Here is a 229235-nt window from a genome sequence, read left to right as displayed (position 1 = left end):
AGGCTTACATTAGCACTGCAATGACGTTACTGTGAAAATCGCCTAGTCGCCACACTTTGACGTCTGTTCGGGGTACACTGATGGAGAATTTAGCATGGCCAATGCACCTAACCAGCCCATTTTTTGGACTGTGGAAAGAAACCGGAGCACCTGGAGGAAACCCATACAGACATGGGGAGAACATGCAGACTCCACACAGACAGTGACCCAATCTGGGAATTGAACCCGGGTTCCTGTGAGGCAGCAGTGCTAACCACTGTGCTACCCTGCCCCATGGACCACAGAGGTTCAAGAACACAGCTCACCACCACCTTCTCAAGGGCAATTAGAGATGAGCAACAAGTGCTGGCCTTGCCAGCGATGCACAGATCCCATGAAAGAATAAAAAGAAATGGAGTTGATGGGCTGTTATTGCTGGAACTCAAAAACAAAAAGGAGTGGTGAAATATAAGAACAGGTGCTCTTTCTCTGCTGTCAATATACCAGTGCACATTCAAGCTAACTTAATTGTAGACTGTTTTGAGACCAGCAGGTTATGATAAACTAGTACAGTTCAGTAAGGATAAGGATGTGTGATTATGCAGATGCGTCATGACATTCCTTTGCATTGGAGATTACACCAGTTCCTTTATTTGTAAACTCAATTTTTAACTGCACTATTTTAAAACACAGGATACACACCGAGATGAGGGACAATATCAGGTTGGAGGGGGGTACGTGGCATTTATGGGTACATGATGTAGGCCTTGTAATTTTGCAACACAGGGGATCTAAGAGGCTAGGAGGAAGCCTTTTGAATTTGTTAGCATTGAGAGTTTACCTGGGGTTTTAACACTAGTGGGAGTCCTGTGGCTTGACAGCACAAGAGGTTCTTGGGAATCATAGAATCCCTACAATGCAGAAGGCGGCCATTTGGACTATCGAGTCTGCACTGACTCTCCAACAGAGTATCTTACACATGTTCTATCCCTGTAACCCGACGTATTTACCCCGCTAATCCCTCTAACCTAAACATATTGGGACACCTAGGGGCTATTTAGCATGGCCGATCAACCGAACCTGCACATCTTTGGATGTCTTTGAATCAAATAACTCCTGCGAGACCATGGGGTTTAATAGCATTTAGCAGGAGAACTAGGGCTTTGGACAGAATTAGGTGTTTGGTATATGGTGGGGGTGGAGTGAGGGTGGGCAGGCTGGGACGGAGAATGAGGGGGGATTCCTGGCATCAGTAGAACTTGGATGTGTCATCTCAGCACTACAAAGCGGGGTCAGGGATTTCTGAGTCAGAATGTTTAATGTGATACGCTGGAACTATGTCTGGGCTGTTGCAGTACAAGCGGATAAGATGTGGTGGCAGTGGAGCGGGTTCCAGAATCATGGTGGTAATTCACTGGAAACAAGCTCCTAACTTATCCAAAATCGGAGGAGGGACCAAGGGTGCTGAAGTTCGCCAGCACTGCTGATTGAGGATTTGGTAGTCCTGGAGAAGTGATTATGATAAGAGCTGGAGTAAGAGGAGTGTAAGCCAATGGTCATCTTTCAGCTTCTTGTCATCTCTCCCAAAACTCTGTTTGCATCATTTAAACCCAGCTTTCATTCTGTGGACAGCACAGAGATTGCATTCCCCAGTAGCATCTTACATGACAGCAGCTGTAATACATCCCCCACCCCCACTCACCCTCTCCCCACCTCCACTCTCCAATGTTCACAGGGATTTGGGAAGTTGTTGAGGAGCTTGGGGAAACCATGGCCTGACTGGGGACAGAGTGGCCCTACCAAATTTACGGGCAGGCTGCAATATAATATTTTTTTTCTTCTGTTTTCTGCCTGGCACCTGGCAAAATTGACTGGCTGAAAGGGAGAAACATCAGCATGTGACTGCAACCAGGCACAGGGGAGCAGGGGAAAAGAGGACATCGTTGACGGTGGTGGAAGCTCTGTGGAAAAGAATGACCCCCCCCATGCCATGAGGAGCGCTATAAGAGGTACTTACCTTCCTGGGACGTTCACAGAATACAAACCCTATGGCCTGTACCAGATGGATTGGGACTCTGTTTCAAAATGTTTAACCGCATCCCATGAGGCTTTTTGAGTGAGTCAGGAACTAGTTTGTTAAAGAAATGGACTTTGCTGTGGCTCATTATCTGAGTTAACCTGCCCATTTCAGTGGCAAGCACGCCCCACTGTGCATCACCTAGTTGACACCAGTGACTTGCTGATAGCTAGGGATGTTCATGTGATGACCTTCAAAGCCATAATGCTGAGTTAAAACAGGAGTTACTTACTTATTTGCATATTAATAATACTTACCTTACAGTTCCAAGAGTGGGGGTTCCTTGCCCATCTGCAAACCCACCTGGGTAAAACCCAGAAGTAGGTGAGAAGATGTTGGGATCTCAACCCAATGTCCTTTTTAGAAGATTCCATACCCTAACACACATATAATTCTGCCCTTTATCCCTATATTCAAATCCCTCCATAGACTCACTCTACCTTATGGCTACAATCTCTTCTGGTCTTACATACATACATGTAACAGCTCTGAGTTTGGCATTTTATGCAATATGCCCTCCCTTTGACCACCCCATTCGTGGTGTAACCTTCAGTGACTTGGCATACTCACTAGAATTGCCACCCTAAACTTTCCTATCCCTATCTCCCTTTTCACTTAGGAAAACTTCTTAAAAGCTCATTTGTTACCAAACATTCGGTTCCCTCTAACATTCCCCCATAATAAGGGATCTCTTCCTTTTCATCTTTTGTACTTATTTATTTGTTCTTGAGTCAACATTTACTGCCCAAACCTAATTGCCCTTGAGGGGGTGGGGATGAGCAGCCATCTTGAACTGCTGCTCTCCATGTGGTGCAGGTACACCCATGGTGCTGTTAGGGAGTGAGGTTTGTGCTGGATTTCCATCCAGAAGGTAAAAAACAGTTGGGACCAGTATTATTTCCCTGTTTTACTGGTGCTTCATTTTAAAGTAGACAAGACCAGTTCAGACCAGTATTCATTTTTGCCCATTCTACTGATTTTTTTCCCTTTCCATTGTCTTTTCTTCGCCTCCTTGAATTCAGACTTAGGAAAGTTTACTTGCTCCAGAGGGCTGGGCCTCGATTTAACTGGTGAATTCAAGGCTTGATGTAAGACTCGAGACATTTGAACTGTAGGCCTGACTAAGGCCCAGTCTTGAACCTACTATAGCTTACCAATCCCATAACATTTCTTCTTTTTTGTGTACTTGCAGGGGGCGGTATGGGAGTGGTGGTGGTGGGGGAGGGGAGGGTGCAGTGGTCAAGTAGGTTGGAGAAAAGGATTTATTTGAACATATTTGCATTTAATAATCCTGCTTTGCAGTTAGTCTTACTGAAAGTCAATAGAATGCCGAGCCATTATAAAAGCAGTTACCTTTTTCAAAGTAAGTATTTTAATAGAGAGAATCTGGACAGCAAATAACTTGTGCATATTTGACTTTATTTAAATAACCTTTCATGTTCTGTACATATCAGAAATCCTCACATGCGACACTGGCAGTCCTCATATTGTGCAAAAGCCAGTTGGAAGCCTGGAGGAGTACTTGTACATTTGGGTTACCTGCAAATTATTTCATATCCTGGTGATTTCATCACTCAATGTACAATGGAGTCAAAGTCCCTCAGAACTAGACAGTTCATTTTTTACAAATAGTTCCCAAATGGAAACAAATTGTTTCGGAAAAAAGTTACCAATTGCTGCTCGCACAGTCATGCTACTAAATTCACGTTAAACAATGTAAGGGCATTGCGAAAAATAATCTGTGATTGTGGTCCTGGTTTTAAGAATCAGAAAATGTTTGAATAAATATTTTACTATATAGTATTATAGTACCATATACTATATGGTAGTATAATTGCACTACCAAAATGCAATTATAAATATCGGCAAACAGATTTGCAAAGTATTAATGCAACACAATTGGCTTTAAACAAAGAGTAGGGATAAGATTTCCTTTGTGCTTTAGGTGTAGCAAGGTCATAAAAGCTTTACTAAAAAATAGGTTCATCCTTTTTGCTACACCATGTGCAGAGGAAATATTTGTCCCTTTTGTACTTGCTATGCTGTAGAGCATTATATTCATCTAATTAGTTCATTTAAGGTAATCCTTGGTGCTTTTGACAGATTCATGCATTAGTCCATTTTCAAATGGAACCATAGGTAGTTTATAACTATTTGAAATATTAAAGATTAAATTATTATATTTGGATGCAAATGTCAAAAATGATTTTTTTGTAAAAAAACAAAGTTTTGACCTAAACTTGCTGGGCAACTCAAAGCACCAAATAATTCCTACTATGCATAAAAGTAGTTTTTTTATGTGCAATTAATAGTGGACATCATAGTACAGTAATTGCATTTTATTTGTTTTATGAATGTGTTATAAGCAGTAGCGGCGGAGGTATGCAAGTGTTCGCAATATACTGCCATTAATGTCACATCCTGTCCCGTTGACCATTCTTGAAATTGTTTTAAGAATAAGTTTAAATACATGAAATGTGTTCCATTTTGTTAATTTGGTGTGAAGCTCCAGCAGCTCCTTGCGGTCGGTTGTATTGCTGGAAACATTTGTGAGGAATGTGACAGTAACACAGTTCACTAGAACCACTTTTTTATACGCTTTAGCCAAGCTTTCAATTAGTAGCAATGAAAATGTACATTTGATTACTGCTGTGTCTAAAATATTTATGCTGATACTAACTAGTCCCGTGAAATAGCTATTGATTTTTTTTAGTACAAATTGCAAGATGTATTTCATGCTACTCAGTTATTGTTTTGATGCTTATCTCAGACCTTATGCACTAACAGAATACACCAGAAATGCTGTAAACTACATCATATTCAAGGAAAAACAAACTTCTTGTCAAATAAAGATAGATGGAACATGAACAAAAGGAAAATTGCCTTTCAAAGTCATGCGGTGAGATTTGTATGTGAATGTAGTTAGGTTATCCAAGATCAGTGATGTTTTTCTTTCCCTATATTTATAGCAAATATAGGGGACGATTCTCCCATTGCGACCTGCACATTTTCTGGCGGGTCCGGTCGGGTGAATCGCGTGTCAGCCATTTCGCGGGATTTGTGCATGCGTTCCTGACGCATGCGCATCTCCCAGAGCCGGAGAAGAGTCACAGTCGGGACCGCGCTGGAAACCGACGGGAAGAGAGGTAAATCATTTCAATCTTTTAAAAAATGTATTTTAAATCTATTTTGCATGTGATTATCGGGCTCGGTACGGAACTTGCCAGGCCCGATAGCATCTCCCACCCTGCCAGGAGTACTTCATTCCCACGGGGTTTAGAGTAGCTCCCTACTTTCGGAGAACTAGCGGGAGACCCTGCCAGAGTGAAAAGGGGACAATCGGGGCCCCCCCAGAGGGTCGGGTGGTGAGGGGGTGGTGCCCCCTGGGCATGGGCACCCTGGCAGTGCCAGCCTGTGCCCCCTGGCACTGCCCAAGGGGCAAAGTGTCCATGCCAAGGGGGCACCTTGGCACCGCCCACTGGGCATTGGGCAGTGCCAAGGGGGCAGGGCCTAGGAGCGATTGATGGGGTGTCCCATTGCCACTCTGCATTGCGATTGGTCGGATGGAGGGAGGGCAGCAATCGGGGTGGGCTGGCGGGGGGGGTTGCTCTGCCAGGGTGGGGGGGGGGGGCCTGGCGGGGTGAGGGGGGATTGTCACTGCTCGGGGGGTTGGGCTGGACATCGGGGCATTCCGGGGTGGGGGGGGGGGGGTCAGGGCTTGCCCGGGAATTGTTGTGGGGGCCGTGATCGGGCCATGGGTGGGGGGGGGGTGGCGGAGGAGTTGGAGGGGCAGCACTGTGGGGGTCTCAGGCTGGCCAGTGATCGTGCTGGCCAGCAAATGGGGAGATTGCCAGATCAGGGCCACTGCGCGTGTGCAGAGTTTCGGAGCTGTCAACCTCCGGCGCGAATAGCCCCCCAAAGGTTTTTAATGAGATTCACGATTATGACCTCTGCAGTGCAAACAATGGGGAGATTTAGGTCTGAAGCTGCACTGATAAAAGTCATGATCTGGACCAGTTTTCTCACCAATTCAGCACTTTTGAGAGAATCGCCCCATATTTTCTGAATGATGAGGAATATATACATACTCCTAATTCATTCAGTGCAATGCAGCATTTTAATTCTACTAGAACAAACTATTACTGAAAAAAATGATTGATGTCGAACATGGTATTTGGAATAAAACGTCCTCTATAACATATTAAGTTAATTTCCCTTTTGCATGCCTTCTTTAAAATGATAAAACCCAAATCTTCAGGTCGTATTCCATTTTGAATCTCTTGCTTGTAGATCTGGTGGCTACAACCTTCTGCTTAAATCAGACAATCCCATATTTCTTGTGTACTCTTTTGGTTTCAATTTCTATTGAGCTTAAATACCGGGCCATTTTTATCCTGCTGCAAAAATATTGTAAACCTTGCAGTGGCTTTATTGAAAAGACATAAATAAATGGAAACAATAACAGTCATTCATGGATGCAGACTGGAAAATAAACCAATCACAAAATTATTAAAACAACATAAAATGGTGAAATGCTTTCATATTCCATCCTAAACTGGATCCAATAGAAAATTTATTTTGCAAGGTTAATCTGCAAAACGTTGACTTTTAACATATAGCATTCTTTAGGGTAGAATAACCCAAATGGGAAAAATGGGATCTATACCATTTTTACAGAAACAAAAGTATTTTTCAGTGAGAGGAAGTTCTATTGAATTTCTATGGATCCATTTTGATGTGGAAATGTATTCCTTTCATCTTCTTTCGATTAACATTGCTTTTATAAATAAGAGTATTTTTCAAGAATATAATTAACTCTACTTGTTGTCTGTTGGCTCACATTTATCCATCTTTTTCCATTACCACAGAAAGGGTTGTGTCTCATCACTTCAGAATTATCATAGGATATAAATGGGCTTGTCAAAACCTGTGCTGACAGACGCTGCAAAGATGTAAGTTTGATGAGAGGGGGGAAATGAAGTAAAAAGCCACAGATGTATAGAAATAGAAAGTAATCTTAATTAACTGAAATCAGCAGATGAAACTAATTAACATAATAAATTTCCTTTCATTACTTGCCTAAATCCCTCAAATTGAAATGAAAAAGATTTACACGTTCTGTGCATAAGGATGACATGAAAACTCCTGAAGTTCTCCTGTCCATCTGGCATTCCATTTTCTGCAACAAAGCAGATGATGCTATAGAAGTTTGGTTTGTCTAAGTAGCAAATCTTGCTGTAACTGAGGAGTTGTTGTTCTGTACATTGGATGTAGGTAAGACCTCAATGGTCTAAATGTAAGAAGAATAGTTTGGAAATTACGGATGGGAATTTCTTCCCACCCCCCTCCAATCCCCATCCCCCGGGGTACCTTTCTGGCATGTAGAGGTCCGCCATTGGTTGCCAGTGGGATATTCTGGTCTGGTTGTTGTTAATGGTGCTTTGTGTGGCTTGCACTCTCTGTCACCGAGAAACCCGCTGTGGAGGGGAGGTTGTGAGGAGACGGGAGGGGAGGGGGGAGGGGGATTACCATCAATGAGACTGAATGATCCCGCCAGCGGGAAGGGCTAGAAAATTCAGCCCGTTTTCTCAATCCATTGTAACTAGAGCTAAACTGAATCCTACCTTCAATTCTATCCTTTAGTTATGAGAGGTGCTGTTCTGATGACATTTAACTGAACTTTTTACTAAAGTGCATCACGTCCCAGCTTCCCAAGTGGAGGGAATAAAATGGACAATGGTGTAAAGATTGCAATGACTCAAAACACAGCTTGGATATTCTAATTATGAGAAAAATGTAACATTACCACACTTTATCAAATGTACGAAACATTGTTATGCCTGCTATTCAGCTTTTAAATACTTCCAACTAAAAGGTATACTGTATCTTAAATTGGCTGTGTGAGACATATTTCTGATTGATTGAATTTTGATAAATTCCAATTTGTTCATCGTACGAAAATGACTGCAAAACCATTGGATAGCATTTAGGAATGGCTCACGTAGCCCCCATGAAAGTTCTGCTGTAAAATTAACGGTAAAAATCCTGATATGTACAGCATTCTTAGCATTTACATGGAAATCCCAATCCTATATATCATGTATAACCTTAAATGTTTGATGGAATGCAGGTCAGTCCATGTTAAAGGCTTTCAATAAGGTGTCAAGGTCTCCAACATGTGCTGCTTGAAAGAGTTCAGGCTGGTCCATCAGGGAAAGCGCTATCCTGACGGCTGTCCAGATGCTGCCTGAAATGAACTGATGGCAAAATTGTGTGCTTCGGCTCTTCCTCTGCAAGTTCAAGGCTGTAAGGAAGTTGCTGACAGCTTCTCTGTTTGAAACACAAATAAGCCATATCAATTGTTTATGTTAATGCCAGTAGGTCATTCCCATATTAAACCTGAATCTTGTTTTGTATCATAAGAAGTCAAATGCTGGAAATCTGAAATAAAAACAAAAAATGCTGGAAAAACTCAGAAGATCAGGCAGCTTCTGTGTGAAAGGAAACAGAGCTAGCAGCCGGAATGTACTACCGTTCACACCCGTCGGCAGGATTTTCCCATCACGTCGCAGTGAACAGAAATTTGGCTGGCCGCCAAATTCTCCAGTGTGAGCATGGTGTTACCGGCAGGTAAGATCGCACCCAACATTTCGAGTCCTCTCTGAAGAAATCACAATTGGACTTGAAACATTAACTCTGATTCTCCCTCCAAAGATGCTGCCAGGCCTGCTGAGTCTTGCTAGAATTTTCTGTTTGTTGATTCACATAAAGTTATATTCAGTTCAGAGTTTTTAAAAAATCTGTTATACATGTGATTCTCCAAAATACAAGTCCACAGCATTATACACAACCTCTGAATCACCAATGACAGATGTATTAAAGGATAGCAGAAAATAGTCATTTCTGACACTGCACATCAGAATGGCATGTGTAGTCATTGGGTAGTACAGAGCTTGAGTGTTGCTAAAAAAAGAAATGTTGTCAAAGCTTTGCATTTTGTACTCATCAGGGCAATCACAAGATTATCAATGTAGGGGAAACAACATCTTCATACTAAATGAGGAGGGTGCAGATTGGTTGGCAAATAGACTCTGATTGTTGGAAGCGTTGCCATGAAGGATGCACCAGGTGATGATTATTGAAAATTAACTGTAAAGCATTGTTTGAAATTTAAACCAGGCAGCTTGACTCTGATTGGTCAAGGCATTGCCCAGGGGAATGAATCAGCAGATGGCGACCACTTACTTTGTTTAGCTGAAACAGGTGCAATGTATGTAAATGTTCTTTCTGTCCGCAAAGGACAGGGCCCTGTGTATGAATATATGTAGTTTCCAGTACATGCAAATGCAACACACTACGAGACAACTGACAATCATAAATTGGTGTTCTTGTGATTGTCCTGATGAGTGCAAGATGTAAAGTTTCAACAAAATGATTTTTACCAGCAATATTCAATGACATCAATCATCTATATGCGGTCAAACATATTAATACAACTAGCCTAATTGGTGCTGCCTCCACTGCCATTGGTAAAATCCCAGCTGCAACAGGGGGAGACCCTTAAATAGCCATTAAATGGCCACTTAGGAACCTCAGTTGGACTGCAGGTTAGTGGGCTGCCCGTTGCTTCTCCTGTCGTTGATAAAATCGCAGCGGGGGCTTCTGGATGGCGGGTCAAAGCCACTGCCATGGCAACCAATTTTAGGCTCCTTCCCGCAGCCTTCCAGGGGCATAGAATTCTAGCCATAAATCAAAATGGTATGTTTCTAGTTTTCATGTTTTCATTTTAGGGGAGCATCCACTAAAGGTTTTACAGAACATTCAATATAAAAGAAAACCATTCTGTCTTGTACGATGAACTAAAATAAGCATTGCATGATCGGATTAATTACTATTGTATCCTAGAACTTTAATTGCAAATTGTTTTTGATTATATTTTTCTACGATTGAAAAGAAAGTGGCCGCGATTCTCCAATCCCGCTGTGCTACTTTTTTAGCGCAGTGGGCTGGGAGAATTGTGCAGGGGGTGATGTGCGGGATTCGTGCGAGAGTTTGTGCCCCACTAGCGTCTCCCAGCGCCGGATTTCCAGGGGGCGGGGCGGGACTGGCCCTGGAAAGGTTGGGGGGCCCGTGATCAGGCCATGGAGGGGTCAGAGGGGCAGCATTGTGGGGGTCGCAGGGTTGGCCAGCGATCGAGCGAGCCTGCAATTGGGAGGCTGACAGTGCAGGGCCACTGCACATGCTCGCTGGTTTCAGCTTCCTGGGTGGGAATAGGCCCCGCCCACTGATTTATAATGATATTCACGCTCGTGGCCTCTGCAGTGCAGAGTATGGGGGATTCTAGTCTGAACTCCCACTGAAAAGAACAGCGTAAGTTACTCCAGTTTTCATGCAAATTCAACACTTCGAATTTTTTTGGGAGAAGTCTGGCCAGGATCTTATTTGCGAATCCGGATAGCAAAACATCAACTTCGCTTTATAGTGTCATGGAGTCATAGATATATACAGCACAGAAAAAGGCTCTTTGGCCCATCACGTCTAGGCCAGTCAAAGACAAACCACCTAATTATTCTCATCCTATTTTCCAGCACTTGGCCCATAGCCTTGTATGACTTGGCATCACAAGTGTACATCTAAATCCTTCTTAAATGTCATTTTATTGAATGCTGATTCCCACAGTTCCGCTTTTCATTTCCCAAGATTGTTTTGGATAGGTTTCTCAGCTGTACCTCAAACAGACTGTTTTATTTCTGTTTTCATCCAGCTCTGGTGAACTCTGGAATTGCTTTTCTCTGTACTCCACTCTCATTCCACAATGATTTGTCGCTCTGAGATGCTTCTCTGAGCCTCGTGTACTCTTCTATCTCCTATCCCATTCAGAATTGAATGGATTTCTGTTATTCAACATTCATGCAACAGATCACAGAAACACAGCTGGCTACAAATGGATGAAATAAAGAATGCTTCTCCTTGTAGTAGTGAATGGCTTGTTGCTTACAATATGAGTCTCGCTTTGTGAAGAGCTTAAATGTGCTTGAAAAATTTAAATCTTAAAAATAATAATAGTGCAGGAATAATACATTGACCGCATCAGTGCCATTTCTTGCTCTTGCCCTGAACTGTAAAGTTTCATTGGCTTTGCTTCCACCCTTCTGTCACCTTCACAAGACCCAAATCTGAGTCTTTCCTCCCCTTCCTTGACTTTCCTGTCTCCATATCAAGGGATAGGCTTTTAACCAATATGTAAGTCAAGTGATTTGTCACAGCTATCATGGCTACATTTCTTGACATCATGCTTCCAGTAATGGAACATCCCATACTCATGCTTCTGATATATCTACCTTTCTTTTCAAATGAAGATTCACCTCTCTCCTCCCCACACCCACACAGACACATGCCATGGTTGTCAAGGCACTCGTCCTTGTCTGTTGTATTCCATGACTTTCTGGTCTCGTCACTTCCCCTTCCTCTCAGAATCACGATATGGTTCCCCTTGAGCTCACTTTCCACTCCATCAACGTCCATATTCAATGGATAATTCTTTGCCATTTCCGCCACCCCAAGCATGATGTCATCACTACACACACTTTTCCCTTCTCTATCAGCATCTCAAAGCGATTGTTTTCTCCATGTCACCCCAGTCTACTCCTCAGTCGCCCCAAAGCTCCTCTTTTTCTATGGCACTAAGGATGCAACACTTGCACTTTTCCCCCCTCACTTCTCTTCCGTTTTGCAATGGGCAGGAGAGAGAGAGAAACTGAACTTCTTTAGCCTCTCCCCTTCTGTCCATAAGCAGAGATGTTTTGAATTATTTTTAAAGTAGTGATGTTTCCTTAATCCTTCAGTTTGGGTGATCCAATTTAATAATTGCTCGCGGCAAACTCGAGTTATGGTTAACTAACATTGTCAGTTTATTCACATTCAAACCCGGTAGGGGTGGGGTTGGGACCACAATAAAAGACCCACAGAAATGAATATTAGTTCACATGATGTCCAGTGCTTAGGAAGTCAAAGTCCAGAGGGGGGTGACCTGAGTGTCGAGTTCAATCCAGGTGAGTTTCTGCTTAGAGAAAACGAGAGTCCTTGAAATGAATGACGCACAATGGAATTTCTGCACTTACGTCTGCTTGGGCCTGACTGCTGATCATCGCAATTACGGACTTTCAAAACCGGTTTTAAGGTGTTGAGAGACGGTTGCAGGCTGTTTGCTCAGCCCCAGGGCTTCTGGCGTTCTTTCGCGTTTGTGTTAAACAGCCACCTGAGGGTTTCACAGTTCTCAACGGAACGTAGAGATTTAAAAGTCATCACTCAAGTCATGTGAACTTCTTGCTCCACAGTGACATCAAAAGGAATGTTACCTATAGTCTGGAACTGGCTTTTGGTTTCAGGACTGATCATGTCCCAGCCATTAACTTTTGGAAGAGTTACCGTGCATATTGAGGTGCCTGTGCTGGGGAACTATTGTTTAGGCAGACCCTCTGACTCTGCTAGAAGGGTAAGCTTATCAAGATGTAAATTGGCCACTCAATGGTCTCCTTTTGAAATGGACCTGGACACTTTAAAGTGTGAAATGGGTCTGTTAACAACTGTGCAGGCATGACATGGTTTGAATTGTGAGTCTCCTGGTTTAATGATTATAAAATCCTTACAATGTAGTATGAGATTCCATGATAATGAGGAGAGGAATCTTTTAGTATTGTACCTCCTGTTGGTAACTTCCAGAAGAAAAGGCCAATTTTGTGGTCATTTGATTTGTAGCAGCCATCTTTTCAGTTCAATAGAAAGTCCATTTGTCAGAAAGTTCATTAGCAAAAAAAATTTTGATATATAAAGTTTTGGATTTCTTTTCAAGTCACATTGATCTAACATTTTGTATTTGGATCACAGCTATCCTGCCATTTACATCTCCTCTAGAGACATCGTTTGTTTCTTTACCTGTCCCATTACCAAACCCTTTGGCTTTGTACCAATGAAATCTTTTGTCATTTCACCTTTCCTGTCTTCCATCCTACCATGGGTCTTTCTTTTAGTTCTTCCGTCCTGCCTCCTTTCACCTGCTCAACGCCTATTGCATTTCTAACTCTTCTCAGTTCTGATGAAAGGTCAGGACCTGAAACAATAACACCCTTTCCCTCTCCACAGATGCTGCAGGACGTGCTGGTTATATCCAGCATTTTCTGTACTTTATTTCAGATTTCCACATATGCAGTATTTTACTTTTGTAATAATAGATACACTTGCCAATAAATTGGCTGAGAGTTTCTTTTTCAACTTGAGCAACATGGAAGTATAATCATTACTTTTTCTAAAAAAAAAGGCAGAAATGATCACTGATGTGATGACAACTTCACACTGATCATGCGACTGATTTGCCGAAGAACTATCTTTGGGGCAAATTTCAGTTTGTGTAAGAGAGACGGGAAATGTTTTAATTTAGTTTAGATTGCACATTGAGCAAGTGATACTGCAAGGATCAGTATGAAGATGGTTGACGAAAGGTTAATCAGTATTAAAGCAGTAAAATTAAAGCAGTTAATTATAATTGTTAGACACAGGCATGAGAAAGGACTGACAGTAACTGACAGCACTTTTCACAAAGGAAGCAATAATTTTGCCACAGCATTTAATTACCTACATGTCAATCAATGACACGTGACTGCCAGTCCCTGGCACTATGGTGTGGAATCAAAGTTACATAGGCTGCAGGTTAAGGAGGGCTGGGGACAGCAAAGGTGCAGAGTTTTATGTTCTGGGGCTATAACTCCACAGCAAGCATCTTGTGGTCCTGATGGGCTTCCCAGAAGGAAATCAGACTGATTGACAGAGGTTTCCAATTGGACAAGGAGCACTCTGGAGCAGACCAGAAGACCAGGTAGGTTCAATCCACAACCCCAGAAGGTAGTTGGCTGATCCTGGGGTCAGTGTTGGAAAGTGAAGTATGGGGAATCCAATCCTTTTTCAAAATAAGCCCAAGTATTTTTTCATTCGTGAGACATGGGTGTCGTTGGCTGGCCAGCATTTATTGCCCATCCCTAGCTGTCCGAGGGCAGTTGAGAGTCAACCACATTGCTGTGGCTCTGGAGTCACATGTAGGCCACACCAGGTACAGATGACAGATTTCCTTCCCTCAAGGATATTAGTAAACCAGATGGGTTTTTTCGACAATTGACAACGGTTTCATGGTCATCAGTAATGCCAGATATTTTTTATTGAATTCAAATTCCACCATCTGCCGTGGCGGGATTTGAACCTGGGTCCGCAGAACATTAGCTGAGTTCCTGGATTAATTATCTAGCGATAGTACCACTCGGCCATCACCTCCCCTTGTGTGGTCTAGGAAATAGACAAAAGGCGGGTAACTACAGACCGGTGAGCTTAACGTCTGTAGTTGGGAAAATGCTGGAATCCATCATTAAAGAAGAAATAGCAGGCCATCTGGATAAGAATGGTTCGATTAAGCAGACGCAGCATGGATTCATGAGGGGAAAGTTGTGCTTGACGAATTGGATTTTTATGAAGATATGACTAGTGCGGTTGACGGAGGGGAACTGGTGGATGCGGTGTTTTTGGATTTCCAAAAGGCGTTTGATAAGGTGCCTCACCAAAGGTTGCTGAAGAAGATTGGGTCACATGGAGTTGGGGGTAGGGTGTTAGCGTGGATTGGAGATTGGCTATCCAACAGGAAGCAGAGAGTCGGAATAAATGGGTGCTTTTCTGGTTGGCAGATGGTAACTAGTGGCGTGCCGCAGGGATCGGTACTGGGGCCTCAACTATTTACCATTTATATAGACGATCTGGAGGAGGGGACTGAGTGTAGGGTAACAAAGTTTGCAGACGACACAAAGATAAGTGGAAAAGTGAATCGTGTGGAGGGCGTAGAAGGTCTGCAGAGAGATTTGGACAGGCTGAGTGAGTGGGCACGGTAGCACAGTGGTTAGCACTGCTGCTTCACAGCTCCAGGGTCCCGGGTTCGATTCCCGGCTTGGGTCACTGTCTGTGTGGAGTTTGCACATTTTCCTCGTGTCTGCGTGGGTTTCCTCTGGGTGCTCCGGTTTCCTCCCACAGTCCAAAGATGTGCGGGTTAGGTTGATTGGCCAGGTTAAAAAAATTGCCCCTTAGAGTCCTGGGATGTGTAGGTTAGAGGGATTAGCGGGTAAATTATGTGGGGGTAGGGCCTGGGTGGGATTGTGGTCGGTGCAGACTCGATGGGCCGAATGGCCTCCTTCTGCACTGTAGGGTTTCTATGATTCTATGATCTGGCAGATGGAGTATAACGTTAACAAATGCGAGGTTATTCACTTTGGAAGAAATAATCGCAAATTGGATTATTATCTAAATGGAAAAAAATTACAACATGCTGCTGTGCAGAGGGACCTGGGGGTCCTTGTGCATGAGACGCAAAAACCCAGTCTGCAGGTGCAACAGGTGATCAAGAAGGCAAATGGGATGTTGGCCTATATCGCAACGGGGATAGAATATAAAAGCAGAGATGTCTTGCTGCATCTGTATAGGGCATTGGTGAGGCCGCAGCGGGAATACTGTGTGCAGTATTGGTCCCCTTATTTGCGGAAGGATATATTGGCCTTGGAGGAAGTGCAGAGAAGGTTCACCAGGTTGATACCAGAGATGAGGGGTGTTGATTATGAGGAGAGACTGAGCAGATTGGGTTTGTACTCGTTGGAATTTAGAAGGCTGAGGGGGGATCTTATAGAGACCTATAAGATAATGAAGGGGCTGGATAGGGTAGAGGTGGAGAGATTCTTTCCACTTAGAAAGGAAACTAGAACTAGAGGGCACAGCCTCAAAATAAAGGGGGGTCAGTTTAGGACAGAGTTGAGGAAGAACTTCTTCTCTCAGAGGGTGGTGAATCTCTGGAATTCTCTGCCCACTGAAGTGGTGGAGGCTACCTCGTTGAATATGTTTAAATCACAGATAGATGGATTCCTGATCGGTAAGGGAATTAGGGGTTATAGGGATCAGGCGGGTAAGTGGAACTGATCCACTTCAGATCAGCCATGATCTTATTGAATGGCGGGGCAGGCTCGAGGGGCTAGATGGCCTACTCCTGCTCCTATTTCTTATGTTCTTATATAAGCTTGGTACAACCTCCTTCCTTTTCTTTTCTATCCCTCTAGGGATAATGAGTTTGATTCTTTTTCTTGATCAGATCACTGCTGCTCCCCTGGTTGACAAACAATGCTGTGAAAATACTTACTTTCTCTTGCATCGATCGCGCGAGAGCCGAGAAATCCGGGTCACACCCAATTTCTCAGCCCATGCGCTTTTATGACAGCCGGATTTCCGGTGAGGTCAGCCTCTGCTGGAAATGAGCGAGAGGCTGAATGACTGATTTAAATACATTTAAATCTTTATTAGTGAGCCCGGCGCTCAATCGTCCGGGCTCACTTGCCTTTATGGCCTCGCTGGGAAAGGTTCTCTCAGGCGAGGAAAACACCTGCTCCCCATGAATGGAGAACAGTCGTGTTGGCCTTGCTGGTGGAGCTGGAGGTCATTGAGGACTCCGGGGAGGCAGAGAGCAAGGGGGGGGGGTGCCCCTTAGACAGTGCCAGCTTGGCAGTGTCAGTCTGGCACCTTGGTAATGCCCACCGGCCTATGGGGATGGGGGGTGGGGGGATGGCAGGGCCTATGGGAGGGTGCGATGCCTGAAAGGATGGCCCGGTCGCAGAGGGAGGGCCTGCTGTGCACTCTGCATCGCGATCGGATGGGGGTCGCAATCGGTTGGGTGGCGGGGGGCTAGATGTCTGTGTGATGTGGGGCTCACGATTGGCTGCTGGCCCCCGCAATTGCAGGGTGGGAGAGGAGTTTGTGAGGCTGCCTGCAGCAGCAGGTGCCTGACAACTCTCTGTCTGTCAGATCCCTGCTGTTGGAATTGTGCATGTGCAGAATCAGAGGTCTGCACCATGAGCTATAGTTCCCTCTGCAGGCTAGCTGGTGAATTAAGCCCAACCCACTGCCTGCAGCAGCTGGAAATGGACTAGCCCATATTTTTACTGTCCAAGTCCGTAAGTTTGGACGTGAGAACTGGCCCAGAAAACGGATCAAGAATTCTCCTATTTTCTTGCAGCTGTACACTTAAAATCATTCTCGTAAATTTCCGCTCTCAGGGCGGGATTTTCCAGCTGCACTCACCCCAACACCAGAACATCCTGCCCAAGGTCAACGAACCTTTGCATGGTCCCTCTCCCCTAACCCCTCCTTAGTACTGCTGCCTCATAGCGCCAAAGACCTGGGTTTGATTCCAGCTTTGGGTCACTGTCTGTGTGGAGTCTGCACGTTCTGCCCGTGTCTGCATGAATTTCTTCCAGGTGCTCTGGTCTCCTCCAAAAGTCCAAAGATGTGCAGGTTAGGTGGATTGGCCATGATCAATTGCCCATTAGTGTCCTGGCATGGCTAAAATCTGAAGGTGCCTGTACGCTGTGGGCCCCATTTTGGAGGCAAAATGGCCCTTTAAACAAGTAAACAAAATGAGTAACATGGAATCGAATTTAATGGCATATGTTTTTCTGTTAGAACTTTGAATAAAGATTATGGGTGAGATTGTCCAGCCTCCTAGCCGCGTGCCTCCTGCTGGTGGAAGGTGGAACGGTGTTTGCTGGCGGTGGGATTCTCTGGTTGTCATTCTCTGGTTGGAATTCCCATTGTTGTCATCCCACGCCGGCAAGAAACCCACAGGCAGGGGTGCGCTGCCGGCGGGACCAGAGAATCCTGCCGGCATGAACAGCCGGAGAATCCCGGCCTACATTGCCTCAGTATTGGCCGTAAGAAAGACAAAGTGGTCTATAATTCCTCGGACTTGTTCTATCTCTTTCCTTAAACATGGGAAGAACATTAGCTAACTTCTAGCACTTTTTAATGAATATATATGTGCAAGATCTTCATATTAGAAACAGAATAGTACAGCAAAGAAACTATTTGGCCCAAGATGTTGGCGCCAGTATTTATCTCCTCAGGAATCCCATTCTTTTGCTTGCCTCCTGCCTTTTAAAATTTTTGTCTTCCCCCAGGCACTATTTATTTTTAAAGGAATTACAAAGGAATTGCTATTTCAGCAATTGTCTGTGACAAACAACTCTACATTTCAATCATGCATGTAAAGGGATTTTGTTCTAATTTTCTCTTTACTTCGTTTTGTGACCATCTTAAATCGGTGCCCAACTGTGTCTGTTTTACTGACTGCTGGAAAGAATCTATTTACCAAATTATAATCCTTCGCAATCTTTGAAGATCTTTAACAGGCTCCCCCCTTGATTTGGCTTTTGCGAAAAAGCCCCACGTTCTCAATGTTTCTTCATAAAATGGTAATCCCTAAAAAAATCCTTGCTCTATATTTAGAAAAGAACACAATATCATATAAATTATAACACTCCACTAAGTGTAAATTTGTGTTCCTTTCAGGCTACAAAATGTAATTCCTGTGAAGTTACTACTTCACATTCGTTGAAACATCAATCAAGAATCCACAGCGCATTCTTAGATTGTTCCTTTATATTTTTCTTTGGCACAGTGTGAATAAATCTGATAGCTAGGAGACACGCACTGCATGTACTATTTTTATTATGTGACTGACAGATCTTTCACTGTATTGCTCTAGAAGAGTTACAGGATGTGCTGTCTTATTTCAATGGGATGTCACTGCTGGTTGATACACAAAGTAGTGTCAGGGGAATTATTTTTCAGTGACTTGAGTCAAATTCTTTTTAATGTTTAAAGTTTTATTTATTAGTGTCACAATTAGGTTTACACTAACGCTGCAATGAAGTGACTGTGAAAGTTTCCTAGTCGCCACACCCCAGCGCCTGTTCGGTATACTGAGGGAGAATTTAGCGTGGCCAATGCACCTAACCAGCACATCTTTCAGACTATGGGAGGAAACCGGCGCACCTGGAGGAAACCCACGCAGACATGAGGAGATTGTACAGACTCCACTTAGACAGTCATCCAAGCCAGGAATCGAGCCCGGGTCCTTGGTGCTGTGCGGCAGCAGTGCTAACCACTGTGCCGCCATGTTTTCATTCACATGATATCACTGTTTTGAGGACTGAGTTCCACAACTCAAATTGATATGTGAAATCCATAAATTAGTAACCTCAACTATTGAATGTTTATCTCTTACCTTTAGCACAGTCTGGGTTATCCATGCAAACAGTAGGTAACATGTAGCAAGTAAACATTTGGGACAGGAAAATTGTGGTGTTTAGTGGCATATGTGGAGCATGTAGGCTTTTGGTGGTTTTGAGGGGTATTGTTGGGTATGGCAGTTCTGCACTGGAGCATCTGGGAAGGACGGCCACCTGGTTTTGAGAAAGTGTGGGCTTCGGTAACACTGTAATAAGGTATTGTTGTCTGTCAGTTGGGCCTCAAGAGGACCCAGTGTATGACGTTGTGATAGATGAGTGGTCAATAGGCTGTGGTCTAGATCAATCCTGGATTTTGGATTTCCATTTGCCACCCCCTGACTCCCATTTCTCCCCGACCCCACCTTGAGCCTGAGCCCTCTGCTTTGGTCTCTGACCAAAATCTTCTTTCATTAATGCAAATCTGCTGTTTCTGTAATTATTGACTGTATGCTGGTATATGGTCTGCCAGTACAATATTTGTACTTTCATGGAATGGTTCCAGCTCTGTCATGTCCAAGCCAGCTAACTGCAAGAAGAACTCAGCTATTCCCAAATCCCACTCCCACCTCTCCTCCATAGCCTGCAAGTTACTTTTGTTCTTCAGGCATTTATCCAATTGCTAAAATGATTTCAACAAAGGGAATGTTTAGGTGATGATTAGGTTAGGTAATATGGTAGTACATTTCTGCTCCAGGATTTCACAGAATCCTTACAGTGCAGAAGGAGGCCATTTGGCCCATCAAGTCTGCACCAACCACAATCCCACCCAGGCTCTATTCCCATAACTCCACATATTTACTCTGCTAGTCCCCCAGCACTAAGGGACAATTTATCATGGCCAATCAACCCAACCCACACTCTTTAGACTGTGGGAGGAAACCTGAGTACCCGGAGGAAACTCACACAGACACAGGGAGAATGTGCAAACTCCACACAGTCACCCGAGACCTGAATTGTATCCGGGTCCCAGGCACTGTGAGGCAGCAGTGCTAACCACTGTGCCACCATGATCAGTAGGATTTTTTGTCTCTTTGTAGTTCTAGTCATTTAGCTCACCATTAGGGTTCATCCTTGTCTGGGTGCTGGAATCAAATTCTGAGGCTCAAGCCCCACCCTGGAGATTTATACACATTACCCAGGCCGGCATATCACTGTAACACAGAGAGAGTGGCCATTTTACAGAAGAGACATGAAATCAAGGCCATTTGTGCCTTCTTGGGTGGATATAAAAGCTAAATAAAAGATTCACTCTGATCTTCTGGTCCATAACAAACATCTCGAAATAGACAATCTGGCCATTAGTTCTTTACTGTTTGTAGGTCCATGCTGTGCACAAAACGGTTCCTACATTTTCCTACGATGCAATAACTATACCTCAAAAAGTACTTAATTGATCCTAATGCACTTTGAGCCATATTGAGGCTATGAATGGCACAATGCAAATGCGAATTCTTATTTTAATTGTGTGGACACAAATATCCTTCAATCACATAATTAGGAGAATGAATCAAATTTCAAGAATCACATTCTACTTTCATTAGTTATATTGCAAGACAGACCGAGATATTTCAGATTTCTTGCTGCCACCATGCTGTTAGCAATATTGCAACCACAGTGGGAACATTTTCTTTCTTTGCTACGTCTCCTCATGAAATCATAGAAGCATTCTAAGAGAACAGGGGCGGGATTTTCCCGGCCTGCTGTAACTGGAAAATGTCAGCGGGAGGGAAAAAAAAGATTCACAACTGGCGTCTGGTTGGTCGCGATCTTCCCAGTCCACTTTCTTGGACATGAACAGCCTTGCACCAGGCAACAGCGCGAGGCTGGTGATCAAATGGTGATTTCAATCTATTTAGCAAGCTCAGGACTCAATCGTATGGGCTTGCTAAAGCTTACACCTCCACCGGTGGAGGTCCACACCAGCAGGGATCATATATGGTCCTCATCAACGGGGACCAGGCTTGATGGCCTTGCTGGTGGCACCAGCGGCCATTGAGCCCCCAGGGGAGGTCCGGGGCGGAGGGGGTGTGCTCCTTGGGCAGTGCTAGCCTGGCACTGCCAGCCTGGTATACTGACATTGCCCAGCATACATTGGGCAGTGCTGAGGGGGCAGAACCTCAGGGGATGGGGCAGAGCTAGACTGAGGTTTGGGGGTGAAAGGAGGGGAGGGAATGGGGGGAATTCTGCATAGGGCGTGGGTGCTGGTGGTGGGGTCGTGAATCGGAGGCTGGGTCCAGCCATCAGGAAGTGGGGGGGTGGGTGGGGGTGTTGGGGCTGGTGTTTGGGAGGCCATCGAGGGGGGAAGGGGGAGAGAGTGGGGGAGAGGGGAGAGGGTGGGGAAGGGGGAGGGGAGAGGGTGGGAAAGGTGGTGGGGAGATGGTGGGAAAGGGGGCAGGGGAAAGGAAGGGAATGAGGGGGGAAGAGGGAGGTAGGAGGGTGGGAGGGGGAGGGTGGGGAGAGGGGAAAAGGGCGAAATGTGAGGGGGAGGCTCTTGTCACCCGATCTCCCACCCCCACCTGTGTAAATCCCTTGACGGCCTCTGTGATTCACTGAATCCTGGAAATTCCTTCAACTAAGCTTGCTCAAAAATACGGGTGGGAAAAACACCCGTATTCCCGCTCATTGAGCACTTAGTTTTTTGGGGGGGAAAATCATGCCTCAGATTTTCCAATTCCCTATAAAGAGCAATCAGAGGAAATCTTTCTACTACATTGTGTTTTTCTGAACGCAGCAGAATCCTTATCCCATTGTTTTAAAAAGCAGCAATGCTGGGTCTCATTTTGGAATAATTGATCCGGCAATAAATGTCTAAAATGGAGGGAAACGATTGCTGAAATCCCCAGGACCCAATGCCTCTCTTCAATAAACAGGCAGTCAAATCACAAAGTTAAATTTCAAGGAAAACTGAATTTAGCACCTACCTGTAAGCTCCCAGGTTGATGCAACTGATTCCCAGGTTGTACCTTGATCGGATGAAACCAGGCTGAATTTCCAAAGCCCTTTGGTAAGCCTCAACAGCTTCCTCGCTCCGATCTCCATTTGCCAAGGTAGCTCCAAGTCGATTCCACAATAAGTAATCCTTGGAAATATATATGTATGTGTATTTTAAAGCTATTGTCAACAACATTCCAAATGGCAAGATTCACATCTGCCTATTTAATGATTTAATACCATATTAGAATCATAGAAACCCTACAGTACAGAAAGAGGCCATTCGGCCCATCGAGTCTGCACCGACCACAATCCCACCCAGGCCCTACCCTCATATCCCACCCTCTAATCTACGCATCTCAGGACACTAAGGGGCAATTTTAGCATGGCCAATCAACCTAACCCCCACATCTTTGGACTGTGGGAGGAAACCGGAGCACCCGGAGGAAACCCACGCAGACACGAGGAGAATGTGCAAACTCCACACAGACAGTGACCCAAGCCAGGAATCAAACCCAGGTCCCTGGAGCTGTGAAGCAGCAGTGCTAACCACTGTGCTACCGTGCTGCCCAAATATTCTTTGTGTGTTTTATCTGTAGTTGTTGGCTATTTTTAAAATATATAGTTTTTAACTCAATAACTTCAAACGTGATGACTGCTGCGAAATAATTGTGCATATAGAAACCTGATTGTGACAATTTTTGTTCAGGAATTCTATCCTAGTAGATGCTGGTTTTGTGGCTTTCCAGCAACTCAAACATAGGAGAATGTGTTTATTTGTGTTGCAACACAAGGGGGAGCACTTCTTGTGCATGTGCAGATGCAGATGCAGTGTGTGTGAAACTGCATTTGTTAAAGGTGATGAAGATAGAATAAAGACAAATATGAAAATACAATATTGTTCAGGTTCCCTCCTGTTCTACCAATCACCGCCCCCCACCCCCGAGCTTCCTTCACTGATTTCCCCCATAACTCTGGCCACTTCCACCCCGTTCTGTGGATCCTCACCGTACCTACACTCCTCCCTCCTACTCCCCACCATCCATACTGCTTGAGCAGGAAGGAGTGAGGGGCCATGGTGGGGAATTGGGAAGGTGCAAGGGGAAGCAGTGAGGGAAAGTGAGCCAGTGGCGGAGTGAGAGCCAAACGGGTTTGAGGGAGGAAACGGAAAGGAAAGTAGAAGCATTTCAAACAAACAGAATCTAAATTATATTACTCCCACTCATAGTTTAAGTTTATTTATTAGTGTCACAAGGAGGCTTACATTAACATTGCAATGAAGCTACTTTGAAAATACAATAGTCACAACACTCTGGCACCTGTTCGGGTACACTGAGGGAGAATTTACCATGGCCAATGCACTTAACCAGCACGTCTTTCACTCTGTGGGAGGAAACTGGAGTACCTGGAGGAAACCCACGCAGACACGGGGAGAATGCGCAGATACCACACCAACAGTGACCCATGTCGGGAATTGAACCCGGGTCCCTGGTGCTGTGAGGCAGCAGTGCTAACCATTGTACCACCGTGCCATCCATTCTAGCCGTCAGAATATAACCAATTTCATTTTTAAAGTCTCTTTCCAATTTAGTTTTGCGAAAGTGAAAAATCCTAGTTGAAACTGAAATCATATTGGAATCATCATAGTAAAAATATGCAATCATTCAAAAGAGTGAGATTTTACCTGTGGTCTAATTGTCAGTGCGGCATTGAATGCATCAACAGCTTTATTGTATTCGCCACTGAGGTTAAAAAGTACACCTAGCCCAGTCTGCAGGTCTGGGTCTATTGTATCGGAATTCTGGTGGGCTGCTTTCAGAAACAAATCTTTCACTTCTGCAAGGAATAAACTAAAAAGATTTATGTTAATTGGGCATCAAGTAAGTAAAAATGTTCCATATAATTAACTCAATCATACAGTTAAAATAGATTGTATGCAAATGTACTTTCTTTTGGCAATTGCAGTAATTATGTTTGCAAACAAATTTTTCACCAGTAACTTAAAACACAGGTTTGGAATTACCTGCCATCCGTTTCTTTACTTTCCTTCCTTCCAAGAGCTGGAGATCCAGTTTTCCCCCTTATTAGGTACTTGTATTTGGGGTTATGTCTGATCCAGTTTTTTAGGGCTTCACTGGCCTCTTGTTGTAGACCCGTGTTGGTGAGACTTACTGCCAGTGCCATAAGAGCGACCAAGTTGCAAGACTGCAGTTCCAGACATCTAGAAGGAAAAATGGATTTGCAGATTTTTCCAAAGACTGGTGTGGCACAGCATTTTTCACTCTGCGGGTGGGATTTTCCAGCTGCACTCATCGCAAGACCGGAAAAACCCACCTGAGGGTTTGCATGGTCCGTGTGTCCCCCACCGCGGGAATATTCTGCCCTACATCTTTAAATGCTTTGGAAATGACTTTACAAGATCATGAGGACTGGAAAACTAAAATTAAGATAATTTAATCAAGAAGGGAAATATTAATGGACTTTGTGTGTATATTTAACATCTATCAGTAGTCATAATGAAAAAAATCACACATTACTTTTTATCTACCATTTTACCGACAAGAGCACAGTTAAAGTACAACTGCAAACCCAGTGAGAATCGGAGAATTGAGATCACATGCCCAACAATGGTGTGTTTTACTCATCTGTTATTTATTTACTAATCAGAAATGCAATTATCCACATCTGGATTCTGAATTAGTCGCGTGTCTATTGGCTAACTTATTGGACAACACTGGTTTCGATACATGAGGAAGAAAAGATAAGAACATATTAGTTCTGACACAATGGGATGTTCTTAATCACCATAATTTTTTTATCTTTGTTCTTTTCCTTACAATTACATTCCCTTCACATTTAATCTATTACATTAGCTGTGAAATTACATAGTGCAATGGTAGTAAATGGATGTCTTTCATATGTTGGCAGTTTAAATTAGTAGAGAGATGAATCTCAATGGAATATGGTAAGCATTCCTAATGGGCTCAAGAGCTAAGGTACAACTTCAAAGGTATTGTCTTGGATTTTTTTTTGGTTTGCTCTTCCTTGGTTTGAACCTACACGCTCGCTTTTTACTTCCTCTGAAGTCTTCACCTTTCATCCTGTACACATCAAAACTATATTTATTGCCCATCCCCACTGGACCTTGTCTTCAACTGCTGAAGACCTCTGCGTTCCTTGTGACTCCACAATGTATTGATTTGGGAATCCCAATATTCTAACCCAACGCCAAACTGTTTGACAGACATATGGCCTGCAGTAGGTAGTCTTCAATGCGAGTGATAGTTTAATAACTGGTTTTGATAGAGTAAATAAGGAGAAACTGGTTCTGGTAGCAGAAGGATGGATAGCAAGAGGACACAAATTTAATTGGCAAAAGAATCAGTGCTTAATGAGGACAGAAAAATACACTGAGTTAGGATGATTTGGAATACATTGCCTGAAAAAGTGTTGGGAGCATGTTCAACATTAACTTTCAAAAGAGTTATGAGAGCTATGGAGGAGGGTAGACGAGTGAGACTAATTGGGTGACTCAAAGAACTGGCACGATGACAATGGGCCAAATCCTCCTCCTGTGCTGTTCCATTCTATGCACACCAATGAAATCAACATACATCCTGGAAAATATGCAATTGTGTTTAGAGGTGGCTGATAACATCCAGGGGTGCTGATCACGTGGTCTGCATTATTCCTGGATGGTGTTTAGCTGCTTGGTTGCAGTTGTGCCCATCTAGATGTGTAAGACATGCTTCATCAATTTTTAATTGCAAGTGTATTTAATTAACTAAATTTAAATTCCCCAATGTGGTGAGATTTGAACCCAATGTCTCCAGATCATGAGTCCAATCCTTTCCATCATTAATCCAGTAACATTGCAGCACACGTACAGTAACTATGCTACTTAACACGATCCATAATTCGAAGTACATAGCCTTTTGCATACTCGGCTGTTTGCATACGTGGAATCGTCAATTTGTTGTTCTTGCCTAAAGCTGCCTGGAATCATGTCATCCGAGTCTCAAAATCATACAGGGCTACGACATAGCTGAGGATGTCCTGTTCTTGTTAATTCCCAGGTGGTCCACCACCATTCGTAACTGGGTGTGGTAGGACGATAATGATTTTATTTTATTCATTAATTGTGGACTGTTTAGATCTAACAGTAGAATCATAGAATCGCTACAGTGAAGAAGGGGGCCATTTGGGCCATCAATCCCACCCAGGTCCTATCCCCATAATCCCATGTATTTACCCTGCTAATCTCCCAGACATCAATGGCCAATTTAGCATGGCCAATGCACCTAACCAGCATGTCTTTTGAACTGTGGGAGGAAACTGGAGCACCCGGAGGAAATCCATACAGACACGGGGAGAACTTGCAAACTCCACACAGAGAGTCACCCAAGGCTGGAATTGAACCAGTGTTATGCTGCTGAATTTGTACAAGACACTTGTTAGACTTCAGCTGGAGTATTGTGTACAGTTTTAGGCTCCACATTTAAGGAAGGATATGAACGCATTGTAGAGAGTGCAGAAAAGGTTTACAACGATGGTTCCAGGGATGAGAAAGTTCAGTTATAAGGATAGAGGGGTTGGGACTGTTCTCCCTGGAGAGAAGAAGGCTAAGGGGGAATTTGATAGAGATGTTCAAAATTATGAAGTGTCTGGACAGGCTAGATAGGGAGAAACTGTTCCTGCTAGTAAAAGGATCAAGAAAGAGAGGGCATAGAATTAAAGTGATTTGCAAAAGAAATAAACGTGATATGAGAAAAAACCTTTTCACCCAGCAAGTGGTTTGGGTCTAGAATGTTTTGCGTGGAAGTGTGGTGGAGGCAGGTTCAATTGAAGGCGTTATAGGATTACTTGAATAGAAACAATGTGAAGAGGTACGGGGAAAAGGCAGGGGAATGGCACTATGTCACGATGCTCTTTTGGAGAGCAGGTGCAGACATGATGAGCCAAATGGCCTCCTTTTGCACTATAACAATTCTGTGATCCTGTGATTCATGCAGACAGTCACATATATTCCTGCTCTTATAAATGCTCATACCAGATTTCTCACCCTTTTTCATTATCTAAATTTTGTATCACAAAAAATTAGCACGTTAATACATGGACCAAACTACGTCCTGCAGAGGAAGCAACATAAGAACATAAGAAATAGGAGCAGGAGTAGGCCATCTAGCCCCTCGAGCCTGCCCCGCCATTCAATAAGATCATGGCTGATCTGAAGTGAATCAGTTTCACTTACCCGCCTGCTCCCCATAACCCTTAATTCCCCTACTGATCAGAAATCCATCTATCCGTGACTTAAAACATATTCAACGAGGTAGCCTCCACCACTTCAGTGGGCTGAGAATTCCAGAGATTCACCACCCTCTGAGAGAAGAAGTTCCTCCTCAACTCTGTCCTAAACTGACCCCCCTTTATTTTGAGGCTGTGCCCTCTAGTTCTGGTTTCCTTTCTAAGTGGAAAGAATCTCTCCACTTCTACCCTATCCAGCCCTTTCATTATCTTATATGCCTCTATAAGATCACCCCTCAGCCTTCTAAACTCCAACGAGTACAAATCTAATCTGCTCAATCTCTCCTCATAATCTACACCCCTCATCTCCGGTATCAGCCTGGTGAACCTTCTCTGCACTCCCTCCAAGGCCAATATATCCTTTCGCAAGTAAGGGGACCAAAACTGCACACAGTATTCCAGCTGCGGCTTCACCAATGCCTTGTACAGATGCAGCAAGACTTCTCTGCTTTTATATTCTATCCCCCTCGCGATAAATGCCAACATCCCATTTGCCTTCTTGATCACCTGTTGTACTTGCAGACTGAGTTTTTGCGACTCATGCACAAGGACCCCCAGGTCCCTTTGCACAGTAGCATGTTGTAATTTTTTTCCATTTAAATAATAATCCAATTTGCGATTATTTCTTCCAAAGTGAATAACCTCGCATTTGCAAACGTTATACTCCATCTGCCAGATCCTCGCCCACTCACTCAGCCTATTCAAATCTCTCTGCAGACCTTCCGCTTCCTCCACGCAATTCACTTTCCCACTTATCTTCGTGTCGTCAGCAAACTTTGTTACCCTACACTCAGTCCCCTCCTCCAGACCATCTATGTAAATAGTAAACAGTTGAGGTCCCAGTACCAATCCCTGCGGCACGCCACTAGTCACCATCTGCCAACCAGAAAAGCACCCATTTATTCCAACTCTCTGCTTCCTGTTGGATAGCCAATCCCCAATCCACGCTAACACCCTACCCCCAACTCCGTGTGCCCCAATCTTCTGCAGCAACCTTTTGTGAGGCACCTTATCGAATGCCTTTTGGAAATCCAAAAACACCACATCTACCGGTTCCCCTCCGTCAACCGCACTAGTCACATCTTCATAAAAATCCAGTAAGTTCGTCAAACACGACTTTCCTCTCATGAATTCATGCTGCATCTGCTTGATCGAACCATTCTTATCCAGATGGCCCGCTATTTCTTCTTTAATGATGGATTCCAGCATTTTTCCCAACTACAGACATTAAGCTAACCGGCCTGTAGTTACCCGCCTTTTGTCTACTTCCTTTTTTAAACAGTGGCGTAACAGTAGCCGTTTTCCAATCAGCTGGCACTACCCCAGAGTCCAGTGAATTTTGATGAATAACCACTAACGCATCCGCTATTACCTCCGACATTTCTTTCAGTACCCTGGGATGCATTCCATCCGGGCCCAGGGACTTGTCCACCTTCAGTCCCGCTAGTCTACCAAGCACTGCCTCTCTAGTAACAATAATTGTATTGAGTACCTCTCCTCCTACCAACACTTGATCGTTAATATTCGGTAAACTATTTGTGTCTTCCACCGTGAAGACCGACACAAAAACCTATTTAAAGTCTCAGCATTTCCTCGTTTTCCACTATTAAATCCCCCCTCTCGTCCTCCAAGGGTCCAACATTCACTCTAGCCACTCTATTCCTTTTTATATATTTGTAAAAACTTTTACTATTATTTTTTATGTTTAGAGCTAGTTTAGTTTCATAATCTATCTTTCCTTTCTTTATCGCTTTCTTAGTCATTCTTTGTTGTTTTTTAAAGCTTTCCCAATCTTCTAAGTCTCCACTATTTTTGGCCACTCTGTACGCATCGGTTTTTAATTCAATACTCTCCTTTATTTCCTTCGTTATTCACGGCTGGCTATCCCTTTTTTACAGTCCTTCTTTATCACCGCCAGCTATAACATATTATAACTTCCACATGCTGATATAGAAAATAGTGTAGATGTTTTGTGCTTTGCTAGAATTTACCTCTGGAGAGCGACAATTGCAGCCTGTTCATTTTCATTATCTGCTTGTGTGGTACCCAAGTATTGCCAAGCCTGTGTACATACCAATAATGCAAAAAAAGTAACAACAATAAGGATTATATTCACAAAAATACAATATAGCTTTAACATTTACATTAAAAGAATACAATCTTTAATAGATAAAATAAAATAGCTTCCTGTAAGGACTCCATCCCATTGTCCCAGTTTCTCCGCCTTCATCTGTTCCAGAGATGCCACCTTCGAAAACAGTGCTTCTGACATGTCTGCCTTTTCTCACACTGTGGTTGACACGCCACTCAATCATGTCCAAGTCATATCCTACACCTCTACCCTCACCTGTCCCCTCCCTCCCAGAACCATGATAGGGTCCCTCTTGTCCTCTTTTTTCACTCCACCAGTCACCACATTCAAAGGATCATCCTCCAATATTTCAGACAACTCAAGCATGATGCTACCACAAAACACATCTCCCCCTTATCCACTCGTCCAATGCCCCCAATCCTTCATCCCCTTACCACGAAACCTTCCCATGCAGTCACAGATGATGCAACACCTGCCCTTTTAGCTTCTCCCTCCTCACTTTCCAAGTCCCCAAACATTCCTTTCAGGTGAAGCAGCGTTACACTTACAACTCCTTCAATTTGGTGTACTGTATTCACTGCTCCCAATGCAGTCCCCTCTACATTGGGGAGTCTCTGCACAAACTGGGTGACCGCTTTGCAGAACACCTTCGTTCAGTCTGGAAGCATAACCCCAGCCTTCCTGTCATTTGCCATTTCAACTCAGCACCTTGTCCTCATGCCCACATGTCTGTCCTTGGCTTGCTGCAATGCTCCAGTGAAGCCCAACGCAAATTGAAGAAACAACACCTCATTTTCCAATTAGGCATGTTACAACCTCCTGGACTCAACATTGAGTTCATAAATTTAGACTGTGAACTTTCTCTTCCATCTTGACCCCTTTTTTGTTTTTTTTGTCCCAGCCAAAACACCTCCTCCTCTCTCTTCAGGGGCACATTGCACCTGTTCTTTAGTTTTGCTTTGACTGAGCACTGGCCTTTGGTCTCCTATTGATATATCCTGCTATCTTTCCTTTATGCCACTATCAGCAACTTCTTTAGTCCTTAATGCTACCATTAACACTCTCTTTGTCTTGTGCCCATGACATATTTGTCAATCTCTCTTTAGCTCCGATGTATTCCTGACCTTCTATTCTGCTCCACCTTCTCCACCTCTTCTTCAGCATTATAATCCTAGGATTCTAACAGAGATGGCTGCAATGATAGCAGATGTGTTCATAGAATCCCTACAGTGCAGAAGGAGGCTATTCAACCCGTTGGGTCTGTACCGATTCTCCGAAAGAGCATCTTACCCAGGCCCACCACCACAAACCCCCCCTCCCCCCACCACCAAGCCCACCACCCCACCCCCCCTATCCCCATAACCCCAGCCATTTATCATGGCTAACCCACCTAACCTATACATCTTGGACACTAAGGAGCAACTCATCATGGCCAATCCACCGAACCTGCACATCTTTGGATTGTGGGAGGAAACTGGAACACCCAAAGGAAACCCATGCAGACACAGGGAGGAAGAACAAACTCCACACAGTCACCCAAAGCCAGAATTGAACCCGGGTCCCTGGCTCTGTAAGGCAGCAATGCCCATGTTGGCTATGGTTTTCACAATTCCCTAGATTATAAAATGGTCCCAGTAGATTGGAAGCTAGCAAATGTAACAACGGTATTCAAGAAAATAGGAAGAGGAAGCAGGGAACTACAGGCCAGTTAGCCTGGTGTCAGTCATCGGGAAAGTGCGGAAATCTATTATTATGGAAGTCCTGACAAAGCATTTAGAAAAACACAGTATGATTAGAACAAGTCAACATAGTTTAACCAAAGTGAAATTCAGATTGACAAATTTATTAGAGTTTTTTGAGGATGTAACTAGTAGGATGGATAAAGGGAATAAGTTGATGTACTTAGATTCCCAAAAGGCATTCATTAAGGTGCCATACAAAAGTTTATTATACAAGTGAAAAGCTCATGGAGATGGGAATGATATGGATGCAGGATTGGTGAATGGACAGGAACAGAGAGTGGGGATAAATGGGGCCTTTTTTAAGTTGGCAGGCTGTGACTAGTGGAGTGCCACAAGGATCAGTGTTGGGACCTCAGATATTTACTATCTATATGAATAACTGAGACAAAGAGACAGAGGTATCTAGATTTGTTGATACAAAGCTTGGTGGGAAGCTGTGAGGAGGACACAGAGGCTAGAAAGAGTTATAGACAGGTTAAGTGAGTGGGCATCAAGGTGATAGTTAAGGTACAATGAAGAAGAAGTGTGAGCTTATTCACTTTGGTGGTCAGAATAGAAAAGCAGAATATTTTACGGTAGATAAATATTTGAAAGGGAAAAAATTGCAGGGCTATGGGAAAAGAGAGGGGGAGTGTAACAAATGAGTTAGCTTTTTCAAAGAGCTGGCATTGGCTTAATGGGCTCAATAAATCCTTCTGTGTGTCTCTATGGATTGTTCCTGTGAAGTGCCTTGGAATATTTTACTTAAGTTAACACTACTATATAAATGCAAGATGTTGGATACAGATTAAGTAGGGAAAATGAGATTCATACAAATGTAGATGGAAAATGGCCAATACTAATTCTGCACAGGACCAAAGTATTAAGTAGGTATTACATAATGAAATAAATTAAATTTGTTTCATAAGCCAGAAATTCTAGAAGTTTTAAACTTAACTGAAGGGACCATGCAAATAGCATACATTTAAACAAATTGCATTCACTGTGACATTTGGCAGGGAGCAGAGAGTTCTTTTGTGGGTCTTTAGACTGTGCAGATTAAATTCCATGGGGTGTTACAGTGCCTATCAGAGTGTGGATTGGAGACACAGTGCAAATTCTCCAACTCACCCTTCCAGCAGGTCTAACCTATTACAAATCGGGCTATTGCCCAACATGCTACTGCTCTTTGCTGCAACACACAGCTTCAATAATGTACTAATTGAAAAGCAGAATAGTGCAGATACTGCAGATCTGAAATGAAACAGAAAAATCTCAGCAGGTTAAAACAGCATCTGTTTCTCCCTCTCTACACAGGCGCTGTCTCACCTACCGAGATATTTTTTTCCAGCATTTTCTGCTTTTATTCCAGAATGTTTTGTGCGGCTGCAGCAAAATTCAGCCCTTTTCACGTAGTGATTGGCATGTACTTTTAATGTGGTTAAAATGCACTAAAAATTGTCTGAAAAACCCCATTTACACTCCTGAATTTTCCAATTGATAGATTTAAAGTGTTTTTGATGGAAGTGAAATGAAAGAAAATATACACAGAAGCAAGATAAACCAGCAGGTACTATATCAGTTCAATATTGAATACTGATTACTTTTTTACCATTCATGGAAAATACAAAGGCTTGCTGGATTTGAGCCAATACATCTAGTGTGGGAGCCGCTTCTGGTCGACAGAGCTCCACTTGCCAGAACTTTTATGTGTCAGTCTATTTGCATAGCCATTGGAGGATTGCCAGCATAAGCTCATGTAAAAAGGAAGTTATGTGGTGGGTGCGAGGAAATTAGTTTTTAAAAAGCCAAGTTTAACTGCTGATTGCAGCAATCGGCTGGGGCAGCAGCAGAGAAGGAAGATGGCATTTGGTTCAAAAAGTACAAACAGAGTCAATGTTCCAAGTCGAATGATTCTTTTTCAGAACTTAGCTTCCTTTTCTGAAAATTCATAATAACAGGAAGAAGACAATGACTGGACATTTTTCACATTGACTATAATATAGATATGAGGAGTATGATGAAGATGAGGAAGTTACTAAATAGCTCATCCTGGACCTTCAGCAGCTCTGTGTACTCCTGATGCAATTCCCACTTCCAATATTTGCTCTCATTCCTGAGCATCATCTCAAGATAATTTCAACTCAAGGGGAATTAGATTATGTAAGTGAGGATACAGAATTTTGTGATTTGTGGAGCAGGAGGAATCTGGAGAAGTGAATTATGACCACATTTGAAATGAAAGAAAATCTCCAAAGTCCCAGAGTAGTATAGGCTGGTCTCCCCTTTGAGAGAGGGCTGACTGGTGGTGGTATAACCTGAGGGTCACCACACCTCAGGTGAGGGCAAGGTTGAGAAAGTGGAGCCTTCATGGATAACCTCAGCTGGTACAGGAAATGAACCCGTGCTGCGGGCATTGTTCTGCATCACCAACCAGCTGCCCAGCCAACTGAGCTAACTGACACCCTGACAAAATTCTCTCTTTTACCAGAGGACATTTACACACTGACAAGTCATATTTTTGGAGACATTGTCAGTTATGAAAAAATTAGCATTTATGTTTCTTGGGTACAGAGGGTTAATCCAGGGCAAATCCAAAGAAGACACATACCTTGGGATGCTCAAGCATTTCCCAGTTGCAGATCTAGAATGTCATTAATGAAGGTGGAGAAACTTTGTATTTATATTATTGGAAGTAAACACCTTGTTTTACTATGTTAACATCACAATGCAAATATGAATTGTTAAAAGCCTATCAGTTTCAAACTTCACGGTGGGTTCCAAATATTTGTGATAAAAAAGCATTGTAAACTGTTCTCTATCATTGGGCATAGCCCCATTAATAGTATTTCAAAGGTCAGATTTTCATGCGAAAGCCCATTCCAAATATTGCAGAAGTACAATTAGTGTATTAGAATATAATCCATTTAACTTCTGCTCATAACAGTAAAGCAATATGTACTTTATTGAAGAACAACAATTCTCCAACTACCACACCCCACATTGGTATAGCACTTAATTGATAAATGCAATAGAATACATTGAACATTAAGAGTTAATAATAGGTTTATATATATTGGAAATCATGTTTGTATATATCATAGCACTGAGAGCAATCAAAATGCATCTCGTATTTGTAAAACTCAAAAGCATTATACATTATTTGAATTTCTACGATTATTGACATATTTTACTTTTTTTAACATATTATGATTGCTAAATATCATTAGCCTACCTCTGCATCGTAGGGGTCCTGTAAAATTGCTGATTCTAACAGTAGGACAGCATTGGGCAGATCTCCTTCTTTCTGCTTTTTTATTGCTTCCTCAAATGCATTGGGCCAGTCTTTGAAGGGATTGTCAGTGTGAAAATAATAACCCTGCAGCAAAGGTCAAGTGAAATTAATAACATTGTGCAATAATAGTTGTCAGAATTGTTTATCCAACCTTGAGAACTAAATTGTTCTGCTGACTGATAGCTTCATAGGCATTTTAATAATATAATTTATTCACTATTACCTTGCTATTCATGATTACTGGGTTACAACAACTAAATTGTTTCATTCATAATTATCACAAGAATGATCAATTTAACATTTGTTTACTCCTTCCAGCCCACATTAACCAGTTTTAACCGGTTAGTATTACAGTTACTGACTAGCATCCCTACCCCCGAATTCGAAACTCCAAGTTTGAGTCCAATCCCAGGACTCAAACATAACCAACCTGTGAATTAATCCTTCTAACACATGCCAATGGCAGGTAGTACATATAAACATTTGAAGCAGGAGTAAGCCCCCATGTCCCTCATGCCTGCTTCGCCATTCAATAAGATCATGGCTGATTTGGTTGTGACCTCACCTGCACATTACCGCCTACCCCCATTAACATTTCAACCCCTCGCTTATCAAGAATCTATCTACCTCTGCCTTAAAGAATATTTAAAAGACTCTCCAATTCCACTGCCTTTTGAGAAAGAGACTCAGTAACAGTGAGAGAGGTTCTTGATCAGTCATGTGATGACAAGAAAATTGGAGTGTGTACCATCACTATCCATAGCTCCAGACTACAACATGCATGTGAAAAGTGCATGTTGTCACAGCACTTCGGACTCCCTGGGCAGAATTTTCCCATCCTGTCCATTGTAGCAAGCGGGACACGGGCCATGCAAAGGTCTGTTGACCTTGGGTGGGATTTTCTGGCCATGGGGCGAGCACAGCTGGAAAATCCCGCCCCCTGAGTGAACTGTAACACATTATCACCGCTACAGGTACTCGCATCAAATCCACTATTTATATCTTGGGCAACAATAGAAAAATGCTGGAAAATCTCAGCAAGTCTGACAGCAACTGTGAAGAGAGAATAGAGTCAACATTTTGAGTCTAGATGACCCTTCGTCAGAGCTGACTGATGAAGGGTCATCTAGACTCGAAACGTTGGCTCTGTTCTCTCTCCACAGATGCTGTCAGAGCTGTTGAGATTTTCTAACATTTTTCTGTTTTTGTTTCAGATTCCAGCATGCGTAGTATTTTGTGTTTATTTATTTCTTGGGTTCTGTTTAATATGAGGCAGACGATGAGAATCCATCTTGGGTAAAGGATGGGGTAATAGTACATTAAAGGTTTGTGCCTTTTTCAGCTATATTTTCCTCATTTCTGTCCTGTACAGCAAATTAATTCATTATTGTACTACATAAATTCATTGTCATTTCAGGTTGATTTTGAATATATAAGAGAGTCAAATAACCAAGCATTTGATACTTGCAAAAAATTGATAACGAAGCAACATATTTTTTGAAGGTCATGTTGTTAAAAATCACCTTCTCATGTGGGGAGATAGTTGTGTTTGTTGGTGGCTGCTCACTTCCTGCAATCCAATTCCTACGTGCCATTTCCTCCCATTCATCTTGCATTTTATCCCAGAATTCTGTGTCAGACTGTTAAAGGACAATAAAATACAAAAGCTAAAGTACTTCAGTCACAAGCTAATTTCAATTCAATAAACCATGGAGAATACTTGGCGGCTATTCATTACGCACAGATGTCCAATTAAGCTGGTGTTTTTTGTAAGTCACAGCAGAATGAGACATTTGCTAGATGAGATTGAGTTTGAGTGTGAATGCTTAAGAAGAAAATAGAAAGGATAAGCCTGCTTTACAAACTATGGTGTTCTAGAAGCTTCTTTTCAGGATAGGTTTCAAAAGTGTCCTTTGAGTGACAATGCAACCTCATGAATGCTAGTTGCTTTTGATAATTATACATATTCCACTATCCATACTTATGGTGAAGTTAACATATGAAGTTAATAATTCAGTTTTGTCAAATAGTGATTAAAATTGCCCTTTTCGGAAGCCTAAGCAGCAGCATTTAAATATGGTGTAATATGCCATCAATTGACTAAGTCTAGGACTACTTAATTGCAATTATATCCACTGATGTTTATTTATTAGTTCATTTGTTGATGAAATTTTTGCATGGCTTTTAATATTACAGTAGAAAATGATCATCTGATATGAAGAACATAAGAAGTAGGAGCAGGAGTACATCATGCTGCCCACTGAGCCTGCTCCACCATTCAGTATAATTATCACTGATCTCCTGCCTCAACTCCAATAGTCCACCCACTCCCCTGTGTGGTGCAACTAACCACACATGTCCCTTGATTGGGAAAATAGTGAGGCGAGTCTGGATGTGCACTTTTACACCCCGCTTCCATGTTCTTCATTTCTCAATCAAAAACCACAGGTTCAGCCAATCACTTAGTCAGGGGCTTTCGGGAGTACTGAAGTACAGGTCTCCACTCCACTTCAATGGAGCTAGCACTGTATGTAAGCTCATGGAGATGATCCAACTGAACAGCTCGGAAAAGACTGAAGTGGCAGAGTAAGATGGCCAAAAATGCTGGCATAATTTCTGTGTGAAAGCAATGTCCTCTACTACTTGCCAGGCAGTTCTTGTTAAGCATGGAGGGTGTAATGGTGGTGAATATATCTACATGCAGTTTGCCACACCAGACAAGGCGAGTAATGTTTAACAGATCATATTTTAGTGGCATTACATTGTATTTCCCAACTAGTTCTGTAATTTCCTCAGTAGCTATATGAAAGATGTAATTACCGTAGAAATGGAATATATTTGAATCAGTATTGGGCTACTTACAGAATTGTTTCTTAGGTTCTCATTTTGTTGACCTTTAAGTGTCTCAGTTTGCTTCGTGTTATTATGGTTCAGGACAAGTCATAGCCATCATAAATTATAAGCGGAAAAGGCTTCTGAATATAATCACCCACACAAGTCAATGCTAGTCAAATATATGCAGCACTTCAAGCAGAATTTAGAAGATGTGAAAAATGGAGCTAATTATTGACATGGTTTCAATTGAAAAAGCCTAAGGATTCTTACCCATTCATTACAGTTGACCATATAAAAGGAAGCAATGCTACATTGTTTAGAAGCTTTTCAATCCACACATTCTGACATTTGTGCAATGAAGGAGAAGGTTAAGTCTCTGTATTGTAGGTCATCGTTAAGCTTGCAAAGAATAAGAAAGATGAAGTAAATCTGAATATGATATAGCTTAATATTCTATTCATAAAGTGACTACATGACATCAAATCTGCTGCTAATAAAGAGAAGAGGAAGAGAAGAACGAGTAAGATAAGAATATCAGCAATTGCAAAGTTTCTGGGTGGTTATATTCAGAAGCCTTCTCCGCTTCTAATCTATGATGGCTATAACTTGCTTTGAACCATAATATCACAAAGCAAAATAAGATCACGTAAAGATCAATGAAGGAGAACCTATGAAACAATTCTGTAAACTGGATAGAGTTAATGTAAAACACTGCGATGAACCCTGATCTTGGAAGGAAGGAAATGCAGGATGGCATTTTCTGAGCCTTAAAAATAAGAGCTGAAATAGAAATAAGGATATTATCTAATCAGAAGTGTGGAAAAGACCATTGCATACTGAACGTATCTGATTTGCAGTTTTATAATCCATTCTGTGAAAAGGGGTATGTTATTTTTAATGTACAAACTGGAAAGATTTTCCAGTCATGTTCTGTACTCTAAATCAGGGGAAAATGGTGAAAACATTTAGAGACCTCAACTGCTGCCTTTGCTCTTTCAAACTCTTCCTCTGTTGAGTGGTTCCGGGTCAGTAATGCACTTCCCCAGCGCTGTTCTTTGGTCATCCGAGTCTGGAAAGGAAGAGAAACACATAGCTTATATTACAATGGAAATGACTCCACTAAAAGGACTCATGAAAATGCTTATCTCTAAATTGCCGCTATTTAAATGGCTTGTTGTTTTGTCAGATGGAATTCAATGAAATTACAAATTTTATGCATTGGAAAAAGTGCCAGACACACTGGTATCAAATTGGCAAGAGATAGTGATCTGGGAGAAACATTAGACTCAATACTGGCCATGCAGAGTCATTGCAGACCAGTCAACAAAGCAAATGGAATGCTTAACTAAACTACCAATTTAAGTAAATTATACAATAGATTTTCCTTTTCTTTGTCCTTCGGAGGGACAGAGCACTGGTCCAATATGTACAACGTCAGACCTGCCACACAGCCTGGGATTAATGGTTGACTCACTGACCAAGAGGTGTTCAGCCTGTATCTGAGTAAGTACATGCTCAAAGTTAGTGTGAAGGAAAGATGGAAGGAAGGATACTGAGACTGTCTGTGAGGGGATCCTGAGAGACCCAGAAAATGAAAAATGGCATTTTATACGAAGTGCAATCTTGGAGACTCGCTACAATTCAGCAATAAGATCCAGATTCCATTCAGTGGGAGGATAATTGCCAATCTCTTAATCCTGCAGTTTCACTCCTGTTTCGTTTCAACTCCAGGGATTGTTCTGTGCCAGGAAAGAGATTTGAGTAAGTTCCTATCTCAGCAGATGCAGCACATCTTTGGGACACTGCAGTGTGAGGAAACCGCACACTAATAAAGCATTAGGTTACGCTGAAGGTGTATTTCTTCAGATTGGACAGCACTTTGAATACTGCATTCAGTTTTGGCCTCGACGACAACATGGAAAATAAGCAAATAATGAAAGTGGTGCAAAGAACAGCTTTAAGGCTAATCCTTTGTGCCAGAGGACACTTACACAAAAAGATAGAAAATGTGGATTATTTAGCATTCAATGGGAGAGAACAAAAATGGACCTTATACAGATATATGGTTTAAGTTTTAAGTTTAAGTTTATTTATTAGTATCACAAGTAGGCTTACATTAACACTGCAATGAAGTTACTGTGAAATTCCCCTAGTCGCCACACTCTGGCATCTGTTAGGGTAAGCACAGTAAGAAGTCTCACAACACCAGGGAACACCAGGTTACCTGTTAGGGTACACAGAGGGAGAATTTAGCATGGCCAATGCATCTAGCCAGCACATCTTTCGGACTGTGGGAGGAAACAAGAGCACCCAGAGGAAAGCCACACAGACATGGGGAGAATGTGCAGACTCCACACAGACAGTGACCCAAGCTGGAATCGCACCCGGGTCCCTGGCGCTGTGAGGCAGCAGTGTTAACCACTGCGCAGGGTGATTTTTCCCAGATACTTTAAACACAAAAGAGATTCCAAGGCGGCAATAGTATTAAGCTGCAATAATTGTTCAGCCCACCTTTAGCACAACATGCCATTTCAGTAAAAGAGTTGAAGCACATGCTAGGAACAGTTACCTACAAGGATTGTGAAAGGCCCGATTGCAATCAAATTGCCTGTCAGCACTCACTTTGGTGGTCAGTGCTTCAATTAACAACCTCTCCTAACAGCAACCAATGGAACAGACATAAAGAGGTAGATTGCTATAGATTTTGTATGCTATTTCAAGCTATGCTCAGTTTCACTGTTCAATAGCTGCTAGAAGTTTGAAGAGAAATTTGGAGGCACATAGGGTATGCTTCCCGAGACACACTGTCATGACTTCACCATCATTCTACCAACTTTTATCTTGAAAATTCTCTGAGGACTTCACTAAGGGAACAAATGCAATGCTGCTGTGTCTTGTTGGACACCTTACAGGAATCACAAGGAGAAAGGGAATGATTAATCATAAGTATCTCGCTCAGGGTCCCCCTGGGTTAGGAGGAGCACCACCAGCTGCCAGAGGAACAAGAGGGTAAGGTGGGCTCCTTCACCCCCCACTCCATTCCCTCCCCCACCCCCCAAGATTACAGCTAGAGCATCCTCCTTCCTCTGAATCTCCTCCACAAGTACCTCCTGTGCCATTTCTATGAAGCTGCGCTCCCACTCTCTTGGTTCCCAAGCCACCTTGAAGTGTTTTGTTGTGCCTCAGGTTCTTGACTTGATGCAGTCAGTGGAGGCACTCCACAGAAAATGCTTCCAAACAGTATTTAAGTGTGAAACCTGCAGATATTGGTTTTGATGCCACCCGGCAAATTTAACTCATGTTAATCATTAATTAACCCCAAAACTGCAGACTAAATCTAGACTTTCAAACAGGCATGCCATATTATCGCAGCACCCATTTAGTGCTTGTTTTCACCCTTGCATTAAAATAACCCCGCATATGATCTTATGAAATAGAATAGGTTAAGTGCTGAGCATCAGTTCAAATTAAATCACAACTGCAGGACATTGTGACAACGGTCTAAAGTGGTAAAAGACAAATTCAAGATTGATGTCAGGAAGCACTTCAAATAATAATTGGAATGGACTGTCAATTTCACCCTGCTATGTACCTTTATAATATTTGACAGTGCGGTAGTGTTATATTTAATCTCAGTCTCTGTGGCCTAGAAAAGGGAGTTAAAAAACCAGTTTTTTTACTCCTAACTGTTAACTAGTATCTGAATATGGAAAATATTCCAAAAAGTGCCAAACAGCAAAAGCTTCTGGAGAAGGGTATGCCCTAGACCATTGAGGGAAGAGAGCTAGCATCTTCAGTGCTTGTATCGCTCTTCATGAACTCTTCTGTATCTACTTCAGTCTTTCCCTGCAACATAAATGATCAATAACTGTCATGGATCTATTAGGTTACAGCAAACTTATATCTCACTGCATTCTCAGCATAATCTCAAAGTCTGGTCATGTTCATTACGTTTTATTTTAGACAGAAAATGGTCCAAATGATCCTAAGAAATGGTGTGAGCCTTGAAATGCTAGATGACTAAGCGGAATTTAATTGATTCATTCATTGTAAAGCAATACCTAACTGGGGCAGCACGGTAGCACAGTTGTTAGCACTGCTCTCTCACAGCGCCAGGGATCTGGGTTCAATTCTGGCCTTGGGTAAATGTCGATGTGGAGTTCTCATGTTCTCCCCGTGTCTGCGTGGGTTTTCCTCCAGGTGCTCCAATTTCCTCCCACAGTCCAACGTTTGCAGTTAGGTGGATTAGCCATTGTAAAATTGCCCTTTAAATGTCCCAGGATATGTAGGTCAGATGAATTAGCCATGGTAAATGTGTGGGATTATGGGGATTGGGTGGGGGAAGAGGACCTGGGTAAGATACTCACTCTGTCAGAGAGTCAGTTCAGACAGGATGGGCCAAATGGCCTCCTTCTGCACTGCAGGGATTCTATGATAAGCGTATTTAAAACTGTTTTTGAGCCAAGTATGAAGCAAGTGCTTCAACACACAAAATTGTAGCTTTGTTCTATTATCATAGCAAGAAAGGGAAACTAGCAATTAAAAGAAATAGATTGAGTGATGAATATATAATACAAAGGGAAGAAAGGAAGTTGTAAACGGATATAGATAGGGTTGAGTCAGTGGGCAAAAATCTGGCAGATGGAGTATAATTTGGGAAAATGTGAAGTTGTTCAATTTGACAGGAAGAATAAAAAAGGTAGAAAAGTATTATTTAATTACTTTATTATTTAATTACTTAAAGGGAATGCTTAAATGGAGAACAACTGCAGAATTCAGACGTGCAGAGGGATTTAGGTGTTCTAGTGCACGAGTCACAAAATGTTAGCATACAGAAACGACGAGTAATTAAGAAGGCTACTTGAATGCTATCCTTTATTACAAGAGGAATCGAACATAAAAGTAAGGATGTTATGCTCCAGTTATGATGTGGAGATGCCGGCGTTGGACTGGGGTAAGCACAGTAAGAAGTCTCACAACACCAGGTTAAAGTCCAACAGGTTTATTTGGTAGCACAAGCCACAAGCTTTCAGAGCGCTGCTCCTTCATCAGTTGAGTGGGAGTTCTGTTCACAAACAGGACCTGTTATGCCCTGTTTGTGAACAGAACTCCCACTCGCCTGATGAAGGAGCAGTGCTCTGAAAGCTAGTGGCTTTTGCTACCAAATAAACCTGTTGGACTTTAACCTGGTGTTGTGAGACTTCTTACTATGCTTCAGTTATACAGGGCATTCGTGAGACCTCATCTCAAATATTGTATACAGTTTTGGTCTTCTTATTGAAGGAAGCATGTAAATGGCAGATCAGAGGAGGTTTAGTAGACTTGTTTCCATTACAGTATAGAAGAGCGAGGGGTGACTTGATTGAAGTATAGAAGATCCTCAACAGTCTTGACAAGGCAGATGTGGAAATGATGTTTTCTCTTGTGGGGGAGCCTAGAACTCAGGGTCTCTGTTTTAAAATTAGGGGTTGTCCTTTTAGGACAGGGAGGACGAGAATATGTTTCTCTCAGAGGGCCATCCAATTTTGGAACTTTCTGCCTTGGAAGGCAATGGAGGCGGGGACACTGAATATTTTTTAAGGCAGAGGTAGATCGATTCTTGTTAGGCAAGGGAATCAAAGATCGGGGGTAGATGGGAATGTAGAATTGGAAATACAAACAGGTCAGCCATGATATCAATGAATGGATGAGCAGGCACAAGGTGCCAAATGGCCTATTTCTGCTATTTCTTACGTTCATATAAAGCAAATGATTCAATCAATGATAAAATTATACAAGAATTTGATGAGCTAGGTTTTGCTATGAATTTCAAAAATAAAACCTTGTAGAGCATGTGGACGTGCACTGAGCATTTCTGCAGAAGGATTAGATAGGCCTATGCTGTGTAGATCCCATAAGAGTGTCTTTAGGAAAATTGTGCAAAATGTGAAGGACTAGGATGTCCTTTATGCTATCTGAAAATCTAACTTTAGGAGCTCTCCAGCATTGGTTCTAGGTCCACTGTTCTTTTTAATATATAGTAAGGAACTGAACTGGAGGAGACAAGACATGATTTCAGAGTTTGTAAATAATGCAGAATTTGGAAATGCAGGAAGCATTGGAGATTATCAGGCTTCAGGAGAACATGGATATGTGAAATGGGCAGAAACACGTTAGATGGAATTTAATGCAGAGAAATGTGGAGTTATACAATTTGGTAGGAAGATTATTGAGAGGCAATGTAAACTAAGTGGCAGAATTTTGAAAAGGGATGCAAGAACAGAGAGACCTGGAGCGTAGCCCCACATGGTTTGACCTCCAAGTATTTGTCTAATTCCCTTTTCAAAGATATTGAATCTGCTTCTACCATCCTTTCTCATTGTGTATTCCGTATCATAACACTTGGCTGCCAGAATTGTTTTTCCCTCATGTCATTTCCAGTTGCTTCACCAATCGCTTTTAAAAGTGTGCTCTGCTGACGGACATATCTAACACTCAAAACCATTCAAGGTTTTGAATACATCAATCAAAACTCCCCTCAACATTCTCTGCTCCAAGGAGAACAAAGCCAGCTGAGAAAGCTGTTACAAAAGCATTAAGAATCCTTTGTTTTATAAATAGAGGCAGAAAGTAATAATGTAAGGAAGTAATGTTAAACATTTATGAGAACATTTCTTTCCAGGTGGAGTATTATGGTCAAGTTTGGGCACCACACTTAAAGAAGGATGTCAAGATTTTAGAGAGATTGTAGAGCGCTTTTATTAGAATGGTGCCAGGGATGAAATATTTACGTTATGTGCAGAGACTGAAAAAAACTGGGACTGTTCTCCTCGGAATATGGAATGTTGAGGGGAGATTTGATAGATGTTCTCAAAATTTTGAATGGCAAGAGAGTGCAGGGAAGGTGGATTGGCCATGCTAAATTGCCCCTTAGAGTTCCAAGATGTACAGGTTAGGGGGATTAGCCATGCTAAATGTGTGGATTTACAAGGATAGGGCAGACTGTGGGCCCAGGCAAGATGCTCTTTTGGAGAGTTGGTGCAGACTTGTTGGGCCAAATGACCTCCTTTTGCACTGTTGGGATTCTATGATTCTAGACAATTCCAAAGGTACACAATCCTTTGTATGAAGAAATTTCTCCTCATTTCCTTGGTCTTCTCCTGCGTGATGTGATATAAGCAAATTTGCTTGGAATTTGGGGATACTGTTCCACACTCAATGTTCCCATTCCTTGAGTTTTCTCCCAGAAGAGTCAGTCACCAGAGGACACATCTTAGGCCTGAATTTCTGCTGAGTAGGAAAGGCTTTGATCGTAGCCAAAATGGCACTGGAGTTCTGAAGACCCACCCTGAACCCGGCACCCACTATTTTCATCAGGGATGTGAATGCAGGACATCTTTTGCCCAACATGGTTCACGGAGGCAAGTGCACATTTAATAATGCAGCTGCCTTGACTTGGAAAGAATTTTGGTAACCGAGCTTTCTAAAACATAACCTGTGGGCTTCACACATTGGAGGAAATGGTCTAAACATGCCAGAGATCTTTGAAGAGGTAAGGTACCCCTTTGGGTGAGGTCAAGTACCCACTTCAATTTGTAAAAGGTAGACATGAATATGTGTAAAAAGTGGACAAGGTCTAAGTATCAAGTCAGCTAAATCCCCTGCTCTTTGCATGTTTGAAAAAAAAAATCAGCCTGTAGTTGCAAAAGAAATTGTTTGCAATGTCACTATCTGTTTGTTGACATAAGTCCAAGGGTTATCATTATAGGATTAGTGCTGCTGGACTACTTCGACAACCTATCATTATCACCACAGAGAGCCTATAAATTCACTGTTTGATCGATAGCCCCAAGTAGTGATAAAGAAATCAGCTATCATCGATGTGAGGTTATGTTTTTTTTAAATCAGGGATTAAATACGTGAAAGGAATCAAATGTATTGGATGAGCATTTATCAATGAGAGTATTATTTTTAAACTCTGAAATCTGTAATAAGTACATAGAACTTTATCTGAGTGGCCCTGGAGGTCTACACACAATGGACACTTGATGAGTTATCATAGGGGCTATGAAGGTACATGGGGATATGTGAGGATCATCAGTTAGCATGAGTTGGCACAAAGTTGACATAAGAACTATAGAGAGCCATGAGGATGGGTAAAGCAGCAAAGGTTGGCAGGCATGAGGTGGCATGGATAAGCATGGGGAGTGTGTGGGGTTGTGAGGAGGGAGGGCTAGATGGCTACTTTTGATTTTTCACTTTTTATTAAAACTGGGACAAAGTCCCAGAGCACTGAAATGGCCCTTAAAAGAGGCAAGTGTGCCTGATCAGGAGGGGCTACTTATCCTTGCCCCACCGCTGTCTTTTACTGGTTGGCTTACGCCCATGGCCTATTTCACCCCCCCAAAATCTCCACTGGTAGAATACCAGCAGTGTAGGGATGATAGTGCACTTAAGGGCCCAAGATGGCCTTGGGGTACTGAGGGGAAGGTGATGGTTCTCACACCCTGATTAAAAGCACCTTCACCTCCCAAGCTGCTCCCTGGGTGAGGGGAGAGGGACACTATATACAACACTTGGTATGCACATCAATCTACAATAGTTTTCTGAAGGCAATCCAATTTACCATACCAATTCTAAAATATTCTTACCTTCGCATAGAAATAACATTAATTTGGATCTGCATCCATGATACAAAGTTTATATCTGAAATTGGGTATTTCATGGAGTTTTCTACTGATATCATTCCACTTAATAGGCTATTAGTACAGTACTTACGCCCACCCTCTAGTTTTGATATTCAAAATGGGACACAGGAACATCCAAACTTCCTCCATCTGCCAACCATGTTGGGTTTGCCACAGGAGATGAAGAGGAATGTTAAAACCTCCTGGGTCCCATGCTGCAAGAGTTGATCTCCACCCACTTGAGTTAAAACTGTCCTTTTTTTGCTTAACGTTGAAAATCCAGGAGCATCATATTCATCTGGTGAAAAGTTCTGGAAACGTCATTGTATAATGTTTTTACAAGACCAAATATTTCAGCATTGTGATGTTGTTTAGTAATTCACTTCCCTTAAGTCACAGTCATATATTCTACCTGCGCTGTTGGCATTGGTTCCAGTTCTGTTGATGCTGAGTGTAGTTCCAAAGCATTTTTGCTAGATGCCAGTTCAGATGGGATCCTATTTTCTGATGACCTGAATGGGAGAAAAATATTATTTTTATATCCATAATTGTAACATTTAGCTCATGTAGTGCGATGAAGGTGTAACTATAAATTGGTTCATTTCCATCAGACAGATGCTATTAGATCAGCTAAAAGGCCAAAGGAAAAAAAAAATCACACACAATTGTGGGAGTAAAGGAAAAGTCTTTTCAATTGAGTAAAACATCAGAGAAATGTCAAAGGCAGTACTGAGCGGCTAAAGCATACTCGAGAACTGGCTATAAGGGACTCGTGATGAAATGAGTTAACGATGTATTTGGATCTTATTCGGAGACTGATAATCGGTGTGGACCTCCAGAGATTGGTCTTGACACTGTTGCTCTTTACATTTTTTATTTAATCTGGACATACCTGTTGGGAGTATAATCTGCAAATTTGCAGATGACAAGATCTGCCTGATGTGGAGATGCTGACATTAGACTGGGGTGGGCACAATAAGAAGTCTCACAACACTAGGTTAAAGTCCAACAGGTTTATTTGGAATCATGAGCTTTCGGAGCGCTGCTCCTTCATCAGGTGAGTGGAACACTCAGATGTATCCAGAGAGTTGTTCAGGTGGGTGTTCCAAGAGTTTATTGAAGGAACAGCAATAGATTTCCAATTCAGGATGTTGTGTGATGTACAGGCATACCTACTCATGGTGGTGTTCCCATTCATCTGCTGCCCTTGTTCTAGATGGTAGAGGTCACTGGTTTTGAAGGTTATATCAAAGAAGCCTTAGTGAGTGGCTGCAATGCATCTTGTAATGGTGTACACTGGAGTTATGGTATACCAGTGGAAGTGAATGTTTAAGGTGGTGGATGGGGTACCAATCAAGCAGGCTTTCTAACTTGTGACTTATAGGAAAGCTTTGGGAAGTAAGGAAATGAGCCATTCACTGTGAATCCAATTTCTGATCCACTGCTCTAACTACAGTATTTATGTGGCTGGTTTAGTTAAATTTCTCTTCAATGATGGCCGTTAGATGTTGATGGTGGGGGATTTGACGATGGCAATATCCCTGAATATCAAGGGAAACATAGAAAATAGCAACAGGGGTAGGCTGCTCTTCGAGCCTGCTCCACCATTCATCATGAACATGGCTGATCATCCAACTCAATAGCTTGATCCCATCTTCCCCCCCATATCTTTTGATTTCCTTTGCCCCAAGAGCTACATCTAACTTCTTCTTGAAATGTTTTGGCTTCAACTGATTTCCATAGCAGCAAATTCCTCAGGCTGACCACTCCGGGTGAAGATACTTCTCCTCATCTCAGACCTAAAAGGTTTACTCTGTATCCTTAGAGTATAACTCCTGGTTCTGGACACCCCCACCAACGGGAACATCCTTGTTGCATCTACCCTATAAGGCCTGTTAGAATTTTATAGGTTTCTATGAGAACCTCCCTCATTCCTCAAATGTGAGGTCATCCATTTTGGTAGGAATAACAGCAAAATGGACTATTATTTAAATGGTAAAAAATTGCAGTATGCGGCTGTGCAGAGAGACCTGGGTGTCCTTGTGCAAGAACCACAAGGAGTTGGTTTGCAGGTGCAGCAGGTAATTAAAAAGGCAAATGGAATTTTGTCCTTCACTGCTACAGGGATGGAGTTTAAAAACAGCGAGGTTATGTTGCAGCTGTATAAGGTGCTGGTGAGGCCACACCTGGAGTACTGTGTATAGTTTGGTCTCCTTACTTAAGAAAGGATATACTGGGCACTGGAAGGGGTGCAGAGGAGATTCACTAGGTTGATTCCGGAGTTGAGAGGGTTGGCTTATGAGGAGAGACTGAGTAGACTGGGGCTATACTCATTGGAATTCAGAAGAATGAGGGGAGATCTTATAGAAACATATAAGATTATGAAGGGAATAGATAAGATAGAAGCAGGGAAGTTGTTTCCACTGGCAGGTGAAACTAGAACTAGGGGGCATGGCCTCAAAATAAGGGGAAGCAGATTTAGGACTGAGTTGAGGAAGAACTTCTTCATACAAAGGGTTGTGAATCTGTGGAACTCCCTGCCCAGTGAAGCAGTTGAGGCTATCTCATTGAATGTTTTTTAGGCAAGGATAGATAAATTTTTGAACAGTAAACGAATTAAGGGTTATGTTGAGCGGCGGGTAAGTGGAGCTGAGTCCACAAAAAGATCAGCCATGATCTTATTGAATGGTGGAGCAGGCTCGAGGAGCCAGATGGCCTACACCTGCTCCTAGTTCTTATATTCTTATTCTTCTAAACTCCAGTGATTATAATCCTAACCAACTCAATCGTATACGTCAGGAATCAGTCTGGTGAACCTTCTCTGCACCCCTTCTACAGCCAGAACATCCTTCCTCAGATAAGGAGACCAAAACTGCACACAATTTTCCAGGTGTGGCCTCACCAAGGTCCTGTATAATTCAGCAAGACATCCCTGCTCCTGTACTCAAATCCTCTTGCTATGAAGGCCAACATACCATTTGCCTTCTTTACCGCCTGCTACACCAACATGCTGCAATCTCTTGTTGGAGATTTTCATTTACTTAGAGTTGTGTTGCGTGAATATTATTTGCCACTTTGGGATCTGGCATCGCTGTCTATGCCAGCATTTATTGCTCATCCCTAATTTCCCTGAGAAAGTGGTGGTGAGCTGCCTTCTTGAACCGCTACAACCCACATAGTGTAGGGATGCTGTTAGGGAGTTCCAGGTCTTTGACCCAGTGACATTGAAGGAACGACAATATAGTTCCACATCCGTATGGTGAGTGACTTGGAGGGGAACTTCCAGGTGATGGTGTTCCCATGCATCTGCCGCCCTTGTCCTTCTAGATGATACTGGTCACGGGTTTGGAAGGAGCTGTCACAGGAGCCTTGGTGGGTTCCTGCAGTGCATCAGATGGTACACATGCTGCTACTGTGCGTCAATGGTGAAGGGAGTGAATTTTTGCAGATGGCGTGCCAATCAAGTGAGCTGTTATGTCCTGGATGTTGTCGAGCTTCTTGAGTGTTGTTGGACCTACACTCATCCAGGCAAATGGGGAGTATTCCAGCATGCTCTTGACTTGTGCCTTGTAGATGGTAGACAGGCTTTGGGAAGTCTGGAGGTGAGTTACTCATCACAGGATTCCTAGTCTCTGACCTGTTCTTGTAGCCACAGTATTTATTTGCCTGGTCCAGTTCAGGTTCTTGTCAATGGCAACATCCAGGATGTTGATAGTAGGGAGTGGGGTGGAGTATTCAGTGATGGTGATGCCATTGAATGTTAGAATGTCATAGAATCAGAAAATCCCTACAGTACAGAAGGAGGCCATTTGGATCATCAAGTCTGTACCGACCACAATCCCACCAGGCCCTATTCCCATAACCCCGCACATTTACCCTATTAATCCCCCCGACACTAGGGTCAATTTAGCGTGACCAATCAACCTAACACATCTTTGGACTGTGGGAGGAAACCGGAGCACCCGGAGGAAACCCACGAAGACACAGGGAGAACGTGCAAACTTCACACAGACAGTGACCCGAGGCCTTAATTGAACCCGGGTCCCTGGCGCTGTGACAAGGGGGAATAGTTAGATTCTGTCTTGTTGGAGATGGTCATTGCCTGGCACTTGTGCGGATTGAATGTTACTTGCCACTTATCAGCCCAAGCCTGGATATTGTCCAAGTTTTTCTGCATTTGGAATGGACTGCCTCAGTGTGCAGTCATCGGCAAACATCCTCACTTCTGACCTTGTGATGGAAGGAAGGTAATTAATGAAGCAGCTGAAGATGGTTGGTCCTGGGACATTACCCTGAGGATCTCCTGCAGTAATGTCCTGCAACTGAGATAATTGATCAACAACTACAACCACTTTCTTTTGTAAGTAGTCTCACAACACCAGGTTAAAGTCCAACAAGTTTATTTAGTAGCACAAGCTTTTGGAGCATTGCCCCTTCATCAGGTGACTCATCTGATGAAGGGGCAACATTCCAAAAGCTTGTGCTACCAAATAAACCTGTTGGGCTTTAACCTGGTGTTGTGAGACTTCTTACTGTGCCCACCCAAGTCCAACGCCGGCAACTCCACATCCTCTTCTTTTGTGCTAGGTATGATTCCAACTTTAGTGAGTTTTTTCCCCCTGATTTCCATTGGCCCCAGTTTTGCCAGGGCTACTTGAAGCCACACTCACTTAAATGCTGCCTTGGTGTCAAAGGAATCACTCACACCTCACCTCTGGATTTCAGCATTTTTGTCCATGTTTGAACTAAGGTTGTGATGAGGTCAGGAGCAGAGTGACCCTGGTGGAACCCAAACTGAGCATCAGTGAGCAGATTATTGCTCAGCAAGTGCTAAGCTTGATTAGCCCATGCCTGAGGTGTTCGGACTTGATTGCTTCAAGTTGATCTTTATGGTCCAGATTGTGATAGAAGTACCTCAAAAATAGATGGAATTCACATATATTTGGGATATTATACTTTTGAATTCAGAAAATGGATACAGGCTAACAGAAAATCATTTGTACCTAGAAGTCTTCATCCACAGAATTGGCAGCACTTGACTTAGAACTAGACATTACCTCATTCATACTGTCTATTCGGTATTATGGGGCCTCTTTTCTATTTGGAAATGGAGAGAAGTTTAAATGCCTTATTTGCTAGCAAAGTAAATTGAGGAAAGGTTAATGTTGACATGACCTGTTACTATACCCATTATCTGTTAAGAACACATCCTGAGCACTTATTTCAGCAAATCAGTATTAAAGGAATGCAGCTCTTTCTAAATTGGAAAGGAAAGAAGCTTTTAAAAATCTCGATTTCTTTATCAAAAGTTTCAAATCACTTGATGCAAACCTAGAATCAAGAAATGACATTAGAACATATGACAAGCACGCACTGAGAAGCTACTAACTCCAGCACAGGTAAAATAAGAACATATTTAACAATTAAATAATAAGTGGAGAAGAATGGGTTTAATCCAGGAGGCTGCACCCACAGTTCCCAAAGATGAAGTAATCCAGTTCAGAAGGATCTAAATGTACCAATTTTTCTTTAGGAAACCAGAGGTATCGTAGAAGGATTCAAATGTACTTCTGTGAAAACTCCAATGCTTCTCCGGTTGTTGAGGGATTGGATATCTTAAATCAGGCAGCTCAGGGATTTAAGGTGAACTGTTACTTTGAATTTTGATGGATGTTCACTGGATTGTAACACTGATCCATAATTTCCTGGCTCCCCGTAGTGTTGGATTTGGAGGATACCCCAAAGATGTGCTGAGAAATTCCTCTCAGAAGTTCCCAAGGAAGGCTTTACTTGGCAATTGTCCAGAAGCACTAACTTCCCCTGGACAATTGTACTGCACTGGGAACTATCCAACAAAGCGCTTTAAATCGCAAACATTGACCGTTTCTGCCACCAATGTTACTCTGAAAGAGTTAGAAGAAACTAAACCACTTCTAACTTCAGCTTAACTATTTAAAACACCCAGACCCAGCACTGCATGGGACGTCCGCCACATTTCAGACTCCTCATTCCCCCAACTAATCAACCCTCAGGGTATTCCCAGCACCGCTGATACTCCCAACACCCCACCCCCAAGGACTCCCCCATGCCTCTGCCTCCAATCTGACACTAAAGCTGGAACTGAGGCGTGCGCGGCTCGCAGAACGGAATTCCCCGTTGGCCTTGGTTGGGATTTTACGAGCCTCACCCGAGCGAGGTCGTAAAATACTGGCCTACGTCTCCCTCTCCGCTTGATCTAACTACCCCATGACCCGAAACCCCTACCCAGAAAGGAATTTCCCTGACTTTTACCTCCCTTAAATTGGTTGGGGTTCTTATCTTTTTTTTTTGCCTCTCCCAGAAGGTTTTGTATGGCCTGCAGAATGCACATATTGTGATAAACAGGATATCATAATTGCATGGGACAGAGTAGATGGATCAGAGGATTTTGACCCATCCACATTGCTTGTTTGCTCTGATGGAACAGCATTAGGTTAATGTAGTCCTTTCATTTTTGCACAATGCAGCCCAGTTTATAACACTTAACAAATAGATGTAACATTTTTCTTTGGAGAGATAGATTGGATTACACTAAATTAAATTTACAGCGAGTAACATATATAACAAGTTATTCTTTTTCCGTTTCACTTCACTTAGGAAATGAGAATCAGCTTGAGGCTTACAGGCAGGCAAAAGAGCACTTTTCTCTCAATTTTAGCAAATAAATTAATTTTACGAAAGGAAAATAAATTTAAAATGTCGTAAAGATTAAATAGGCCAGTCAGCATTCCTAGAGAAAACAGCCAAGTTAAAATTTCAAGCTGGACATGAATTGGAACTAAATGTTCCAGCCTATAAGATCTTTAGGAGGAGCTGGGAACTGTGGAAATCAGGAGCAGCAATATTGGTAAAGGACATAGATACACAAGTGAAAAGAAAGGATTTCAGGAAGGGTTCTGTAAAGGTTTTGTTTCTGTAATTTTTTTTCACTTGCAAATAATTTTAACCAAGTAGTTTTAGCCAGTATGTAATTGTTTGTGAAATCATGGATGGGATTTTCTGGCTGCACATGCCAGAAGACTGGAAATTCCCACTCGAGATCAACGGACCTTTAAATGATCCACTAAATTTTCTGCCCCACCTGCTACGATTCCAGTGGCAGGTGGCGGGATGGGAAAATTCCACCTGTTATTTTCTGCCTTCAAGTGTGGTTGGAGAATATGGCCAGTACCCCATGTATTTTAGTCTGTCAGTTTAGGTATTAATAATGTGCCCCAATTTGTAAATAGCAGAGAATAACAGTGCAGCTTGCAGATCATAATGGGCTCAGCCTGGTTATGGACACTGCCGTACTCCCATGGAAGTAAGAACAAGTGTTAGGGAAAAGCCCAGATCGCATAATTGAAAGAATAATCCAAGTAACTACAGGCCAGTGAGCCTTACGTCAGTGGTAGAGAAATTATTGGAGAGGATTCTTCGAGACAGGATTTACTCCCACTTGGAATAAGTGGACGTATTAGCAAGAGGCAACATGGTTTTGTGAAGGGAAGGTCGTGTCTCACTAACTTGATCGAGTTTTTCGAGGAAGTGAGGATGATGATTGATGAGGGTATGGCCATGGTTGATGTCTACATGGACTTCAGTAAGGCCTTTGACAAGGTCCCTCATGGCAGATTGGTACAGAAGATGAAGTTGCACGGGATCAGAGGTGAGCTGGTAAGATGCATACAGAACTGGCTCGGTTGTAGAAGATAGAGGGTAGCAGTGGAAGGGTGCGTTTCTGAATGGAGGGCTGTGACAAATTCCTCAAGGATCAGTGCTGGGACCTTTGCTAATGATTTGGAGGAAAATGTAACTGGTTTAATTAGTACATTCATGGATGACACAAAGGTTGGTGGAATTGCGGATAGCAATGAGGACCATCAGAGGATACAGCAGGATATGGATCCGTTGGAGACTTGGATGGAGAGATGGCAGATGGAGTTTAATCTGGACATATGTGAGGTAATGCATTTTGGAAGGTCTAATACAGATGGAAAATATACAGTAAATGGCAAAACCCTTAAGAGTATTGATAGCAGAAGGATCTGAGTGTACAGATACACAGGTCACTGAAAGTGGCAACGCAGGTGGAGAAGATAGTCAAGAAGGCATACGGTGCTTGCCTTCAACGGCCGGGGCATTGAGTTTAAAAATTGGCAAGTCATGTTGCAGCTTTATAGAACCTTAGTTAGGTCGCACTTGGAATATAGTGTTCAATTCTGGTCACCACACTACCAGAAGAATGTGGAGGCTTTGGAAAGGGTACAGAAAAGATTTACCAGGATGTTGCCTAATATGGAGAGCATTAGCTATGAGGAGAGGTTGGAGAAACTTGGTTTGTTGTCACTGGAACGATGGAGGTTGAGGGGGCGACCTGATAAAAGTCTACAAGATTATGAGGGGCAGAGTGGATAGTCAGAAACTTTTTCCCAGGGTGGAAGAGACAATTACTAGGTGGCACAGGTTTAAGGTGTGAGGGGCAAGGTTTAAAGGAAATGTATGAGGCAAGTTTTTTTACACAGAGGGTGGTGGGTGACTAGAACTCGCTGCCTGGGGAGATAGTGGAAGCAGATACGATAGTGACTTTTAATGACAAATGCATGAATAGGATGGGAATGGAAGGATATGGACCCGGAAGGGTTTCAGTTCAGTTCAGTCGGGCAGCATGGTTGGTGCAGGCTTTGGGGGGGGGGGGGGGGGGAGGGGCGAAGGGCCTGTTCCTGTGCTGTAATTTTCTTTGTTCTTTGTTCCTTTTTGCACCCCAACTGCATATAGCTTTTCTTTGTACTGCTTAACCCAGTTTATGAATTTACCCAGTTAATAATCACAGGTTAAAAAATATATAGTTTATGGAGAGCTACTGAAACACCAGCCGCGGATGGTGGGGGAGAGGTGGGGGTTGGGGGGGCGGGGGGGCGGGGGGGGAGGGGGGGAAGGGGGGATGGTTTAGCCTGTAAATTCCCACAAGAAGTCAATAGACGTTTGGCTGCCACACCAAATTTTTCGTCCCACCCGAGATGGTACCCGCCAAAAGTGGGATCAGAAAATCCCGGCCACCATCTTGCATTACATTTTTAAAGTGCAAGACTGAGTAGTTACGACGCAGGCAATGGGAAACCGCCTCATGAGTAATATTGCTCTTTCCTCACGGAAGTTGAAAATGGAAGGCTCTTGCTAGCAAAGGAAGAGGAAAGGGCAGTGCCAAGAGGCGTGGCAGAATGAGCAGCATGTCAACCCTCGAGCAAGTTGCCACTGCAAGACTGATTAGTATAGAAGATGCTCTTTACCATAAGAACTCCTGCGAGGTTGCCCTGTTGGAACGTCTCCTTTCTGGAACCCATTGATCCTCGGGAGTTTTAGCACTTTGCAGATTCACTTCTTCCCATTTCTCTAAATGCGGAGGTATACTGACTGAACAAAAGATGTGAAGAAACATTATTATTGCTGAGGAAAAACAAAGCATTTGGCTTTCATTCTGCTGCTGATGGACAATAAAACACAAATTCTTCAGTCAATAGGCAACTCAGATCTTTCTTTCACCTTCCGTAAGGTAATTAAAACTTTATTCTTTTTGAATAAAAATGCTTTCCCTTCCAATTAAAGAGGAGAAAGGTTAGTTACCATTATAATTTATTGGTGATCCACTGAATAAAGTGGTTGGTGTCAGAAAGTAGTCCACTGGTTTTTGAAACTAGGCCGGAATCTTGCCGGCACGCCCACCCCAGGCTCGTAAGATCGCGCCCGAGGCCAATGGAGAACGTCGTTCTGTGGGCCGGATGTGCTGGTAAAATCAGGGCCGTACTATACTTTCTTTTGTCCTTCTGCCCCGGAGCAGAACAGCTTCTTCCATTTGAATGGACTTATCATATATTAAGCTGATCTTTCTCTACACCCTAGCTATGATTGTAACACTGTGCCCTCTCCTTTCCCTCTCCCCTATGTACTCCATGAATGGTATGCTTTGTCTGTATAGCACGCAAGAAACAATACTTTTCACTGTGTCCCAATACATGTGACAATAATAAATCAAATCAGGAACTTCCTTTCTATCATTCCGTTAGACAACCACAGTCATTTTTGTTAATAACCAATGAGCTGCATTATGGTTATGTATTCCTTGAAAGGAAATTGCTTAACGTTTACGATGATAGAAAATTGACAACATTGTAAGAAGTCGCCTGATGATATTTCTGATAAATAAAAAGGCTGCCCATCAATGCATTTTCCATGACATAAGGGCAATGTAGCAATACTGGCACGGTTGCATCACACACTGAGTTACCATTGAAAAAAACAGCATAGGGGCACCAAGGTTAACAGCAAGGAGTATAGGTTCTTTAGAAAAGCTCAAAAATTAGAATCATAATAACTTTTGTGGTAAGAGTGGATAATCCTGCAAAATCTAGCTTAATCACCCCCTTTACTTACAGATACTTCATAAAAACCTACATGTACCATATATTTTTCACAGCAAAAGGCGATAAAGTAAAAGAATCTATATGGCACCAAACTCATCATACTGAAAGAAGACTTTTTAATGATTATGTTGATGAGGTGAGTTGATTGTTGCTCTCAATGTGGTATGCTTCACACACACACTATAATCAGAAGCAGGTGTTGACAAAAGGCGAAATATTCGTTGGAGAACAAAATGAAAAAGGTATTTAATAGGACCACCGAAAATGTCTGAAGGAACTCCAATATGATTAACAATGGAGTAGAAACTGATTCTAAGTACATCTGTTTTCCAGGTAGAAAACAGAGACCAAAAAAAAAATCAACTTTGGGGTGTGACACCCAATACTTGAACAGAGCCGTATAGTGGCTTTGGCAGGCATTCTGGTCACGGTGGTTCCCAAAGGGTGCGGCGCGCCACACTGGTGCAGCGAGAAAGGAGGGCGGGAAGATTCAAGGACATCAAAGAAACATTTAAACATTCATGTATAGAAACCCGTAGAAGTTTCCAGATTTGATGCCATCTCTCTTTGTGTTAAGACTTAACACCAGTGTGGCGCGCCGCACCCTTTGGGAACCACTGTGAGGCTGGAGTCAGCTGATGGAGCTCTCTGTAAACTTTGTTAATGATGTGCTGAGCTGGTCCAACTCTGAATTCTTCAGCGTTTCCCGACTGCTCTCCTGAATTCACAGCAAAGCCAATCATCCCACTCTCTTCCCGTCATTCATTACCAGTGAGGCAAAAAGCCAATGTTCACGAGGGGCAATACATAAGGTGTATAGAGGCATGGTAGGTTCGAAAAGCTATCACATAAATGTTACTGAAGTCCAAGGCTCAAAGCTTAAGACACAGTTTCAGAATGAAGGGTCAGCTCTCATTTAAGACAAGAGATGAGGTGGAATTTCTTCTCCCAGACGGTCATTAATCTTTGGAATTCCTTGTCCCAGCGAGCAGTGGAGGCTGGGACATTGAATATATTCGAGGCTGAGTAGACAGGTTTTTGATTTACAAGGGAGTCAAGAATTTGGGGTGGGGTGGTTTAGTGTTGCACAGGCAGAAATGTGTAATTAAGGCCACAATCAGATCGGCCACAATTTTAATGAAAAGCAGGGGAGGCTGGAGGGCCCAAATGACTGCCTGGTTCTATTTAATGTTCTCAATTTAACTTCCGACCGAATACTTGGAGAAATGAACTGATTAAAATATCTCTGGCTGCAATGTCAATGTTGTGTGGACCTATCCGTTTACTGGCCTTCAGGCCAGATAATACATCACACACTGGGGTGGCGTTTAAGCTCCCACATCACTCGGTTTGAAGGCGGGTGCCCAGTGGGTGGCCTACCTGCTGCCTATTCACCCACCCCAAACTGTCTGAAAGTTAAAGGGTGACAGGGAAGATGTTGGGCGGACAGCCCACCCTTGGGCCTATTGGGGTGCTTAAAGCTCATTTACCCTGCCACCACTGGTATTTCATCTGTAGCTGGGGGGAATCCTGGCAGCTTTAGTTATGTGAGCTGGTGTTGGGAAGTGAGTGAGGGGTCCGCATGGGCTCACCTGAGGTATCCTCCTCCAAAAGGTAATCCTCCCCTTTAACCCTTCCTCCTCTCCCCCCCCAGTCTGTTGAACTCAGTTCCCCATCCTCTTCACTAAGCACAGACTCTAGACCTGTCCGGGCTCCCTGGCACGTTGGGGCTGCCTGTGGATGCAGCAGTTTCCAGCACTCCCACTTCAGAATTCTTCCTGAAGTAGGGACAGAAATCTTGCCTTAAAACAATGAGAGCTGTGCACAGTTTTAAATTGCTATGGGGCGGTTGTCGGGACTGTAGGCATGTTCCTTCCACTCCATTGACAGCAGCACCCCACAAATCTCATCTTAATCTAATTGTACATTGCATCAACGGACAGCCTGCATATCTTTCTTGGAACTTCCAATTTTCTTGAAATCAGGATCAAAGCTATTCCTCAGTAAATAAATCTGTTTTTGCAGATTTGGTGACTGGCACTCCATCAGGGAATACATGTATAACAATGCTGACGGAACGCTGGTCTTTACTATTCTCTATTTTCTCGGCCCATTTAATTTAATTTATATGTAAACCTTGCACTTAACCGCTTTTGCTTTTTACTCCATCAGAACATGCATATTTTACACCTTGTCGAGATTGGTTTTCCGCACATCTAATAATGCGTAATGGGTTTTCCATTGATATTGGAGTTCGTGCTAATTTCTCTGGCTTCCTTTTATGGTGCTGGAATTGCCATCTAATTCAGACTAATGATGACCACAGAGTCTGCTTTACGGGAGTCAGCTCATATATTTCATTCCAGTGTGAGGTTATCGAGACCTTTTGCTCATTTTCCATAATAAAAATAGCATGAAATATTGATATTCTGGTGGGTGAAATTAATCACATCAATGGAATGAGGAAACATTCACTATCCATCACTGTCACTCCACAGAGCACACTTCCTCTGAGAGTGTAAGCAGTAGGGGAGTCCATGTCAATCTTGCCAAATTGAAAATGATTCATCATGAAGGGGAACGACAGACTGTTATTTTCAAGCAATATAAAGCATTATATATTGCATACATTGTGTTTTTCTGTTAATGTTAGTGGCAGAGACGCATTCAAAATATTGATCAGGATGAACAGATAACAACTTTGAACATGTAAAGATGAGGAAATTGAATTTCTAGGAAGAGCCAGGGATAGCAGAATATTTTCACAGAGGCACTGGCCCCCGCTCGTTGGCTGAACATTCAGGGGCGAGCCCGCCCACGTCTGCCTGGGAAGCCATGACCAGATTTTACAATCGACAGGCTGTTAATGGTCTGAGGTCCTGCCAGTGCTGCTGACCGACCAGAGGGCCAGCGGCTCTCCCGTCCCAGCAGCGCCACTGGGAGTGCTCGCCACTGCTGGGACTGCAATGGCCCCCAATGAGGAACAGTGATTGAGGCTGGATCCCGAGGTAATTCAGGCAGGCTTTGTCATGGGAGGTCAGGTAGGTTTCAGTGAGGAGGGTGGGGAGGTGTGTCAGGTAGGTTTCAGTGAAGGGGGGGGGGGGGGGGAAAGCAAGCATGGAAGATAATTACTGTTGAGGTGGGCTTCAGTTAGGGCACAGGATGCCTGAACCGCGCCTGTCCTCACCACCAACACCCCTGCCAACCCGAGGTAGCAGACAGGCTGCCAGATAAACCCTTAAGTTGCACCCATCATGCTGCATGGGATGGGGCTGGGTGGGGGTGTGGGGGGGTGCGGCGGGCGGTGGTTGTGGTGTAGGCAATGGGCAGGCTACCATCACTATGTCATGCCATTTTAAGTCTCTCCAACCCCTCAGCAAGTCTGTAAGCCCTTTCCCATGTCTGGGGAGGGGTGGTGGGCAGCATAAAGTTCTGGCCAAAGAAACTGTGAATTTGTCTAATAAATTCTGAATGTAAAGTTTGAATTGGAGATGTCAACTACCCTTTGGTCTCCTATAATAAATATAGTTACTTGTTAGGTATGCCCTTATGGACTGAGGGTGCATAAAGATAGGCTTGATGATTTGAACAGTGGAGCACTTTATTAGAGGTGTGCACTGTTCACAGTCAGCTTTCATACTACCCAACTAAGCCCCAACACTGGGAGCAGCCAATTGCCCAAGGGTTGCCTGACCAACATTCTTAAAGGGGCAGTCCGCACCCCAAACCCCAACATACAATATATACATATATCACACCAATCACAGTGCATGCAATCATAATACACATAGGAAAAACACAGTTGGGCAATTTTCAGGTCAACGACCTCTGTTCAGAAATTCTGATGATACATCATCGATGTTGCCAGACCTTGGGTGGGATTTTTCAGCTCCACCCACTGCTGCGATCACCAGTCCTGCCAAAAGTCAGTGGACTTCAGCTGGGCTGCCAAATCCCCCACAGCAGGTCGGGCCATGACAGGGTTGGAAAATCACAGCCTTTGTGTAATTTCCAGCATCTGCAGTATTTTGCCTTTTGCTCTTAACGTCCGCTATTCATTCCACTATTTATTTGTTCCAGCAGAAATGAATCCACTCATTAAATATAATTAACCTGTTGCATTGGAAAGCTGTAATGTTCTCAGGGTACTCAAGCAAGAATGGATGAAACACAGATCATTGCCTTCGGTATTACTAACCAAGTTTCAGAAATGCTAAAGTTATATAAACTCCATATTAAAATCCGATTCTGAATTTAAACATGAAAGCCAAGTTCTCAATGCTATTTGTTTTATTAGCAAGTAAGATTTGAAATTTTCTTCATATTTGAATATTTAATTATGAAGAAAAAAAACTTAGTTAATAAAGTTCCAAAAATAAAAAACCCATAGCTGATGGAAATTCAGAAAAATTCAGAAAATGTTGGAATCTGAAACCCCCAGCAGGTCAGTCAGCAAATGTAAAGAGAATAGGCAAGTTATGAGATAGCAATGCTTGAAATTTAACTTAAATTTAAGTTTATTTATTCGTGTCACAAGTAGGCTTACATTAACACTGCAATTAAGTGAAAATCCCCTAATTGCTACACTACAGCCTGTTCAGGTACACGGAGGGAGAATTTAGCATGGCCAATGCACCTAACCAGCACATCTTTCACACTGGGAGCAAACCGGAGCACCCAGAGGAAACCCACGCAGGCATAGGGAGAACGTGCAGATTCTGCAAAGACAGTGACCCAAGCCGGGAATCAAACCCAGGTCCCTGGTGCTGTAAGGCAGCAGTGCTAACCACTGTGCCAGCATGGTGCTCTTATAGATTGATGACTTGTGTGTTACCTCTTGCTCACCTAGTGAAAAGTCTTGTGAAATTTCAACATTTGGGCAGAATGGCTAGAAAACCTAAAGTGTCGTTAGTGTCTACAGACTAACATTCAACTACTCAGGATTTATTCTGTTCATACCAGCATCCAAGGATGGTCTATGTGGGGCTTTGACATTCTGAATATTTTGTTCAATTTCAACTTTGATTAGGTCAGTGTCATCTTGCTCTTTACGAAAGGAGGCAGGTTTCGCTGCTTCATTTCTTGATGCAACATCCGACTTCTTTGTCTTGCTGCTGCTCGTCATAGCTGGCTCTGTAAGGTCCAGGAGATCCAAAGCTGGTGACAAAACTGTAAAATTAAATGGTGTTATTAAAAGCAAGTGGACAATAGGGTAGCCTTAGTAAACTTAATTTACATTTTCTTGTGGAAATATTTAGTCATTTTTTTCCCCCCTGGAGGATTAATTTACAGGAGCAATTTTCTTGCTGCACTTCTTCCAGTAGGGATCTCCGCTCGTTAGCAAGACACAGGCAGATTTTGTATACAATTATCATCTGAAATGACTGGAAAATTGTGAACAGTTGCACCTAACCTTCTGATGCAAGTTGTTTGTGGATGAGACTCTTTAACAACAGGAGGCAGGAAGAGTACCAATTATCAATGATTGTTTTGCAAAAATTAGGATAAATTAAAATTCTGCATATAAGCAGGTCACCCATAATTAAATTCAGCAATAAATTAGAGCTGTGATTCTGTGATACCACTCTCCCAGTGGAGAAGCTGTGATCAGAGGGCTGTGGGACAGAGAAAAGGCTATAACTTTGCCTTGATTCTTCAACCTGTGCTTCCTGTAATTATAGATTCTCAGAGCATTATGAAAAAAGAAACAAATTAAATACTTTTTAAAAACCTGGTTTAACCTGTTGTTAAAGAGTAAGTTATTTTCCTGATTGTTTAGAGGAATGCATTTGTAAACTATGCTTTCATCTTATCTACAGTTTCATTATAACTACAATTTCATGCTTGCTTATCTTAACTACAATTTGTTTTCTTCAACACCGATTCAGCAAGCATTTGTTGCTCATTCTAATTGCTTTCAAATTGAGTGGCTGGCTAGGCCAGTTCAGATGCATTCAAGTGTCAACCACATTGCTGTGAATCTAGAGTCACGTGTAGGCCAGATCTGGTAAGGATGGCAAGCTTCCTTCCAAGGATATTTGTGAACCAAATGAAGCTCTTATCCCAACTGCAACTTGTATTCATTGTGAACCTGCAGTACAATAATGCGATTATTGAAATATCCCCAGCAGCAAGTTGTCTGAAGTCTTTACTTTCTCCCTCAGTCCTGTCGGCTGTCGAGGCAAAGAGCTGAAAACAGCTGGAATTTCTCCAGTTTCCAGGGATGAGGGTTGAAATTAGTGATTAGCCTGCACCCAGTTCTATTGAGACAGGAAGTCTGCAATCTTCGTGGTGCCTCCTGATTTGAATGGTTATAACATTTCACTGAGGTGTGACCTGCTGCTGACTAGCTGAACAGGCGGTTCAGCAGCATTCATGGCTAGCACATGTTCCAGCTACCTGCACCTCTTAAAGGCAGCCTGCACCTTTTAAGGACAAACTATGTTGATGACACAGAAGCCGCTGTTGTACTGCCTGCAATGAAAGCTGGTCTCGGGAGAAGGGGAACAAATGGAGCAAGGTAGCAAGAGAAAGGGCTAGCAAGTTCTCACAGGTCTTTGTCAAGAGATGAAAAGGAGGAGAGGCCATGTTTCTCCAAAGGGTAGGAGATCCACCCCACCCCGACACTCATCCTGAGATGGAGGAGAAGCAGGTAGCCAACGGAGGTCAATTCTTGCAGTGTGGCCCCAAGGACCTGGAAGTAATACCTGCAGATAATCGATGATCACATGCAATCAATCAAGGTCAGTAAATGCACCTTCACATTAGCTCTACTACCCACCATGCCATCAGGCACTCATGCTGCTCATTATACTACACAGTAAGAAGTGAGACTTCTTACTGTGTTTACCCCAGTCCAACGCCGGCATCTCCACATCATTATACTACACCCAAATCATTCAGCCGCAAGCACTCAGGCCTAACATTCAGACATTTCACCTTGTCCTCACACAACCACCAATGATGCCAGCCTCATATGATCTCTCACAGCCTCAAAATACCTCCAGCTATTCCACCATCGCAGACATAAGACTAAAAAACATTGCAACACATTCACTGATATTCATCCCCCTCTCTTGCAAGGCAATTAGGCCCCTGGTTGCAGGGAATAGCAGAGAACCAGAGCAGGAGAGATGTATCTGCATTTGCTTCGAAATTTCTGTCCACCTACAGTTTAGTTTAGTTTTTGGAGTTACGCATTTTCATACCTATCTATTTGACAAAGGATTTGTGTTCGAGACCCACCACAAGCCATGGGAGGTGTTTTGCAAAAACTATTGACTATTGCACCATCCAATGATAATGGTTACCATTCTGGGATAAGTGCAAGCCAGGTAACTTGATGGTCAAATTGAATATACTTAGCAGATTGCCTAACCCAGCGAAAACAGCAGATGTACCGTCAGATCAATAAGTTGATTTTTTGACATCGAACTTGAAGATGTTCTCCAAATTGATCAGGTACATTTTGTGCAATGCCAGCAGCTACAAGAAGAAATGGCGATAGATTCCACATTAAAGAAACAGTGGAAAACCATTGTTGAAGGACAACTGGATTTAATTCAACATGTCCACGAACACATTAGACCAGATTGGCCTTATCTAGATAAGCTAGGTATCTCCTGGGGAGTCATTTTTAATGGCAGGTAGGATATCACACTGGAATCTTTATGATTTGATATTCTTCAACAACTCACAAATGGGCATAGATCGGACGGGAAGATTCACAAGAGACACAATCCATCAACCAGGAATGAACAATGACATTGCAGTTATCATCAAATCGTAAGAGCCATGTCAGCATAAAGAGCCACGACAACTATTAGATTTTAAGATCTACAAAAACCCAGTAACTTTTACCACATGCCAATTTTATGTCTACTGGGGTCACTTCTCAGGTAAACCAGCTTTGCTTTTCAAATCAGGCTTTCTTTACACACTGCCTGTTGGGAGGTAAACAGCTATTTTTGCTGTTGGTTGAGATTTTTTTTCTTAAAGTTCACTTGTGTAGATTTCAGTATTTCCTTAAATATGTTTTTCCTCTGATCTCCCCCCGAATTTCTTTAGAGCTGCAGATGTAATTAACTTTACCTCTTTATTTTAGATTTTAGAGTTTAAAAGCAAAGTATTCACTTCACCTATGATACCTTTCCTTCACACCTTGCATTGCTTCCTTTGAATCCTAAACAACCTATTCAAATCTATGTATGTTCTATACCCATTGTTACCAAATTACCTTGAGTAAACATGTGTTTGCAGTGCTGCTAAATATATCAAATGTACAGTCAGATTTACACATTCACTCTGCCCCCCCTTAATGATCATACTCATATATTCCCACTGTTTAAAATATATAACCAGAACATTACATTCAGAAAATAATCCAATTGATTGGATTTCCCTGATATTTTCATGACAACCTACAATTACCCATTCTACTCTCTCAGAAACTAGAGAGCAGCTTTTAAAACTGCAAGAGAAGATAATCAACCCGCACAATCAAAATGCAGGTACAAAATTGCTAAGTTTACAGTTGGGACAACGGTTCGCATCCAGGGTCCCTCAGAACTTGGGTGGCAACTGTTGGAAGTGACGAGAATTTATTCAGTCATTACACAAAGGCACAATGGTGAGATGTAACCAAGGACAAATCAGGTCCACTCCAGCTCCTCAGCCACTATACAGTCTTACTGCATCTAGGGCAAGGTCCTAAATGCAGCCTGAACAACATCCAAGAATGACAATCTCACAAATCACTGTGAGCAATTAAAGAAATCTCCAGACAAGGTTACTTTTCCAGGATCTGGGTGTATAAGTAGATTATCTTGATGCATTAGAGACACCCCATGTTTATGACTACCACGGCTTCAAAACCTAAATCCATACGCACCACTTGTGTTCAAAACTTACGGATATCAAGTTATTGTCACAATTTTGCATAATTTTCTCTTTCATTATAAATTTCTATTTCCATATTTATACTGGGATTTGCCTGTGTAAATTTGTAGGATAACAACTTCCAACAATTGGAAATGCTGCAGCACCTGAATTTCAGATCCCACAACTCCTCAAATGTGCAACCCCCATGTCACTGCCTACTTCTCAAATTGCCGCCAATTTTGATTCTGATTATAGCCATCATAAACATTCAGAATAAAAATGAAAATTAGGTGACACTGTTTTACTTTAAAATGGTGACCTCTGAGTGTACTGGTCAAATTATGGCCAACCCTCTAATCTTGCTTCATTTGAAGACTGCACTGTGCCTGGCCTCCCCATGTCATAGGAAATTGGCTCATAACATATTAAAAGTTTTGCATTTGGTGCTACAGTTACTTTCTGTGACACATTTCCTGTCAAACTTTGATGGTGACCCTCCTAATGTTTTATAACAGCAGATCCACTAACTCCATGTGAGCAGTGCCATAAAATAATAATATGCATGTATGTATTAAAATGTGCAAAACATATGACAGTATATATGAAATACACACATATATATATATATATATATATATATATATATATATACATAGGATCCAGTTGCATACCTTTTGTGTGTGTAAACATTCACTCACTTGCCAGATGACTAAACTGGTTAAGTGTGTATTCTTAATTGACATTTAAAAGGACCTTCAGAATATAATTCTTGTTTGCTGGATGATATCCTCATAGGAAATCATAGGAACCCTACAGTACAGAATGAGGCCATTCGGCCCATCGAGCCTGCACCGACCACAATCCCACCCAGGCCCTACCCCCATATCCCTACATATTTTACCTGCTAATCCCACTAATCTACACATCCCAGGACACTAAGGGGCAATTTTAGCATGGCCAATCAACCTAACCCGCACATTTTTGGACTGTGGGAGGAAACCGGAGCACCCGGAGGAAACCCATGCAGACACGAGGAGAATGTGCAAACTCCACACAGACAGTGACCCAAGCCGGGAATTGAACCCAGGTCCCTGGAGCTGTGAAGCAGCAGTGCTAACCACTGTGCTACCGTGCCGTACAGAGCTATTCTATATTCGTGTCACATCAGGGTCAGTTAGAGAGAACAGAAGGATAATGAATTAAATTCTTCTAATGGAAGTGGGGGCGGGGGGGGGGGGGGGGGCGGTGGTGTGCAGAGGAGGGAGTGAGGGGAAGATCATTAGTGAGTATCGTCAATAGAAGGCAACAATGTTAGACTGGTCCAATTCTAAGGCACGAGAGGTTGTTGAAAGAGGTGACTGAAGGAAGATTGGATGGACTCAGACCAAGAGAAAGAAAGGGAATGATGCTGTGGGATGACTTGAAATTAAAAATAGGAGGATCTCTGAACAACTGAAGAGAAAAATGCAAGACCATGAGGCATGGAGAAATGAGCAGAGGAACTGACCTTAGGCAGATCACCAATAGTATTAGAACAACACTATGGCAGAAGTCATTGAGCTGCTTGTGTGTGTGTTTTGGTCAACATTCTAGTGTTAGTGTGACCAGATGATACAACCTTAACTACTTTTGTCCACGGAGTAAATAAGTGATCTATAATATACTGCTACCTATAAAGTCTAAAGAAAACTGAAGAGTAAACAACAAACCAATGGAGAAAACCTGCAAAGCTAACAGCTTAATTATTCATGAGTCAAACCAGATGTGGACCTTTATTTTTAAATTAGATGCCCTAATAATGTCACTTCCCACATGCTTGCTGACACGCTTGCATGGGTCATGTATCCATATCCATTTTGTCGCAGCTTGCTAGGATTAAAAAATCTTAGTCAGCTTTAGCTCATAAAAGTTATGTGGGTCACATATAAAAAAGTGTGTGTACATTTTTACATTATGTGTTACATAGCTATAAAAGTGGCTTTCAAGTATATTGCTTTTGCATTTTATTTAAAGGAAAGAAAAACGGGGTTGGTGGTTGCGTAGTGGTATTGTCATTGGACAAGTAATCCAGAGACCCAGGGTAAAGCTCTGGGGACTTGAGTTTGAATCTCAACAATGAAAAAAATCTGCAATTGAAAGTTAAAAAATGACCACAATTGTTATAAAAACATAAAATCTGGTTCACTAATGCCCTTTCGAGAAGGAAATATGCCATCCTTACCTGGTGTGGCCTACATGTGACTCCAAACCCACAGCCATGTGGTTGACTCTTAAATGCCTTCTGAAACGCTGCTCAGTTCAAGGGTAATTAGGAACAGATAATAAATGCTGGCTCAGCCAGCGACGTCTGCATCGCATGAATGAATTTTTAAAATGTATTATGACTGACTAATCCACTACTGCCCGTTTTGCAACCTCATCCGAATTCATCCCAGATTGTTTTAAGTGATTAGATACTTTCGATGAGGTTACCTAGATACAAGATTAAATGAATGCAATTTAAGACAGGGACCTTTATTTGTATATCGGGACCTGTGAGGCTGAAAACAACTTATTGGGACACTCATAGAAGATGAACTATAAGAGATTTATGACAGAGAATAGGAGGCATTTTTTATTTACTTAGAGGATGTGGAATGCATCAATAGAATTAGTGACTGAAATTGAGACCATGGGTAGTATCTTCTGGTCTTGCCAATGGCTCACCCTGACTGCGGGTTTCCCGGGAGGGGGGGGCGGAGGATTCAATGGGAAATTCCATTGACAACGGCAGGATCAGAGATCCCGCTACCAGCCAATGGGGGGCTGTCGAGAAACATGTCACGAATCAGGTGGGGGCAGAGAATCCCACCCTACGTCAACGTTTAAGAATAGATTGGAAATGGCAATAAAAGGATGCGTGAACAGGGAGGACACAAGATTGAGATTGACACAAGTGGGGAGGATAAACACCAATACAGGTTGATTAGCCTGAATGCCCCATTTCTGTATGCAGTTTCCATACAATCTATTTTTGAAATATGCTATTCTACTGTCAAATTACATTCTAAATAAAGACACAGAAATTCAACAATTTGAGCATTCATGGTATAAAAATCACAAGTATCGCACTACAGACTCATTCCAATTTTTACAAAAGTTAATTCCAATTTCTGTAAATATTACTCAACTCTGCTGCATATTAATCCCAAGTAAATCACAATTACACTGGGCCGTTATTGAGAAAAATCTTTTGAAAGGATTATTGAGCTCAGTCTCTTTCCTTTGAAATACTCAGGTTAGTGGTCACCTGCTGTGTTTGATGTTGGTGTACGTGAAACTCTGTCGGCTTTTGCTTCGAGTAGGAAATCATCAATCGAGGGGCTCAGGAGGGGTCGACTCTCCTGTTGTTCATTCACCAGCTAAAAATAGAAAGAAAAGAAGCAGTCACACAGGGGAAGATGCAGGGGTGAGCTCAACTATAAAACACACTTTCAATGAAAATGTTATGTCGATATTTCAAGCCAGCCAATTTGAACAGGGACTCTGGTTTAGAAATGTTGTAAATATAGCAAGATTTTATATTTTGTTTGATGAATTGTTTAATGAAACTTTAAATGGTACTAAACATTTTTTGGTTCAAATTATATTTTATTTCTGTAAATGCCATTACTTGTGTTGTATTCAGTATTATTATGACAAGTATAGAATCCAAACAGTGCAGACAAGGCCATTCGGCCCATCGAGTCTGCACCGACTCTCTGACAGAGCATTCTACCCAGGCCCTCTCACCTCCCCTCCACCCCACCATTCCATCCTCATAACCCCACACATTTATCATGGTTAATCCATCTAACCTATACATCTTTGGACTGTGGGAGGAAACCGAAGTATCTGGAGAAAACCCACGCAGACACGGGGAGAATGTGCAAACTCCACACAGTCACCCAAGGCTAGAATTGAACCCGGGTCTCTGCAGCTGTGAGGCAGCAGTGCTACCCACTATGCCGCCCCTGATAACTGCAGCATAATTTAAGCAAGATATAATTCCCCATTGGTCAGTGTGAATGGTTGAACCACCAGAGAACAGAATCTATCTACAACCAATATGTTCTTCCACTTGGAGCATACATGCAAGCTATTCATGTTTGAAGTCAATGATAATCGCACTGAATGACTGGCTGACACAATGGAGGGATACAGGCTGGCATGCTGGAATTCTTTTTTAATGTTGAAGAGTTGTTAGAATGTAACCGGTGACAACTTTGTATTAGATGTAATGTGACAAATGATAACAAGCTGTCAGGGTCGGCCTGACCCAGTAAACCATAGAACCAATTACAGAATGATGTAATAGTCAGCTGACTCACTATAAATAAGAACCTGTTTGGAATTATGGAGTGCTTGGAGCGGCCCAGGGCGAGGCCCCAAGTTTGGAGTAATGAAGTTTCTTTATTGAACCTTTTCTTTGATTTATAAGTTGAAGTAAGTTTTGTTATATTTTTATTGTCTGCATTTGAAGAGTTCCTTCTGATGAAACAGGAGTGAGGATCACAGAAAAAGAATGGAAAGTTTTAACTGAGAACAAAGTTGACATATTTTTAGTAGTCTAGTTTGCTGCCTGGAGCTTTGTGCTAAGACAAAAATAATTAAAGATAGTCAGCTGAATATTAAGCAACCACCAGGTTATTCCTTCATTGTTTGTGGTTTGTTTGCTCTCTATATTGCTATTTTTAAATTGTCTTCTTTGTTCTCTAATATTTAGCTTACAATTCAAAAAGCAGATCCCTCACTTTTATGATTGCTTTTATTGACCTTTGCAAAATCCACTTATCTTTGCACGAAACAGATGTGTTTTTAAATACAATAATTATTCCTCAACCTGCAAAGAGACCTCCTGCTGCACTGATGTGATCTTTACTTCCTGCTTCAGCCACTCTGTTGGCGTAAATTGTGACTAAATTGTTTACTATTTCTTTCAAAGTAGGGAAGGGAAAAAACAGTAAAGTATCAGCCTGGGTGAAGGCAAAAGTGACAGAACTCAGAATCCTACAGTGCAGAAGGAGGCCATTCGGCCCATTGAGTCTGCACTGACCACAATCCCACCCAGGCCCTATTCCCATACCCCATGAATTTACCCTATTTAGTCCCCCTGACACTAAGGGGCAATTTAACATGGCCAATCCACCTAACCCGCACATCTTTGGACTGTGGGAGGAAACTGGAGCACCCGGAGGAAACACATGCAGACACGGGGAGAATGCGCAAACTCCACACAGATAGTGACCCAAGCGGGGAATTGAACCCGGGTCCCTGGTGCTGTGAGGCAGCAGTGCTAACCACTGTGCCACCGTACCACCCCAACTCAGTTTAAGGATGCCAGGGTAAGGACTGCTGGTTAGGCCATATCTCGCACGCACACTCCAACCACTTGGTACTGAAAATGCGTAACTAGAAGACACAGATTTAAGATAATTTACAAAGCAAAAACCATAATTGACCATAAGATATAGATGCAGAAGTAGGCCATTTGGCCTATCAAGTCTTCTCTGCCATTCAATGAGATCATGATCAAAACAAGTGGAGAGGATTCTTAAAATATACTCAGCAAGTTTTACTGAAATTCAGTACTTGAAAGGATGGTGGAAGCAGATTCAGCAGTAATTTTCAAAAGGGAATTAGATACCTAGTTAAAAAGGGGAGGAAATTGCAGGGCTATGGAGAAAGTACAAAGGAGTCTGATGAATTGAATTGCTGTTTCATAGCCGTTTGCACAGACATGATGAGCCAAAGGGTCTCTTTCAGTGCTGTACGATTCAACAATTCTAAGTTATGAGGTGTTTTGGGGAAATTCCATTGGGGAGTCTGTGTTAAAGATATAAAATTTTTAACCAATGTGAAGCATAAAGAATACATCAAACTAGATGGTGGGTTAGCGCATCATAATTTTGCCTTTCTGTTCTCAATAGAAAATTGTCGATAATGCATCAAAAAAAAGCAACACATTTTGCTAGGTGACAGGATACAAAGTTGAAAAATTCACATTGCAGCAGGTGCTCTCCTTGTGATTGAGATAAACTTGTATAAGAGATTGCAGATGCTCAGGCATAAAGTAGTCATGAGCGCAACTTGTTTATGGTTAAAATTTCACGATTTTCAGCACTGTTCTATTTCATTCCACCTAGATTCCACTGTGATATGCGCATGACTTATGCGGAGAATCTAGTCCATGTTGTTGGTCAGCATGAGTTCAGAAAGCCGTTTCTGGTCTACTTTTCTACTTGACCTCCAGGTGGCAGCAGATATCCAAAATGTTCCATTGCCTGCTGAGCATGAGTATGAAAATGCCCCTGCAACAGAATGGCTTCCTCCTGCACTGGCTTTTGTTCGATTCATTCATGGGATGTGGGTGTCCCTGGCTGGACCAGCATTTATTGCCCATCCCTCAGGGCATTTAAGAATCAACCACATTGCTATGGGTCTGGAGTCACTGCTAAGAGAAAAGTCTTGGAAACAAAGCAAAAGCTTCTATCACTAGTCAAGATGTTTTTATACCAAGAAACCAGGGTAACAGTTATAGTGCAGGACATCACAAGAAAGAAAAAAATTGCATTCAGGTAGCACTTGATCAGGTTACTAAGCCTGCCCAAATCACTTTGCATCCAACAAACAAGGGCGGCACAGTGGTTAGCACTGCTGCCTCACAGCTGGTCCTCACAGCGCCAGGGACCTGGGTCACTGTCTAAGCGCAGTCTGCATATTCTCTCCGTGTCTGCGTGGGTTTCCTCCGGGTGCTCCGGTTTCCTCCCACAGTCCAAAAAATGTGCTGGTTAGGCATGTTGGCCATGCTAAATTCTCCTTCAATTTGCCTGACCAGCCGCCTGAATGTGGGGACTAGGGGATTTTCACAGTATCTTCACTGCAGTGTTAATGTAAGCCTACTTGTGACACTAATAAATAAACTTTAAATTGGAGTCACTCTTTGTTTTAGACACAATGGTATTCAATTTGTTAACAGGATCTTATACTAATAATAAATCTCATTTCTATCCTCGTAATTCATTATTTGTTTTCCCTAATATTTCATTTAGGTGCATTTATAGTACAAGTGTAATGGCAATGTCAAAGTCAGATTCTTAAGCACCTAGTGAACAGTTAATCTGTTTTGGTCATTGTGGTTGCAAAGGGAATGATAGGCTGGACATCAGTGAAACTCACTACTCTGCTTTGAAAAAATGTCACGCGATCTATAATTTCCACTTGAACTGCTGGGTCAGACAGACAAGGCTTTGAATAAAATATCACAAGGACACCTTCGACTCTTGCTCAGAAATGCACTACACTCCCATCCCTAATCCATATATTCAGGTTCGGGAGTGGGGCTTGAACCAGACGCTACCGAATAAGTCCAGCTGACTGGTCACCATTTCCTAAACTTTTCCGACCTTCATCTCACTCATCCTGCTTCATTAGTTAGATCCCGGCTGGGCCGCAGCCTCATTGGTTGGAGAGATAACAATTTTAGATGTAACCTCATTTTGATTACAAGCTAAGTTTGGAGAAATTCTGGGTCACTTGCATTGGGGTGTTTTAAGTTCCAGGTTTTCTGTAGTGACTCAATGGCACACAATCAAGTATGTTTGACCTGTGGAAGGTAGTGTAGTGGTCCAGTGTCATTGGACTGCTCTGGAGACACAGCTTCAAATCCCACCATGGCAACTGGTGAAATTCAATTAATTAATAAATCTGCAATTAAAAGCAAGTCTAGTAATGGCTACAATGAAACTATCATTGACTGTTGAAAAGATCCATCTGGTACACGTGTCCTTTTGGGAAGAAAATCGTTAGCTGGTCTGAGCTACATGTGATTCTAGCTCACAATAATGTAGTTGGTTCTTAAATGCCCTCTGAAATGGCCCAGCAAGCCACTCAATTGTACAACCACTACAAAGTTAAAATGGAATGAAACCAGATGGACCACCTGGCATTAACCTAGGCAATGGAAACAATAGCAGCAAACCTATCCCTGTTGACCCGGTGAAGTCCTCCTTACTAACATCTGGGGGCTTGTGCCAAAATTGGGAGAGCTGTCCCACAGATGAGTCAAGCAACAGGCAAACATAGTCATAATTCATGGAATCATATCTTACAGATAATGTCCCAGACACCATCACCATCCCTGGCTATGTCCTGACCCACCAGCAGACTGGTAAATAGTCAGGAGAGAGTTGCCCTGGTAGTCCTCTACATCGATTCCAGACTCAATCAGGCATCAGGTCAAACATGGGCAAAGAAACTTCCTGCTGATTAACACATAGCACGCCCCACTCCCCTCCTTGTTGAACACCAATTGGAAAAAGGACTTAGAGCGTCAAGGGCACTGAATGTGCTCTGGGCTGGGAAACTTCAGCATTCATCACCTAACATAGCACAGTTGTTGGTCAAATCCTCAAAGACATAGCTGTTAGATTAGACCTGCGACCAGTAATGAGGGAACCAACAAGAGGGAAAAAGCTACTTGACCTCATCCTCATCAATCTACCCGTGGCAGATGCACCTGACAATGCCATGTGTCATGGCATCTGACAAGTGTATGTAATTTCCACTTGAACCACTGGGTCAGACAGACATTGCTTTGATTAAATGTCAGAAGGACGCTTGGTAGGAGTGACTGGTTGGAGATCTTCACATTGAGGATATCTTCCATGGCGTTGTGTGTCACTATCACTGTGCTAAATGAGATAGATTTAGCACAGATCTGACAGCCTAGAATTGGGCATCCTTGTGGTGCTGTGGGCTACCAGTCGCACAGAAGTGTATTCCACCACATTCTGTAACCTCATGATCCAGCATATCTCTCACTCTACCATTATCATCAAACTGGGGATCAATGTTTATTCAATGAAGAGTTCAAGAGAGCATGGCAGGCATACCTAAAAATGAGATGTCAACATGACAAAGCCTCAATTCAGGACTACTCACTTGTCAAATAGTGGAAGTAGCTTGCAATAGCCACAGCTAAGCAATCCCATAAGAAACGGATCAGATCCAAGTTCTGCAGTCCTGCCATATCCAGTTGTGAATGGTGGTGACAGCTAACTGGAGGAGGAGACTCCACAAATATCCCCATCCTCAATGATGGGGGAGCCTAAAACATCAGTGCAAAACATAAGGCTGAAACGCAATCATCTTCAGCCAAGTGGATGAACCATCTTTGCCTTCTCCAGTGGTCCCCAGCATCACAGCATCACATTTGGACTTCAACCTGGTGTTGTTAAACTTCTTACTGTGTTCTCCAGAGGTCCCCAGCATCACAGATACCAATTTTATTTATCCCAATGCTCCACATTATTTCAAGAAATGGCTAAGGCACTGGATACTGTGAAGATCATGGACCCTGACAACACTCTGGCAGTAGTACTGATTCTTGTGCTCTGGAACTAGCTGTGCCCTTAGCCAAGCTGCTCCAGTAGAGCTGGAGCATTGTCATCGACTTGGCAATGTGGAAAATTGCCCACGTATGTAACGTACACAAAAAGCAGGACAAATCCAATCTGGCCAAATTACTGTTCCATCAGTCTACTTTCGATCAGCATTGAAATGGTGGAAGGTGGGGGTCAACAAGCTATCAAGCAGCACTTATTCTTCAGTAACTTGCTCACTGATGCTCAGTCTGAGTTTCATCAGGGCCACTCAGCTCATGCCGTTCTTACAACTTTATTCAAACATGGCCCTCCTGCACTCTTCATTGAACCAGGGTTGATCCCCTGGCTTGGTGGCAATGGTAGAGTGGGGGGATATGCCAGGCCATGAGGTTACAGCTTGTGGTTGAGTACAATTCTGCTGCTGCAGATTGCCCACAGTGCCTCATGGATGCCCAGTCTGGAGTTGCTAGATCTGTTTGAAGTGTATCCCATTGAACACAGCAGTAGTGCCACACAAAACGATGGAGGGTACCCTCAATGTGAAGATGGGATTTTGTCTGCACAAGGACGGCGCAGTGGTCACTCTTACCAATGCAGTTGTGGAAAGATGCAGCTGCAGCAGGCAGGTTGGTGAGGATGAGGTCAAATATGTTTTTCCATCTCGTTGGTTCCCTCACCACTGCCACAGTCCCAATCTAGCAGCTTTGTGCTTCAGGACCCGGCCAGCTCAGTCTGTGGTGGTGCTACTGAGCCACTCTTGGTGGTGGACATCAATGTCCCCCAAGCAGAATGCATTCTGCACCCTTGCCACCCACTGTGCTTCCTCCAAGGTGGTGTTCAACAGGGAGTACTGATACATTAGCTGAGGAGGGACAGTATGTGGTAATCATAAGGAGATTTCCTTTCTCCTGTTTGACCTGATGCCATGAGACTTCATGGGATGCAGAGTTGTTGTTGACGGCTCGCAGGGCAACTCTCTCCCGACTGTATATCATGGTGCTACCATCTCTGCTGGGTCTGCCCTGCTGGTGGAACAGGTCAAAATCAGGAATAGTGATGATGGTGTCTGGAACATTATCTGTAAGGTATGATTCCGTAAGTATAACTATGTCAGACTAGTCTGTGAGACAGCTCTCCTAATTTTGGCATAAGTTCCCAGACGTTAGTAAGGAGGGCTTTGCAGGGTCAACACAGCTGAGTTTGCCATTGTCATTTCCGGTGTCTAGGTCGATGCTGTGATTTATCCAGTTTTATTCCTTTTTGTTTCCTTTGTAGCAATTGAATACAGCTGACTGGCTTGCTAGGGGCAAGTAAGAGTCAACCACATTTAGAAACATAGAAACTAGATGCAGGAGTAATGATTCAGCCCTTCAAGCCTACTCTGTCATTCATTTTGATCATGGCTGATCATCGAATTTAATATCCTGATCTCCCCCCCCCCCTTAGAACATAAGAACATAAGAAATAGGAGCAGGAGTAGGCCATCTGGCCCTTCGAGCCTGCCCCGCCATTCAACAAGATCATGGCTGATCTGAAGCGAATCAGTTCCACTTACCCGCCTGCTCCCCATATCCCCTAATTCCCTTATCGATCAGAAAACTATCTACCCGTGATTTAAACATATTCAACGAGGAAGCCTCCACCACTTCAATGGGCAGAGAATTCCAGAGATTCACTACCCTCTGAGAGAAGAAGTTCCCCCTCAACTCTATTCTGAACCGGCCCCCCCTTATTTTGAGGCTGTGCCCTCTAGTTCTGGTTTCCCTTCTAAGTGGAAAGAATCTCTCCACCTCTACCCTATCCAGCCCCTTCATTATCTTATATGTCTCTATAAGATGACCCCTCATCCTTCTAAACTCCAACGAGTACAGACCCAATCTGTTTAATCTCTCCTCATAAGCTACACCCCTCATCTCCGGTATCAACCTGGTGAACCTTCCTTGATCTCTTTAGTCCCTCGAGCTATTTCTAATTTCTTCTCGAAATCAGACAATATTTTGGCCTCAACTACATTCTGTGGTAGTGAATTCAACACATTCACCACCCTCTGGTGAAGAAATTTCTCCTCACCTCAGTTCTAAAAGGTTTACCCATTATCCTCAAACTATGACGCTGAATTCTGGACCATAGTTTGAGAATAAGGGGGAAACCTTTCTGTGGATCTGGAGACACAGGCAGGTCAGACTAGACAAGGATGACAGATTTCCTTCCCTAAAGGACATTAGTGAACCAGTTGGGTTTTTCCAACAATTGACAAGGGATTCATAGTCCTCATTAGACTTTTAATTCTAGATGTTATATTGACTTTAAATTCCACCATCCACCATGGTGGGATTTGAACCCAGGACTCCAGAGCAATACCCTGGGTCTCTGGATTACTAGTCCAGTGACAATACCACTACACCACCATCGCCCCCGAACAATCTCATTTCATTTTGAAAAATCACCAAAATTGAAATTTACTTTTTCTTACACTTTGCCTTTACAAAAATCAATTATGTACATAATTGTTCTGCAAATAATGTTTTAATCACAAATTTCATTGTACATGGAATACTGTGTAACAGAAGTTAGTGGCAATCAAAGTGACAAGTCAGGAAACATTGCTGATTTTTTAACGTTTGGTTGAATCAGTGAAAGTAACTGATCAAAGGAAAGGAATTCATGAATTTATGGTGTTTTTTCTGAGGATCTGTGAATCACTGATTGAGAGCACTTGATCTGTGAAAACATTCTTCTCTGTCAATCTTTACCCAAGTTTTGGTATTTTCCGTATGACTCCTTTTGAAGCTCAACAGCAAGTAACCCTTTCTAGTAGCTGTCCTAGTTTATGTATATTGAGTCATTGTAAATGAGAATATTTCACTATTTCAGAAGGAATCAATGATGCATGCAAGTGCTATGTCACATAAACAATGCATGAAGTGAGATCTGACAAAACAGATTCTACTGAGGATTTAATTTGTTCAATTAGTTGATATTATGAATAAAATACTAATGGAATGATTATTGACGCATCTCTCAATAAGTTGTTCCACATGCACCCAAATTGTGTGCTTCAATTTCATTATTTTATGGGGTCTCCAAATGTTCTAAGTTTTTTAACTTATTCATTCCCTGCAATGTCAGTCTTATATGTTATCTCACTGTGTGTCTTCATTATTATGGGTTTGTGGGTTTGCTTTAGCCATTTTACCTACCATGTAAAATGGCTAAAGCAAACCATGCATCATTGTGGGTTTGCTTTAGCCATTTTTCCATGTAAAAAGATTTGCATATGAAGCAATATAAAATGGGTTTTATGCCAATGTTTGCCTAAAGAAAGATTGATTCTTGCTGCAGCTCAGTATTGTGTGTTGCGGATTCATAGGCAGATGACAGAAACACAAGGGTAGCATTTTAGAGGCCAAAAATGGCCAATTCTCGAGTTGTTTGGTCATTCAGAAAGAATATGTTGCACTGTTTCTGAGGCTTTGAGAAAGGCTTTAAAATATCAGAACTCGAGCAGTTGAAGATTGGAAAGATATAGACAAGTTGTTACCCTCGGCAATAGGTACAGTTTGTGCTCATGAGTTAGATTACCCACCAGGATGTGCTATATTTGCATTTCTTTGTTTTGTAACAGTACCTTAACAGAATTTGTATCGATTGTGTCAAGTAACTCACCAATTCTATTGTTCTATGTATTTCACCTGCTGTGGGATAAAACAGCTTATAATTCAAGCCAAAATTTGCCTTACACAGTGTTAATTTTGCCTGTCTTCAGAGAGATTGAAGGAGCGTTTGCCTATGCAAATTCAAGGAGGTTTTATTATTACACTCTTGGGTTCTGCTACCATGCTAGTTTTAAGGCAATGGGAGACAACATCCATAAAAGTACATGTTCAGACTGCACCATAGAGTAGGTACAGAAAAACCATTTCTTCTTGTGGTGGAATCTAGAGCACAGTACAACCTTACAATTAGAGTGAGACCATTGAGTATTGAAATCTGGAAGCATTTTTACACGTAAAGGATTGTGAAAGGTTAGAATTTACATCAGAATTGAAATAGTCAAGTCAGAGACTGACATACTTATCACAGAATATAGACTGATATAATACTTTTATTCACAATAAGATAGGGTAGGTTAAGGGGTAGAAATTTAAAACAGAGTCAAGGAGAAACTACTTCTCCCAAAGGGTTGTGAATCTGTGGAATTCACTACCCCAAAGTGCAGTGGATGCTGGGATAGTGAGTAAATTTGAGGAGTTAGATAGATTTTTAATTGGCAATGGGTTGAAGGGTTATGAGGAGAAGGCAGGAAAATGGGGATGAGGAGCATATCAGCCATGATTGAATGGCAGAGAAGACTCGATGGGCTGAATGGCCTAATTCTGCTCCTATACCTTATGAACTAATGAGAATCAAAATGTGTAAGAACTTCAGATTTTAGCAATCTTTCTTTGGCTTGCACAGAAGTGTTATTGCATTGATCTTTCATTTCTTGTTTAGGCACAAGAGGTTGTGCAATGATTTTTAAATCATTTCCAAATTTGAAACAAATCTTCTGTAGTCGTGCAACAATCCTAGGAATTATCACAACTGGTTAATATGAATTTGCTACCTCATAATATTCGGGGTGGCACAGTGGTTAGCATTGCTGCCTCACAGCACCAGGGACCCGGGTTCAATTCCGGCCTCAGGTCACTGTCTGTGTGGAGTTTGCACATTCTCCCCGTGTCTGCATGGGTGTCCTCCGGGTGCTCCGGTTTCTTCCCACAGTCCAAAGATGTGCAGGTTAGGTGGATTGGCCATGCTAAATTGACCCTAGTGTCAGGGAATTAGCAGAGTGAATGTGTGTGGTTACGGGAATAGTGCCTGGATGGGATTGTGGTCGGTGCAGACTCGATGGGCCGGATGGCCTCCTTCCACACTGTCGGGATTCTATGATTCTGAGGTGCAGATGCCTCAGTGATAGCCTTGACCCTTGAAGGGGATCTGTGAAGGCCCTTGGCATTAATCACTTGTCCCAAATACTCAAATCAAGGACTGGAAGAACGTGCAGACTCTCAATTCATAGTTATCCAGTCTCTGAAGGGAGGCATCCAAATTCTGAAGATATTCCTCTACCACTGTACTAAATAGGATTGATTTCAAAGAGATGTAGCACTCAAAACTGGGCATGCATGACGTGCTCCAGGCCTTCAGCAGCAGCAGCATTGTATGCAACCCTAATCTATAATCTCATGGCTTGGCAAACCTACCATTACCATCAAGCCGGGGGATCAACCCTGGTTCACTGAAGAGTGCAGGGGGGCATGCCAGGAGCAACACCAGCCAAACCCAAAAATGATGTTTCATACTTAATACAGGACTACAACTATAGAAATGTTACGGCTCAGAAAGAGGCTATTCAGCCCATCGCGCTTGTGCTGGCTGCAAAATCGAGCTGCACATTCCAATCCCACCTTTCAGCACCTGGTCTGTATGTCGCCTTGTAGGTTACAATACTTCAGGTGCTGATCCAGGTACTTTTTAAATGAGTTGAGGTTTTCTGCCTCAGCCACCAACCCGGGCAGCAAATTCCAGACACCTGTCAACCTTTTTCCTAACATGCCCTCTAATCCTTCTACCAATCACCTTCAACCTTTGGTCCCTGGTAGTGGCCTCTCCCCTCGGGGAAACAGGTCTTTCCCGGCTACTCTCTCAAGCCCCCTCATAATTTTGTACATCTCAATCAAGTCACTCCCTCAGCCTCTTCTGTTTGAAGGAAAACAACCCTTACCTATCCAATCTCTCCTCGTAGCTATAATTTTAAAGCTCTGGCCACATTCTTCTAAATCTCTCCTGCACTATCCCCAGAGCAATTATGTCCTTCCTGTAAAATGGTGACCAGAACTGTAGCAAAACTCCAGCTGTGGGCTAACCATCATGTTATGCAGTTCGAACATTACATTCCTGCTTTTGCATTCTATACCCCATCCAATAAAGCAAAGCATTGCATGTGCTTTCTTTACTACCTTACCTACCTTTTCTGCTACTTTCAGGGACATTTGGACATGCACCCTAAAGTCTCTCACTTCCTCCTCTCACCTCTCGGTCCTCACACTTAATGAGCGTTCCCCTGCTTTGTTTGCCCTCTCAAAATGCATTACCTCACACTTGTCCCAAATGAATTCCATTTGACTACTTGCATGCCAAATAGCGGAAGCAGCAGGCAATAGACAAATGTTGGAACCATGGATGTGATTCTCCCACCCCGCCGTGCAGTTTTTGTAGTGCATTGGGCTGGGAGACTCTAGTGGAGGCTGTTTCACGGGCTCCCTGCTGGGTGACACATCTCCTCATGTTGGATTTCAGGCACCATCAGCTCTGCGCCAGAAATCGGCCCGGAGCCTGTCTAACATATTCAACATGTACTTTCAATCTAATTTAAGTAGCATTAGCAGGCCCAGAAGTCTACAGGCCCACTAGCCTACATCCCTCCCCCCCTCTCCCCAAAGGAGTATTTCACCAGCGGGGTTGAGTATAGCTCCCCACTTGCGGGAAGCTGGTGGCCCGACCCCACTGGAGTGAAGAGAGGGAGTAATCGAGGTCCACCCAGAGGGTTGGGCACTGGGCAGTGCCCCCTGGGCATTGTCACCTTGGCAGTGCCAGCCTGTGCCCCCTGAATGATGAAAGTTCATTTTGGACTGTCAACATTTTCTAAGAAATCACTTCACCAGCTTGGTACTTGAGGGAGAAGTGCTGTATGTTTGTTTTGAACTGCAATCACTTTAATTGATGGGGAAGAAAAACTGGTAAAGGCAAAGGCTGGTGATTTACTGGAAATCACATGACAAAGAAAAGCTTTACGTGTTGGAACTGTTCTTTTGGAATTTCTGTGTTTTGGGGTCTAACACGAGAAGGAAGGCTGCTCTAATCGACTCTCTTTCTTGCCCTATCTGAAATCCTGTGTGCAGTTATCCGTTTGCAGCCAGAGAATCCTGATCTGAGTATAACTTGTCTGCATTTGGAACCCTGAAAAGCTGAGACAAGAAGAATTGATCTCGGCCTATTTTCTCCTCTATGCCAAAGCTCCATTGGTGAGAGCCTCTAGACATCTACTTCATACAAGGGAGCTCCAGATCAACAGAATCAAAACCCTGTGAATTTTATCCTTTATCTTATAAAGCCTATGAGGCCTTATCTGTGTGTCCATGTGTGTGCGTGAGCATGTGTGTGCTGGGAAAAACGAGAAATATAGTAATACTTCCAGATTAGAATTGTTTGTGTACCAGTTCTTGCAGCTTTCTTTTAAAAAATAAGTTTTGTTTTATGATAAATCATTGAGTTTATTGAAAGAAGCCTATTAAAGTTTCTTTTATTCTGTGTCTAATGATAGTGAAGTTAAATAATTTTTGGTGAGTGAATTAAACTTTAAAATTTTTGGTACAACATGGGGAGTAGTGGGACTAGATAAACTGTGCATTCCTCCCATCCTGGTCATAACAGAGTTAAGCAATCCTGCAATCAACATATCAGAGCTAAGCTCTGCAGCCCTGCCACATCCAGTCTTGATTGATGGTAGATAATTAAACAACCAGCATGAGGAGGCCAGCACTTCAGTGCAAAAGCCAAGGTGAAGTATTTGCAACCACCTTCAGCCAGAAGTGCCGAGTGGATGATCCATCTTGGCATCGTCCTCAGGTCCCTTGCATCACAGATGCAAGTCTGTGGCCAATTCGATTCACGCCATATGTTATCAAGAAGGTAGTTGATGCTTAAAATGCAATGGGCCCTGACAACTTTCCAGCAGTAGTACTGAAGACTTGCGTTCCAGAACTTGCCATTCCCCAAGACAAGCTGTTCCAGCACAGCTAGAACACCAGCATCTACCCAATAATTGGAAAGTTGTACAGTTATATCCACACAAAACCCAACCTAGCCAATTGAGGCCCCATCAATCTACTCTCGATCATCAACAAAGTGTTGGAAGGGGTCATGAACAATGCTATCAAGTGGCACTTACCCAGTAATAGCCTGCTCACTGATGTTTAATTCAGGTTGCTCCAGGACCATTCAGTTCCTGACTTCATTACAGTCTTGATCCAGATCTGGACTCACAAGATGAAGGGAGAGTGACTGCCCTTGCTTGACATCAAGGCAGTATTTGACTGAGTGTGTCAGCAAGGAGATCTCTAGTATGACTGAAGTCGGGGTAAACACTCCACTATTGGGAGTCATATCTTGCATAAAGGTGCAGTTGTTGGAGATCAATCATTCTCAGTCCCACGACTTTACAGGAGTTCCTCAGCATCCTAGGCCCATACATCTTCAGCTGCGTCATCAATGACCTTCCATCACAAGGTCAGAAGTGGGGATGGTTGCTGATGATTACACAATGCTCAGCACCGTTCCTGACTCCTCAGACATTGGAACAATCTGTTTCCATATGCAGAAGGGCCTAACAGCATTCTGGCTTGGGTTATAAGTGACAAATAACATTCACACCAGACAAGTACCAGGAAATGACCATCTCCAATAAGGCAGAATTTAACCAATTCTGTTTGACATTCAATGGCACTGCCATTGCTGAATCCCCCACTATCAACATCCTGGGAATTATCATTGACCAGAAACTGAACTGGACCAGCCATATAAATCCTCTTACTGCAAGTCTGGGAAAAGGCATAGTACTGCGGATGCTGGATGAAGCTCTGATGAAGGGTCACCCTGACTTGAAACGTTAGCTCTATTCTCTGTCCACAGATGCTATCAGACCTGCTGAGTGTTTTCAGCATTTTTGGTCAGAGTCTGTGTATTCTGAAGTGACTACCTCACTGCTTGACTCCCCAAAGCTCATGAACCATTTACCAGGCACTAGTCAGGAGTGTGATGAAATACTCTCTCCTTGCCTGGATGAGTGCAGAACCAACAACACTCAAGAAGCTTGACACCATCTGACGTAGCAGCCTTGATTGCCACCCTATCCACCACAATAAACATTCACTCTCTCCATCACTGATGCACAGAGGCAGCAGTGTGTACAATCTACTGCAACTTACCAAGGCTCCTTCAACAGCACCTTCCAAACCTACAACCTCTACAACCAGAAAGATAAGGGTGGCTGATGGCAAGGGAACACCTTGGGTTTAAACACAGGGGTTTGAAAAAAAACAGGAACACAGGGGTTTAAAAATAAAAGGGCGGCATGGACAAGTTAGGCCGAAGGGCTTGTTTCCCTGCTGTAAACCTCTATGACTCTATGACCACTACCTGCAAGTTCCCCTCCAAGCCACACACCATCCTGACTTGGAACAACATTGCCGTTCCTTCACTGTTTCTGGGTAAAAGTCATGGAACTCCTTCCTTAACAGCACTGTGGGTGTACAAACATCACACGGACTTCAGCGGTTCAAGAAGACAGTCACCAGCACCTTCCCAAGGACAATTAGGGATGGGCAATAAATTCTGACTTCACCATTGATGTTCACATCCCACGAAAGGATAAATAGAAACATAAACTTAGTAGAGAAAAAGTATCGGAAAAATTCGTGAGGCTGAAATCCTACAAATGCCCTGGACTTGATTGTCTACATGCTTGGGTTTTAAAAGAGGTAGTTTCAGCAATAGTGGATGCATTGGCTTTGACCTCCCAGAATTCCCTGAACTTGGATTGGAAGGTAACAGTATTGCTGCTGTGGAAGAAAGGCAGGAGAGTGAAGTGGAAGACTACAGACCAGATAGCCTGGCACCAGTCATTGGGAAAATGCTGGAATCTATTCTGAAAGGTGTGGTAACGGAACGCATGGGATAAAAATCACAAGATGATTAGTCAGAATTGATAGTTTTATGAAAGAGAAACTGTATTTGGCAAATCTGTTACTTGTCTCAGGATATCGCCACGTAGACAATGGAGAACTAGTGGATACAGTGGTCTGAACTTTTACCGAGTTGTGACAACCTGGATCAAGCCCTTTAAAAATGGTGGTGGGGCCAGAATCTCATACCCTTAAGCTGACATTAGGAGAGGTGAAATCCACACCATAGACATCACTAGTTACTTGGGGGCAGCTTTCTTCAAGGTCAGTGTCAATTGCTGTTCACCAAAACCCAGGCCTTCATCTTTAATAATCCAGGGGGGCTTGCTTTGGATGTCCTTCATTTCCCTCTTGTGAGTATGTGTTTATTTTATACCCAAATCATCTCTCCTTTGAAGGCCTTCCATTGTTCAAGTATTATTTTGCCAACCAAATTTTGATTCCAAGCCATCTGGGAGTGATCCTTGTTCAACTGGGTGGCATCGTGGCACAGTGATTAGCACTGCTGCCTTACAGTACCAGGGACCTGGGTTCAATTCCAGCCTCGGGTGACTGTGTGGAGTTTGCACATTTTCCTCGTGTCTGCATGAGTTTCCACCAGGTGCTCTGGTTTCCTCCCCCAGTCCAAAGATGTGCGGGTTAGGTGGATTGGCCATGCTAAATTGCCCCTTAGCGTTCCATGATTTAAAGGTGAGATGGATTAGCCATGGGAAATGTCTGGGGTTACAGGAAAGGGCAGGGAGAAGGCCTGGGTAAGTTGCTCTGTCAGAGAGTTGGTGCAGATTTGATGGGCCGAATGGCCTCTTCTGCACACTAGGGATTCTATGGTTCAACCCTCTGCAGTTAGCCCTCCACCAGTTAAGGATTTTTACATGCAATTGCCCCTCACCCTTTGCTATACCTATTCTAAACCTGATATTATAAGCATTGTTCCTCAATTACTCTCCCATTGCAACATACTGCACAAGACTCACTATGTTCCCCAGATTTAAATTCAGCATTGTTTCCATCCTGAAAATGTAAATGATTAAGACATTTATCTTGTACATATTTTATGAATTCCTCCATCTTTTTGCATTTTATACTGTTATTGGCCTTTATTAGGGTAACTGAAGTTCCCATCATTGTTACTCTATGGTTATTACAAGTCCCACATGGGAGACTTGTAAAGAAGGTAAATGTACATGGGATACAGGGTAATTTGATAAAGTGGATTCAAAATTGGCTGAGTTGTAGGAGACAGAGGGTGATGACAGAAGGCTGCTTTAGCAACTGGACACCAGTGCCCAGTGGCGTACCACAAGGATCTGTGTTGGGCCCCCTATTATTCATCATTTACAAAAATGACATAGATGACTACGTGGGTGTAGGATTAATACATTTGCAGATGACACAAAGTTTGGTCAGGTGGTTAATAGTGAGGTAGACTGTCTTGGGCTACAAATGGGCAGATAAGTGGCAAATGGAATTTAACCCTGAAAAGTGTGAGGTGATACACTTAGGAAGGAGTAACTTGACAAGAAAGTACTCAATGAATGGTGGGACACTAGAAGTTCTGTGGAACAAAGGGACCTTGGCATATTTATCCACAGACCTCTGAAGGCGGAAGGGCATGTTAGTAGGGTGGCGAGAAAGCCATATGGGGCACTTGACTTTATCAATTGAGGCATAGATTACAAAAGCAGGGAAGTTATGTTGGATTTGTATAGAACTTTGGTGAGGCCATAGCTAGAGTACTGTGTGCAGTTCTGGTCGCCACATTATAGGTAGGATGTGATTGCACTGGAGGGGGAGCAAAGGAGATTCACTAGGGTGCTATCTGGGATGGAACATGCAAGTTATGAAGAGAGGTTGGAAAGGCTTGGGTTGTTTTCATGGGAGTCGAAAAGACTGAGGGGTGATCGAGGTGTACAAGATTATGAGGGATATGGACAGAGTGGATAAGGAGCAGCTGTTCCCTTTAGTTAAAAGCAAATTACTGCAGATGCTGGAATCTGAAACCAAAAGAGAAAATGCTGGAAAATCTCAGCAGGTCTGGCAGCATCTGCAAGGAGAGAAAAGAACTGACATTGCGAGTCCAGATGACCCTTTGTCAGCTCTTTTCTCTCCTTACAGATGCTGCCAGACCTGCTGAGATTTTCCAGCATTTTCTCTTTTATTCCCCTTAGTTGAAAGGTAAGTCACAAGGGGACATAGGTTCAAGGTGAGGGCAAAAGGTTTAGAGGGGGATGCGAGGAAAAACATTTCTACCCGGAGGGTGGTGATGGTCTGGAATGTGCTGCCTAGGAGGGTGGTAGAGGCGGGCTGCCTCACATCCTTTAAAAAGTACCTGGATGAGCATTTGGCACGTCATAACATTCAAGCTATGGGCGAAGTGCTGGCAGATGGGATTAGGTGGGAGTTCAGGTGTTTCTAATGTGTCAGTGCGGACTTGATAGGCTAAAGGATCTCTTCTGCGCTGTATGATTCTATGGTTATTGCATCTTTCTGTAACTTGTCTGCAAACCTGCACCTCTATTTCTGTTCCAAGACTTTATGGTACAGAATACACACCTAGTAGCATAACAGCTCCTCTATTATGCCTTAATTTTAATGAACAGAATCTGTCTTTAGCTTGTTCAGCTACATCATCCTTCTCCATTAGTTTATTAGGTAATTGTAATAAGGGATGTGACTCAAAGCCGGATAAATGAGGCTGAAGTACAGATCAGCTGTGATCTAATTGAATGGTGGAGCAGACTCAAGAGGTTAAATGGACTATTTCGACATAATCCTATAAGAGTGGCTGACAACGGGAAGGTAAATGAGGTCGACCTAAGTTTGTAACAAAGGCTTTTACCTCAGCATACATCATCTAAATTTATATACCAAAGTGTGAAATTCATGAATATATGGCATATAATTCTTCATTGTAAAATGCCAGTAACAAAATTGTTTCAAAAAATTGTATAAACAAATGAATATTGCACATTAGGCAATATTGTTTCTGACACTATTATACTACAAAAATCCATCGCTTTTCAAAAATGTCTTGTTGCTTGACATGCACAATGACAAAACATGTATAGTTGCAGCGTTTCATTTTAAACTGCAGTTCAGAATAATAATTTCATGTTTAAGTGTAGCCTGTGATATGTTAATATAACATCTGCCATTATTCTTTGCCTGTCAGTTTATCTTGGCAAATTTCATGGTTTTGTTTCTAATAATAGGATCGCTAGCTACATTTATGTTTTAAATTTTATGTGACAGAATTTCCCAAGTCGCAGTACTGTTAATTAAAGTACTGCAACATTTTGTGAAATTGTCATGTTGGCTGCTTGGAATGTTGATAAAAAGGAAGTAGAGGTGCTACGTGTAGGTCTTGTGAAAAACAACAAGCAGGTTTATTAAGAGCTGTTCACTGAACAAGGGCTGGATCTAGACTAAAACAAAGCCCGCGAAACACCCAATGACATCATGAGGTGACCACGTGATTGTTCTCTTAAAGGGACTATGCAACAGCACAACAACTACTCAAATATATAATATCCCTCCCCCTTTACATCTAAGGTTCTACAAAAAACAAATAACTATTGTATTGATACATAGTCATCAAAAGATTCAGAGTACAGCAGGCAATGCATTATCACGCTGTAACAATACAATCAATAGGAAAGGTGGTCTGGTGGGCGTCAATTTCTCACTAGTTGCCTGAATGTTTAAGAAGTTGGCTGTGTTTGACCTTCGAGGTATTCTCACGTTCTATGTCCCTACGCTGAAAGGTATCTCAGTATCACTTAGAGAAGGCAGATTAGTATCAGCAATAGCTTCCTCCCCAACTTTGAGTTGGCTGATGGATCTGAACTCTCAGTCACAACTTCTGGCAATAGAGATGAAGGGGTCGCCTCGACGTTGTTCTGGCACACTTTTGAATGAAGCTAACAACTGATCTGGGTGTCACCCCCACACAAGTTCAACCTCAGTTTGGATTGTATATGAGATTGGACCAGTTTTGGTTAATACACGAGCAGGAACCCACTTTTCTCTCATTGTATAGCTACGTGCCAAAACTCCTCCTCCTGTTGAAACATGTGCCTTCTGGAATTATCTTCTCTTCTGGCAATTAGCCACTGTTGGTTGTGCTCTATTGTCGTTGATATCTCCTAAGGTTACAATAAATCAAAAATAGTTCTTAAGGTGGCACAGTGGTTAGCACTGCTGCCTCACAGCGTCAGAGACCCGGGTTCAATTCCAGCCTTGGGGCACTGTCTTGTGTGGAATTTGCACATTCTCCCCATGTCTGCGTGGGTTTCCTCCAGGTGCTCTGGTTTCCTCCCACAGTCCAAAGATGTGCGGGTTAGGTTGATTGACCATGCTAAATTGACCCTAGTGTCAGGGGGATTAGCAGAGTAAATATGTGGGGTTACGGGAATAGGGCCTGGGTGGGATTGTGGTCAGTCAGACTTGATGGGTTGAATGGCCTCCTTCTGCACTGAATTAATTCTATGATTCTATGAAGTAGCAATGCTGGTGAACTTGGTGTAGTCGCACGTGTGGTATTTCGATATGATGCCAAAAAACTGTTAAGACATCGAGTTAAAAGTTGGTCCCTGGAGGATTTCGTTGAATGATTCAATGACTGTGTGAACCTTTCAGCTAAACCTTAGTGGATGGATGGTATGGTGCTGATTTGTTATGTTGAATACCACTCATCTCGATGTAGTCTTCAAATTCTTGAAGTAAATTGAGAACCATTGTCGCTGACAATTTGTTCTGGTTTACCAAACCTTGCGAAAATCTCATCAGGTTTCTCAGTGGTTTGTTCTGTAGTCATTGAGTTCATCAGGACAACTTCCGACCATTTTGATTGTCGCGTCCAAGGCAACCAAGAACATGTGCCTTTCGAAAGGAACAGCAAAGTCAATGTGTAAATGTTGTCATGGCATTTTAGGCCACTCCCATGGATGTTATGGGGACAATGGTGGTGAATTCCTCATTTGCACACAAGACTGGTATTCTCCAGCTTTTTCCTGGACATCAAGGCCTGGCTGTCAGTAGTAGCTCCTCGCAAGTTCTTCCATTTGAACTATTGCCTGGATGTTCTCCATGTAGTTGCTCCAATACTATTTGTCGCAAGTTAGGTAGAATGATCACTCTGACTCCCCACAACAAGCATCCACCCTGGACTATCAACTCAAGCTTCCTTGAAACATATGGTTTTAGATCAGGATGCATTCCAGCTAACCTCCTCTTCAACACCATATCTGTTAGCTTCCCCATCACGGGATCATTTCTGGTATGTCTTTAGACCTGAGCTGTTGTCACTGGAATGTTATCTATTTGTGAGAAATAGAAGATATTGGCAACACTACTCGGTGATATTTGACTAGTTGGCAAAGGCAAATGTGACAATGCCTCTGCATTGACACGGCACTCTGACTGTCAATACTTAATGTCATATAAATGTGCTGAAAAGATTAAAGAACATTGTTGGAGTCTACTAGCAGTGAGAGAAGGTATAGCTTTATGTGGCATGAAAATGGTTAAGGGTCTGTGATCCATCTACAATGTGAATGATAACCATACAGGTATTGGTGGAACTTTCTCACCCAAAATATGCTTCCTTCTCCAAATGGGCACCATTGGACTCAGCACTGGTTAATGTACATGATGCAAAAGCTGTTGGTCTTTCTTCTCCTGAATGTAATGTGTGCGACACCACTGCTCCAATTCCATACAGTGAAGCATCATATTCCATACGGTGGGCGGCACGGTAGCACAGTGGTTAGCACTGCTGCTTCACAGCTCCAGGGACCTGGGTTCGATTCCTGGCTTGGGTCACTGTCTGTGTGGAGTTTGCACATTCTCCTCGTGTCTGCGTGGGTTTCCTCCCACAGTCCAAAGATGTGCGAGTTAGGTTGATTGGCCATGCTAAAAATTGCCCTTAGTGTCCTGAGATGCGTAGGTTAGAGGGATTAGTGGGTAAATCTGTAGGGATATGGTGGTAGGGCTTGGGTGGCATTGTGGTCGGTGCAGACTTGATGGGCCGAATGGCCTCTTTCTGCACTGTAGCGTTTCTATGACTCTATGATGATCACAAGCAAGTTGTAATGATAACTTTGGGTTAAAATTAACCAACACTTTTGGCTTTTGCAGTGCTTCCAGTACCTGTAACTCATATGCTTTTTCACACTCAGGTGTCCATTGCCAAGCTTATTTGATGCACAATAAGTTACGCAATGGTTTAAGCAGGATTGCTAATCTTGGGACATATCTGCCATAGCGATTAACTAATCCTGACAGTGGTCTCAACTGTGTCACATTCGTTGAACGTGGAGATTCCATAATAGCTTCCATCTTCTTAGGTGCCCTTTACTATAAATTTCAGTACTTGGGTCAAGTACTGAATTGATGTTTGAAAGAAATCACCTTTTTCTTCCTTGACATGAAAATCGTGTGTTGCTTCTAAATTCTTTATATGACACTCTTCACTTGAACTAGTAATCAAGATATCATTAAGATAACATTGGACACATAGTAATCCACTCATGATTCTGGTCCGTGGAGCATTGAAATAAAGCTGGTGCAGATATTATTCCAAAAGGTAATCTCCTGCAGCAGAATAGGCCTTGGTGTGTGACAGTAGTAACCAAGGGTTGAGATTCAGCTCCGACATTCATTTGCAAATAAGCCTGTGATAGGTCAACCTTGCTGAACTTCTGGCCTCTTGCTAAGCTTGCAAACAAATCCTCAATCAGTGGAAGTGGATACTGATCTTACTTAGAACAGGATTGATGGTTGTTCTCTGTAAAATCTCTGTAAATGAGGACTGTACCATCCTGCTTCATGACAGGCAGGATGGGGGTCATCCAGTCACTGGTGGTAACTGGTTCTAACACTGCAGTGTCTACAGATTGCACTAAATCGGATTCAACCTTTGGATAGGGTACTGTTCTAGCCTCGAGAATTTTAAGCTAGCTGTTCGGTTTAATCTTGAGTTCCACCTGAAATCCCTTCATTGAACCAAGAGTATCTTCAAATACACAATTGTATTTTTCCAAGATATTCTGAAGGGCTGTTTTTGAATCAACCAATCTATTTACACACTCCAATTAAGCTCGATCTTTTCCAGCCAAGAATGAGCAAAGGAAGCTGGGAAATTTCCTCGGGCCACATGGAGTGGTAGCTCCAAGGTTTGTCCACTCAACTCTACCTTGACGATGATATAACCTCTCAGAGGCACAATTTATTGAATACAAGTCTTCAAGATCACATCTGCCGGCTTCAATGGAAGATGCTGCAATTGCTGTTTATAGTTGGTTTCAAGATATAGAGATACGGCAATGACTGCGTTGACCTCCATTTTGATAGGCTGAATATTTAACTTAGGAACTACCCAGAACCTATGAGAGTTACCTTGAACAGCTAACACATTCAACCTTAGCTCCACAGCGTACTCCTGAACTGTGTCTTCATTATTTTTATTCTCTCTCATACTACTCATTCTTTTGGTTGATTTTTTAAAAATTATTTTTCATTTTAAATGTATCCTGGTTCCTTTTCTGAACATTCTTTTCAAGGGAAGCTGGTCTTCGCCAGAAAGCTCTTGCAATGTGACCTACCTTGCCATAATTTTTACACTGACTATCTTTGCTCCAGCACTCAGCTTGTGAATGGCCCGTTTTTACACATCTATGACACACCTGTTGCCGGTAGACTTTCTTTGGGCGGTGCCCATCTTATGGACTCTTATGCCTGCTCCAAACTGTGAAACCTCCTTTGCTGTGAATTCCATTGTGATGGCAATTTCTCATGCTGTTTGTAACTTAAAGTGTGTTCAGTGAGCGATCTCCACAGTATAGTCTAATTTCTTAACCCAAAATCCAAACAAACAATCTCGAAGGATGTCATCCAGAGAGTCACCAAATTTGCAATATTCTGTGCGATGTTTTAAGGTTGCTACAAACTGCAATATTCTCACATTCTAATTGATTTGTCTTACGGAACCTGAAATTTTCCACAATGATAAATGGCTTAGGTGAATAATGTTCTTCGAGAACTTTTGTCAATTCACGATAAGGTTTGGTACTGGGCTTCTCTGGCTGAACCAAACTACGCAGTTTTGCTTCCAATAGTGCTAAGAAAAGTTGGAACCATGAGGTCCTTGGGTATTTTGTTTGCTTGAACATAACATTGGAATTTTTCTGCATAAGAATTCTAGTTTTCTATTTCTTCATCAAATGGGCGAATGGCAGCAAATTGAACTGCCATTTTGCACAGACTCCGGGATCTACATAATACTTTTTAAATTGAGCCCATTGTAACAGTTAGAACTAACACTTGATTTTAATACAATGCATGGATTAATGTATAGCCTTTCTACTTTGCACTCTACCTTCATGGCTTTTCTTTGTAACAGCGCATATAGCCAGCACTGCAGCCACAAATCTTGGATTGCCCAATTAAATTTTTGGTAGGGACCTTTCTTTTTGCCCCACAACCTTACTGGACATTCATTTCAATCTCTGACTCGCTGCTGATTTTTTCCAGACCTTCAAAATGCAAAGTTCGAACTCCCATGGTAAGTGCAGCTTTTCCAATCCGTACTCATTGTCAATTGTCTTTTCATTATGTTATGTTTGCTGCTTGGGATGTTGATAAGAGCAAAGTAGAGGTGCTATCCGTAGGTTTTGTGAAAAACAACAAACAGGTTTATTGAGAGCTGTTCACTGCACAAGGGCAGGATCTAGACTAAAGCAAAATTCACAAAATACACGATAATGTCACGCAGTGACCATGTGATAATTTTCTTAAATCAACCATGAACACCACAACAGCTACTCAAATATATAATAAAATGTTACAATATTTATTGAAAGTCTATCTCAGTTTAAGTGTGGAGAAAAGCGAATATGTCAGGAATTACTTCACTTTTTTTTAAAAAAGGGACCATATCCATAATTCATAATTCCCCTTTTTATTCCCAAACCTGTTACGTATTACTGATGATAAATCTAGAAAAACCCTTGGAGTTGTATTATTATTGGAAGGAGCATCCGATAAACTACTGGGATCACTGTCCGGTGAGTATCACTTGACACACCTGTTTTAAAGAGACCTGGACATGACTTCATAGAAATCATAGAAACCCTACAGTGCAGAAGGAGGCCATTCGGCCCATCGAGTCTGCACCGACCACAATCCCACCCAGGCCCTACCCCCACATATTTTACCCGCTAATCCCGCTAACCTACGCATCTCAGAACTCTAAGGGGCAATTTTTAACCTGGCCAATCAACCTAACCCGCACATCTTTGGACTGTGGGAGGAAACCGGAGCGCCCGGAGGAAACCCACGCAGACACGAGGAGAATATGCAAACTCCACACAGACAGTGACCCGAGCCGGGAATCGAACCCAGGACCCTGGAGCTGTGAAGCAGCAGTGCTAACCACTGTGCTACCGTGCCGCCTTAAGACTTCCTTTGGCATTGTCCAAGTACTTCCCACCTGAAAAATGTCTGGTTTTTCCTCACAGAAATGAGTCTTAAGGACAATTAGGAATAGGCAATAAATGCTGGCCTTTCCAGCAATGTCCACGTTCCATGAATGAATAAAAATAAACTAAGAACTCAACAGTGCAAGGTCAGAAATAAAATCAGAAAACACTCGTATTATTAAACAGGTCCAGAGAGAAACAGTGTTAACACTTGAGGTCAATGTCCTTTAGATAGAGTGAGAACAGACCCACATTGGACCATTCCATGTTACAGCAGATTCATGCACTATCATATTATATCATTACACTGTTCCAAAGATACTTGAGAATACTTACCTGTTCAGAAAGACAGAATAAATTGATCTATAAATGATATAGTAAGCAAGGTGATGTACTTCCCTGCAACCAGCTAGGAGCAATGAGCTACCTCATTAAATCCATGGATTACAGAATCATGCTGTTTAACTAATATCCATCAGTTAAATGGGCTTAAAGAGAGCAAAAGCCTTGCTGAATGTTTATGAAATTATCCTACGTCAATTCTCTTGACCGACCAAACTTTGGTAAAAACAGCTAATTCCACACATTGGGAAAGGCATTGGACCTAACATAAGCAAATAAATGTGATTTTAAAGTGACAAAACATATGGTACAAAGTGAATGTGCATACTACATGGTCATGGACTTTTATATTTTGTGCTGTTGACTTTCCACTCTTGAACCTGGTACAAACTCTCAGCACCGTTCATGCTGATACTCTAAATATAGTGTGACATTTAAGTACCGTGCATCCATAGTAATATTTTGATTCCAAATTTGAAATACAGGAATGAAAGTCAGAATTAAAAGTATCTATAATAAATAGGTTTGCCAAGGCTCCAGGGTTGTCCAGGAATCTTCAGGAATTAAGCTGCGAGCAATCATAGGGGCAGTAAAAAATTGTCTTGTTCATTTGCCTTGAACACTTCCATTTATCATCTATTAAAATATCGGAAATGAGAAAAAAGTCTACTGCCTGAATGAGTGTTGATTGATCTCTTTTGACCATCAGGGGATTTTCACAGTAACTTAATTGCAGTGTTAATGTAAGTCTACTTGTGACACTAATAAATAAACTTTAAAACTTTATCTTTGTTAATCAATTGACATGTTGGGCGGGGCTGCTGCTAATTATTTTGGTTAAAACATCCATGAATGTGTCCACCCACATTTGGCAATTCTAATTATATAGCACGCAGAATATTTACTTCTGATGTTTTTTCCTCCATTCCACTTCTAGAGAGAGTCTGGAGGGTTACTTCAGTTACTCAGAGACTCAGCACATTGACATGAGGCACTTTTATTATAGGGTAATATTGAGTCATAGAGGTTTACAGCATGGAAACAGGTCCTTCGGCCCAACTTGTTCATGCCACCCAGTTTTTAACCATTAAGCTAGTCCTAATTGCCCACGTTTGGCCCATATCCCTCCATAACCATCTTACCCATGTAACTGTCTAAATGCTTTTTAAAAGACAAAATTGTACCCGCCTCTACTACCACCTCTGACAGCTCGTTCCAGACACTCAGAACCCTCTGTACCCTTTTGTATCTCTTCTCTCTCACCTTAAACCTGTGCCCTCTAGTTTTAGACTCCCCTACCTTTGGGAAAATACGTTGACTATATACATTATCTATGCCCCTCATTATTTTATAGACATCTAAGATCACCCCTAAGTCTCCTACGCTCCAAGGAAAAAAGTCCCAGTCGATCCAGCCTCTCCTTATAACTCAAACCATCAAGTCCCAGTAGCATCCTAGTAAATATTTTCTGCACTCTTTCTAGTTTAATAACATCCTTTCTATATTGGGGTGACCAGAACTGTATACAGTATTCCAAGTGTGGCCTTACCAATGCGGCATGGTAGCGCAGTGGTTAGCACTACTGCTTCACAGCTCCAGGGACCTGGGTTCGATTCCCGGCTTGAGTCACTGTCTGTGTGGAGTTTGCACATTCTCCTCGTGTCTGCGTGGGTTTTCTCCGGGTGCTCCGGTTTCCTCCCACAGTCCAAAGATGTGCGTGTTAGGTTGATTGGCCATGCTAAAATTGCCCCTTAGTGTCCTGAGATGTGTAGGTTAGAGGGATTAGTGGGTAAATGTGTAGGGATATGGGGGTAGGGCCTGGGTGGGATTGTGGTTGGTACAGACTCGATGGGCCAGATGGCCTCTTTCTGCACTGTAGGGTTTCTATGAATGTCTTGTACGACTTCATCAAGACGTCCCAACTCCTGTATTCAATGTTTTGACTAACCAAGCATGCCAAATGCATTCTTCACCACCCTGTCCACCTGTGACTCCACTTTCAAAGAGCTATGAACCTGTACCCCTAGATCTCTTTGTTCTATAACACTCCCCAACATCCTACCATTAACTGAGTAAGTCCTGCCTTGGTTCGATCTACTAAAATGCATCACATTTATCTAAATTAAACTCCATCCGCCATTCATCAGCCCACTGGCCCAATTGATCAAGATCCCATTGCAATCCTAGATAACCTTCTTCACTGTCCACTATGCCACCAATCTTGGTATCAGTTGCAAACTTATCAACTACGTGTCCTAAATTCCCATCCAAAATCATTAATATTAGTGACAAATAACAGTTGACCCAGCACTGATCCCTGAGGCACACCATTGGTCACAGGCCTCCAGATAGAAAAACAACCCTCAACAACCACCCTTGGTCTTCTGTCACCAAGCCAATTTTGTATCCAATTGGCTACTTAACCCTAGATCCCATGAGATTTAATCTGATGCAACAACTTACCATGTGGTACCTTGTCAAAGGCCTTGCTAAAGTCCATGTAGACAACATTGACCGCACTGCCCTCATCTGCCTTCTTGGTTACTCCTTCAAAAACTCAATCAAATTTGTGAGACATGATCTTTCACTCATAAAGCCACACTGACTGTCCCTAATCAGTCCTTGCCTCTCTAAATGCCTGTAGATCCTGTCTTTCAGAATATCTTCTAACAACTTACCCACTACAGACATTAGGCTCACTGACCTGTATTTCCCAGGCTTTTTCATTCAGCTCTTCTTAAACAAAGACACAACATTTGCCACCCTCCAATCTTCAGGCACCTCACTTGTGGCTATCGATGCTTCAAATCTCTGCTACGGGACCTGCAATTTCCTCCCTAGCCTCCCACAACTTGGGATACACTTCATCAGGTCCTGGGGATTTATCTCCCTTGATGTGCTTTAAGGCTTCCAGCACCTCCTTCTCTGTAATATGTACACTCCTCAAGATATCATTAATTTATTTCCCCAAGTTCCCTAATATCCACACCTTTCTCAACAATATATACGGATGTTCATTTAGGATCTCACCCAGCTCTTGTGGATCCGCACATAGATGACTTTGTTGATCCTTAAGAGGTCCTATTCTTTCCCTAGTTACTCTTTTCCCCTTTATATATTTGGATTCGCTTTTGCCTTATCTGCCAAAGCAATCTCGCGTCTCCTTTTTGCTCTCCTGATTTCTCTCTTAACTCTACTCCGACATCCTCTATACTCAAGGATTCCACTTGATCCCAGCTGCCTATGTATGTCATATGTCTCCTTCTTCTTTTTGACCAGGGCCTCAATATCCCGAGTCATCCAGGGTTCCCTACTTCTACCAGCCTTGTCCTTCACTCTAAGAGGAATGTGCTTACCCTGAATCCTGGTTAACACAATTTTAAAAGCCTCCCACTTACCAGATGTCCCTTTGCCTGCCAACAGGCTCCCCCAATCAATCTTTGAACGTTCCTGTCTGATACTATCAAAATTGGCCTTGCCCCAATTTAGAATTTTAACTTTTGGGCCAGACCTATTATTCTCCATAGCTATCTTAAAACTAATGGAATTATGGTCACTGGTCCCAAAGTGATCCCTCACTAACACTTCTGTCACCTGCCCTTCCTTAGTTCCCAAGAGGAGGTTAAGTTTTGCCCCCTCTCTCGTCGTGCCATCCACATACTGAATGAGAAATTCCTCCTGAATACACTCAACAAGCCCCTAATGCTATGGCTGTGTCAGTCAATGTTGGCAAAGTTAAAGTCCCCTACTATTACCACATTATTTTTCTTGGCATTATCAGTAATCTCCTTATATGCCCCCATTCACAGTTCAATTCTAATGAAGTTCCCTGAACATACAGCTGATGGGTTTAATGGTCAATTGCTACTGGGACTCAGCTTGATGTGAATAGACAGCAAGTATATTTATCACTGAGCTAAGTTGTTTAACTATACTAATTTTGTTAAAAGCTATTCCAAACAGGATAAAATGTCCTGAAGATAAATGGCGCAAGTTCTAAAAATAGTTATTATAATAGACAAACGCAGATGGTAAATGTCCATAGCTCAAATTAACCATGATTAAAACTTTGGATTATAGTTAAGCTGACACTTATCAAGAGGGAACTGGCATACCTTTTAGAGAGACTGACTTGCATCTGTCTTATTCCAGTGATGCATATATTGAAAGAAGCTCAGTTCTACGTGCAAAGTTTACATTTATGTTTCTACAAACTGACTCAGCAGTTTCTATTCTAACTTATGTCAAATTAATTATCGTATAAAATATTTCTATAAAGAAGTTGCATGGGATGACCATCTGTGTGGCAAAAATAAGCTAGTGCAAGGTTTTTCTTTTAAATCACTTCTTGTAATGCATTCAATTGAAGAGTGAATAGATGATGCATTGTCCTATTAAAAATGATGATGCAAATGAGAAGCCCAGAGGGACAGCAAAAACAATGACAGCTTAACTCTCCAACTGTTCGGGTTATGAAAAAGAAACATAAAACAACAACTCATCATTATTAAATAATTAAGCTTGAAGTGGTGGAATGGATGGTAAGGGTGCAGATTTATTTAAATATATTTTGAGAAACTGATCAAATCAATTAAATGTGGCAGACCATTAATTCACCATACATTTTGTTTGAATTTTAATAGCTGCACTGAGAATACTGTGTATAATTCTGATTCTCAGCATGAAGAAGATAATGTCGCCATTTGAGAGGCTGCAGGAGAGAGGACCCATAATGACTGAGGGGATGGAAGGTGGGGTTATGAGGGCTAATTATGTAAGTTGGGACATGCCCGTACTGAAACAAAATAGATCGTGAGGTGATATGTTGTGGTTTTAATAATGACTAGAGATAACGTAGCTGTTTTTCACCTTGTCCAGAGAACAGACCCAAAAAGCACAACCCGAGTTTGAAGAGGGGTAGATTCAAAATAAATATGTAAAAACAATTGCCAAGATATTCTGAGGATTGACAATCATCGTCCACTAAAAATTTATTCTGCCTAGATACTGCATCACATTTCTTGCTGGGTCTTCTGAGCCCAGCTTTATCAGAAATGCAGAGTACAGCCTCGATTGGGACACTCCATAACAGCATTGTAGAGTTGGAAGGGGTGGGGGGGTAGTCTCAACATGCCTACTTTTTTACAGTGCTAGCTTCATTTGATAAGTTTAAAGATCTATTGTGAATGTTAGTGAATTGGTGAGTGAGTGGGTGGATGAATGAATGAATACGGTGTGCCTCAGGTTACGGTGGGAAGGTGGATGAAGTAAGTGAGTATACAGGTGAGGTGGCAGGCGGGTGAGATGGTAAGTGGGTAGGGTGGTCGGGAAGAGTAGTCGGGTTAGGATGGTCATCAGGTCCGGTCAGGGAAGGTAGTTGGGGAATGGGGAATCAAGGTTTAGTTGGGTTGGATCTGAGATAGTCGGGAGGGAGGATGGTCTTGGAAGTGAGGGAGGGACAATTAGTGGTTTGAGTGGGGAATTGACGGAAAGTTCTGTAGAGGGGGCTGGGGGGAGCCACTGCCACTCTGCAAACAGGATCGCAAACAGAGCGAGGATGGCAATCGGGGCTGGCCATCTGATTTGGGGGGGGGGGTTCAGGGAGATTGGGTCTGGCCAGGGGTCAGGGAAGGCGGGGAGGGAAGAGGGTGGGGCAACAGGCTGGTCCGTGGAGGTCCGGGAGGCCAATGATCGGGTTTGGGGGGGGGGGGGGGGGGGGGCAGAAGGCCAGCCATGGGGTGTTGCAGGGCTGGCGAGTGATCGGGCTGGCCAGCGAATGAGAGGCTGGCAATGCGGGGTCACTGCGCCGATCTCGGCACTGACAGATTGACGCATGTGCAATGGCCCGCTCAGCACTATGATGCCATCCTCTCGGGCGGGAATGGGCCCCACCCCCTGATTTGTATAGGGAGTCCCATTAGGGCACTCTGTGATGCACAGCATCAGCGATTCAATCTGAAAATTACGCTAAAAAAAAAAATCGACGGAGTTACTCCCGTTTTCACACAAATTGTGGACTTAGAATTTTTTTGGGAGAATCCCGGCCATTGACTCAAGTGAGAATTAGATTAGATTTTTCTGAAAATTGTATTTTGGGATACAGTATAATAATAGAGGCGGAGGGAGGCGATGGCTGAGTGGTATTATCACCAGACTATTAATCCAGAAACTCAGCTAATGTTCTGGGGACCCAGGTTCGAATCCCACCACGGCAGATGGTGCAATTTGAATTCAATAAAAAATATCTGGAATTAAGAATCTACTGATGACCATGAAACTATTGCCGATTGTTGGAAAAACCCACCTGGTTCACTTCTTTAGAGAAGGAAATCTGCCGTCCTTACCCGGTCTGGCCTACATGTGACTCCAGAGCCAGACAGCAAAGTGGTTGACTCTCAACTGCCCTCAGGCAACCAGGGATGGGCAATAAATGCTGGCCAGCCAGCGACGCACATGTCCCATGAATGAATTTTAAAAAAACATGATGTAAATGTAGTAAAAATAAAGATTTGCATTTATATGGTGCTTTTCATGACCACTGGATGTCTCAAATCACTTTAGAAATAATTAAGTACTTTTGAAGTGTAGTCACTAATTTAATATAGGAAACATGGCAGCCAATATTTACAAACAGAAATGTGGTAATGACCAGATAATCACAGAATTCCAGAATTGTTACTGTGCAGGAGGAGGCCATTCAGCCCATTGTTTTAGCACTGGCTCTCCAAATGAACAATTTGTCAGTGCTATTCTCCCGCCTTCTCCCTGTAACCCAGTATATTCTTCCTTTTTAGATAATGGCTGGGATTCTCTGATCCCATTTGCCACCACTGAGAATGGAGAATGTGGCACTCAGCCAAAACTCCATTCACTGCAACAGGACCAGAGAATCTCAGCCGCGGACGAGATGGGAGAATTTCAGCCATTCAATTCCCTTTTGAATGCTTCAATCGAACCTGCCTTTCCCGTACTATCAGGCAGTGCACTACAAATCTTAAACATTCACTGCGTGATAAAGTTCATAGAATCATAGAAATCCTACAATGCAGGAGGTCATTCAGCCCATCGCGTCTGCACCGACCACAATCCCACCTAGGCACTATTCCTGTAACCACACATATTTACCCTGTTAATTCCCTAACACTAGGGTCAATTTAGCTTGGCCAATCCACTTAACCTGCACATCTCTGGACTGTGGGAGGAAACCGGAGCACCCGGAGGAAACCCACGCAGACACGAGGAGAATGTGAAAACCCCACACAGTCACCCAAGCCGGGAATTAAACCCAAGCTCCCTGGAGCTGTGAGGTAGCAGTGCTAACCACTGTGCCAACCACTACCACCGTGCCTCCCACCCCCGTTACTCATATCACTTTTGTTTCTCTTGCCAATTACTTCAAATCTGTGCCACCTCGTTCTTGATCCTTTCAGGAGTGGAAACAATTTCTCCCTATCTACTCTGTCTAGACTCCTCATGATTTTGAATACTTGTCAAAACTCCTCAGCTTTCTCTTTTCCAAGAAAAGCAGTCCTAACTCTTCCTGGCTATCTTCATATCTGAAGTTCTGTATCCATGAACTCGGTTTTTCCTCATGTTGATTGAGGGATAAATATTGGATAGGACACCAGTGATAACTCTCCTTCTCTTTGAAATCATGCCATGGGACCTTTTACATCCACCCGAGCAAGAAGTTCAATGTTTCATTGGAGAGATTGCATCTCTGATTGTGCAGTACTGTACTGTCGTGTCAGCCTTGACTTTTGTGCCTAAACCCTGGTGTGGATTTTAACTCAGAACCTTGCAATTCAGAGGCCAGAACACTACCAACAAAGCCACAGTGTGCATGGGAGGAACAGTAACTTTGGAACTATGGTTCCCAAATGTTACCTTCACTGGCATTTTCCTCACCTTCTGTGAGGGAAAACAAAATTTATAACTGTGGGCATTACTAAATATAAACTGGCATCCTTATGAAGGAAAGAGAAGCAGCCTGAGCAAGATATTTGGAAAATGAAGTCAACTTCACCCATGTTGATCAACAGAAGCATTGCTAAGTTATCCATTAGTCATTTCCTTTGCAGCTTAGAGATGGAAAAGTTGTACATGAACAAAGTGTGACCAGGTTATGTTGGGCTTCCCATATCTGGAAATTTTGGTAACAAATATAAAGATAACATTTAATTAACAGGAATTTGGATTCATTCTGCAAAGACTAAGCCCGGGAATTGTAATTAAAAAGTAATTACTTCCTCAGATGGTAAGTATTTCATTTTATTTGAGGTACTAAAGCTTTGAGTAAGTGAACTTCTTTTATGGACAAATTATTTTGCTTTCATAGACTGGACTTGCAGGAATCAAACTTGAGTTAACAAAGGGAAATGAAAGGAGAGTATCATAGAAGTCCTGAAAGATTGGGAGCAGATTATGGTGATTGAAAAGTGACAGGCTAAAATGACGCAAAGGAAAGACTAATACGTATATTTGAGGCTGAAGCTAACAAGATCAGCCACTGGTTATGATGCATGTAAGCAGTCAGGCATACAAAAAAAATTCTACAAAGGAGATGACAAATAATCATATTACAACTAATGCAACTGATGGAAAGTGAAAGATATTTGCCTTCCATTTGTAGTCTTTTCCAACAATCTGAACTCTAGTGTTAGAAGGACAAAAAATGCATGGTTGAGGAGTGGTCTGGTTTCTAGATAGAAATAATGGTATTGAGAATGCGGAAAGTGTTTTCTCATGAGGAAAAGGGTTAATAGAGAGGATAAAGGCAGAGACTGCAGCTGGAGCACATCCAGTGCACATCATCCAAATAACTACTTGTGTAAAGCTTTTATATGTGTTTCTTTTGTTTTTAAAAAGGTGCACACATTTGTGCATGTAGACAGATTAACAAATCCTCTTCAAATCCTCTTCAGAAAGTACTGATCTGTTACAGACTATGTTTAGGATGGGATTAAAACCATTGATATTTATTCCTCTTATAAAAAGGGTAAATTGATTCCATGTATAATAATATCTAAGCTTGCATACTTTATAAAAAATGTGGGCACTAACTGGAATTATTTGAGTAGGAGTTCAATTAAATATCGGGAAAAATCTCAACTCCACAAATCGGATTCCAGGCGAAACATTGTCCAGACTGTTCAAATTTTCGTTCCAGGGGATTGGGGATGATGGGAGTTGAGCCTGCTGACCCCAGAAGTATTGGAGGCAGACCCAGAGTTACCCGATCAGGGATAAAGCGCAAGGAGCTCCTTCTGTGAAGTAGGAAGTTTATAGAAGTCACCACAAAAACAGAAAATGCTGGAAAATCTCAGCAGGTCTGACAGCATTTGTGGAGAGAGAACAGAGCCAATGTTTTGAATCCGGATGACTCTTCAGAGTTTGTGGAGTGTTGCTTTTGTTTGGAGGAGATATCCATCAATAGCCAGATGAACACATGGTGTAATAGTTGTCCAACTGGTGCTGACACTGGAGGAGTTCGTCCATCATGGGTTTTCCATAGGAAAATGTAGTTATTGCCGCTCTCTATTCACATTGTAAATGAAGGAGCATACAAAACCAAGTTAAAGCTGGAAAAGCTTCACAAGACAACGCATTGGAAATAGCAGCACTTTGGCAACATCAGTTGCTCAGATATTCCGTATTGTCAGGTTACTAGAATGCCTCAGGGGATGACTGACACACACCAGATTTGTCATGATCCTTTGCACCCATCTCTCAGGATCTGGCTGCACAATGGGCCCTTGGCCAGCATCCTCACTGCTGCATGCAGTCATTGGATAACTCATTGTGTGACTCAGGCAGAGCAAATCAGCAGTGTAGTTAGTGGTCGGGAGCACAGCAAGCCATCTGGGCACGACATAAACAAAGTCCAGGTTACCCTGCATTTGTCCAGACTCATTCCCCCCCTCCCGCAACATTAAGCACTACTGAGTCAGAGAACACGGTTTGTGTATAAAAGCAGACTAATGTGTGTGGCACCATTCGAAGTTGGAAGTACTACTTGTCCTTTCTTTTACATTTCTCATGCCATAATGTCTCAAAAAAAGAGAAACTGTGGAAGGTGTTGGAGGGGCTGCCCACAGATTCAGTGACTAAGACCTGCACATCCTGGTGAAGGGGGTGAGGTGCAGAGGTGCGACACTCCATTGTACTTCCTTGGTTGCACAATCCAACCACTAAGACCAAGAGGGTATGGCAAGAGACAGCTGCTGTTGTAAGCACAGCAGAGGACCATGGACATTCATGGACAGACCGGCTGATTTGATTTGATTGTCACATCTATGTATACAGTGAAAGGTATTGTTTCTTGCGTGCTATTTAGACAAAGCATACCATTCATAGAGAAGGAAAGGAGTGAGTGCAGAATACACTCTGCATTCTGGTACGAAGAGTTGTTTGACAAAAGCAAAGACGAGACCAAGTGATGCTTCACATCTGAAATACTGAACCTTAGTAGCAGACCTGGCACAGCATGGAGTCTTATGTGTCTTGTCAGGGAAACAGAGGAAGTTTTTGTAGTACTGTATTGTTAAACATTAGAGATAAAGTATGGATTTAAGTGGGGTTAATTTAGTGATCCTGTATAAGAAGAGCAAAACTCAAGTTAAAAAGTCATGTTGAACAAAGGTTTTGCTGCATGTGTGGGGGTTTGATCAGTTAAACTGTGCTTTGATTGTGCTTGGAGAGGTTATGGCATGAAAAGCAAACAAAAGCTTGGAGAAGGGAAAAGTTGTTGCTTAGCAGCCAGGGCACCTTTAGGGTTGTCAGGCTTTTTGTGATTGCATTTTTTAAAAAAAATCATAGCAGTCGGTTACAGGAAGCTAGAGAGGGAACATCTCTCTCAGTTTTGCTTGAAGAAAATCATACTATGGAATAATGGTTAAGAAAGCCAGTGCAGAAATCTGAAGGACAGCTCATTAAGGAAAGTAGAAATGAAGAGAAGTTTCCAGGAATCCTAGAGTAAAGGAACAGAGGAAACTGGAACAAGAGCAGGATACTGTTCAGTAAAGCCCCAGATAAGGCTGAGACCAAGTTGGCTCGTGAGAGGCCAGGAAGATATCTGAAGTCGTTCTAAGGTTTGTTATATCTTACTACAGTTTGAGAGGCATTATTTTAAATAATTGTGGAGATTGGTGGCTGGATCTCATTTAAAAGAAAGGAAGCCTGAAAGGAAATTGGAAAAACCTGGAGCTAGATTCCTTATTAAAACAGTGGAACGGAAGCTTTGTTTGAAAGGAGAGTTGGAAAAGCTGGAGCTGAATTCTTCATGAAAACAGCTGTGGAAAGCATTATTTAAATTTGGAAACACAAATTAATCAATCATCTGGGGGGGATTTTGAGAAGAAGTCCACGGAAGATTGGTTGAGTGTCAATGGCCACTTATTTTCAGAGTGGGCTGTTATCTTTGAAAACTGTATACATTTGTGAAGCTAAGGGGGCAGTAAAGGAGTTTTGTGTTATAATCAAACTTTAAGTCTAATAATTGATTTTCCTTGTTGTTAAAAACTAATTAGCTGTCCTGTGGCTCTGTTCTTCCATGTTTTCTTTAAAAAAAAGTTATGGTCTTCTGAGCCAGGGTTCCATTCTGGGACCTTCCCATTCAGTAGTAACAGTCCAAGGCACTCCTGTATAGGTGCACACATTAGAGATATGGATGTACATACACTATATTGCAATACAGCAATCAAGATATTTGTCCCAGGCAGCACTCTATATTAGGCTAACAGGAGTCTATGTTGTATCTACAGGACAAGAGGGCTCACAATACTAAGGAGATGGCCTGGACTAGGGTGGCTCCATGAGGCAACGTGGAGAAGACAGCAATGAAGATTGCTCGGGTGCTGGTCCGGTTGGCTGTCAGGGATGGAGAATTACCCATAGCAGGTGCTAAAGACAGAAATAGAAGCACTTGGAGCATTGCGGAGGTGATAATGAGAAGAGTAATAACCGTCATAGTGAGAAGAGCTATATCTCATTAACTTCTGTTGTCTCTCTCACAGGGCCCAGTGTCCCTTGCTCACCACACACCCCTCCCCCTCAAACTGGTCATTCAGTAGTTGTTGGAATGGAGAACTGCTGCATACCAGCAGCTAGCCCCACCTGCTTTCTTCTGGCATTCTCAGCATAGTGGCCATGAGCTGAGTAGGCACAGGCTGGCTCGTGCCAATGTGCTGGGTCCAGGTTGTGAAAGGCTCCTCAAGGTATATTTGTGCATTATTTTGAGGGCAATGGTTAATATGGTCATGGTTTTAGCCATGTTCATGGTACTGACTTTCAGTATGTGTCGTTGGCTTTCACTGCTGTTGGGGACAGGCATTTCTCCTGAAGATGTGTGGTCTCCATGTGAAAAAGGTTTAGTATGTGGAAGCTGTTCGCTTGGGGACTGGTTGATGTGAATTGTGAGCCGAGGAGAATCTGCTCTGAATGAGCAGACTGTTGGCAATGACATTCCTCCCATAAATAATCAGCCTCGGCTACATGGGCCAGTCTGTCAGCAGCTCTGCCTTTTCCTCGTCCTCTATTAACTCTGTGACCCTGGACAGAATCCTCCTCTTCCAGATCCTCATTGCTCTCCTCAGCCAATGTAGCTATGGTCCAGGCTTCTGACCCCTCTTGTTGTAGGCCCCTCCTCTGAGCCATGTTGTGCACCATATATGTATTCATTTATGGAATGTGGGTGTTACTGGCTAGATCAGCACCTATTGCATGCTGCACTCCACTACTATTCAGGAGACCTTTGCAGGGGAATACCGTGGAACCCCACCTGCGTGGTCAAAGAAACCGAAGCACATTTTGAGAATGCCAACAGCTCGCAGGTCACCTTGCGACTGTTGTTGTAGAACTATACAGGTTCCATTTGCGGCCATGGTCGGGACCATCAGCCTTAAGTGATACCCCTTTTCCCCCAGAAGCCAATCTTGGATCTGTGTTGATGCGTGAAAAAGCTGAGGCAGTTTGGAATTCCTCAGGATAAATGAGTTGTGGCAGTGTCCAGAGTACTGTGCACAGACAGACATGCTGGAACACCTTGTTGTGGTCACCCACCACCAGCGCATTCAGGGAGTGGAACGACCCCCTGTTCACAAAATATCAGGTTGAAGAGTTGGTGCCCTTATGGTGACTTGGGTACAGTCTATAACCCCCCTGCATCTGAGGGATTCCTGCTAATGGTGCAAACCCCGTGGCTCTCTGCCTCAGAAATGTCCACATACATTGGGAAGTTAATGTGCTCCCCTGGAGAAAAAAGGACATCAGTAATGAGACTGTAGCTGATTTTTATATTCCACAGAGATCTCCTGCTGAGCCCTGGAAAGAGCCAGCTGCATAAAAATTCAGAGCCAAGGTGACATTGAGAGCCACTGGTAGATTATGAGAATTGACTGACTGTGGTTCCCGATCTTGCTGGACCAAAACGCACATGTAGATAACCAATTCCTGCCTTAACCTGAGCCACCGTCTACCTTTGTTTTCATATTGTGATATGACCTCTGTGGTCAGCAGACTGTTACTTCAGGGTAAAGCCTGGTTGTCCTCCTCCACCTCCCTGGGGAGTGCTATGCGGCCTCTAACTCCTGGCCTGGTCCTTGCCTCTGGCCTAAAGTGGTCACACTCACGTTTCTTCATGGTGCAAATGTGAGAGGGTTCAGCTTTTTACAGATGCTTTGCCATGATGTGCATGTTTCCCTTCTTTGTCTCATTCCTGACACGCGGAGGCCCAAGTCACAAGGGGCAAAAATATATGCCCTTCCAAGTTCACAAGCCCCACCCTCCAATTCCCTTGGATGTCTGCCATACAACTGGGATATAATTTGTGGAAGTTCTGTGACATTTGGTTGAACTTTATAAAAGATTTTCAAAAGGGTACGAGCTCTTCAGAATTGTAATTGATCTTGCCAAAGTTGTGTTTCAGAAACTGGGTGAGGAAAATCCGCCCCCACCACTTCACTGGAAATGGTAGGTGCCAGGTTCGGGAGCAGCATTCCTGGAAATGGGGCTCCAGCACCATTTTGGCTAAGATACAAAGCCAAAATACAGGCAAAAGAGATAGTCTGAAACAGAAGGATGCCTGGAGAAAGTCTCTTTCCTCATCTTAATTTGAGATCTTATTACATTTCAAAAACTGAAAAGACATAAATTGACTTTTGAACATTTCTCAACTTTGAAGGCCATCTGAAATATGCTAATTAGTAAAAGAAATAGAGACTAAGCAGCAATGAGAGAGATGGCCTGAGAAAAAGGCACCCATATCTGAAAACATAAAACATTTAACTTAAGTTTTTGTTATAAGTGATCATTTTTTTATATTCTTTCACAGAATGTGGGTGTCGCTGGCTATGCCAGCATTTGTTGCTCATCCCTAATTAGAAATTTATAAACAAACTCTACCAGGCCAACTCTTCCCCCTCTCTGATGGCACACCAGAGGAATCTGCCAGCGAGCCAAACCACACATTCTATCCCAGTACTCCACAGTGGTGTTAGATAACAAGACAAGCTGTTGTTCTACTATGTCCACCCTGGAGCTACAAAATTCCAAGACAATGCTCAGACTGGCACTAACATCCAGAACCATTCCCTCACAATACTAAAAGCCATTGCTTTCCTCAGTACTGCTAAATTCCAAATACTTACCTTCAACCATTTATTCTGCATACCACCCTACTGTGTAAACATAGATTTAACATGGTGAAGATGAAAATTAACATAAAAGGAATAAGGATAAAGAAATGTAAAAGGCACTCATTTTCATTCCTCTTCCAGGATAATGGACAGCTGAAGAATTTGATCCTCAAGTCACTATTAAATAGTGTTGCTAAGAATTTAGGGAAATTAACAAGATCAATAGCTGAACTTGAGATGAAAACAACATAACAGACAAGTAACAAAACTAGTTTGTATCTAGAGGAATAATGAGATGCAATTTTCCTAGTAACAAGATTAGCAGGCGTCTAGAGAACGTGAGGTGTGAATTGCCATCTCAGTAATTGTTTATCAGAGATCAGTTGAGCTATATAATGGATGACTTCTAAAAGGTAAGGAATTTGAGAGATAGCTGAATCCATAGAATGGCATATCAAAGCAGCTGAACAATATAACAGCGAGCACCCTCTTGGGAGAAGGAGACTAGTTTTTCATCCAACAGCCAGACAGACAGAGAAGTAAGGTTCGTCTCTGAGCAGAGCCATAGAGGCCTGTTCCATCTAACATTTAAAGCCACAGCAGATTGTAGATATTCTCCTCTATAAAGATGCAGCTTTGTATCTTCATTGAGCCAGCAAAAGATAGTTTCTCAGACCTGGTCATCTAAGCTGTATCGTGTGGTAACAATGACAGAGATTTGACTTATAAAGTTGCTAAAACGTATACTGTTTGGGGAAAAAGTTGTGTCTTAGTGAGTTCAGGGAACGTGGGTATATTTTGGGATCAAGAGATAATTTGAGATGCAATGGTTAGTTATTTAGTGTACTTAAGTGTCATAGTGCATATTAATCTTTCTGGTGTTTTCTTTTTAACTTTAATAAATACATTTTATTAATTGTATGCATAAAACTAGACTGTACATTGCTCCTCGCATTAATCTAAACAAATATACACCACTATGAATCAATGTTTCAAGTTAGGACACTTTTGCATATAACATCAGCAGGATTCATAACAGCATTCAGAAACTTTTACTAATAATAAAATCTGAGTTATTCAGTTACATAAATCAATGACATGATATAACATTCCCATTGTTATAAAACAACATAACTTTATATCCAACATGAAGAAACAACATCAACAGAAGATATGCTGGAATCTTCAACAACTGCAGCATTTTTAAGCTTTTTGGCTTACTTGTAATGCAGATTCTCAGATTGTTTCCAGCATTCCACCATCCCCCCTCACAAATTTTGTTTAGCATCCACTGTCAGCATCAAAAGTCTCCAGGTTAAGTAAAAAATGGTTTAGTTATGGAAACACACCTCCCCATGTATTTTTATTCACCCATGTCCCAAAGTGCATCAATACGATTTTTCTCATTTATTTTTTAACAGCCATTTGTTACCTTTGACAGCAAAACTACCAATTTATCCCCATCAAATTCTTGACAGTATGTATTGCTGACTGAAATTCACCCCAAAATGAACTGAAACTGTCATAATTCTTTTAACTAATGTCCTTTAGGGAAGGAAACCTGCATCCTTAACTGGTCTGGCCTACATGTGACGCCAGACCCACTAAAATGTGATTGACTCTGAAATGCCCTCACAAGAAACTCAGTTGTATCCAGCCACTATAAAGAAAACAAAAAGGGACAAAACCGGACAGACCACCCGGCATTGACCTAGGCACCGGAAATGACAATGGAAAACCAAGCCTTATTGACCTATCAAAGTCCTCCTTACTAAAATCTGGGGGCTCGTGCCACTGGGAGAGCTGTCTCACAGACTAGTCAAGCAACAGCTTGGCACAGTCAGTAATTCTCTCGGAATCATACCTTACAGACAATATCCCGTACACCACCATTACCATCTCTGGGAATGTCCCGTCCCACCTGCAGGATAGACCCAGCAGAGGTGGCAGCACAGTGATATACAGTTGGGAAGGAGTCCTCAACATTGACTCTGGACCCCATGAAGTTTCATGGCATCAGGTCAAACATGGGCAATAAACCTCCAGCTTATTACTAGGTATAATCCCCCTCAGCTGGTGAATCAGTACTCTTCCATGTTGAACGCCACTTGGAGGAAGCACTGGAGGGTGGCAAGAGTGTAGAATGTACTCGGTGGAGAGCTTCACTGTTCAGCACCAAGAGTGGCTCGGTAGCGTCACCACAGACTTGACCGGGTCTTAAAGGCTGTAGCTGCTAGACTGGATCTGCGGCAGGTGGTGAGCGAACCAACGAGAGGGAAAAACATATTTGACCTCACCTTCAGCAACCTGTCTGCCACAGATTCATCTGTCCATAGCAGTATCAGTAGGAGTGACCACCGGACAGTCCTAGTGGAAACAAAGACTCATCTTCACATTGAGGATACTTTCCATCATTCTGAGTGGCATCACCAACGTGCCAAATTGGATAGATTTCAAACAGATCTCGTAACTCAAAGCTGGGCATGTGTGAGATGCTGTGCGCCATCAGCTGCAGCAGAATTGTACTCAACTACAGTCTAACTCAAGGCATACCCCCTACCCTCCATCACCATCAAGCCAGGGGATCAACTCTGGATCAATGAAGAGTGCAGAAGGGCATGCCAGGAGCAACACCAGGCCTACCTAAAAATAAGCTGTCAATCTGGTGAAGAGACAACACAGTATTACTGGCATGCAAAACAGCATAAGCAAGTAGTAGAGCTAAGCAATTTTGCAACCAACGGATCAGATCTAAGCTCTGCAGTCCTGCCACATCAAATCGTGAATGATGGTGGACAATTAAACAATTCACTGGAGGAGGAGGCTCCACAAATATCCCCCGTCTTCAAAGATGGGGGAGGCCAGCACATCAGTGCAAATGATAAGGCTGAGCATTCGCAACAATTTTCAGCCAGAATGCTGAGTGGATGATCCATCGCAGCCTCCTCCGGAAGTCCCCAGCATCACAGATGTCAGTCTTCAGCCAATTCAATTCACTCCATGTGATATTAAGAAACTGCAAAGGCTATGGGTCCAGACAACATTCCGGCAATCGTACTGAAAACTTGTGCCTCCACAACCTGCTGTGCCCTCGCCAAGCTCTTCCAGTTCAGCTACAACATTGACATCCATCCGTCAATGTGGAAAATTGCCCAGTTATGGTCTGTACACAAGAAACAGGACAGATACAACCCGGCCAATTACCACCCCATTAGTCTACTCTTGATCATCAGTAAAGTGATGGAAGGGGTCTTCAACAAAGCTATCAAGTGGCACTTACTCAGCAATAACCTGCTCACTAACAATCGGTTGGGAATCCATCAGGGTCACTCAGCTCCTGACCTCTTACACCTTGGTTCAAACATGGACAAAAGAGCTGAATGCCGGAGGTGAGGTAAGAATGATTGCCTTTGACATCAAGACAGTATTTGACCAAGTATGGCATTAAGGTGCCCTAGTAAAACTGGAGTCAATGGGAATCAGGAGTCAACCATTTCAGTTCCCGGACATCACTTCAGGAGATCCTCAGGGTAGTGTCCTAGGCCCAACCATCTTCACTGCTTCATAAATTACTTTCCTTGCATCATAAGGTCAGAAGTGGGGATGTTTGCTGATGACTGCACAATCTTCAGCGCCATTCACAACTCCTCAGGTACTGAAGCAGTCCATGTCCAAATGCAGCAAGACTAGAATAATATCCAGGCTTGGGCTGACAAGTGGCAAATAACATTCGAGCCACACAAGTGCCAGGCAATTACCATCTCCAACAAGAGAGGATCGAACCGTTGTCCGTGGCCTCATTCCTGTTGTTCGCATGGTTTGGTCAGGAGGTGCACACAGAGTGGGTGAATGTCTCTTCCTTGTGGAATGTCGAAGGGGCACTGTAGGGAGCCTGTCATCTGTGATGATCGCTGACTGTGACTCCACTGCCTCCGTCTCCATTTCTGAGGTGGAGTACTCGTAGACCTCTCTTGGCTGTGGATGGAGTTTTCCATCTGCAGAATGGTGTATAAGGTGCAGCAGTTCCCCTGTGGATGCTTCGCAATGGAGGAGATGATCGGCATTTTTTTATAGTCTCCTCCCCAATCTTTACCATATATGATACTGGTCCAGTTTTTGAAAGGACAGCTCCTGGGATACACAGGGAATAGTCTCCGAAATTCCGTACGTGGATGGTAACTCCTGGTTTGAAGGTCCTGTCAGGTTGATGTCCATCATGGCCCCTTTTTCGGGCTTCTTGGTTCTCTTCAATTTTGCCGACCAGATTCGGGAAAGTGAGGCCAGGTCTGGTCTAAAGGTGTTGACCCATCAATAGCTCCGCTGGGGCTAGTCCCATCGTCATGTGTGAAGTTGTCCTACAATTGAAAAAGAAAAGTGCAAGCTTTGTTTCCAAAGAGCCTGTTGTTTGTTTCTTCAAGTTGTTTTTAAATACCTAGACTACTCACTCAGCCAGGTCATTTGAAGATGGTTGATAGGGTGTTGCATGGATGTGCGTCATTCCATTTGTGTTCACAAAGGTTTGAAAATCCCCGCTGGTAAATGGGGTTCCGTTGTTCCCACGAGGAGCTCAGGTATACCATGTGTACATAAAGATTTCCAGAGTTTTCCTATTGGTGTTGTAAGAGGTAGTAGAGGCCAGCTGATGCACGCTGATCCATTTTGAGTGGGCATCAATTGGAATTAAGAGTATAGAGCCCATAAAGACTGTGTGCACTCACACTCAGGGTCTCCCTGGCCATTCCCAAGGGTTGCAATGAGGCTGCTAGTGAGACCTTCTGGTTTTCCCTGGCAGGTTTTACACCACTTGACCAGTTTTACAATGGCCTTGTCCATACCAGGCCACCAGATGTAGCTTCTTGCATACATTTTCATTTTAGAAATCCCTGAGTGGCCATTATGCAATTGATGGAGTATTTGTTGTTGGCCTGGATGTGGGACAACCACCCAGGTTCCCCACAAGATAATGCCAACCTCAGAGGGGGAGGCATCGCAGGTTATGATGAGTGGTCTCAGTGGATCGTAATGGGCCAATATGTTTGTCAACAGTAATTGCTGTTTGAGACTTGTAAAGGTTTTCTCCTGTGGCATTTTCCAAGAACATTCCTGGTTTTTTTAAGCAGGACATGGACAGGTACCAGCAGGGTCAAAGCCTCCCAAAGGTATCACTAGACTAGTAATCCAGAAACTCAGCTAATGTTCTGGGGGCCCAGATTCAAACCTGCCACGGCAGATAGTGGAATTTGAATTCAATAAAATAAAATCTGGAACTAAGGATCTACTGATGACCATGAAACCATTGTCAATTGTCGGAAAAACCCACCTGATCCACTTTAGGGAAGAAAATCTGCTGTCGTTACCTGGTCTGGCCCACAGGAATGTGGTTGACTCTCAATTACCCTCCAAATGCAACTAGGGATGGACAATGAATGTTGGCCAGTCAGCGACACCCATGTCCCACAAATGAAAAAAAAAGATAGGGTCACCAGGTTCAACACGATTTTCCCGTAGTAAATGATGAGACCTGGGAAAGACTTCAACTCAGTTGTGCTCCTTTACAGTGCCTCCTGAGATTAAAACTTCATTCAGATGGACTGCAACTCTGGGCATCCCTTGAAGGATGTTCTCCATCACCCTTTCCAAAATAGTGCAAGCCAAAGACATTCCAAATGGCAAGCGAGTGCATTCATACAGTCCTTAGTGAGTATTTATATTACGTATTTCCTGGATGACACCTCAAGCTCCAGTTGGAGGTAAGCATGGCTCATATCCAATTTGGAAAATGTATGACCCCCAACCAGGTTTGCATACAAGTCTTCTGTGTGTGGAATCTGTCTAAGCAGGAAGCTCTGTTGACCATAGAAACATAGAAACCCTACAGTACAGAAAGAGGCCATTCGGCCCCTCGAGTCTGCACCGACCATCAATTTATAGTTCCTGTAGAGACCGACTAAGTTCTCATGTTTTAAAACTGGGACTACTGGCATGACCCATTTGGCAAATTGTACTGGGCGTATAATGCCAACTTCCTCTAGACATTACAATTCAGCCTCTACTTTGGTACATAGGACGTAGGGGACCGGCTGTGCCTTGAAGTATTTAGGTTGGACCTCTGGGTCTACATAGCTCTTGGCCCTGGCAACTTTATGTTCCTGAGGCCTTCCTGGAACACTTTGGGGTACTTTCCAATGACTTTGTGTAAGTTACCAGTACCCTTTTTTAGATCTTTGGCAATCTAGGTGGATTTTTTGCAGCCAGCCCCTTTCCAAGAAGCTTGGCTCTGGTCCCTGACTATTAGGGGGAGTCAGACTGTCTGTTGCCCATGTGTAACTGGGGTTACAGTGGTCCCAATAATGCGTAAGGGCTCCCTGGTGTATGTGGCAGCAGTTGAAGGCAGCTGTTCACCACCACCTTCTCAAGGGCAACTAAGGATGGGCAATAAATGCTGGCCTAGCCAGCAATGTTCACATCCCGTAAAGGAATATATTTTTAAAAATCAAATTACGCTGCTTATAACCCACCACTCTGGCCTGGATCCAAACTTACATCTGAGCAGAATGACAATGCCGAACTCACTTTATTACTTAGGCCCAAAGCAAGATATTCAGAAAAATCAAAGCTTTAAATTTTAAATAAAAATGATAGAAGTAATAAATCCTAATAGTGGGCATTAAGAATATTGTAAAATTAGAAAAAGTTGTGGTTGTGTGTTCATAAAAGTTTGTCTGGCTAATGTTTAACATTTTGTATCATTTACCTTGGAGGCAAAAACGTAATCAACATCCTCACAGAATTAATTTAGTTTATCAATTGTACTACTGGCAAAATGTTAGCCTAGAAACTGGCTTAATACTGGATGTGGAACGAGTAGCGCACGCCAGAAGCCAGAGGATTGGAAGACATGACAAAAACTTAGCTTCATGCTTTATAATATTTACAGGCACTATAGGGGCTCCAGACACAGCCTGCTAAATTTCACGCTCCATTTGGACCAGCTGCCACATAGCAACAATCCTCAAGTAAACCCTGTGAGGAGGGGGAGGGAAATGTGGGATTAGGAGTACAGGATGGGGGTGAACGTAGGTCAGTATCCGGGGAACAGCACTTCTGCCCTTTGTGACTTGTGATGGTGGTCTCTAGAAATTCCTTTACAGGTCAATATTTAGATGCAGCAGGAATAGTGCTCTCAGTGTTGACAAATTTCCAGGAAGAAATCCGGAAATAGGCATTAGGCTGTTCACATGCGGGTGAATTTGCCCATCTCACCCACCACAGGAATTGGAGCGGGCGAGGTGCAGGCGGACCATGGAAAGGTCCGGTGACCTCGGGCAGGATTTTCCAGTTTGGGGGTGAGCTCGGCTGGAAAATCCCGCCCATGGAAGTGACCTAGTGCCTGTATGGAATCAGATGTATTTCAGTCACCCTCAGAATTAAGGAGATAGCACCTAGAAATTTGTGTTTTTTGTCTTTCTTCTGCACCCAAAGAGCAGGTTCAAGGATGCTCAATTTCCACCCCATTAGCTTTTCATGGCCGACAAAAGGAAAGATCAAGCTGAGAGCACAAAGCCAGAATGACTATCGAAAATACTGGTGACTAGGAGTAATTCATGAACATACATATTTTTGACCTACTGCTGGGGGAGATGGTGCTGTAGTTGCAATGTCACTGGACTAATATTCCTGAGGCCAAGGACACAGATTCAAATCCCACCTCGGCAGCTGGTGGAATTTAAATTCAATTAACAAAAAATCTGGAATGCCAAACTAGTGTCAGCAATAGTGACCATGACAACTGTTAGAGATTGGCATTAAAGCCCATTAATGTGAAATCGGCCATCCTTACCTGGATTAACCTACACGTGAAACCAGACCCACAGAAATGCGTTGACTCTTATCCACCCCTCTGAAATGGCCTAGCAAGCCACTCAGTTCAAGGGCGATTACGGATGGACAACAAATGCTGGCCATTCCAGGGACACCCACATCCCAAAGAATAAAAAGCATGCATTTTCCATGGATTCTGACGGAGGAATGTGCTGGGTATGTGGAGAGCACAAGTCTGGGTCATTTTAAGCACAGTTTCTATTCAATCTAACTATAAATTGAAATGGAAGCATTTGGTGGATGGCTTTCCTTTTTAAGCATGATTATTCATCAGATTTTTGTGATTTATGTGTAATCTACCTTTGTTCCACAGTAGTTTACTGTTCCTATCAAAGAATTAACTGATTATATAATGAATACATTATGTGCAACTTCCCATGTTGGCTTATAAATATGGGACTGAATTCCATTCCAGTTCATAAAAAGCCTTGACCCAGATCTACTGGATCCCTAGCATGACCTGAAAATCCTGCTAGTCCTGCATCTTATTAGATTGCTCGTGTAGAATGGGCATTGTTAAGGCGTAAGTAAGTTTATTTATTAGTGTCACAAGTAGGCTTACATTAACACTGCAATGAAGTTACTGTGTTAAAATCCTCTGGTCGCCACACTCCGGCACCTATTCAGGTACACTGAGGGAAAATTTAGCATGGCCAATGCACCTAACCAGCACATCTTTCAGACAGTGGGAGGAAACTGGAGCACCTGGAAGAAACCCACACAGACACGGGGAGAACGTGCAAACTCCGCACAGGCAGTGACCCAAGGCTGGAATTGAACCCAGGTCTTTGGCGCTGTGAGGCAGCAGTGCTAACCACTGTGCCACCGTGCTGCCTAGAAGACCATTGAGGTGCTGAGCTCTTTGTTCCAGAAGGATTCAGATGGACCCGGCTGGGGAGCGGGGGAGGAGTGATCAGCTACCTTACACAGCAGGATAATGGAAGTAGGATGATTAACTTTGCCATTGATGGCTATGTGACAGGGATTTCCAACAGGACTAAACAGTCAGAAGCCCCTGGCGTACCCTGGACATCAAATTCCGATGAGATATACTGATACCATAACCTCTACTGGACCCAGAAACACAGTACTGATCACATCATCACTTCTGATTTTGGAGGTCTAGATATCCATCCATCTGAGTTACTTGACATTCTTCAGGATAATATATGTTGGCATTAAATTTACCATTGACAAATTAAATCTTGATGTTTATAGCAAGGTGAATTGAGTCTAAAAGTGGGTAAGTGTTGTACAGGGAATAGTGAGCACAGTTCTGGTCTCTTTTCTTACGAAAGGGCTTCATTGGGTGAGAAGCAGTTCAGAGAAGGCTCACTCGACTGATTCCTGGGATGAAGGAGTGACCTTATGAGGAAAGGTTGGACAGGTTGGGTCTATACCCATTGGAGTTTAGAAGAATGAGAGGGACAGTCATCTGCAATGGGGAGATGAAGCCTTAACATTCCACCCAAAGATCTTGAAGGAACTTGCTAAGGTGGAGGAGGAGTTACCTCTTGTGGGGACTCTTGAACTATAGGGGACAAAGTTTAAAAATTAGCGGTCTCCCAGTTAAGGCTGAGATGAGATTTTTTTTCCTCTTGGGAGTTGTGGAATTCTTTTCTCCAGAGACCAGTGGAGGCTGGGCCATTGAATATATTCAAAGTTAAATTAAATAGATGTTTGATTGATAAGGGAGTGAAGGGCTATAGGGGGACAGGCAGGAAAATGGAATTGAGGCCACAATTAGATTAACCATGATCTTATTGAATGGTGGAACAGACTTGATGGGGCCGAATGGCCTACTCCTGCAGCTAGTTGTTGTGTTCTCTTAATGATCTGGCAGCAATGTACAAGTTTCTGGTAATCTAGTCTGAACTTCCTTGGTGCTCTGGGAGATCCAAGCTATCCAATTTCCATGAGTGAATTGTCTGTGTTAGATTTCAGTGATGTGGAGATGCCGGCGTTGTTACATTAGATTTCAGTGACATATTTACATTCCCTCTTGTTCTGGCAGTCCAATGGATCTGAAGTCCTGCTTGCCAAAACTCTGCACGCTGCCGCTATTTTGATAAATTTCATGAGGTGGGAGGGAAATCTAATCCAAACATCAGAACATAAGAACTAGGAGCAGGAATAGGCCATCTGGCCCCTCGAGCCTGCTCCGCCATTCAATAAGATCATGGCTGATCTTTTCGTGGACTCAGCTCCATTTACCCGCCCACTCACCATAACCCTTAATTTCTTTACTGTTCAAATATTTATCTATCCTTGCCTTAAAAACATTCAATGAGGTAGCCTCAACTGCTTCACTGGGCAGGGAATTCCACAGATTCACAACCCTTTGTGTGAAGAAGTTCCTCCTCAACTCAGTCCTAAATCTGCTTCCACTTATTTTGAGGCTATGCCCCCTAGTTCTAGTTTCACCCACCAGTGGAAACAACTTCCTTGCTTCTATCTGATCTATTCCCTTCATAAGCTTATATGTTTCTATAAGATCGCCCCTCGTTCTTCTGAATTCCAATGAGTATAGCCCCAGTCTACTCAGTCTCTCCTCATAAGCCAACCCTCTCAACTCCGGAATCAACCCAGTGAATCTCTTCTGCACCCTCTCCAGTGCCAGTATATCCTTTCTCCAGTAAGGAGACCAAAACTGTACACCGTACTCCAGGTGTGGCCTCACCAGCACCTTATACAGCTGCAACATAACCTCGCCTGTTTTTAAACTCCATCCCTCTAGCGATGAAGGACAAAATTCCATTTGCCTTTTTAATTACCTGTTGCACCTGTAAACCAACTCCTTAAGATTCCTGCACAAGGACACCCAGGCCCCTCTGCACAGCAGCATGCTGCAATTTTTTACCATTTAAATAATAATCCATTTTGCTGTTATTCCTACCCAAATGGATGACCTCACATTTACCAACATTGTACTCCATCTGCCAGACCCTCGCCCACTCACTTAGACTATCTATATCCCTTTGCAAACTTTCAGCATCCTCCGCACACTTTGCTCTGCCACCCATCTTAGTGTCATCTGTGAATTTTGACACACTACACTTGGTCCCCAACTCCAAATCATCTATGTAAATCATAAACAATTGCACTTTCTATTTTTATTCTTTCATGGGATGGGAGTGTCACTGGCGAGGCCAGCATTTGTCAGCCATTTTGTATTTGCCTTGAGAAGAATGGTGGCGAGCCATTTGAACCACTGCAGTCCATGTGGTTCAGGTATGGCCAGAGTGTCGTACAGAGGAAGGATTCCAGGATTTTGACCCAATGATAATTAAGGAATGGTGACATGTTTTCAAGTCAGGATGGTTTGTGACTCAGAGGGGAACTTGAAGGTGGTGGTGTTCCTATGCGCCTGTTGCCATTGCCCTCTTAGGTGGCAGATATCACAGATTTGGAAGGTGCTGTCGAAAGAAACTTGATGAGTTAGTGCAATGCATCTTGTGGATTGCTACTGCAATGCATCTTGTGGGCAACATGGTTAGCACTGCTGCCTCACAGCGCCAGGGACCCCAGTTCAATTCCTTGGGTGACTGGCAGTGTGGAGTTTGCAGGTTCTCCCAGTGTCTGCGTGGGTTTCCTCTGGGTGCACCAGTTTTCTCCCATATTCCAAAAATGTGCGGGTTAGTTGGATTGGGAACAGTAAATGCGGGGGGTTACGGGGAATGAGTGGATGGGAGGACTTGGGTAGGATGCTCTTTCAGAGATCGGTGCAGACTTAATGGGCCGAATGGCCTGTCTCTGAGATTCTATGATTCATTGCTGTCACTAAGAGCTTGGTGTAGAAGGAGTGAAAGTTTAAGATGGTGGATGGCATGCCGATCAAGTGGGCTGTTTTCTCCGGACTGGAGTTGAGTTTCTTGAAAGTTGTTAGAACTACATTCGTGAATATTCTATCACATTCCTGATTTGTGCCTTCATAGACTTTGTATTTAATACTCAACCCACTACTAAATATATAAATAAAAAGAATAGCTGAAGTCAATGAGATGTGAGGTGATGCATTCTGACAGGAAGCACGTGGAGTATCAATATGAAATAAGGGGTAAAATTCATAAAGGGGTGCAGGAGTAGAGGGACCTGGCTGGATATGTGTATCGATCATTGGAAGTGACAGCACAGGTGAAGAGAGCAGTTCGTAAAGCATATAGTATCCTGGCCTTTATTAATAGGGGTATAGAGTGCAAGAGCAAGGGGATTGATAAGGTACCACACGGTAGGTTGTTGCATAAAGTTAAATCTCTCGGGATCCAGGGTGAGGTATCTAATTGGATACAAAATTGGCTTCTGTGGTTGTAGAGAGTTGTTTTTCAAACTGGAGGCCTGTGACCAGCGGTGTGCCTCAGGGATCAGTGCTGGGCCCACTGTTATTTGTCATTTTATATTAATGATTTGGATGAGAATATAGGGGGCATGGTTAGTAAGTTTGCAAATGACACCAAGATTGGTGGCATAGTGGACAGTGAAGAAAGTTATCTCCAATTGCAACGGGATCTTGATCAATTGGGCCAGTGGGCTGACGAATGGCAGATGGAGTTTAATTTAGACAAATGCGAGGTGATGCATTTTGGTAGATTGAACCAGGGCAGGACTTACTCAGTTAAAGGTAGGGCGTTGGGGAGAGTTACAGAACAAAGAGATCTAGGGGTACATGTTCATAGCTCCTTGAAAGTGGAGTCACAGGTGGACAGAGTGGTGAAGAAGACATTCGGCATGCTTGGTTTCATTGGTCAGAACATTGAATACAGGAGTTGGGACGTCTTGTTGAAGTTGTACAAGACGTTGGTAAGGCCACACTTGAAATACTGTGTGCAATTCTGGTCACCCTATTGTAGAAAGGATATTATTAAACTAGATAGAGTGCAGAAAAGATTTACTAGGATGCTACCGGGACTTGATGGATTGAGTTATAAGGAGAGGCTGAATAGACTGGGACTTTTTTCTCTGGAGCGTAGGAGGCTGAGGGGTGACCTTATAGAGGTCTATAAAATAATGAGGGGCATAGACAAGGTAGATAGTCAATATCTTTTCCCAAAGGTAGGGGAGTCTAAAACTAGAGGGCATAGGTTTAAGGTGAGAGGGGAGAGATACAAAAGTGTCCAGAGGGGCAATTTTTTCAGAGGGTGGTGAGTGTCTGGAACAAGCTGCCAGAGGTAGTAGTAGAGGCGGGTACAATTTTATCTTTTAAAAAGCATTTAGATAGTTACTTGGGTACGATGGGTATAGAGGGATATGGGCCAAATGCAGGCAATTGGGATTAGCTTAGGGGTTTTAAAAAATAAGGGCGGCATGGACAAGTTGGGCCGAAGGGCCTGTTTCCATGCTGTAAACCTCTATGACTCTATAAATTTACTTAGGCTGAGTAACATAAAGGAATGCTTCTTTAATGCATAACCTTAGGCTATGAACAGATTAATTTTCAATATTCTGAGAGAGGACTCAGACCTCATCCCCTATTATTTTTTTTAAAATGGATATAGATTATTTCTAAAATTTTTGTCATATGACATGAACTTTGAGCTGGTATATTCCCTACAAACTCAATCTACCATCTCTACCATCTACCAGCAGCAGCATAGGAAGGGCCCCTACCCAGATTGAATACCTAGCCATATCTACACTGTTTCTACTATAACTTCTGTACCATTGCTGACAAGATGATTCATCCCTGTGCCTATCTCTTTAGGTGAAGTCAATTTTACTGAAAAGTGTCGAACAGCATCAGTTTTCAGCCTCCCGACCTCTGTGAAGGAATACCTCTTTGGGCTTTAATTCTTGAGTCTGCATCCACATGAAACAATAATTATTTTCTCCGTGATCTTTGCCCTGTAACTTTATCTTTTCTCTATACCTCCTTCACTGCATGAGTGCAAAGGAGGCAACGTTGTGACCCTCCTCCCACCTTTTGATTGTGTGCAAATAAACTAACCCTTTGACTCCATCTGATCTCCTATTTCTGTGAGGTTATTGCTTCTAACTGAATCATGTCAAAACTGAGGTGTTACAAAATACGCCACAGCTTATAACGGAGGAAGCAAATCAAAACATCTTTCTGTTTACAGGTGGGTTTTGGGAGGAGAAATCAGGGTGGCACAGTGGTTAGCACTGCTGCCTCACAGCTCCAGGGATCAGGGTTCAATTCCTGCCTTGGGTGACTGTCTGTGTGGAGTATGCACGTTTTCCCCCTGTTTTTGTGGGTTTCCTCCCACAGTCCAAAGGTGTCCAGGCTAGATGAGGCATGCTATATTGCCCATTAGTGTCCAAAGATGTGTGGATTAGATGGATTAGTCATGGGAAATGTGTGGGTTACGGGGATAGGGTGGGGGAGAGGGCCTGGGTAAGTTATTCTGTCAGAGAGTCAGAGCAGACTCGATGGGGCAAATGGCTTATGACCTGTAGGGATCTAAATTAACTCTTCCCTCCTGTCCATAGCAATTCCAATTCCTGTCCATTCAAAGCCACTTGTTTTAGACAACATAATTGGTGTAAATAGTTATGGGTATACTGGATATCATTTCTGTAAAGTTCCCCTCAAGACATTCATCATCCTGACTTGGAAATATATCACTGTACTTTCACTGTTGCTGGATCAAAATCCTGGAACTCCCCTCCAACAGCACCATGAGTGTACCTTCATCTCAGGGACTGCAACGATTTAAAGAGGCAGGGGACCACCATCACTTTCTCAAGGGCAATTAAAGATGGGCAATAATTCTGGCCTAGACAGTGACACTGACATCCCATGAATGAATTTTATTTGAAGTGTCTTAGGAAGCTCGCCTCTGGCCTCCTTTGCTGATCCCACTAACTGTGCAGGTTCTCAGAAGGGGCCAAAAGCAAGGGACATTTGGTGGGTTTGGTGTGCATCTGGGGCACGCTCATGCTCCAATCTGTGATAAATCTAGCAGATGTCTGCTATCCCAGGGAAATTGCCAAGTATTCTTATGGTAAAACAATCTCTTTGACCGCTTTGTGGCCTCTTCTATTTCAAGAACCAGGTGCAGAGAGGTGTGAGGAGATTAGTTGAGCACTTCGGTGGACTGCTCCTAGGCCTGGCCAACATGGACATCAACAGACCCAGACAACAGGTGGTCATTTATCCCAATTGCCTGCCTCTCTCTGTAACTACATCTACACTCAAGTGTTCCTGGAGAGTGACTGCTGATAGTCTTGAGGCCTTCTGCAACCATTGGGAAATGGTGGGGTGCTGGAGTACATCATCAACTCCAAGAACGTCATTTTAATTTGAGTTATTGGGTCATAAATTCCAAATAGCTTCAGAAAGCGATGGGCTGCTGGAATTACAAGACTTTAATATGCACTTAGCTGCTCTTGTGACTGCACTGAAATCTGCGACGGAGAGAACTGCTTGTGATGTGCATCGGAAGAGTTCCCGCAGGCTGCAGTGCAGTCCAACAGCATCAGAAAAATGGGAGTTTGCAGAATGCCATGAAGGGGTGATTAGTCAGGAGGGGGTGGGCGAGTCCCCCGTGGGGAGGGAGTGTCTCATGCGGGGCTTGATCTGGGTGTTTAAAATAGTTATGCAGAAGTTAGAAGAGGTTTTATTTCTTCTTAATATTTTCTGACTCATCCTGGCTGAATCATCCATAGTTAGTGATTTAAATCGCTTAGCCAGATGGTTCCCACTTAATTGCAGTTGCCCAAGGGAAGCTAACACTTCTGGACAATTTACAGGGTATTCTTTTGCAATTGAGGCACTTAGTTAATCTTAACGGACACCCTTTAAATTACTTCAAAAGAAGTATGGCAAGGGTCACTTGTTAATAAAGAAAACAAAATATTTTTTGCCTCACTTGTCTTCAATCATGGCTTAAATACACAGGTAGGTCTCACATCCACCCCTGCTGGTAAAGGTTGCATGACCAAACTTACACCAGGTCCTGACTGAGGGCCATATTGTAGAAATCATAGAATCCCTATAGTACAGAAGGAGGCCTCTCGGCCCATCGAGCCTGCATCGACAACAATCCCATCCAAGCCCTATTCCTATAATCCTGAGTATTTACCCTGCTAATCCCCCTGACACAGAGTTGCTATTTAGCATGGCCAATCCACCTAACCCACACATCTTTGGGCTGTGGGAGGAAACTGAAGCATCCGGAGGAAAACCATGCAGACACGGGGAGGACGTGGAAACTCCACGCAGACAGTGACCCGAGGCTGGAATTAAATCTGGGTCCCTGGCACTGTAAGGAAGTAGTGCTAACCACTGTGCCACCCATATTCTAGGGGTCTCTGGATGCTCACATTCAGGAAACATAGGCATGAGCTTGAGTCTTCGTTTACTGTTACAGAAGGTATTGCTGGAGCTCATTAGAATAGCTACAGATTTTCAACACCAAACAGTTTTGCAAGTATTGCTGGATGGGAAAGGGTCGAAATTACACTCTATCCATTTCAATGAAATTAACAGGAGAAAAGTGAAAATTGAATGTGCCGTTTAATACAGAAATCAGCAATTTAGAGCTTTGAAATTAGCAACAAAGGGATATTTATGTTAATATTGATGCACAACAAAACATTTTGGTCTATTAAGATATAGCACAATTAGATAGTACCAGCAAAAGCACTGAGGACATGTGAAAGAAAACGTCAAAAAGCAAGATAGAATCCAAATCATGTTTATCAAAAGATGGCTCACATTAGTAATGTGCTCTATCACAAATGCCAATGGATCATAAGTAGAAAATAAAGCACAAGCTTGAACAGATGCACATTATGCTTTGATGTGACTGGGCAAGAGGAAACGAAAATGATTTGTGCTCTAAATCAGATTCTTAAGCATTTTATTTCACAGGACTACCCTTTGTGAAATCAATGAATAGTATGCACTCTGAGGATTTAAAATTCATTTGAATTGCAAGTTATAGTAATGAAGTTCATCTTAAAAATACGTTTTTAAATGAATACTTCAGCAGCAGTATTCAGCCTCATGCGAGCAGACTAATATCAGTCTCACACTTTACTTTAGTCCAGGTAATGCGCCAAAAATGCTGCTTGTCTCGATTTTGCAAATCTGAGAGCATTTGAGGAAATTATGAACAATGATGTCCCTCGTGAACATTCAAAAAGGTGGGTCCTTCTGAGAGGATGATTTGAAGGCAATTAAACACATGATGGGGATGGATGTTAATAATGGTACAGTTAGGTAAACATTAATTGGATGTTACATCATTATGAACGGAATTAATCATATGTAAGGAAGAGTCTTCCATCTTAAACTGTGTTTCATAACATTGTCCTCATACATTCAGTTCACATGACTGAATGACCACATGCCAACTTGATATTGGCATGATGCTGCCCACCTGTGATGTTACAATGAGGAGGGGTTTTCCTTCTCCAGACTCCTCCCTCGGTATCTCCTTCATCACCATGGTAACACCCTTATCTGCAGCCCTAGCGCCTTTCCCCTACAACAGTGAAATCAACAATGACTTGTGTCAAAAGACTTTGAGCTATTACCGTTCAATTTATAACTTTGCGTTTCAATATATGTTTTAGTCATACTAACACTTTTATCACATTCTTAGAATTGAAATAAAGTTTTAAATTGGTAACAAAAAACATTTTGTAACCAAAGCATGAAGTGAGCAATGGAAACATCCCAAAACATCGTCGCTATGTCACTGATATTCTTCATGGAACTGCTTGCTACAGGTTAGCCAATCACAAAAAAAGCATCCATTTGCCCTCAGGCCAGAAGAAACATTGTACCATGGGTGGAAACTTTATGGCACACAAATTGCAAAGAAATATTAGGGAAAATATTAAATCTGACGTTCTCCAGATATTTTTTGTACTATATGGATTTTACTTGTTTGAAAATTGTTATTATAATCTTATCACATTTGTCAAACGCAGACAATAACAAAATTATATTTCTGTTTTTCATTATCCACCTTGCTTCAGGGCTCAAGAATTTTTTGTATGCCATTATTTACTCATTTAAAGCTCTTGTTATGCACATTTTCTTCAAAATGCATGTCTTGATATGATTATTGGAAAACCTCAACATCTTCTTGTGGGAATAAGACTTTGAAGTTTGAAGAGTCAGGTAGAGGCATCAAGGTGGTGTTCACAATCAAATAGTTACAAAGTTATGAACTAAGTCAGACCTTCATTTACTTCAAACGTTTTTCCCCCCCATAATCTTTCTTTGAAAAATAACAATTTCAAGATATCACCGGAGGGAAGTAATCTAAAGAAACTCTGAGGTGGAGAGTACAAGCAATCTGAAATAACATCAGTCAGCACCCATTCAGGTTTTCATATTTAACTGTTAATTTAATTCGCTCACAGCGAGGTGCAGTAATTTCCTTGTTCACTGTTTAAATAGAAATATTCGAAACAAATCACTGCTGGGAATAAAATACAAAACTCTTACTGTTTGTGATAATTCTTTGTACTTTTAAAATAGAAAATTGAGATGATACACCTTAAAGATAAGTTTTAAAGATCTTAAAATGGGCAGCACAGCGGCAATGGTGAGTACTGCTGCCTCACAGCGCGCCAGGGCCCTGGGTTCGATTCCCAGCTTGGGCACTGTCTGTGTGGAGTTTGCACATTCTCCCCATGTCTGCATGGGTTTCCTCTGGGTGTTCCGGTTTCCTCTTGCAGTCCAAAGATAGGTGGGATTGGCCATGCTACATTGCCCCTTAGTGTCAGGGGAACTAGCTCGGGTACATGCATGGGGATAGGGGCTGGGTGGGATTGTGGTGGGTGCAGACTTGATGGGCTGAATGGCCTCCTTCTGCACTGTACGATTCTATGTTGTATTTTAAAACTTGGGAAAAAAATAAGAAAATATAAATAAATGTGCAAACAATAAGTTTAGTTTTTTTTTACTTTAATCATACAATGTAATCATCAGGGCACTGGAAGAACAGCATCAGCCGTGAGCATGCTGAGCAAACAATTCAACTGTGGCGGGGTGTCCAATTGCTGAAGCATGCAGGTAAATTGCATGCCTGCAGCTTAGGTTAAAGCCAACCTGTTCTTATTGAGCCATGACCATAATGGCTTAACTGTTTCCCTTCCAACGTCACACAAAATACAATCATGGATGCTGAGCTGCAGGGGTCCACAAAGATCAGCATGAAATGACACAGTGTTGCTACCTGACAGAGGTCAGGATGAAACAGATGGCAGTGAAACAGGCAAGCTGCACTCTGACTTACCAATTCTCCAACCTCACCCGCAGTTGGGATTCTCCAGTCCCGCTGCAGTGAATGGAGATTTGGCTGAGCGCCAAATTCTCCGTTCTTGCTGGCAGTGGCAGTGGGCGGCCATAGAATTCTGGCCGTTGTCTTTTTAACCACAGAGCTCTTTTACAATAGATCTTGGATTGCAATTTGTTTAAATTTGCTTATGCAAAAACAAGTCCCCAGATAAACTTCTTACTTTTATCTCCTGTATTGAGTTGATGGGAGTTGCCCAAGTGACCATGCTCTAAATGGAACTGTATTTTCATTGTTTGGAGATGAATCTTAACTGGATGTGCTAATGGGTGGCAGGATAAAGGGCACTGGCATCTTGTGAAAGACATCTGTAGTCATTTTGAGTGTAACCTTATGGGTTGTTTATACAAAAATTATAGAGATATACTTTGCACGATGGACCAAATTTTTAAAAGGTGAATATTAAATGAGGAAATTGCTAGCTTCAGTTTAATTACAAATGAGTTCTTATTTTTCATTCGCATATCAACAACCTCTAATATTCCCAGATACAATTGACTTCTTTCTTAAGGTGTTAGTAAAATTGGGACAATTGATTAAGGTAGAAATTGGTGATCAACATGCGAACTCCAATTCCTTTCAACATATGTGGTGAGCAACAAAAATAATTGCTCCTATAATTATAGAAATATAATAAACAATAGGCTATTTTGGTAAGATGTAAAATGCATATTAAATACAGAAGCATTAACATGCTGCACAAACACAAAAGTAGGTTGACGATTTTTTAATGGGCATTTCATAATAAAAGGTAAAAAAGATGGCATTTAATGAAAATAATTGTAATAATTATAAGAAAATTAGCATTATTGAATGCTAGTTAGCCACTTGTGGTTTAATAAAATATGTGAATAAGGTTTAATTACTTGACTGCATTTCTGAAACCACCTACACTATTTTAACTGTGCAAGTGTGTGGATTTTGAATGGATTAAAAATCTGGCCCAATAACTCTGAAATGATCAATGTGACCACTGATTTTTTTTAACCTTGTTTACCTCACTTAATTACAAATAAGCAGCTACTATCTATATCCAAATTAGTAGCTTGCAAACCCCAGTTGCTTGAAATTTATTAAAGAAAGCAATATTTGCTTGGACTATCAGCCTAAAAATTATACATCAAATAAAAAACATGTAACACAGGAATGTATGAAAGTGCAAACTTCATGAAATAAGTGATAGGCCAGATTTTACGCACCCCACCCCCTCACATTCTAAGGGTGGGGGTGGCAGGGGTCCGCACGGGGAGAGTGTAAAATTGCATGGACAGGATTCCCTCCAGGATCCTGTCTGCCCCAAACCCAGACATAATTCCACAGTCCACAGTACGGTCGGCAGGACCTCTGATGTGGGGCTGATGTGAGAACATCAAACCCGCAATATGGATGGCAAAACTCTTTCAACAACAAATGACCAGGACAGCATCGATCCTGAAACCAAAGCCAGTTCTTGACACTTGATAAGGATCTCTTTTGGAAGCCATTGTGGAGAAAGAAGGTCGCATGACTCGAGTGACCATTTTGAAATCTCTCTTTGCCTTTGTGAATTGAGAATTCCTCAGTTTGCTATTTTACCAACTGGACAGGACTCCAGCCACCCTGCCGAGCACGTAATCGGTTACCGGCTCTTGGGTCCTCCAAGCCTGTATGTGCTGATTCAGCCTCTGTGTACCCACTTCATCTGTGGTATCCATACCAACTGCAAAGTGAACACTACAACTCTTGTTTTCAGCTAGCTGAACTTGAACTCTGACAACACTTGGTTGAAGTCCAACAGGTTTATTTGGAATCACGAGCTTTCGGAGCGCTGCTCCTTCATCAGGTGAGTCCCTAACCTGGTGTTGTGAGACTTCTTACTGTGCCCACTCCAGTCCAACGCCGGCATCTCCACGTTATTGAACTCTTACGTAAAAGGATTTCTCATTTCACTGCCGCTGGACTCTAGAAATCACGTGAACTATTATTCATTTCGATAAGCCTTGTACTGTTAATATCTATAGTTGTGAAACTCCTTTTTCTATCCCCTGTTTACTGTCTGTGTATAGTGGAGAGGGAAGCTTTGAACACTCCTCCCTTGGGTTTTGAATGCGAAATAAACTGACCTTCCAAGTTAAGCATAACATGGTTCTGTTGCGAGTTATTAGCAAATTGGATCACACAGACCGTAGATTTGGGAAAACACATCACCGCAAACTTATAATTAACAATAATTCAACACACCTTATGCTTACAGACAGGTGGAGAGGGGAAATCAGGGCAGTTTGCCCATCTCTCTCCTGTTCATACAGTGCTCATAGATTCCTTTAATTCTGCTTTAAAGCATTATAATTCTATATCAGCAGCATATAATTGTGCAGTTATTTTAACAGTGCATTGTGAAGATTATGAAATGTAAAAATTGAGGATTTGTGTGTGGTTTATTTGTAGCATTGACACAGATTTTCATTTCCTATATGCCTTGGAAAATTGATTCATAACTGAAACAGATGAAAAGAGGAGTGATGGCAAATATACCCTTTTATATTGCCAAAGCAGTTCCAGATTTTCAGACAGATAGTGGGAAGGATGTTGGCAGGGAGGAAGTCTCTATAGTGACAACGTGCAAAGGCACAGATGGAAGTGGGGCAGGTGGACTTCATAGTGCCTCCTTTTATCCTTGGAGCACTAATTGAGAGTCCATTTAGAGGGTCATCCAAAAAAAGATAAGCAGGAAAATCTCAAATCACAGGATCTCAGCAGGATTTGGGGAGGTTAAGTAGAGGATAAATCCTTGTCTTGGCAAAATGTCCCTAAATCCACTGTCATTATAGCTGCTGTTGTCAGGGCTGTGTTTTCACTTTAGAATAACAAACTTGAAAGCATTCAGTAGAACCGTCAGTGCTAACTGCTAGCAAATATTAATGTGATCTTAACTTCCCTGTCATTTGTCAAAATCGATGATAAACTAAGATTTTTTTATTGATGCTTTGGAGGACAGAATTTGTAACTGTGTCCATTTTTCTGTAAAAACCATCAACATTTGATTATTGTGGTGGTAGAGGATTAAACTGCATGCACTAGGGAGGAGTTAGAATCTGGAACACTGTGGTATTAGGGTGGGCCACAACTGTAGTAGTCGAGTTACTGGGTAGGCTGGTGCTGTTTTCAGGGAGGTTTTGGTGCCGTACAGTGCTAGGGATAGACTTCAAGATCTGACAGAATTGGGGTTGGGAAAATCTTGAGTTATTTTGACACTACAGGGAAAGCATTGACAGCACAAGGTTTTTACTGCATTGATTCAGAAGGGTGGACCTACCGGGGTCTGTCATTATGGAGCATTTTGGGTTAGAAAAGAACGGGATATAAAAAAACAAATGGAGGGCATAGGAGGTGACTATCGAGCCCATCATGTTGCACCAGATCTTGTAACAGTGGAGAGAGTCTCCCAGATCTGTTACTATTGATGAGTGGATCACTGTGTCGGAGTGTCCTTTCGTCTACAAGCTTTAGGGCCAGACAGGGTCTGAGAATACTAAACAAAGAGATTGCAGCATTCTGGGACACTGGCTGGAGCAATATCAGCATCTAGGAGCAGTGACGAGGGGATTATCAATATCTGGGATCAGTGATTATGGGATTACCAGTATCTGGGAGCAGTGACTAGGGGGTTACCAGTATTTGGGAGCAGTGACTAGGGGGTTACCAGTATTTGGGAGCAGTGACTAGGGGGTTACCAGTACCTGGGAGCAGTGACTAGGGGGTTACCAGTACCTGGGAGCAGTGACTAGGGGGTTACCAGTATCTGGGAGCAGTGACTAGGGGATTACCAGTATCTGGGAGCAGTGACTAGGGGATTACCAGTACCTGGGAGTGGTGACTAGGGGGTTACCAGTATCTGGGAGCGGTGACTAGGGGGTTACCAGTATCTGGGAGCGGTGACTAGGCGATTACCAGTATCTGGGAGCAGTGACTAGGGGGTTACCACTATCTGGGAGCAGTGACTAGGGGATTACCAGTATCTGGGGGCAGTGACTAGGGGATTACCAATATCTGGGAGCGGTGACTAGGGGATTACCAGTACCTGGGAGCGGTGACTAGGGGATTACCAGTATCTTGGAGCAGTGACTAGGGGGTTACCAGTATCTGGGAGCAGTGACTAGGGGGTTACCAGTATCTGGGAGCAGTGACTAGGGGATTACCAGTACCTGGGAGCGGTGACTAGGGGATTACCAGTACCTGGGAGCGGTGACTAGGGGGTTACCAGTATCTGGGAGCGGTGACTAGGGGGTTACCAGTACCTGGGAGCGGTGACTAGGGGATTACCAGTACCTGGGAGCGGTGACTAGGGGGTTACCAGTATCTGGGAGCAGTGACTAGGGGGTTACCAGTACCTGGGAGCGGTGACTAGGGGATTACCAGTACCTGGGAGCAGTGACTAGGGGGTTACCAGTATCTGGGAGCGGTGACTAGGGGGTTACCAGTACCTGGGAGCGGTGACTAGGGGGTTACCAGTACCTGGGAGCGGTGACTAGGGGGTTACCAGTATCTGGGAGCGGTGACTAGGGGGTTACCAGTATCTGGGAGCAGTGACTAGGGGGTTACCAGTATCTGGGAGCAGTGACTAGGGGGTTACCAGTATCTGGGAGCGGTGACTAGGGGGTTACCAGTACCTGGGAGGATGGCTGGGCAGCAACAAAGAACAAAGAACAAAGAACAATACAGCACAGGAACAGGCCCTTCGGCCCTCCAAGCCCGCGCCGCTCCCCGGTCCAGGATTGAATCCTGAATCCAGGATCCCCGCCCAATTTTCCAGCCTATCTACATACCAATATCCTATCCACCGAGCTGTCCCTCACAGCTACGATGCTTTGTTCATTACAACCTATTAACTTACCCCCACCCCCCCATTCCAGACCATGTGATCTCCAGGGAGAGGCGAAAACCCAGAGTGAAAAACCCCAGGGCCAATATGGGGAAAAAAAAATCTGGGAAATTCCTCTCCGACCCCCTGAGGCGATCGAAACGAGTCCAGGAGATCACAATGGCCCCGATCGGAAAATGCTTCCCAACCCTAGTCATTTCCACTTCCACGAACACCATATGAATTCCCTGCCCCCGAGACAGGTTCCCAACTATCCGCAGTCTCACTCTGTACTGGCACCAGCAAGATGATCGTAGAATGAAGCCTTGAAACGAGAAACCAGGAACAATTAGCCCGCGCCGCTCCCTGGTCCAAACTAGATCACTCTTTTGTATCCCTCCATTCCCACTCCGTTCATATAGCTGTCTAGATAAGTCTTAAACGTTCCCAGTGTGTCCGCCTCCACCACCTTGCCCGGCAACACATTCCAGGCCCCCACGACCCTCTGTGTGAAATATGTCCTTCTGATATCTGTGTTAAACCTCCCCCCCTTCACCTTGAACCTATGACCCCTCGTGAACGTCACCACCGACCCGGGGAAAAGCTTCCCACCGTTCACCCTATCTATGCCTTTCATAATTTTATACACCTCTATTAAGTCTCCCCTCATCCTCCGTCTTTCCAAGGAGAACAACCCCAGTTTCCCCATTCTCTCCTCATAACCAAGCCCCTCCATACCAGGCAACATCCTGGTAAACCTCCTCTGTACTCTCTCCAAAGCCTCCACGTCCTTCTGGTAGTGTGGCGACCAGAACTGGACGCAGTATTCCAAATGCGGCCGAACCAACGTTCTATACATCTGCAACATCAGACCCCAACTTTTATACTCTATGCCCCGTCCTATAAAGGCAAGCATGCCATATGCCTTCTTCACCACCTTCTCCACCTGTGACGTCACCTTCAAAGATCTGTGGACTTGCACACCCAGGTCCCTCTGCGTCTCTACACCCTTTATGGTTCTTCCATTTATCGTGTAGCTCCTCCCTACATTATTCCCACCAAAATGCATCACTTCGCATTTATCAGGATTGAACTCCATCTGCCATTTCCTTGCCCAAATTTCCAGCCTATCTATATCCTTCTGTAGCCTCTGACAATGTTCCTCACTATCTGCAAGTCCTGCCAGTTTTGTGTCGTCCGCAAACTTACTGATCACCCCAGTTACTCCTTCTTCCAGATCATTTATATAAATCACAAACAGCAGAGGTCCCAATACAGAGCCCTGCGGTACACCACTAGTCACAGGCCTCCAGCCGGAAAAAGACCCTTCCACTACCACCCTCTGTCTTCTATGACCAAGCCAGTTCTCCACCCATCTAGCCACCTCCCCCTTTATCCCATGGGATCCAACCTTTTTCACTAGCCTACCATGAGGGACTTTGTCAAACGCTTTACTAAAGTCCATATAGACAACATCCACGGCCCTTCCTTCGTCAACCATTTTGGTCACTTCTTCAAAAAACACCACCAGGTTCGTGAGGCATGACCTCCCTCTCACAAAACCATGTTGACTATCGTTAATGAGTTTATTCCTTTCTAAATGCGCATACATCCTATCTTTAAGAATCTTCTCCAACAACTTCCCCACCACGGACGTCAAGCTCACCGGCCTATAATTACCCGGGTTATCCTTCCTACCCTTCTTAAATAACGGGACCACATTGGCTATCCTCCAATCCTCTGGGACCTCACCTGTGTCCAGTGACGAGACAAAGATTTGCGTCAGAGGCCCAACTATTTCACCTCTCGTCTCCCTGAGCAGCCTTGGATAGATTCCATCAGGCCCTGGGGATTTGTCAGTCTTTATATTCTCTAACAAACCTAACACTTCCTCCTTTGTAATGGAGATTTTCTCCAACGGTTCAACACTCCCCTCCGAGACACTCCCAGTCAACACATCCCTCTCCTTAGTGAATACCGACGCAAAGTATTCATTTAGGATCTCCCCTACCTCTTTGGGCTCCAAGCATAAGTCCCCACTTTTGTCCCTGAGAGGTCCGATTTTTTCCCTTACAACCCTTTTGTTCCTAACGTATGAATAAAATGCCTTGGGATTCTCCTTAATCCTGTCTGCCAAGAACATTTCGTGACCCCTTTTTGCTCTTCTAATTCCCCGTTTGAGTATTTTCCTACTTTCATTATACTCCTCCAGAGCTCCCTCCGTTTTTAGCTGCTTGGACCTAACATACGCCTCTCTTTTCCTTTTGACCAGCCCCTCAATTTCCCTGGTTATCCACGGTTCTCTAATCCTACCCTTCCTATCCTTCTTTTTTACAGGCACATGCTTGTCCTGTAGCCCTAACAACCGTTCCTTAAAAGACTGCCACATACCAGATGTGGATTTACCCTCAAACAGCCTCTCCCAATCAAGAGCTGCCAATTTCTGCCTGATCCCAATAAAGTTAGCCTTCCCCCAATCCAACACCTTACCCTTGGGACACCACTCATCCTTTTCCATCACTATCCTAAAGCTAACAGAATTGTGGTCACTATTTGCCACATGTTCCCCGACCAAAACTTTGAAGACCTGACCGGGTTCATTCCCCAGCACCAGGTCCAGTATAGCCCCCTCTCTAGTTGGGCTGTCCACATATTGTTCCAACGAACCCTCCTGTACACATTTTACAAATGCCTCACCATCCAGAGTCCCTGCCCTCAGCGATTTCCAGTCTATACCAGGGAAATTGAAGTCTCCCACTACAACAACCCTATATTTCCTGCACCTATCCAGTATCTCCTGACATATCCATTCTTCCACTTCCCTTGGGCTGTTGGGGGGCCTGTAGTACACCCCCAACATAGTGACTGCGCCTTTCCTGTTTCTAAGCTCCACCCAGAGTGACTCGCTACACGACTCCTCCGAATTGTCCTCCCTCTGCACCGCTGTAATATGCTCTCCAACCAATACCGCTACTCCCCCACCTCTTTTGGCCCCTCCTCTGTCTCGCCTAAAACACTTGTACCCTGGAATATTCAGCTGCCAGTCCTGTCCCTCTTTCAACCAAGTCTCCGTCACCGCAACCACATCCAAATTCCTCGTGCGCATTAAGGCCCCAAGTTCGTCTGTTTTACCTGCTACGCTCCTTGCATTGAAGTATAAGCACTCCAGACCCCCAGGCTCAGTGAGGTCGTCCTCCCCCAGAGTGCTCTTCTTCTTTGCCAGCCTTGTCCCAGCCCCAAGCTCGTCCCCAGCCACCACACTTATAGACCTAATAGTTTGATCCCCACCCCCCTGCCACACTAGTTTAAACCCCCCCGAACTGCATTAGCAAAGCTCCCAGCCAGGATATTTGTGCCCTTCCAACTTAGTTGTGACCCCTCCCTCTTGTACAGGTGCCATCCTCTCCTGAAAACCTCCCATTGGTCTATGAAAATAAAGCCCTCCCTCCTGGACCAGTCCTTTAGCCAGGCATTCATTTGAACCAACTCCCTATTCTTATCCTCACTGGCACGAGGCATTGGGAGCAGCCCAGAGATGGCCACCCTAGTGACCCTACTTTTTAACCTATTTCCCAACTCCCTGAATTGCTCCCTTAGGACCCCCCTACTCTTCCTATCTACGTCATTTCCACCAATGTGTATAATGACATCCGTTTCTTTATCTTCCCCTTTTAAAATGCCTCCTATCCGCTCGGAGACATCCGTGACCCCAGCACTAGGTAGGCAGACTACCATCCTGGAGTCCCGTTCGCCCCCACAGAATCGCCTGTCTGTCCCTCTAACTGACGCATCCCCCACCACTATCGCTCTCCTAACCCCTCTCTTCCCTTTCCGGGCCACAGAGCCTGACTGTGTGCCAGTGACCTGGTCACTGTGTCTTACCCCTGGAGAGGCACACTCCTCCACACTATCTAAAACAATGTACCTGTTTTGGAGTGGGACAACCACAGGTGACCCTTCTTCTAACTGTCCACTCCCCTCCCCTCTCACACCTGTCACCAAGCCCTTCCTATTTTGAGACACCTCTGGAGACCTCCCTTGTACTTTACCCTTCTGCCCTTTACTCCTCCTAACTGTGACCCACGTGTCATTCTCCCGATGCCCCGGTGTAACTAGTGTAGGAGAAAAGCAGAGATTTGAGTCAGACTGGATGGGGGTCTGAGAGTAAATAATGGAATAACTGCATCTGGGAGCACTTGAGGAGGAGATAGTTGGAGGAAATGTTCTAGTGTGAGAAGTATTGCTGGGGGAAGATGATAGGTCTGGCAGCATTGAACAGGAGGAGTGCCCGAGAGAATAAAAGCTGACTCACCCTGGACTATTGCCGACAAATCAACAACCCACACACCCTATTCCCAGGCTGCCTGCATCTCTACCAAGATCAAGTGAATTTTAAATATGAAAAACACTTTAATATTGCATTTGGTGACAGTATACTTATTTAGTGACGTTACACACTGCTAATTAATTCCAATGTTTACAATTAGTTAACAGAGGCAACATGGTTAGCTACTCAAAAGACTCAATAAAAACTTTCACAGAGTATATAATTAGCTTGCTTTTCTTAACCGAAAAGTTTTGAAAATTAAATTGCTCATGTTTTACAAAATTATCTCCTGGGAAAAAAGCCTTAATTAAATTAGATTTAAAAAAATAGTTCTTTATCAAGTCTATATTTTGTTTTGCCAATAACTGCCACAGCTACTCCTTCTTCAGACCCACACTCTGAAGTGAAGAAAACTTTGATTGAACAAATTAGTTTAAAACCTGGGAGGTAGATTTTCCACTTACCGCCCATGTCTGAAGCTGGAGGTGGATTGTCTGCCCATCTTAGAAACAGTGCCGTTTTCAATGGAAAACAAGAATGGTGCCTAATGTCTATGTCCAGTGATCTACATGGCCAGTTTTAAACACAGGCAACAAGTTTAAAAACTACCTCCGCGCATTCAAAATGTATAACTGTAATACCGCAATAAGTGGTGAGCCTGTGGAGTTCATTACCACAGGAAGTAGTTGGGGCCAAAACATTGAATGTATTCAAGAGGCGGCTAGATATAGCACCTGGGTGCGAATGGTATCAAAGGTTATGGGGAGAAAACAGGATTAGGCTATTGAATTGGACGATCAGCCATGATCGTAATGAATGGCACAGCAGGTTCAAAGGGCCAAATGGCCTCCTCCTGCTCCTATCTTCTATGTTTCTATGAGCAAGACAAAATTGTACTTTTCTATAAATTTCTTTTTCTTGGTGGGAAAATCAGCTCTGCAGTCTCACGTAACGTGTTAGCGCAAACCAATTTCTAGGCCTTTACATCTCAGTTAATGATAAAAAGGCAGCCAAATACGTTTTGAAAAATCTTGAGTTATTTAGTTCACGGTAGCACAGTGGTTAGCACTGTTGCCTCACAGCTACAGGGACCCGAGATCGATTCCGGCCTTGGGTAACTGTCTGTGTGGGGTTTGCCTGTTCTCCCTGTGTCTGTGTGGATTTCCTCCGGGTGCTCTGGTTTCCTTCCACAGTCCAAAGATGTGCAGGGTAGGTGGATTGGCCATGCTAAATTGCCACTTAGTTTCCCAAGATGTGTAGGTTAGGGGATTAACAAGATAAATACGTAGGGTTATGGGGATAGGGTCTGTGTGAGATGCTCCATCGGAGAGTCGGTGCAGACTTAATGGGCTGACTGCCCCACTTCTGCATAATAGTTTCTATGGTTCTAATTGATTCATTACTCAGTTAAATCTGGAATTTCTGCTCTTGAAGGAAATTAAATGGTGCAGTCTTGTAAACGGTGTTATGAAGTATATTCCATTTTGCTCAGCTCTTGCCTGGGAATGTTGGTGAGCACTTGTTCAGTCAAAGTAAGGGGAACTGGAGCAGAAACCGCTGACTGGTTTGAGGCTAACATCATGGTAATAGAACCTGTCTTTGAAGCCAAGCAATCCGCTCTCATTAATTGCAAAGGGAGGCCTGGGTGAAAAAACTCTGAATGTTCCAAGAGCTGCTCGAATTAAAGTCTAATAGACTGTCATGCACTGCACCTAGGCTATCTCGTTATACTGGTTACAGCTTTGCCAGAATATCCAGATATCCTCCGACACAAGGAATTCTAAGGGCATGGATGATGTGATCAAAAAGGCAGCAGCAAAGAAAGCAGCTCCCACTGAAATCAAAGGCCGAGGAGGTCAATGCCAATTGCAATAAACAGTTGGGGACATGGATGAAGCAATACTAGGGAGATTCTCTAGGGATCATCTGGTCACCGGGAAAGCTCTAGACACCATAGAGTTTGCCTGTCATGGCAGAGCTGGTTACCAAAACTTAGCAAAGCTATTGACATGCTTTCCGATAGTAAAGCTGCAGGTGATAATGCTACAGTGCCCAAACTCATTAAGCACGGGAAGTAGGCATTTCTGCAACATCTGCATGAATATCTCTGTTGGCGGGAAGGATATGTGCGATCGCCACAAGAACAAGGGCAAAAGCAATGATTACAACAACAATCAAAGCATCATTTTAAGTCTGTGAGCTTTCATCAGAAGTTCTAACAGAAAGTAATAGACCTGAAACAGAAGCCAGATTTTCACATAATAGTCGGGTCATCGCTGGAGACCTTCAATAATGGCAGCAGGAGCCAGATGTGGAAGTCCCATCCCCATACAGACTGGTGGGGGAAGAATGCAGGGAATGAATCACACAGGCAAGAGTCCAAACTTAGCACAGCCATTTGAATTAGTGTTGAGTTCAAACAAACCATTGGTTGGCTCAGTTGGCTGGACAGCTGGTTTGTGATGCAGAGCGATGCCAACAATGTCCTGACTCGAGCTAACCTCCTTGGTAGCGAAAATCTGGCCTATTAAGTCTCTCTCTCTAGATGACGCTCGACCTACTGGTTACTTCCAGAATTTTCTGCTTTTGATTTCAGATTTTCAGCAACTGCAGTATTTTGCATAGTTTATTTGCTAATTAAAGAACCAGACAATGCTATTTAATCTTCAATTCAAGGTAGTTGTGAATAATTTATGAAGTGATTCATTAGAAATTATTATGGATCCATGTATTTGCACACACAGGTGTTGTTTTCCTCTGGGTTGTATCATGTGAAACCAGTCAATATTTCAACTGTGTTTCTCTTCTAATTAAAGGAGTATATGATACATTTGATCCTAAATTCTAAGGAGTTAATTTCAATAATTGACTGATTCAGGAGAGGCGGCTGAATGTATTTGAATCCATACACATTAGTGTTGGCCTAATATTGTTTCCCTGCAAGTCTTGGCATTTGTCACACCTGAACTCATCTGAATTGGCTTAAGTCAGAGTTTTGATAGGTTCCTGATGCAATTGAAACTTCCTGGGCAATTCCAGTGTAGTCATGGGGACCTCCAAAGGGTCCCCCAGCACATATCTTGGGGCACTTCTAGAGTATGCTCCTCTGGAGACTGAAAGTTCTGGGCCAAATGATAAAAACTCTTGCTAATCATTGGTGCTGTTCAAGTTATGTTTCTTACCATTACTTTCATCACATTCATTTGCTTCTTTTGTGCTTCCTTCCACTATTTAGAATTGTTTCAGGTGAATTATTTTGGGAGAGAAAGAGAGGTTGATGTTGGAGCCAGGAAAGAAGACGGATGGGCGGGAGAGGAATAGAAGGGGGGAAAAAGAGGGGGTAATTTTCTTCCATTTTGTAAGATATCTGTAAATTTACTTCCTTTCTCATCGAGGTCAGGTCCTTCAGGTCAGCTGATCAATGGTTATCAGTTATTTGCCTGTTCTGGGGTCCAAGAGGGCAGAACCATTAAAACCACATCCCAATTCAGATCACTTCATGCAGGCTAGGTGATCCAAAGGGCACCAGGTCACAGCAAGGTATGTCCAATGGATGAGGTGTTTACACTTGTGGAAGTGGGAAATGCTGGGAAAGCAACAGCCCCAATTATGTTTCCAGGGCAGTGATGGGCAACCTAGGCTAGTGAGTGGGCCACACGAGTGGCCCTCCTTCATCTCAGTGGACCACATAAATAAAATTAAATACATTTAACTCATAGCGAACATTCATGAGGTGTTATAGAAAATGCTTAATCACTTAATTATCATAACGTTAAATGGTAAAAACAAAATAAATATTTACACTTTGGACACAGAGGGAGTGCCCTGTTCTCACAATCAATGTTGTGTGTAATCAGTATACACCTCACTACACTTGCCCTTGTTTTACATGCATATCACTTCAGTCATACTGATAGGAAAAAAAACGACGCAGACAGATATTAGTGAAATGTGACAACCTTGCGCACGGGCAACAGTCAATAAAATGTCTTGTGGGCCGCATTCAGAACCAGAGGGGCTGCATGTGGCATCTGGCCACAGGTAGCCCACTACTGCTCTGGGATCTGGGGCAGCAAAGATTATTTCTGTAGTGCCCTGCCTGGTCTAAACACAAATGACTTAAACTTACCTCAGGCAGAGATCCTTTGGCTCCATCACCAGTGGTCGGAGTTTACATGGTGCATATTCCAACAATTCCTCCCCAAAATGGCAATCGGAGTTCTATTTACTTCACAGGACCCCTATTTACACCAAAGTCACCCAGTAGCATGTCCCTGAGAATATAGTAGAAGTTGCATTGTTGCTAATTATGAAGCAGCAATTCCATTAATGTCACTTTGAGTGAGTTACCCCCCAACTACTGCTGATTTCAGCATGTTAGAATCCACCATATTGACCCTTCATTGTATGCATCCCATGGTCATTGTGAATTGGATTGCTTTGCCCTCATTGTGAATAAGAAATGCATTGTCTACTCCAGGATCACTAACCTATAATTACAAGAAATCAGGGTTCAGATTTAGCAAGAATTATAAAATCAGGGCTGCATCAATGATTGGTGTAATTATGTAGGTGGCAGGAGGGTTATCCTCACTGAAGTTTACACAAAAATGCTGTTCCCATTTTTTATGTTCCCCATACAGGGACATAAGGATACATTTTGTTTTGTAGGGATTTATAAGATGAGCTGAGCCAGTAACTTTTAAAGGAATGCTCATCATAACTAAAAGGTCCTCTGCCAAATTTCAACCGAGCATTTAAAAGAGGTGTAAAAGTGTAAACTTGCTGAAATATATGCAATGAGGAATATGTCTAAGCCTTTCTCAGAAAACAATGATAACTTGAATGTGTTGTGACAAAAGGTGCAGTAAAACAAGAGTAACATTCAACTGGCAAAATGTTAAATCTGATGTGCAAGCTACATAGATGGAAGCAGCTGAGCGAGTGAATGTAGTGTTAGGTTTGTCTTCCCCAAGGACACTTGGGAAAGCAGTTCATTGGCATCATGAGAAATGCCAAGTTAATTAGTCACCATTGTATACGTGCATACTTTTCATCCAAAGAAGACATGAACGCAAAGTAAACATTCTTCTCTGGCACCTTCAGAGAGTGAACTTCCAAACTGTGAGAACATGTACCATTTCTGTCACTTTTCTTCACTCTACAGAAGCTGCAGAGCAGAATTGCAATGGAAAACATTGTTACCTTGCTCAGAAAAGTTCAGCTCGTAAAGAATAGTGTGTTAAGTTTAACTTAAAGTTTATTTCCTGGTGTCACTAGTAGGCTTACATTAACACTACAATTGAGTTACTGTGAAAATCCCCTAGTCACCACACACCAGCGCCTGTTCGGGTACAGTGGGGGAGAATTTAGCATGGCCAATGCACCTAACCAGCACATCTTTCAGACTGCGGGAAGAAACCGGAGCACCCGGAAGAAATCCAAGTAGTCACGGGGAGAATGCGCAGACTCTGCACAGACAGTTACCCAGGCCAGGAATTGTCTGCAAACTACTCTGCAGTGATGTAGCACAGGAAAGGGAGTATGGTCCAGCAATCGCTAGCATGTTCCGAAATATAATTTGCTACAGGTAGCGGAGGTGCACAATCACAAAGAGGACCAAAATAGATGATGGCTAAGCATGTTGATGTGGCTCATCCAGAATGGAGAAATAAAACTGACCCTTCATAGTCACAAATGTGAAGAAGGAATTGGCCAAGGAATGTCTGGAGGGATAGTGACCCTAGTGGTGCAGGTAACTTTGTATTCTTAAGAAAATCAACTATGTTAACTCAATTTGGAAGCAACGACACTTTACTTTGCTCATAATGTAGAAGTGCATTTCCCTCATGTTCCAGTCGAGAGAGAGTGGGAGCAATTCAAAAGGCATTGTACAAATTTAAATTATCCTCCTGTGAAAGTGTAATTGCACAAAGCTGCAATTGGTTCAAGCACACCCCTACTGCTCATTTTTGTCCTCAGCACCTAAATATCTGTTAACTCATTCCACACTCCCCCACCAGTGGTTCTTGGGAGTCAGTGGGGGAGAGTGGAATTGAAGGAACCCTTTGGGTTCCCACCTGTCCTGACCTCAGCAATTTTACAGCAAGATGGAGCTTCCTCCCGACTAAGGGGTGGAGGTCCTGCCTACAGTCAATTGATGCTCGTTTGAGCACAAAATGCAGATTCCACTTTTTGCTTCCTAGAGCAATGTCTGGGAAAGAGTGAAGAGGAGATTGCATTAATCTAATACCATGGCAAATCTAATATGTGAATTTAATAGCATATTAGATTTTGGGAGCGGTTTCATTACATTTTTTTATTACCAAGGATGTGACATATTCCCACACTGTTAAGTTGTGCATTGAAAGATTCATCCAAGTTCACCGAAAAATGCACTGGTTCATAATGAGGTGCCCATTAATGCCCAGGAAATCTACAAAGCATCAGGATCAAAAAGAATGCATCAGAGGAGAAAAAAAGAACAGCAAATTGTGCAATGATAGAAATGTTAACCTGGTTTTAGAATACAGAAATATTATCTACATATTAGTAACTAATAAGCTGATAAGAAATTTTAGGATCAGCTGCAAAGACTCAGTGATATAAACAGCAGTTTACCACGTTCCTCACAAATGTTTCAACGCACTGTGTGTACAATGAATAACTTTAAAGTGCATGGGCTAAAGCTATGAAAGATATACTTGCATTTTAGTGCTTTTCACAACTATCATCTAAAAGTATTTTTCAGCCAACGCAGTATTTTTGAGTGTAGTCTCTGTTGTTATGGAGGAAACATTGGGTGAAATTCTCTGGCCATGCTCGCCCCAAAACCGGAGAGTCTCGCGCGAGGTCAATGGACCTTTGCGTGGTCCGCTCCCTGCCTGCTACGATCCCTGTGGTGGGCAGGATGGGAGAAATCCCCCCATTATGGCTAGGATTCATAGAATCTCTATAGTGCAGAAGGAGGCCATTTGGCCTATCAATTCTGCATCGACCACAATCCCATCCAGGCCCTATCCCCACAACTCCACCTATTTACCCTGCTAGTCCCCCTGACACCAAGGGGCAATTTACCATGGCCAATCAACCTAACCCTCACATCTTTGGACTGTGGGAGGAAACCGGAGCACCTGGAGAAAATCCACGCAGACGCGGGGAGAATGTGCAAACTTCACACAGTCACCCAAGGCTGGAATTGAACCGGAGTCTCTGGCGCTGTGAGGCAGCAGTGGCCTTTGCCTCTCCAGCCACTGGGCAGATGTTGAAGGCAGTGACACTGGAGAGGCAAAGCCGAGCTCGCCTCCACCAGCCGTGGAAATCATAAGGCCATTTTGTGCGCCTCAGGCAACTAATTGCCCACGGTCATGGCTCCCACTCCTTCTGAGGCAGCATGTGCTGCCTCCAGGTGCTGTCAGTCATTCGGAGGGCCAGCAGCGCCACTTGGCCTGGAGGCCACTGCTGGGACTGCAGCCGGTCCTATGTTCCTAAGTATGTCACCATTCCTTCACAGTCGCGGGGTCAAAGTCCCTCCCTAAATAGCATTGTGGGTGCCATAACACCACACAAACTGCTGAGGTTCATAAAGCAGCTCACCATCGCCTTCTCAGAGGCAATTAAGGATTGTAATAAATGCTGGCCCAGCCAGCAACACTCACATTCCGTGAACAAATAGATAGATACTTTCTGGTCAATCTGAACCCCAGTTTGCTACCAAATCCCTCAATACCTTTTTCTCTGACAAGATATCTAATTGGCTCTTGCAGAAATTCAGCACAAACATTTACAAGAGTCAGTTTCCCCAAAGATGTCTTGTCTGTCCATCCTATAGTTTGCTATTTTTCTGATTGGCACCTCATTGGGCATTTTAAACATTCATTGCCTCTACTGGTGTATGTTGGCTGCAATGTGTACAATCTACAAGATGCGCTTCAGCATCTTGCTGAGGCTCCCTAGACAGCATCTTCCATACTTGCAACCTCCAACATCTAGAAGGGAGAGGTCAGCATGCACACGGGAACACTGCCACCTGCAGGTTCTTCTTCCAAATCATTCTGACTCGGAAATAATGGCCGGAATTTTACCACCACGCCCGGCCCGGAATTGGAGCGGGCGAGGCTAATGGAACAGAATTCTCTGTTGGCCTCGGGCAGGATTTTACGAGCCTCGCTCAAGCAAGGCCATAGAATTCCGGCCATATTCTTCTTCATTGTCTCTGGGTCTGTACCCTGGAACCCACATCAAATGAACAATCATCTCTAACTAGCATCAAATGTACATGTATCTACAGCACACAGATCGCTTTGCCATTTTCATAACGGAAATAAGATTGGACAATAAATGTTGTGGAGATGCTGGTGTTGGGCTGGGGTGGACAAGATGAGAGGTCACACAACACCAGGTTGTAGTCCAACAGATTTATTTGAAAGCACAAGCTTTCGGAGAATTGCTCCTTCATCAGGTGAAGTGAACAATAAATGTTGGCCTTGTCTGCAATGTCTACATCCCAGGAATGGTTATTAAAAATTCAGAGTAATTCACCTCCATGTCAGCTGATTTTGAACAAGTCACGTGTGTGAACTAATTTTCTTAACATAGAACATAGAACAGTACAGCACAGAACAGGCCCTTCGGCCCACGATGTTGTGCCGAGCTTTATCTGAAACCAAGATCAAGCTATCCCACTCCCTATCATCCTGGTGTGCTCCATGTGCCTATCCAATAACCGCTTAAATGTTCCTAAATGTTCACATGTAGGGGTGAATTTCTGTGGGTCTCTCTTTGGATAAATGAAACTAAAGGAGATTTTTCCTCATTTTGAATTTGTGGTTAACAAACTGCTATAAGAATGGCTGCTCTTAGTTACATATTTTAGTTACTTCACACTGGACGATTAAAAAAACCCTAGATTAATTGGATAACAAGGGAGGTGAGTGACGCAGCTTGCCAAGTTCCTCGGAGGAAATGTGACATTTCTAACCAAGGACTGCTTACCGCAGCATCATTAGTACAGAGTGAGTCTATTTCTGGAATGTTTTGTCTGCAAAATATTGTCAGAGATTTATAACTGTAAACCACATGCATCTGGCATCAATCAATTATATTCATTCAATGATAATATCTCAATGCTTCTTTACTTTCAATAATCCAAGAGCCTTTTGCATTCTTAGTCTCAGCCTTTAAAATTAATAAAGCACCAACAGCCTGCTCCCCACACACTAAGGCCGGAATGTTACCACCGTTCATGCCAGCGGGATTTTCCCATCCTGCTGCAGTGAACGGAGAATTGGCTGGGCGCCAAATTCTCTGAGCTCGCTGCAATGGCAGCGTGGCATGAACGGCTGGTAAGTTCATTCCCCACGAGTTCAGATCTCTTCCAAATGGGTATAAACTTCGACACAAAGGCCCTGGAATTCCATTTGGGTTATTCAGCCTTCTGCCAGAGACCTGGAGAATGGGGAGAGACAGCACATAAACCAAGACTTTTCCAGCAAGCCCAGCAAATAGGAATGAAATAGCGGCGTGAACAGTACTGCACTCGCAGCCAAACACAAAAGCATTCTCATTAACAGGACTGAAGTTTACTTCCCTAAAGCCAAACTAATAATGAGTCTTCGAAACAAGCATATAAACAATATAAAAGCAAATTACTGCGGATGCTGGAATCTGAAACAAAAACAGAAAATGCTGGAAAATCTCAGCGGGTCTGACAGCATCTGTGGAAAGAGAATAGAGCCAATGTTTTGAGTCTGGATGACACTTCGTCACAGCTTGGAATGTAGACTGGCAGGAAACATCAATAATTAGAGGTTTTGCAGTCAGCTGATAATGGTGACCTAGGGAAACACTGAAAAAATCTTTTATAATGGGAATTTAGTGAGAATGGTGGTCGTGAACTTTTAAACTGCAGGGTAATTCCAGGCTGCAGCAGGGGACATCTGCACTATCAGCTAATTAGCCATGTGGGTGTGCATCTTAAAAGAGAACAGCATAGGGTGAGCAACATGATTTCTACGTTGTGATCATTTTTTCCACAAGTTTAAAATGCAATCGATAATATTCCACTTTAAGCAGTGGTAATATTTTAGAATTCTATAGTGAGTTGTTTTGTCGTTTCTACAAGCCTGGAGATGGTAAGTGAATGTACAGATACTGTATATTTTTCTATGATCTTTGTGGTGATCATTCCTTTAAAGGCAACACAGCAGAGTAAGTAAGAGTCACATGGTCTGTGTGACCTATCGGGACTCAAGAGTATGGAATCATCAGATGGTGAGAAAGGCTCCTCGGCAAAGAGACATCTTGGGAGCAAGCTACAGCCATGAGGCTGCTCTACAATTCTGATTAATAAATACCTTTTGTGTTGCTTAATAAAGTCTGTGAAAGTGCATCTTTACATCTATCTGGTGACGAGGATAAATTATCCTGATACTGCCTCTGGCTCGACACCTGTGAATATCCTGTTTTAATTCAAGTTTCAGGGGAAGAAAAGTACTTACCAGAATGCCTCCCTTTGGGCGAATAAACCCATCTGACTTCTCCATGGAAGACTGGACGCAATACATTGAGCGCCTTGGGTATTATTTCCAAGACAATGGAATAGGGGAGGAGGCAAAATGCAAAGTAATCCTCCTATGTGTTTGTGGAATTCCAACCTATAACCTTATTTGCGGTCTTACAGCCCCAAGTGTGCCCAACTCCAAAGCATTTAGTGAGCTTGTGGATTTAGTGAAGGCTCAACTGCGACCTCAGTCGTCATACCAAGGAGATTCAAATTGAATTTGAGGGCAAAAGCCCCAGGTGAATTGATCCCAATTTACATTGCTGAACTGAAGCAATTATTGGAGTATTGTGATTTTGGAGCCACCCTAAACAAAATTTGTATGGGATGGGTTAGGCTGTGGGATGAACAACGACGCTATTCAATGCAGATTGCTTGTAGAGGTCGACATCAATTTTAAATGTGCAATGGACATAGTGCCGGCCATGGAAAGAACTGAAAAAGGTTCACATGAGCTGCAGAGCGCACAAAATAGTGTCGTTCATTAGTTAGGCTTGTAACCTGCAGCCAGCCATGGTGCTAAATCCCGCTGAAGCAGCCATGAAGTCGAAAACAATTTCAGTTACCAACGAAACAATAGGCAGTCAGTCAATAATGCTTAAATGGGAATGTTACCAATGTAGAGGGAACCACACTCCTGACTCATCTCAATTTAAGGAGGTTAACTGTTTTCATTGTCACAAAAGACATTTGATAAAGCAGTGCAGAGCTAAGACAAGATTGCCAAGTAATTGATCAACCGAGATGTTACAAGTATACAGAGTGGAAGAACCTAGCACCAATGATTCCGGTATTCGCTCTCTGTTTAATCTAAAAACAGACTCGATGGACCCCATTACTGTAACGCTCTGGGTAAGTGGAAAGTCTCTCAAGATGGAAGTGGATACAAGAGTATCAGCCACTGAGATGGGCAAACATACATTTCAGTACCTAAGAGTCCAACCATTGAACTTGAAGAGCACTTCTGTCAAGTTGAAGACTTACACGGTAGAAGCAATAGAAATAAAAGGGACCACAGTGGTTCCTGTACGCTATGGACAATATTCCACCCAGTTCCCAGTGATAATAATGACAGGTGAAGGACCAAGTCTTCTCAGCTGCAATTGGCTTAAAGAAATCAAGTTGCATTTTGAGTGCAGGAAGGGGGACTGTCTGAACTGATAAGAAAATATGAGAGATTAGGCAAAACCAAAGAGCTACAAGCTAAGATTTATGTGGATCCAGAGGCAATGCCCCAATTCTTTAGGGCAACACCAGTATCATACGTCGTACAAGAGAAAGTGGATACTGAGTTAAACAGGTTGAAGAGCTAGGCATTATCCAGCCGGTTCAGTTCTCGGAATGGGCAACACCTATAGTCCACATATTGAAAGTGGAAAAGACCATCTGCATTTGTGGTGATTATAGGCCAACAGTTAATCAGACCACCAAACTGGATAAACATCCAAACCCGAGAATTGATGACCTGTATGCAAAGATGGCAGGTCAATCATACACAAATCTGGATATGAGTCACACATCCTAGCAACCCAAATTAGATGATGCTTCCCGAGGGTATGTCATGATAAACACACACAAAGATCTATTCCAGTGCATGTTGTGATGACAGTAGTGCAATCGTTGTTGTTTTATGTTTAAGGGGAATGTTTAAAAATTCAGCTCTTACGCTACAGGCAGTGGTCAGAATTTTACCCGCACGCAGAATGGAATTCTCTGTAGGCCTCGGGCAGGATTTATGAGCCTCGCCTAAGCGAGGTTGTAAAACCCCGGCCAGTACGTCTGAGTGGGATGCAACTCAGATTCGGGGAGAGCAGGATAATTATGCATTTTGGCCTTGCAAGTGGTTATGTTAAGTCGCGTTAATGGACTTTTGTTCACTGAAGTTCCCCTGGGATTTCTGATTAGAGTGATTGACAGATGTGGTGATATAAACAGGGCCTAGTTTTAAGGCTGATAAAATTGGATATCCTAAATTAAATAATTGGGCATATTAAAATCAAACACAGTCAAACCTCAGGCAGGCCAATTATACAAATACACAAACGTGTCTGTGCCTGACCCATCAACCACCCATCAAAGGTCGTTTGCACTCTACTGAGACTTAGCAGGAGATCATGGCACCTCACTGAAATGCATCGGCCTATTGTTAGAAGCCCAGATCGGGCCAGACTTTCTGTCACCAAGAGTTCCTGTAGGTACCTTATCTGATAACAAGTTCAACAACATGGAGATGGACACTTGGGGGGCGGACCCTGGTGTCCTGTCAGGCAGACATCAAGAAACCCACTGGGTATTGGAACCCCCTCCTGGGACCTCATTGGCTGGAAGCCAGAGAAGTTTCTGGAAAGGCAAGCAGGCTGGGGGGGTAAAGGGACACACTTCGAGTCACACAGGAGCGAAGACTCGATGAAGGAGGTGGCCTTGCCCATTCGGAAGACTGACCGAAGAAGGAAGGAAGGAAGAAGCTGCCATCGAGACTCACCTTTGTGACGACGGACCAGAAGGACTCAGAGAATCGGGCCTGCAGTTCAACCAAACCATCTTTACGGGTAGTATACTTGAATCTGCTGGGGTATCCTCTTGTTTTATGTGGGTAATTTAAGGGTTAATAGTGTTATTATTAATAAACTTATTGAACCTTTACTTGTGTTTGTCCTTTGTCCATCTTGCAAATAAGGTAGTGGCACGGTAGCACAGTGGTTAGCACTGCTGCTTCACAGCTCCAGGGTCCGGGGTTCGATTCCCGGCTCGGGTCACTGTCTGTGTGGAGTTTGCACATTCTCCTCGTGTCTGCGTGGTTTCCTCCGGGTGCTCCGGTTTCCTCCCACAGTCCAAAGATGTGCGGGTTAGGTTGATTGGCCAGGTTAAAAAAATTGCCCCTTAGAGTCCTGGGATGCGTAGGTTAGAGGGATTAGCGGGTAAATATGTGGGGGTAGGGCCTGGGTGGGATTGTGGTCGGTGCAGACTCGATGGGCCGAATGGCCTCCTTCTGCACTGTAGGGTTTCTATTAAAAAAAAAGGACACTGGGGTAAAACCTTGGAGTAAGTAAACTGGTCGAAAGTATCTGAGAATTAACAGGTACAACACAGGGTTATGTGATAATATGTTTATGTGCAGTCCTGGATCAGTAGCAGAGAAAAAAGGCTTTTGCAGAAAGCAGTTTAGTCTTCTGGTTGAAGTTAGAAGGCTTTTGCAGGCTTCAGGAACTCTCTCTCTCTGAAAGTTTTAAGACTGTCTACAATCATTTTCATAGAATCGCCATAGTGCAGAGGAGGCCATTCGGCCCAGTGACAACAATCCCACCCAGGTTCTATTCCTGTAACCCCATGTATTTAGTTCGCCATTCCCCCGACACCAAGGGTCAACTTAGCATGGCCAATCCACATAACCTGTGCATCTTTGGACTGTGGGAGGAAACCGGAGCACCCGGAAGAAACTCACGCAGACCAGTTTTCTCTCTAGTTTTTGAGCCTCTTAGTCAAAACAAAAGAGTGGGCATGGTTTACGCCCTTTTGAAAGGACGCCCCAATCAGAACATAAAGTTAATTCTTCCTCCCCCAACCAGAGAGGCATCGAGGCTTCTTCCCTCCACCCCACCAATCATCACCGGCAATCCAATCCTCCTTCTGTGCCACAGGGCAGTGCCAGGGCTGTAACCAGCCATGTCTCTCTCCTCCAGGGGCTATACTTTGCTCTGCCACCCCTCCCCTGCCACAAGGGATCCCCTTGACTGTTTCTCATTTGGCCAAACCTGTTGTGAACCTCACAGAAGTGATCTCATGTCAGAGAGATATGAATATTTAGTGAGGGGGGAATCATGAGGGGGGCCTGTTCACCATATTAAATGAGGTTTGCATTCTTTATGGGTGTGAACCTTGTGGCCTCACCGGCAAGGAAAATCGGGAAACACGATCTCTCCGGAGAGAATCACAATTGTTGCGTCAATGCTGGTGATCCAACGTATGGAGAGTGCCAGCTCAAAATCTCACCCATAATCTTTGCAAATATCACTGAATTACTCACGGCAATATTCCACTCTCTGCCCTTTTGACCTGGATACTATCATTCATACAATATGATTCACTTTCTTGGCTTTTAATCACAATCATTAAAATGCGGACTGGGTTTTCTTGACCTTTGGTTCTTGTCTTTTTGTGCTGCTTGTGCAATTGCCCTTAGTTGTACAAGATTGCAATGCAAATTTCTTTTCAGTGGCTTCTATCACTACCAAGAATAATGCTCTTCAAATTGACAGCAAAAAGCAAGTTTTGGCACCAGTGTCATTGAAGGGTAAATAAGCCGATTCTACTTCTCCAAAACTGTAATGTTGTTTCAATTTCCTTAAATTTGGGGAAATGTTGCAGAGCGACTTCAAATGCTAAAACGTTTAGTAAATGATAGTACTGGGTATCTCCACAATTTGCTGAGCTGCAATTCGAAATGCATAATTATCACAAAGTCTCTATTATAAATTCCATGAAATTACAGCATTCAATTTCCTCAGGGCTTCTCCCGCTGTGCTGTTGTAACTTTGGCAAAAATCCAGTTTGCAAACGAGCTTGCCGTTAAACCTCTGTACTTATGGTGGAAGAGCAGCAGAAGGCCTGAGGACATGCACTCTCAAAGTATCCTGGTGTGAAACCAATCAGTACACTCATACCCTTCCTGGCTCCACAGAAATATAACTAGCCACATGGCTGGTTGTTTTTGGGGCAGCTTCTGGTAGTCCCTTTAAGGACAACTGGTGAGGCTGCTCATGACCAGAATAGCCAGTTTAAGCATGCATAGCACAAGCTCTACCTATATGTAGACACATTTTGTATCAGGGCTCTACAGCCAGCATTAGATGCACGACATATGCAAATTGGAATCCCAACACCCATTTCAGGCAGGCACCTGGCCTTTTTGGATCAATGCCAAGGGCAGCACAGTGGTTAGCACTGCTGCCTCACAGCGCCAGGGACCCAGGTTCAATTCCGGCCTTGGGTCACTGTCTGTGCGGAGTTTGCACATTCTCCCCATTTCTGCGCGGGTTTCCCCCCACAGTCCAAAGATGTGGGAGTTAGGTGGATTGGCCATGATAAAGTTGCCCCTTAGTGTCAGGGCGACTAGCTAGGGTAAATGCATGGGGTCACGGGGATAGGGGTTGGGTGAGATTGTGGTCGGTGCAGACTCGATGGGCTGAATGGCCTCCTTCTACACTGTCAGATTCTAAACCCATCTTTCCCAGAACTCCATGTTTGAATCCCTCCATCAGATTTCCACCCCTGCCACAGTACCAAAACAGCTCCTACCAAAGTCACAAATGACATCGCATACGACTGACAGGATAAACTATCCCTCCCGTCTTTCTCAATCCACCTGCAGCTCCAGCATGGCTGACCACATACGGTGGCATTTTCCTCATTAGTCGACTGACTGCATTCTCTGCAGTTGCTACCCCATCTTCGCCTGTGCTCTATACCCAATCCTTTGCTTTCTCTTGGGCTCGCTCTTCGCATTTGCAATATACGTCACTATGCTGGCGATTAATTCAAGTAGGGACGGCGAGAGATGATGCTTGGGCAAGTGGTTGTTACTCTGGAATGAGACCTAGTGTATCTGGATTGAGGTGGAGGCCTTAGGAAGAGAAATGAAAGACAAAGATTAAGAACTCAAGGCTTGGGGTGGCAAACCATGGAAGAAACTGAAAAACAAACTGTTAAATAAATCAACTTCCCCAATTATTCCTGCTTACTCAGTGTAGAAAGCAGCCTTGGGTGTAAAGAGTGCAACCAGTGCAGAGATGTGTTATGCCGGTTAAATGTAAGCCAAGAGGCTGATGAGGACCTCAAGGAAAAACCATGGATTCTAGAAGGAAACAAATAAGGTCAATTTTGCTTTCAACTCTGTCCATGCTTGCACTGTTTCTAACCCCTCCCACTACCCATGCCCTTTTCTTCATTTGGCTCCACAGTCCACGTAACCACATATTTCCCTCCAAGAGCTATTTTAAAAAATGTTCTCTGCATTACCCTCCTGAACCTAGTCGCGTTGTGGGTTCAATTTAAGTTTATTCCTCTTTCATTAAAAGCTGAAATGTTGGAGTATGTTGCATATCCAGCACAGACAGAAATAAAAAATAACAGAAAGTGCTAGAACTCAGCAGATCTGGCAGCATCTGTGGAGACAGAAAACCAGTTAGCATTTCAAGGCTCTTCTTTGGAATTAGGTACACTGCCATGCACAGATTATGGGGACTGCTGTTCATGTATTCCAGGACTTCAGCTTTTAATGTGATGGCAATCGACTCAGTAGGGATTCCGCAGGATGTCGTCAAGCACATTCTGCATTTCAAGATCCTAAGTAGTGAGCATAAGCTTGTTAACAAAAACAATTATGGTTGTTATACACTGTTGTGCCTATTTATACCATTCATTACATCGTGGGCCGAAGGGCCTGTACTGTGCTGTTCTATGTTCTATTACGGGTGGAATTCTCCCATCTGGAGTGGGAATGGGGAGTATTTCCCATTACGGAGGCCAGCAGGAAACCACACCATATCTTCTGGTCCGGACCTCATTAATTATGCACCTGGGAGGTTAGCATCATATTCCGTGGTGGGGCGAGCTTAACTGCCCATGTTCCGCCATCATATCTGGGTGCCACATTTAAAAAGGTGCCCAACATCACTGAAAAAGAAGATGGATGTCCCAAAAAAGATGGAGCCCCAGGGACATGCTGAGGCTGGAAGGTGGACATTCTCGATGACACTGAAGTTGGAAGATCCACCTGATAGATGCTCCGCCCATCCACTATTGTGGTGTTCCAGGGTCCAAGGTCACTGGCGGCCACCATCCCGAACTCCAGAGACAGCCCCAAGCATTCTTCAACTAAATTCCGACTTCTACTGTTCCAGACACGTCCTGGACTGGTGTGTTTTCCCACTGGCATCGTAGAGAATCGGGCATGGGGGGGGGGGGGCGGTGGGGGGGTGGGTAGGATTCTGGTCAGGCCTTCATTTCCATCCCATCAGGCTCATGCCAGCCACCAGCAGGTTTCCCGATCCACCATAGCAGGCACAAGCAGAGGATCCCGTGGGAAATCCATGCTGGTGCAAAACTTATCTTTTTGGGTGCCCCACCAAATTCTTTCCTCCTTTCCCCCCCTCCTCCCGTGCCTCCCACTATGCTCACAATCACAGTTGGCCATGTTGGTCGTGACATTGGAGAATTCTGCCCTGTTTAGATAGCTGTACAGAATATGACTAACCAGCCCTTTTGTATTGCCAGCTTTCAAATTACTAGTGAGGTATTTGAGAATGCAGCAAAGTTAAATAGAAAGTCAACTTCATGCCTCCTGGAATGGAGGCCAGCTCTTGGATACAGCCTCTCTGATGCCATCAATTCTGATATTCAGCTGATTTTGGGGATTATGTTTAATTTTGATGAAAATCCTCGCATGGCACCATGGCCTAATGTGTCTTACAAGAATTTGCACAAATTTCTATGTCATACTTATTGATTAATTCACTTACTTTAAGTAATTAACAACCTACAGTCAAGAGGTAAATCTCATAGTAGTTGGGGTTGTTACTAGTCATTGACAGACAGGAATTAGGGAGAATTTTACAAGTACATGCTCTTCCTGATACAGTATGCATACGTATTTGTGACAAATCTGCTGGAATGGAGAATTTTCAGGGAATGCAAAACGTAGCAAATGTTCAACACCTCAGCCATCAACAACTCCTCAGACTGATTTTCATATAGGAAGGTTCAAATCAAAGCCAGAAAATTGCAAGGCCAGTTCCTGCTCCCAATTCATCTGCAGGGGTCATTGCAGATGACCTCTGCACATGAGCAGCCCACAAAGCCTACTTATAATATATAATTCAAGGTCCTTTGATGTAAATAGGCCCACAAGGCATTTTTGAGGTAGCAGTTGGCAAAGTGAGCACGATTCATGCTCTGCCCATTGGTAGCAGGCATTGAGCAATATGACCAGGATCGAACTTTTGGCCAAGAAAGAATCCCTACAGTGCAGAAGGAGGCCATTCGGCCCATTGAAAGTCTGCACTGACTCTCTCTGACAGAGTACCTTACACAGGTCTTTTCCCCCACCCTATCTCCATGACCCCATACATTTACTTTATCATGGCTAATCCATCTAACCTACACATCTTGGGACAATAGGGGCAATTTAGCTTGGCCAATCCACCGAATCTGCACATCTTTGGACTATGGGAGGAAGCTGGAGGAAACCCATGCAGACACTGGGAGAATGTCTGTGTGGAGTTTGCACAGTCACCCAAGGCTGGAATTGAACCTGGGTCCCTGGTGCTGTGAGGCAGCAGCACTAACCATGTGCCATCGTGTCGCGTAGAATCAAGCGTGAGATCAGATGTAATGCCTATTCCTGTCAGCTTGGATCAAGTATGTCCCTTTTCTGGGACAGTAAGGAGTCTTACAACTCCAGGTTAAAGTCCAACAGGTTTATTTGGTAGCAAAAGCCACTAGCTTTCGGACAGGCTGTTCCTTCGTCAGGTGGGTGGGAGTTCTGATCACAAACAGGGCACAAAGACACAAACTCAATTTACATGAATAATGATTGGAATATGAGTCTTTACAGCTAATCAAGTCTTAAAGGTACAGACAATGTGAGTGGAGGGAGCATTAGCACAGGTTAAAGAGATGTGTATTGTCTCCAGACAGGACAGTTAGTGAGATTTTGCACATCCAGGCAAGTTGTGGGGGTTACAGATAGTGTGACATAAACCCAATATCCCGGTTGAGGCCGTCCTCATGTGTGCGGAACCTGGCTATCAGTTTTGTTCCCTTTTCTGGGAATTGTTTTCAGATTGTTCCCTTTTCTTGGAACCATGAATTGGATCGAGTTTGAATTGATTTTTGGAACAATCAATCAAAGAGATGGGTTTGGGGCTTGCCCTGTCCATTGGCTTTCTAACTGAGAAGGGAATTAAATATTTTTTTAAAAGTATGACCAGCCATTCTTAACCGGACTGCTGCAAGCCATTCAGAAAAAAAGGTACATTCCTGTTTCTTTAAAGACCAGAAAGAGGATTAATATCCTAGCTTCATAAAATCTTCTGGCCCATCGGTGACTGCCTCTGCCCCAGATATCCCCACAATTACCTTTAGTCCCTACATCAGACTTAATCCTGCATCAGAGCTGCTAAGTTTCTCATCTCATCTTCCCTGGTGAAGTGCCTGTGAACATTGGTTCTTTTTTATTCATTTGTGGAACACTGGCATTGCTGGCTGGCCAGCATTTATTGCCCATCCCGAGGTGCCCTTGGTGGGCAGTTGAGAGTCAGGCACATTGCTGTGGCTCTGGAATCACTTGCAGGCCAGGCCAGGCAAGGATGGCAGATTTCCTTCCCCAAAGGACATTAGTGAATCAGTTTTTCCAACAATCGACAATGGTTTCATGGTCATCAGTAGATTTTTAATTCTAGATATTTTTTACTGAATTCAAATTCTACTATCTGCTGTGGCGGGATTTGAACCTGGGTCCCCAAAACATTAGCTGAGTTTCTGGATTAATAGTTCAGTGATAATACCACTAGGCCATTGCCTCTCCCATGCTTTTATTTATATTAGCATTGATACGAAGTGCACATAAAGCAATATGCACTAAGGGGAAGGCTAAACTCAAAGAAAACCTTCATGCTCACCTGTGAGGATGAATTTTAAAAATATAGATTTTGGGGGAATATTATGTTGTTCTGCAAAGTACTCTGTACCTTTGTGGGAAAGGTTAATAGAGACAACTTGTTTGGGAGAGTTGAGATGTAAAAGTGGTAAACAATGGCTCCAGCTTCTCACTAGTTCCTCCAGTAGACAGCAAAATGCCTCCCACAAACCACTCAAGTTTAAGTCAACCTCATAATATGTTTGGGTCGAGACATTTCTGCTGTAAAACATAGCAAAGTTAGGATTTCCTCTCCCACTAGCTGGGGTTTCTACCATTCACGACCCAATGGGGTCGACTCTTCACTCTGCACACTAATGTTAAATGACAGCAAGACGGTAGTTTATTTTATAACTCTTCCAATCTTTGATGATTACTTATTTTATACTAGGCCACAAAGTCAAGCTCTACCTGACCATTGAGAAAAAGGATGGCAACAGCAATGAGAACAACCATTTATACAAATATTGCTGTCAGGATAAGCAAAAAAATCAGATAGCATTGAGAAAGCGGAGGAAGGGAATGGAAACACTAGGATACAAGAACCCCGGATTCGGTCAAAGGGGGAAGTTTTGAAAGCAGAGTGTAGTTTTACTCTCAAGACCATCTAGGAAAAAACAATTCACTTAACCCACACCCGATCCACCACTTTAAGCCTTCACTCCTTTTTGGGAGAAGTTGGTGCCGCCATCTGTGTTGAAGCAAAGATGTGGAGAGACTTCTTGAAGCAAAGCTCAGGGTTAGGAAAATTAGGATGGATCATAAAATCATAGAATTCGTACAGTGCAGTAGGAGGCCATTCAGCCCATCGAGTCTGATCCAACCACAATCCCACCCAGGCCCTATTCCCGTAACACCACATTTTTACCCCACTAACCCCCTGACACTAAGGTCAATTTAGCATGGCCAATCAACCTAACCCGCACATCTTTGGATTGTGGGAGGAAACCAGAGCATCCGGAGGAAACTCACAGACACGGAAAGAATGCGAAAACTCCACACAGACAGTAACCCAAGCCAGGAATTGAATCCGGGTCCCTGGTGCTGCAGTGCTAACCACTGTGCCACCGTGCTGCCCATGGTCACAGTTACTCAAAATAATACTTGTGATTTTTATTAGTGCAGCCCAGTACAGTGAATGAGACAAAAGCCAGGTTAGAAGATGGTATGGCTCCTGCTCTGCCCAAGACCGCAAGGAACTACAAAAGGTCGTGAATGTAGCCCAATCCATCATGCAAACCAGCCTCACACCCATTGACTCTGTCTACACTTCCTGCTGCCTCGGCAAAGCAGCCAGCATAATTAAGGACCCCAAGCACCTCGGACATTCTCTCTTCCACCTTCTTGCCAACTGCTACCTCAAAAATGCCTTGTGGGCCTACTTACATCAAAGGACCTTGAATTATATATTATAAGTAGGCTTTGTGGGCTGCTCATGTGAAGTCCGCAATCTCCCCTGCAGATGAATTGGGAGCATGAACTGGCCTTGCAATTTTCTGAGTTGAACGAAGTCGTGAGCAGTGGGAGCAAAACTGCAGGATAAAATTTTATTCCGAGATGATGATTACTTTTACAGATGCACCATAGAAAGCATTCTTTCTGGTTGTATCACAGCTTGGTATGGCTCCTGCTCTGCCCAAGACCGCAAGGAACTACAAAAGGTTGTGAATGTAGCCCAATCCATCACGCAAACCAGCCTCCCATCCATTGACTCTGTCTACACTTCCCGCTGCCTCGGCAAAACAGCCAGCGTAATCAAGGACCCCAAGCACCTCGGACATTCTCTCTTCCACCTTCTTCCTTCGAGAAAAAGATACAAAAGCCTGAGGTCACGTACCAACCGACTTAAAATTCTGTACTCTCAGAATGCATACATTCTGCACTCTATGAACAGTATGCTTTGTCTGTATAGTACGCAAGAAACAATACTTTTCACTGTACGTTAATATGTGACAATAATAGAATCATAGAAACCCTACAGTACAGAAAGAGGCCATTCGGCCCATCGAGTCTGCACCGACCACAATCCCACCCAGGCCCTACCCCCATATCCCCACACATTTACCCACTAATCCCTCTAACCTATGCATCACAGGACACTAGGGGCAATTTCAGTATGGCCAATCAACCTAACCCGCACATCTTTGGACTGTGGGAGGAAACCGGAGCACCCAGAGGAAACCCACGCAGACACAAGGAGAATGTGCAAACTCCACACAGACAGTGACCCAAGCCGGGAATCGAACCCAGGTCCCTGGAGCTGTGAAGCAGCAGTGCTAACCACTGTGCTACCGTGCCGCCCCATTGAATAAATCAAATCAAAAATGAAGGGAAGATCTAAGATAGGGTTTGAAGAAAGTGGATGAAGTTTTTGAGAAGGGAGGGCTAATGGTTTTGAAGAAAGTGGGATATTGCAGACATCATGCACCTCTCAATAAGGATGCTGAGGTTGACAAGTTACATTGGCAGGGGCTGAGAGAAGCAGGCAGTGGGCTTCACTGATGTGCCGAGTAAGCGGAGAGCAAACAGGGAAAAAAAACAAAGAATAGCAACTATGAAAGCTTAATGATCTGAAGGGCAGGGGATGGAGCTGGGAATCTGTTGAAGTGGAGTCAGCCAGAGCCGCCAGTGACTCCAAACACAGAGAGCTTTGACTTTGGACACAAAATAGTTGGTATAATTTGAGATAGTCAGAGATAGCCAAAAAAATTAGTGGAAAGTTAAGGCAGATGAATGATTTTTTGAGAGTCTTGAGCAAGTGTTGGGCAAGAAAACCCTTAAAAAGGAGAATGTGATGGTTAAGTGAGGAAAAGGGGGTAACGCGAGGAAAAAAACTGAGCAAGATCTCAATTAGAATTTATACATTACCGCTACAGTGATTATCTGGCAGACATGGTGCTCTCTAAAGTAAGAGAGGCCTTGGGGATAGGGGAAGGGTAATCAGCTGTGAGCCAGCTTTTGTTAGAATAAAGCTGTGGATGAAGGATGCTTTGTTTGCAAGTGAGAGGTAATTTTTCAGGATGAAGGAGAGTGGTGGAGGATTGCTGGATTGACAAGTAGGATTTGATGCAAGAAGGCTGTGGGCTTGAAGGGGCAAGGTCAAGAAGGGTGGAATGGGAGGAAATTTTGAGATCGGCTTTAGAGAAGCAAAATAGACAAGGGAGACACCGAGGAAGGCAATAAGTCAGTTAGCAAAACTACTGAGGCACAACCGGTCATGAATTGAGTCCTAAGTGCAGCGGGTGCAGAAAGAGAAAGATGAATGGAAATCAGAAAATTGAGACTCCTCTTTTTTATAACAATGTATCTCAGTTAAAGTACAGATAGCTTTTAATCCAACGGAGCCATTTAGAACTATGCTCAGTAATGGAAGAAGTTCTGCAAAGTTTTAAAGAATAATTATTCAAACATTCATATAATAATTACCTATAAGATGAGTTGGTCCAATCTTTAAGTAGAAAGCAGAACAGCATAAGTAACAGCAATATCAACTCATTCTGAATCTCTGCAGGGGACTTGGGACAGAAGGATGATTTGCAAGTGGGAGGATGGGAGCCTAATAAATCCAAACAATTCTTTAATTGGGTCATTGCTATTAACAGGCACGATTATTACTGGTCTCGTTAGAATTTTATTTATAAATTGGGGCTTTTTTTGCGCTCATCAGTTGAGCATTGAAGAATGGTACCTTCCGTTTTTAGCATGCAGCATCAGTTTCAACCCTTTCCAGGTCAAGCAGCGTTAATAAAAACATCCTCCATTCAGATTCAACAATGCTGTAACACTCTCCTTCTTTGTTGGTGGTGTGGAAAATGGTGTGACTGTAAAAGCTTGAGTTAAAGTATGGTTTAATTGCATTAATTTACATTGTCTTAAAACCCAGTTCAGCTGGCTGCATTCAGGAAGAACAAGTTCACATACAGCCTAGTCGGTGGTTCTTAAAAAGGGACCAATCCACCAAAAAGGGGAGGTTTTGGTAAAATATATTTACCCAAGTGTGGAGCTGAAAGGAGCTGCCTTTTCCAGGTCTGCATGAAAACCCCAGGCTGCTGCCGGCCACTGCTTGCCTGATCAACCCTGTCCTGATTTGCCCTTCCCACTTCCTGACTGATTTCACCACCACTGCCACTTAACTCAAGCAGACTGAAATTCCATTGGTCTCCAGTGGTGAACTGCTAGACTTACCCAGCCGTGTTCCGCAGCTCTCTGATCTAAGGCTTGCGAGGTCAGAGAAACAGTATTGCTTAGGCTGCTGGTGCATTTAGGCATGACCAAATTTCTAGGTTGTAAATTTTGTAACATGACTACAGCATCTTTTGTTAAAGTGATACACGGTTGGCATGTATTGTTCAGATTTGACCGACACTAATAATTTCATTAGACCCTGTGCAGGAGGATGCTTACAACAGCGCTAACAACATCTTTCGCAAAGTAAAATATTCACAAGACCACTATCAAACAAAATTTGATAAGACAGTTAAGAAAATGCTAAGACAGTTGGTGACAAATAAACTGGTCAAAGTGGTAGGCATTAAGGGCACATTTTATAGGAGGATAGAGGGAATTTTGAGGCTGGAATTTTTCATCTGTGGTGCATGCACTTGCGGGGTCCTGAAGCAGGCACGAAACTCATTCCTGGCCACGGTCAGCCCTGAAGCACGATTTTACGTTGGCTGGCTAATTAACAAGTCAGCCAGTTTGATAGAAACCCTACTGTGCAGAAGGAGGCCATTTGGCCCATCGAGTCTGCACTGACAACAATCCCACCCCAGGCCCTATCCCCACAACCCCACACATTTACCCCGCTAATCCCTCTAACCTACACATCCCAGGATACTAAGGGGCAATTTAGCATGGCCAATCAACCTAACTGGCACGTCTTTGGACTGTGGGAGGAAACTGGAGCATCCGGAGGAAACCCATGCAGATATGGGGAGAATGTGCAAACTCCACACAGACAGTGACCCAAGCCAGGAATCGAACCCAAATCCCTGGAGCTGTGAGGCAGCAGTGCTAACCACTGGGCCACCGTGCCGTCCATAAGGCAGTAGTTTGAAAGGCATACTGTGAAAGGCAGAACATTGCTGGGGAGGATGTGAAGAGCCTAGGTACCAACAAGAGGGAGGGTGAAGGCTGGTGCTTCCAACACGCTCCCTCAGGGAGACAGCTATTGCTGATCTGTGAAAATAGATAGACAGTAAAACTGTACCACGAATGTCTAGGCAGCACAATCGTATCTCAGTCACCTGACACATTTGTTAATTTTATTTGAGCCCTGATCTTTCAATCTTGCCCTGGATCAAGTTTGCAGTTTACATGTAAAGGCCACTTTACCAGTCAGCCCGCCTGTAAAGACAGATGGGCAACGCAAAATTCCAGTCAATTGGTGTTTAATTCATTTAAGTTGGCTTCTTGATTGTGGGCTGGCATGCTTTTGACTCTCCCATGTGCCCACCAACCGATTTCGCACAAGTGCACAATGACACTGAGATGCATGTCATTTTCTCACACGATTTCATGTGCACCTGAACTTTGTATGTAAAATTCTGGCCCAAAGCTTAGGGCCCAGGCAACTGAAAGCATAGCTACCAATGGTAATGTGAAGAAAATCATCATCATAGAATCCCTACAGTGCAGAAGGAGGCCACTTGGCCCATCAAGTCTGCACCGACCACAATCCCACTTGGGCCCTTTCCTCATAACCCTTCACATTTACTCCAGCTAGTCCCTCTGACACCAAGGGACAATTTAGCATGGCCAATGCATGCCAACAAACTGGAATTGGAGAAGCCAAGATTTTAGAAGGTAAGAAGTTAGAGTTAGGGAGAGAGTGAGGCTAGAATCAGGACTGGGAATCTCTTTAAGTCAGTAAGCAGAGGGTTCACACGAACCATTTTTTCTTCCTAACAGCACTGTGGGCATATCATTACCACAAGGACTTCAGTAGTTCAAGAAAATGGCTCATCACTACATTCTTAAAGGCAATATAAGCAACAAATTTTAGCCTCATCTGTTAAAAGTCACAGAATGTTTCAAACAATGGATATTAATTTCATGAATATTTATTAGAATCTAATAATGTGAAATAATATATGACTCACCCTATTAAGCTTTTTTTAATCTAGTGAATTGCTATTATACCCATTTCTAATCATTGATATATTCCAATTCCCCATATACCCAGACCTCAGCTCATTTATATCCTTATGATGACATTGCGCTAGATTTAGGCTTATAGATCCATCATCTTCCTTCCACAATGTAAATTTGTTCAGCGCTCTTCCGTAAGAAGCTTGCTCACTGCAAGAGGTTACAGCTTGTTCCAAAAATTAACTAACTCTTTATAAGAAGTTTCTTCTCCATATTTGCTTAACTAATGGTTTTCTACTTTCGAAAGAAATTTACCGGACACCCCTAATTTAATGCTACTAGTCTTCACTTTTCTCCAATTTGTTTACAACCTTTACCTATTTTGTTTTTATTTTAGAAACTTTAATATTTTCTTGCATCCTCTTCATTTTGCTACTAAAAAATAAGTTTTGGGGGTTTCTCCATCCCACTATGGAATCCATTTGGTTATTTCCTTCTGGAAGCCTTCTTCGGCATCACTATCCCTCTAAGGCTAAAGTCCAAATCTGAATGTAATATTCGGTAAATGGTCTCACTTAAACATTGATTTGATTCATTGCAACATTTTTAGACTTGGACTCCAGAATTCAGACTGTACACCTTCATGCGATGCTTGTCTTATATTTGGCTGACTTGCTGAGATTTTACGAAATGCATTTACACCTAGCTTTCCTTCAGCAAGATAGATTCATTGCTATTGAAGTTAATTTTCTTGTCAATATATTAGGAATTGAATCAGGCACAGGAGAAGCCTGCCAGGTGTCTGCAAGCAGCACGCTGGCAAACACATTGAACTGCCGGCCACTGTATCATCAGTTACAACCCTCCGTTTGGTGTTGGAAAAGTGAGGTGGGGGGCGGGGGGGCAGCTATTTGGTGGGACAGAGTTACTGGGAGAGGTTGGGTGAGCAATTGGGAAGGAAGCAAGGGATTCACGTTTTGTATGTGTAAAACGGGCACAGTGTCACTGAATTTCCAGGTACTCAGATCAGAGTTAGACAAGTTAAATGTACTCATCAATCATTAGTCCAACATCTGAACTTCTCCTTCAAGTTCAGCCTTCTTACATATTTTGTTCTCAATATGTCATCAGCAAATTTAATAGTTCGGCTGTTAATACCCTTATCTGTTCCATTTTTATACTCAAGACATTTATCATTCTGACAAATGGGCATCTAGAAACTGGAATGATTGCAATTAACTGCTGAGGATGTTTGCCAGCAGTATTAGTTCAGTCTACTGTTGATAGTAAAACATAAAAAGGTGTAATTTTCTCATGTGCCCCTGCCCCCATGACGGGGTGGATAATCCACCTACCCTATACATCCTTGGACTGTGGGAGGAAACCCACGCAGACACAGGGAGAATGTGCAATCTCCACACAGACACTCAAGGCTGGAATTGAACCCGGGTCCCTGGCACTGTGAGGCAGCAGTGCTAATCACTGTGCCATCCTGCTGCTTTGCAGATGGAAGCTCGAATGGAATAAACCCCACATCAGACCATCCTCTACGCCAGCAGTAAATTACGCTAGTTCAGAACACCTCTCGTCCAATGTGGCATGTAAAAATCAGGGCTTACCTCAAGAAGGACTTGGGTCACTCTCGTAGATGAGTAGAAGATGGAGACTTCCAGTGACCAGACCCTGGAATATGACATGAAGTACTGGGTGGGTGGAGCATGACCTACATGGCTCTTCTCTGTACAGCAGGATCCAGGAGGTGGTTGTCCTACATGCAGCAACTTCCACCAGGGTTTAAACCTTCACCCAGAGACGTCACCCAGGGATGTGGACCTTCACCCGGTGACTTCACCAGGGATCTGGACCTTTACCATGAGTCTCTACCTGTGTCTACGTGGGTTTCCTCCGGGTGATCTGGTTTCCTCCCACAGTCCAAGGATATACAGGTTAGGTGGATTATCCACCCCGTCAGGGGGGAAAGGGCACATGAGAAAATCCCATCTTTTGTGTTTTACTATCAACAGTAGACTGAACAAATACTGAAGGGTTTGGACCTTTACATAGAAGATAGAAGCAGAAGGAGGCCATTTGGCTCCTCGAGTCTGCTCCATCCTTCATTATGATCATGGCTGATCGTCCAACTCAATAGCCTTATAGTTCAATAGCTTTCTCCCCATAACCTTTGATCCCATTTACCCCAAGTGCTATATCTAGCCCCCTCTTGAATACATCAATGTTTTGGCATCAACTACTTCCTGTGGTAACGAATTCCACAGGCTCTCCACTCATTGGATGAAGAAATCTCTCCTCACCTCCGTCCTAAATGGTCTACCCCGAATCCTAAAACTGTGACCCGTGGTTCTGGACTCCCCCCTCATTGGGAATATCCGCTCTGCATCTACCCTGTCTAAGTCCTGTTAGAATTTTAAGTCTCTATGAGATCCCCCCTCATTCATCTGAACTCCAGTGAAAACAATCCTAACCTAGTCAATCTCTCCTCATACATCAGTCCCACCATCCCCGGAATAAGCCTGGTAAACCTTTCGCTGCCCTCCCTTGAGAGCAAGAATATCCTTCCTCAGAAAAGGAGGCCAAAATTGCACACAGTACTCTAGGTGTGGCCTCACCAAGGCCCTGTATAAATGCAAAAATGCAACCCTGCTCTTGTGCTTGAAACCTCTCGCAATAAAGGCCAACACACCATTTGCTTTCTTTGCCGCCTGCTGCACCTGCATGCTTACCTCCAGCGACTGGTGCACAAGGACACCTAGGTTCCGCCGCACACTCCCCTTTCCCAATTTACAACCATTCAGGTAGTAATCTGCCTTCTTGTTTTTGCTTCCAAAGTGAATAACCTCACATTTACCCCGAGACTCGGCCCAGGGTTTGGATCTTCATCTGGAGACTTTGCCCAGGCATCTGGACCTTCAGCCAGAAACTTCACCCAGTGATCACAACTTCACTCGGAGACCTATGGTTCAGCTCTAGATGGAAGGCTACAGGAGGTATTGTCGGCTGGTGCGGGTTGGTTTGTTTGAAAGACCATGAGGAGAGGAATGAAGAGGTGCAGCTGGGATTGAGGTCTAGAAGGGGGCAGTTGAGGGCGCTGGGGAAAGAGGATATCTTGGGGGGTTGAGGGGGGGGGGTCCTCAGGGAGTCAGAAGGAACTGCAGAATGAACAAAGCCATGGCAGGGGCTTGTCCTTGGAGTGGGCATGAGGTGGGGGGGGGGGGGCGGGGGGGCGGTGTTGTTGAGATGTGAAGGGGTTCACAGGGAGGGATTTGTGGTGGACTCCCAGGGTGCAAACTGAGGGCAACTGCAGTAGGAGGTGAGGGTTAAGTGGGGCAGTGGGAGCCAGTAGAGTGGAGGTGTAAGAGTGTGATGATGATACGTGAAGGGTGCTGGTTGACGAGGTGTCCCCAGAAAGTTGAGGGCTGAGGCGCGTATCCTCAAGGACTATTGCTTAAACACTGTAAACATGATTATAATAAAAATATATTGACAAATGTTTGATATTTGTAACACTCAATAGTGCATCCATGCAACCAATTGTGACTTCAGTGTTTCTTAATTTTCCTTTCCCCATCACTTATTTTAAATGCTCCTCTGACGTCCATGGTAATCACAGTAAGAAGTCTCACAACACCAGGTTAAAGTCCAACAGGTTTATTTGGTAGCAAATATTTGATGGTATTTGCTACCAAATAAACCTGTTGGACTTTAACCTGGTGTTGTGAGACTTCTTACTGTCTTCACCCCAGTCCAACGCCGGCATCTCCATATCATGACGTCCATGGTGATGGCAGATTTCGGACTAATTGGCCCTTTTGCCTTGGATAACCTTGGTGGCCATCCTATTATGTTTGGCCTCATTTGGCCTCGCAAGCTACATGTGATTCCAGACTCACTGGTCAATTCTTGAATGGCCTCCGAAATGGCCTAGCAAGCTACTCCGGGCAATTCAGGATAGGAAACAAATGGTGGCCCAGCCAATACTGCCCACATTCCATGAACAAATAATAAAAAAATACAATTAGTTGCAAAGGGATGGCACTTACTGGTGACCGCTAGAAAGTTGCTCACAAATATCTAACGTCCTTTAGGGAAGGAAATCTGCCGTCTTTACCTGGTCTGGCCTACATGTGACCCCAGAGCCACAGCGATGTGGTTGATTCTCAACTGCTCTCTGAAATAGCCTAGCAAGTCACCCAGCTCGAGAGCAACTAGGGATGGGCAATAAATGCTGGCCAGCCAACAATGCCCATGTCCCACGAATGAATAAAAAGCTAGTGATCTGTATGGCATGGATTTCAACTCACTGGTGTTGATTTGAATATGGCACCTAGGGAAACTTCAGGCATTCAGCCACATGTTATCAAACCAGGTAAGCAGCAAATCACATTGAAGTATTCTCACAGTTAACAAAGCAGGAAGTAAAGCTCACTGATTAATCTTCACTTATTTTATTAATTTTACAGAGAGCAAAATAACTGATTGGATTATATACATCAGAAGCTAAAAACACAAACACACTTTTTCAAAAAAACTTGGAATTAGCAGAATGGAAAAAAATGACATTACACAAATTTAGAATTAGTTTCAGAGAACCAGAGAAGTTACTAGGCCATAGTTTTGACTTAGTATACAATTTAAAACAGTTATACCGCATTAAGGCGGCATAGATTTTTAAAACAACTATATTACAGAATATATATTGACAGTGCTTTTATAGAAGGACAAGTTCTCATCAGCACTGCCATTTCTAATTGATTACAATCTGCTGTGATTTCAACAGAGCACCCTATGGAGAAATGTAGATTCACTAACAGCATTTATTGGAGTTTCATGTTTAACCGCACAGGTGGACACTTGATGTTGCAGCTTTGCTGTCATTACTATCTGAAAAATATGGGCCACTCATATTCACCCTGAGCTTTCTTTCCCCACAGGGTTCACCTACTTAGCAGACATGGGGCGCAGGTGATGAGAAAGGTGATAGGGGGCTGGTAATGGATTAGACATGACTGTTCTTAGCACTACTCCATCACCTCTGGGAAAATTCAAAGTTCATCTATAATTTAGGTTGAACAGAATGATTTTCTGTGAAATTAGTTGCACAAATGGATTTGGTTTGATGATTAACTCCGTGTTTTGTACTAACAATGCTTATTTAGTGGTCTTTTTTAGGCTCCATGATCAGGAACTAAGTGGACCACTGAGACTAAAAAAGTAAAGTTTATTAGTCACAAGGCTTACATTACTACTGCAATGAAGTCACTGTGAAATTCCCCTAGTCGCCACAGTCTGGCGCCTGTTCGGGTCAATGCACCTAACCAGCACATCCTTCAGAATGTAGGAGGAAACCGGAGCACCCGGAGGAAACCCACACAGACACGGGGAGAGAACATGCAAACTTCACACAGACAGTGACCCAAGCCGGGAATCGAACCCGGATCCCTGGTGCTGTGAAACAGCAGTGCTAACCACTGTGCTACCGTGCCGCCTAAAACTTAAATCTTAAGTGAACATGACAATCCTCTCCCACACTTTATTTTGATTACAATGTTCAATAGAAACTCTTCTGACCCTTTGGAATCTAATTATGTCAACCATACATTTAATTTTGGACATACTGCTGGATTCAAGATAACACTCAAAATGATGCCGATATTTATTGTTAGGGCTAATTCTGTGCCCCAGTACGTCCAGTGCCAAACAGAAATGCCTCTGAGGTCTATTCATTTAATTAGATGGAAAATCTTGAACTCTGCTCTTTCTGCAATGCTGCTTCTCATTAAAATGCATTAATTTGCCTTGTCGGGCAGGGAATGCTTGATAAAGTCACATAACAGAGTTTCTGAACATTTAGTACTTAAATACAACAGTTGCTGTGACATTGAGGCATGCTCGACCAGGAAGATCACAAGTGTCAACAGTATTTTTAGTGGTTTAGTTGAAACTAGCTAGGTTAATGTTAGTGACATTGATGTTGAAATCCCACCACGATGACCTTGCTGATCTATGCGGGTTTGGAAGGGAGGCATCTAATTAGTTCAGGGCTTGTTGCAGTTTATGCTGTTACAGGCACAATTGGGATACCTGTCACTATGTGATGACCTGCAAAGCAGCGCAGTAAGGAGAATAAAAATGTGATTTATTTAAAATACCAGGAATCAAATTGGTTTTAAGAATGTTTTTAAAAGACTTTTATGAATTCATATCAATTGTAACGGGATCAATTGTGATTTTCTTGAACAATAAGATACTGATCCATGTGACCTGGTGCCCCTTGACCTGGAAGCAGTACCAACAGGAAAGCCATGTAGCTGGCGGACACAAAGGCGAGCTGCAGACAAAGGAAAGGTTAGGCAGAGGGGTGAACAGAGAAGTCACAATTGCAAAGAGCTTTGTATGTGTGATATAATTAAATAGGACAGAAATCTCAAGATAAGACTAATCAGGGATTGTGAATTGGATGATTTTACTGCAGCTGCTTCAGTTTTGCCAAATCCGAACAGGGTTTGTTAAAGGGATGGATAAAGGAGCATTTGGGAAGCCTTTGCGATTACAACTGTTGTGAACCTAACTAAGGAGATACTGTCGGATCCTGTAATGTTCAGGTGACATCTGTTTCAAGAGAACTTGGATGGAATATGGTTGCCAGTGAGGGTGACTTGTGGATCGAATCAACTAAGTGAGAGATCCTGTGTACTAAAGGCTGAATTAGAAAACGTTGGAGTTTAACATTGTGTCACATGTCTGCAGGAATGATACGGGTGCTTGTGGTTGTAGAAGATGCATCTTTGCTGTATTGACTATTTGAAGTGAAGGTTACCTTTTTATTTGAAGTATCATTTGCCTGTTAATCCATGCTTGATTTGCATTGGTCCTGAATTCTGCTAAAACAGAAGTTACAAAAAGTGAAATCTTGATGATATTTTCTATATTTGGGATTCCTGGCCTTGAGTCACTGTCTGTGCGAGTCTGCACGTTCTCCCCGTGTCTGTGTGGGTTTCCTCTGGGTGCTCAGGTTTCCTCCCACAGTCCGAAAGACGTGCGGGTTAGGTGCATTGGCCATGATAAATTCTCCCTCAATGTACCTGAACAAATGCCAGAGTGTGGCAACTAGGGGATTTTCACAGTAACGTCATTGTATTGTTAATGTAGGCCTACTTGTGATTCTAATAAATAAACTTTAAACTTCGTTTGGTATATCTGGTTATTTTGGTTTACAGTTCCCTCATGGGATGAAAATAGTATAAAATGAAACTTTGATGGCTGGATGATGGGAAACCTGTCAATAAACATTTGCAAAAAACTTACTGACCTGCCAGGGTATGGCCATGATCATCAAGGTGCACTTTACACATGCCATCCTTGAAGCCATTACTCCTCTTCTTCCTGATGCTCCGGAATGCATTGTATCCCAGGCCATGGTCATGGAAACTACCCAATTAGAATTCCCTACCCTTGGCATTGGCCTTGGTTCCACCCTTCCACAGTGCTACCCTATTATGTTTGGCCTCATTGTCCTACAGGCTGAGGGGAGCAGGGAAATAAACCTGGGATCTCATGTCTGTTCATTATCCATTGACATCTGCTGAAACGTACTTATTCATCAGAACAGGACAAGACTGGGCTTGCTTGTGACGCTTCCCATGATTAAAAAAGACCTGCAATTATTTACTGCCTAGACATTAACACAAGGAAGAATGGTGCTTTGGGGGAGGTGTTATACGGCTGTTCGCGTCTTAGAATTACAAGAGTGGTACGAGTGAGGCGGACGTAGAGTGGAAAACAAACACTGCTGAGAATCCCAAGTGAACTCACAAAATGACTGCTTTGAGTTCAAGCTGCTTTAGCATTACAATTCCCACAATATCCTATCACAGCAACACAGCTATCAAGGGACACTTTCATCTGCACCTGTGTTCCATGACAACTTCTATCCTTATCCAATTTGAATTGCTTTTAATTTTCATTTGCTGTATGGCTGAAAGGGAAGTCCAGTTTCAACAGCATCAGATGCCACCTAGTAATAGATTGTGCTAGATTCAATAATTTACAAGTTAAAAATTTGAATTTATAAATTACAATTTTTATTTATTCATTTGCAGGATATTGTTGGTTCGGCCAGAATTGATTGCACTTACAGCCTTATGAATACAGAGGAAATCTCTCCCACATGATTTTGAATGGAAATTCAAATTTTGGGTCAAGAGTTGGATCAATATACACATGAATATGACTGACCATGGACCTAAATGAGCACGGTGATGCAAATAAAACCTAATAAATCTTAGGTAAACTGATACTCATTATGATAAAAGATATGTTATTCCCTATTTAAATATTCTGCTTTTCTGGATTGCTGTCCAAATTCTGTTGAGATTCCCACTCCTAATTTCTACAGAAAACTGTCCCTCAGGAGGTATTTTGTCAGTGTACAAATCAAATCCAGGACTAGGGGTCATAGTTTGACGATAAGGGATAAAGCTTTTAGAACTAAGGTGAGGAGTTTCTTCTCTCAGAGGGTGGTGAGTGTGTGGAATTCACTACCACAGAAAGTAGTTGAGGCCAAAATGTCCAATTTCAAGAAGAAATTAGATACAGCTCTAGGGGCTAAAAGGAGCAAGGGATATGGCGAGGGCAGGGAAATCAGGATATTGAATTCAATGATTAGCTCCAGTTTCCTCCCACAATCCAAAGATGTGTGGGTTAGCATTGGCTAAATTACCCCTTAGTGTCAGGGGGACTAGCGAGGGTAAATGCATGGGGTTGTGGGATCGGGCCTGGGCGGGATTGTGGTTAGTGCAGACTTGATGGGCTGAATGGCCTCCTTCTACACTGTGGGGCTTCTACGAATGTATGATCAGCCATGATCAAAATGAATGGCGGAGCAGGCTTAAAGGGCTGAATGGCCTACTCCTGCTTCTAGTTTCTATTTAAATGTAATCTTAAAAAGACTTTTCACATATTTTGATGTTGTGAAAGCCTAATCAACATGAAACAAAAATAATTAAAATGTGCACAATGACAGGACTTAGAAACATAAAAATTAGTAGAGTAGGCCGCTCGGCCCTTCGGGCCTCCTCCCCATTCAACATGATAATGGATGATCCTCCAACTCAAAGCTATACACCATCGCTATCCCCATACCCCCTGTCACCTTTAGAGTCTAGAAATTTATTTTTTTCTTAAATATTTGCTGACTTAGACGCCGCAATTCCATGGTAGAGAATTCCATAGGTTCACCACCCTCTGAGTGAAGAGGTTTCTCCTCACTTCAGCCCTAAATGGGCTACCCCGTATCCTGAGACTGTGACCACCTGTTCTAGAACCGCCAGCCAGAGGAAGCATCATCCCTGCATCTGACTGTCCAGCCCTGTCAAGATTTGATACATTGTACATACGCATTTTTAAATGAGCTCCTGTTTTCAGACGTCAGTGCACGGGAAGGATATTTTTACATTTAGCCATCCTTGGTCAGGTAGTTTTAAATTAACCAATTGGGATTTATATTGCAGCACAGATGACGTGGTTAATGCCTGTGGAATTTGTGAATCCCTGCAGGTGTAGAAAATTGTTCTGCTTCATACTGAATCACATGCTTAATTGAGCCAGCTGACAAAATATATGGAAAGCTACTGTGGCGCACTCCTGTTTTTTTGGAATGCACTTAACAAGCTGTGCCTAAAGCATAAACCTTGTAATATCAGCAGATTTGAGTTTTGGGCTATATGCTCTGTAGTGCTGTGCAAATTAATGCACAAGCTACAATGTCAGCAATTATATAGCTTATGCAATTAGATTTTTCCTAATTTAGGGAAATATGAAGGCTGACGGAAAATTGAAAGGATTTGACAACTCAATTTGTGTGTGAAATTTGACAGCTGTATCAACCCAGCTGACTAGTTAATATCCTATCTATCCTCTTGAACCAGATTATTTAATCAAAAACTGCCGCAAGTAAACAAAACTTATTTTGGACAAGTTTTTAAAGTGTTGGATGGTAAATTCAACAGCCCCGGAAATTGTGGAGTGTGCTGCCTTTTTGACCTGGGCCTGTTGGTGGTGGTGATTTCAGCATCAGCAGGGGATTAATATTATGAGTGGCTAGCACCACTTAAAGCCAGCCTTCACTTTTTAAATTGGTGGATTGGGGCCGAGACAGGCATCAGCAGTCATGTAGAAAGGGAGTTTGACCTGGAAAACAATGCAGAATGCCACAACATAGCACAGAACGGCCTCTAGGATTGGACATTACATTTAAAGTGTTGGTGGAGAAACCGTAAAGGAGTAGAGATATACAGTATCAAAGAGGGCCTTCCAGATGCATGCTCAGAATGCCATGGGAGCGGGTAGCTATAGAGGCCAGTGCCCGGAGTCAAGCCCTGATGCTGTTCTATAGCCTCACAAAAAAGTGGTCAAAGTCAATGAATGCACTAATTTCACACACAGCTCACTTTATTACACTCCATCAGGACTCATACCCAACATTCACATGATTCATACACATAGCACTGTTGCAAGTCTCACAGCTGTATCTGGTAGCTTGCACACACTGCTAGCTATTATACCACATGCCCAAACAGATTTCACAACATCTGACAATACATTTCCCTTTCTCTTGTTGGGCGAGGTGGAGCACAAGAGGAGGTAGTAGGAGCTAGCCATCAGGGGACAAACATATCGCCATGTCCTAATCCTGATGGAGAAGACTCTGCTGCCATTACTCCAATGGTTATGTCAGTGGAGTTGAAATAATTGAAAATGACTGTATCTTGGTATCTAATCCTCTTCCTCTTAACCTGTTAATCACACTCTCCTCTGATTTACAAGCTCCGGATGGTATAAGCATGCACCCCTTACCTACCCACATGCCACTCCCTTCCCACATCATAATCTTACTCTTGTGCCCATTTTCTTTCAGATAACTAAAATTTGTAACCTGGTCAAGCAGTGCCGGAACAGCAAGAAGGCAGTGATGATGAAGGCACACCGTCAGTCTAGTTCACATTCGCAGCTCCAGCTCAGATTCCCACACTGTTCATAATTTAAAAAGATAATAAAGAGATGGGACCTGCATGTGGTGAGACACCAGGCGTAAGAAGCTGCAATCTGCGAAGGGCGCAAGAATAGCGCAGATGTCAGCTAGCCAGAGGGAGAGGTTGCACATTAACTCCGCTGCAGAGAACTCAAGCGAGTACTTCAATGGTCAGCCTTCAGAACACTAATGGGTATGCACAACTGCATGCTTACTGCATTAGGATGCCTGCCAAAAGGTCTGTAGTCAATATCATAGAGCCAGGAAGAGTCTGGCATGAAGTTGGCACAGGAATTTGTACAGGGATTGAAGCCCACCCTCCCCTGTAAGGAAATGGTGGGTGGCCAAGCCCATTGGTACGCATGTGGACCCAACCATGATACAGCATCCGATGATGAGTATTAGTTTACGCTGAAGCACAAGCAGAAACCACCTGTTGCAGTAGAAGCTCATATAACTGTCATGCAAGCTGAGTTTGTTTCAGTCTGCTGTCTGTAATTACCAAGCTGGGAGAAACTTGCAGCATCTCACCTATTCTCCTAGGTTACTAATATTGATGTGGTGTCATGCTCGGGGAGTGGCAATGTCTCCACAGAGCATGAACCTGCTGTCATAGAATTATAGAATCCCTACAGAACAGAAGGAGGTCATTTGGCTCATCGAGTCTGTACCGGCTACAATCCCACCCAAGCCTTATTCCCATAACTGCACACATTTACCCTGCTTATCCCCCTGACACTAGGGTCAATTTAGGCCAATCAACCTAACCCGCACATTTTTGGACTCCATGGACGACAGACTCTATCCTCCCATTCAAAGGAACACAGAACTTAGGAGCAGGTGTAGCCTATTCAGCCCTCTAAGTCTGCTCAGCCATTCAATTAGATCATGGTTGATCTGCTTGTGGTCCACCTTCCTGTCTGCCCCCATCCCCTCCCACCACCCCCATAACCCTCAACTCCCTTATCTGTCAAAATTCAATCCAACTCTGCCTTGAATAAATTCAATGACCCAGCCTCCACTACTTTCTGGGGAAGAGAATTTCAGAGACCTAATGGATGGGATTTTACGGTTTCAGTCTGCTGTCTGTAATTACCAAGCTGGGAGAAACTTGCAGCATCTCACCTATTCTCCTAGGTTACTAATATTGATGTGGTGTCATGCTCGGGGAGTGGCAATGGCTCCACAGAGCATGAACCTGCTGTCATAGAATTATAGAATCCCTACAGAACAGAAGGAGGTCATTTGGCTCATCGAGTCTGTACCGGCTACAATCCCACCCACGCCCTATTCCCATAACTGCACACATTTACAGTTTTTGCTCATCCCAAAACTGTTAACGGACCTTTCCATGGTACATCCCTTGCCCACTCCGATTCCCGTGACGGGTAAGACAGTAAAATTCCGGCCAATGACAGAGAAAACAATTTCCTCATCTTGGTCATAAAAAGAGAGAGCATATTCTTAAACTGTGTCTCCTATTTCTAGTCTTTATCACTGTCACGTTCCCTCAGGATTTTGTATGTGTTAATATGATCACCTCTCAATTTTTTTAACTAATTTGGGTATAGGCCCAATCTGTTCAAACTTTTCTCAAAAGTTACATCCTTTAACTCAGGAAAGAGTTAAAGGGTTGAGGGAACCGTCTCTGAACTCCTTCTAATGCAATTATATCTTTTTTCAACTAAAAAGAGATCAAAATTGTACACAGTACTCCAGATGTGGTCTTGCCAAGGCCCTGCATAGCTATAGTAAAACTTCGAGTTTTATAGGTTCCATTTCCCTTAAAATAGGCATTCAATTTGACCTTCCTAATCACTTGCTTTACCTGGATGCTAATTTTGTGTTTCATGTTCCATGACACCTTGATCCCTTTATATTGCAATCTCTCTCCATTTAAGAAATATACTGCTTTTCTATTCTTCCTTTCAAAGTGTACATTTTCCCACGTTATACATCATCTGCTAGATTTTTACCCACTCAATTAGCCTATCTAAATCCCTTTGCAGATTCTTTATGTCCTCATCATGATTTACTTTCCTACCTATTTTTGTGTCATTAGCAAATTGGTCCCTTCATCAAAATTATCAAAGATTATCATTGAAGCCCCATGCACAGTTGGCAGAGTTACAACTTGCCAACCCATTTATCCCTACTCTCTGCTTTCCGTTTGCTAAGCAATCCTCTAGCCATGCTAATATGTTAACCCCCTACACCATGAACTCTTATTTTATATAATAGTCTTTGATGTGGCATCTTATCAAATCTCCTTTGGAAAACTAAATGCACCATATCTACAAGTTCTCCCTTATCCACATTACTTGTTACTTTCTCAAAAGAACTCCAGTAAATTAGTCAAATGTGATTTCCCTTTCACAAAACCATGTTGACCCTGCCTGATTGCATTAAGATTTTCCAAATGCCCTGTTATAACCTCCTTAATAATAGATTCTAGCATTTTCCCTCTGCAGATGTTAGGCTAACTGGTCTACAATTTCCTCATTTCTGTTTCCTTCCTTTCTTGAATAGAGGTGTTACATTTGCTATTTTCCAATCAGATGGGACTTCTCAGAATTTAGGGAATTTTGGAAAATTACAATGCATCTTTTATCTTAGCAGCCATTCCTTTTAAGGCCCTAGGATGAAATCCATCAGGTCCTGGTTACTTGTCAGCCTTTAGGCAGCATGGTAGCACAGTGATGAGCACTGCTGCATCACAGTGCCAGGGTCCCGGGTTTGATTCCCGGTTTGAGTCACTGTGAGTATGAAGTTTGCACGTTCTCCCCATGCGTTTCCTCCGGATGCTCCGGTTTCCTCCCACATTCTGAAAGACATGCTGGTTAGGTGCATTGACCCAAACAGGTGCTGGACTGTGGCGGCTAAAGGAATATCACTGCAGTGTTAATATAAGCCTTATTTGTGACTAATAAATAAACTTTAACTTTTTTAGTCCTATTAAATTTTTCAATTACTTTTCACCTCTTGATTTTATAAGTATTTCTGGGATGTTATTTCAGTGCGTTGTTGCCCGTCAGTCGCCCAGTCCTGTCTGCTGTCATCTGTGCTGAGATGGCGCAGTCCACAACTTGGCCTTTTAGCCCCAGAGCTTCCAGAGGTCGATCTCCAAGCTCATCAGCCATCTCCCCCATTAGGAGAAAGCAGCCTTCCACCAACCAGCACTGGCATAGCACTGTAGTAGGAGCACCAGGTAAGGCAAAGACAAATGGAAGACAGATACTAAGGGTGGTAATGGACTTTAATATGTGTGGTAACTTGGCCACAAAAAGATAGTCAAATGCATTGTGATATTCAATCTTCTTTACTTACAAAAATATCAAAATACAGCACAGCACGGACTCCAAACTAAAGGCATCTAGTTACGCAGGTCTCTCGCAGCAAGACCAGCTACGCGAAAACCTGCATTGCCCATGACGTCACCCATGCATGCTTATATCCGCTAAAGATATTAAATAGGAAGATGCATACTTTAATTCATTATGCAATATGGCATGAATTTATTTATAAATTTGGTTTTGAAAGTTTATTTTGCAGTGTTTTATTTTTGCATGTGGCAAAGTAGCTGCAAATAAGATCAGTGACAAAGGCAAGTTAGAATTTGAGCTGATGATGAATGGAGAATTGGGGTTGTGGTTAACAATGTCGCACATTCAGTTCCACACAGACAGCCATGGAAGAAAGCAGCTGTCTAGCTTGTATCCTTCCTTCATCCTCCTCCTAATGCTCCTATTCTGGAGCTGCTTGTGGATATAGTCAGCAGAAACCACTGTTCCCGCTTGATGGCAAGGTTGTGCAGCACACAACGGCCAGCCAAGAATCTTGTCCCCACTCGGCTAAGTACTGCAGGGTTCCTCCAGAGTGGGCCACACAGTGGAACAATTGTTCCTGCAAGCCAATGGTCTGTTCTACAACATTTTACTGTTTTCATGTTGCATATGTCTGACTGGGTTGCTCACCAGAGTGACCAGTCATATCCTCAGCGAATAACCCGTGTCATCTTTTGCCTCTGACCAGTCCTCTATGGCATTTCTTTATTGCTTAAAACACACCAAGAGTAAGCTGCCACAAGGCCCGCTCTCTTCAACTACCCAATGATCCAAATGTAGTAATGGCTAGTTGATTCCTGTTGCTTGACTTACATGCTTAAATTATCTTCACTGCAATTCTTGCCCTTCCCTTAACTGCTTACTCCAATTCAGGGTCATGGGGAGTCCCAGGTTCCTGGAGCTGTGAGGCAGCAGTGCTAACAACTGCATCACCATATCACCTGTGCTTCGATGATGTCTGGGAAATTTTCTTTCAAAGCTAGAGTGCCATTGTCCAAGTGATTACAGCAAATGATTTCTCTCCACTTAGTTGGATACCCAGGTGATTGCCTGGATGCTTTGCTATTGGGATAAGAGATGTCCTTCATTCATACTCTTTCATTGTAATTGTTCCTGGTGAGTTTTTGCAGTTGTCTCCAATTTAGTGGCTTTGGAATGTATAAGTTAGTGACGTAAATTGGCAGCCATCTTTAGCTGTGGTTTAAAGTCATTGGAATGTGGCTTTAGTACTTTCTAAAGTTCAATTAGTGGTTTCCAGTCTGTAGATTCATAAAGTCATTTATTATAAAACAATGGTTTCACAACAGTATGATAACATGCCAGCTGGATGTTGAGATGCGCAATCTATTTCAGTTCCAGTGTTGACAGGTGGTGTTTCTAAAGCGATGAATGCAATCTGTGGCACCTTGAAGCACAAGAAAGTCTGCAATCCTGGAGAAGCCATTTTCTCATTCTACTTACTTGCCTTAGGCAAGAGTGTAAAATGTAATTATTTCTCAGAGTAGAGAGCCTCAGCACTTTCTTTATGCCACAGTGGATGGCAAACTGCTAATTTCAGCTCTTACCTGGAAGGAACCTAGCCGCATGCAGGTTCATGGCCATGATCAACCTCATAGCCCTTGGCAATGCAGATCTAGGCCTGCTGTGATGTTGCGGCTGTGACTGCAACATGCTCAGATTTCAATGACAGGGTCATTACTGAAGCAAAGATGTCTCACACATTTTTCCTTAGAGGTTCAAGTAGGAGAATTGCTGCTTTAGAACTGAGAGGAATATTGCCTCCTGCTGAGAGGTCTTCTCCCTCTCCCAACAGCTTGTCATGCTGGTGAATATCTACTTGTGCCCTATTTGGGAAGTCTTGAAGTCACCAAAACTTCTTTAGCATATGCCACTCATTCCCCCAGATATTTACAACTTTAAACAGCAATAGAAGCACCAGAAAGGTGTATAGTCCAAGCAAAGGCAGAAGATATCAACTTCCTGTTCTGCGCACTTTTAGCAACCGTTCACTGCAGGTGCGTTAACACATTAATCAATACAACATCCAGTGAGATTCACATGTAATGTGCCCATGCTGCTGCTGATGCCATTTTGGACTTCTAAGGGATTTGTTGCACCTGAAATTGGTGGTTAACGAGCCCAATGTCTCATCCATTGTGTAAAATTTGTTATGCAAATAGAATGCAGCATTTATAACATGGATAAATTTGAGCTGCTTGGGTAATGAAATCAGACCAAGTGTCCTTGAAAAGTGAAATAGAACTTCTGAATTTGTAGGGACTGTTTTCACTCTTGTTTTATATTTAGATAAAAGCAAAATACTGTGGATGCTGGAATCTGGAACAAAAACAGAAAATGCTGGAAAATCTCAGCAGGTCTGACGAAGGGCCATCTAGACTCGAAACGTTGGCTGTATTCTCTCCCAACAGATGCTGTCAGACCTGCTGAGATTTTCCAGCATTTTCTGTTGTTGTTTTATATTTAAACCCTCTTACTGTATAATAAACGCTTTGCTAGTCCTGATTCTTTTTTGCGTTAAGTTTACACTTTTCTTTCAGTTGATATTTTTGACTGATATATTGGGTGGAATTCTCCCATTTTGAGACTAAGCTCCGTGGCAAAGGCAGGAACCTTGCTTGTTTCCTGCTGTGGCGGCCAGTGGGAAAACACACAAAATCTTCCGGCCACGACCTCATTAATTATGCACCCGGGTGCTTCATGCCATATTCAATAACAAGGCAGGCCTTGATGGTGTGTGGTCTGCCCTTGTGTCCATATTGAAAAGGTGGCCAACATCACTTGAAGAAAGGTGAACTTCCTGAGAATTAAGTCGGATCTCCAGGCACATTCTGAGGCTGGAAGATGGACCCTGTCCAGCACACCAGATCTGGAAGATCCACCTGCAAATACATCCCTGACCCACAGCGGTGGTGATCCAGGGTTACAAGCTCCAGAGGCTCATGCCATCCTCTGAAAGGCTTTTCAACCCACCACAGCGGGCACCAGTGGAAGATCCAGTTGTAAATTCACGCCGGCATGAAACAGACCTCTGGCCCTCCTGCCATATTCTCCCACCCTGCTCGCCATCAAACATGCTGGTGAGGACTTGGAAGAATTCCACCCGTTGGTTGGAGGATGAGCTAAGGCAACAGTAAGCTGCACCAGGGAAATACTGACTTCGAATGTCAAGCCTCACCCAATATACCAAACCTATTTTTCCATAAGTGCAGTCTGTTCATTAATAACTGATTAACGATTATACTTCTGATTAATAATTTATGTGAAACTCATTAATGTTGGCACAGATAATGGCAAATCTCACTGCAATAATGCTGTACTCTGCGATTTTTGTTTGTTTAATAATTAGTCAGAACAAGTGAATGAAATGAGTCCATGATTACAAATGCCCCTTCAATCTGTTGACCACATAATGCATATTTGAACTGCTTATCTCGTTGTCAGTAATTTGATTTATTTCACTGTCATTGTCAAGACCAGTAGCTTGATCACACATAATGTGTAAAATAAAGCAAAGCCTTGGTCATAATGTTTACACTGTAAGAGTAGATTAGATTTCATCTTACTATGTGAAAGAAAAGGCTAATTTTCACCAGGGGGTAAATTTAACCATACTATCCTGTCAAAACTTGGCAAGTGTGCAAATAGAAATGAGTGGGTTACATACTCATTTGGAACTCGACCCCTGTTGTTGTTTCAAATATTAATGTGCAAGTTCTGCAGGTGGATAATGCCTAAATTAGATGAGAAACTCATGTACTTATGTGAACTGGGATCCTAATACATCAATGGATCCCCAATAGCATAACAAACAGATCCTGAGCATGGAAGCTGAACAATCTTCTTACCAGGCCGAAGATGCTTGGTATCTTTTGAAAAGGACGAAGTAGAATCTCAAGGCAAGCCAAGAATTTCCTTTATTGAACTCAGTGGAGCAGAAATACTCTTCAAACCTCACAAGGAAAGTCACAGCAACTATCTTGTTGACCAAGTTCACTGAAGACCTACAATCTGCTGGAATAACCCGAGTGACAGCAAGGGTGTGAATTAGAAATGGCCATTAGAATATTAAAATGAAAAGACAGAAAGAAACAAAACCAATAGTGATAATTGAGAATGAGATCTCTCAGGAATCAATGGAGACATGGATATTGTAATAATTCCTGTCTATCAGTTAGGTAAATCACAGCTGCAATGTTTATTTACATACAAGTGTAATATAAAGCTTTGCAGCCTCATGGCTGCCAGTCAGCTTCAAGAGTTGAACTGATACTAAAGCCCACATTTCTTATGGTGATTTTCCCACCCACCCTGGTTCCTGATTGGTTACCAAGGTCATGTGACTCTCTTGCAGATTGCCCCTTAAAGGGGACAATACTACATCCCTCCCCCTTTATGTTCTTTTATACATTGATAACATTTAACTTACTCAATCCCCGATAATTTGAACATTAAATGTGCGCATTCAGTCCAGCATAAATTGAGTCTTTCAGGTGGTTCCTAATTTCTAGTGGAGTGCGTAACTCCTCTGTTAGGGTTGCTTCCTGCAGAAACGACTGTACCAGATACTGGTAATTCCGCTTCATCCGTTTCCATGGGGACAATAAACTCATCTGTCACAAGCTGACTTGGTACTTCACTGCTTAGATAGTCAACAACATTTCCTGCTGGCAACATGGCCTCAGGCGGCAGTACTGACTGCTGGGACAACTCCTGTCCTCTTAAATGGTCTACACGCTTCCAGACGATTCTCCTTTTTATGTCCACTTCATAAGACAAAGGTCCTGCTTTTGATCACAACTCCCAAGTCCCAACTTGTGGCAGGCTTATTCTGGTCCTAAGACTCCAGCCTATCAACAACTCTGCTGGTGGGACTCCCACTGTAGAGTGTGGAGTGATTCTATAGCCTAGAAGGAATCGTGAGATTCTGGTCTCCAGGGTTGCCCGTGACTGCTTTGTAAGGCTTGGTGTAACCTGGTGTTGTGAGACTTCTTATTGTGTTTCATAAGGCCCAGATTGAAGGTTTGGACTGCTCATTCAGCCAATCCATTGGGCATTGGGTGGTAAGGCACAGTACCGATATGCTTGATACCATTTAAGGAGGTGAAATTTTGAGATTCAGCACTCCTGTTCCATTACCCGACACTATGATTTCAGATATCCCATGGGTCAAAAAGTACTGATGCAATCTTTCAATTGTAGTGTTCGACGTCGTAGACTTCATTTCAAACACTTCCATCCACTTTGAATGGGCATCCAAAAGGAGCAAAAACATTGCACCCAAGAATGGCCCCACATAATCAACATGAACTCATATCCATGGCTGGCTGTCCATTCCCAAGGATGCAATGGGGCTGAGCAGGCAACCTTTGTTGCAATTGGCATTATTCACAGTGCTTCACTAGATTCAGCATCAATGCCACGTCACCATAGATAACTCCTGATGAGCATTTACATCTTAAATATATCCAGATGGGCACTGTGCAATTTGGCAAGGAGCAACTCCCTTCCTGGTACAGGGACAACTACTCTGGCTCCCTAAAGTATGGTGCCATTTTGCAACTTAATTAATCTTTCCATACATAATATAGCTTCATCTCTTCCGAAACTGGCTCACTGGCCCAACCTATTATTATCCTCCCTCACTTTGGACAACAGCAGATCCTGGCTGGTCCAATATTTGATTTACTACATCGAAACTGGCAAAGTGTCCAAGAGATTCCTGAGGTATTGGGGGAGGTGCTACACTCTAGTAAAGGCAGCCAGCTAAATGCATCCGCATTCACCAAATGTGTTCCAGGCTGGTGCTTGAATGTGTATTCATAGGCGGACAGAATTAGCACTGATATGATTGATGGAATAGCCATGCCTTCTTTAAAAAAAAACCCAAGAGTGGTTTGTGGTCCGTAGCCTGATAAAGTGCGTCATATACACATACTGGTGGGGCTTCTTTACGCCATTTACTATTGAAAAGCCTTCTTTTTCAATTTGACAGTAGCCTTTTTTGGCCCAGACAGGGCTCTCAAGATGTAAATGAGTGGTCTTTCAGATTCATCATCCATCTTATGGGACAATACTGCATCAACGCTCTATGTGGGCACGTCACAGGTTAACACCAATTCCCTAGACGGGTAAAAAGGCAACAATAAACTCAATTAATGTAAAAATTGCTTTACTGTTAAAAGCTTCTCTCTGGGGCATCTTCCCAAAACTAATGCTGGTGCTTCTTTAGCAGCATATGCAAGGAAGTCAATAATGTCGACAAATATGATAGAAAATGCCCATAATAATTCACCATTCCTAAGAGTGACTTGAGTTCAAATGTGTTTCTGGGGGCTGGTGCCTCCTTTATTGCTCTGACCTGGTCTTCCATGGCATATAATCCTTGTCCATCTACGCGATACCACAGATAGGCTACCTCAGTGGTTTATAATCATAGAATTCCTGCAGTGCAGGAGTTGGCCATTTGGCCCATCAAGTCTGCACCAACCACAATTCCACCCAGGCCACACCCCCTCAACCCCACCTATTTACCCTAGCTAGTCCCCTTGACACCAAGGGGCAATTTAGCCTGGCCAATGCACCTAACCCACACATCTTTGGAGTGTGGGAGGAAACTGGAGCACCCGGAGGAAACCCACGCAGACGTGGGGAGAATGTGCAAACTTCACACAGACAGTGATCCAAGGCCAGAATTGAACCTGGGTCCCAGGCGCTGTGAGGCAGCAGTGCTAACCACTGTGTCATCATGCCATCCTAAAGAACATTTCTCCTTCTTGAGGCAACCTCCAGCCTCTTGAAATCTTTATAACACCTTCTCTAAGTTAGCCTCTGTCGATCCAGTTATCAAAATATCATCTAGGTATACTACGACTCATGGCAGCCCTTGCAATAGACTTTCCATTGTTCTCTGGAAACTAGCACATGCTGAGAGACATCAAAGGGGAATATGACCTTTCTAGAGTACTAAATTGCTAACGGCAACAACCACTTATTCACCCTGTGTAATCAAAGGGGATAGTGTTTGCAGTGAAAGGGAATACACAACTATTCAAAGATTTGAAATGTGCAATCAACTTTCCATTAGTCTTTCTTCCCAGTTACTGACTTGAAGGGCAATTTTAACCTTGGCCGAATCCAAAGGTCAAGCTGTTAAAAATCATCTGGTACCCTGCTCTCTTCTATTTTAGCCTACCTTTCTGGGGCCTTACTTTGCACATAATAAAAAATGGATATCATTTGTTTATTTCTTATAATCCAAATTAGTTATTTAATTTAACAGATGAAAATAGCCATTGACAGTACATGTGGCATTGGATGGCACGGTGGCACTGTGGTTAGCTCTGCTGCCTCACAGGGACCTGGGTTCAAGTCCCAGCTTGGGTCACTATCTGTGTGGAGTCTGCACGTTCTCCCCATGTCTACGTGGGTTTCCTCTGGGTCATCCAGTTGCCTCCACAGTCTGAAAGATGTGCCGGTTAGGTGCATTGGCCATGCTAAATTCTCCCTCAGTGTACCCAAACAGGCGCCAGAGTGTGGCAGCTAAAGGATTTTCCCAGTAACTTCATTGCGATGTTAATGTAAGTCTACTTGTGATACTATCAAATAAACTTTAAACCTTTACATGTGTAAACCTGGTCAGGTTGGTTAGCTCAGATGGCTCGTTTGTGACGCAGAGCGATGCTAACAGCATGGGTTCAATTCCTGTACTGCCTGAGATTATTCATGAAGGCCTGCCTCCTCAACCTTGCCCCTCGCCTGAGATGTGGTGATCCTCAAGTTAAATCAACACCAGTCACATCCTATGGTCATTTGGAACTATGGTGACATTACTTACTTTTTGAGCACCCAACGACATTTACCAGAAATAGGAGAGAGTACTTTTAAAAAAATACAGATCAGGTTTTGATTTTAACTAACCGCATGAGCGGCAAAGTGATTATTACTTTCCTGCCAAGTGTTGCGAGGAAAAAAAGGAGTCTGGGATGGAAGAGGCTCAAATAGGCAAAGTTATAAATATCCAGGAGGAACAAATCTCCCTTCAAGTTCCCACAGGGAAAGTTTAGATCTCCCTTGTCCTGGACACCTACTCTTCCACACTTTAAACCCTTCTGAAAACCATCAAGCTACCTGAATGACAGAGTCTGCTCCTTCAGAGCTTGAGGCAATTACTAAAACTGTAATTGCATGCAGGACTAGAAACTTAAAAGGATGAAAGGTTGGTTGATTCACCCTACAACTAAATTGGTGATCAGGTAGCAGAAAGTTATGATTGAGATACTGGACTAGATTCTAATAAATTATGATAATTTTTGGCTGGACTTTATGGTGAACCTTTTAATTGCTGCTGACAGTAAAGGTTATGACACTTACCACAGCTATTATTTTACACTGGGAGCTGTAATAGCTCCCTTTAAATATGTGCATTTTTACTGCACATGTCATTCACTTCTATAAATTGCTATTAAAGTTTGTCAGTTATTACCATACTCTCACAAATAAAAATGTCAGTGAAGACCTCTGTGATGTAATTGGTTTGTGTTAGTGAAGGGCACCGATTTTAATTGCCCACTATCCTATTTACACTGACAACAAGGGCAGTTTTACAGTTTATTTATTAGTGTCACAAGTAGGCTTACATTAACACTGCAATTAAGTTACGGTGAAAATCCCCTAGTCGCCACACTCCGGCGCCTATTCGGGTACATTGAAGGAGAATTTAGCATGGCCAATGCACCTAGCCAGTACGTCTTTCAGACTGTGGGAGGAAACCGGAGTACCCGAAGGAAACCCACACCAACACGGAGAGAACTCCGCACAGACAGTGACCCAACTGGGAATCGAACCCCGGGTCCCTGGTGCTGTGAGGCAGCAGTGCTGACCACTGTGCCACCATGCCACCCAGTTCGAAAGTCAGAAAACAATCTCCTCTCTGTTGACTGCATGAAGTTCATCCAACTGTTTCAGCTCACCTCAAAATGGGAGACCATTATTCACCTGAAACATGGTGACCCTTTCTCAATATCTAAAATCAGGGTCCTACGCCAGTATAAGACTATTTTCATGTGCATACTCTGTCAAGTGGTCCTTAAATGTAAATCCTTTATGGAACAGGCTTGTCAAGTTTTTCTTCAAAAATTGTCACCGAGGACATGAATGTGCTTTATTTCCTTCCCATTATCCCAATTTCTTCTCGCTACAGATGAACTATATTTAATACACAAGGTTTCTCAGGATCTTGCCAGTACTGTTCACAGCGTCACTCCTGGAAGGCTACTTACATCAACTCCCTCTTTATTGTTTGCTGTGCATAGCACCTGGCTTCTGTTCAGTTCCACCTAATAGCATTGCGACTAAATTTGGACATCTGTACACTAGGGAATGGAACCCACATCCCAAAACTATACATAACACAATACATGTTGGCATGCATTGTGCAAGTATTTGTTAAATTGAATTAAGATGTAATTCCCCTATCTCAGATAATCTTTCATTAATATAAAATAAAAATGACTGAGTAGCCCAGATTTTTTATTGAACAAATTTTATTTTAATTTTTCCTGATTATTTTAAGCAATGAGTTGGCTGAAGCTCTTTTTTTCCCCTGTGATATATTAGGGCAGAAGATGAAGCATGAAACTAGAATTAAAGGAAAAAACAACTAGATAGTCTAGATTAAATTCCAAATACTTATGAAATATTAAAATACTATTATTTAGATCAAGGACATCATTAAAAATACAGAAAAGCACATTCAATGATACTGAATAAAAATAGATTGGGCAGTTTATTTCTGAACTGTGTATTGCAACAAGCACCATGTACAATAGCATATCTTCACAATCTCTAAAATATAATAAGGTTAGAATTGATGAGACGTAAAGATTACTAAACCTGCTGTAACTGTCCAAGAAAAGCTTTAAAAGCATTTGCAGTAAATCCCTTCCTGTCAGAATCAATTCAAAACCATACAGCCTTCAATCTATCAGGAATATCGGGATAAGGGCCTTATTCTGCACATAATAACAAATGGAAATCAAAATGGATAGGATATCATTTGCTTGTTTCCTGTAATCCAAATTAGTTATTCACTCTAACGGATGAAATTAGCCATTGACGGTACGTGTAAACCTGGTCATTTTATACTTCTCTAGTATATCAGTTGAAGGGCAAAACTCAGGAACAATCCTACATCTTACTCTGCAATAGACAAGCCTTGATATAAAAGGTAGAAAACAAATCTTTGGTATTAGGCACTCACTATCTATGCTGTGAACAGTATGGCCGATGCACTCCCTGGCTATCCTTTAGCTCCTGCACTAGGAAAACCTGTCAATGACAGCATCCATACTGTCAGATTGAAAATTATACCGCATAACTCTCTTCTGTCAGTGCTCTGTGAGCCATTGAAATATTCTCCTCCATTCAAAGTTACTCAGTTATAATTAAGTCATGACACCAATCTTTATATTTCTCCAACCACAAGCAAAACTGTTCAACTGCCTCTTAACAAGCCCATAATGGACATTTTTCAGGGACCAGTATTTGCAAATATATTTTAAGCATTGGGGCAAGATTCTGAATAGAATAAACAGTCAAGAAAGGCATTATCATTAACTACCAGGTTTCCCTCACTTAATTAGTCATATTTATCTTTTTGCTAAACTTTATTTACAAAGAAAAATATACCCAAATGTGTATCAAATAACAATCACATTACCTTAAAATAAATCTTTCCACTGAGCAGGAAGGATTGAAATGTTTGACATTAATATCGCAAGTCAGCAAGATTCAACTAACAAATGGAACAGAGTGGAAGACTGAATGCCATCGGGGAGCGAAGGATATTGGAAACAGGTGGCTGAAGACGGAAAAAGGAGAGAGTAAAGAGGAAAACACATCAGGCTTCAAGAGTTTATATCACGTGGAATTCTGCATCAGACAACATGATTATGCCTGGACCATGTGTAGCAAGGATTGGCAATTGAGCCACTTCAGACATTTGTTGCAGTGTGGCAAAGTAACTAAATATCTTTGGCACTTACATCAATGGCTTTAGATGGACTCTTGCCACATCAGATCAAGTTGAGCAAGAGTAAGTGGATGCAATAAGAAAGGCTAAGGGAAGACCTAACTAGGAGGGTCAGCTTGCAGTCTAGTGCAGCTGAAGGAAACAAAGGTGCAGACTTCAGGAACCGAGCATACAATATTAAGATTACGCGGACAGGTAATTGCTTGAATGATTGGGCTGTCTGCAAATCATACAATATAGTGAAATTCACCATCACCTCTCAATGGGTTCCCATTCATGACATCACAACTCTGCAGTCTATCACGGAGCTTGCATTCAGCTTGAAGGCAACTGGAATCGAGAATCATTTCAGTAATATATAGCAGTAGCATCTTGGAGAGATGCTCAAACTGCAGCCATGCATGCTCTGGGCTCAGCCACTTCTGCCTTGGATAGATGGGAGTGCAAATACACAGAAACTTAGATCAATCATTATACTGAGTCACAACTCAGTAGCAGGGGCAGCTCTGCAATGGGAATAGAACATGATCCCAACACTGTTAGTGGGGAAAGAGGCCTTGGCAGATTCCAACTTGCTGTAGTCTGCAGCTGGGCCCCCTCTTGGACACCATGAACCATGGTCACCTCATTAAATTTGAACGAGCCACAGCAACCTCCCTCCCCCCAAGTTACGGACACCAGGATAGTTACCTTGAAGCAATTTGGCATAAAGAAAACAACATTTCATGGCAGGCACCAGAAGTTCACACTCACTGAAACACAGTTTGTTTGCCATTTGTGTAAAATAAGCGAGCTTTCTGCAGCCAGCAAAACAACAGTTTTATACATCTCCAGTAGTTGTAATCTTGCAATATTTGGTGATATGAATATCAATTTCGTTATTGAGCAGAGGCCATTGATTTTAAAGTTGAAAGGCATGACTGTTAATATTGGTGAGCACAGATTGTTCATCTGAAATTCTCTTCAATAAACTGCTGCTGGCTGAATCCCTCTCACTTCCTTACCATCTCTGATGTCAACAGTGTCTTTATCTTCATCATGTCAAAAACCCTTTTCCAATGCTGGCTTCATGCCCCAGTTGCAGAGTATAATAATGGAGCATAATAAAACCACAATCATATCAGACACTCTTTGTAGGGCTGTATTGTAGTAAGCTTGATGTGGAGATGCCAGCGTTGGACTAGGGTAAACACAGTAAGAAGTTTAACAACACCAGGTTAAAGTCCAACAGGTTTATTTGGTAGCAAAAGCCACAAGCTTTCGGAGCCTAAGGAGCTTAAGGCTCCGAAAGCTTGTGGCTTTTGCTACCAAATAAACCTGTTGGACTTTAACCTGGTGTTGTTAAACTTCTTATTGTAGTAAGCTGCCAGACCTTGGCAAGTATCTGATAAGTTGGATCCTACGGTCTGATGCTTGATCAGGGCTCTTGTCAACCCAAGGATCTGATTGTAGAGGAATTCTGTAGCAAAGTGTGAACTGCTAAGATAATCGGTAAGCCAACATTCAGAGGATAGGGTTTACCTCCAAGCAGCTATCTATCTGTTACTTTGCTTTGGAGAGAAAAGGGTTAGGAATTAATGTTTGACGCAGTACAGAAGTGTCGTAGCAGGTTCCAAGAAAGAAGCCACAAACATGTATGATATGCTGCTGGTCACTCATCAATTGGAAATCAGAAACCTTTGCAATTTATGAATGGAAGTCGCTTTATATGAAGCCCATAAGGTGACATAAGTGCAGTGGACTTGGCAATTAGTGTGACCCCAAGAGGTCCATCTCACTGCTTCAAGGCATCCATGGAGTAAGTTCATATGTTTGTTCTAGCGCTGCGAATGCAAGTATAAACCTCAGTGATGTTGCTGATATTAAAAATGGGGCTAAAAGGTAGAGATAATGAAATAAGGAGTAGGAAATGAACACAGATGTAATAGATGCATGAAGAGCAAGGCAATTTTTGCATGCAAGCAAAGCAGGGGATGAATTTGCTTTTATAACCTAAACACTAAAAATAAATCTGAATGTGGATTTTTTTTTCATTTTGTTTTGTATCCATTTTAATGTGGCAATTTATTTTCAGTGATGGAGTAATGCTGTTCAATAATGAGGAGATATATGAGCATTCAATAAAAGCAAAAACCGAAAGTGCTGGAAAAGCTCAGCAGGTGTGACAGAATTTGCGGAGAGAGAAAATAGAATTAGCATTTCGAGTCTGTACGACTTTTCTTACGAGCTTTCAATGTTGGTTTTCATGTGAATGAACTGAATGCTTTCAGACACTTCTGAACGTAAACAGACTGGTCCTGAAATGACAAACCCTAAATGAAGTTATAGTTTACAACTCACCTGCAAGACAAACATTTGCTTTTTTTGGAAAGAAAATATCAATGACTCAAGGGGAAGCAGTCCTAAACAGGTCACATATGTGCACAACACAAATGCATTAATTTGAAAGTTGCACACTGTCATTGCGAAGCACGTCAGTTTACAACAGAGATTTATGCTATCCGATGAAAGTGGAACATTCAGTGTACATATCTCTTCCACATTAAAGTTCATATAAACTGCGTGATTTCAGTTCACCTCAATTAATCATTCTATCTTCAAAGCGAATGTGGAACAGTATGTACATCAGTTCTTGAAAATGTACTGATGTAAATGTTGCAGTCGTTATGTCCATTTCATTTTTCTGCCAAACATCTTTTGAAACTGAACAGGTGCTTGGTTTTAACTTCCTTTTTCTCAATTATCAGTTCTTACTGATTTCCACTGACAAATTGATGGAATTATTTTGAATGTTGAGTTAGTAAAAGCTGTTTTTCTAATAAATTTAAGTACAACATCTCATTCTTTTCTGATCAAAAATCGGGTCCAGCAATGCAGACACATTGCATCAATTACATCAGTATGCAAACTGCATGCTATTGTGTTGTGCTGACTTCACAGTTGCAAGGCATTTCATTTCACAATTCAGTTTTCAACAGGAAAAAATGCAATGCGTAGTTATAACGCAAAGCCTGACTCAGGTTGTACACCAAGAAACTGGGCTAAAACTAAGATGTCAACTGTTCCCCTCTATATAATCTTCAACAAGTTTTGTTATCCTATCATTATAAAAAGTCGCCATAGTGCCTAATGACCATAGGCTGTTCTTCCCACCAAAGAAGAGAGCTGACTGGTGGTGATTTAACCTGAGAATCACCACACCTCAGACAAGGAACGAGGTTGAGAAGGTGGGATCTTCATGAATAACCTCAGCTGGTACTGTACGAATTGAACCCGTGCTGTGGTGTCTGTCTATATCATGAACCAGCCATCCAGCCAACTAAGCTAAATTGACCCCCAAGTGGCAGGTGAATGGCTTTTTACTTTTTCAATAATGACCAAAAGTTAATTCTGTGTTTCACTTTTCTTAACAGAAAGGAAGATATGTACTCACATCAAATACAGACATGGTTAGTTTCCACTACACTATTTGGGTATTAGGCCAAAAGAACTTTCACTTAACAATTTTTGTTGCTTTTTCATGTTCAGCAAGGAAATGATGCTAGTGTTGGCAAATGGAACTCTTTGCATTTCAGACATCCAGAATTTTTTTTATCTTCATCCCCTTTTATGTGGCAATCTGGCTGAACAGATTGCTGACACATTAAAGAACTCAGCCAATTCTCATTTAAACAAAACTAATGGAATGAAAACAGAATGGTTTCTATAATGGGTAGGTAATCTGTCATACTTGATTACAGTTCTGAAAATTGGGACAAAAATCCCGTCCTTCCAAGGGTTGGGACAATATGACATGTGAAGAAATCCAAAATTTTGATTATTTTGCCATGTCTTTCTGCTGAACCAAAAATGATGGCTGCTACAAGTCACATGACCACAGAACTGGCCCTTTGTCCTGAAAGCTGTGACTAGGAGTTACAAGAACAAAATAATTCCTCCTCAGTCTGTGGAACCTCACAGCTCATTGCACATGGTTTGTACAATCAATGAAAACGGAGGAAGTGTATTATTTCTCCAACTTAAACTATCACAAAAGAGATTGAAACTCAATATATATGAGAAGAGATGACAATATCCATCTCGTCTCTCTCCTAAGGAGGAACAATGGAATTCTGGCCAGAAGCACAGAAACTGATGTTGACCTACAATTAAGCATTAATGGGCCATGTCACATTATCCAATTTTAAAAGTTTATCTATTATTGTCGCAATTAGGCTTACATCAACGCTGCAATGAAGTTACTGTGAAAATCCCCTAGTTGCCACACTCCAGTGCCTGTTCAGGTACATGGAGGGAGAATTTAGCATGGCCAATCCACCTAACCAGCACGTCTTTCTGACTGTGGGAGAAAACCAGAGCGCCCGGAGGTAACCCACGCAGACATGGTGAGAACATGCAGACTCCACACAGACAGTGGCCCCAGCTGGGAATCGAACAGGGTCACCCGGCACTGTGAGGCAACAGTGCTAACCACTCTGCTGCCTCTGGCCTTTTGAACAGTTTTAACATTACATCCTTGAGCATCACATGCAATCTGCTATTTAATATACAAACCAGTGAACCCCATGAAGTAGAACTCCAGACAGAACAACAGCCTGCACCTGTTGGAAGCTGTCTTACCATCACCTGCAGAACCCAGTTTCTATGCACGTACTTCATCTTGTGGTATCAGTACCAACTGTAAAGCAAATTCTACAACTCCCATCTTCAGCGAGCTGAACTCAAATTCCTACATGAAAGAATTCCTTATGGGACTCGGATTCATGAGAATCAGAAATATTAATTTCTGTGTTTCTAGTACTGTTACTATCCATTATTCTAAAACTCCTCTTTCTATTCTCCACCCTCTTACTGTGTGTGTATGGGTGTTTGTGTGTGTGCAGTGGAGTAGGAAGTTGCGAACGCTCCTCCCATGGGTTTTGAATGTGGAATAATCTAACCTTCTGGGTTAACCGTAACCCGAGTTTGCTGAATGTAAATTGGATCTCACACACCTTGGGTTTGGGGAAAACACACCATCATACATTTTAAAAGTAATTCAAAATACTTTCTGCTTACAGATAACTGATGAGAAGGAACAAGTGCAGTCCGCCTGTTTCTCTCATGTACTTAATACTTAAGTGTCAGTATCAAGCAATCCCAGATCAGGTAAACCAGCTAGATCTGTATAAAACTCCCTTTGCTTTGTCCCAACAATGATCCTTAGTCTCAGGTTTAATCTCAGACATGCATCTTCCACTGCGCCTTCCCACCCCCTTCCAAATTTTTCCAGATAAGCCAGAGGTGCTGCTTGCATTTACTTTCCATTGGAGGACTGTATTCTTTTCATTTAGTTCCATATAAACATGCAAGCCAAACGTGCTTTATGTAAAGTAGTCCTAGCTACGTAACAGCAAAACACCGCACTCTGCCCACCACTTCAGCTTGCTCAATTCCAAGAGAACTCCTGTACAAACCTCTGTGTCTCCGAATCCGAGATTTGGCAAGCACTGTTTAACCTATCTGTGTTTTGATACATTCAGATGAGAGTATGCACTTAATATCTGGCAATATTACTCATGCTAGTGACTCATTTAAAAAGATTTGCAAAACACTTAAAGGTGATGGGTTTCTGCACCTGTCAGACTCTTGAGATAATAAGATCAATTTCTGATCAGTGCTCAGTTAGCTGCTCTGAGACATGGTGGCAGTGAGGACCATAAAAAGGACACCACACTGACCAAAGACAAGCAGGGGAACATGTCAGCTACTCATTATTAAGCAGCGCCCACAGTTGGAAACTGTATATACGGTTACTAGGCAAGATCACAATCCTCCCCACTCCAAAAGCAATAGCCTGCTGACGCTTTCTATCTGGACTCACATACAAAGACTGACCACAAATACCTTTGATACAATGGGAAAATATAATAGCCAGAATCAGCATCTTCATGTTAGGATTGGAGAAAATAAAAAAGATATCCTATTCAAACATTTTACAGCTGTATATAGAATTTTGTGTAGTTTCTTTTTCCCTGGAGGAAGTATTTATATTTCAATTCAAGTCTTTATTTATTAAAAAAACATGTTTAATGTTTATAGATTCTAAAAGTATTCTGCAGGAATGTTACAGGATTAAGATAAAATTCAATTCTAAAACTTACTTCAACACAGAAGGTAAAAACTAGTTGAGTACTTAAACAGGTTTGACATAAACAAATACTACAATTGTGGGAAAATGAAAACCTTTCAATAAAGTATAGAAATGTTATCTGAAAAGTTTGATTTATGAAATTAATAGATTTACTCTATCTAAGAAGTTTGGGGAAAAAATCTCTGATTTTATAAGAAAAGGCTGCTGATGTTATTTCTCGAACACTTAGGTAACTCATTTCTTGCATATTTTAATTTATTTTTGTTCTTGTTGTGCTGTACATATTCAAAATTAATCAGTAGTTACAGGGGCAACATTTTTAGCTTTTTGAAAACATACAGATACATTTGTACTACACAACTGATTCTTGTCAGTCAGTTTTCATTTTCGAGAACAGGGTCGATGTGCTGTTTTGGAATGATTACCTATAAAAAGTGGGTGGTGTCCTTTTTTTACCCCCAAAAGTGTGCTGTGCTTTGAAGTTGCCCTGACATCACCTTTTATGTCAAAAACAAAAAAAGAGTTAAAATTATATTGTTTAAACCATGCTTTAGATTTGCGTGGAAAATGCATAATAGCCAAATACAAATCTCACAATGGCTTCTTTAAAAATATAATTTGCCATTTATTTTTTTCTTATTATGTACACAAGTAAATTTTGCACTTTAAAAAGCCAAATGTTTATAAACCTTTAAACTACTCTACTTAACGTATTTAACATAAGCTGAACTTTAGATAGCCAGAAAAACAACCATCAAGCGTGAAGCATTAATTCTGTCTGCATGATGTGGACTTAGTGAAGCAATTTTGGCTTTGGTCAATGGTGTAATGGATCAGTCACCCATTATACATCTCCCCTGATTTTCAAAATGAAAATTAAGAGTTGTATAATGGGCAGTTGATCCAATATCACTCTTTTTACACAATCACCAAAGTCAATATTATCCCCACGGTATTTGTTTTTGAAGACGACTTAAACTAAAAGTTTGATTAAAATTTGTACTGAACAAATATTTCATATCATCAAACCAAATTATAACTATCAAATCAAAATACTCTACAATTTTCAAATTGTCTTTAATTTGTCACATGAATTGTCAATGCGATTGTCACATATTGCTGTCATACTAATTAATAAATGGCTCAACACTTAGGAAGAAATTACAAAGCTGTTCTGTTATTGTGGGAATTTAAGATTTATTGCCTGTTTCAAATACAAATCTATGATTACAGGTTGCTGCAAATAGAAATAATGCATTGGCAAAACTGATTTTTTGGTGAACTGTGATTTCCCTATTGTTAGGGTAATAATTTGGGGACATCTCTACATTGGTGTCTGACCCGTTACCAATCTACACTGGGAATGATTACTCTCATCTGGTTTCGGGAGCAAGGCCAGCCATTTGTCAGAACTGTCATGTCTTGCCTAAATGTACAGACTCGCACATTTGAAAAATGCAATCTCAGATAGAAGTGCCTCCATTGAATGGGGAAATTGGTCGTTCGGTGCCTATTTGAACAGCACGTCTGATCCCATATATTCTTGAGAATTTTTGGTGGAAGGAGTAGCGTGGGGCGATGCATAAACAAAAAATATGGGATAATCAAATTCTGACACACTGGCAATTTAGAAAGTCCTGCTGCAGATTTAACAACATTTTCACCACGCAATTACACAGTTGCTGAATAACACTACTTCGAGTTGCTGAAACATGCTATTATAGAAGTTTCCCGAGAGTTACTGAACAGAAAGTATTAAAGTCTGCGAGCCTGTTGCCTTCATTTATACAATTAGTGTATTGACTGTTCTTTGGCCGATTTTGATGTAATCACTAGTGCGGAACACAGGCACATTCTAAGATCAATACTTGCAATATATAACAAAATTGCTTTATTAGGTGCACAAACTATTGGCAAAATATTTTAAATGTCGCAGAGAAGAGTATTGCGAGCAAGAGTGAATTTCAAGGTTATAAACTAATTAGATTACTAATGATGGAAATGTTTATATAAAAAACAAATTTCTGGCTTCAGTAATGACAAGTGTCTAAAAATGGAGATTTCTAATTGAAGCACTGATTGGTTTGTTTGCATACAACACCTTCTCAGAATTCATACACCTTTAATAATCTGACGCTCCTAATAGTTATTTACTGTCTCTGATGTGCGATATGTCCATGGTATACACGTGGCGACATATTACTGCAACAAGAAGACGTTAACAAAATTGTAATTTTTTTTGGCTTTCTTCACCAACTAAGTGCTGCTTGCATTAAAACGTCCAGAACGCGGCAGATTCCTTCCTGTTTCCCATCTATCATCCCTTGCCCTTGAATCGACGAGTGTCAGGCATCATATTTCTGCGTAATACTTAAATGTATTAAAACATGTACTAGATGTAAAGCTACACTGCGGTTCATGTTAACCTTCTTCGTAAACTGGATCGTAATTCCACTTAAAACTAGAGGTAAGCCCTTGATAATTACACGCTCCTTAATTTAAACACCAATTATGCACCTGCCACTCCATCCCAAATGCACAATTGAAAACTCTCGTGCCTTACTGTATATCATGCTGTAACTATCACAGTCAAACCCCCCAGATCACCTTGACGTTTTCCTTTTCATTTTGCATGCCATTTACTCGTTTCGCTCTGATTGTATTTTGATCATTGAAAGCCAACGTTCATGCTGAGGTTACCACGAATTTATTCTTTTGTTTTTAATTTTTAAATTACAGAAACACGGATTCGGCTACGTTGTGACTGACCTGCATGTGCCCCTGGTACATCCTGAATGGGTTCTTCACTGCAGGCGAGCTGCACACTTGCTTTCTGTCTGGGAAGCAGCCGGCGCTGATATGTGCAGTTTCGGGCTCTCACAGGCTTTCTCTTCAGAGGTGACTGGGAAAGTGACGGGAACTGCCTGTCCCTGCTGCTGGGGCTGGCGCTGGGATTGAACCCGCCCCTCTCTCTGTCTCTCTTATCAGTCTCCGGTCCCTACCGCCTCCTTTTCACGTGCCAGGTCCGGGAACTGTGCGTACGCCGTCACAATGTCACGGGAAAGTATCCCCGCCTGTAGGTCAGCAAGTCGAGACCTCAGTGGCATTGCACACTAATGGAGACAGAGAGAGAAAACATGTCTTAGGCAGCAGTTGCAGATGAGATCTCTCTACCTTTTTGATTTGATTTATTATTGTCACATGTATTGGGATACAGTGAAAAGTATTGTTTCTTGCGCTATACAGACAAAGCATACCGTACATAGAGAAGGAAAGGAGAGGGTGCAGAATGTAATGTTACAGTCAAAGCTAGGGTGTAAAGAAAGATCAATGTAAATATAAAGTAAGTCCATTCAAAGGGCAGCACGGTGGCACAGTGGTTAGCACTGCTGCCTCACAGCTCCAGGGACCTGGGTTCGATACCCGACTTGGGTCACTGTCTGTGTGGAGTTTGCACATTCTCCTCGTGTCTGCGTGGGTTTCCTCCGGGTGCTTCGGTTTCCTCCCACAGTCCAAAGATGTGCGGGTTAAGTTGATTGGCCATGCTAAAATTGCCCTTAGTGTCCTGGGATGCGTAAGTTAGAGGGATTAGTGGGTAAATATGTAGGGACATGGGGGTAGGGCCTGGGTGGGATTGTGGTCGGTGCAGACTTGATGGGCCGAATGGCCTCTTTCTGTGCTGTAGGGTTTCTATGATTCTCACAGCGCCAGGGTCCCAGGTTCAATTCTGGCCTTGGGTTGCTGTCTGTGTGGAGTTTGCACTCCCTGTGTCTGCATGGGTTTCCTCCCATAGTCCAAAGATGTGCAAGTTAGATTGATTGGCCATGTTAAATGCACCCTAGTGTCAGGGGGATTAGCAGGGTAAATTGTGGTCAGTACAGACTTGAAGGGCTGAATGGCCTCCTTCTGTACTGTAGGGATTCTATTCTATTCTAAAAGTTTGATGGTAAGAGGGAAGAAGCTGTTCTTGAGTTGTTTGGTACGTGACCTCAGACTCCACTGTGGCCAATCTCAATCATGTAGCGAGTTGTCACTTTTTCCCCACTATTGACCCTGGTGCATTGCACCTTTTAAATAGAGAATACGAAAGTTGTTTGTTGCATCCCAATGAAAATCTAAGTCCAATCACCTTCCCATTCTTTACAGGGGCGCTGTGATTTTTAAAAGGACGTTGTTACCAAATTAAGGAAGTTAAAGACAGTTTCATATAAGTACCTGTGACAGTGAAACTCCATGCTCCAAAATAAATCAATCCACTGCCTAATTGGCTGCCGAAAATGTTGCATTGAAGTAGATGCTCCTAGAGCACTAGAACTAGAGCAATACAAACTTTTCCATTTGCAAGCTGTCCCCTATAATACGTTAAAACATTTATGTATAGTGTGCATTTCCTATCCTGAAGCAATGCCTTGCTATTTCCATAACACAAGTGTACCACACTAGAGTAACAGAGCTACCTGAGCAAGATTTTAATTTACCATATACCTGTCCAAACAATGAGTGATCCCAGGTATGTGCTTGTAATATGGGGGTTTTGCCACAGTTAATTTTCTGGTCCTGGCTGTGCCTGATGCAACAGATCCAGGCAGCAGACAATTGAGGAGGTCATCTGACCCGACTGTCTGCCCCTCTACTGCGGTTATATTCACACCAGGGTGTCCCTGGTGAGGGAGCATGCGGTGTCCGTGTTTGTTGGGCACAGTAGGGACTGGGGTGTATTATCGATCCCTTTAATTACATTTTAGTGTAATGTGTTAAGTTTCCTTTCTGCTTTGTTTTTTTGTTTTGGGTGGTTCCTTTTTTGGGGGCTGCCCTTCTTGCTTTATTCATTAGTTTGTTTAATTTAGTTCAATTGATTTACCAAAAAGAATGCTGTGCATGATACCTAATCTCCAGCATACTCATGACAACTTGGCAGAATGGAAGTGTTGGCCAATTGCCCCAGCTTTCCTTCTTCATGACCCATCATTCCAATCGCAGCAGCACATATCACTGAAGCTCCTTCTGCTGCTATTCGCATACTCTACACCCATTTTCACCCTCATAATTATTTCTCGCATTTTCCAACATCTGTGCTAACCATACACCAGCAACAGCATTCTACCCTGACAGGTACATCTCTCCCACTTCTCACCAAGCCCCACACAGCCAAACACACACAGACACACGCACATACACAGACTTCCATTCTTACAGGATAAGCTGAAAATGGCAGCAAATGGGCCATCAAATCATCAATGCCCTATCCCATTCAAAAAGGAGGCAATGGAGAGGCAAGTAACGTTCATGTCATACAAATGCCAGGCAATGACCATCACCAATAAGAGACACTCCAACCACCGCCCCTTGACATCCAATGGTGTTACCACCACTGAATATCCCCCACTGTCAACATCCTTGGGGTTACCATTGACCAGACGCTCAACTGGACTCGTCACATAAACACAGTGGCTACAAGTGCAGGTCAAAGGCTAGGAATAATGTGGCGAGTAACTCACCTCCTGACTCTGCAAAACCTGTCCACCATCTACAAGGCACAAGTCAGGAGTGTGATGGAATACTCCCCACTTGCTCGGATTGGTGTAGCTCCAACAACACTCATGAAGCTTGATACCATCCACGACAAAGCAGCCTGCTTGATTGGCACCACATCCACAAGCATCCACTTCCTCCACCATGAACGCTCAGTAGCAGCAGTGTGTACTATTTACAAGATGTACTGCAGCAATTCACCAAAGATCCATAGACAGCACCTTCCAAACCCACGACCACTTCCATCTAGAAGGATAAGGGCAGCAGATACATGGGAACACCACCATCTGCTAGTTCCCCTCCAAGCCACTCAGTGTTCTGACTTGAAAATATATCACCGTTCCTTCGCAGTCGCTGGATCAAAATCCTGGAGTTCCCTCCCTAATGGCATTGTGGGTCAACCCACAGCACATGAACTGCAGCGATTCAAGAAGGTAGCTCACCACCACCTTCTCAAGCGCAACCAGGGCAATAAATGCTGGCCAGCCAGTAACGCCCATGTCCCACGAATGAATTTAAAAAATGGAGATGGTGGGCATGGTGCATGACTGAAGCATTGCAAGTGGAGAGACTGGGGGATCTGCTCCACAGGGTGTTTAGCAAACTTAAACACTTTTACTCTATTCATGGAAATCTCTTGAATGTACCAGCTAAATACTGGTAGTGGAGGTAGTGTTGTGTACCAGCTAGAGGGACCTGCATCAGATTTACTAAGCACAAATGCACAGGAGTAAGGTCAGATGGTTAGGAAAGCCAGAAGCTAACTTTTTTGGAGAGTGAACTCATATCCTGGAGCAAAGGGGCAGATGAAGGTTCCAACCTGTAGAAAGCCATCAAAGGCAGTGTATAACCAGGTTCTCGCCACATTGGATTACGTGACCTTTGCACAAAGTCAGAGATCATGGAGGAGCCTAATGCTAACTTAAATGGGATAACTGAGAAGGGCATGGAAAGAATACTGTCAATCATAGAATATTTGGTCAGTTCTATGGACACTAAAGTGATGGAACTTCTGATAACAACTGATTTTTATCTTGACTGGGTTTCAGCATCTCTATCAATTTTTACAGTGTAAAAGAAAGCATGGATAGGAGCTTCCAATGCATCCCATCCCTGCTGTATCCTATTCTCAACAAAACAGTGGGAGCGCTCAGATGCAGCCCCCTGACAGTGATATAGGCATCATAACATAAACATATGCTGTTCTCTATAACATGCCTGGTTCCTACTTCATGCTGGTGCCAGACGGCTAGCTGGTCCAGATTGTCACAACTCAACATGGAAATATCCTCTTCTGATTAACACAGTTTGCCTTCAACACTAATCCCTTATCACCTTCTCCTCCATCTTCAAATAATATTCCTTCAATCCAGGACCCATCCTAAAACATCAATTTATTATCTCTCTTTTGCTCCGTATGACAAAGACTATAGTGCATGCCTGATTCAACACGTCAATTCCAAATAAGTCTACAATGAATGACAGCACAGTGGTTGTCACTGGACTCTTAATCCAGAGGCCTGGACTAATGATCTGGAGACTAAAGTTCAAATCCCATCATAGCAGCTGGGGAATTTAAATTTGGTTAATAGCTTTTATAAAATATCTGCATTATAAAGTTAGAAAGAACATTTGTCTTCTTTCCCTGATCTGGACTATTTGTGACTTCTGACCGACAGCAATGTGATTGATCTTAACTGCCTTCTGAAATGGCTTAGCAAGCCACTCAAGAGCAATTAGGGATGGGCAACAAATGTTGACCTTGTCATCAACACCCACAACCTGTAAATTAATTTTAAAAAAACCTCGCCTGTATGACTTTAATCTCCAAGAATAACAAAGCATGATGTAAATGCTCATTGCAATTTGTTGTAAATGAAATACAAAGTGAAGACAAGCTAAACAACTCTTTCCAAGCATGGTGCTGCCTTGAGTTGGCTACATGTGCCAATCTAGGGCTTCTCCAAGTACAATCTGATGCCCAGTATAACCTGATGTGTTTTGCTCCACATTATTTTCAAAAGATCATGGAACCGATCTTACAAAGCTAAGACAAAGCAGATTCAAAATGCGCCTGGGCAGAGGGATCTGAGTGTCTATGTTCATGAATTGCAGAAAGTCGGTATGCAGGTGCACCATGTAATAAAAAAGGCAAATGGGATGTTGGTATTTATTGCAAAAGGACTGGAGTATAAAAGTAGAGAAGTGTTGTTGCAATTGTATAGGGTGTTGGTGAGACCACATTTGGAGTATTGTGTCCAGTTTTGGTCTCCTTATTTGAGGAAGGGTGTGGTGGCATTGGAGGTAGTCCAGAGGAAGTTCACCAAATTGATTCCGGGGATAAAAATCTTGACTTATGAGGAGAGATTAAACAGTTTGGGCTTATACTCGCTGGAGTTTAGAAAGATGAGAGGGGATCTGACTGAGGTGTATAAAATACTAAGATGGATTGATAAGGTAAATGTAGACCAAATGCCCTTGTGGACAATCTAGAACAAGAGGTCACAGGCATAAGTTGAGAGGCAGTAGATTTAAAACTGAAATGAGGAGGAACTACTTCACGCAGAGGGTGGTAAATTTGTGGAACTTGCTGTCCATAGCACAGTGGAGAATTAATCGATAAATGGTTTCAAGAAGGAGATAGATATATTTATGATCAAAATTTGTGTTAAAGGGATATGGGAAACAGGTAGGGAATGGATGTGAGACCAGGAAGAGATCAGCCATAATCTGATTGAATGGCGAAGGAGGTTCGAAGGGCTGAATTGCCTATTTCTGCTCCTAATTCCTATGTGCCTATGTTGTTCCATGGTAGGGAGATAATGCTGACTGCATCTCTGTAGTTTGTTCCTGGACAGCTTGGTCTCACTGGGGTGGTAAAGGAACAACGGAGGAGTTCCAAGCCAGTGCTGCTGTCCTGAAAGATAGCAGTATTAGTCAGGCTAACTCTAGCCATTGCCATTCCACTGGGACCTGGATCTGGGTTCCCGCAAGTCTTTTGGATGGCTGATCTGATTGTAGCTTTCAGTTTCAGAAAGCTCTAAGAGGCTACAGGATACTTTGTGGCTGCCACAATCTGAAAATTATGAGGAAGGATGCTGTTTATTCTCGGTTATTTTCACCAGAGCTGCAGTCTGTGCTTCCGAGGAGGTGAAGACTAATAATTGAGAAACATGTGCCTGGTAGCATGGGAGCACTGAAGTAAGAGATGTGGTGGCATTAGTTTGTTAAAATAAAGGAAGGGGTGTTAGGGCTGTGCATGCAAATAATTGGTGTTAGGTTCAAAAGGTGGTCAGTGTTTTAAGATTTTGCATTAGTGTCCTTTAACCAGTGTGTATGTCAAAGGTCAGTTGTAAGGCTGTTACATTTAATCGGCAAAGAATTTGTTGATGTTCAGGATCACGAATGAAGAGAAGAGAGAGTGATCTTGTGTTAGCTTATTGCCCAGGCACGTCACTGAACATTGTGTGGTACAAGTCTGCAATCGTGGGAAGAGTTGGTGGTCAGTGGCAGTGCCACTTCCCTCCACATAGTGTAAGTGATATTTTTTGTAGGTTTCCTGCTATGCCTTTCCACTGCTGCATTTCATTCAGGTGGGTTTGCAGATCTATTTCTGAAAAAAAAAGCAACACCTTTTCCTCTACTCTGCACCATGTCCTAACCCCTCATGTGGCTGTCTGTGCCAAGTTGTCCGATATTAGACATTCCAGAAAGCTAATGCAGAAAACAACCATGAGACAGAGTGGTGAAAAATGCATTCAGCATGCTTGGTTTCATCAGTCAGAACATTGAATACAGGAGTTGAAGTTGTACAAGACATTGGTAAGGCTACACTTGGAATACTATGTACAATTCTGGTCACCCTATTATAGAAATGATATTATTATACTAGAAAAAGAGCAGAAAAGGTTTACTCGGATGCTCCCGGGACTTGATGGATTGAGTTATAAGGGAAGGCTGAATAGACTGGGACTTTTTTCTCTGGAGCGTAGGAGGCTGAGGGGTGATCTTATAGAGGTCTATAAAATAATGAGGGGCACTGATCAGCTAGATAGTCAATACCTTTTCCCAAAGTTAGGGGAGTCTAAAACTAGAGGGCATAGGTTTAAGGTGAGAGGGGAGAGATACAAAAGTGTCCAGAGGGGCAATGTTTTCACACAGAGGGTGGTGAGTGTCTGGAACAAGCTGCCAGAGGTAGTAGTAGAGGCGGGTACAATTTTATCTTTTAAAAAGCATTTAGATAGTTACATGGGTACGATGGGTATAGAGGGAAATGGGCCAAATGCAGGCAATTGGGATTAGTTTAGGGGTTTTAAAAAAAAAGGCGACATGGACAAGTTGGGCCGAAGGGCCTGTTTCCATGCTGTAAACCTCTATGACTCTATGACATACAGTCAAACTAGCTGACAATCAACTGACTCAGGCTAGCATTGTTCCTTACAGACCTGCTGCTCCCCAAGTCTGTCACTACAACCTACAGTCAGAACTGGCTTTTTAAAAGCTGCGCTCTAATTTCCATGTATTCCAGCAGGTTATTCCCATTTTGAGTGGATTTTACATCAATCACTACTCCAAAGGATATGCAAATGAGGGGACACAGGAAATTCTGGTGTAGATACCTTTTTGTACCAACAGTGGGCACAACTCATTTTTCATTGGCATAACAATGGTACAACTCACTGTAACATTTTAGGCCATTATGCTTATCACATTTATCAAATACTATGTTAGTGGAATTATTTTTTAGTAGTTCAGCATATCCATCTGTTATTGTTGTTTTCAAGAATCCTCCCTGTATGAATCAAAATTGATTCCACTCCACTGGTGTTCGTCTGATACGTGACCATCAACAATATGCAGCTCACTACCCCTTTTCCTGGAAGGTCACACAATGACTTTAATCCAAGGAAACCAGCATCAACCTCTTGTTCAAAAGACAATGAAGATTGAATGATCTGTGACAAGAGGTGAATGGACAGATATTTGTATCCATACAAGATGTATGCGCTACTGTTGCATGAGAAAGCTCCAGGTGAAGGGCAGCTAGAAGTCAGAGTGCTGGAAGAATCCATCAATAAATCCCAGCATGAACTGTCTTTCTGGAAGGCAGAGGGGCAGGGGGTTGGGGGTAAGATGTGCTCGGTTTAAATTCTTGTGTTGTAATGATCTATGAATGTGTGGGTTTGTGTGGTGGAAGATAAGGAGAAAAGATATCCTGTTGTGGAGAGGTGATAGGTGAAAGCAAAGGCATGTGAAATAGGCCAGATACTTGGTTCATGCAAATAGACTTTGCAAACATGCATCAGAATTGTTTTATAGATCTTACCTTGCCTAATTACCCATTGTGCATGTTTTAGTGCTAATGCGATTGTTTTTAGTGTTCAGTTCGAAGTATTTGACATGATTTTCAATGTGCTTGTGCACATTGCCATTTTGGTACGTTGTCCACATATCGAACAATTTCACCTTAAAGGCTTAAAGAGAATCAAAATCCCTCTGATATGTCCTGTACTTGGACAGGACACATGTCTTTGCCATGTCTCTTGTCAACTGCGCATACACGGCCTTTTGGCTAAGATCAAGTGTAGTATGAAGAGGATGCTGCACTTGGTTAAGGTCATTAGGTTACATTGAAGCTTCATATGTTTCATATGAAGCAATTTTTAAAAGCGGCATCTCGGCCTTTTGGCTAAGATGCAAATGAGATCAAGCCTTGGAGGAGGAAACCTCCCCCTCCTCCAATCAGCTTGGCTCATGTAGATCAGGCCCAGGACAGGGTAATTTGGTCGCTTGCCCTGTCTTGCCAGGGCAAGCGACCATTTGGATCACTATCAAGCATCTCTTGTTCCACTTTGTATCATCATTTGGATCGGAAATGTCTCAACTTGTTGAGACTCTGAATTGGACTTGATTTGATTGAATTGGAAAAGTATAAAAAAAAATACATTGATGACAAATGAAATGATTTCATTAAAGGGTACAATTGTAAAAATGTATAATTTGCCAGTGATTTTCTACTGCCCGCACACTATGTTAATAATGTAAGTCTATATTGTGTATATGGTGACCTGTGTTGTTAACAGAAAGTGTTGCTCACTGCAAACAGGGGTCAGAAATAGAATTGGAAAACAGAGATAGAAATAGAACGTGCTAGTACCAATTCATCGAGCCATCCTCACATCGAGCGAAGTTTACTAATGAAAATGCAGGATTGCTGAATTTACCCTGAGGTGCTATTGGGTTGCTTGTTTGGATTGCATACGCTCAATTAGTGGGCTTAAATGTTTCTTATCTTTTACAGTTGGGAGTTTCTGCCAAACGTTTTACAGTTGTATTTTTTCTTCAGTATTATTCCTTGATGCATCAAAAAGAAACTGTAAAGTACTGTGTGCACCAAAAATCTTAATTTTCAAAACAACTTTCACAATTTTGAGATATTATCTTTTGTGAATGAGTAGCATTCACTCTTCATTGGGCTTACAGCTGGACACAGGCTTTTGGATGGCAATTTATAGTCATCAGGAGTCTGAAATACCATAGGGGTCTCAACAGGAAATCTGGGATCGGGACAAGTAACAGCATGTGTCCTCAACTAATCAGAATAAATAATCTTTAATGAGGCACATAGTCTAAACCAATAAATCTAAGTTAATTCAATGTAAAATCATCTAAGGAAAGAAAACAAAATAAAAAAGAGTGAATGAGAGATGGGATTAAGGGAGACAGATTAAAGAATAGTAAAAGGGATTAGGAAATTGGGGAGGCGATGGCCTAGTGGTATTATTGCTATACTGTTAATCCAGGAACTCAGCTAATGTTCTGGGGACGTGAGTTTGAATCCCACCATGGCAGATGGTACAATTTGAATTCAGTAAAACAAATCTGGAATTAAGAATCTGATAACAATTAAAACATTGTCAATTGTTGGAAAACCCCATTTGGTTCACTATTGTCCCTTAGGGAAGGAAATCTGCCATCCTTACTTGGTCTGGCTTATGTGTGGCTCCAGAGCCACAGCAATGTGGTTGACTCTGAATTGCCCTTGGGCATCTAGGAATGGGCAATAAATGCTGGCCAGCCGGTAACACCCATATCCCATGAATGAATTTTAAAAAGTTAATTTTTTTTACGTTGTTCACTTTTAACATCAACAATTATTAAAATCTGCACGAACAAGACTACACATTTGCAAAAGTTAATTTTCAGTGTAAAAAATGTTATTTGGTATCCTTAATATTTATCACACTGATAACAAAATCACTTAAACTTGAATTGACAAGCCCTCACTTTGTCTAAAAGCAAAATACTGCAGAGGCAGGAATCTGAAACAGAAACAGAAAATGCTGAAAAATCTCAGCAGGTCTGACAGCTTCTGTGCAGAGAGAATAGAGCCAACATTTTGAGTCTGGATGGCTCTGATGAAGGGTCATCCTGACTCAAAACATTGGCTCTATTCTTTCTCCACAGATGTTGTCAGACCTGCTGAGGCCCTCACTTTGTTTGGTGTGTTTTAATGGGTCTGTAGCGAAATATCACAGCCACAGGTATTTCACCTGTTTCGATGCTGAAACTCTTGTTGAGATGCTAGTATGACAAAGTTTCTGGAGGGGCAAGGCAAATCAGACCATTCATCATGAGTTCCTGGTTTAACTGTGCATGTGGTGACACCAGAAGTTGCTTCCTGATTGAGTGCTGATAGTCTTACAGTTATTCCCACCACAAAATTGCAATGTAAGTGTGAAGTTCACCTGCTGCAAAAAAAAATCAGACCTGGGCTATTTTAACCCCAGCCTCAGTTTAATCTTATCAAAGGGTTTCCCACCCAATTTAGTGCCACAAGGGGAAAATGTGCCCACTTTCAATAGGGCTGCAGGGGGCGATTTATATTGGGAATGTACCTCTTAAAGCAAGGTTGCATTCCCTTCAGTCTGATTGCACTGTTGGACTCTTAGAGGAATATATTTCTGCTGAGTGGCAAACTCTTATTGCCATTCCAAACACACAATCACTTCTTCCTTGTTCCATTCACAGCAGCTCTGGCAGCATTCTTTCCTCACTTGATGCTAGGTGCAGAAATAGTCTTTGAGATATGAAGGCAGTTGATGACGACACTGAGATCTACGAACTTGAGGTTATGGTTTTATGTGAATGCTTTGATGAGGTGGATGATCAATATCACAGTCACTCACCAGAAAAGGAAATTAGCCTCATAATCACTGTATCTTTTGAAATATCCTGGTCTGCTCACTATCAAGCATCTCTTGTTCCACTTTGTATTATCATCCAACAGGTAAGCTTTGGAACTGAGCAACCACTAGATCTCCTTCCATCCTGACAGAGATCATGAGAGCCTGCAATCATAATTTGGCAGTTTGATGCAAACCCAATCTCCAACCTCATATCATGGTTTCCATGCACATGTCCATTTGTTGAAGTAGGCTTTTGCGTGACCTTGTTTTGCAATTTCATCTGCTTTTGTTCTAACATTCTCATTGGATGGTGTTGACAGCTTAAGACTTGTCAGCGATGTATGAAAGTTACGATCAGTTGTAAGTTCAGCTGGTGTCTTTCCATTCAGAGAGTGTGAGATAGGTTGATATGGGTGAAGAAGGATATGAATGGATTGTTCAAACCTTTTGCCCCTTATGCATGTTAGCTTCTTTATCACCCTACTGAATCATTTGATGTCACCATTCGATTGCAGGTTTGACCATAATGTCAGATGGTGTTGAATTCCATAGCTTGATTGGAACTCTAAACTGACTGGAAATAAACTGCAGTCCATTGTTTGTAATCATCGTCTAAACTTGTCTAAAATATCAATGACCAAAATGGTGGTTATACATTTTGTTGTAGCGATTTCCAGCTATTTGCTATGTAGATCATGAACAAGAAGCTTGATTGCAAGAGGCTATTTACACTTCTCAAACAAATCTGCTCGGAGTTGTTGCCATGGTTTTGTTGGCCATTTTTGTATTGGGCGATGATTAAGTTTATTAACCTTGCAGATGTATTGTTTCGCTCAATATACCATCTGCTTCAAGTTGTTTCAGCTCCTGTGGCACTCCAATGTGGATTGCAAATGGAAACCATCTCAATTTTTGCAAAAGTTGCAGAATTGAAGTATCGACATGAGGAAGATGAACAGTATCCCTGAATCTCCCCAAATCTGGTAAATAAGGAAGGATAGCTTTACAGATAGTCAATGTCATTGACCACGTGAATGTGTGCTCTGGTGGGGTCTTCAAGTATGAAGCTGAACTTATTGAACAAGTTTACTCCATAAGGCTTCTTTCTGTTTTTGGTGAAGTAGAATGTGAACATATCTAGACTGAAATTTTTGTAACACATTGGAACTATGATCATTCCCAAAACCAGAATAATTGAGTAATTGTAACTTTAAAGAGTGTTTGTCACAAGGGTGAGAAAATGTAGCAAAAAATAATGATGGTGTACCTTGTCACTCAATATAGATATTTTCTTGCCAATGTCGATGAGGTATGACACTGAGATGCTCATGACTTTGACTGAACAACCCTTAAAATGGCCTGTTGCTTTACTGTCCATGATATGCCTTATTCCACACTTGTGAATAGATTCCTCCATGTGTCGAACTAATAAAGTCTTCTTCTTCGATGACCTGCACACTATACAAAGAGGTTAATCTTTAAGTACGAATTACACTTTTTCCCTCGATCTGGACACGGTGTCATCATCCAATGGATATCTTCACAATGTGGACACATTATTGAGGGTATCTGACTGTGATGGGGCAAGTGTTGATGAGCCTACTGAGACCTATTTGTCAGTACCCTTTGCACTTGAGCTGGTTGGGCAAGTTGTGTCTGTGACCCTTACGTCTGAGGGTGTATTTCTGTGCAATATTTTTGAATGGTGGTAATGGGTGTAGGCACACCACAATGCTGTTTGGGTGAGAGTTCCAGGCTTTTGACCCAGCAACAATGAAAGAATAGTGATATATTTCCAAGTCAGGATGGTGTGTGACTTGGAGAAGTTCCATAAGATAGTGTTCTCATGCCCTTATTCCCCTTGGTGTTTGAGGTAGCAGGTTTGGGAGGTGCTGTTGAAGAAACTTTGGCGAGCTGCTGCAGTGCATCCTGAGATGGTAAGCACTAAAGCCACAGTATGCTGATGTTGACAAAGTGAACATTTAAGGAGGTAGATGGGATGCCAATCAAGTGGGCTGCTTTGTCTTTGGGTCGTGTTGAGCTGTTTGTGTGTTGCTGGAGCTGCACTCATCCAGGGAAGTGACCAGTATTTCATCACACTCCTGACTAGTGCCTTGTAGAGCGGGATAAGGATATGGGGGAGTCAGAAGATGAGATATTCATTGAAGGATGCCAAGCTTCCGACCTGTACTTGTAGGCCGCAATATTTATGCGGCTAGTCCAGTTTAGTTTCAAGTCAATGGTGTCCCCCCCGGATGCTGATGGTGGAGGAATTCAGCATATGTAACGACATTGAATATCAAGAGGAGATGGTTAGACTCATTTCTACTGGAAGTGGTCATTGATTTGATTTGATTTGATTTATTACTGTCACATGTATTCATATACAATGAAGTATTGTTTATGGCACGCCATACAGACAAAGCATACCATTCATAGAGAAGCAAAGGAGAGGGTGCAGAATGTAGTGTAGTGTCACATTGTCTGGTACTTGAATGTAAAGTATGCAAATATTACTTGCCATGTATCAGCCCAAGCCTGAATGTTGTCCAGATCCTGTCACATGTAGGCATGGACTGCTTCATTATTTGAAGAGTTGCAAATGAAACTCAGCACTGTGCAATCACCAGCTAACGTTTCCATCTCTGACCTTATGAAGGAGGGAAATATTTGATGAAACAGTTGAAGATGGTTGGACATAGGATACTCCTCTCAGTAATCCTGCAGGAATGTCCTGGGGCTGATATGATTGGTCTCCAACAACCACAGCCATCCTATTTTATGCCAGATATGGCACTGGCCAATGAAAAGAATGAAAAGCTTTCTCACTGATTCCCATTGATTTCATTTTCTAAGACTCCTTGATGTCACACTTTCTCTCTGCAGCCAGCCTTTGCCAGCATGGTGAGGCCCCGCGCCCCGCATGATGACATGAAATATACCCCTTGATTTTCTTTGACAGAGTGTGGTGGAATCTGGAGCAATTTCTCACCAGAAACAACACTCTGCCATTTTTTGGTAAGATTCCCCCTATTTGTCTTTTGTTCTCATGTGCTGCATTCCACCATCATTGAGGATAGTGATGATCGTGAAACCTCTTCCTTTATGGTTGGATGTAACAGGATTCAGAGCTGTGATCTAATCTATTATTTGTGGAATCATTTAGCTCGATGGCATGCTGCCCAGAATTGAGCAGCGAGATCTATTTTGAATCTATCCCATTTAACACTGAACAATAGAACGTGTCCTCAATGTGAAGACAAGGTCTGTATGATGGTTAATAGCATCAAGAGCAGATGCATCTGTGAGAGGTACGTTGGTTGGGATGAGGTCAAGTAGGTTTTTCCCTCATATTGGTTCTCTCACCACCTGTTACAAGCTCACTTTGGCGAACATGTCCTTCAGATCTCAGTCAGTTGGTTGGTTGTGTCACTAAAGAATGACTGATAGTGATGGACATTGATGTCCCCCACTCAGAGTTCATTGAGTGGCCTTCTTACCTTCAGTGCTTTTTCCAAGTGATATTCAAGATGGAGTGCTGATGGATCAGTTGGGGCAGGGCAGTAGGTGGTTTCCCTTCCCACATTTAACCTGATGCCAAGCGATTTCCTGAAGCCAAAGTCAATGTTGACAACTCCCATGGTCAGTCCCTTGCTGAATGCATACCTCTGGTGGATCTGTCCGGCTGGTGGGACACAGATAGAGGTGGTGATGGAGCAGTCTGGGATGTTGGATGCAAGATATGATTTTCTGTGGATGACTTTGTCAGGCTGTTGCTTGATTAGTCTGTTAGACAGCTCATTCAGTTTTGGCATAGCCTGCAGGTGTTATTGAGGAGGACTTCGCAGGGTTGCGCATTTGTTGTGTCTGGTAGCAAGATCAATGCTGGATGGTCCATTCTGATTTATTCTTATTATACTTTCCTGTAGTGGTCTGAACTGAATGGCTTGTTCAACTTGATGGCTCGTTAGGCCACTTCAGAATGCAGTTAAGAATCAACCACACTGATATGAGTCTAGGAGGCATCAGACTAGCTAAGGACAGCTGATTTTCTTTTCTAAAGGACATAAGTGAACCAGATTATTTTTTTAACAGTGATATGTTTGTTGTTTATAATGGCTCTTTAGTTTTACAAGGTGGAAAGGATGTGTTCAATTGTTCGGGGCTTGATTGTAAATGTCTATTGCTCACTATGCTGATAGTCAAGCCTGTGAATGAAGTTACAGTGAAACTGAAAGTACTCAGTTGTGGCCGAAGACATTTTAATATAATTTGTAATAATGGTCCTGTTCACACATGGAACCTGGTGAGAGTCATCTCTGTATATCTCCAAGGCAAGAAACACAATATTCTCAATCCTAACTGGTTTTCATATGTCCAGCCTAATACAACATTGTAATTTATTGTCCTCATATAGCAGAAAATAGGGGAAGGGATTACAGTGAATTGCAGCAGATTGCAATCCTGACCAACATTTTTGCTCAGACCTGTGACTTTATTAGTTAAAGATATTTCTCAGGATTGCTTTTGTTAAGTCCGACTGACATTATGCCCAACATTCTGGGCATACTGTTCCATCAATCAAAGTGGGACTAGGTGAGACTCTGGTTTGTGCATGGAGTCCAATAAATGCTGTCTTCTAAATCATGAGGATTCATTACTGCAATCAAGGTCATCATTATAATCGGGATGGACAACATGTGTCTGTAAGTGTGTTTGATTAACATCCATCCCAACGTGCTGGCAGAATTTGAAGCAATAACTAGTCTTCAAAATCATATATCCTGGTCTTGAGCAATATTGGGGCCTTATCTAACACCCTCAATGGACCTTGTACACCCTTAGCTGGTTACAGTTCTATTTATCCAATGAACACATGTGGGTGAAATTACCTGAAACTCCAGGAATTGGCTGTGATGGAACCGTGCTTTTATTGCACAAAATGAAAATAAACAATTATCACAAGTCTGTGGTGAGCACAACAGATCCCAACCGGGACTAAAAGGATAATGGACCCACTCAGGGTCTTGCTTTATACAGGGCTTGTATATGAGCTCCAACTGGTTGGCTAATTACTAATCACCAGGGAGGCTGAATTCAACAAGCCCAACTGGGAAGGCAATTAGTGATTCCCCATGCAGATCATGGGGGTCACCATACCTGGTACCTCACATTATCCCCAAAGCAGGGTTGTTGCACACAGCAAAAGACTCAACCACTCCCCATTGATATTTCTGCCCATCCAGAAACTTCCTTCCAAGTGCTTTCCTCTTTTCAACCTCTAACAATATCTATTTATTACTTTAAATAATTTGAAGAAATGCTAGAAATAAAATTTTTAAAAGCTCTGTGCAAGTAAAACTCATTTTATGTCTGATATGACCAGGTGTACACACTTGCCAAATGGTGGATTTGGGCGCCATCTGGGGGCCCAGCCCAGAACTGTGAGTTGAAACCCTGAAGAGCAATTAAAAAAATGACTTAAATGCAATGCCCTGACAAAAAGTGGGACTGGGAGCAGTTTTTAGTTATTGCTGGGAGGACTTTGCCAAAATTGTCCTCACTACCCTGGCTGGTTTTCAATGGTTTGCACCCTAGATATATCCCTGTATGCTCATCAAATTAATTGATGGTGATCATAGACTGGGAACTTCTGAAATTCAGAGGACCTCCTGGTATTTGGAGCTTTCAGCACCAGCCCCACTTCTTTCCAAATCATTGGTCTTGTAAGGGGCAGGGAGAAGCTCCAAACTATCTAGGCCCTGATGTATCTAACCCCCAACTCAAGTCCAAGCTCTTTGTACATTTCCATTGGAATTACGCAAGAAAGTGCTGGAATGGTAGCAAATTCTTGACTCTCAAATACCTATTTCTAATTGATGTACCATGTACATCCTCTTGCATTATATCTTCAAATTTAAAACAGATATGAGATCATTATGAAATACCGAGATAAGGAACATCTACTCAGAATGTTGGAGGAGGCCTTTCAATCTCCGGAGCTTATTCCACCATTCAGTAAAATCATGAATGATCTGTGACCTAACTGTCTATATTACACATATAAATTTATACCAAATTTAGGCCACTCATTAACAAGTTTAATAGAATAATGGCCAGGATTTTCCAACCGTGCCGTGATGGGACCCGCCATGGGGATGTGGTGGTCTAAAAAGTCCGTTGACTTTCAGCGAGACTGGAAGATCATGGCAATAGGTGGGGCTGAAAAATGTTGGCCAATGAATATGCCTTTGAACCTCAAAATACCAGTAAAAATCCCTATGTAATAAGTAATAAAAACAGAATTTGACTTGTTCAGCCATTATAGATCAGTAACTCTGATGATGTGCCCTAAATGGCATAAACTGCTCTACTGGGAATAATTGTGTTCGGCATGCTGATATATGTAAATATATTTTAATGTAAATACATGCGTGACTACACTCACCACTTCAAACAGGCATAACCAAAGTCATAAGCAACAAATAAAAATAAGTTTTAAAAATGGCACAGGAAGCACAACAATGCAGTTGATATTGTTCAAAAGGAGGATGCAAGACTTAAGCAATAAAATTAGATGATAAATGCAATTACTAGCTTGCAAATACAGTAGGTATCAACCAGACTACACTGTATTTGGAAGTGCTGTTTGTCAAGGCTGCTATTAAATAATCTCTCCAGTGAGGTTATATTCTGAATCCAACAAATCTCTGTAGAGCTATTTAAATCTCCATTAATTGCTTCCTGTTCTGTAATGAAAGTTGCTATAGTTGATTTGATAGCTGTGATGTATGAATGTGTTTTCATTATTTTATGCTATTACATTAATGGTTTACCTTCTCTGATCTCCAAATTCTTCATATTCCTGCTGTGTATGCAACAGAGTGTACTCTGTTTCCTGCCAACAACCTACCCAAAATCTCTTTCCCCTTTCTTCAGTCTACTATTGCGGTAAATAACTTCTCACTGATCAAAATTTCAAACTTAATCTAAGGTGCCTTTTATTGCTTTCCATGGGGTTTTTTCTTTTCCATGGACTCACACAATCTCACTCTCTAAAAACCCTTCCCAATCTGTATCATGGCCACTTTCAGGATCTTGGGATCTTGAGAATTAGGTCAATTCTGAGAACTCTACTATTAAGTCTGTCATGCTTCAAGCAATTCTACAATCACCAATGTAAGTAGGGAAAGCATCATGTTGCTCTCTGTTCAAGATCTTTCAAATCTCCCAACATCATCATCTTTGACGTATCAGCTGCATCATCATATCCACCACAGTCAACTCAATAGCTCTCTGGTCTCTTCTTGATTTGATTTGATTTGATTTTGATTTGATTTATTATTGTCACATGTTTTGGTATACAGTGGGAAGTATTGTTTCTTGCACGCTATACAGACAAAGCATACTATTCACCATTCATAGAGTCCATCGGGGAGAAGGAAAGGAGAGGGCGCAGAATGTAGGGTCACAGTCATAGCTAGCATGACAGGAAAAATCAACTTCATATAAAGTAGGTCAATTCAAAAGTCTAACGGCAGCAGGGGAGAAGCTGTTCTTGGGGGGAATTTTCTCATCCAGCCCACTATGGGAATTGAGCGGGTGGTTGGGGTTGGGAGGGGGGGTAGACCATGCAAAGGTCTGTTGACCTCGGGTGGGATTTTCCAGTTTTGGGGCAAGTATGGCCAGAAAATCCCACCTTTTGAGTCAGTTGCTACGTGCTCTCAGACTTTAGTATCTTTTTCCCAATAGAAGAAGGTGGAAGAGAGTATGGAGTCCTTGATTATGCTGGTTTCTTTTCTGAGGCAGCAAGAAGTGTAGATGGAATCAATGAATGGGGGATGGTTTGCGTGATGGACTGGGCTTTGTTCACAACCCGTTGCAGTTCCTTGCGGTCTTGGTCAGAGCTGGAGCCATAGCAAACTGCGATACATTCAGATAGGATGCTTTCTATGGTGCATCTGTAAAAATTGGTGAGAGTCATCGGGGACATGCCGAATTTTCTTAGCCTCCTGAGAAAGTAGAGGCGTTGGTGGGCTTTCTTAGCTATAGCGTCGGCGTGGAGGGACCAGGACATGTTGCTTGATGTCCTTGTCCCCTCTATCTCCCTTACTGTTTTCATTCTTGTAACTCTTATCTCCATACTGTTAAAGTGGAGAGGCGCAGATCATCAAAAGCATTATTTTGCATTCCTTGACTCCATCCAAATCCTTGTACTACATTATGATCATCTTGGATGTAAGTGAAAATCCTAGGCTTTTCTTCCCAATGACTAAGCCTCCTCTTCTGACCCTTTATGCTGCTTCCTAATAATTTCATTATAATCAGAAAATAAGAGAAACTCCCAGCTTCATGTGTGAAAGGAGAGGAGTCTCTGCAGAATCATCGAATGAATTGGGTGGGAGGAGATGAGCAATTCAGTTAGGAATGTAGTAACAATAAGAAATTAGAGTACTGGAAAGGTCAACTTTACCTTTTGCAGCCCAGACTGAGAATTCCAATGCTTTTTTACCTCCCAGACGCTAATGCGAAAGACAATTTGGAAAGACTGGAAATGGTGATGGAAGGTGGGGGATAGTCATTGCAGTCCATGTCAATAGTAGAGGCAAAGATAAGCCTGAAATTCTAACAAAAGGAGTTTATGAAATCAGGACGTCAAGGGTGGGAAACTCTGGATTATTCCCAGTCAAATGCTAGGATTGAGTTGGATCGGAAGATTAGGGAGTTCAGTGGCTGGCTCAAAAGGTGATGCCAAAAGGAGCATTTTCATATTATGGGGAATTGGTATCAATAATAATGAATTTCATCTGGACAATTAGAGACTAATGAGCTGGCAAAACAGATAAATAGACAAGCGAAGCATCATTTAAACTAGGGAGCAAGGGAACCTGGATAATCAACCCAATTGGAAAGAGTTGGTAAAGAAGCTCTAAATAAACAGCAGCCCAAAGAAAAATTCCACTAGGAGTTTGGAGTGATGACAAACTAAGGGAGTGGGAGCCATGACTGTGCGTGCTGTGCTGCAAGAAAATTTCCAGCAGCACAATATTTCTCATCATATCCTGCTCACGGGCATCAGGATATAAAAAATGATGGATGCAAGGTTGCCCATCTACACATTTGATTGGGCAATGAGTCATTGCAAACTAGTATATGAAAAAAGATATGAAATACCTAATAACTCAGAGGACACTTTAGTTCCTTTTTAAGAATTACTTTGCAATGAAAAATAAATAGGAGCGTCAGTTTATATAACCACAAATCAATAGATTCCGCTGCATTAACTTTGAATAGATGAAACAAGGTAATACTACTTTCAAATTCAAATTACAGCTACAGTAAGGTTAGAAGATCGTTTTACTCTATTTTCTGTTTTCTTGGAGAGAGTGACTCTGTTCATAGAGTCATGAGGCAGATTTTAATGGTCACCTGGAAGTGAGTTTGGAAGCGGTGGGTGGGTGGGGGGTAGATGGCTGCTGTGCTACAGGGCTGGAGGATGTAGGTTGGAGGTCGTACTGCCTTCCCCAATTGAGTCTGGATCGGACAGGCTTTCAGAAAGCTTTCCCACCTAGAGGCTAATTGAGGGCCTTATAGGTAAAGGCCTGATCCCACTACTGCTGGTATTCAACCAGTGATGAATGGGAGGACTTGCCATCCAGAGAGGCTGCCTAGCAAACTCCACTTGATTTGCTTGCCACCTTCCAAGAGGCCTGTCGCTTGTTGAAAGACTCTGTGTCTGATCAGGGGATGCAGCATTGCTCTGCACTTGCTCATCCCCACCCTAGTTGATGCCTCACTCCCCCTATCCTCTCCCAGGTACCTGGCTCTGGAGGATGAATTACTGATCCCCTGGGTAGTCCCTAGTTCGATATCGGCAGAGCCCATAGCTCCCAGTGGTGCTGCCAGTACTGCAGAACTGCTGGCCAGCAACTCTTGGGGGTGGGATATCTGTCCCACAGGAGGGAATGCTGCAATTTAATGACTTGGATAAAGCCGGGAGTCCTGGCAGCAGGTTCCCACACTGCCAATGAGGAAATTTATTCCATTGGGAATCCTGAAGATTAGGTTGATGGTGGTGCCACCAGATTTTCTTTGGATGATACGCCCCCTGCTGCCCACATTAAATTCCGCCCATAGTCATTGCTGCATGAAGGAGGTCACTTGGCCCATTGAGTTTGTTACTTATTTAAAAAATGTACATGTATTATTTATGCACAAGTTTATAAATCTGCCTTGAACAGCAAGCAGTAAAAGTCTTCTTAGTCTTCTTCACACTGGTTTAGCAAAATCCATCAAACTGGCTGCTAGGTGTCAGTCTAGACAAGACCCATCTAATTCTGCCTCCTGACTTAAGTAGCAGTACTTGCACTACTCACAATGGCATGACTGAGACTGATTGATATGGACAACCCATACAATACCATTCAGTAATGCTACAACTTGCTTCAGTTTCTCATTTGAAGGTAAAATTATAAGCTTAAATACACGTTGAGTCTTTGGCTATCGGCTCTTATTCTTAGATTGTGAATTTTGATTTACAATTTTCCTTACAGCAATTGTAACCCACTTCAATGATGCCGATGCTGTTTGAGTTTGAGAACACTGTAGGAGAAGCTGCTTTATCAGCTTAAGGTCTGCAGATATATCAGACCATAAGGCAGGGCTAATAATAATATCTATCTGTTCTCTTTGAAATAAAATTACCAATAGGAATTTCCAATATTCACACATATTATCACAATGATGTGACCATTGCATGAGTGATATTAATGTGTAATTTCATAGGCTGACCAAACACATACTGAGCTGTTTACAAAGGACTTTTTGAAGACAAAAAAAGACACTGAGTAAAGATGGCTGCCACAACACAGGGCCAGAATTCTCCCAAAACTAATTACCAAATGGGTGGGAAAAATGGAGAATTCCCTACCTGATTTTTGGGCGTACTTAACTGAACGAATCTCCAACATCTGTGCATCACAGAGTACCTCAGAGGGAAGTGAGGGGTGGAGCCTATTCCTGCCAGAGAGGCTGGCAGAATAGTGCTGAGTGGGCCACTGTGCGTGTGCCAATCTGTCAGTGCAGTGATCAGTGCATGCGCACTGGCCCCCCCATCGCTGGCCTCCCCTTCGCCAGCCTCCAATCACTGGCCTTCCCTGGAACCCTCCTGATCGCTGGCCTTCCCCGGAAGCCCCCTAATCTCTGGGCTTCCCAACCCCCACCCCAATTGCTGGCCTACCGGACCACCCCCCGGGCCAGCCCCAATCTCCCCCCATGGGCCAGCCCTGATCTGCCACACCCCCTCCAGTACCAGGCCCAACCCCCATGGCCGGTCCTGACCCCCATGGCTGGCCCTGAACCCCCCCTCCCCATGGCCAGCCCCAATCGCCCTCCTCCCTCTCCCACCGATCCGACTTACATAGTGGCAGCAGATTCCCCCCCAATAAGTCCCCCCCAGGATGTCAGTGCCAAGGTGCCCAGTGGGCAGTGCCAGTATGCTCCTTGGGCAGTGTCAGGCTTGCACTGCCCAAGGGGCACCCCCCCTTGCCTCCGACCTCATGGAGGGGCTCTGTCCCCACTGGCAGAGTGAGGACGCCTGTTCCCTATTAGTGGGAAGTAGTTGTAAACCTCGCTGGTGGGAACTACTCCTGGTGGGGGAGGGGGGGAAAGCCCCCCCGCTGTTGTCTCCTAGCCCGCTGCGCTACTCGAGCAGTACAGTGGCCTGGGAGAATGCTGGCCTGATGTCTGGTATTGACCAGCTTGTGGACCGTTACACTGAATTGCAATTCAGACATACCACAACACCCTTCTATGGAATATCACACCAAAGGATGTCAAAAACCACTTCAAAGTAATGTACTGGATATAGCGTTTGTATTTCTGTAAGACTACCTCTCCAATGGAGACTGAAAGTCTGCTAGAACAATGGTTACATGGAGATATATCTTCCTATCTCAGCAAGATGGATAATGACTCATTCAGGGGGTTAATGGTTAATGGGACATTACAGAATCTACTCAACCCCTGGCCATGAAACAAAAGCACCATCAATTCAGACATCAGATAAACAAACACATTCTGAAATCTATATGGAGAGAGAGCTGCAAACAGTGGTCCACAGTCTGGAAAAGCGACCAATGCATCAAAGGAGCTCCTTTCTCTCCTCTCCCAAGTTAAGCTCCTATCTCTGACAGTTTACAAATCCAGCATAGAGATAGTGAATTTTCCATCAAAGGGAAGATCAGGTGAAAAACTCATTGATACCTGGAAGAAACAGATTACAGATTAAAAATAAATAGTCTCTGGCAGTTACATGGGCTTCAAGGCAACTCCTGGAATCTAAAAGAACTTGGAATAAATTTTGCCACAGCTACAGTGAGCTGCCAAGGATCCATAAACAGTATTTTATCTTTCAACATTGAACTTTAATTTGGTTAAGGAAGTCACTACATGCAGTACAACTTGCAAATTTTATATGCTTGTATGTGTAAGTGTGGGAATGGGGGTTCTTTCCTACTGTGGAAGCTGGTGGGTATTCCCACCGTATCGTGCAACATTGGCCTAATTAATTCTGCAGTCGGAGCTTTTCTGATACTTTTCGCATTGGGGCGTTCTGTATGGCACACGTCCCGCCATATTTAAAAGATGGCCAGACATTAACCTGCCCATCTTTTACAAAGGAGATGGCCCGTCAGTCACAGAGAGCTCCAGGTCCCAGATTCAATGTCGCCTCCCTGGAAGTCCTGCTGAGTAAAGTGGAGGCCTCCTTTACCCAGAGGATGGAAAGAGAAGGTTGCGCCAACAGATCAACCCAGCATGGAGGAAGTCTCAAAGGAGATCTGTGCCCAGGACCTCCGCCAGGGAGCTGTCCTTCAGTGCAGGACACACATGAATTACCGTATTCGCTCTGCCAGAATAAGTTAAACTTCTACTGCACACACTTACTTCACTGAATGGTGGAGAGGACATGAGCCTCATTGGCAATGTGATACTGCCTCAGTCCCACTACAATCCAGCTAATCTGCAGAGGCCATTGTGGGTCCCTGGTCCTTCCACACAGAGAGTTCACTTGCTGCCTGGGAGGTGGGGGAGGAGGTGGGGAAAGGGCTCAGGGATTGAGAGCACCAGCTAGGATCACTAACAACATGCCTCTGTGAGCCTTATCCTTATATCTGCATGTTTTCACCACTCCAGAATGTTCTGCACCAGATGCCTTGTGGACAATCTGCAGTACAGCGATCATATGGCACACAATCCAGTGGGTTATTTGCAACTTGAGAGAAAGATACACGAAACCCAATAGCTATCAAACACTTCTTTCTCTGCAGAAAAGAATAAACACTATAGGAGAGAGAGGGAGAAAACAGGAGAAGGCCGGCCTAACCTCAAGAACCTGACAAACTTTGAAGAGAACATAGTCCAGCTGGGGAGGAACCTGACCAAGGTTGCGGAGATGGAGAGGTCCACAGGTGGTCTCCCTCCAGTATGGATCCTTGCATAGAAGCCTAAGGGTCACGCCTCTCTCCATGTTAGAAACAGCTCATGCAGTCACTTTCGCAGTTACAGGTGCCTGGAGAAATGGGGCAAGGCAAAGGGATGTACCCTGTCCAGCAGTCATACCAGCCAACAGAGGATCGAGGACACTGGGGAGGAGGAAGAAACCTATACATTTTGAGACACTAAGGGGTAATTTAGCATGGCCAATCCACCTAACGGAACATGCAAACTCCACACAGACAGTTACCCAAGGCTGGTATCGAACCCAGGTCCCTGTTGCTGTGAGGCAGCAAGTGCTAACCATTGTGCCATTGTGCCACCCATGAGATTCATGAAATTCTTTCCATTGGTTATTGGGAAATTCATATCTATTTTTAAAGGTTTTGGTCTCTATGTGGGTTTATTGTAACATAGATATGGTAGGGAGTATTTTCTATAGTGTGGAGAAACGCTAGAGTTGTGATCAGTCAATATCCAGTATAAAGAACTGATTTTCGATCCTTTATCAGAATGTTAATTATTTCATCTGAGAATCTTCAATGAAAAGTACTTTTTCTGCATTGATAAGACGATAGTCAAATAATCATCAAATATTCAGGCAAAATTAAATTTTCCAACTTTTAGCTGAGGAAATGAGAATACAGATTCAATGCAATAAATGGTCTTCAGGTTTTGAACATCATATTTTTCATTAAACTCCACTCTCTCAAATGTTCTGAGGTAATACATTTTGCAGAATATGTCTGGCCTGGGGAGTGTTTCTGTAGGCCAGCAGCATCCTAGTAAAATTTTGAATGATGCATTGAATAGTTTTCAGAAGAACAACTCTTATTATTAAACAAATACAATATTACACACAAATAGTTCACTCCACAGTAGTTAATATCGATTTATCAAAAGTGCAATTCTCAAATTTCTGGGAATTGAAATATAGGCTATCTGATTAGATATTCAGGGTGAACAAAATTATTTCATAGTATAAGATTCTGGAATGGTGCCTCGAATTGCTCAATCTTATTTCACTGATGATTGGCATTTTCCAACTCTATACAGCGAACATTAGGTTTTGGAGTTTTAATCTCAATGGTTAAAACCATAGGAGGCTGGATGGATGGGAAGTTAAAAACGAGCGGTTTATTTACACACTTATAACTCAACATGTTTGTGCCACTTCCATTAACAACCTGCAGTTGGATGAGGCATCATTCGAAAGCCAATGGTTATAATAGTTGTGAGTTTAGTTAAAGCCTTTGATTTTGCAATCCCGCACTTCCTGTGTTACCTCCTTGACCAGAATCTGGAGTGCTTTTTCATCATAAGCAGACAGACACACAGGCCTCCAGTCTGCATAAACTGCTGCTCAGACTCTAGGATCAACTATCACTTGCTAATTTCACCATGGACGATAAGAGCAGCAATGACATTATTATAATCTCCAAGTTTCCTTGAAAGACACACACGATCGTGATTGTTCCTTCATTATTGTTGAAGAGTAATGTTGTATAAAAGCTACAGTGGCTCAAGAAGATGACCAATGCTACCTGCCTTGTACTGTAGATTACTGAATGCTTGTAACTTGCAATTTTGATACAGCATCAGTACATGGACCTGCAAGTGTATTTGGAAATTATCTGAACAGTGTTTTACGTTGCTTCCTAGTGATACTACACAAAGACGTGCTTTTAGAAAATATTGCAAAGAGCGATGCAAAGTGAGGAAAATTATTAGCATGCTTATTTTGGCAAGTTTTCTGAATCCTTCCTGACATAAAAACAGAAAGTTGTCGAAATGTTCAAAAAACGTTAACTATGCTAAAAAGCGTGAAATACTGGCTGGGACTTTCCAGTCCCAACAGCAGCAGGTTTAATGGTGGGCAGGGGAACAATAGGGTGGGAACAGAAGAAATGGTTTACCACCAGCATGCACTCCTGCCCATCATGCTGGGGGAGGGATTTGCAGGTGAACTTTAACCTGCATGAGATGGAGGGTGACTCGGATTCTCCACCTGCAGAGGCTCAGCCCAATTCCGCCCCTGGCAGCTGGGCTGCCCGCTCCCCAAACTCTGTGAGGTTCCTCAGTTCCGTTGGCTCCCCTCCCATCTTCTCTGTCTGTCTCCTGCTGTGCTGTAACTTTTCCTGAGCAAAGAGAAAAGGTAGCGTTGAGAGTTATTGGGTTTCAGCTATCCAGCTCATTCTTCCACTCTTACAAATAATCACTGGATTGTGTGCCGTGTGATTGACACACTGCAGGTTGTCCACAAATGTCCTAGGGCAGCACCCTCCAGAGCAGTGAGCCCATATGGATAGAAGGATACTGCTCACAGAGGCAGGTCATTAGCTATGTTTGCCTGAACCCCTTCCCCACCACCCCCTCCACTCCCAAACAGCACCTGAATTCTGTGTGGAAGGGTCAGGGACCCACAGTGACCTCTCCACCTGCAGACTTGATAGACTGCAGTGGGACTATGATGCATCACCATATCATGCTGTGTAACTCTTTAATGCAAGCCTGAATGGAAGGTGCCCTTGAACTGAGGCCCATGTTCCCTGTACCATTCAGTGAGGTGAGTATGAGCAGTTGTAAGTTTACTCAGCCTGGCAGCATGGATGAGGTTATTCATCTGTTTCCGGTACTGTAGGACAATCCTCTGATGGAGGCTGTGATCACTGACTATCCCATTGACATCCTCTCATGCAGGGTTGGCCACAAGGCTTGGCCTCCTCCTTCCATCCTCTGCGTACAGGACGCCCCTCCTGGCCTCTACTGCATTGAGCGCATTGAGGGAAGCATTGCTGAATCACGAGGCTGGAGCCCTGTGGGATTGCCGGGCCATCTCCTCCTTCCACGGCAAGTTTAGGTCAAAGAAGTCGATGTCCAGGCACTTTTTAAATATAGCACTGGATATGATGGTGGGTCATGTGTCATCCAGCCCAACCCACTATGCAGTATGTCAGGAAACCTCCCGACTGCATAATTGATGAGTCCAGCGTCATGCAATTCGGTGTGAATTCCCACCAGGTTCCATGGTGGGAAGCATTCCAGGTTTTCATCTCTGCCAGGGGATTGAGGCCAGGTACGGAAAGTTCCACCCAAAAACTTTGTTTCTCTCTCCACAGATGCTGCCTGACTTGATTACTTCCAGAATTTATTGTTTCTATTTCAGACTCCCAGCGTCCTTAGTCATTTGTTTTTGAATTTGACATCTTCCTCGGTACACTGGTTGTTCATACTGGAATATCAAGAACATGCAACCAGTGACTTTCTGGCCATTGAAATACATCAGTGCATCGGCAATTCTTTTTATATGTGGATCAGGTATGCAAAGCTTTATCTGAATGCTGATGGTGAAAATGTACCTCTTGTGCTCATACACTGCACCACAAATCTACAAGCAATCTCAACTTGTTTTCTTCTTCGCCAGAACTGACTAATGGGGTCAACTCAGAATATTCAGGCTACGATTTTGTCTTCCTAAAAGTAATAGGACAAAACCTATTGTCAGTTTCTTGCTGGAAGAGCTAAATTAAAGGGCCAAGTATGATATGTGAGAGAATGGGCAATAAAATGCCAATTGGGTTGATTCAAAATGGTCTGGGCATCCTATTCCGCATTTCATCATTTTTAATAAAGTGGATATTTTGTTGCCATCTTTCTCAATTTCAATCAGCTCTATCGAGTCGTTTGCTCAACCGCCATAATCATGAAGGCACGATCGTGAGCAATTTCTAAACAAGGCTGAGTTATTAGCCTAGAATTTCCAGCAACAGGGAGGTTGGTGAATTATGTTGTCAATTTTGTCACTTGGCGTGTTGGTCCCACCGTCGCACAATTACTTCAAGGTCCCCTGGATTTGAATAAGCAGCAGTGAGAGGAATGGTAAATCACAAACAGTGTAGCTCATGGCAAAAGTTTGAAGGAACATCGTATGGAACTGGTCACTCAGATGTTTGAGTGCTTTCATTCTTTCATTTCCTAACTTCATGAGGAAGGAAGAAAAGGGTGGGATGCCAGCATTTTCTGTCATAGGAAGATTTATGAATAAATACAAAAAGAAAGGAAAAAATTGAGAAGGAAGTGAGAAGAAGCTGAGGTACCCTATTGCCACTTGACACGAACCATGAGCAATGCTAAATCCCTTCAAAACTTGACTATTATGTAACAGGAAGTTATAATGTTTGAACAGATTTTTTTTTCCTGACTGGTTTATTACTGTCTTGCTAACTATTTTCCTCTGTCTTCGGTTTATATGTACATAGAGTTATTGATGTAATTATAAAGAAGTGCGTAAGAAGAGCTCAACTTCATATTGTTTTCGAATTAACTAAAACAAATTAGAAAGAACTTTAATTTCCTTGTAACCTTATGTAATCTATTAACTTTCAAAAGAAATTTAATTTTTTTATATTTATGTAAAACTTAATGTTAGTGAGGGAAAATCGAAATCGCTGAAACGTATCTTTATAATCAGAGTGCTGCTTTCAGGATTATTTTGTTTAAAATATAGCATTGGCAAAACGGAGGGTGGGTGTGCGGGGAGCAACAACAATAACTCAAACTCAAACAAAATTGTGATCTTAGCATAGTAAATGTCCCTGTATTGATTCCCCTGTTCCCCCACAAAGATCTTACTAACTCAACAGATGGTTGCTCCTGGTTGTAAAAGGGCGCTCTATGAAGCAAGCAGCTGCTGAAACTATTAAAAAATAACATGGAAGACTGTGTTCAAAAGGAACAAAGTAAAAGAAGCTCATCACATATTGAACACAGCAACTGTGACATAAAATATTAACCAACAATCAAGGCATCATGCATTGATGATTTGGCTGATCTCCGCCCATTGGCAATAATTAATCGCTGACTGAAAACACAAAACAAGCTTATCCTTTCAAGCAATAGAGTAGCCTAATTTATATTGGAATCATAGAATCTTAGGATGATGAAGCATAGAAGTGGGCCACTCTGCTCATAATGCCTATACCATAAGAACATAAGAATAAGAACATAAGAAATAGGAGCAGGAGTAGGCCATCTAGCCCCTCGAGCCTGCCCTGCCATTCAATAAGATCATGGCTGATCTGAAGTGGATCAGTTCCGCTTATCCGCCTGATCCCCATAACCCTTAATTCCCTTACCGATCAGGAATCCATCTATCCGTGATTTAATAAGAACAACTATTTGTTATTACCTTCCAACTAGTCCCACAACCCTGGTCTTTCCTCATAACCCTGCAAGTCCAAAGATGATGTGGAGATGCCAGCGTTGGACTGGGGTAAACACAGTAAGGGGTCTAACAACACCAGGTTAAAGTCCAACAGGTTTATTTGTTAACAAACGGCACTAGCTTTCGGAGCGCTGCTCCTTCATCAGGTGAGTGGGAGATCTGCTCATAAACAGCAAACAGGGTATATAAAGACACAAACTCAATTTACAGAATAATGAATAATGATTGGAATGCGAGTCTTTACAGCTAATCAAGTCTTAAAGATACAGACAATGTGAGTGGAGAGAGCGTTAAGCACAGGTTAAAGAGATGTGTATTATCTCCAGACAGGAGAGCCAGTGAGATTTTGCAAGTCCAGGCAAGTTGTGGGGGTTACAGATAGTGTGACATGAACCCAAGATCCCGATTGAGGCCGCCCTCATGTGTGCAGAACCTGCAATACACATCTCTTTAACCTGTGCTTAATGCTCTCTCCACTCACATTGTCTGTATCTTTAAGACTTGATTAGCTGTAAAGACTCGCATTCCAATCATTATTCATTATTCTGTAAATTGAATTTGTGTCTTTATATGCCCTGTTTGCTGTTTGTGAGCAGATCTCCCACTCACCTGACGAAGGAGCAGCGCTCCGAAAGCTAGTGGCGTTTGTTACCAAATAAACCTGCTGGAACCTGACTTTAACCTGGTGTTGTTAGACACCTTACAGTCCAAAGATGTCCAGGTTAGGTGGATTGGCCATGGTAAATTGTCCCTTAAGTGACCCAAGATGTGTAAGTTAGATGGAGTAGCCATGGTAAATGTGCAGGGTTATGGGGATAGGTCAGGGGAGAGGGCCTGGGTGGGATACTCTGTCAGAAAGTCAGGGCAGAATCGAAAGGCTGAATGGCCTCCTTCTGCACTGTAGGATTCTATGATTCTAAGTTCCCTTCTGCCCCATTCTGCTCAAGAGTTGTGCACCTGGTCCTCCAAGGTCCATTACAAAATATGGAAATTCTGGCAGGGTCAGCAGTAGGTAAATCTCGTCCAGCCAAAGTTATTTGGGTAGTGGGGTGGGGTGCTAGGCAGGAAGTTGGGGCTGTGGGTGGCAGGTGTAACACGGATTTTCATTATCTTCTGCAATACAAAACATTGATATTTCGATCTGGCTTTTTAAAAAAAATAGTAGCTCTGCCTTCAGTAATGCAAGAGCAGGTTTACACATTTTATTCCCAATGTGAGGCTATATCCACTGGGGAGCACAGTCGTGAATCCTGGCAGAGGGCCCTGTAATTTTGAAATTAATCTGAGAATTGGCAGGAAATGTATAACAGAATGTTCAGTTCTGAAATGGCAGAGGAAGCAAAATTTAAATCAAAGCTAATGGGCAGAAAATCATTGTAGGCATGCCTGAATCTGGTCTAAACTCACAGCATGCAAATCTATGCACCAGGCCAGGAGTGTGCTTTTATAAAACTGACTCTCATGGCTAAAGGTATAATGCAATCATATGGAAAATTCAAAATATACACTATTCTAAAATGAGACAAGACAAGCTTACATCTCGTAAAAGAGAGTTA

General features: G+C 42.8%; 1 protein-coding gene across 1 annotated transcript; it reads right to left on the bottom strand.

The window, feature by feature from the left end:
- Positions 1–8187: 8187 nt before the first annotated feature.
- On the bottom strand, positions 8188–212776 carry pex5la (peroxisomal biogenesis factor 5-like a). The gene is made up of 14 exons (XM_078210096.1): positions 212462–212776; positions 126223–126327; positions 68647–68758; positions 61437–61646; positions 55347–55470; positions 46451–46550; positions 38346–38441; positions 36061–36177; positions 34478–34621; positions 29421–29491; positions 24149–24346; positions 23810–23975; positions 22116–22273; positions 8188–8386 (listed from the first exon to the last, which is right to left on the bottom strand). The coding sequence occupies exons 1-14, from the start codon at positions 212774–212776 to the stop codon at positions 8188–8190; spliced, it is 2115 nt and encodes a 704-aa protein (XP_078066222.1).
- Between the last annotated feature and the right edge of the window lie 16459 nt (positions 212777–229235).

Source organism: Mustelus asterias, chromosome 3, assembly GCF_964213995.1.
Source record: "Mustelus asterias chromosome 3, sMusAst1.hap1.1, whole genome shotgun sequence".
NCBI lineage: Eukaryota > Metazoa > Chordata > Chondrichthyes > Carcharhiniformes > Triakidae > Mustelus > Mustelus asterias.
This window is presented reverse-complemented; position numbering and strand designations above follow the sequence as displayed.

What these genes read in the sequence shown, in the direction of transcription:
- pex5la (XM_078210096.1), bottom strand. Translation starts at nt 212,776, where the DNA reads ATGCCAAAACTGAATGAGCTGTCTAACAGACTAATCAAGCAACAGCCT. An exon ending in ACCAACATCAAACACAGCAG is followed by an intron (nt 61,647 to 68,646) that starts GTGACCACTAAC and finishes TTAATTTTACAG; the next exon opens with TTTTGTCACCAGCTTTGGAT. An exon ending in AGGACCCCTACGATGCAGAG is followed by an intron (nt 29,492 to 34,477) that starts GTAGGCTAATGA and finishes GTATGTACACAG; the next exon opens with GCTTGGCAATACTTGGGTAC.